At 43.4% G+C, this 288,358-nt stretch overlaps 2 protein-coding genes and 1 long non-coding RNA gene across 4 annotated transcripts; 2 read left to right on the forward strand and 1 right to left on the reverse strand.

Moving 5' to 3' along the window:
* Positions 1 to 56,752: 56,752 nt before the first annotated feature.
* Spred2 (sprouty related EVH1 domain containing 2) lies at positions 56,753 to 178,714 on the forward strand. Of its 2 annotated transcripts, none has more exons than XM_090336788.1 (6): positions 56,753 to 57,198; positions 148,011 to 148,188; positions 156,705 to 156,873; positions 158,871 to 158,935; positions 172,442 to 172,579; positions 174,894 to 178,714. In XM_090336788.1, exons 1-6 carry the CDS (start codon positions 57,173 to 57,175, stop codon positions 175,560 to 175,562), a joined length of 1,245 nt encoding a protein of 414 aa, XP_090192914.1. In that variant the 5' UTR covers positions 56,753 to 57,172; the 3' UTR covers positions 175,563 to 178,714. The 2 variants fall into 2 exon arrangements, with proteins under 2 accessions (XP_090192914.1, XP_090192915.1); XM_090336789.1 differs by lacking the exon at positions 56,753 to 57,198 and adding an exon at positions 127,694 to 127,724.
* A 41,075-nt stretch (positions 178,715 to 219,789) lies between these two features.
* Actr2 (actin related protein 2) lies at positions 219,790 to 258,609 on the reverse strand. The gene is made up of 9 exons (XM_090336790.1): positions 258,455 to 258,609; positions 247,223 to 247,333; positions 237,855 to 238,070; positions 233,318 to 233,390; positions 231,284 to 231,420; positions 229,374 to 229,523; positions 224,568 to 224,713; positions 223,461 to 223,593; positions 219,790 to 222,244 (listed from the first exon to the last, which is right to left on the reverse strand). The coding sequence occupies exons 1-9, from the start codon at positions 258,500 to 258,502 to the stop codon at positions 222,074 to 222,076; spliced, it is 1,185 nt and encodes a 394-aa protein (XP_090192916.1). The 5' UTR covers positions 258,503 to 258,609; the 3' UTR covers positions 219,790 to 222,073.
* Positions 258,610 to 258,758: 149 nt separating this feature from the next.
* LOC150060665 (uncharacterized) lies at positions 258,759 to 266,078 on the forward strand. Its single transcript, XR_016536241.1, has 3 exons — positions 258,759 to 259,226; positions 260,662 to 260,804; positions 265,914 to 266,078. It is a non-coding gene; the product is annotated as an uncharacterized LOC150060665 (long non-coding RNA).
* Positions 266,079 to 288,358: the final 22,280 nt, after the last annotated feature.

The raw sequence follows: 288,358 nt of genomic DNA on the forward strand, positions 1-288,358 counted from the left end.
AACTAAAGCAGTAAAGGGCTAGGGGATCCTATTAAAAGAAATAACTAAAATAAACAAACAGCCAGGTGCCAGTGGCTCATGTCTCTTACTCAGAATGTTGAGATCTGAGGATCACGGCTGGAAGACAGTCCAGGCAGGAAAGTCTGTGAGACTCTTATCTCCAATTAACCACCAGAAAACTGGAAGTGATGATATTATAGCTCAAGTAGAAGAGTGCTAGCCTTGAGCAAAAGAGCTAAGGGACAGCACCTAAGCCCCAAGTTCAAGCCCTAAGACCGAAAGAATCCACCAAAAAGAAAAAAAGTGGTAAAGGTCCTGCTCAGCAAGCATAAGGCCTGAGTTCAAAATAAACAAATACTTTTAAATACACAAACTGTGTTGGCGCATGTATTGTGGCTCAAACCAGTAATTCTAGCAACTCAGGAAGCTGAGATCTGAGGATCACAGTTTGAATCCAGCCTAGTCACCTATCACTATCTCAACCAATAAGGTAGGCATGTCACAGGCTTGCAATCCTAGCTCATGCTCAAGGAACAGACAGAAGGCTCTCCATCTAGAACTATCCAGGTGAAAATTTGAAAACCTTTTCAAAAAATAACTAAAGCAGCAGAAAGGGCTGGAGGATAGCTCAAATGATAGAGTCTAGCAAGTGGAAGGCTTTGCATTCTGGTACTATCATCATTGTCATCTTGATTTTTTTCCCAAATATACCATCTGTGGCTCAAAAAAAGAGGCTAATATCTTGTTCAAGGGCTGGGCGTGATGGCGTACTCAAGTAATCCTGTAACTACTCCAGCGGGGGAAATCAGTTAGATCAAAATTCAAAGCCAGCTCAGGAGGCTGAGATCTGAGGATCACAGTTCTAAGCCACAGTTCTAGCAGAAAGGTCCTCTGAAACTCTTATCTCCAATTAACCCTTCAAAAACTGGAAGTGGAGCTATGGCTCAAAATGATAGAGTGCTAGCCTTGAGTGAAAGAGCTCAGGGACAGTGCCAGGCACTGAGTTCAAAATCCCAAGACCAACAACAACAAAAAGAGAAAAAAATTCAGAGCCAGTTTGAACACAAACTTAATGAAACTTCATCTCAACAAACAATTTGGGGGCAATGCTATTCACTTCTACCATGGTAGACACAGGAGATATAGGTTTAAGAATGGCTCTGGGGGAAAAAAATGTAAGATCCTTCTACAAAAATAACTGAAGTGAAAAAGATTGAGGCCATGGGCCAGATGGTAGAAAACAACATAGCAAGAGTGAGGGCCCTGAGTTCAATACTGCCCCCCCCCCAAAAAAAGATACATAATGAAGATGGGCAGAGGGATGGATGCCTGTAATCCCAGCTCTCAGGAGGCTGGAGGTAAGAAGAACACATTTGTAATTAGCCTGATCCATAAAGGGAGACCCTGTCCCAAAAGCAGATAAAGACACACAGTCACTGGATTGTGGGGCTGGTTTAGGACCTAAAGCCTGTGGCTGTCTCAGTATGGATCTGTTTCCTACCAGGATCACAGAAATCTGTACGCCGACATCTCATCCCCATTTAATGCCTTTTTCTGACCCCAAGTGTATTCTCTGTTTTAAACTTCTCTGGGGCAGCTGGCTCCAGCTTTTTCCTCTAGCCAAAGAGAATCCAATTTATTAGAATTTCTCTTGAGAGAGGCAGAGACACTCATGTTTATCCTAGTCCCTATCAGACATATAAACGTATAATAGTCATTAAATCATGAGATGCCTGACCCAGCTGCAACCACACACTAGCTATTAAAAACTTCATTACCTGCAATGGGAGCTGGCCTTTATGCTTCCTCCTCTCCCTTCCCCACAGGTCCAGCAGAGCACATGAACTCTCTACTGGAAGGAAATCTTTGCTTTCCCAAGGAATCCTCCTTGTCAGATGTGTTGTTGCTCTATCCCCAGAAGCATGGTATGTATGCTTCTAGATGCATCGGAAGACAAAACTCTTTTTCTTGGGGTGGGAGGAGCAAACAATTCTGTAAGTTCTCTAAAGAATGAAGACAAGGCAGGAGTTTGGCCTAATGGTAGAGTGCTTGCCTAGCATGCATTTAGGTCCAGGTTCGATTCCTTGGTATCCCATACATAGATAAAAAGCCAATAGGGGTGCTGTGGCTCAAGTGGTAGAGTCCTAGTCTTGGGAAAGCCCAAGGACAGTGGTCAGGCACTAAGTTCAAGCCCCAGAACTGGCAAAAAATAAAAAGAATGAAGACAAGCCAGGCACGGTGGCTCACGTCTGTAATTCTAACTACTCAGAAGGCTGAGATCTGAGGATTGCAGTTTAAGGCCAACTGGGACACTGAAACTTGTGAGACTCTTATCTCCATTTAACCACCAGAAAACCAGAAGTGGCACTGTAGCTCAAGGAGTAGGATGGTAGCCTTGAGCTGAAGAGCTCAGAGACAGCATCCAGGCCCAGAGTTCAAGACCCACGACCAAACCCAAAAAAAAAGAGAGAATGAAGACAAAACAGACTGGAAACATTATTTGCAAAAGGACATGCCTAAAAACTGGGTACTAGTAGCTCATGCTAACTATTCAGGAGACTGAGATCTGAGGATTACAGTTTAAGGGTAGTCTGAGCAGAAAAGTATATGAGACTCTTATCTTCAATTAACCACCAAAAAGCCAGAAGTGACAATGTTGGAACATCAGGCCTGGGGGCAAAATGAGCAATTATTGTGTCTGCATGCAACCTGTGACTTACCTTACACACAATTTTAAAAGAAAAATAATAATGATGTGTGAGTTGAACTAGAATATAACAGTTTTTGCCTTGTTTTCAATATTTTGATGTGGTTTTTGTCTGTCAATTGTGGAGACTTGAACTCAGGGCCTGGGCACTGTCCCTGAGCCTCTTTATGCTCAAAGCTTGTGCTCTACCAGTTGAACTACAGTGCCACTTCCTTTTTTTGAGTAGTTAACTAGTTGGAGATAAGAGTCTCACAGGGACTATTCTGGCCAGGCTGGCTTTCAACTGTGATCCTCAGGTCTCAGCCTCCTGAGTAGCTAGAATTACAGCCTTGAACCACTGCACCCAGCTCAATAATCATTCTTGTTGCTATGTATCAACAGCAAATACTTGTAAATTCAGTGTTTCTTAAAAATCCCTTTGTTAGCCCAGAGCCAGTAGTTCATACTTGTAATTCTAGCTATTTAGGAAGAGCTATTTAGGAGGCTGAGATTTACAGTTCAAAGCCAGTCCAGGCACGAAAGTCTTTGAGATTATTATCTCCAATTAACCACCAGAAAACCAGAAGTAGCACTGTGGTTCAAGTGGTAGAGCTGAAGAGTTCAGGGACAGCACCCAGGCCAAGAGTTCAAACCCCATGGCCACCACCACCAACAACCAAAAATCCCTTTGTTACATTGAGATATAAGGCTGACACCAGGTTGGAATACAGGAATTAAGGAGAAGGAAAAGCAGTGAGAGGACCAACCCTGGGAGGGTACACGGACTCGAGCACCAGAGTCAACTTACCAGATCAGCCAGAGTTGCGAACAACATGAGAGGGGTGAATTCTTACAGGAGAAAGGGAGGGAGGAAACTCCTGGCACAGCCTATCACTGCAAGAATTTTATTTTTGTTTTTGTTTGGTATAGTGCTGGTCCTAGGCTTACACACAGGGTCTGGGCACTGTCCCCGAGCTTTCTTGTTCAAGGCTATCAGTCTATCACATCTGGCTTCCTGATGATTAAGATAAGCATCTCCCATACTTTTTGCCCAGTCTTGCTTTGAACCACCATCCTCTGATCTCAGCCTCTTGGGTAACTAGGATTACAGGTGTGAGCCACTGGTATCTGGCTCATGAACCTTTGTTTTAGAATTCAAAATAACATCAGTTTTATATTAGAAACAAATAATCACCCAGCATCTAAACAAAGAACCTGGTCATAAAACACTCGTCTTTCTTCCCTCAAGTCTTTTCCTCTGCCTACATGCCTACATCTTACATGTGCTGCACGTGTAAGGTACAAGGTATGTATGATTGCAACTTCCCTATATGGTATCCTTTTAGCATGTCAATAAAGGATCACTCATGACATCATTTATAATGACTGAATAGAATTCCAGTGTCTGGTGAAGCCATACTTTATCTAAGCAATCATCTATTGTCAGACATTTGGGCCACTTCCCAAATCTTGCTACTATAAACAGAGCTGCCAGGAACTTCCTTAGAGACATGCCCTGAACTTCTGATCCTCTTTCACACAAGGGTGAAAGAGAACAATGAGCTATTTGCTCAAGTTGCCTCCCCCGCCCCCCCATCACAGCCCCTCCTCCCTAGCTCTGGTGAAAGGCAGACCTCTGGAGTCCAGCTGGAAGGCCCACTGTCAAGCCCTCAGATTCCTCAGGAGATGCCCTGCTCCCAGAAGGACTGGTTGTGTTTTTCTGAACCCAGATAATCAGATACGAGGGTCCAGAAATCAGGCAAGGACCAGCCAAAACTGGGAGGAAATGAAGCAGCTTGACACAGTCTGAGTCTTCTTGGATGTTCCTTCCTAGCACTGGCCTTCAGGACATCCATGCATTGTTGACACTCCAGTTCTGATCTCTCATTCTGTTGCCTTCATACCTGAAGCTGTGGAAGCAAACTTCAAGTTATACAGATTGTTCAAGAAGCCCTCTCGTATACCTTGTTTCAGCCAACAGGGTTTTGTTTTGTCTGTGCTGGTACTGGGATTTGATTCAGAGCCTACACTCTTGCTTGGCTTTTTGCCTCTTAAGACATACCAACATTCAGTAGTCTGCTGTTTCATTGAAGATGAGAGACTCGCAAAGCCGGCTCACGCCTGTAATCCTAACTACTCAGGAGGCTGAGATCTGAGAATTGTGGTTTGAAGCCAGCCCAAGCAGGAAAGTCAGAGAGACTTTTATTTGCAATAAACTACTCTCAACATGCCAGACGTGACATTGTGGGCTCAAGTAATAGAGTGCTAGCCCTGAGCATAAAGAAGTTCAGGGACAGTGCCCAGGCTCTGAGTTTCATGCCCTAAGACTGACCAAAAATTAATAAAGTCTCTTAAATGTGTCTGCCTGGGCCTGCTTTGCACCCTGATCCTCAGATCTCAGTCTCCTAAGTAGGTAGGATTTGACCCCAGCCAAAAGGATTTGAATTAAATGCCAAGGATCCATAGAAGATGTCAGCACTACCCACAGGTCAGGGCCTTATCCTGTTAGGGGCTGAGCTAACAGTGCCACAAACTGGAGGGTTTAACAGCAAAAGCTAGTGGCTCATGCTGTCTCACAGCTCTGGAAACCAAAGCAAGATTTAGGCAGGCCTGTGTTCCCTCTGAATACTCCTGGGAAAACTCATTCTAGGTTTCTTAGTTTTTAACGGCAACCCTTTGCTTCCTCTGCTAAACACTTGCCTCTGTCCTAGGTTTGTTTGTTTCTTTCTTTCTTTCTTTCTTTCTTTCTTTCTTTCTTTCTTTCTTTTTCTTTCTCTCCCCTCCTTCTCCTCCTCCTTTTCTTTCTTCCTCCTCCTCCTCCTCCTTTTCCTTTCCTTCTCCTTCTGTTAGGGTCCAGTCCCCCAATATTAGGGTCCGTGATCAAAGGAACGAATCTGACACAAAAGCGGAAGATAAACAGAGTTTTATTCCACGCCTAGCATGGAGAATCATACTGACTGGTCAGGGCCATCTCTAAGATGTGAGTGAGAGAGCGACCCTGTGTAATCTCACAGGCTACTTTTATAGGCCACCAGCCATGTGGTTGGGCTTGCCCATACACAGGTGGCCAATGGAATCTCAACATACTTGAGTGATGGCTGGGGCGGCCACTGACACCTTTGCTGTTTGAGCTGTTCTATCATCTAAGTGAGCCACCTGGACAAGCAGTCATACAAAGTGGTCACTATTTGGATGCTAGAGATGCCAGGATCAGCTCTTGGACAGGCCGTCAGCCTGACCTTCTCCAGACTTGTACAAGTCATTTTCTCTATCCATTAATTGATTCAAGGAGCATTAACTGAGCCTACTGTGTCTAAGACACTAGACTGCAAACTTACTAAACATAGAATCAGATTCAAGGAGATGCCATTCTACTGGAGATGGGGGAAAGGAAAATAGTTAAGGTAGAAGCTGGGCGTCGGTGGCTGATGCCTGTAATCCTAGCTACTCAGGAGGCTGAGAGATGAGGATTGTGGTTTGAAGTCCATCTAGGCAGAAATGTCCTGTGACTGTTCTTTCCAATTAACCAGCAAAAAAGTCAGAAGTAGAGGTGCATTTAACTGTTAGAAAGTGCCAGTCTTGAGGCCAGAAGTTTGGCCTAGTAGTAGAATGCTTGCCTAGCATGCACAAAGACCCAGGTTCAACACAGACAGACAGACACACAGACAGACAGACACACAGACAGACAGACACACAGACAGACAGACAGACAGACACACACACACACACATACCAGGACATGATAAATTATACAGAACTCTCTTCATTCACACACAGTGAGAGCAAAGGAGCAAAGAAGGGAACACGAAGGCCTGTGTGCAGCTGATCATATAATATCTATTGAAATGAACTCCAGGAAACAGAAACTGGAGGCTTTGTCTTTGCTGCTGTTTTTGCTTTCTTTTCTTTCTGACTTGTTTGTTAAATGACCTGTCTTTGGGAAGGTGGAGGGTGGAAACGAAGGGGAAAATGGGAACAAATGCAGCAGTGGTCCTCCTTAGACACTCTTCTGAATATTAATTATACAACTTGTGGATGGGGATGGGAGGGAATAACTGGAAGAGAGCTAAGGAAGGGGTGACGTTGTTCAAAAAGAATCCTAAGCATTACCTGGCTTATGTAACGGTAACCACTCTGTACATCACTTTTTTTTTTTTTTTTTTTTTTTTTGCCAGTCCTGGGCTTGAGCTCAGGGCCTGAGCACTGTCCTTGGACTTTCTCAAGGCTAGAACTCTACCACTTGAACCTCAGCACCACTTCCAGCTGTTTTTCTATGTATGTGGTATGGAGGAATCGAACCCGGGTCTTCATGCATGCTAGGCAAGCACTTTAACCACAAGGCCAAACTCCCGGCCCCCTGTACATCACTTTTATAACAACAGTAAAAATATTTAAAAAGGAATTCACGCACCATTACCAACACACACACACACACACACACACACACACACACACACACGCACGCACGCAGTAGAAAAGCCTCAGCCGATGAATTACAAAGCCAAAGCTTTTGCCAGGCAGAACTGATACATAGCCAAATGAGTTGAACAGAGACATGACATATTTTCAGAGGACAAGTGTCTCTGGACCTGGAATAGATGGAGGTTCTGAAGGAACTGAGGTTTAAGGAATGCAGCCAGCTTGCTGCCTAGACACAGAAACAAAAGGGGGAATGCAAGGTAACAAGCATGAAAGTAGTATGGTAGCATACACCAGTAATTCTTGCGGTGGGGAGACTGAGGTAAGAGGATCACAAATTGAGGATCGGCCTGAGGGACACAGTAGACCTTGTCTCAAAAAACTAATAAAAATAATAAGTTGAGGGGCTGGGAGTTTGGCCTAGTGGTAGAGTGCTTGCCTAGCACTCACAAATACCTGGTTCGATTCCTCAGTACCACATATATAGAAAAAGCCGGAAGTGGTGCTGTAGCTCTAGTGGTAGAGCTCTAGCCTTGAGGAAAAAAACCCAAGGACAACGCTCAGGCCCAGGACTGGCAAGAAGAAGAAAGAAGAAGAAGAGGAGGAGGAGGAGGAGAAGGAGGAGGAAGAGAAGGAGGAGGAGGAGGAAGAATAAGAAGAAGTTGAGCATGATGGTGTTTACCTATAATCCCAGCTACTCAAGAGTTGGAGGTAGGAGGTTTGAGGCTCATGGTCAGAGGCAGGCTCAAACAAAGGTTAGACATTTTATCTGAAGAACAAACTAAAAGCAAAAGGTCTTGTACTAGAATTAACTCCAAATGGATCAAAGACCTCAAGGTAAAAGCCGACACACTGAAAACTTTACAAGAAGGAATAGGAGATACACTAGGCCTCCTTGGCACAGGTCGAAACTTTCTTAATAAGGACCAAGAATCACAACAAATCAAAGAAAGGCTGGATAACTGGGACTGCATTAAACTGCAGAGCTTTTGTATGGCAAAGGACATAGCTAGTAAATTAATTAGGAAGCCTACAGATTGGGAGAAAATCTTCACCAACCACACAACAGATAAAGGTCTCATATCTAAAATATATCAACAGCTCAAAAAATTGAATCATCCCAAAACTAATCTCCAAAGAAACAACCATCCCATTAAAAAATGGGCCAAAGACTTAAAGAGAGTCTTCTCTGAAGAAGAAACAAAAATGGCCTATAGACACATGAAGAAATGCTCAACAACTCTGGTCATAAAAGAAGTGCAAATCAAAACAACTCTATGATTCCACCTCACTCCAGTTAGAATGGCCAGGATCAAGAAAACTAGTAACAACAGATGTTGGAGGAGATGTGGCCAGGAGGGATCACTACTACACTGCTGATGGGAGTGCAAACTTGTTCAACCACTATGGAAAGCAGTGTGGCAGTGCCTCAAAAGGCTAAACATAGAGCTCCCCTATGACCCAGCAATTCCACTACTTGGCATTTACCCAACCATCCAGAAACAAGGACATACTAAATCCACTAGCACAACAATGTTCATTGCAGCACTATTTACCATAGCAAAGATATGGAACCAACCTAGATGTCCCTCAGTTGATGAGTGGATCAACAAGATGTGGTATTTGTACACAATGGAATTCTATGCTGCTGTCAGAAAGAATGACATCGCCTCATTTGTTAGGAAATGGAAAGACTTAGAAAAAATCATATTAAGTGAAGTAAGCCAGACTCAAAGGAACATAGGCTCAATGGTTTCCCTCATTTGTTATAATCAGTAGAAATCTTGGGCTCTCTTAGCAGAGATTTGCAATACAGCAAAACCTAGATACATAAGGCCATATAGTATGACGCTAAATGAAAGGACCTCTAGGATATAGAAACATAAGCCATATAATGAATGATTGTTGTTCTTAAGGTACTATGTTATCTCTCATCTCTTTTGCTATCCCTTGATTATCTCATATTGTTACAGTATCTCACTTTGTTATCTTATATATTGGATATATTTGTATTTGGTTATTGGAAATTGGATAGGGAAGGGGGGAAAACAAGATGAGGGGTGGGAGTGGGGGGGAGGGAAATGGGGACCAAGACATGTGAAAGGGTATCAATGTATGTGAATTAATGCACCTTCTATCTGGCAAATATAATGTAACCCTTCTATTAATTACAATAAAAATATATGAAAAAAAGAAGAGTTATAGGGAAACAAAACAAAAAAAAAAAAAGCAAAAGGTCTGAGGCATGCCTCCAGTGGTAGGGCACCTGCCTTGCAAGTGCAAGGTTCTATGTTCAAACCCAATACAGGAAGGAAGGGAAGGAGGGAGGGAGGGAGGGAGGGAGGGAGGGAAAAGTGAGAGAAGGAGGGGAGGAGTAAGGAAGGCATGAAGGAAAAAGAAGAGATGGAGGAAGAAAGAATAAAGAAAAGACAGAAAGGCGGAGTGGGGGGGGGGGAAATCCCCAGTGTGAAGGGGAGGAGACGGGGGTAGAAGAGGAGGAGGAGGAAAGCCAAGGCAGATAGCAAGGGAATTCCAGGAGATTCCCTTTACTTCATGGCCTTTCCTACATTTCCTCCAGCCAAAACAAACTATGGCATTGTGGAGGACTTTTAATAAAGAGCTGCTTACCAGGAGGTTTCAGAGACAACAGCTGAGGAGGATAGATAGCCTGGGATTCGTGGTCCGTTTGGGAGCCCGGGCACAGCCAGAGCTCAGGGGCGGTGCAGACAGCAGGTCACTCCTCCAGGTGCAGAGGTGCTGAGAAAGGAAGAGGACGTAAGTGACCACAATGGCTCTGAAAATTTGGCACCAGAAGACCCCATGTGTGTGGATACCACAGCTTGCACTGGGGAGTCCCAAACTTGGAGGTTGAAGACATTTCCCCAAAGGCTTGGTAGAGAAGGAGGCCTGAAGCTCCTAATTCTTTGCTCCCCTTCACCTTCTCCCCTCTGAAAGGCTGTGCAGGGCACAATGGCACCCCACAGGAGAAAGGGAATGAGACCAGCTAAACACCCAGCACAGCTTTGTGAGAGACATGAGGTCTGGAAAGCTCTGAGGACTCTGGACTTCGTAGTATGACCCTGATTGTGAACCCCACTTCTCCCAGCATACCCCAACTATGCAGTCCCATCTGCTCTGCACACACCGCTTCAAAACATGCACAAGCCCCACCAGATGGCTCTCCCCCAAAGCCACAGCCACCATTTTTGGCAGCTTATGTTTGGACACCTAGAGTTCTATGATTGGGCTTTAGGAAAATGAGAACCGAGACCTAGAAAGATTCCAAAGAAGGTTGCCAATGTTTACTTTGCAAGTCAACATAAAATATTGAGATAATGTTGGTTACCGACAGGACTCTGTAAGGGGCATTGCCCTGGTTTGCCCATTCTCTGCTAGGTGCATTTATTACTGGACCAGGCAATCCTCCCCCACAGAGGCTGATACACATGGCTACCTGCTGATTGATGATCCTGAGCTGCTCACAGGGTGATTCTCAGAAAAGCCTGAAGGATGGTGAGTAACTCGATTACCCATCCGTCCTGAGAAAACCGCAGCGGCAGGAAGGTCGCTCTGTTCTCCCCCTCTCCCTTGACAGAGGCCACCACCGAACCCTGTGAACTTCCCCTGAAGTTGGTCCTAAGGCCAACTCCTTATGTCTAGAGGAAAGCAAGGTCCTTATCTCTGGAGACAAATGGGCACAGAGGACAAGCAAGACTTGCTAATTCCCCCTACTCCAACCCCAGTTTTTACTATAAGATCTCATCCCCCATTGTCCTCGCCTCCTGATCCTCCAATGCCCACTCTTCATCAAGTGCAACAGGAAGACACACAGGCTAAAAGCTGCTGTCTCATCCACACAGACACATTTGTATGTTTCTCTTGTTAGTCTGTCTCTTGCTCTAGGTACCTCATTCTTGAACCTGGCCATGAAAATGAAAAGAAGTCTTTCTCCTTGCACTCATCAATATGCTGCTCACATAGCTGCCGAAGAGTGCTGAGTGCCTGTAACCCCAGCACCTAGATGGCAGAGGCAGAAAGATCATGAGTTTAAGACTAGCTTGAGTTACATAGAGAAACCTTGTCTAAATAAAATTTTTAAATGGAGGAAGGAAGGAAGGAAGGAAGGAAGGAAGGAAGGAAGGAAGGAAGGAAGGAAGGAAGGAAGGGAGAGAGGGAGGGAGGGAGGGAGGGAGGGAGGAACTCAGAGTAATGGCTAAATACACTATTCACTCTGTTACCAGATGCAGGTGGGGTTTAGTGAAGCTTTCCTTTAAATGTAAGTAAACAAGTGGGCAAACAGAAAAATAGACAAAAAGCAGATAGACAAGCAGAAGGGCAGGGGTACAGTATCCTAGCAGAGTGTGGGTGTGCTCTCACAGGGAGGGAGGGTGAGAGAGAGACAGAGAGAGAGAGAGAGAAACAGAGAGACAGAGACAGAGAGAGAGAGAGACAGAGAAACAGAGAGACAGAGACAGAGAGACAGAGAGAGATAGAGAAACAGAGAGACAGAGAGAGATAGAGAAACAGAGAGACAGAGACAGAGAGACAGAGAGAGAGAGAAACAGAGAGACAGAGAGAGAGAGAGAGAAACAGAGAGAAACAGAGAGACAGAGACAGAGAGACAGAGAGAAACAGAGAGAGAGAGAGAGAGAGAGAGAGAGAGAGAGAGAGAGAGAGAGAGAGAGAGAACAGAGAGACAGAGACAGAGAGACAGACAGAGACAGAGAGAGACAGCGCCACATAGCTCCTTGAGCTGTGGGGTATTTATAGGGTAAAGGCAAGGGGATCTGGCTTCAAAGTTATATAAAGATAGGTGCTTTGTCTTTGCTGTAATCACACTTGATATTACTCTGAATTTCCAGGTAAGAATGCATGCTGCCATAAAACAATTTGGGGAAACACTTTTTGCAGAAAGGCATACATCCTGTCAGACAAGCATTAATTCTTGGGGTGAGGAAGGAATGCATCTTCTTGTCTCTCTTTGAAGCAAAAATGGCACATGTATATTTCTAAATACCTTATTTCAGAGTTGCCTTTCCTAGGCCCTCGTTTCCTTAAGTCATCCGGTTTCATTTTCTTCTAAACGACTTTGTTCCTTTACTCATAAGGGAAGTATATGAAGGAATGTCTCCGGAGTTGGTGTAAGTTGACCACAACTCATTTTCCCTAGTCTATCTGGCTTCATTTCCCCTAAAATGACTTTGCTCCCGTAAGCTTGAGGGAAGTCCATGGACAAGTTTTAAGCTTGAGTGTTTGAATTCCTATCAGCCCTTTATCGTGCTCATTTTCCCTAGGCTATTCTGCCTCAACTCTGCCTCCTTATCAGTCTCTGCTTCCAAGAAAACATAAGTGAAGGCACTCCAGAATCTCAAAGATAGCACATGGCCTTTGGAAGTGACCCTGGGGAACACAGTGACAAATTTCCTTGGGATCTTGCTCATACTAGTATGTAAGGTGCTTCCATTCTGTTGCAGGAAGTCAGATCTAACTCTGAGGTCTCCAGTCCTGGAGGGGAAAGAGATCAGTCCACTTCCCAGAACAGACATGGCAGGTGGATTCTTTGCATCCAGTCCTGGTCCCTGTGATGATTCACTGGTGCTGTCCATGGGGAGAGCCACAGACTCACCGTGCAAATATGGAAAGCAGGGTATCCTTGACAATTCACATGCACATGCTCCTTACACACCAGCAGGACCGAAGGTGGGGTGGCATGGTGAAATGCCTGCAGCTAGAGAGATTTGTACACAGACAGAACAGGAGTGCTGTGAGCTATGGCACAGCACCCTTTTCTGAAGAACTAAGAGAGGGGTTGGGGCTGGAGAAGTAGGAAGGATAGGATGAAAGAAAAGAAAATAAACCCGAGAAAAGCCCATCTTTCTGAAGACAAGAGGGAAAACGCCTTACATTTGCATCTTTATCCTGCTTGGCACTATGATGGCTTACAGAGCAACACAGAACTATCCAGAAATGCACATGCCCTGGGAGAAAGTTGGGTTTTCTTTGTGGTAGGAGAACTAAGCTTACAGATGTAAAAAAGAAAAGAGAAGAGGGTATCGTTTCATTCCTAGCCCCTGTCGCAGATCAAAGATCATGTTTGTTTGTTTATTTATGAGTGGGGTTTTTTTTTGCCAATCTTCGAGCTTGGACTCAGGGCCTAGGTACTACCCCTGAGTTTCTTTTACTGAAGGCCAGCACTCTACCACTTGAGCTACAGTGCCATTTCCAGCTTTTTCTGTATATGTAGTACTGAGGAATTGAACTCAGGGCTTCATGCATGCTAGGCAAACTACCACTAATCCAATTCCCAGCTCCTAAACATCATGTTTTAAAGTTAAAACTTTATTGTGGTTATAAGATTATTCATTTTGATGGAAAGACTGGTTGGGTGCCTGTGAATCATGCCTATAATCCCAGCTACTCGGGAGGCTGAGATCTGAGGATGGTTGAAAGCTAGCCTGGGTAGGAAAGTCCACGAGAATCATCTCCAATTAATCATTAGATTGGGAGCTACAGTTCAGCTTAGCAGAGTGCTAGCCTTGAGTAAAAAAGGTCAGGGACAGTGCCCAGGCCCTGAGTTCAAGTCCCAGGACTGGCAAACAAACTCACACACACACACACACAGACACACACACACACACACACACACACAGGGAAGACTAGAACAAAACTATTATTATTATGTTTAAAAGAATGTAATTTTTGTTGTTGTTTTATTTGTTCTGCTTGTCTGGGGCTCATGCTCTCACTCAGCTTTTTTACCAGTTGAACCACAACATCATTTCTGAATTTTTGCTGGTTAATTAGAGATAACAGTCTCTCAGATTTATTTGCCTGGACTGGCTTCTCAGACCTCAGCCTTCCATGCAGCAAGGATTACAGGTGTGAGCCACCAGTCTTCAAGATTCTATTGGGATCTGCAGACATAGAGTTGTGAGCCCCAGAAAACTGAGTTCATGTATCATTGACTTGTGGAGACTGAGTTATGTGTCAACACACCCTCCATTATGTGAGGTAGGGGTATGTCATGTTCCATAGGTACTGCTGTATATGACAAGTCACTCCACTAATGTCAGCAGTCTGGGAGGTGATTCCTTAGCAATACCTAAGCCATCATTTTCAGTTGTCAGATTCCTGAACTACCTGCCTAAGCCCTGTCAAAGTGATGATTGGATGAACAAACAGTAGCATAACAATCCAGCCTTTCTCCACAATAATTTGAGAGTGAATGGCAAACATTTTGGTTTTAAAACAAGGTCTCAGTGTAGCCCAAGCTACCCTCAAACTCTCAATTCTCCTCAGTGTTTCAGTGCTGACATTAAAGGCATGTGCCACTATGCATGATTTCAAATGTATTATACTAAGTTAAGGAAACAAGTCTCAAAAGCCTATATGATCCATTTGTATTCTAGAAAAGACAACAGAGACAGGAAATGAGCTCTTGTACATACCTGTAATCCCAGCACTGGGAAAGATGAGGCAGGTGGATTGCAAATTCTAAGTCAGATCAGACTCCCTAGTAAGACCCTGCCTCAAAGAAAAAAAAAAAGGAACAAGCAAAAAGAAAACCAGGATAAAGTCAAGGCACTAACCACATGTGTATTACAGAACGGGAATGGCCAGCTCATTCATTCATTCATTATCAAAAGACACACAAGGAGCATTTCAGAGCACTTCCTCTAAGCCCAATTCTGGGCCAGGAATTCTAGTTCCTAGGGAGCATCGCACAGTCCTCCCCAGGTTCTAAGCAGGACAGCAGAAGCTCTCTACCTACAGACGACAGTGATCCCTGGGTCTCAGACCTCTACTAGAACCTACAACCTTATAGTGCAGGGGAGAACCATGTAGGAACTGCTGATGCTGGCAGCCAGACAATGACACTGTTCACCTGAAGATGAATGTGTTTAATAGGAAAAGCTACTTAACAAGTTTCAGCTTCTTTTGCTGCTCTGCAACAAAAGAATAGAAAGACACACAGCCCAAGGAATGAGGCAGGCAAATGGAGAGAAAGCACAAGGGAATCAAAATATTTGCAATATTTCATTCCTTATGTTCACAGAACTAAACGTTAACGTGGAGTGTGAAGAGTTCTAAGGGACTCTGTACTTATTCCTGTCTTTCAAACACAGAAAGAAAATAATTTTTTTAAATAGCCATCCTTCCCATATGCCTTTTCTTTTACTGCACTCAAACTGGGGCCTCAGGGTTTGGGTGCTGTCCCTTAGCTTTTTCTCTCAAAGCTAGTGCTTTACCACTTAAATCACAGCTCCAATTCTGGCTTTTTTTCCCCTCAGTCATGGGGCTTGAACTCAAGGCCTAATTACTGTCCCTGAGCCACTTTCTGCTCAAGGCTAGTGTTCTACCACTTTGCTCCACCAATGCCACTTCGAGTTTGGGGGTGGTTAATTGGAGATACACATCTCATGGTCTTTTCTGGCTGAGCTAGACTTGAACTGCATCCCTCAGATATCAGCCTCCTGAGTAGCTAGGATTACAGGTATTAGTTATCAGCGCCCCACTCAATTCTGCTTTTTGCTGGTTAACTAGAGATGAGAGTCTCATGGACTTTTCCACTTGGGAAGGATCTGAACCCTGCTGAGTAGCCAGGACTACAGGTATGAGCCAGCAGCTACGGGCTATCCTGTATTTAAGTAACCAAGACAGTGGTCTGAGGTCTTTTTCTACCCTAGAAAGAGTATTGCTGTGTGTACCTGAGTAATCAGCCCTTCCTTGGAAATAATACCCTGCTGATTCATTCCCCAGGATGCTGCCCACATCCTGATGCTCAGTTGGACAAACCGACTGACAGTGAAATCATGACAGCCTGAAGCTCCCCCACTTAACTTCCTTCAAACCCTTCCTACTGGCAGGTCAGCACCACCTCCGTGCCCCTGACCCTGGGGCCGGATATCCTGCTGCTGGAAGCAGCTTTGAGCAAGCCTTGCTCAAGGACATCTCCCAGGAGAATTCTGGCAGAGCTAGGGAACAAAAAGGACTCCAAATTTCAAAGGCAGGGGTGAAGGGAGGGGTGAATCAGCCTGCCTCAAAGGCTACAAATAATCTGCTTTGTAGACTTCTTCCTCCAACTAGTCTGGGCCGGAAAAGGGGAGGGGGTGGGAGATGGGAGGATATTTACACCAATCCAGAGTAATAAGCATGAGCTTCTCAGAAAAGAGTTCCATGGAGACCTCCACCCCAGCCTGACTCTCAAGACAACTTCCTATAACTAGAACTTGATTCTTATCTCCTTAAATATGTTTGAGAGGCCAGGCACTGGTGGCTCACAACTGTAATCCTAGCTACTCAGGAGCCTGAGATCTGAGGAGCAAGGGAGCAGAAAAGTCTGGGAGATTCTTATTTCCAGTGAACCACCAAAAAGGTGGAAGTGGAGCTATGGCTCAAGGGATGATGAGTGCCAGAGATGATTTTAGTCCTAGTACCAGCACATGCATGCACACAGGCAAACACACACACACACACAGAGGCATGATCACATAGCCCATATGGTAAGGGGGCTGGGGATATGAACTGCAGTCCGTCTGGCTCCACAGGCATACCTAATAATGGTTTCCAGAGGGCTGTGCTGAATGTGTGTGGTCTGGGGGAGCCTTCTGCTAATCCCCAAACCCCCAAAGTCACTTCCCAACTTTCTACCTGACTATATTTCAGTATCAGATTTGAAGACAGGCAATAAAGTGTAACTGGACCTTTGTAAGGCTGATTGGTGTGTTTTAATCTCTGTAAGAAACAAAAAATAAATGAAATTGCCAAGATTCCTCCACCTTACAAAGTGAGACAGGAGGGAGCCTTAGCTAGCCAGTGTCTAGCCGCCACCTCTTCCACCAGCCTTCCCAAATTATCTGCTGCCCTCCTACTCTGGATTAAGTATTTTGTCTCCCTGGCAACTTCTCCAAACGTTTAAGCTGGACCACTTAGGATAAGGAAAGAAAAGAACTAATGTAATTTGCATTGATTCCATTAGCCTTGGTTTCTTGACCCAGTTTCCAAATTGGATGCAAAATGAGGAAGGGGACACCTCTCCAGAGCCTGTAGGAGCCATAGTTGTCCTCTCACTGCCATGGTGGTGCCCCCTTTATCCCCACCCAGTCCAACCTAGAGAGATACTGAATAAAGAGATAGAGGATGCACACCTAAACTTGATAAGAGATTTTCTCTAGAGACCAAGTGAGCCTGGCTCCCCTAGCCCTAAATAAATTAGTCTGGCAGACTAGCTAGGTGTTTACAATCAGAGGTGCTGCCTCTTGTAACCTTCTATAACATCATTGGATTTGCTCGCGCCGCCATTCTTTATTTATAAAAGCAGAATCAGTCTAGAATATTCTTTATGTTCTATGTAAGACTAAAGACTGGAAAGCACTATATAAACATGAGGAATGGTCAGTCTCTCAAGAAAATGCCTTCATTTTCCCCCAAAACAAGCTGGGTGGGGAGAAACAAAGGTCCCTAGTGTGAGAGAGAAAACCAGTAAGTCAGATCACAGAGCACTTGACTTGTCTTGAGAGGACAGAATCCCTTCCAGAACCTTGTGGAGATGTCACCTTCCCCTGGGACTGAGCACAAGCAGCAATCGTATTCAAGTCCTATCAATGGAAATCGTGGCTTAAAACTAGAAGCTTATAATATATTAGCCTAGTTATTAACTGACCCTTTTAGATGGAAGGGTATGTCCAAAGTTGCGTACTGAACTGATAGTATAATCTGTGCTATTTGGGATTTTTTTTAAACTATAAGTGCAGTTTAAAAAAATAATCAGTGCCTACAACTGAAAGACAATCAAGGTACTTAAGCTTTCCCCAACATAGGCAACCATACGCTCTCTAGAAGTCTGACTGCAGCATTTGGACCTTGTGCAGACACCAAATTACTTAGCAAGCAGACGAAAAGAAAGGGAACTCCAATCATCCAATCAAGACACTATTAAAATGTGGGTCATAAATCTCTAGTTCTGCCACAGTTCACTGAGGACAGTCTGGCAACTTTCCCTCCCCATTGGAAGGCCAACTCTGTGGAGTTAGGATGGCCTCTTCCTCTCAGCTGTCACCATACACATGGACTAAACACCATCAGAGACCCTTTGCTTTCTTATCTGGTTTTGCCAGATATTCCTGGGAAGTGCATTTATTCTCTCAGCTTCAGTTTTCATTCTGAGAATGTCCCACCTCCAGAATCACTGCTTTTGGCTATGACTAAGTTTTTGAATCTCTCCTGCCAACCTTCCCCTCATCTCCAGAGCTGGGAACATGAGAAGACAGAGGAGTAATGTCTGCTTCCGGATTGGAGCTCACTGAGAGTCTGTCCCATTTCCAGGGCACCTGTGGTTGGGAGGGTAGGAACTGAGGCTGGAGGCAGGCTCCTCAGGGAGGTATTGACAAGAAACTCCAGACACCTGGCACCATCCTGCCACCACTAGTGCTAAAGTGCCAGTGGCTCAGCCTCTTTCACATATTCTGCACACCAACTGAAAACCTCCGCTCCAGCCTCTGCCCAGCATTCCACCGCAGCTGCCTCTGCTGCAGAGTGGAGAACAATACCAATTTCATGGGCTGGTTGACTCCATAAGACATTCATCAAATCCAAGAGCCAGAACAGTGGTCACCCAGCGGGCATTCGCTCATGGTGGTACTTTTCTTATCTTCTAACTCCACTTTAACTCTTCAACTGCTGAGGCCCCTCAGAGCCACCGGCTAGGATCTATGGTTATCCAACACTTGATAAAGGCTCTGATAAAGGATTCATTTCAGCTTCCTCTGTGAAGCTATCCAACTTGAAAGAAAGGCAAAAATGATTTGTTGGCCTTTTATAATCTTTGGATTTAAAGCCATTAAGTGAACTAACAACCATTCACAAATATTTGATCACAAGCCCAGAACTATTTGGGCTAGGCATGGGAGGTATACACTTGACCTCGCAGCACTCAGGAGGCTGAGTGGTTAGTGTGGGAAGATTTGGAGTTGGAGACCAGCATTAGCAGAAAAGTCTGGGATAGACACCCCCACCTCCCTTTTCAAGTGAAAGGGAGGTTCAAAAGTGTGGGCTTGTTGCTCTAACTATAATGGGAATCATAATATATGCAGATTGTAGCTCAGGTGCTTGCTTGTGAAGGAAACCAGACCCTCAAAAGTAACTATTAAAAAAAAAAATCCTAGAAGCCTGGAGCCAGTGGCTCACACCTGTAATCCAAGCTACTTGGGAGGCTGAAATCTGAGGCTCATGGTTGGAAGCCAGCCTGGAAAGGGAAGTCCATGAGACTTATCTATAATTAGTCACCAAAGGGCCAAAAGTAGAGCTGTGGCTCAAGGGATACAATGCTAGACTTGAGGAAACATCTCTCAAGGACAGTGCTCTGAGTTCAAGCTCCAGAAAGGGCACACACACATGCACACACATCAGAACTGGATATGTGGCTTAGCAGAAAGCATGAGTTCACTAGACAACATATATAAGGCTCTTATATAAACTGGTTGTTTCTGTGGCTGAACCGATGTCAGTCACTTGCAAAACTCTGGCCTGATCACAGGTGAATATATCTTGCTTACAAGTTGTTGTATAGATAATAGAAGCTGGATCTGGCTCCTAAAAATAGCCTGAATTCTGTAAATATTTGAACTGTACTTGAAACCTAAGTTTGAAGAGACATATCAGTAAGCATCCCTTTCTTAAATATTATTCATCATTTTGTATATGTTCATTATACTTCGACTCATTGCCTAACTATTTTGTAATCACTGAAAAGTATTTGAAGCTTTTTTTCCCCCTGTACGGGGGTTGAAACTGAAGACACTGAGCTCACTTGAACGATACCTCCAGCCCTACTTTTTCCTGGTTATTTTGGATATGGAATCTCAACTTTTCTGCCCAGGTTGGCTTTGCACCACAGTCTTCCAGATCTCAGCTGCCTGTGTAGCTAGGATAACAGGCATGAGCCATCAGCGCTCAGCTGCTGAAATGCAAGAGCAAACACAGGGAGCCGTCGCACTCTTCGGTGTGGATAAGTCTGGCTGATCTACTTAAGATCTGTGCACATGCAATATACAGAGCGTGACAGGTAACACCCAAGAGATACTGAGTTCAGACCTCTGTGCCGAGTGTTACCTCTGCCAGGACAACATAGAGCCTGGCCACTCCCCTCCAGCACCTAGCTGGCAAGTGACATGCAAATGAGGTTATTGTTGCAGTCAGTGCAACACATTGAAGGTGATAGTATTATGGACTAAAATCTCAGTTTAATTTATCCTTTATGAAGAAGATAATCAACAGCCGGACACTGTGGCTCACGTCTGTAATCCTAGTTACTCAAGAGGCTGACATCTGAGGATGGCAGTTCAAAGTCAGCCCGGGCACTAAAGACCCCGAGACTCTTATCTCCAATTAACCACTAGAAAACCAGAAGTGGCACTCTGGCTCAAGGGGTAGGTTGGTTACCTTGAGCTGAAGAGCTCAGGGACAATGGCCAGGCCTAGAGTTCAAGCCCCACGACCAAAAAAAAAAGATAGTCAGGTATGGTGCAAAAGCTTCTTATTTCAGTATTTGGAAAGACAAGGCTGGAGGGTATCAATTTAAAGCCAGCCTGTGTCATAAAGAAGACCCTGTTTCAAGAAAAGACATGAAATGAAAAAGGAAGAAAAAAAGAAAAGAAAAGCCAGGCACTGGTGGCTCATTCCCATAATCCTAGGAACTCAGAAGGCTTCGTTCTGAGGATCGTGGTTAAAAGCCACCTGGGGAGGAAAGTCTATGAGACTCTTATTGTCTATTAACCACCAGAAAACCAGAAGTGCTGCTGCGGCTCAAAGTGGTAGAACACTAGCTTTGAGCAAAAGAGCCCAGGGACAGCACCCAGGCACTGAGTTCAAGTCCCATGACTGACAGAGAGGAGTAAGAAGGAGGAGGAGGAGGAGGATCACACACACACACACACACACACACACACACACACACACACACGGAGTAAGTTAATAATACATACAAAGCACTTTGAAGAGATAAACACAAAGCAAGCACTTCCTTTATGCATCTCAATATCCTCTCATTGACTTGTGAGTGCATTTCATTCATGCCTAGTAGATGGATTGGCCAAAAATAAATGGAGATGGGAAGGAGGATGAGAAATGGAGATGGCAAGGTCTTCTGGTCAATTCAAATGCTCCTATGGCAGTATTTCCTGGTGATTCTCACATGATACTCTAGGTGGACTAAACCACCTCCTCACAACACACATACAGCAGAGGACGTATACCAGTATCCAGGCCAACCAGCCCACCTGGGAGCCATGGTGGAGAAACACACAGCTGTGGGGAAAAACCTGCAAACAGAATGTTTAACCTTGGCAGCCTGGCAGGCAGAGTGAATGAGCTCCGTGGCCGGAAGCCTGGTAAGTCACTCAGAGCTTTGCCCTCCTCCGATAAAGATGAATGCCCATCAACCCTAATGGCCAATGCTGAGTGCAGAAGCCCAGAGTCCCTGACTTCCCTTCTTGGCTCGGATGCCCTTTCTAAAAAGCCATCCAAGACAGTCACTTAACTACTCAGTTTCCTTATCTGCAAAAATGAAAAAGCTTTGGATGCCTTTTGTTCCTCCTTATCTCCCTAGAGGTTTGTGCTTTCTGAGTAATTAGAGCCGGAAGATGGGAGAGACCCTATCTACAGCTCCAATACTGTAGAGCCTAGCAAAATGCCTGGGGAATTCACTAAAGGTTCACTGATGTTTCAGGAAAGGTTGGTGACACAGACACAGGTATTAGACCTAGTCATTCCTGCACTTCCTGTTTCCGGTGATTCAAAAAAGAGAAGAATTCAGGAAGCTGAAGCAGGAGGATAGAGCACTTGAGGCTAGCCTGTGCTACACAGTGAGATCCTATCCTGAAGAAGAAGACCAGGAGGGAAGAAATTCAGAATACATTCTTTCTAAAAGACTTTTCTCTAGTATTAATACTGTCTTCTTGTTTCTGAACTTATACATGGCATTTTCTATGCTCATGATGTACTGAAATGATTTCATCTACTCTGTGCACAATCAACATAATAACCCACAGGGATATTAGGGGTGTCATACAGAACTTCTTTGCCTCTTCAATCAAAGCATCATGGCTAGATTAGAAGATCTGAAATCATTAAAGAAGAATTAAAGACAGGAGTGGGGGTTAATAACTGTAGTCTTGGCTACTTAGGAGATAGAGAATAGGAGTATTGAGGTTTGAAGCCAGGCCAGTCAAAAAAAAATACAAGACTAAGTGTGTGCTTCTGACTACAATGATGGGAACGCTGTAGGTATAATTGTGATGTGAGGCTGACTCTGGGCAAACATATAAGAACTTATGCCCCCAAATAGCTAACATTAAAGTAAATAAATAGCTGGGCATGGTGGCTCACACATGTAATTGTAGCTATTCAGGAGGCTTAGAACTGAGAATCAAGGTTCAAAGCCTGCCCAGGCACTAAAGTCCACGAAACTGTTATCTCCAATTAACCACCAGAAAACTGGAAGTGTCACTGTGGCTCAAGGTGTAGAGTGCTAGCCTTGAGCTGAAGAGCTCAGGGACAGTACCCAGGCCCAGAGTTCAAGCCCCATAACCAACAAATAAATAAATAAATGAAATGAAATGAAACAAAAAAAAGAGGAGGCTGAGGACCTAACTCAAGTGGTGGAGTGATTATTTAAGAAGCATAAGAGCCTGAGTTCAAATCCTAGTACCAAAAAAAAAAAAAAAAAAGAAGGATTGTAATCAGATCATCCTAAGAGGTTTGCTTCCCCAATCAAACAGCTCAGTGGCACATGACTGGATGTTGTTATGCGTGAGAGTTGCGCCAGTGCCAGGCCTATCTACCCTGCTAGTTTGGAATGTGTTGGCGTGTGGCTATCCTACAGACACATGGTCTGGCTTATGCCATACTCAGCTACAAAGGCCTGAGTGATTTCCTATAGCTCCTGCAGTAAGGACTGAATAAGCCTCAGTCATGGTTCTCTACTCTGGCAGTACTGGAATTTTGAACTCAGGGCCCTTAAGCTTACAGGGCAGGTACTCTATCACTGAGTCATATCCACAGCCCTTTTTGCTTTTGATACTTTTTTGGATAGGATCTCACATTTTTTAACAGGTCAGTCTCAGACCACGGTCTTCCCACCTAAAGCTTCCTCATCGATTGGGATCACAGACACAACCAACATGCCTAGATATCGATTGACACAGGGGTCTCATTAACCATGACCTTCCCAACCTCCACTTTCTAAGTCTACAAAGCCCAATACATGACAGGAAACTTGAAAAAAAAAAACACTTATATAGGCATAGCTCAAGAGTATCTGCCTAAAAGTTTAAACCCTCCGTACTGTCAAACACACACACACACACACACACACACACACACACACAATCACCTACTCCAGTCCCTCCTCTTCCAAATGAATCATAATATTTGAAAGTGGGACTAACATAATAACTTTTGTAAAAACCACATGACCTTTTGCCCTTTCAATCGCCTCTCTATGACCTTTTCATCCTTTGCTGTCTTTATCTCAGTGGCCAAGTCAGACTGAAGCCAGACGTGGTCCAGGATGTTTGCACCATCCAGTAACTGCACAGTGAATGACTCCTGCAGAATCATTCCTCCCCTTCCCCTCCCCCACTGGATTACATTGGAGCTTTCCATAACACAGCTCTCGCAGCAGCCTGTCACCCCATTGCACACCACGGGCTGTATTGTACACTAATTTGTGAGCTCCTTGGATGAACGGTGAATTCCTTATGACGCAAGACCAGCTGTTCTGTTTGCTGAGGTGCCCTCCCCAGCTTTGAGAAGAAGCACCTGACAAAGAAGAAGCGGAATATTTGTATCCAGTATGAAGAATTGAATGGCAGGACGGAAAATGATCCAATATTCTGTGTCACAGGTTTTTAAGAGATCAAAAAATAATTTTTTAAAGCCATGTGTCACTAAGGAAGTACTGTCACAAAACATTGAACCCCATTTAATCTTAGCTACCGCTCCCTCGGCCAAGCTTCAAAGACAAGCATCATTTGGAAAATAAAATTACAGAACTAATATAACGAGCCATATCCTGTTGAGAGTTATTTCGGGAGGTGCCTACAAAAGCAGGGTTGTGCACTGCCTTCTCAGTGCTGGCCCCGGATCCTCAGTGTTCTGTCAAAGAAGAGTTCAGCCAATTGCAAGTGCATGGCAGAGCTCAGTTCTGTCCTCACCCTGATCCCACCAGGGGTTCCACCCCCAAGAGCCAGCCTGTAACTAATGCTGTTCTAAATCCAGACACGCATGTCCTGTCCCCCATATGTGAAGGCAGACAAATGCAAGAGCCTGTGCTTCCTGACCTGCCTTTCTCCATGCCTCTGACAAAGGCCAAAATGGGTCTTCTGGAGCAAAGAGATTTCCAGAGCAAGTGAAGTGCATAGCAGACTAAGCTTCAGTTGCAAAACACAGAATAGTCTGTGTCTGTATGGTGAACTTCCAATTTCAGATTCTAGATGAATGCATGTATATGCATGCAGGATGTTGGTATTTGAAAGACTGGAGGTAATTTTTTTATATATGTACCAGTACTAGGACTTGAACTCAGGGATTTGGTGCTATCCCTTAGCTTTTGTGCTCAAGGCTAGCTCTCTACCACTTGAGCCATAGCTCTACTTCTGTTTTTTTTTGTTTTGTTTTGCTTTTGTTGGTTAATTGGAGATAAGAATTTCATGGACTTTTCTGCCCTGCTGACTTCAAACTTTGATTCTTAGATCTCAGCCTCCAGAGTAATAGCTAGGATTATAGGCATGAGCCATTGGCACCCAGTTTGAAGGCACATATTTATCCCTTCCCCTCCCTTCCTTTTTTTTTTTCCAGTCCTGGGCTTGGGCTCATGGCTTGAGCACTGTCTTTGGACCTTCTCAAGACTAGGGCTCAACCACTGGAGCCTCAGCATCACTTTTGGCTTTTTTCTATGTATGTGGTACCGAGGAATCGAACCCGGATCTTCTTGCATGCTAGGCAAGCACTCTGCCACGAGGCCAAACTCCCACTCCCCTCCCTACTTTTTTGTTCTGTGGCACTGAGAAATTGACATAGGGCTTTGTGCATGCTAGGCAAATATACTATTACTAAGCCATATTCCCTGCCAGGCAAATATTTTACAAGTCAAAACTCATCTCTAATTCTCTCTTCCCTGTCTTGGCTACCAAAACATCATTGGCTTGAGATGTAGAGGGACAGAGTACTGAACTGCAATTATAAGGTACACTTGTGTTGCAAAAGCCAGAGAGATGCTGGCCTACCCTGTGAGTATCTCTCAGTCATCTGGCTATGTATCTGAGCCAGAGCTACATTCAGTGATGGCATTTGGCTTTAGCATCCTGCTCCTCCTTCCCCTCCAGAAACCTTTTTTGACATCCTAAGACCAAGGCTTAAGAACCCCTACATTCCCAAACATAAAAGGCCAAGGACAATTCTTAACTCTGCTGAGGGCTGAGGAAGGCTCTCTAAAACAACACATGTCAAATCCCAGCTGGTGTTCAGTGAATGCTAATTCATGTGTGAAATACTTCCTCCTTGATGTGAAACTTCTAGTGCCCTGATGATCTCCTGTCAAGCCTGCAAGGAAATCATCTGAGGACCTAATTTACACAGCGGTGTGAATGACTGAAATGGATTTTCCTATCTCCTCAGTGCAGCTGGGTGAGAGAGAGGAAAGAGAGAGACACAGAACAAGACAGAGAGGAACACACTAAAAGAAGGCAAAATCCCCAATGCTAAATCCAAACATCAGGAACACGGAGTAGCATGAGCAGCAGCCTAAGCCCTGGAGCCAGTCTGCTGGGGTCAGACCCTGCTTTCTCTCTGATTACCAACCAGGAAAGTAACTTAACCTTTCGGAATCTATTTCTCCTTATCCCTACAAAAGGGGTTAATATTAAAATTGCCTCTGGGGAGGGTGTATTGGGTAAGGGAATTCCCATTATGCATGTGACTACTTAGAACAGTGCCTGGTAATAGTAAGTCCTCAATAAAAGCTAGTTATTATCACTGATGATGGCATTTTGAGCATAAGGTGGAATTCTTGGGCGGTTGTTTCCTTCCCCGAGCCCAAGCCAAATGTCCCCTCACCAGATGGCCTCATGCTTACAGGAAGGGAGAACCATCTGTTTTGCTTGGAGTGTCAGGAGCACAGCTCCAAACTGAATGAGAGCACCCACCCCCTCCTTTTAGAAGCTTTTACCATGGAAAGTCAGTGCCAGAAGAAATGGGTTTTAGTAGTGTCATTGCCACCAGAAAAAAAAAATGGGGGGCAGGAGGAGAATAGGATTATATGACCACCTGAGTCAAAGAGAACTGGAAAGTAAGAAGCCATTTTCCAATGCTTCCCAACCACTGATTCCAACATTTGCCTCCCCCCTGCACAGAGCAGAGCTTTTTCACCTTTTACTAGCTTCTTATTGGCCTCATTCTTGTCATTACTCCCATCCCTAATCCCTAACTTCTACATTTAGACATTTTCCAAGTTGGATCAATAAAAGTCTAGTGAGTATTGCTTTAACAAAAGTAGCACAGCCTGTGTGGCTTAAAGAACTGATGCTAATTTTCTTCCCATTCTGGAGCCATAACTCTTAACATCAGTGCCAGTGGAGTTGATTTCCTTGCATTGTAGATGGCTGACTTCTTCTCCTTGGGTCTTTCTCTCAGTGTGTGTCTATGTCTTTTAAGAAAGGATGGTTCCAGCTGGGCATGGTGGTTCTCGCTTGTAATCTTAGCTACTCAGGAGGCTGAGAGATAAGGATCACAGTTCAAAGCCAGCCCGGGCACAAAAGTTCATACGACTCTTGTCTCCGATTAAATGGCCAGAAAACTGGAGGTGGTGCTGTGGCTCAAATGGTAGAGTGCTAGCCTTGAGCTGAAGAGCTCAGGGACAGCCCCCAAGCCCAGAGTTCAAGCCCCATAACCAACCAAAAAAGAAAGCAAGAAAAGGATGACTCTAACTAGGCTCCAGTTGTTTGTGCCTTCGATTGTAGCCACTTGGGAAGTGGGGGTTGGGAAGATCACAGTTTGAGGCCAACTTAGGCAAAAAGTTCAAGAGATCCCATTTTAACATACAATAGGAAATGTAAGTACAGTGGTCCAAAGAATGCTAGAGACTGTCTTATAATGATGTGAGTGAGGGGCTGGGAATGTGGCTTTAGTGGTAGAATGCTTGCCTAACATGCATGAAGCCCTGGGTTCAATTCCTCAGTATCACATAAACAGGAGAAAAAAGAAAAATAGAAAACAACAACAACAAAAACAGCCAGAAGTAGTGCTGTGGCTCAAGAGGAAGAGAGCTAGCCTTGAGCTAAAGAGCTCAGGGATAGAACCCAGGCCCAGAGTTCAAGCCCTATAATCCACTTTAAAAAAAAAAGAAAGAAAGAAAGAAAGAAAGGGGGGAAAAAAAGAAAGGAAGGAAGAAATAAAAGACCTTCTCTCCAAACACAGTCACATGTTAAGCTACTGAAGGCAGGATTTCAGCATATACATTTTGATGGAGTATAATCAACCCATAGCACTTGGTCAGATTAATTTCCAAATACTTTACGGGTTGGTGAGGGGGGTGATTATTTTGAATGTTCTTCTATACTTTAATTGCATTTTAATTGGCTGTTGCTAGCATAGCCAAATGCTGTTCATTTTTTATACATTGACAGGAATTTTCCTGGACTTATTTATTAGATCTAATTCCTTGTTCACAGTTTCTTTCATCATCAATTATGTTTATCTCATTTACGTTACATTACTATCAAACGTATCCTTTTTTAATTAGCTTTATTTCCCAAGGACCACTGCCATTTTCATGAGTCTTTTCTTTTTCTTTTAAAGTTAGATTCCCACAGAGAATTCCACAGCAGAATCTAGAGGACATTATGAAGTCAACCAAGAGATTGTGTTTTAAAATGAAAGAGGCTTAAATGAACAACAGAGAAAGACATTTGATAAGCAGAAATGGAAGGTAGGAGAGGGAAGAAAGAGGAAGGCCTGGTACACTTGAAATCGGAATGGATTTTTAACAGGAATATCAGGATTAGTCCTACACAGAAAAATGAAAGAAAGCAAGGAGGGTGGGAATTTGGGCAAGATCTGGCAGAGGTTGGTTGCAGCATTGCCTGCTCAATTGCTTCACCTGCAAAGACATCTGAGTGAGATGTAGAAGTGTTGAGTAAAGTGAAGGAGTTGGAACGCAGATGGACAACTGTAAAGTTCTATAAAGTTGTACTTTCTTCATCCTAGTATCACTTGTGATGCATCCTTAATTTCAGGAATATATGACTCCCTGATTCTATACTCCACCCCATCAAAATTGAGAGCAAGAGGCCAAGAATGTGGCCAAATCACTTTCACAAAGTTAAGACAGCAACCATGAAGAAGTACAGAGATCTTTTTTTATTCCTCATAGTTTGTGTGGTTTTTAAGAAACCAGGCTTCAGCTCATAGTTGGAAGAGAGATGTGAAGTGTCTTTAGGTCTGTGTCAAAATACATTCATTGACACTGACAATGGCAACTGATTCTATAGCTAATGGGAAAACCTAAACATCAGCTCGACTTAGATGATATCAACACCTGTCTATCCATTCCCTTTACCATTGGCCCTGAATGAGATACAGAACAGATCACGTGCACATGTTTCATGTTGGAGAAAAGACACATAGCCAAATACTAGTGGCTCATGCCTGTATTCCTCCCTATTCAAGGAGCTGAGATCTGAGGATTGTGGTTCAAAGTCAGCATGGGGAGAAAGGTCTATGAGACTCTTATCTCCAACAAACTCCCAAAAAGCCAGAAGTGGAGCTGTGGCTCTGGTATTTAGAACCTTGAACAAAAAAAAAACATCTTGAGGATAGTGCTCATGCCCTGAGTTCAAACCCCAGTACCAGCATACACACACACACATACACACACACAACATAGATATAAAACATGACTGGATTCAACCTTGGAGGCCACAACCAAGGCCCCACACTAGCTTAGTCCAAGTTGCAGCCAACCTGTAGACTCATGAGCATGAAAATGAAAATAAGTACTGAGATTCAAGATAATTTGTTAGATAGCATAACTATGGTAGTAGCTGACAGATATGCTACCTTCTGTCAGAGGAAGCAAACTGTAGAACAAAATGATATGGAAGTTTCTACTAGAAGGAGTTCATACTCAAGTATATTTTTTAAGGAAAAGAAAGAAAGAGAAAAAAATGGACATGGTCTTGGAAATATTAACATAACTACATAGACACAAAATCTATGATGGGCTATATACTCTATAGACATAATGTTTTATTACATGCATTGATATGTACCTATGACATACAAACCCTCAACTTAATTTTAATTATGTTCTAAAATCTAAGTGCCAGTGATTGTATATAGAGATTCCCTTCTTGAATACTTGTTTGTTAAATATGACAGAGAAAAGAAAATAAAAAAGGAAAGAAAGAACTTTCTGCAGGCTTAAGTCTTATTCTTCTTGTGTCCCATATGGATACAACCTGTATCACTAATATCCTGGGACAAACTGACATTGTATTCTTCCTGAAGGCTTACAATGGGACATACATAAATTCCTTCATGATATTCTTTCTCAAAGTCAATGCTCTACCGCTTGAGCCACAGCACCACTTCTGGCTTTTTTCTATGTATGTGAGACTGAGGAATCGAACCTGGGTCTTTGTGCATGCTAGGCAAGCACTCTACCACTAGGCCAAACTCCTAGCCCCTTCATCATATTCTTGACAAAAAGTATTTGCCCCAGGAGACAGAGACAAACAGCTGTTGGATGTAGGTGAAGATTACACAGGGCCACTGTTGGAACTGGTGATGTTTCCATCGCTTACTTTACTGACGTTTTGTTGCTGTTGTTTGTGGTTTGGGGGTTTGAACTCCAGAGCCTCATGCATTCAAGGCAGCTGCTCTTACCACTGAGCCCACCTCTCGTTTTTTACCTTTTTCTCTCTTTAAGCCATTTCTTTTTAGATTCTGGGGATCAAGCCTAGGGTTTTCCCTTGCTGACTGAGCAAGTTTTATTTGTTTGTGTCTTTTTTTTGGCAGTACCAGAGTGTGGACTCAGAGCCTTGCACTTGCTTACCATCTGAACTGCTCCACCAGTGTTTGCAAAGTGCTGAGCTCTGAAGTACAATCCACAGAGGCCAGAGAACCATCTGTGGTTTGAGACAGGCTCACTGTCCTTACTGAAAACCTACTCCGCATCCCCTAGATGCCTGCAGGGGCTGACACATGGCTGAGACTCTCTCACCCCTTCTTCTGGGCTGGAGCATTAGGATAATTATTTGAAGCTGGCTTTGCTAGACAGGAGGAAATTTGTGCACTGCTGGGAGAGATTGCAAAGAGTGAGTCAGGAGAAGACTTAGATGATGAGGGGGCAGAGATGGAAGGTTGACAGCTTAGGGAAGGTCTGGGAAAGGTGGTGGAGGGGAGGCTGGGAAAGGGTGAATGCATAGAGGTTTATCTGAAAATCCTCAAATACAAAAACAACAGGAGAAAGCTTCCTTGGTCTTATTTGCCTAACAGAGGCTGATACTGTGAAGCAGGCTAGGAGCAGCCACCCACGTCTTTCTCCTGTAGCCAGGGAACACAATTTCCTTCCATCCATGCTCTTCTATCCAAGCCCTCCTCCCTTATAAATCACTGGCCCTCCTCACCTCCCTGTGCCCGGTACAAGAACAAAGAATCAGGCTTGAACTGATGGACCATGCCTATAATTCTAGTTATTCAAAAGGCTGAAATCTAAAGATCATTGTTCAGAGTTATCCCAGGCAAGAAAGTCTGTGAGACTCTTATTTCCAATTAACCACCAAAAAGCTGGAAGTGGACCAATGGCTCAAGTGGTAAAGCATCAACCTTGAGCAAATAGCTAAGGGACAATGCCCAGGCCCTGAGTTCAAGCCCCAGTACCAACATAAATCCCCTCCAACCCTCCACCCCCAAAAAATGGAAGAAAGAAAGAGGAGAAATGAGGAGGAGGGAGATGAAGATGAGGAGGAAGAGGAAAAGAAGAAAGAGTAGGAGCAGGAAAGGGAAGGAAGGAAGAAAGAAAGGGAGGAAGGAAGGGAGGGAAGGAAGGAAGGAGAGAAAAGAGAAAAAGAGAAAGAAAATCAGCAGAGCTGGGAGACATTATAGTGGGGATAGCTAGTAACAGTTCTGAGGCTTTTGCAAATCCTCTAATGAGGTGGTGACTTGAACCAGGTCCCAGAGAGGTGATGAAAAATCATGTCACTCTGGCTGCATCTGAAGCCAGGTGTTAATAGGATCCATTGCTGCCTTGACTAGAAAGGTTATGGATTTCTCAGATTTTCCTTCAGCATTCCTATTCTCTGTGGTTTTTAATTCTTCTAGACCTGGAGGACTGTATTCCTTAGAACTAAGAGGTGAATTGGGCTATGGACAAATGAAGAAATGAATGTCCCCAGTTCTAGAAACTCCTATGGGACAGCCTCTAGAAGATCAGTCAGTAACATCAAAGGAAATCAGGTCTAGCTGAGCTTTCCACATTTCCAGGAGCTTTACTCTCTTCAGACAGACTTCTTCATCCTTCAAACACAAGGACAGGGGCCGGGAGTTTGGCCTAGTGGTTAAAGTGCTTGCCTAGTATGCATGAAGACCCGGGTTCGATTCCTCGGTACCACATATAGAAAAAAAAAGCCGGAAGTGGTACTGAGGCTCAAGTGGTAGAGCTCTAGCCTTGAGAAAGTCCAAGGACAGTGCTCAGGCCCTGAGCTCAAGCCCAGGACTGGCAAAAAAAAAAAAAACACAAGGACAGTCTCATCTGTGGTAATGGTATGAAGCCATGTGACATGGAATAAGCAGGACTTTACAACTGTTTCAAGTCACATAGGGATGTCTTTCTTCCCCTGTAGATTAGGTCTGTGTTCTATGTTCTCATAGCATCATTTTCATCATGTTTTATTGAAAATACTAGTTTAGATATATTTTCTTTCTAGATTGAAAACTTGAGACAGAGGAAAAAGAGTGAGCAAGGGAAAGAAAGAGAGAATGCAGGGGCCGGGAGTTTGGCCCAGTGGTTAAAGTGCTTGCCTAGCATGCATGAAGACCCGGGTTCGATTCCTTGGTACCACATACATAGGGAAAAAGCTGGAAGTGGTGCTGAGGCTCAAGTGATAGAGCTCTAACCTTGAGAAAATCCAAGGACATTGCTCAGGCCCTGAGATCAAGCCCAGGACCGGCAAAAATAAATAAATAAATAAATAAATAAATAAATAAAAAAGAGAGAGTGCACATGTGAGCATGCACATATCAGTACTGAGGCTTGAATTCAGGGCCTCTCATGTTTGCTTGGTTTTTATGCTCAAAGCTGTCTCATTACTACTTAAGCCATTCTTCTGCTTCCACTTTTTTTTTTTTTTACCAGTCCTGGGCTTGGGCTCAGGGCCTGAGCCCTGTTGTTGGACTTTCTCAAGGCTAGAGCTCTACCACTTGAGCCTCAGCACCACTCTGGCTTTTTTGTATGTATGTGGTACCGAGGAATTGAACCCGGGCCTTTGTGCATGGTAGGCAAGCACTTTAACCACTAGGCCAAACTCCCAGCCTCCTGCTTACACTTTTTGCTGGTTCTTTGGAGATGTGTCTCCAGGACTTTCCTGCCCCCGCTGGCTTTACACCATGATCCCCAGATTTTAGCCTCCCAAGTAGCTAGGATTACAGGCCTGAGCCACTGGCACATACCTAGATCAAAAGTTCTAGGAGGGGACAAAAAGTTATGCCTTCCATACCTGACAGTTTCTGGTTCATAGGAAGTATTCACTAATTCTTTTAATAGTCAAAACAATTCTTCCAAACTGAGCAGCTGAGGAGTGGAGTAGTCTGTTGAGAGATGGTGGTCACGAGGCCAGCTCTGAGAGGAATGGTACCCACGCCCTGTCTACTATCCTGAAACCTAGAAGAAATGTCCATTCATTTCAGCAGTCAGCAGCATTGGCGTTTTCTGTGTCCAACTCTACTATATGCTGGTGAAGGGACGTACCACAAAGAATAAGATTTACATTCAGCTGCTAGAAGAGAGAAGACCTATTTGGCCTTGATTTTAAACAGAATATTCGAATAGGAAAAGAAGGGAGAGAGTTATCAAAGCTAATGGCAATGGCTGGTACCTCAAGACCTGGTAGCTTCATTTCCCACTATGTTGCTGAGGAGTCTCAACCACCTAGACCCACCCAAGCCCTAAGCTGGCATCAGCACATGAAACAATGAATCCCAAGAGCACAGGCTTGGCTTAATTTGAAGGCAATCAAGCAGATTTAGCTCAGATGACTGCCTAGCATATATGAGGCTGTGAGTTTGATCACCAGCATCACAAAAGAGGGAAAAATTTTAAAATAGGAAAAGAAAGAAAGGTGGGGGGCGTAGACAAGGGGCTTAATGGTAGAATGCTTGCCTAGCATACATTAAGCCCTGGGTTCTATTCCTCAGGTAGCATATAGAACAGGAAATGGTGCTATGGCTCAAGTGGGATGGATAGTGCTAGCCTTGAGCACAGATTGGCTCAGGGAGAGAACACAGGCCCTGAGTTCAAGCCCCAAGACTGGCAAAAAAATCTATTTTTGTAGTTAGGTGTGTCTTCCTACTGTAATCCCAGTTCCACTTGCTCCAGAGGTGGAGGAGTCAGGATGGGAGTTCAAGGTGAGCTCCAAGAAAAGGTAGTGAGACCTCCATCTCACAAACAGAATAAAAACAAAAGGGCAGAAGGCGTGGTGGCAAGTAGTAGAGCATTTTCCCCAGTTTCAATCCCCAATACCATTTTTAAAATCTATTTTTTCATAAGTGAAAAAGATTGCAGATCACTTACAATAAAGTGAGGTATAACTTGCTGTAAGAGTTTGCTAGGTTGGAGCCAAAGGAAGGCTGCCAATTTATAGGAACTCCAGAAATATCACCCCCTAAAACATATAACAGGGGTTGGAGGCATGTCTCAGTAGGTAGAGCACTAGCCAATGAGTGAAAGTATCAGGTATCCAGTTTAAGTCCTGGTCTTAGACTAAAACAGAAAGGAAGAAAGAAAGAAATGAAAGAAAGAAAGAAAGAAAGAAAGAGAGGGAGGGAGGGAGGGAGGGAGGGAGGGAGGGAGGGAGGAAAGAAGGAAAAAAACATAACAAACTAAGACATACATAGTCTTTTTGTCATTGACACATGACTCTGAAAGACAGTCTAGATAAATAAATAAATAAATGATCATAAACAAGTGCGGTGATGGGAAATTGATAGCTAGGAGAATGTGGTAATCTTTATGTTTTAGAAAAAGTGGAGTCAGGACTGGGATGCAGCTCAATGGCAAAGTGCTTGCCTAGCAAGTGCAACAGTGCAATGTCCTCAGCCTGATCTCCAGTACCAAAAAAAGAAAAAGTAAAAAGAAAGAGAGAAAGAAAGAGCGAGAGAGAGAGAGAGAACAAGAGAGAGAGAGGAAGGAAGGAAGGAAGGAAGGAAGGAAGGAAGGAAGGAAGGAAGGAAGGAAGGAAGGAAGGAAGGAAAAGACTTAGAAAAAAATCATATTAAGTGAAGTAAGCCAGACTCAAAGGAACTTAGGCTCAATGGTTTCCCTCATTCGTCATAATCAGTAGAAACCTTGGGCTCTACTAGCAGAGATCTGCAATAGAGCAAAACCTTGATACATAAGGCCATATAGTATGAAGCTAATTGAAAGGACCTCCAGGATATTGAAACAAAAGCCATATAACGAATGATTGTTGTCCTTAATGTACTATGTTGTCTCTCATTTCCTTTGCTGTCCCTTGGCTATCTCATATTGGTATAGTATCTCACTTCGTTATCTGATATATTGAATTTATTTGTATTTGGTTATTTGAAATTTGATAGGGAAGGAGGGAAAACCAAGACGGGTGGGGGGGGTGGGGGGAGGGTAATGGGTACCAAGACATGTGAAAGGGTATCAATGTATGTGAATTAATGCACCTTCTACCTGGCAAATATCATGTAACCCTTTTACTAATTACACTAAAAAATTTAAAAAAAAGAAAAAGTGGAGGGATGGGGAGGGAAAGTGGGAGAAAAACATGAGAAAGGGTATCAATGTCAAGAAGTAATGTACCCACTATCTGTAACTGCAACCCCTCTACACGTTAGCTCGACAGTAAAATACAATTTAAAAATACAAGAAAAAATGGAGGCAGAATATGATAGGAGACTAGAAGAGATTTTTTTAGAAGTTTAATTAATTATGTGTGTGTGTGTGTGTGTGTGTGAGAGAGAGAGAGAGAGAGAGAGAGAGAGAGAGAGAGAGAGAGAGAGAGAGAGAGAGAATGTGGCCTGAGTGATGAGAATATAGAGGAGGAGCGGGATTCAGAAACTGATTAGGAGATGGAATCATCAAGATCTGGATGACTAATGGTATCTAGGGGTGTGAAAGTAGGAAGAGGGGAAAATGATGCCTCCTGAGCTTCTGGGCTTCTGGGTTGGGAATATGGTTGGATAGTGGTTGGAATAATTTGTGTGTGTGTGTGTGTGTATGTGTAGCTGAAAAAGACAACTTAGATCTGTAATTATGGATGTGTGTATAGACCATAAGCACACGGATCCAGTAGGTAAGGTAGATGTGTGGTTCACAATTCAGGAGAACATTTTAGGCTAGAGATAGGCTGTGAGTCATTGGAGTTTAAATAGTAAGCAGGAATGGATAAGGATGCCACAGAGAGAGAATGTGAATTTGGGTAACATTTAAGAGGCAGGCAGAATAGTCTCCAATGAAGAAGATGGAGAGGGAGAGGCAAGCTACACAATTTAAAGCATAAAACTGCCCTGGGAGCCTGTGTGTTGTAGCTCCATTAGAGCTACATTTGCTTATATATAATGGAAGCCTGACTACAGTGAATGTATCAATTCACAGAAGGAGGGAGGCAGGGCTGGCGCCCTGGGAAGCCATTAAGACCCAGACTATATTTGCCTTTGACTTCCTTTGTCTTTTCTTTTCCCCCCTTTTCTATTTCCTTCCTTCCTTATTTCCTTTTTCCTTTTTCCAGATAGAATTTTCTATATAGCCTAGACTGGCCTCAAACTCATGATCCTGTGTCAAGACACTGAAGTGTTGGGATTACATGCTTGAGCTACCATGCCTAGCTTTTCCATTTGTCTTCCCTTTTTATTAAAAAATAATAATAATAATAATTATCTGAGACATCCTATTGTTAGAAACTTACTACTCTCCAGTGTTAGAAATGAACAAACACACAAGAGATACTGGAGATTTTGTTGAGGCAATTTATTTTTGTGTAAAAAAGTGCAATCCCATTACTCTACCCAGAGCCAGGCAGAGACACTGGACAGGGCATTTTATCCCAATCCAAACTGTCCCTCCTCCTTGTCAAGGAGTTAGGCTCACAGTCTAAGTATAACTGAGAACCAAGGTTAGTATGGGGGTCATTCTTAAATTCCTATCAAAGGCTTACTTTTTTCCCACCGTAGCTGGAAGTGAGACAGCCGTAGGAGTTGACCAGGTCAGTAGAAAGCTCCCACTAACATGCCTCTAACTCCATTGATAAACAAACAATGCCCTTGATGATTGCAATTTATTCTTTTTTTAATATTTTTATTGTAATTAATAAAAGGGTTACATGATATTTGCCAGATAGAAGGTGCATTAATTCACATACATTGATACCCTTTCACATGTTTTGGTACCCATTACCCTCCCCCTGCAATTTATTCTTTTAACTCCTTCAGCACAAGATTTAACTTCTTAACATGGCTAGCTGGTCACAAGCGGCACTCACGATAGTCAAAAAACAAATAATTCTAGGAAATATCAATGCCAAAAGTATCAACATATTTTTGACAAAAGCACCTTAGTTGACAGAAAAGACTAGATTTTCTCACACTACCCATTAAACTAAAACCTAAAACCTACTGAGCAGAATTGATAAGGATATATCACTAAATGGGCATGGAGGAAAATTAGTTATTATTATTAACTTATTTTTTGGAAATAATTTTTTAGATATTTGTCAAAGCAGTACAAAGAATTCCTGTGCATCCTTCACGCAAACTTTCTGTTAACATTTACTATATTTGCTTTATCATTTTCTCCAGCTCCTTCTCATGCACACACAACGCCCATTTACTTCTAAATAGTTCAGGGTCTACTTCCTGTTACGTAACCACAGTACAAAGATCAAAAGCAGGATATCATCATTGGTTCAATGCTATTATTTCTTTTCCAGCTTTTGCCAATTATCTCATTAAATGCCTTATAACAAAGAAAAATAAATGTTCTGGTACCCAGATCAACCCAGGACCACATGTTACATTTTGTTGAGGTGTTGTTTGAGTCTACTTTCTGACAGTTTTTTTAATGCCTTTGTTGCGCACATTATTGACATTTTTAATGCAAAAGGCCAATCAATTTGCAGATCATCTTTCATTTGGGCTGGTCTGATGTTGCCTCATAATTGGAGGTTAGTACAGAAGTGACATTGTCTCCTTCTCAGTGCACTGTAACCAGAGGTACACAGTTTTGATTTGTCACTTCAATCACTTGGCTAAGTGGTAACTAAAATCTGTCAGATTTCCGCAGTATAGAGTTCCTATTTGCCCTTTCAAATTAATAAGCACCTGCAGGGCAATGCACCAATTCCCCCCCCCACTAGCTTTATCACCCCTTGATGTACTCTCTCTCTCTCTCTCTCTCTCTCTCTTTCTCTCTCTCTCCCTCCCTCCCTCCCTCCCTCCCTCTCTCTCTCCCTCTCTCTCTCTCTCTCTCTCTCTCTCTCTCTCTCTCTCTCTCTCTCTCTCTCCCTCTCTCTTTCCTTGGGACAAGGTCTTGATATGTAACCTGAGTTACCCTCTGCCTCACAATTCGCCTGCCTACTTCACCCTCCGAAGTGCTAGAATTACAGGAGCTTGCTACCACACCCAGGTAGAATGGTGCTTTTTCTAACTCATTTATGTTTATTTCATAATAAACATAAATAATAGTTTGCCTTCTGCCAAAAGCTTCCTTCTTACATACATATGGGTGTATACAGACAGACAGACGGACGGACGGACGGACGGACAGACAGACAGACAGACAGACAAAGGGAGACAGATTAAGAAAAAGAGAGAGGAAAGGAGGTGGCTCATGTTATCCAAGTTGGACTTGAAATCTTGGGCTCAAGAGATTCTCCTACTTCAGCCTCTTCAGTACTGGGACTACAGACATGCTACTATTATACTTTCTGCTTCATCTTTTCTGTCTCAATGTGAACTGGGATTCCTATTCTGTTTGGTGGATTAGCATCCATTGTCCTCATTGGTTAGATGCTGAATTGTCTCAGATTGGCCATTTGGAGCCCATTAGGCTGACTTCTGTATTTTATTGACATGTCCCCACTATTTTTTGAATATATCTTTTTTTTTTTTTTGGTTGGTCATGAGTCTTGAACTCTGGGCCAGGGCGTTGTCCCTGAACTCTTCAGCTCAAGGCTATCGCCCTACCCCTAGAGCCACAGCACCACTTTGGGTTTTCTGGTGATTAATTGGAGGTAAGAGTCTCACGGACTTTAAAGTGCCCAGGCTGACTTTGAACTGTGGTCCTCAGATCTCAGCCTCCTGAGTAGCTAGGATTACAGGCGTAAGCCACCGTGCCTGGCTTGATTATATCTCTTAATGAGATTTATTTGTGTGTATGCCGGTCCTGGGGCTTAAACTCAAGACCTGAGAGGGGTCCCTGAGCTTCTTTGCTCTGGCCTTTTGGAATTCACCGGAGACAAGAGTTCCATAGCGTTTCCTGCCCAGGGTGGCTTTGAAACACAATCCATAGATCTCAGCCTCCTCAGTAGATGATTCTTTTTAGTGGTTATATTGCTTCTCTCCTTGATAAAATCAGGCTCTGTTTGTGAACAATGATGCAAAAAGGTGACATTCACCAAAAGAAATGAACTCTTTACCTGACTTATGTAACTGTAAACCCTCTGTACATCACCTTTTTTTTTTTTTTTTTTTTTTTTTTTTTTGCCAGTCCTGGGCTTGAGCTCAGGGCCTGAGCACTGTCCTTGGACTTTCTTAAGGCTAGAGCTCTACCACTTGAGCCTCAGCACCACTTCTGGCTTTTATCTATGTATGTGGTACCGAGGAATCGAACCCAGGTCTTCATGCATGCTAGGCAAGCACTTTTACCACTAGGCCAAACTCCCGGCCCCTGTACATCACCTTTTTAATAACATTTTTTGTTGTTGTTGGTCATGGGGCTTTGAAAGCTGGGCCTGGGCATTGTCCCTGAGCTCTTCAGCTCAAGGCTACCACCCTACCCCTTGAGCTACAGTGCCACTTCCAGTTTTCTAGTGGTTAATTGGAGATAAGAGTCTCATGGCCTTGGGCCGGGAGTTTGGCCTAGTGGTAAAAGTGCTTGCCTAGCATGCATGAAGACCCGGGTTCGATTCCTCAGTACCACATACATAGAAAAAAGCCAGAAGTGGTGCTGAGGCTCAAGTGGTAGAGCTCTACCCTTGAGAAAGTCCAAGGACAGTGCTCAGGCCCTGAGCTCAAGCCCAGGACTGGCAAAAAAAAAAAAAAAAAAAAAGAGTCTCATGGCCTTTTGTGCCCAGGCTGGCTTTGAACTTTGATCCTCGGATCTTAGCCTCCTGAGTAGCCAGGATTATAGGCATGAGCTGCTGCGCCCGGCTTTACAATAACATTTAAAAAAAAAATCTTAAAGAATGAGGCAAAATGAAAAATGTGTGAGCAACAACCAGGATCTACCACATCTGTCTTGTCACCAGTCAACGGGTGGTAGCTTGAATCCACACTCATTGAATCCCACATTCCATATAGTAACCTGCAGCTGTTCCGTTCCATCCATCCCTCTCCTCATCCGAAGTGAGTGCTCGGAGAACCAGGTCTCTAGGTGCTACACTGCTAAGGAATGTCTCGGTTCACATTGTAGGCTGTAGGGTGTATTCGAGCAAACTTCTGTAAAGCACAGTAATATGTTTGGTTTTAGGGGCCATATCATCTCTATTGCAGTGATTCAACTCTGCCAATATAATAAGAAAACAGCTATATTAAAAATGTAAATGCATGAGTATGGCTATAACCCCATAAAATGTTATGTATGGACTCCGACAATGAATTTCATTCCGTTTTCACATAGTGCAATAGTCTTATTTTAGTTTTTAAAAGTCATGTAAGCCAGTTTGGCACTGGTGGCTCATACCTGTAATCCTAGCTACTCAGGAGGCTGGTTCAAAAAAGCTAGCCTAGGCATAAAAGTCTGTGAGACTCTTATCTCCAATAAACTACTCAGAAAAAAAAAATCAGAAGTGCTGCTGTGGCTCAAGCGGTAGAGGGTTAGCCTTGAGCATAAGGAAGTTCAGAGTTAGTGCCAAGGCCCTGCAAAAAATAAAAATTATAAAGAAACAAATCGTGTAAGTCATGCGTGGTAGTGCATCTCTGTAATCCTAGCACTTGGAAATCAAGGCGGTAGAATCGTGAATTCCCAAGTCAGTTTGGGTTACAAAGAAAGATCTTGTTGAAAAGCAAACAAACAAACAAATAAAGTAGAATAAAATTTACTTCCCAACCTGGACCTGGGCGCAAGTGGCTCAACACCAGCCCAGCAGGAAAGTCCATGAGACTTTTTTTTTTTTTTTTTTTGCTGGTCCTGGGCTTGAGCTCAGGGCCTGAGCACTGTCCTTGGACTTTCTCAAGGCTAGAGCTCTACCACTTGAGCCTCAGCACCACTTCCGGCTTTTTTCTATGTATGTGGTACCGAGGAATCGAACCTGGGTCTTCATGCATGCTAGGCAAGCACTTTAACCACTAGGCCAAACTCCCAGCCCCTTCTGGCTTTTTTCTATGTATGTGGTACCAAGGAATTGAACCCAGGTCTTCGTGCATGCTAGGCAAGCACTTTAACCACTAGGCCAAACTCCCAGCCCTCCATGAGACTTCTTATCTCCAAATAACTACCAGGAAACTGGAAGTAGGGCTATGTTCAAAGTGGTAGAGCACAGGCCTTGAGCAAAAGGACCTCAGAGACAAGGCCCAGGCTCTGCCTCTAGCCAAAGCTCTTCTCCCTTACTAATCTCCAGTTGTCCATCCTGTTCTGGGTTTCTTGTCTCCTCTCACTTCCTTCCTCAGCCTTTCTTCTATGTCCTGGAATCTACATCCAGTTATAAATAAGCTTCTTCCCACTCCAGCCTCCTAGCTACTTCCCTGCCTTAACTGCAAACAGAATGTTTCCTCGGGAATGTCCTTTCATTGATGAAGTCTAGAAACGATGCCACTTATCCACCCACATGAGACACTCTTCACATTCCAAAACCCATTAAACCTTTACTCTTCCATCTTTTACCTTTCTACAATAGGTCTCTCTCTTTTGAAACTTATTAGGCTTTTTTTCTTCTTTGTAGTACTGGGGCTTGAACCAAAGTCTTGTGCCTTGCCTGGCTTTTTTGTTTAAGGCCGGTGGTCTAGCCCTTGAGCCATACCACCACTTCTGGCTTCTTCAGTTCTCAGCCCCCTGAGAATATAGGATAGCATGTATGAGCCACCAACACTTGGCTATGGCTTTGAAGTTTTCACTGGGTCTTTTGCTGGTGGTGGTGGCCTCAGACTAATAAGATCCTCCCATCTCTGCCTCCTGCACTGCTGAGATAACAGGTATGCCCTACCATGTCAATTCTTACCTGACTCCTTTAACAACAGCTAACACACGCTGAGAAATAGCCTCACAAGCTCTGGGAAGTTGGTATTCCGATCATCCCTATTTTGTAGAAAGGCACAGAGAGGTTAAGGTCACAGACAAGCAAATGGCAGAGTCAGGATTGCAACCCTAGGGTCTATACTTATTTCCAAGTTCTCCTGTGGCCTTTTCTCCATGACCACATGTATATCTGAGGCTCTGAATACTTGTGCCTGCTTCATCAGGTAGGTACCAGGGCCAAAAGAAATGTGCTTGAGAAGGGTAGTAGGGAGAACTCAACAGCACAGGCTCTTCTTTGGGGCTAGAAGATGAGGGGCCATTTCAAGGCCCAAGGTGTCAAGAGAGGGCAGGATTACTAGAAGGCAGAGACAGCTGAGAGAAGAGCATCACATGACAAGAGCGGTGACCTGTCCAGCAATGGCTATGGCCAGGACAGAATGGCGGACTACACCTCTACTTCCGTCTTCAAAATCTTCTATCTAACTAGAAATGGTGGGTGCCTTGAGTCAGAGACACAGTAGCTGAAATGAGGCAAGAGGAAGACCTCTTCAGATTTTGATTGTTGTACAATATGCATGAACCATCTACTTTTAAAATAAAAATTTAATTTTAAAAATTGACCTAAAATGCAAATATGGTCATTCTTTCTTATGCTTAAAACGCTTTAGAAGTCCATCTGCTACCAAGTTAAAAATTCAAATTAGTTCTCATGTCACACAAGGCCCCAAGAATACTTGCTTAGCCTCATCTCCACCCCTTCCACCTCTAACTCAGTGTCAGACACATAAGTACTGAAAAGTGAGTACATTCCCTAAGGAGCTTTTTTCTATCCTTCCCGGTGTGCCTGTCCATCTTGCTGTTTTGTATTGGGAGTCTGTATTGTGTTTGTTTTGGGGTTGGTACTAGGGTTTAAACTCCGGGCATAGTCCCTTAGTTTTTTCACTCCAAGCCAGTGTTCTACACCCTGAGCCACAACTCCACTTCTGAGTAGCACCGAAGTTGGAAGTCTGGTTTTTGTTTGTTTGGTTGGTTTTCTAATACACTAGGGTCTCCATATCCTACAATGTAAAGCTTCTCCTCCCCATCCCTCCTTCTTTTCTTCTTGGTGAATCCATACTCCAAGACTTCAGCTAAAATAACCTTTCCCAATTCCTGTGAGAACAGCTGATGTTCTTCTGTATCAGCCTTACAAAGGCTGGTGCTTAAGAGAACCATGCTCTCATGCCAGATTCCATGGGCTAGATCCTGGATTTGACACGTATCAGTTGGCAACCTGGGGCATCCTACTTAACCTCTCTGCTTTGGTGTCATTCCCCTCCTCCACAAATTTTCTTTTTGTAAAATGGAAATTCAATAGAAATGGAAATTCAGTAGAAGATCATGTATTTACTGAGTATATTTTTATATATCAAATTCAACAAAAAGTCTTGCTCTAGTGGAATTTCAATTCGGTTTCAGTGCAAACTGTGTTATCTGGGCCAAATTTGGCTATTTTATAAATAAAGTTTTATTAAAACAGCCAGGTGCCATGGCTCACGCCTATAATCCTAGCTGAGATCTGAGGAGGCTGAGATCTGAGGATCACGGTTCAAAGCCAGCCAGGGCATTAAAGACCTGGAGACTCTTACCTCCAGTTAACCACTAGATAATGGGAAGAGGTTAATGTAAAAACAGCTCAACAATTTCAGGGTTTTGGATAAGCTTTCACTCCCCAATACCACTGACTCCCACACACACGTCTAAGGGTGGCCCAAGACGTGTCTGTGTACATGCACATGGGTCTGTGTCAGAGTTAGTCTTAGGAGAGCCAAAAGCAAGCCCTCATTTTCACTGCCTCCATCATGAATGAGTTACACCCTTGATAGCAACACAGTCTCCCACTAATCTAAATGGAAACAACTGACAAAAGTACAGCCTTTAAAAAAAAATGTGCACCAGGTTGCCCTCTGGCAACAAAAGCACCTTGGTGTTAGAATGTGGACTTTGAGTGCCTGAGTGACAGTTCCGGAGGAGACCCTGCCTATCTACATGGCCTTAATTGTAGCTCTTTGCTTATCTAGCTTGTTTCTGCATCTAGAAACAGGTAGTTCCTTAATATGCTTTTGAACTTTGGTCCTCTGACCTCATAGGACTGTCCAACTCAGTAGACCTGCCCAGCCTGTTATCTGTCACCTGGAAGCTTAAAGAGCCTGGGACAGGGACACTAAGAAGTCATTCAGAACACTTCCTATGGTGGCATGAAGCAAGACTTTGTACTTTCAGAGGGAATGAAAGACGGCAAACAGAGTGACTCGTCATTTATTTACTCAGTAAGTATGACTGAGCATGGGCTTTGTACTCAGTGACTGTCGACCTAAAGGAAGATAAGAGATGTTATAATTTAGTGGGAAGAGAATCTAGATAAGCAGAGGGGCAGTTACTTAAAAGTGAATGGAAGGCTGAGGCTGTAGCTCCATGATTGAGATCTGCTCTAGCTATTTGTGAGGACCTGGATTCCATCCCCAGTACCCCAAGGAGTGGTAAGGGGTCAACTGTGGGGAGAGCTAGGACTAAGGAAGAGAGGGAACACCACAGTCTCAGCACTAGCCTAGATGAAAAGGGGAAAGACGTCTCCCAGAGAAGTGATCCCAAATGAAGCGTGAAGGACACAGTGAGAGCTACCATGCATCTCGAGCTACACTTGATTCGCTTGTCATCTCTTTTCTGACTTCTTGTCTCTTTTTTCTCCAGAGCCTGGAATCTGGCAGGGCTACAAGCACACTTCTGTGGCAAACTGAAGGCTTCTGTTCCAAACTCATTTATGCCATTTCCCTCACACCACCTCCATAACCACCATCTCTGTCATTACCAGAAAAAGCGAAACAACTGAGTCTTATTTTAGTTAATCTCAAAACTATGGGAGGGAGGGGGAGCAGGCTCATACCTATAATCCTAACTACTCAAGAAGCAGAAATCAGGAGGATTACAGTTTTAGGTCAATGTGGGCAAACAAGTTAACAAGACCCCACCCTCCCCAATCTCAGTCAACAAACACAATGAGATGATTTACCTGTGTTTCCAGCTAAATGGGAGGCAACAGGAAGGATTGCAGTCCAAGGCCAGCCCTGGTGTAGAAGAGAGCAAGTGGTAGAGCTCCTGCCCAGCAAGCCCAAGGCTGAGTTCAAATTCTAGTAGCACAAAAACTATCTATAAAATCTGAGTTGATATAATGAGCGAATTGAGGGATGATTATTTGCTTTTCCAAATTATTCAATCTAGAACAACTTGAAATCATTAGATTTCTCTAGTGCTTTTAAAATGTGCTTTGGTTTACAAACATTTTAATTGCCCAGATCTCTTAGGGAACATACCTATTTTAAGAAGGCATGTCGGAGACAGGATTTTCATGCTGTGAGAAAAGGGCAAGCGTAACAAGTTCATGGCTGCCTCTCTCTTTATTCACTAAGCTAGCTAAGAGCTCTATAGGAAAGCATGCCTAGAGTTACTGACCACTGAGCAGCTTTAATTAGCTATAAATCAGTAACTAGAAAGGTACAAGTTAGTTCTATCAGTAGTATTCCTGTATACAAATATTATTTCTGTATAAAACAGGATATATATACATATATATGGAATACATACAATTCTATATAATATATTTTATATCTTTGGAGGGGGATGGGTCATGGGGCTTGAACTCAGAGCCTGGGAATTGTCCTTGAACTTTTCTGCTCCAAGTTAGCACTCTACTTTGAGCCACAGCTTGACTTCTGGTTTTCTAATGGTTAGAGATCAGTCTCACAGACTTTCCTGCCTGGCCTGGCTTTAAAGTGACCCTCAGCCTCCTGAGTAGCTAGAACTACAGATGCAGTCAGCAGTGTCTGGCTTATATTGTATTGCTACATACACAAACTATGTATCAGATATGTGATATGCACTCTCATTATGAATTCTCTAGATTATAAAATTTGGGTTAGGGATTAAAATAGATTGTAAATTGTCTATGAATTTTTATCTTATGCACATATCCCTGGAGATACAACTCTTCTTCAAAAAAAGGAGAGCATATTTACCACTCCTTAACTGATTTACTAAGGAGTACCTCTGGGTTTGCCATAAGACTGTTTTGACTAGTGGGATATTAACAAATGGGTTGCAAGCAGAGTTTTTATGCATGCACAGTAGGGGCTGCCCTCTTGATGATCTGGGACCCATCCTACCATTGTGTGATCCTGTGAGGGCCAGATTGCTGGAACATAGCAGATCATGTGCAACAGAGACAAACCAGACCAGCACAGGACCAGCACAGGACCATGTCTGTGAGGGAACCAATCCTAAACCATCTACCCTGGCTTTGCCTAGATCAGGAGAGCCAATCAGGCAAGAGACCACAAATATGTAAGAAATGGCATTTTATGTGTCTTTTTTTTTTTGCCAGTTCTGGGACTTGAACTCAGGGCCTAAGCACTGTCCTTGGACTTTCTCAAAGCGAGTGCTCTACCACTTGAGCCACAGCACCACTTTCAGCTTTTCTCTATGTATGAGGTACCGAGGAATCGAACCCGGATCTTTGTGCATGCTAGGCAAGCACTCTACCACTAGGCCAAACTCCCAGCCCCTTGTGTGTCATTTTAAGGTACTATATTTTGTTAAGGTTATTATACCGCAAGAGTAAACTAAATCAGGGCCTAATACAGGTGTTTTGGTTTTATTTGGGGAGGGGGGAGTGTTAGGTGGTGGTAGGGCTGGTCCTGGGGCTTGAACTCTGGGCCCGAGGGCTGTCCTTGAACATCTTTTACTTAATGGTCATGCTCTACCATTTAAGCCACAGTGCCACTTCTGACCTTTTCTGAGAAGTTTATTGGCGCTAAGAGTCTCATGGACCTTCCTTCCCAGGCTGGCTTCAAACCGAGATCCTCAGAGCTCAGCCTCCTGAGCTAGCTAGGATTATAGATGTGAGTCACCGGTAACGGCATCCAGCTGTGTTGTTGCTGCTGCTGTTGCTTCTCCTTTGTTTAAAAAAAAAATGGCCCAGACCTTGAGCTCAAGCCCAGGACTGGAAAAGAATTAATAAATAAAAATAAAGCTTGGATGAGACACTTGGGTTGCCTGGGAAGTGGCATTTAACTCAGTGGTAAGCGTGTTATGTACCATCCCCAATACCCCCAAAATAAACAAAAGAATAAATAACTCAATAAGCCACAATTGCCACAAGTATATGGGGTATCATGTTCTTTCAACTATTAAAGTTCCAGTTCTCTTCCAGTATTAGGCTTGTTTCTCAATTGTCTTCTTAGGAGTGAGGGCACAGGGAATAAAGACAGTAAGCATTAGACACAGCCTAAATGAGAGAGAGCGGAAGACATGACTTACAATGATGATGCCATGATGACACACCTAGACAGACAGGACAACTTCATGTTAAATAACTCCGATAGGGCATTTATTCTGGTAAACTCTAATACTCCCTGATACTGAGCCCAGATATCTCTATATTAGATTGCAAACCCCTATACTCTTAACAGTCCTCCTAAATTCTTTATCTCAATGTTTTTCTCTAATCAAAGGGTAGCTACTTTGGTAGTTAAACTGTTTTCTCACTACAAGTGAGAGCCCAATTATCATTATTTTTAATTCTATTTTATTGTCGGGGTAATGTACAGAGGAGTTACACTTAAATTTGTCGGGTGCCAATTATTATTTTATTATAAAATAAATATACTAGGGCTGGGAGTTTGGCCTAGTGGTAGAGTGCTTGCCTAGCATGCACGAAGACCCATGTTCCATTCCTCAGTCCCACATACATAGAAAAAGCTGGAAGTGGTGCTGAGGCTCAAGCGGTAGAGTTCTAGCCTTGAGAAAAATCCAAGGACAGTGCTCAGGCCCTGAGCTTAAGCCCAGGACTGGCAAATAAATAAATATATAAACTTTTTTTTTCCTGCCTGTCCTGGACTTGAGGTCAGGGCCTAAGCACTGTTCATGGACTTTCTGAAGGCTAGAACTCTACCACTTGAGCCTCAGCACCACTTCTGGCTTTCTTCTATGTATGTGGTGCTAAGGAATCGAACCTGAGTCTTCATGCATGTTAGGCAAGCACTCTACCACTAGGCCAAACTCCCGGCCCAAATATACTAATTTTTATATCTGAAAAAGTTCAGATCATCCATCCTCAAACTTGTGACAAGATGGAAGGAATCTAGCTGCTGCAGTCATGCCCTGGGGAACTGTTTCCCTCTGTCCAGGCCAATGCTATGGCTCCATCTTAAGTGATCCTTCCCTTCACTGATTACCATAATCATGTGAAGGGCACCAGGAGGCACAAAACCTCCCAAGTCAGAAACTTGGAAATGATCCCAGACCTCTCCATCAGTCCCCATATCTAAGAGATCATAGAGCCAAGGCATGCACACCCCATTTGTGCCTTTGGCACTGGTTACCTTTCTTCATGACTACTGTCACTGTGCTTTACCACGTGTTCTTTCTCTCAAGGAAGAAAGTTTCTTCCCAAATAGTAACCATTGCTCTACTCCCTACCATCAATCAGTTAAAAATATATAATCTAAGCTGAGCACTGGTAGCTCACTCTTGGAATCCTAGCTACTCGGGAGGCTGAGATCTGAGGATCAAGGCTTGAAGCCAGCTGGATAGGACAGTCAGTGAGACTCTTATCTCCAATCAACCACCAGAAAACTGGAAGTGGAGCTGAGGTTTAAAGTGATAGAGGACTAGACCTGAGCACAAAGGTTCAGGGACAGTGCTCAGGAGTTGAGTTCAAGCCACCGCCACCACCACCACCAACAACAGGGGTAAAATCTGAATGGGGGAGGAGGCATAGCCCCAGTAGCAGAACATTTGCCTACCATAGGCCCTGAGTTCAATCCCCAGGATGACCAAAAGAAAACAAAAAATAAAATCTGATTGCAGCATCCCTCCTTACAATGTTTCAGAGGATCCTATTTGCTGACTTTTCACATGGACCCCGCAGCCTTCCAGGTGTCAGATAGGGTAGTTATGTTAGTTAGAAACCTGGATAAGCATTGGTGTTATTTCTTCAGGAACCCTGCTGTTCCCTGTGATGTGGCTCGGGCTACTCCAGTGTGCCCTGCTTGCTATGCTCACCTAGACTGAAGAGCTCTAGAGAAGGATTGGGGTCTTTCCTCCCCAGAAGCCCAGGCCTCCAGTGTCAAGCTCTACCTCCTTGGAGTCTGCACTTTGATCAGCACCAAACTTCCTTTCATACCTCTGCCAAAACTCCAATATCTCCAGGAGATAGAGTAGCCGCAACAATCATTACCAAGTAAGGATTTGGCATTCCTGGTTGACAAATCCTTCTACTTTCCTTTACCTGGAAGGAGTTTTTTTTTAATCTTGAGTTTTATACAAAATATTCTAGTTTTAAACAGCTGGTTTTACTCTGGGAAAAAAAAAGAAAACAACACTGTAGGTTAAAAAATAAACAAACCTTCCCTAAGGTTTTATCTGGGCTGTGAACTGCCAGTTTGTGACTCTGGTTTGACACCCTAACTCTAGAACAATGGGGCTCACTTGCCCTACATTTGCATAACTATACATTCTACTACAATGACCAGAAGCCGTGAATTGGGTACAAAAGATTTCAGGATTTCAAAGAGAAGGCCTTCACCTCGTTTAGTGTATACAGAGTGACCTCTCTGACCCAGACTCTTCCCTCTGCCCTTAGGGTTATCAAAACAGGTCCCGCCCCTAACACAGGTCGGAACCTCTGGGCCTCTGGGCTATCTTGGAAACCATTCCTCTTCCAGTCGTCACTCCCAGGATCCCCACATGCTCCAAGCGCAGCCTTTCTTTTCTTGATCTCTACTTATTCTTCTCACCTATTTTTTTTTTCCATTCCTAGAGCTTGAACTCAAGGTCTGGGCACTGTCCCTGGGTTGCTTGTAATCAGGGCTTGCACTCTACCACTTGAGCTACCGTGTTACTTTCAGCTTTTGTCTGTCTGTCTGTCTGTCTCTCTCTCTCTCTCTCTCTCTCTCTGTGTGTGTGTGTGTGTGTGTGTGTGTGTGTGTGTGTGTGTGTGTGTGTGGTACTGAGACATTGAACCCAGGGATTCAGTGTTCTTTACATGTCATAAACCCCAGAGGGTAGGAATTGAGTTCATTCACTTTAGTACCCTTATTCAATGCCTTTTAGGTAAACTAGCACTTTCAAGTGGAAGAATCAGTATACAACATAAGAAATAATGATCCTAACGGTTGTCTTCCACAAGCTTTTTCATTTCAGGAAAAAACTAGCACTTAAAAGAAATCAATTGTACCTCCTATGGTGTTGCAGCCCTGTCTGTCATCCCAGCTTCCCAGAAGTTGACTCAGGAAGAGGAACTAGTGCAAGGTCAACCTGGGCCCTAAAACAGCAAGATCCAGTCTCAAAAGTAAAAGGTGGGAAGCCAGCACTGGTGACTCACGTCTGTAATCCCAGCTACTCTGCAGACTGAGATTTAAGGAACAGGGTTTGAAGCCAGTCCCAGGGCAGAATAATCCTAGAGACATTTATCTTCAAACAACTGGTAAAAATCAGGAAATGGAGGTGTGGCTCAAGTAGTAGAGCACAACCTTGAAAGAAAGAAGCCGAAGTTAAGGGACAGTGTCTGAGTTCAGCACACACACACACACACACACACACACACACTCAGATGGATATTGGGAAATTGATGTAGCAGGAGAGAGCATTCGTCTAGCAATGGAGAGGCCCAGAAAAGGGGGGGGGGGTTGAATCCCCAAGCCTCTCCCAAAGAAATATGCAGTTTTGGTGTTTGGGAGAAGAGAAATCCTCTCTTTGCACACTTTAATTTCTGAAACGACAACACATTCGTGAAACACGGTTGGAAAGAATACGGCTGGCTATTTTGTTCTACCCTGGCTCTGCGCACAGCTAACGATAGCAAGAAAGTCTCCCAGAGCTGGGGCTTGGCTGAAAGGACTTTCACTAGCTCTGCAGAGCTCGGGGCTCCAGGGCTCCTTCCCGCGAGGCAGCCCGCGGCTGCGGGGCGAGCGGCCACAGACCCTTTGCACAATCCATTGACTGAGGCTTGTACAGTCAGAAATTGAAACTGCAGGCAAAACCCCAGCGGCTACACTTTAAAAAAAACAAAAACAAAAACAAAAATCCTGTTTCCTTCCCAGCCCTGCCAATGCTTTCCTGCTTTCGGTCCCTCCTCGAGGCACAGGCACATCAACTTTCTTCTTTTTTTTTTTTTTGTGGCCTGCAGAGTCGACCCGGTTCTTCTTTCTCCTACCCAGCGTGGGGAGACCTCAGGAAGCGGTGGGGGTGGCGTTTCATTCATTCTACCTGAATTAAGGGGAAGAGGAAGGTGGGTGGGGGGTGCCGCTGGGCCTTCCAGCTCTTTAGTTAAAAATCCAAGACTTGCTGCAGAAACGAACGACGTCGCCGGATAACGGTTCGACCCGGAGCCTCAGCCCCGCTGGCTACTTGGATTGCACCGGTTATGCAACCGAGCTCCAGCCATTCATCCCCGGCAGGGCCCGCGGGGCTGGGGGAGGGGCGGGGGAGGGAGGGGGGGGAGAGTGGCATCCTTCCCGGGCTTCGGGTCGGTTTCTAAGTTTGCATCACCGCCTTGCGTTACCCGAGGGCTTGGGTTTCCATCGCTGCCCAGCGGGAGCTGGGACTGGGCAGCGGGGCTGCAAACTCCCGGGCACCCGCTGGCACCGACGCCTGCTGAAGTCAGAAGCGCAGCGCCCGGCCGGGCGGACCGGAAGGAACTGATAAACCCAGCGCTAATGACACCCTCCCCCCCTCCTCCCGCCCGCGTCGGAAGTGTCCTCGCTGCGCCGGTCATTGAGAAATGCCGAAGGGGCCGGGCGGGGGTGAGGCGGGGACGGGCCCGGCGCAGCGGTGTGCGGCCGCGCGGGGCGGGGACCCACGGCGGCCGGGCTCGGAGGGGTCCGGGGCGCGGAGGCCGCGCGGCTGGCGGCCGGCCTGGTCGTGCAGACCTCAGACTGGGCCGAATCCGGTCCGGATGCCCGGGGCAGAGTGGTTTCCCGGATCCCACCCGCACACACTACGGGAAGCCCGCACTCCAGCCAGGCCGGATTGCGGCCGGCGAGAGCGCGACGCCCCGGAGGCTACCACGTCTCCCCGGGCCCCCGAGCCGGGAGGGGGAAGGCGCAGGCCCCGGGCCCGGCCGGCTTCCTCGTGAGCCGGGGGCCGCTCCGGCTCGGCGCTCCGGGCTTTCCGGGCGGCCGGCGGGCCGGGCTGGGGCTGCGCGGCGGCTTCCCCCCCCCCCGCCCCGCCCCGTCCCCCGCGCCCAGCTTCGGGGTGCCGCCGGGGGCTCCCCCGGGCCGGCCGGGCTGGGAGCGCGTCCCGAGGTGCGTGGAGGAGGGGCCGGGCTCGGAACTCCGCGGCCAGGCTTCCGAGGCTCGCCGTCCGGGCCGCGTTACTCTCCACGGTCCAGGAACGGCCCCGGGGGCGGGTTTGGTGCGGACGGCCGCTCAGGTCCACAGACCCGTCTGCTCCGTCCCCCAGGCCGCCCCGGTGCCCCGCGGAGGCGCGGGAGCAGAGTCCCCGCAGGGATCGGAGCTCAGGGAAGGGGTCGAGGCGGGGATCTGCCATACCTCCTCCGTCCAGAGCCCCCTCCGGTAGTAGTTTTACTGAGCGGCACTCGGAACGGTGGGGGACGTCTGGTAATCCGGCTGCCTGGAGCGGGGGAGAAGCTGCCAGGAATCGACCGTTCCTTCGCTGTGCAGCCTATTTAATTTTCCAGCAATCCTGTGTTCTGGATATGATTAGGACCCTACCAACACTGGACCCCAGGCTAAGGAAATCCTAACGCCCCATCGTCTGGGTCACAGCAGGAAATCCACTGAGAACTCTGACTGCTAAACCTTCTAATATTTCCCATTGTTCTGACTTCCTCGCCCTCTTCACAGAGCTTGTCTACCTGAAGAAGTCAATAATCACCAAACTTGCCACCTTGCTATTTGGACACAAGCTGCAGGGTGGACCCGAGAGATCTTGATGGGTTGGGTAACCATGATAGGAATAAATTCCTGTGTTCTTCCTAGAAGTTCAGAAATGTCCATATCAACACCTTTAGGGAGAAGAGCAACCATCTCGCTCTTCTGGAGATCTGGGTAGATATGGGATTTAGAGACTATTGAACTCTTGCTTTTGTCAAGTGTTTTCCTTTAGATTTTTTTTCAAGAGCTTTACTGATACATAATTCATATAACATCTGAAATAGACAGATTTAAATTGTACAGTTCGGGGATGAGGGCACGTGACCGAGACAATGAATCCAATTGAGATACACTGTGTGCACATATGGACATGGCAAAATGAAATTCCTGTGTACAACGCATTGATGCCAATAAACACATAAAACAAAATCTTGAGCTGAATGTTTCCATTGTGTGTAAATATAAATAAGTTGTACCATTCAGGACTGAGAAAGTATTTTAGTGGTAGAATACATACCTAGCATGTATAAGGTCCTGGGTTCCAACCCCAGCACTGACTGCCATCATCATCATCATCCAGTTGATGGTTCTTTTAGTATTCACTGATGATCTCATCATCACTACAAATGAATAAATGTAGACAACCTCCCCTCATCCCAATAAGCAGTCACCCTATCACCTCCTCCAACCTTGGAACCTAGCCAACTTCCTGTCTCTGGACTGGCCTGTTCTGGACTTTTCTATCAATGGAGTCACAAACTGTATGGCCTTTATGCCTGGCTTCTCTCCGGGAGCACAAGGTTCTCAAAGTCCAGGCATATTGTAGTGTCACAGCCTCATTCTTTTACACGGCTGAGTGATAGCAGCGTGTGAAGGACCAAGGCTGTGTCCCTTCATCCATCTATAGATGGTTGAGCTGTTTCCACATTTTGGCTGCTGTGCATCATGCCACACTCCTTGTGTAAATTTCTGTGTGGACCTAACAAGTTTCCCCATCTCTTGAGTAGGTACTAGTTTACCTGGCTGGGGTGGCTGTAACAAAGTACCTCAAAGGAACAGTTAAACCACAATAGTGCCATTATGGGAGCTAGGATCCCAAGGTCAGGGTTTGTGTGGGGTGGGGCCTTTTGAGTCTGTGAAGGTCTGGCTATAGCAATAACTATTCACATCTTCTCTCTCTATAGCTTTCCTCTTAGATTCCTGATGACCCCATGAGCAGAGAATGATAAAGTTGGCTTTGTTATCCCTGTGAACCTGAGTAATTAATATTAGTTTTACTCTCAAGAGTTTCAGGTCCACTAGGAGAAATCCGGAATCCAGGTGTTCCATCCAGTCAAATGCCCTTCTTACCACTACATCAAGGCAACTGGCAGCAAAGAAGGGGAGCCCCAATCCACATACGCAAAGATTGTGGCTGTGATAAGCAGGAAGCCTTGAGTAAACCACCAGTTTCTCCCTGACTCAAGATGAAACGCCTATCATCTTTAGAACATTATGTCTCTCCAAATCACATATCTTTCCATTTTTCCTGCCCAATGGTATTATGGAAGTTTGAATTCACGCATGCCATTTGTAGGCTGGCATTCTACCACTTGAACCATGCCTCGCCCACTTTCTGCCGGTTATTTTGTAGATGGAGTCTAGTCAACTTTTTTGCTTGGCTTGTTCTTGAGTAGCAAATCCTCTGGATTGTTTAGATTCTAGGAGTAAACCACATACTCTATGTGTTGGGGTTTTTTTTTTGACTACTCTACTTTGTGATTTTTTTCTTTTTATTTTTTTTTATTATTGAGGTAATGTATAGAGGGGTTACAGTTACATTCACCAGATAGTGTGTGCATTACTTCTCACACATTGATATCCCTTCTTATGTTTTTGTCCCCATTTCCCTTCCCTACCCCTTCCCTGAGTTCTAATTTTTTTTTTCCAGTCGTGGGGCTTGAACTCAGAGCCTGAGCACTGTCCTTGGACTTTTCTCAAGGCTAGAGCTCTACCACTTGAGCCACAATACCACTTCCAGCTTTTTTCTATGTATATGGTACCAAGGAATCGAACTGGGGTCTTCGTGCATGCCAGGCAAGCACTCTACCACTAGGCCAAACTCTCGGCCCTTGTATTCTAATTTTTAAGGCCAATGCTTACTCTCTTTGTTTAGTAGCACACTGAATGGGGAAAAGTCTATGCTTGAAGATAAGGAAGAGGCAAAAACCCTTGCTTTCTGACAGGAAATACGGAAGAAAAACCATTCACTGGCAATGAAATTTTGTGGAACCAAGGGCAAAGTGACAGCATAGAGGGACTGTGTTGTTAAAAAATTACAAAGTGGGGCCAGTAGTTTGGCCTAGTGGTAGCGTGCTTGCCTAGCATGCACAAAGACCTGGATTTGATTCCTCTGTACCACATGCATAGAAAAAAAGCCAGAACTGGTGCTGAGGTTCAAGTGGTAGAGCTCTAGCCTTGAGAAAATCCAAGGACAGTGCTCAGGCCCTGAGCTCAAGCCCAGGAGTGCCCCCCCTCCCCCCAAAAAAATTACAAAGGAAGCTAGGCAGTAGTGGGTAAGGCCTATAGTCCCAAGCTGAGATCTGAGGATCATGGTTCAAAGCCAGTTCAGATAGAAAAGCCAATTAGCCACCAAAAAGCTGTAAGTGGAGGTGTGGCTAAAGTGATAAAGCCATAAAGTATCAGTCTTGAGCCAAAAAGCCAAGCGAGAGCTAGAAGCCTTGAGTTCTAGCCCAGTTCTGGCCTAAATAAATAAATTTTAAAAAAATTACAAGGAATTTTAAGGCCAACAGAAGGCATGAAATAAACCACAGATTCAATCAACTTAAATGATTTCCATTCCGGGAAGTCAGACCATGGCCCATTACAGAATGGGACCATCTAGAAAACCCCCAACAGGTCCTAGGTCAAGGCAAGAAAAATAAATAAATAAATAAATAAAGACACAGTGACAGGGAGTCTCATAAGAAGCTCTCACTCTCCCGATGCCACAGCCTAGCGGGCTGGTAACCTCAGACTTTGTGAAGATGGTTTTCAAGGGCCTGAGGCCCTTACTGGACGATTTAAGAAACACATTTGGGATTTGGTTGAACTCTGCCATGTTTACCGAAATGCACACGTCTCCGGGTTGTGCAGGGTTTACACTTTTCTATGCATCCGTCATGAGGGTGGAAGACAACAACAACAACAAAGATCACGAGATGCACGTGAAACTGAATACCCCTGTCATGTAGGACCTGGGCCAAGCGCAGCCCCTCTGCTTCCCTGCCCCTCGGGTTGGGCTGGGGGGGGGGGGGTAGAGGACCGACGCCGCCACCTGCACGGGCCCCACCCTCGCACCCCTCGGCGGTGGCACTGGCTCCTGGGTTCCGGATCACCCGGAACCCTGCAGCTCAACTCCATTCCTGCACCCAGAGCTCCCCGTCTCCGCCTCCTTCCTCAATTTACAAGCCTGGGGCTGGGAAGGAAGGAGGGGACAAAACGGGAGCCAGATGTGTTGGAGTCCTCTGCTCCCGCCTCCTCCCCTTCCTCCCCACCTCTCCTCCCCCTCTACTCTCCCTCCCTCCCCTTGGGTTTCCTAAAACCCGGAGCCCTAGGAGAGAGGATCCGGAGTCGGACAGACGCAACACACACTGTGTAGCTAGGCGGCCCTGGGGAGACTGGAAGCCTTGGAGGGAGGGAGGGAGGGAGGGAGGCCGGGCATGCTCAGTAGGGGGGACAAAGTTTTTTTTTTTTTGCCTTCCCCCCCCCCCCCCCGGTCGCAAGTAGGAAGCTTTTTGCACTCCACCACCTCTGGCCGCTGGGAAGACGTCATCGCTTCCGCCCTACTTCCTCCTCCTGTTGGCGGCGGTGAGAATCCAATATGGAGTAAATCGGTGGAGTCGAGAGATGGGGCTCGGACGGGGCGCCCTGCACCGCCTCCCAGGCGCACCTCCCCCGGCCTCCGACCGCTCCCCGGAACCGTGATTGGCCCGCCCCCCCCCCCGGGGGGCGACCCCGGGCCCAGCCCCCACCGCGTCCGGCCGCCGCCTCCTCCTCCTCGTCCTCCTCCTCCTCGTCCTCCTCCTCCTCGCGGCAGTGCCCGCCGCCCCGAGGCGCGCTTGTTTTTCTCTGGCTCTCTTCCCCCGCCGCGGTCCCCTGCCCAAATCTCGCCCCTCCGGCGGCCGGGGCGTCCCGGGTCCCCTCCCGCCCGGCGGCGCTGCGGCGCGCGCTCCGCCGAGCCAGCCCGTGCACCCCTTCCCCAGCCTCGCGCACGGCTCGGGTCGCCCCGGCTCCCGCTCGGCTCCGGCGCCCCCTTCATCTCTCGCTCCCCCCGCCCCCCCAACACTACCACCAAATCAGGCGATCTCGGAGATGTGAAGAAGGTGGGGGGGGGGAGGCGAGCGGACAGGAAGATGAAGGGAGCCAAGCTGCCCGCCGCGGGACAGGCGTCTAGGTGAACAAGAAAATGACCGAAGAAACACACCCGGACGAGTAAGTTCGCGGCGGGGTGGGACCGGGCGCCCCGCCGGGGCGGCTCGGGGGCCGGGTCCGCGGACGCGGCGGGGACTCGCCGGGTGGGCTTGGCTGACGGTGCAGCGACTCGCCGACCCGCCGAGGCTGGGGCGCGGGGTTCGCGTCCGGGTGGAGGTGAGGAGGGGGCGGGCGCCGCGCGGGCTGCGGGGGCCAAGGGCGCGCGGGTGACCTCGAGGCGGCCCCCGCTCCCTCTCGGGGACGCCCTCCTCCCCGTCCCCTCCCCAGATCCTCGGCTGTCCGCGCGGAAGATCTGACACCCCCCCCCCCTCTGGACTTGGGCTCCCCGGGGTCCGTGGGTTCGTGCGCGGTGACTTTGTGACTCCCGCCGCGCCGCGGGCTCCCAGGTCCGCTCCAGAGCCCACTGGGGCCCAGGCTCCGCCATTTCGTTTTCTTGAATCGCCCTCATTTGCATACCACATTTTCATTCATAAAAACACTGCAGTGCGAGGGGAGGACGGGCGCGGGCGGCGCGGGGGTCCGTGGAGCCGGGGTCTGCACGCGGGCCGGAGCCTCGGAGCCGCCCCGGGGCTCGTTGGTGGTGGGTGGGAGTGTGTGTGTGTGTGGGGGGTCCCTTGGCGTGTGGAGTGCGTGCACGCGCTCGTGGGCCGGGTGCACGCGCCCCGTGGGGGTCCAGGCCCTTGGGGGCTGGGGGTGTGGGGGGGCGGACCCGGAGCGTGTGCGGCGGGGGCGTGCGGGGAGGGAGCGCGCACGCGCGTGTGTGTTGAGTGTGTGTGTGTGTGAGTGTGCGCTGCGTGCACGTGCATGCGTCCGGGGCCGCGGGGGAACAATGCTCCGGGTGTTCGGCTTCGAGGGGCTCCGGGGCCGCCCCGCGCAGGGATCCGTGCCCGGCTCGGTCCTCTGGGCAAGGTGCAGCTTCCCTCCCTCCCGCGGGCGGCGGGCGCGGGCTGGGGTTTTATTTATTTATTTATTTTTTTAACCCCGCCGGAGGCGTTCCCGGGGGGGGGGGGAGCGTGACGGGGGCGGGGCCGGGGGGCGGGCGCCGCCGCCGCCGCCGCGGCTCGGAGCCCCGGGGTCCGCGCGGACACGGGCCGCAGCGCCGTGGCTCGTCCCCGCCGCCGGCCACTCTTATTATTATTATTATTGTTTTTGTGAATAAGACCTTCTCCTCCTTTCTTGTCACATGATCTCCCTCCTCCCCCTGCACATTCATAAATCCGGAGCCTGCCTGGGCTCCTGTTCATTCAGTGCTGCCATTAGCGAAGGTAGCGGTGGCGCCGGCTCGGGCGCGGAGAGCCGGCCGGGCTGGCGGGCGGCTGGGCTGCGGAGCGGGGTGGGGTGGGGGGTTGCGTGGAGCTGGTGCTGGGAGCTCTGGGCCTTTTGTATGGGGGGTCCCTCCCCGCTGCGGTTCGAGCTTTGGGGCTGTGGAGCTCAGGGAGGGGAAGTGAGTCAGGGCCGGACGACAGGGCGGCTGGCCGAGCTTCCCTGGCAGCAGGTGACTCCCGAGTTCTTCCCGAAGAGGTCTCCGTCGTTCTTGAATGTCCTTTCATCCTTTGGCGGGGCTGGGTGGGAGCGCGGGGGGGCGGTGAGCGGGGTGCTCGTGTTCTGAGAAGGGAATTTCCTTCCTGTGGGTCCTCAGGGAGGTTAGCTGGCTCTAACAACCCTGATCTTCCAGACTCGCCCCCGCCCCAGGGAGAGGGGGCTCCCTCCACTCCCACCCCCACACCTGTGCCAGTCGGGGTGGCTGCGCCGTAGCTGGTGGTCTTTTCACTTTGGACATTTTGCCTCACCTAGGGTGAAATAGGGAAGTGGGGGGGGGAGTTGTACTGTTGTTTCTGAAATATGAAGAGGAAAGGTATACTGCCAGGACTTGCCTCTCTTTGAACTTGGCTAGCAGGTATTTTTCTGGGTCCTTCTTGTACTTGCATGTGAATAGTGAGGGACCCCCTCCACGCTGTCAGTGTCCTTGGGAGTTCTTGGAAAGGTTTGATTCCATTAGGTTGCTTGGCTTCTGGCTTGGTAGTGCAGGCCTGGCCTAGTTTTGTTTTGTTTTTTTTTTTTAAACAGCATCACATTGGTTTTGCATCCTACTCCATTAGCTATCAAAAAAAAAAAAGGACTTTAGACGTGGCTAGCAGTAAACAAATATTTCCATTTCCAAGCTTTCAGAGCAAGTTCAGCCTCCACTGCTGTCAGAAACCTTTTTGAGACAAGATATTGGAGGATAGGTTCCAGCTTCTCTTAGAAAAATCTCAAATCTTGGGGCTTGCAGAAATGGCCTTCTGGGAGTTGCTTGTAATGAGATGACTTTGGCCTGGGACAGGAAATGTTCCGGAAGGGAACAGCCACATGGATATTGAACTGCTGTTGTAGTCACTCTCCATTGTATTTTCAGCTTTATGTAATGACCCATCTGAAATTTTTATTTTAAATGTTAGTGCCAGTAAGGTATTTTCTTTCCAAGTAACAGAGCTTACCATGACTGCTTTGTTTTCCTTTTTGTCTTTTTGGCTGTACTATCTGGAAGCTTAGAGTTTAAATCATTGCTTCATAGTGGCAGCCATATTAACATTTTGCTAGATTGATTACACCTTTATTTATTTTGTATTGTAAAGGTGATATACAGGAGGGTTGCAGTTACACAAGTCAGGAATTGAGTACATTTCTTTTTTGAATTCCTTTTAGATATGAGCTCCAATCTCGTTTCTTTACTGATGGTTTATATTTGAGATTCCATATTTTTTGGAAATGGGCAGGATGTGTACTTGCGAATAGAATTGGTGATATCTGACTGGAGACAGAGAAAGGTAACACATTTTAGTGCCTTAGGGAGAAAAAAGTGTGTCCATTAGTTTGCTTTTGTTATACTTGGTGCTAGAAGATGGAGTCTAGAATCCTGAGCATGCTAGACAAGTACTGTATTACTGAGCTATTTCCTTAGCCCTTAAAATAGATTCCTTGGTAGTCTACAATATAATTAAAGATATTATAAAAATAGATTTAAACAAGATGTTTTAATGTCAGTGTAGTAAACCAGAATTCTGAAACTGGCAAAAAAAATAGTGCTTAATTAAAACTAAGAATATTTTGTCTTCTAATGCTCTTTCTTTGTGTGAGTTTAATACTCCTACATAGATGGTAATTCAGAAAGCCAGCCTGCTTTTGTTGATGGTTTTCCCAAGAGATAGCTTCCAAATAGAAAATGCATTGGCTATTCTCCTTTGATCTCATTCCAGACAGAAATGCATCTTCAGATTTACATTTCTGCCGATTTTCTTTAAAAATTTAAGAAGTTGGCTTGAGGATGTAGCTCAGCAGTAGAGTATTTGCCTATCATGCACCAGACCTTGAGTTTCTACTTATGTGCACACACCTACACAAAAAGCACCAACAAATTATTGAAAGTAATGTTTTTTGTTTTTGTCAGTTATGAGATTGAATTCGGGAATTGGGCACTACCTCTGAGCTCTTTTGCTCAAGGCTAGCATTCTACCACTTTGAGCCGCAGCACCACTTAGGATTTTCTTGTGGTTAATTGGAAACGAGTTTCATGGACTTTCTTGGCCTTACTGGCTTTAAACCGCCATCTTCAGATGTCAGCCTCCTGAGTAGCTGGGATAACAGACATGAGCCACTGGTGCCCAGCTGAAAGTAGTCTTTTTATATAGGAATGGGGAAAGCTTTCTTTTTTTTGGCCAGTCCTGGGCTTGAGCTCAGGGCCTGAGCACTGTCTTTGGACTTTCTCAAGGCTAGAGCTCTACCACTTGAGCCTCACCACCACTTCTGGCTTTTTTTTCTATGTATGTGGTACCGAGGAATTGAACCCGGGTCCTCATTGCATGCTAGGTAAGCACTCTACCACTAGGCCAATCTCCTGGCCCTGGGGAAAGCTTTTTGAAGTAATACAGATTTTGTCTGTATTCTTTAAAGCATTAGATCAGACGGGGAAAGACTGGGAGAAAATGTGGGAGGGGGTGACACTGTTCAAAAAGAAATGTATTCATACCTGACTCAAGTAACAACTCCTCTGTACATCACCTTTACAATGAAATCTAAATTAAAAAGAAAAAAAGTATATGATCATACATGACTACAAATGGTTAGGGTTTTTTTTGTTTTTGTTTTTGTCAGCCCTGGGCCTTGAACTCAGGGCCTGAGCACTGTCCTTGGGCTTTCTCAAAGCTAGTGCTCTACCACTTGAGCCTCAGCACCACTTCTGGCTTTTCTGTGTATGTGGTACCAAGGAATCGAACCTGGGTCTTCGTGCATGCTAGGCAAGCACTCTACCACTAGGCCAAACTCCTGGTCTAAGTGGGCTGATTTAAAGCAGGATCCTCTGGTGTGGGGCTGCCATTCAGCTTTCTATTTTGTTCTTCTCATGAATTCTTCTCTGTTACCCATTTCTTGCCAGGAATGGCTCTGCAGCTTCACTGTCAGTCATATTATTCCCTACTGCTGGAAGATTCTCAGTTACAAAAAAAAAAAAAAAAGTTAAATATTTTTGCAGAGCCACTTCAAAAACTTTATAAGCATTGAGATTTTATACTGACAAGTTTGTGCTTACTTATCAAAAGATGAGAGAACTAGTCTGTGAAACCACAGTACCATTTTCATACTTTGCAAAATTAAGACTAATTCCCTGATGTCTTTTTACCATTCAGCCTGAACATATCTGGGGGGGGAAACGTCCTTCATAACTAGTCAGTCAGAGAGCAGAATCCCTGGGCTAGATAAATTACTAAGCCATAAACAAAGCTTGCTAAAAATCTAAGGCAAGTTACTTACAGATCTCACAGTGGTTTTGTGTCATTGAATAGAATGGAAATCAATCTTGTCTATTTTAGTAGAGCTGTTTGAATGAGGGTAGTTCTTTTATAAAAAAAACTTACAGTAGGTTTTCTATGTGGCACTGAGACAGGTAGCTCAGCTTGTTAATTTTTTTTTTTTTTTTTTTTTTTTTTTTTTGGCCAGTTGTGGGGCTTAAACTTGGCCTGAGCACTGTCCTTGGGCTTTCTCAAGGCTAGAGCTCTGCCACTTGAGCCACAAACACCACTTCTAGCTTTTTCTATGTATGTGGTACTGAGGAATCGAACCCAGGTCTTTGTTCATGCTAGGCAAGCACTCTAACACTAGGCCAAACTCCTAGCCCTATGAAGGAGTTGTTGCCCCATTTAACTGATGGGGAAGCCTAAAGCTTCTTGCCCAAGATAGCAGGGTGTGTGTGTGTGTGTGTGTGTGTGTGTGTGTACTCAGTTATTTATTTACTTCTTTGCATATTTATTTGTCGGTTGTGGGACTTGAACTCTGGGCCTGGGTGCTGTCCCTGAGCTCTTCAGCTCAAGGCTACTGCCCTGCCCCACTTCCGAAATTGTATACTCTTATTAGGAAGAGCTTTGTGTTCCTAACTAACCACTGATGGGAGTGGGAGCAGGGGGCAGACAATCTCAGTGAACTCAGGAATCAGGAAGGCCTCAGTTTTAGTCACGCTCTCTACCTCAAGCTGCTGGCCCTAGCCCCCAGTCTTAGTCATTCTGAGTTCAGAGCTCACATCATTTCCGCCAGTCATGCTGTTGGTCCATAATTCATCTGAATTGGTAACGATCTGTCATTGCCATGATTTTTCTGACTTCACTTCTCTTCCCTGAAAATGCTGGGAGGCATGAGTGTATATTGCATTAAAGTGAAGTTAGATACATTTAGGGTTGAAAATGCTGTGATTCGCCCCAAGATTCTAGAAGTAAGGGAGTTCCGAATTGCCTATCACTACGGTATCACAACTATAGTAATGTAAGTTACAACTACAGAATATTAACCCACATGCAAGATGTATTGATTTCATTTCTTTGAATTAGCTTTAAAAAAAAAAGAGTATGTTTCTGTTGTCCTTACATAGAATCCTTTAATAATATTAAAAATATGCAGTTGACTGCAGAACTGGAATCTGGGTTTATTTACTGGAAAGTATTGAGGGGAAAATCTTGGAAAGACCTTGGTTTTTTTGTGCCAGTTTTTTTGTGCTTGAACTCAGGACCTGGGCACTGTCCCTGAGCTTCTTTTGCTCAAGGCTAGCATTCGACCATTTGGGCCACAGTACCACTTCTGGCTTTTTCTGTGTATGTGGTACTGAGGAATCAAACCTAAGGCTTCATGCATTCTAGGCAAGCACTCTACCATTAAGATACATTCCTAGCCTGGAAAGATCTTTAAGGAACTTATAAACCCCACCTGCTAATGTGTTCCATTGGATGTTTACTGCAAGGCCTCATAGCTAGTTAGGTACTGGACCTGGCCTAAGCTTCATCTGTGTGTGTGGTGTGTGTGTGAGTGACAGCCTGGATATTTTCCCTGCCATGGGGATTGATTAGCACATATTATCTCTTTTTTGACCATAGTAAGTCTTTTTGTGTTTCCTAGTTCCCTTTACAAAACATACATAAGTGAAATAGTAGGAGTAATCAAAACTTTTGCCTCCACAGTCTGCTTTTGTTTATTGTTGGCTGTGCGTGTGTATGAGCGCACGGGCGTGCGTGCGCGCACCTATGCACCTGTGCCTGTCCGCCTGTCCTGTGGTTTGAGCTTGGCCTGGATGTTGTTCCTGAGCTTATTTTGCTCAAGGAGAGTGCTTTACCACAGTGCCACTTCTGGCTTTCTGAGGCGAGTCTCATAGACTTTCCTTTCCCGACTGGCTGGCATCTGGCATCGAATCACAGTCTGAGTCTCCAGAGTAGCTAGTGTGAACTACCAACATCTGGTTTGTTTTGTTTTTGTTTTGAGACAAGATCTCACTCTTAGCTCCCACTGGTCTGTAACTCACTGCAGTTCAGCAGCCCTCTAGCCCTTGATCTTCTTTCCTGTGCCCTGAGTGCTGGGATTACAGGTGTATAACACCATCTTCCTGTTTACTTTTTATTCTGAATTCTTTCTTCTCCCATGGATTCAGTTCTGCTAATTCCTCCAGCCAGCTCTGAACCATTCCATTTGAGAGGTCCTCCTTGACTTTTTCTGCCTTATTCTTATTCTCCAGGTCAAAATTGATGATATTTTCACTTTACATTGTATCATAGGTCTCCCCATGTAGAAATTGGGCTTTTTCTCCAGCCAGATTCAGGGTCACTCTATGGGATTACTTCTCAGCTGCTTAGTTTGTAGTCAAATGGGAACTGGAAAGTACAAGAGTCCTTCCCCCACCCCTCAGCTGGTGCAGAACTCTTTGGGTTTAACTAGTTCTCCTGCCTTAGCCTTCCAGAGTAGCTGAAATTGCAGGCATGCAGTACATCCAGTGCCTGACTTAGAAGTAGAAGATGTTGAGCACAGTGAAATGGGGCTCGTGTTTCTGACTCTGCAGGGGAATCTGCAGAAATCATGATAGTAACAATTTGCAGTAGCTGTGGGGTTCTTGTGGAGTCTTCACACTTTAGGTTGGAGACAGCTGTGCTGATGAACTCCAATATTGGCAGAGGTCCGACATTCCTGGCTGAACACAAATACACAATCTAACAGTAGAATCCTGAGAAGTGGAACAAGATGATAATGGAGGCAGAGCAGGAAGTTTTACTGTGTGGTTATTTGTTTTGGCTCATTTTGTCTTAAGGAAATCGAACTTGCTTTTTTTTTTTTTTTTTAAGACCTAGTCCTATTGATAATTTTATTTATTCTTACAAATGTTTCTTTTTCATCAATATGTCAAGGTAGACATTCCAGTAAGGCTTCTGGTCACCATGAAACTGAAGGACTACTTCTCACTGATACAAACAAACAGTATCCTGTGGTGAAAAATGCTTTTTCTGCATGCTTGCCCTGGGTGGCATGTTGGTTGTACAATCTCACACACACCTTGAGTCCAGGAGTAGTAAAGTTCTTGGTATTGACTGGTATAGGGGTTTGCCAGATTTATTTCCAGCTATTTCATAACTCATTTCCCTTTCTCAATAGTTTGCTAATATATGGCCTATTGCACACATGCTATATCAATTGTGTTTATGGTTAGTTATGCTACTTTCAAGGTTGTGTGTGTGAATGTGAGTACCAGGCTTGAACTGGCTTCAAGTTTTTGGCTTGGACTTTTTGCTTAAGACTCTACGACCTGTGCCGTATCTCTAGTTCTAGCTTTCCTGGGGGTGGTTAATTAGAGATGAAGAATCTCTTAACTTCAAACCCCGATCCTCAAATCTCTGCGATGTACACTTAGATGGACCTGTTAAATTGTAACCCCCTTGGACAACCTCTTCCCCTCCCCTCAATCCTGGGCCTTGAACTCAGGGCTTGAGCACTGTCCTTGGGCTTTCCTCAAGGCTAGTGCTCTATCACTTGAGCCACAGCTCCACTACTGGCTTTTCTATGTATGTGGTACTGAGGAATTGAACTCGTGTCTTCATGCATGCCGAGCAAGCACCCTACCACTAGGCAAGACTCCTGGCCCTTATACAACCTTTTGAAGAAAAAAAAATATTTAAAAAGAAGAGCTAAAAGAAAAAAAAATTCTGTTTACCTATACTGTTTATCCTAACAGTTAGTACTTGGCATTGAAGAGATTAGAACAAATACAGACAACTTGTAAAATGTATGATTATGGCTCCTCTGTGTACTGAAATAATGATTTTTTTTTTTTTTTTGCAATGTATGTGGTATGGAGGAATCAAACCTGGGTTTTCGTGCATGCTAGGCAAGCACTGTACTACTAGGTCAAACTCCCGGCCCCTGAAATAATGATTTTTTTAAAACCTACTTATGTCTGTTCTTAGATATATTCCTCATGGTCCATTCATAAAGGCTTAAAATGTAAACTGGTTGATTTTTTCTTTTAAATTGTCTCTTTTTCTTCATTTGGTAATCAGATTTTTTTTTTTTTGCCAGTCTTGGGCCTTGAACTCAGGGCCTGAGCACTATTCTTGGGTTTTCTCAATGCTGTATCCCTTGAGCCACAGCACCACTTCCCGAGTTTTCTGTGTGTGTGGTGCCGAGGAATCAAACCCAGGGCTTGGTGCATGCTAGGCAAGCATTCTATCACCAGACCATGTTCTCCACTCCATGTCTTTTCATTTTCATGATGTAGTCCTCTTATTTCTTTGTCTCTTCGCATTGCTTTGGCTCTACCCAGGGCTGATGGTTCAGATAAGCACTGTTTGATTTGCCCTGGCTTCCACCCTGGCTCTATCAAATGTACAGGGAAGCTGGGCCCTCTGCCCTGCTAGGTGTGGGAAGAACTTACTGACCTTTGTCCTCATGGGCTGGCACAGTGCTGAGGACATAGTAGCCTTCCTACAACATGCATTGATTGAAGCATATATTCATTAATTGAAAAAATAGTTTCACTTTATATAAAAATTTAATAAATGGCTGAGCCTGTGCGGCGCTTGTCTGTAATTTGCAACACTGGGGAGGCTGGGGCAAGAGGATCGCAAGTTTACCGCTGGGTTGGGCTGCCTAGTGAGAACGTGTTTCAGCCATCAATTACCCATGTGATTCCTGTATCCGAAAAGAGAATTTGAGCTTTCCTTTTCAAGACTGCCACAGGGAAGATGTTTATAATGGTGGTAGAATAAATATGGGGTCGTGGGCTGGGCCCCACCTATGTCCTTTTGGATGAAGAGTACCTGCTAAGAGTCTGGGTTATTGAATGGAGTTTCATTCTGCTGGAGGAGGCATACACTGTTATGACATTAGCAATGGGATAATCTAGGCAGAACATTTTATTGCAGTTAATTGGGTTTAACTGGAAATGAGTGTCTCATCAACTTCCCTGCCCAGGCTTTGAATGGAATAGTGATTCTCAGATTTTAGCCTCATAAGTAGCTAGGATCACTGGGGGTGAGCCATTAGTGTCTGGCTTCGGTATCATTCTTTTTACAGTTTACAAAGCAGGATATATATCATCTTAGCTACTTTTTTTGAGGCAGGAAATGATTCTCACCTTGCTCCTCCTAGGAGAGTGGAAGTGATTTACTCACGTTCCTTGGGGAGCTTGTGGGAGGAAAATTAGAGATTAGACGGCCTGTCCTGCTGTTCCCTTTGCTTTTCTAAGGATCCCTCTAGAATAAATAGCTTTTTTGTGTTTGCAGTGCAATATCAATAATGCCTAGATCTGATTATGGACCCTGTTTTGCTTGATGATCTTAGTTGAGCTTTTTGGTGTTTTAGAGATTTTTGACTTCTTTCTGTATCACTTATTTGCCCTTTGAATGTCAGTGTTCATCCTCACCTGTAGTAGCAAACATGACTGCCTTCCCATTTCTTCCCCTTTCCTGAAAGTGGCCTACCATAATCTTTATTACCCACAGTTGCAAAAGTTTCAGAAGTCAGTTGGCTTAGCCTGGCACTGGTAGCTTTGCCTATGATCCTGGTTACTCAGGATCTGAAGCTCACGGTGCAAAGCCAGCCGGGGCAGGAAAGTGTGTGAGATTCCTATCTGCAGTTAACCACTAGAGAAACAGAAGTGGTGGTGTGGCTCAAAGTGGTAGAGAGCTATCCTTTAGTGAAAAAGCCCAGGCCCGGAGTTCAAGCCCTATGACCCAACGAAAACAAAAACAAAAAAACAAACAAACAGAAAGAGAAGTCAGTATGTTTGGAGGGGGGCGGTGGGACTGGGCCTGAAGTTCTTTAAGGGGTTGGCTTAGGACATGTTTTGTCTACTTGCACACCATGCTGGTGTTCCATGTTATATTTCCAAAGCCAAGGAATAAAATGGATAAGTTTGTGGGAATACAGATATAGTGCTGGACCAGTTTAATTTAATCCTTAACATCCCTGTGATTTTATTCATATTACAGATCTTTTACAGCTGTATAAATGTAAATAGTCTTAATATAGTTATTCAGTCTCTTTCCATTGCTTAAAGGTTAAGTAAAATCTGTTTTTTTTTCTCCAGCACAAAATTCCAAAGCAGGTATGCCTGCCAGGGTGAAGTACCATGGTCCAACATCTTACTTCTGCCTTCATGGTTCCTTCTCCTTTTCCATCTGTGTGTGAAAAACCAGAGCCTGCTTTATAAACCAGCTTTCAGGCCACACTATTCATTGGCGTGTGCGTGTGTATGTATGGCTGTGCACATGTGCTAGGACTGAGTCTTGCATTCAGGACCTGGGCTTTGTCCCTCATCTTTTTTAGTCAACACTGGCATTCTACCACTTGAGTCACAGCTCCACTTTCTGGCTCTTTTTTTTTTTTTCCCCCCTGCCAGTCCTGGAGCTTAAACTCAGAGCTTGTGCACTGTCCTTGTACACTTTTTGCTCCGGGCTAGCACTCTGCCTCTTGAACCACAGCACCACTTCTGGTCTTTTCTGTGTATGTGGTACTGAGGAATGGAACCCAGGGCTTCATTTATGCTAGGCGAGCATTCTACTACTAACTATGCTCCTGGTCCCCATTTTCTGGCTTTTTGCTGGTTAATTGGAGATAAAGAGTCTCACTGACTTCCCTGCCTGGGCTGGCTTTAAACCACAATCCTCAGATCTCAGTCTCCTGTATTAGCTAGGATTACAGGCCTGTGCCACCAATATCTGGCTTCACTGTACATTCTTACATGTCTTGTGTACTAGGAAATTTAAGGGATAAGTGTTGATTTAGAGAACAATAGAATTTGAATTTTATTCGTTTAATGTGTGCCAGTACTGAAGCTAGAACTCCAGGCCCCGGGGGCACTCACTGTCCCTTAGCCTTTCCCTCAAGGTTGATGCTCTACTACTTGAGTCACAGCTCTACCCCAGGCTTTTTGCATGTTAATTGGAGATGAGCATCACACAGACTTCTGCCCAGCCTGGCTTGAAACTTGATCCTCAAATCTCATCATGAGTAATAAGGGTTACTGGAGGGAACCACCAACTCAAGTGTTTGATGCTGCCATATACCCTAGGGTATAAATACAGCATTGCCTTGATGACTGATTGCTAGAATTGTTTTCTCGTTTGCAGGTTTCCTCTTGAAGGAACAAGCTAGAAATAGAAAGACCAACAGCCTTGGGCTTCCCACATTTGGGATGGGAAAAACTTAATGCAGGGAATGCCAGAAACCCCTAAAAAAAGCAAGCTCTTCAAGTTGTTTTTAGGGCATAAGAGAAGAGAGAAAGTTTGTGTGCCTGTAGGCTGTAGGAGGAGCAGGAGAGTTTGTGTGTTTTGAGCATACCTTCATGGATGATGCAATGTGGCTGAGAGTCAGGTGTGTACAAATTGCAGGTGAGGAAAAAGTTCCTGGAGGTTATCTTGTCTGAAGTCACCGAAGGGTTTGTATTGCTCTCGTTTTTGGTACTAGGGCTTGAACTCAGGCTTTCCCACTCAAGATGAGTTCTCTACCACTTGAGGAACGCCTTCACCTTCAGCCTTTTGGTGGTTACTTGGAAATAAGAGTCTCAAAGACTTTCCTGACCCAGCTGACTCTGAATGTGAATCTTCAGATCTCAGCCTCCTGATTAGCTAGGATTACAGGAGTGAGCCATCTTCACCCAGCTAGGGTTTGTTGTTGTTACTATTATTTGAGAATCCTGGTGCTTGAACTCACGGCCTAGGTACTGCCTTTGAGCATTTTCAAGGCTAGCACTTTACCACTTGAGCTACAGCGCAACTTCCGGCATTTTCTGTGTATCTGATACCTCGTAATCAAATTCAGATCTTAGTGCATGGTAGGCAAGCACTCTACCACTAGACCATGTTTCTGGCCCAGGGACCATGTTATTTTTTAATCCAGGTTCATGACTTTCGATATTAATTCTATGAAAGGACTCTGTGTCATAATTGTATAGGGCTTACTTTGCTTATGTAGAAAATTATTACGCAGGGCCGGGAGTTTGGCCTAATGGTAGAGTGCTTGCCTAGCATGCATGAAGACCCAGATTTGATTCCTCCGTACCATATACATAGAAAAAGCCAGAAGTGGTGCTATGGCTCACGTGGTAGAGCTCTAGTCTTGAAAAAGCCCAAGGACAGTACCCAGGCCCTGAGTTCAAGCCAGGACTGGCAAAAAAAAAAAACCAAAAGCAAAATGATTATGTGTATTCCTTGACTTAGAACACTTACTAAGCAAATGAAATAAGAACTCATTTAGACTTCTGTGAACACTTTCCAGTGTGAGGTGACATTTCTTCCTTGCATTCCTCTTTGGTTCTGTGTAGTAGGGAGCCGTGCCCATGAAAATGGTGTTTCTATACTGAAATGTGGCTAGCACTGATACTGTATTTACTTTGGAAGGAATGTGCCCCTTACCCTTAATGGAAAGCACAGATGAGTAAAATGGTCAGTGCCTGCGCCTACATTTGCAGTCCAGCAGTTTGAGAAGAGGATCCTGAAGAGGTGCTTCTCAAACTTGAAACTTGAGTAGGGATGCACTGGGGAAATCTGGCAAAGTGAAGGTTCGGACTCAAACTCCTTGGTAATGATTTGGCTTCTGGCCCATGGACTTAGCCAGGATTGTGATGGTAGTTTGTGTCTTCATAGAAAGATGATTAAATGTGCTTGGCCTTAGTAATTCACTGGTTGAAGCTTGCTGGATAGGAAGGTGGTTTACAAACACTGAGATGTCATCCCGGGCATCTAGCTTTTTTTTAATTTTATTTATTTTTATTTTTTTTTGCCAGTCTTGGGCTTGGGCTCAGGGTCTGAGCACTGTCCTTGGACCTTCTCAAGACTAGAGCTCTACCACTTGAGCCTCAGCACCACTTCCTGCTTTTTTCTATGTATGTGGTACCAAGGAATCGAACCCGGGTATTCGTGCATGCTAGGCAAGCACTCTATCACTAGGCCAAACTCCCGGACCCCTGGCATCTAGCTTTTAAGATTCAGCTTGAATTTAGGTGGGAGTGAGCAAGAAGAAGATTTTCTTTCCTTACAGTTTAAGTAAGTTCTGGGTGAATTCCAAGAGGCTCAAGAAATCCATCACTTAGATATTCAGAATTCCCAAACTATGTATAATATCTGGCATTCTGCACCTTCCAGTCTAATCAGTCATGAATGGAAAGCCTGCCTCCCTGAGAAGCAGGCAACCCTAGAAGAAATCACAGGAAGTAATTAAACAGAGAAGGTCAGAGAAAGAGGAAGTGGTTGTGTTGTTTCTGTTGGGAATAGCATTGTTGTTACTGAGGATCTAGATGATAATGTTTAAGTCTGGTGGAATGTTGACTGCTTGGGGATTTGATTGTATTTAAATTAGGATCCTTTTTAGTTTATTCTTTAGACAGCAATCTAGTTGGGAAATGAATTGCTTTTAGGTCTTATCAGGAATCCCCACGTGCCTAAGCAGAAGTCTTAAGTGAGAGTTGCTTATAGCTTGGCAAATTGCACTTAAATGAAATGAATGTCAAGACTATTAGAGGTTAATTTTAAGTGTCTGGAGTTCTCCCTAATCCTCCTGATTAAACACTTTAACCTTAATAGTTTCCTTAATTGGAATAATGATGGAATATTAGCATGCATATTAAACCATTTACCCACATTTGAATAGGGTTAAAATGCAAATTATCTATCACTTGTCAGTACCTACTCTTTTTAGAGATAATTCCTGGGGAGAAATGGGGAAGATATTGGAATATGAATTGGGAAAGGATCTCTACTTGTGGGAGAACCAAGAATAGAACAGATAACTGAAATAAGAGAACCTCTTCGTTACTCCCCCCACCCAAAAGAAAGCATTAAAACTAGAAAGCCCATGATATTATTTAAGCATAGAGGTGGATGCAGTAGGGCCACTGATTGTGTCTTCATTAACTTGTCAAGGCTTTCCTTCGGAGCATCATGAATGAGAATTAGGGTCCTTCCACCACACAATTTAGATGCCTCAGCCTGAATGTCTAGAACTCTCCAGTGCTGGCTGGGACCCCATCTGCACACCAAGTGTTTGTCACACAGATATACAGGCATTGCTCTCTTTCCATGTCTAGCTGCATGTAGAGAACAGTAATAGGCAACTTCATTAGAATACTGCTAAATGGATAGTGGATGTGTGTTGTATATTTTTCTCAACTCATAATCATTGTGGAATGCAAGTATAGTTCCTAGGGAGGAAAGTACTGTTCCAGAGTTATTCCCTTGCGTCTTTAAACTTAGAAAGTTAGGAGTCAGTTTTCGGACTCAAGGACTGAAAAGTATAAAGGAAACACACTTTAGAAAGTGAATGTCTGTCTCCCCACTCTACCCTCCTCTGAATTCCTGTTCTATAACCATGCACAACTACAATCCCCCCCACCCCCAAACCTTTTCTGGCTTGAACTCAGGACCTCACACTCTCTTTTGACTTCTTCTGTTTCTAGGGTTTTGCTGGTTAGTTAGAGATAAGAGTCTCACAGCTGAGCACCCAAGGCTCACGCCTATGATCGATCCTAAGTACTCAGGAAGGTGAGATCCGAGGATCAGTTTTAAGCCATCCAAGGCCTCAAGTCCTCCTGAGATTCTTATCTCCAATTAACTATTCAAAAACAGAAGTGTTGCTGTGGCTGTATTGGTAGATTGCCAGCTTTGAGCACAGAGGCTCAAGGATAGTGCCCAGGCCCAGAGTTCAAACCCTATAATGGATCAATCAACCTATCAATAAATAAAAATAAATAATAAAAAAAAGTGTCACTGTTTTGTCTAACCAGGCTGGCTTGGAATCTCCATCCTCAGATCTCAGCTTCTTGAGTAGCTTGGATTACATGCGTGAGCCAGTTATCAGTACCCATTTACTTTATAGTGCAAGATAGGCTACTCTCAATACTAAAATCTCTGGAATGGACTTCAAGTCACAAAGAAGAAAGGTCTGTGTGCCCCAGACTCTAAAATAAAGGAGTTGAATAAAGTAGTATTGAAGAACTCTCATAGACTCAATTATTGGAATGAAACTTCATGCTTAAAAAAACATGGACTTGGGCCGGGAGTTTGGCCTAGTGGTTAAAGTGCTTGCCTAGCATGCATGAAGACCCGGGTTCGATTCCTCGGTACCACATACATAGAAAAAAGCCAGAAGTGGTGCTGAGGCTCAAGTGGTAGAGCTCTAGCCTTGAGAAAGTCCAAGGACAGTGCTCAGGCCCTGAGCTCAAGCCCAGGGCTGGCAAAAAAAAAAAACACGGACTGCTGTTCTTAGAGAAAACTTTCCTTTTTAAGAGAGAAGAATATAAAGAAGAAATAGAACTTTTTTTTGGGGGGGTGGTCGTGGGGCTTGAACTCTGGGTCCTAGTGCTGTCCCTGAGCTCTTCAGTTCAAGGTCACCGCCCTACCCCTTGAGCCACAGTGCCACTTCCAGTTTTCTGGTGGATAATTGGAGATGAGAGTCTCATGGACTTTATTGCCCAGGCTGGCTTTTGAGCCCTGATCCTCAGATCTCAGCCTCTTGAGTAGCTAGGATTACAGGCATGAGCCACTGGCACCCCACTGGAACTTTTTTCTTTTTAAATACTGCACTAACCTAGCTTGGGGAGAGTTCACTTTCCAATAGGTAGGTTGAGGTGAGTTTCCTATGACTTGGAGAAAGGTGATAGGAGCATTTGAGGGGAGGGGCAGGTGAGACAAGATGGGAAGAGGGCCCCTTGTATCCAGACTTTCCTCCATAGGTAGGGACATTCCATGTCCAAGTTTACATTGGGAAGGTGACAGAATGAGAAAGTGACAGACAGACAAGACAGACAGCAATAGTCAATTCCATAGGTTAAACAAGAGAATACAGAGTAGAGTTTAGGGCTGACAAAATAGGTGTTTAGACTTCTACTTTTCAAGTAGAATGGCTATTTAAGGCTTTGAAGCACAGAGCTGATGAAATATGAAGTTAAAATTAAACTAGGATGCAGGCTAGCCTGGAGCTGGGAATGCCAATACTCATTACATACTATGGTAAAAATGGTAAAAGTTGTGCTCCGAAGAATTTGTCCTTATATTCATTAGAAGCTGGTTAAAGGAGCCTGATACTTCAAACAAAGTTAACCAGCTTGCTTCGGAGATGAGACATGCAGCTTTGAAATAACCCCAGTGAGGTTTTGTGGTTTTTTTGGCCTTGGTATCGTTACTTCATCGGTCGAAACTACCCTAGTGAATTGACAGGCGTATCACCTTTTTTCCAGCAAGTGTCTGCACCACTTATTAGAACTTGAGAGATCCTAGGAAAATAGGAGCTAAGCTCCCTCCTTTGAGGGAAATCAGGCAGTAACGAAGAGTCACCCAGCTAGTGGATGGTTTGGGTTATGCCAGCAAGATATCTTCTTGCTTTGGTTCCTGTTCTGTTTAGAGTACCATGTTAAATATTCATGACTTTTGCTACACCTGACTTGTCAAACCCTTAAGAGACAGGAAAAAGATGGTAGAAATGGGATCAGTTCAGATCTCTGACCCATGTTGGCACTGAACCATTCATCTTGCTGATCTTGCCTCAAGACCCTAGATAAGAGGAACAGGGATGAGATTCCAAACACTGTTTTTGTGTGTCTGACAGAGGAGGCTCTTTAGAGGCAAGGCATAGCCTCCAGCCCACCGTCCTGGAATAGAGGAAAAGTGAGATAAGTAGTTGAAACATCCACGTGTGACGATCTCACATTTTTGCATCTGACTACCAGTAAAGTCTGTGAGACATTACCTCTGCTTGCACCTTCTTCCCAGCTCCATCTCCCTTACCTTTCTGTTCTTTCCTGTGTTTGCTTTTGATATCAACTGCCTAGGCCATGTGGCATACACAACAGGAAGAAATCTTCAAAATGCAAGTCCTCTGGGGTGGAGGGAGGTGGGTGCCAAGATGAGAAGGGTGGTAAGTTGGCCCATTATTTTGAGAACTCCATGGACATATAGCCATCAAGTGTTGTTAAAGCAGAGCGTTAAGGAGGGAGGAATTGACCTTTTTATGAAAAGGTCATATAAAGGTTATATAAAGAATATATATGTATACATATAGTATACACATAATTTTTTTTTTGCCAGTCCTGGGGCTTGAACTCAGGGCCTGGGCATTTCCCTTGGACACTTTGCTCAAGGCTAGAGCTCTCCCAGCACTACTTCCAGCTTTTTCTGAGTTTGTGATAACCAGGAATCAACCCAGGGCTTTGTGCATGCTAGGTGAGCACTCTACCACTAGGTTATGCAAGAAATATATATATATATATATATATATATTTTTTTTTTTTTTTTGCCAGTCCTGGGCTTGAGCTCAGGGTCTGAGCTGTATCCTCAAGGCTAGAGCTCTACCACTTGAGCCTCAATACCACTTCCAGCTTTTTTCTATGCATGTGGTACTGAGGAATTGAACCTGGGTCTTTGTGCATGCTAGGCAAGCACTATACCACTAGGCCACACTCCTGGCCCCAGGAATATTTTTTATCATACATTTCCCCTTTTTTGCTGTTGGTGGTGATCTTGAGATTTGAACTTTGGACTTAGATGCTGTCCTTGAGGTGTTTTTTTTTTCTTTTTTGCCAGAGCCCGAGCACTGTCCTTGGGCTTTCTCAAGGCTAGAGCTCTACCACTTGAGCCTCAGCACCACTTCCGGCTTTTTTCTATGTATGTGGTACTGAGGAATTGAACCCGGGTCTTCATGCATGCTAGGCAAGAACTCTACCACTAGGCCAAACTCCCAGCCCCTTGTTTTTGTTTTTGTTTGTTTTGTTTTTGCCCAAGGCTAGCACTCAGACACTTCAGCAACAGCACTACTTCCGGTTTTCTGGTAGTTAATTGGAGATTGAGTCTCATGGACTTTCCTGCTCAGGTTGGCTTTGAACCTCAATTCTCCTCCTGCATAGCTAGGATTACAGGCATGAGCCACTGGGACTCAGCTAGATTTCACTTTTAAGTGTCTTTGTTTTGACAGTGCTGGGGTTTGAGTTTGGGGTCTTTTGCTTGCTAGGCAGACTCTACCACTTGAGTCATGCCTCCAGCCCTTTTTGTTGTTGTTTAGTTATTTCCCAAATAGGGATTTGCATTTATGCCCAGGTCAGCCAGGACGGTGGCCTCTTTATTTACATTTCTCATGTGGGTAGAGTGACAGGCATGTATCCCTGAGCTCCATTTTTTATTGGTTCCTGTTACTATTAGGTGTCAGCTCTGGGATGGCCTTGAACTACCATCTTGCTGATCTCCACTTCCTGAGTAGCTAGAATTACAGTTGTGAGCCAGTGTGCCCAACACATTCCTGTTTTTATAAGGCCATTGCCCCAAAGGTGACTCCAGCTAAATCAGGATTATTCTCTATACTGAGTCACATAGCTAGAAAGTGCCATGGCCAAGGGCATGTAAAAACCTAGGCTTGAGGGGAATAAAAAACCCCACAAGAAGATGCACTGTATCTGAAACCATAGTCCAGTCCAGCAGCTGCCTGGGGGCACAGGCATACACCCTTCCTGGTTCTGCCATAGTTAAGGGTTGATCCATTTCCCAATCCTACTTTTAAAGTATGTTTTATAGTGTGGACTTTGCAGGTAATAACAAGATTGACACTGATTGTGTAAGGTAGGAAGTTTCTGTTTTCAGAATGCTTTTGGGCTTCTAAAGTCCAGTCCCACTTGTATCCTCCCCCTACCCCCAGGCCATGCTTTATTTTCCCTAGTTAAGCTCCATTAGCTGGGCACTCTTACTCATAAAGGGTCCCTTGTGTGCCTAAATGGTTTGGTTTGGTTCTTCATGCTTTCCCTGCTGATTGGCTCTTCCCTAGTTCTCTTGCTCAGGATCTGGCTGTGTAATAGTTCCCATCTGTGGCTCCCTCTGCACTCCTCTGTGTGGTGGGTGTATTGGTCGGCCTATAGTCTGAAACAGGCCCCAACCCCACCCCAACCTGTCCGAACAAGGACAGTTTATCAGTGTAACAAGAAATCAAAGTTATATGTAGAGCATATAGGAGTTGGTTGGAGATGGTATAGGAGGAAAAAACTTTAAAAAAATTTTTTTTTGCCAGTCTTGGGCTTGAGCTCTGTCCTTGTGTTTTCTCAAGACTGGAGCTCTACCAGTTGAGCCACAGCACCACTTCTGACTTTTTTTCAAAGTATGTGGTACCGAGGAATTGAACCCCAGGTCTTCGTGCGTGCTAGGCAAGTACTCTACCACTAGGCCAAACTCCTGGCCGGAGGAAACAAACCTATCATTTACGGTTTGGTTTTTTTGAGACCAGGTTTTGCTATAGAGCCTAAACTGGCCTGAAACTCACTATGTAACACAGACTGGCCTGGAACTTCATGCTCTTCTTGCTTCAGCCTCCCTAGTGCTAGGTTAACAGATATATGCTACCATGCCCAGTTCATTTTTCTGCTCTTAATCTTTTTTATCCTCAGCCTAGTTGAACTAGAATCTTACCTATCCTTCTGAGTTAGTAGTTTTAAAATCCACAAAATTTTAAAATGCTTTCAACCAATCTGGGCTTGGAAGGGGAAACACCCAATCAAACCTAGAGGATTGCATCCAATCTAGACAGTAATTGACAGAGAGCAGCTGTTTTGTCTCTTGTTAATGTGTCCTGGTTAGACCTACAGGATGACATTAGTGGCTTTACTGCTGGGAAGGACATTGCACTTTCTCATTTCAAGTTAGATAGCCTCTGTGGGAGGGCTAGCCCAAATAGATGTTACATGTAAAATGAGATCAAGACAATTAAAAAAAAAATCAAAGAAGTGGAGTTATGGCTCAACTGGTAGAGCACCAGCCTTAAGTTAAAAAAAAAAAAAAAAGCTTAAGGGTTAACACCTAGGCCTTGAGCCTTGAGTTTTAAGCCCCAGTACCAGAAAACAAACAAATCTAAATATTGATCCAAAAAGTTTTTTAATTGAAAAGAAATTCTAAAAGTATGTTTTTAAAAAACAAAACACCTACAGCTGTCCAGAATTAGAACTGTGTATTATTTGGCTGACACTGAAAAGCCCTGTTGTTATTATTATTATTATTATTATTATTATTATTTGCCAGTCCTGGGCTTGAGCTCAGGGCCTGAGCACTGTCCTTGGACTTTCTCAAGGCTAGAGCTCTACCACTTGAGCCTCAGCACCACTTCCGGCTTTTTTCTATGTATGTGGTACCGAGGAATTGAACTCGGGTCTTCATGCATGCTAGGCAAGCACTCTACCACTAGGCCAAACTCCCAGCCCCAAGCCCTATTAATTTTTTTCAGCCATTCTCCTGGGTAATATAACAGATGCCTCAGGGGTGCAACCTCAGTGAGGTCAGTGGGTTAAGGGAGTACCTAGAGGGTTTTAATTTTTTCCCCATGTATTTATTTTTGTAGGAAGAGGGACAGTAACCTTACAGGAAACAAGAATAGTTGTAGAATTTGAGGTTTTGACAAACCTCAGTTTACATGGGACCCAGGAAAGTAGAATCGTATGCTTTACCTAGAAATGAAAATCACATTGACTTAAATCAGATGTCTATGGTGAAGGCCAGCTTTCAAGATTGTAGCTTGTCCCATGTAAGTGGGACATTGCGTGCCAGTGTGGCCACAGCCCGTAACTTATTTCACTGGCGTAACAGAAAATGTAAGGGGCCCACTTAAAGGGGACAGTGTTTGGCAGGCAATGTGGATGTACTTAATGCCATCAAAGTGTGCATATTAAAAGTGGTTAAAATGGTAAATTTTAATACATATATTTTGTCAATTTTTAAAGAACATTTAAAGGACATAGCTGGACACTGATGCCTATAATCTGAGCTACCCAGGAGGTTGAGGTCTGAGAATCTGCAGGTTTGAAGCCAGCCCAGGCAGCTAAGTTCATGAGACTCATTTCTCCAATTAACCAGCAAAAAAAGTCAGAAGTAGAGCTGTAGTTCAAATGGTAGAGCACTGTCCTTGAGCAAAAAAGCTCAGGGACAGTCCCTAGGCCTTGAGTTCAAGCCCCCAATATCAGCACCAAAAACATTAAAAACAAAAAACACATTTAATAACAAAGTCAGCTAAGGCCTTGATAGGAAGTCAAATTTCTCTGCAAAAAAAAAAAAATAATAATAATAATACCCTGTGCTCCTTAGAGTCCTGTGTACACCCCTGCTCACACATTTTGAGTTCCTTGCCAAGTCTCTGTGCCTTCCAACCTGTGTCCTCTTCCTCCCTCCCCTCAAAACACTGCAGAGACCTTTGAGGCCAATGAACTTTGAAACTTGGCCATTGTTGCCCAGAGTTGTATATGACCTCAAGGGCCCTGCAATTTACTCAGTATATTTACTAAGATAGGCTTAAAAGCATCCTGTCAGACAACCTTGCAGTCAAGCTGATAGAGCTTGGGGCTTGGTGAGGTTGGGAAAGATTTCATGGAGACCTCTCCATGGTCACAGCTGACAGGCCCCTGGGTAAGCACCTCCTAACCAGAGTTCCCATGCTCCTCCAGGGCAGCAGGAATTCTTATTCCTAGCCAGTTGTGGGGGGTGCATGTAATCCCAGCACTCAGGAGACCGAGGCCACAGAATGGGAAGTTTCATACCCGCCTGGCTAACTCAGGTTATTTCTCTCATGTAAGATAATGGTGTAAGCATGTATGTGAAAACTAAGCCAGCGAGTTAGCCCTTCCTCCCTCTCCTCAAGCACACTGGAGACTGATGAATGAGTAAGTGCTGCAGTGGAATGAAGATGCTTTTGAAGATGCTGGCCCACTGCACCAGCCTTCAAGACACTTGACACTTCCTGTAAGTCATTTTTACATTAGTGTGTTAGTGTAAACTGGATTTCCCCCCTTGCCAGTCCTGGGGCTTGAACTCAGGCCCAGGCACTGTCCTTGAGTACTTTTTGCTCAAGTGATAGGGACCACTTGAGCCACAGCATCACTTGTAGCTTTTTTCTGTGTATGTGGTTAAAGGAATCGAACTGATATCTTTGTGCATGCTAGGCAAGCACTCTACCACTAGACCACACTCGGGGCCCTGTAATTTGGATTTTTAGCACACCATCAAGTACCATTATTTTCTCCCCCTCCTATCCCACTTTGGTACTGGAGGTTGAATTTAGGGCCTCTCACTGCCATTTGTTCGAGGCTAGTGCTCTGCTGCTTGAGCAGCACCTACATTTCTGACTTTTTGGTGGTTAATTGAAGGATAAGAATCAGAGCTGTGATCATGAGATCTCAGTCTCAGCCTCCTGATTAGCTAGGCTTACAGGGATGAGTCACTGCTGCCTGGCGGTACTCATTCTTGATTGTTGAAAATTTAAACTCATTTATAAACTGTAGATGTGGCCCTTTTCAGTCTTGAGAAACACTTGAAGTCACCATATTTAAGACTTAATTTGGTGATCTGTATCCAGTAAGAAGAAGAAAAAAATGTTGGGCCACTTTCAACTTTGGAGTTAGCATGATTTATAAGGAAGCACACGGCCCTTCCAAGAATGAAAACAGTACCCAAAAATCTGTCAAATTAAGGGAGCCAAGAAATGTCCTACTGCAAAGAATGACCTTCAGCTTCTGCTAGGGGGGCTATGTCCCCAGAAAGGAACCTTGGCTCATATTTGCAGGGACTTAGGGACCTGTCTCTGTTGTCACTCTGCTTACATGGAACCATGGTGCGCTCTGCAGCAGTGACATTGTTCTAACCACACAAGGAAACTGCCTTCTCTTCTCCTGGCCACACACAGCCCAGTCCCCAAAGTGCATGCAGGTCTCGCATGCCAACACGTGGACCCCAAAACTGAGCTGCTTTTCCATTGGCCACAGCTTTTCCGCCATTGTGATACTTGCCTCCTCTCAGTGGTCTCCAGTGGCTTAGGGCCATGGCCGATGTAAAGGCATCAGGCTGTTTGTTGGTGTGGGAAGTTCCTGCAAGTACTGGGTCATTCTCAGCTTTTGTATATCACCAGTATAGCAGACATCTCTCCCCTTTAAAATGATGCTTGCTCACTTCCTGGGCGATTTACTGGGTTCGGGGATGGAGAAGCGGGTTGCTCCTTCTCCAAAGATCTCTCTCCACTTCTGGGTGATGGGGTCTTGTGTTCTGTAGGTGGAGGCCTTTGGTAGGAATGAAGGAGAATGAAAGTGTTGTCCTGGCCACCTACTCAGTCAGTGCTCAGGAGGGCTTATTAAAAATACAGATGTCAGAGGCCCACCCAGACCTCCCGTGTGAGCCTCTGTGAGTGTGGGGCCCAGGAAATCAGTGCAGTTGAAATGATCCTCAGGTGATTTGTCTGCCTGCAAGCCCAAGTCTGAGTTCCACTTCCTAAATTGTAATCAGATCCTTCATGTTCATTTTTGTTATGTGTCTTAACGACTGAGGGCTTAAATTGTAAAGCTACCTTTGTGCCTTCCTCCAGCCACCCCAGAGCTTTTAATAGTTCCTGAGTATGTGTTTACACAATCTGTATTTTATGAAGTCCATAAAGACATATTTCCCCAGCAAGTCACCAGCCGCTCCAAAGGTCAGCCTTCCTACACTTGTATGAAAGGCACTTAACTCAAAGTCAATTAACATGAAGACAGAAGCCAATTAAGGTGAGGAAGTAAGCCATGTCCCCTGCTTTGCTCACTTTTATAAGTCCCTTCAAACCAGTTACTTCTCACACCCTATGCATGGGTGGCCCATTCCAGCACACAGGTAAGAGTGTCATTTGTCATGCTTTTTAAAAGCCTATAATGTAACCGTTCAGTGATGCCAGCTTAGTACTGTTGTCACTCAAGAATCGCCCTCCTTGCTGCTGGCAGTGGGGACATCATGGAATATTAAGGAAGAAGGAAGGAAATACCGCTGCCCGCCGCTCCCCCCCCCCACTGTGTGCCTCTAACTCTGCTTTAGGAACCTGCTCCTGTCCCCTCAATGGTTTCTGGAGGACTTTATGAAATAGTATGCCTAGTTCACAGAAAGCAAATGATTTCAGTCCAGGATAATTCTACCGTAAAGGCTGAAAAAGCCGGGCATAAGAACCGACCCATAGGGCTAACAGGTACAATAGTACAAGTGGAGCCATCCGAGCCTTAGGTTCTCATGTGTGTTCCAGGACCCCCCCCCCCAAACCCCTCCACAAACGAGCTGTGCGCCCTGCACTCAGAGCCCTATCCTAACGGAAAGAGATGAACATGCAATAGTCTCCTTCCATTTCACAGAACCCCTGGCCTTAAGAAGCTAGACCCTCTTACCTAGTGAGGTTAAAAACCATCCAGTACCAGGGAGTTCGCTTTTAGAGAGGAGATTCTGCCTGAGAGGTAGTGCCAGCACCAGGGAAGATGCCACCCATCCCAGCTTGGTGTGGGCAGGCCTGGAGAGAGGCAGCCTACTACAGATCCTTTGGCACCTAGCTTGTTTAAAAAAAAATCCATGAAGGGCCCGGGAGTATGGCATAGTGATAGAGTGCTTGCCTAGCATGCACAAAGCCCTGGGTTTCAGTTCCTAAATACCACATACACAGAAAAAGCCCTGAGTTCAAGCCCCAGGACTGGTTAAAAAAAAGAAAAAAGGGACCGGGAGTTTGGCCTAGTGGTTAAAGTGCTTGCCTAGCATGCATGAAGACCTGGGTTCGATTCCTCGGTACCACATACATAGAAAAAAGCTGGAAGTGGTGCTGAGGCTCAAGTGGTAGAGCTCTATCCTTGAGAAAGTCCAAGGACAGTGCTCAGACCCTGAGCTCAAGCCCAGGACTGGCAAAAAAAAAAAAAAAAAAAAAAAAAAGTCCATTAAAATTTTTTATGACTAAATCAGGGGAGAGAAAAAGGACTAGTGATGGAACTGGAGTTTGAACTCAGGGTCTTACGATTGCTGGCTAGGCAGCCACCCTGCCATGCTCCTAGTAATCGGTGCTCCAAGCCCTGTTTTGCTTTAGTTACTTATTAGGTAGGGTCTCCTGCTTGCTGGCTTGTTTGCCTCCACTCCTCTCATGTCTCCTCCCCTCCCCCCTCTTCCTTTTTATCTTGATCCTTTTACCTATGCTGCCATAGAATTGCGAAGAATTGCAAACATGGGCTTACCAGCACCACATTATGGTTTATTTGTTCAAATGGCGTCTCATTAACTTCTTTCTTCTTCAGTGGTCTTAGACTTTCTCTCTAATCTACCAGGTGCTGGATCACAAGTGTGTACCATCACACCTGGCAGGAAAAAAAAAAGATGCTTGTTAAAAGATAGGAAATAATCCAAAGTAGCTTGGTTCTTTTATAAATAGTGCATGAGATCAGAGTTGTGTTATACTATAGGGAGATAAGTGGACTTTCTAGTAAAAACCGTAGGCTTTAGACCAGTGATATTGAATAGAAACACAGTATGAGCCATGTGTGTAACTTTAAGTGTTCTGGTAGCAGTGCTAAGAAGGAAGGTAAAGCTAGGTAAAGTCAAGGTTAGTTTATTTCTTAATCTGGTATATCCATAAATAATCATTTCATCATGCAATCAATAATAATTAGTGAAATGTCCCATCTTATCTTGGTACACCAGTGTGCATGTGGTATCTTATTTTGTACTGGGAGTCCCAGGCTCGGTTTCATTTGTGCAGCTGTAATCTGTGTCTGGTGGTCACTATATTGGATAACAAACCCCTGGACGCAGACAGGCCTATGTGTCAATGTCACTGAACTGCCTAATAACTAGTGACTACCCAGTAGCTTCCCAGGCTGTGAGTGTCAAAAGAGTCCGTGCTGTTCCTTTTTGCAGGCAGCTGTGTTAGGTCAGTTGTGTGAATGTATGTAAAACACTGGGCCTAGGAAGATGTGGTCTGTACATGACACCTGTGAGTTTTGAGGTTTCCTCTGTTGGTTATGTCTTGCACCGGCTAAGGACTAAGAGTGTTCTAATGGAGTCTAGTATTAGAGCAGTATTTATGAGCTGAGGAAGGCCTGCCCTATCCCATTGGTTAATTCTGAGGCTGGAGTCTGGGATCTCATTCAGACATTACCAGGGGCCTCCCTGGAGCTCTGTGACCAATCCAGAGAAAGTAAGAGTGTAAGGAATTGCTACAAGAACAGCTGCCGTCTTGGGGGTGGGGGGTGACTGAGTTCAAATCCTACCATTGCCTTTCTTGTTGCATATTATCTTTCTAAACTTTGGCTGGCTTGTCCCTCAAATTTGACTAATACTATAGGATTTCCGAGGATTAGAGTGGACTGGGGCTGTGTCTGCTATGTTTGTGATGCCCAGTTTGTGTCAGGTAAATGTGATGCACCTCTGGAAAGCAATGTCAGTCTGCAGCCCTCTTCAAAGTCCATGATCTTGGTTGTCAAAAAGGAGAGGGACGGGTCTAAGAAGAACTACTGCTGGACAGAAAACAAGCAAATTCCATCAAGCCAGGCGCCTAGGTGTGGAGGTTCTAGAGCCACTCACCTGTTTACTTGGTTGAATCAATAGGTTTTCTAGAGTCCACTAAGGCTTTGTGCCTGCAGAGGGTGATCAGGGACACAACACAGGTAGGACAATCAAAGGAAAGAGAAGGGTGAGATTCAGATTGGTGACCTATTGGAATGTTGCAAGCCTTGTCACCATCCTTCTGATGACATTCTTCTTTTGGAAAAAGGGAAGAGGAACCTAACAAGCTTCTGTACTTTCTAGCTATCCCGTTACTGCTTGAATCATGTCCCCAGTCCTTTTTGTTATAGGTAATCTGTGGAATGGAGTATCCCATTTATTTGTTTGTTTGTTTATTATTTGCTGCTCCTGGCTTGAACTCAGGGCCTGAGCACTGTCCTTGGGCTTTCTCAAGACTAGAGCACTACCACTTGAGCCACAGCACCACTCCTGGCTTTTTCTATGTATATGGTACTGAGGAATTGCATCCGGTCTTTGTGCATGCTAAGCAAGCACTCTACCACTAGGCCAAATTCCAGGCCCCAGAGTGTTCCATGTATGCCTAGGCTGTCTTGGACTTTGATCTTCCTTCTTACACTTCCTATATGTCTAGGTTGATGGTATACTACCCCACCTAGATTGTATTGATTGAAATAGTCTCTTAAACTTCTTGCCCACACTGGCCAGTCTTTTTCTTTCTCTTGTTGGCAGTGAGGCTTGAACGCAGGGCCTGCGTGCTATCTTTGAGCTTTTTGCTCAAGACTGGAGCTCAACCACTTTGTACCATAGCACTACTTCTGGTCTTCTGATGGTTAATTGAAGATAAGAGACAGCCAGAGTTTTCTGCCCAGGCTGTCTTTGCACACTGTACTATTCTTGGCATAATGGTGTTATTTTTCCCCCCTGATTATTTAGTCTTTTGGCTTCCTTGCCCAGCTTTTGCTAGTTTGCTGTTGCTGTTTGTCCTGAAAAGTTAAAAGTATACCAAAGTGCATGACACTTTATCCCGGTGGCAGAGATTCTCCCAAGATCCCAAGGGAGCTCTGTCTTACAAGTAGAATTAAGGCTGTAGCTTGTGCCTATATCCCCTGTACTGTCTCAAAAGGGTGAAGGGACAATGTGATCTGGTCAGAGAGATTGTTGGTCTTTTGATCTAAGTGAACCATACACCAAACTGTAGATTGGTAAAGCATGAAAGTAGGAGTATACTTGACAGGCACTATACATACACTTAGCAAAGAATGGCTTTAGATCCGTGCCATCCTCCCCCGCCCTCCCCTGAGCACCCTCAGCCTGCCATGCACCCCCTCATTGACAAAGAGGCTGAGATCCCTGTGTGCCTCACACCTCACTCATGAGGACACTGGAGGATGACATTTCATGCATTTTTCATTGCTTTTCTTGGCATCCTTGAATTCAGGAATAGGTTATTAGTCATCCGGCAGTGTACTTGAATACACACACACACACACACACACACACACACACACACACAGCCATCTCAACCTCCAGTTAAGAAGCTATTGAGCTTTTGCTCATTAGCTATGAGTTGGAGGCTTTCTGTCCTGGGACTTGTAGCCAAGAATAAAGGAGACAAATGCCCATTTGAGAGAGAGTAAACTTTCCAATGTCTCAAGCAGTGTCCAGTAATGTGGACCAGAGACCTTTGTGAGCTAGGTGAATATCCCCCCCCACACACACTCAGGAAAGGGGGTAGAGGATCTTATCTCTAAGGAAGTCCTGGCTCCTTTGTACCAGGCCAGTCTGGTGGAACAGGTTTACCCCAGGCATGGGGGAAGGAGAATTTGCTGTTAACTGTTTGTGCCCTGCTCATCTGGGCAGCCAGGTGGGCTGCACTGCCAAGCAAAAAGAATGTGTGTTGTCATTCCCCTCCACCCCAATTCCCACTTTCTTCAAAATGCCTCTCCCCAGAAAGAATACACCACGCAAGTCAGGTATGGTGTGCAGAGGGTAGAAAGCCTTGTTTCATTTCTATAACCAGGTCAGTCACGGTCACCTGCTGTGCTAAAAAACATCTTGCAGCTGGGCACTGGTGGCTCACACCTGTAATCCTAGCTACCCACAAGGTGGAGATGTGAGGATCATGGTTCTAAGCCGGCCTGGGCAAACAAATTCTGGAAACTTTCATCTATACTGAACCAGCAAAATAGCTGAAGTGGAGCCGTGGCTCAAGTAGTAGAATGCCAGCCTTGAGCAGGAAAAAAAAAAAAAAAAGCTACTAAGGGAAGCACTTTCAGTACTAGTTCAAGCACTAGTACTGTCACAGAAGAGAACAAAAAGTTGGTAGGGTCAAACTTGAATGTACCTCTTCTCAGGAGTGGATGAAATACTGGGTCACATATGTTTCCATTCCTAAAATTTCTATTCATTATGCTTCAGTGCTATAAAGAGTGAGTTTTATAATAAGAAGGGGTTAGAGATGGGAAAGTTAGTGGGTGGTAAGTTTGGGTGTGAGTATTAAATCCTGGTTTGTCAGTTTTTCCTGTGTGGGGCAGTCAATCGAGGCTCTGATGCACCTGCCATCTTGTGTGGTTTGCTTTTCTAAGCTCTGTCAGTCAATGTATAGAACAGCCCATGACAATGTACAGGCCACAGACACCATTTTAAAGACAAGGGCACTGAGGACAGGAAGCTAAACCCAAGCCACATTTGACTAGTTGGGAGAGTTTAGTGGCCTGCATATTCCCTCCTCTCCTCCCCCGCCCCTTATTGGGCCATCCAAATGTCTACCGGAAAGGAGGCAGGACAGGATGGAGACAGGGTCTGCTGGAAGGGCAGCCTGCAGGAGGGCCCTGGTAGGAGCAGGAGGGCGGATAAGCCAGAGGACTTGTGGAGGAGCTCAGATGTAGCTGCTTAAATTAGTTCGAAGTGAGAAATGTAATTACTATACGTGCTCAAACCAAATGTCTGAACATTGTTATAAAATGAGGTGTAATCACAGAAAGGAAGATTGCAGCGCCTGCATTACTCCCACAAAATAGCCTTTGTATTCTGGAACCCCACAGTGCTGATTAAGCTTCTGGGGGTGTTCAGGTGTATGTACGGCACTTAATTTGGGGGAGTTTTCACCCTGCTCGTTTGAACACTCCACAGTTACTTGGGCAGTGGTAGCGAGCATGGGAGGAAAGGAAAGGAAAGGTAAACATGTTAACCGAGACTACCTGGGATTGGGATAAAAGAGGATCTAAGCAGAGAAAAATGCAAATGATTTGTAGCAGCTGGCTCTTGCTTGCTGCTGTTCCCGTGAGAGTGGACATTCCACACATTGATGGCTCAGCTTTGTATATCAATATTATTTGTATGTATGCCAGTCCGGGGGCACTGCGCTTAGCTTTATGTGCGTAGTGCTGGTACTCTACCATTTGAACCACAGTTCTGCTTCTAGGATGATGATGGTGATGGTGATGGTGATGGTGTGTGTGTGTGTGTGTGTGTGTGTGTGTGTGTGTGTGTGTAGGTCTTGAACTAAGGGTCTAGGCACAGTCCTTGGGCTGCTTCTTTTTTTTTCCTTTTTGGGGGTGGTTGATTGGAGGTGAGACTCTCCTGTCAGACTGTCTTGGAATCGTGATCCTTAGGTATCAACCTCCTGAGTAGCTAGGATTATAAGCATGAGCCACCAGTGCATGCTATCTATTTTTTCTGTCCATTTTAGACTTTTTCTATACCAACCTGGAACACTGTAAATGTGCAGTTTGAGTTTTGATTTTGCCACTCTTTAGCCACGTAATGACCCAGGGCTATGAAAGAAATTACCCAGTCTCCTTTTCTGAAAAATAGAGTGCCTTGAGAGGAAACACTAAAGCAGAGCGTCCTGGCCCTGAGTTCAAGCCTCAGAACAGGCAAATAGAAAAAGGGGGCTGATGTATATACATATACAATATACATATATACAATAGTATATACAATAGTACCTGGTGAGTGTTAGGAAGCTATCATTATTGTTCCTAATGGTGTTGTCAACACCTGTGTGTCAGAAGACAAATGTAGCAGGAAGACAGGAGGGAGAAGGAGGAACACAGACAGGTCTGTTAGGAAGCAGATGGGCCGGAGCTAAGTGGGAGTAGCTCAGAATGGCCACCAAGACCTAGAGAGGGAGAGATTTGTGTTTTTGTTTTCTCGGTTTTTGTTTTTGTTTTTCTGATGTATGAGTTTGTTTTGGTTTTAAGACAAGGTCTTACTATATAGCCAAGAACTGGATATATATAGTCCACGTTTGAGAACTGGAGATCCTTTGGCCTTAGTCTCTTCCCCAAGTGCCGGTGTTACAGTCATGAGCTACCATGCTCACCACAGCTATCTTTGGAAAGAGAGATTTGTTTGGTTAATGGAAGAGGGATCTGTCTGTCATGTATGCTGGGAAATTTTAGTGCATGGCATGACTGAGCTGTGGCTGTCCCTTGAGAGCTGGGCACCAGTGGTTTATAATCCTGGAAGCTGATATCTGAGAACTTTAGTTCAAAGGCAACCTGGATGGCCAATCTACCAGCAAAAAGCTGGGAGTGGTTCAAGTGGTAGAGTGCTCTCTCTGGAAGTAGAAAAGGACAAGTGAGTATAAGGCCTAGAGTTCTAGCCTCGACTTTAGTATTGGTATCCTCCCCCCTCCAAAAAAAAAAAAGAAAAGAAAAGAAGAGAGGGTTTATTTGCAGAGGAGGGCAGTTTAGTTTGCTTGTAGGTTAATGGAGGACTCCACATTCTGGAACTTGGGCATACTAGATTGCTAAAGCTTCTGTGTTTGACTTTTGTGAATGAATTTTGGCTTTCTGATGTAAATCAGATATTATTAGGCTAAAAAAAAAGTACATTAAGTGCAAAATGCTCCAAACAATGAATTTGGTTCATTTCTCAATTCCACCAAAAGTGTTCCTCATCGTCTACTCTGTTCCAGCCTCTCTTTTTCTTCAAAATACTGGGGTTGAACGAAGGGCCTCTTGCATGCTGAGCAACTACTCTGGTATTGAGCTTTTGCCATTCTTCTGTAAACCAGTCTGGGGTTTTCTTGTCTCAGGGTTTTGGTATTGTCCATTCTTTCTAACCAGAATGCTGCTCCTCCTGTCCTTCTCATCATTGGCTTCTTGATCGTTCAATTTGAGTTTTAATGACAGTGATTGTGAAATACTTTCTCAACTCATTCCATTTACTTATTTAGTTAATTAGTTATCTATCTAATATCTTTGCCAGCTGTGGGGCTTGAACTCAGGACCTGGGCACTGTCCTTGAGATTTCTCAAGTCTAACTATTTATCACTTGAGCCATACCCCTCTTGGCTTTTTCTGTGTATGTGATAGGAAGGAATCGAACCTAGCACTTAATACATGCTAGGTGAGCACTCTACCACTAGGCCACACTCCTGGCCCCCTTTTATTTATGTTTTTCTTGAATGTGCCAGTACTGCGACTTAGGTGCTGTCCTTTAGCTTTTTCATCAAGACTGGCACTCTTCCACTTGAGAGCCAAAGCTCTACTTGTGGCCTTTTAGTTCTTAAAGGGATAAGAATGTCAGGAGCCTGGAAATCTTTATATTCAAGATCATTTTCCTGCTAAGAGCCAGTGGCTCACACCTGTAATCTTAGCATCTCAGAAGGCTGAAACCTGAGGATTACAGTTTGAAGCCAGTCTGGACAGGAAAATCTGAGTCTCTTACCTCCAACTGACCACCAGAAAATTAGAAGTAGCACTGTGGCTCAAAGTGGTAGTGTGCTAGCCTTAAGTAAAAAAGCTTAGGAACAGTATTCTTAGGCCCTCTCTGAGTTAGGCAGAAGGAAGGAAGGAGGGAGGGAAGGAAGGAAAAAAGAAAGTGTTGCAGATTTTTCCTGGTTTTACTAGCTTCGAACCATGATCTCAACTTCCTGAGTAGTTAAGTACAGGCGTGAACCACAGGCACCTGGCCCTCAGTTGTTTTATGTCAGTTGACTTAAACATCTCTGTGGCACTTCGCATCTGGTGATCCGTGGTTTATATATTATTTGTGGTCTCTCCCTTGACATGAGCAGGCACCACTTTATAAAAAAGTATTCATATATACCCAGAAAATACTTAGATATGGTAGAATCTCAAGTTTTTTTTTTTTTTGCCAGTCCTGGGCTTGGGCTCAGTGCCTGAGCACTGTCCCTGGATTTTCACAAGGCTAAGGCTCTACCACTTGAGCCACAGCACCACTTCTGGCTTTTTGCTACATATGTGGTACTGAGGAATCGAACCCAGATCTTCGTGCATGCTAGGCAAGCATTCTACCACTAGGCCAGACTCCCGGCCCCGAATCTCAAGCATTTATTGGACAAATGCTACTCCCATTACTGTTGGTTTTCTGTGCTTGGACATAAAGTCTTGTGCTATGAGTTCGTCGTAGAGATGGTTATGCTTGGTTGTATTGTAAAGAAACAATCTGTAAGGTATATCAGGAAGTGAGAGCCTGTCATGACAAGCATGCCCACACCTGAGCCTTCTGGAGCCATCCAAGTTCCTGTGAAGCCTGTGCCTTCCAAATAAACTAAGAGAAAAGAGCAGATGAGCATATGTCTGAAGACTCTAGATGTTAGCATGTAGTTAACTAAAATATTGACCAACCATAATTGGCAAGTACATCTTGAGTTCTCACTACTTCTAAGTATCTGTGCTTGACACCAGCTCTGGGGAAAATAGCAAGGAGACATGACATTGACCTTGTATAGTTGTGTTTGTAAACAGCAAGTCCTTGACTTCTGGTGAAACATAGTAAACTGAAAACTATCTCTGCTTCTTCCCAAACCTCAAATAAAATGACTTGTAAGCAATAAAAAGATTCTGTTGCAGAATGAACCCAGAAACCTCCCAGGGTGCCATCAACTAACCTTTTCAGGATACCAGTGCCTGAATGTGGTTTAAAAAGCTGAAAGGGCCTGCCTTGCTCATCTGCCCAATGGGTGGTGTAGAGGAAGGGGCGGGTTCGATGAAGGTTTTACACTAGAGCAGGGAATAAATACCACAGAATTCAGAAAACAATGTCCCACAGGGAGGGAAGGAGAAGGAAGGCTTCACATACCTTGGATCCTTGAGGACAACCTGGATAGACCCAGAGGAGACGGAGAGTTCCCAGAAGAGCTCCCATCAAGAGCACTTGTTATTCAGCTCTGGTCTAATTTGTGGATTAGTTTCTCACACGTCAAAATCTAAGCAAAAATAAACAAAGAGTTTTTATTCTACACCCAGATTCTTCATTAGCACATATTAGTTGTCATTTAAGTATGTATTAATTGTACACGGGGTTTCCCTATAGTATTGCACGTCTGTATATATTGTAATTTTCTCAGGTTAACATCCTCAGTTGTTCTCTTTCTCTGTACCGTTTCTCTTTTATTCTGTTTTTGTTGTTATTAATACTGGGGCTTGGACTGAGGTCCTGGGTTACTCTCTCTGAGCTTTTTTTCTTCCAGACTAGTGCTCTACCACTTGAGCCACAACTCCACTTCCAGTTTTTTGTTGTTGTTGTTTTGTTTTTTTAGCAGTTTATTGGAGAAAAAGTCTCACTGACTTTTCTGCCCAGATGGGCTTCAAACTGTGATAGTTAGATCTGTGCCTCTTGAGCTACAATTACAGGCATGAGCACCAGTGCTCAGCTTCCCATTTCTTTACGAAAACTTTCAGTGAAAATGCTATTGCTTTCTCCTTTTCCCTTCCTTTTTCTTTTTCTTCTTCTTCTTCATCATCATCATGATCCCATAATATAGGCAAGTTCTCTACTATCAAGCTATACCCTTGGTCCTAAGGATTCAATTTTTTCTTTTTTTGTGAGCCATAGGGCTTGAACTTGGGGCCTGAGTGCTGTCCCTGAGCTTCTTTTGCTCAAGGCTAGCACTCTACTACCATGAGCCATAGTTCCACTTCCAGTTTTCTGGTGGTTAATTGTCGATAAGAGTCTCATAGACTTTCCTTACTAAGCTGCTGTTGAACCACATTGACCCCTGATTCTTTAAAAAAGAAAAAAAAAAGCCAGGTGCGGTGGCTCACACCCATAATTCTAGCTTCTCAAGAGGCTGAGATCTGAGGATCATGGTTCAAAGCCAGCCTAGGCACTATAGAGCATAAGACTTTTATCTCCAACTAATCATTAGGAAGCAGGAAGTGGGGCTGTGGCTCAAGGAATAGGATGGTACCCTTGAGCTGAGGAGCTCAGGGACAATGCCCCGGTTCAGAATTCAAGCCCCATGACCCACCCACCCCTCAAAAAAATAGTACTGGGGTTTGAACTCAGGGCCTCCAGCCTGATAGGCAGGTATATGTGAACCATGTTTCCAGTCTCTCTTTTTTTTTTTTTTTTGCCAGTCCTGGGCTTGAGCTCAGGGCCTGAGCACTGTCCTTGGACTTTCTCAAGGCTAGAGCTCTACCACTTCAGCCTCAGCACCACTTCTGGCTTTTTTCTATGTATGTGGTACCGAGGAATTGAACCCGGGTCTTCACGCATGCTAGGCAAGCACTTTAACCACTAGGCCAAACTCCCGGCCCCATCCAGTCTCTTTTTTACCTTGGTTATTTTTTAGGTAGGGCCTCACTTTATGCTCAGACTGGCTTGGGCTGTGATCTTCCTACTTGTTGAGATAGAGTCTCACAAACTTATTTGTTATTGCATCCAAGAAGACAACTTTTAATGTAGAAGTAAAACAGTTATAAGAATATATTATATGTAACCATATTTAAAGGGCAGTTCTACGTGTTTAACTGCTATGTAATCATAGTCTACAACCAAGACTTGATTTCATTAGCATGTTTTTGAAGTGTTTAAGGAGCAGGAGAATCATAGAGAAGCCAGGGAGAAGGCTCATAGGTGATGATGGCTGAGTTTGATGCCACTGTACCAGTGGGTCTCACTGGAGAGTTTCACCCCTGTGCTTGTATCTACACCACAGTGCCAGGGAGAGCTCTGCCAAATGATGCTGTGTCTTCAGAAAATTGTCAACGTAATTAGAAAGTCCTGATGTATGCATGTAATATAGTTACATGCTACCTTGTATTGTGAGCAACTCCTCCCCCCACTCAAAAGAAAACAAGCCCAAAGGCAGGCCATAGGAATTGGATGAGGCTGGAGTCTTGGTTTAGACATTTAAGAAAAGCTTCATAGAAAGGGAAGAAGTCAAGTTTTGCCATCAGAGATTAGGAGAGGGGGTCTCAACCAGCCCTCTGGATGCCGATGAGAAAAGTTGGCATGCCCCATTTCTTCACAGTGGTGGGCAGGAGAGCCCAGTCCATTCCCTGGTGCTGTCCAGGCCCAGAGTATTTTTTTAGGCTATTCACAAGCAGATGCTTACGAGCCAGGGTCTTTGCATCAGCCAAGCCTGGTGCCAAGAAATGGCATGCATCTGTTTCTTTATTGTAAATATTTCTACTTTGGCGTTTCATTCAAAACAAGGACAGAAAAGTCAGCTTTTTCCTTTTCCTTTTTCTGAGAGCCATGACTAAATTTTTCTTGCCTGAATGGTTCTTGTGTTCTTATTTAAAAGAAGAATTTGGCACATGGCAGACCTGCTCAAGCTATCTTTAGTGGGCTGCGGGGTGTGAGTGATTATGAACGAAGTCGTACTTGCTCCCAACAGCATGCTTTTAAAAAACGAGCTGCTAAGCAGGCAGGCCTGGTGAGGGGTTTAAAACAGCCTCTTGGGCTGAGAGCTCTTATTTTTCAAGTGCATGGTATACCAGAGTCCCTCCCCTTGGATCTGAAGCATTGAGGCCTGTTTGCCCCTGAGGAAGTGTTTGTTTAAAATGGCGGCCACTCCTGGCTCTGGGGAGGCAGCCATGCTTCACTTGGAGTAGACAGGAGGAGGCTGACTTCATTCCACTCTGTGTAGTTTGGCTTCAGTGCTCCTTTGGAATACAAAAATCCTTCCCCTGTGTGTCCTTGCACAGCTCCATCTCTGTCCTGTGGTTCAGTTATACTTCGGTACAGGTACCATAGTCTTCAAAGCTTGGATTTCCCACTTGCCTTTCCTCCAAAAATTTGCCCTTTCCCTCAGCAAATATTTGTGGAGTTTCTGCCATCCATAGGACCGTGTGGAGAGCACAAAGATGCATCAGATGTGAGCATGCTGGCACAGAGTGTCAGTAAGGCAAAGGACGATGAGCAACATGAGAAGCTTCTGCTCATAAGGAGCTCATAGCAGCATTAATGTGCTCTAAGTATTTAGTAGAGGGACAGGCGGTGCATTACAGGAGTGGAGGGGTGGGATTCAAATAAACCCTCGTGGAGTAGGGAATGTTTCTGTTGATGAGCCCTAAGAATAGGCTTGGGGATGAAGAAGGTGTAGCAGAGGAGGTAGAAAGTAAGTGACCAGATGGAGAACAGGAACAAAGAGTTAACTGACATTTACTAAGTTGTTTATGTATGGCAGGCACATAGCTGTGGCTTTGCCAAAGTTATCTATTTAATCTTCTATCACCTTTTTTTTTTCCCTGTTAAGAAAACTAGGGCCTGGGGGGATGACTGAGATAGGAGGATCCTGAGTTCAGAGCCAGCTTGGGATTCAAAATGAGTTTAAGATCAGCCTAGGCTATAAGCCTACCTCATAAAAACAAAACTAAAGCAGGCTGCCAGTGGCTCATGCCTGTAATCCTAGATATTTGGGAGAGGCTGAGATCTTAAGGGTTGCAGTTTGAAGCCAAAATGTCGGGGAAAATACAGGACCTCCAGAGGCATGGCTCAATTGGTAGAGCACCAGTAGTGAGCAAGTTCAAGGCCGTAAACCGAAACCTCAGTAATGCCAAACAAAACAAAAACGAGCAAACAAATAAAACTAAGGCCTGGAATATTTGCATACCTTACTAAGGATACTCATAAGTGGAAACATGGAGCCTGGAATGTAAGATAGTCTAAGTCACACATCTTTGGCTTCTAAGCCAGGGGAGGTTTTAGCTAGAGAGCACAAAGGAGAAAAGGGGCCTTTGAAGAGGTAAAGTTTCAAAAACCAGTTTGGGGCAGATGAGAAAAAGGACCCCGAGTGCTGAGCTAATTACTCTGTAAGCTGTGGGGAGCCATTGAAGGTTTTTAATGGGCTGTGACTTGGCCACAGCAGGGCTTCCAACTGTAACCTGAAAAACATCGGAGTTCACTCCTGTGTGCCAGACACTCACAATCCAGGCGCCTGACACTCGTAACCTCATTTACTCCTTACCAGTCCTGGGAGCTGAGTGTTGTTGATGCCTCCTGTCACCTATAAGGAACAAGCTTAGGGAGGATAAATGACTTCGCTAGAAGTGGAATTGAGTTATTGATGTGCATCATAAACTTTAGACCAGAGCTAGTGGGTTAAGTGAGGCCAGTGTAGCAATCTCCTAGCAGAAGTGGAGGAAGAGAAGACAGGGGTATGTTGGAGAGAGTTTGGGGTGCAGTGGAAGAGGCTGGCAGTTGTAAGATGCTAGAGTTGGGGGGAGAACCCTGAGAAGAAGGGGGAAGTCCCCTTCCTTTCCCAGCCCTCAGAGACAGGTGTCAGGGCTTGGCCTAGCAATAGGCCAAATCTGTTTTGGGTTTGGGGTATCTGACAGAGAACTGCTGGGGACCAATAAACATTTGCTGTGATCCATAACAGACGTCAAAAAGGGTATCTGGATCCATTTTCTGTAAATGAATACCGTGGTCAGAGAAATGTATGAATGATCATGGCCTATTCAGTTCAGGGTTCTGAACCCTGTAATGTATGAGATGAGGGGCTGAATCTGGTCAAGTCCTTCTTAACTGCTGGCAAATCTGTGGTTGAGATAGCACTGGCCAGCATATGACAACAAGATAGTGAACACTCTTTCCTGCTCTTGCAAAGCCACCAATGAATGCAGTCAGGAACCCACTGTCATGGCCAGAGGACTCGCCTCAAAGCATGACTAATACATGACTTTGCTATTTAAGTTACCAATACGTCATAGCAAGATGGAGAGATAGCCTGGAAAACTCAGCAGAGCCGAATAATGGGGGAAGAATTAGTAGATGTGATTAATCCTAGTTAGTGAACATCTCTTACACCTAGGGAAGTCTCCCATTTTCTTCATTCAGAAAATGAATAAAAGGCTAGGCACAGTGACCCGTGCCTTTAGTTCCAGCTACTCTGGAGGTGGAGATTGCAAAGAGGGACAGTTTAGTGACTGCCTGGGCACAATGCTCCTGAGACCTCATCTCAGCCAATAAAAAGCTAGTATTGGTAGAGAAAGCCTACCATCCTAGCTATGTGGGAATTGTAAATGGGAGAATTGTGGTCCAAGTTGTCTTAGGCAGACAACAAGCGATTGGAGGCATGACTCCAAGTGGTAGCATACCTTTGTGTAGTTAGTGTAGTCAAACACCAGTACTGCCAAAAACAAACAAAACAAAAAGAAAATGAATAAAAGTTGCTGTGGTTGGCATAAATTTACTTAAGGAAAAGACAAGTAATGTGTTTGTGTTGTTTTTAAAGTATTCTCTTCATATTAAAAACAAACACTAATTTGCTAGGGGTTAGGTGAAGGTTGATGGTCTGCAAACTTCAAATATGAGCGTATGTGCATCTCAGTCAGATTTGACTCAGAGGCCAGTTTCAGATTCTGCATTTTTTTTTTTCCCTGAGGCTGGTTTGATAGAAAAGATCCCCTGCGGGCGTGGCTTGAGTGGGCCTTGCTTGCATTTGTCTGGCTTGTAGCCCTGAGTTCAACCCCCAGTACTGCCAATGGAGAGGAGGTGGGGAAGAAAGAATGCAAGAGAAGATCCATTAAGCTTGTGTTCCATGCCCATTCACAAGGGCCTCCAGCTCTCAGGGAGACAGTGGCCCAGCCTGTTCAGGCGCCAGCACCACCCCCAGCTCCAGCAGGTCTCTAAAAGCAGCAGCCCTTGCCAAACAAATGCCTGTGCACTTTCAAATCGCAGCGTTGTCTGTGCCATCCTGTCTCCACCTAATGATGTGTATTTGCTCCGTCTCTGAGCTGCGCTGTGTCTATTTCTAGCAGATGAGCTACCGGAGAGAGGAAATGAGAATGTAAGTTGTTTGCTGGACTTTTAGAAAGTGGGCATCTGAGAAAGACCTCTCCTGCATGGACCCCAAGGATGCAAGAAAGCTTTTCTCCTAGTAGCAGCCTATTGATTATTTTAGTTTTCCTGTCTAAGTGCTTTCCACCACTTCTTGATAGTCCTCACAACAGTTTTTATCTGTGTAGTTGCTTGCATTGCTGTCTTGGAGATGAAGAGCTAGGTTCAGAAGATAAAGCAGCTTGCCCAGAGCTGCTATGTACCAGGGCAGAACATGATTCTCTTAACATTGTGAGCTCAGTAGCCCAGCATTTGACAATGACTGTGAAGACATGAATGAGTTCTCCAGAAAACAGTCCTGGCTGCCTACCACAGATCCACAGATGTGTATGATGATCATGTAGCTGAAAATTTCCTATTGTTCAGTGACAGTAATTTCCCTGAGCTCCTGTGTGTGTGGGGGGGGTGACAGACTTACTGTACTGCATGCTGTGTAAAAAGCACAATACCTATAATTGTGCTTCGCTGGTGTGTAGTAAGATTTGTGGAGGCCACAGTTTGGTGTCTGCACCACAAACACACATGTCTTAGCTCCTGTTTCCATTGTTAAACAGCTGACTGGTTCAAATCCCCCCCCTTTTTTTTAACTTGGGGCTGGGGTACTATCCCTGAGCAATTCTGCTGAAGGCTCTACTTCTTTGAGCCATTTCTCCACTAACTGTTTTCCATTGGTTAATTGAAGGTAAGAGTTTCACATACTTTCCTGCTGGGGCGGGCTTTGAATTGTTATCCTCAGATCTCAACCTCTTGAGTGGTTAGAATTACAGGCATGAGCTACCAGCGCCCAGCTGAATCTTTTCTCTTTTGAAAGAGTATTTGAAATATTTGTAAATAGGTTTGAACAAGGGAAATATGGACTAGGAGACACCAATAAATCTTTCTTATTTTTGATAAATGCCTTCATAATGATTTAATGCAAAAAATAAAAATCTGTGATTAATCAATGACCAGGTATTTGGTAAGAAGGCTATCTTTTGGCTTTGGATTTGGGGGACAAGGGAATGGGGTTTGTAGTTTCGGGTGGAGGAGAAGGTTAGGATGAAGTAACATATTTTCAACACGATAGCATCATAGATATGTGCAGGAATCTTAAGGCAGTGGAAAGCTGTACTTAGAATTAATTGTTTTGGATAATAGGCTGCCTTATTTTTGTCTCTGGCAAAAAAAAACAGCTAATTTCTGTGATTCTTTGGGGAAAAAAAGGAGATGGGGAGAGATCTGACTTCAACTCTGGATGCACTCCTTGAAGTTTCTTTTTTTCTTTTCCTCTTTTTTCTGCTAAGTGACAGGCAGTCTCACTCAGGGAGGTCTGATGTCCCTTCTTCATTCTGTGCTATGCTCTGCTTCCATTCCTGCTTTCCACTCAGCTCAGGGTAATTCACCATAACAGTGTGGAGGTGGAGGAGGAGGAGGAGGAGGAGGACTGAGTGTCCCTGGCACGTTCTGATTAATCCTATTCATTGTCAAGTACAGCTTTTTAATGAGCTGATTCATTTCTGAGAGTAGGCCTCATGCAAGCAGATCTCCAGTTTGTAGCCTGCAGATTTAATTTCTAACAATTTCCTCATTTCAACACAACTCTATTGTACTGTGAGCTTTACGATTTCCTTCTTGCTGAGAGCCTCACCTAATGTTTTATTTCAACACGAAGAGGGAAATAGTTTTTTAAAAATGGAAACCTTAAAAAAAAAAAAAAAAAGTTGGGCTGGGAGTTTGGCCTAGTGGTAGAGTGCTTGCCTAGCGTGCATAAGGAGCAGGGTTCGATTCTTCGGTACCACATACATAGCAAAAAGCCAAAAATGGTGCTGTGGCTCAAGTGATAGAGCTCTAGCCTTGAGAAAGCCCAAGGACAGTGCCTTGAGTTCAAGGCCCAGGACTGGCAAAAAAAAAAAAAAAAAAAAAAAGTCCTGAAGGAACACACAGGTGGATTAAATTCATTTGTAAGGGAGAAGGATTGTCCATACATAAAAGTATGGAAAGAACTTACTGTGGAACTCATTGTGAGACTGTGCAAACTTTTGTATTTATACAGTATCACAGACAACCTAACAGGTATGCAGGAAAGGTTTGTCTTAATTATGAGGAGGACTAATATGAAATTATGAAGTTCAGGAAAAAAATAAAAATAAAAAAGGATACTAAAACAACCAATAGGAAAATGGAAAATTCCTTTTGGGGGAGGCACTGCTGGGATTTGAACCCAAGACCTCTCATTTACTAGTAGATACTCTATTGCTGAGCCATACTCTATCCTTAGACTTTTCTGGAAGCGGTACTGAAAGAGTGGGACAGAACTGCATTTGCTTGGTTAGCTTGCTGTGCTGGTGGTCTAACACTTGAGATACACCCCCAGCTTCCTTTTTTTTTTTTTTTGGCCAGTCCTGGCCTTGAGCTCAGGGCCTGAGCAGTCCTTGGGTTTTCTCAAGGCTAGAGCTTTACCATTTGAGCCTCAGCACCACTTCTGGCTTTTTTCTATGTATGTGGTATCGAGAAATCGAACCTGGGTCTTCATGCATGCTAGGCAAGCACTCGACCACTAGGCCAAACTCCCGGCCCCAGCCTCCCTTTTTGTTAATTATTTTTGGAGATGGAGTTTCTTCCATCTCATCTTGTTTTGAACTGTGACCCTCCAGATTTCAGCTTCCTGGATAATTAGAATTATAAGGCCCATGAGCGTCCAGATGACAATTCTTTAAAAACAAACAAGTCATGATTACTGTAAGGTCAAAAGAGAAATGTGTCTGGGAGCTGGTGGCTCACACCTATCATCTTAGCCATTCAAGAGACTGAGATCTGAAGAGCGTGGTTCAGAGCCAGCCCAGAAGTTCCAGGACTGGCTCTCACATGCACACACACTCACACCTGGCTAAACATAGTCCAAAATAGTTCACCTTATACCTTATGTATGAAACTAATATAATGAAAACAGAATAGCAGGGTTTTTTTTCAACCACTGTTGTTAACTGGAAAATACTTTAAAATACTGCTGTAGTTTTGCTGAGAGCACTTTCGTACACTCTTTGGGGGTAGAATTTCATGCTGTCTTTCTGGAAAGCAGTTTGATCATTTTCATGCTCCTCCCCCTTCCAAAAGTTTCAAGGTAACATTCAGGTGAAAATACATTGGCAGGAAGTGATGTGTAAGGTCTCGTGATAGCATAGTAAGATGGTTAAACCATGTAGAAAATAGTGTGTAGTCTTGGAAAACAGTGTTCTCAGGAGATTGTTAACAATACAGAGTAGAAAAGAAGGCATAAAACAAAGTACTACATGACACAATCCCAATTTTGCCTAAAACTGGTGAATAGCACAGGGTTGGCAGAAGCTGTACCAGGGTGTTAATGACTCTGGTCTTCTGATCTGTGGTGCTCCAGGCCTGACTTGTGGTGTGTATCCAGACATCTCATGGTAACACTGAAAATCCCACTCTGGACACCTGTGTGTGTGCATGCACATATAGTGAGATGAGCTGTGTCCCTGAGCAGGAAGGACCAAGCTAGTAAAGGCAGGAAGCCCAGTGGTGATGGTGGCAAATTTCCTAAGGATAAACTGACTTCTTTTGGAAGGTATTAGAGAAGCTGTATACTAAAACCACTGAGTGCACACATCCCTATTGAAGAGGCTTAGAGAGACTGTGTCATGAATTCATTCATGGTCACATTGCTCTTAACAGGGAATGAGTTTGAACTGAGCCAGTCTACATCCAGTCTAGGCTGTTGAACACCAACTATATATCTCTACAGAGCCCCCAACCACTGTTCTTACTGTGTGTCCTGTCAATGGTCATGCCATCCATTATTGCCCTCCCACAGTGAGTCAGTAACCTGCCAATGATGGGTTTATTGTCACCTCACTGGCTCCAGTGCTATGGCTGGGACGGCCTTTGACCTTGTATGAGGAAACATCTTCCCCTGTGGAGGGAGCCAGGGTGGGGATTTCCACAGTAGTGAGTAGCCTCTGTCGACGGCACGCTTTCAGTTTTGCCACATGGTCTTGTGGCCCAGACCTGGGTCCAGGTGCTGTGAGATTATTTCTGGAAACATTTCTCCTTTTCTTCTCTTTTGCCCCAGCTGGCTAGATTTTCCTCTCCCAAGGTGATCTTGACTTCTCTGCCCAGGTCTTCAGGCATCTCTGAAGCTTTGTAACCATCTTCCATTTCAGGAAGGGAGCTGACATAGGAAGGGGTAATGGGTATTCTGGTGTCCATTTTTACCTTTGTTCAACTAAGACTCCCCTCCCCCCCAATCAAGGTCACATTGTTTGGTTAGCAGGGTTTAACCTTTGCTGGACCACAGTGTATAGGTGAAAGTACTCTTTATCTGAAATGTTTCTAACCAAGATCCCTTCATCTATTCTTCCTCCTTCCCTCCCTCCTTCCTTCCAATTTTGAGGTCCTAGGGTTTGAACTCACAGGTTCACACTTATTAGGCAGGCACTCTTAACCCCATTTGAGCCACCACTATAGCCTCTGAACTTGTTTCCTATATTGATATGTTTGGATTTTGCAACATTTCCATATTCATAATGAAGTTATCTTGAGGATAAAACCCAAGTCTAAGGATGAAATTCATTTATGTTTCAGATATTCTTCAAACCTATAACCTGGAGGTCAATCTATGCAATATTTTAAGGAATTTTATGCATGGTATAGAGTTTTCCTCTTGTCTATTTAAGAAGGGAATCTATATACAATCACTGGCATATAGATTTTAGAACATAATTAAAATTAAGCTGAGGGTTTGTATGTCATAGGTACATATTAATGTATGTAATAAAACATGTCTATAAAGTATATATACCATCATAGATTGTTATGTCTGTGTAGTTATCTCCAAGACCATGTCCATAACATTGGGTACCCAAATATTGAGTCCTTGCTCTTGTACTGTTTGGATCTAATAGCCACATATTGAGGATACCATGCACCTTTTGTTCCTTTGGTCTTAACTTGTCTCACTCAACATGATTCTCTAGCTTCATCCACTTTCCAGTGAATGCAATTAATTTATCTTGTCTGTTGGCTATGTAGAATCCTTATCTTTTTTTAAAAAATTATTTTTGTATATGGTCCTGGGAATCCAGCTTGGATTTATTGAGACCCCTTGAGCTGATTACCTGGACCCTGTGGGCTTCTGCAGCTCCCTACCCCCTCACCCTGACCAGCCACAGGATCCCTCAGCGCTCCAGAAGTCCTGTGTGCATGTCACATGGACCATGCCAGTGTGCCCAGGTGAATCATGTTCAGCTTCACCTCAAAGCAAGACCCAGCCTCACTTAACTCCACAGCGTGATTATCCACCCAGCTCCAGTGGCTCACATCTGTAATCTCATCTACTCAAGAGGTTGAAACACAAGGATCACTGTTCGAATCCAGTCTAGGCATGAAAGTCCATGACACTATCTCCAAGAAGCTGGAAGTGGAGCTGTGGCTCAAGTGGTAGAGATCCTTCGCCTTGCGATAAAGCTGAGAGGAAGTGACAGGTCCTAAGTTAAGCCCCAGTACCAGCAAGTGTGAGTGCATACGTGTGCACACACACCACACACACGCGTACACACACACGCACACACACACTCACTAGTGCTCTAGTGACTGACAGGATGGATGGATGGCTAAGGGCCTGGGTATAAGGAAGGTAAGTGGCAAATGCTTGCCTGGCTGGGAGGCCATGGTTGACCAGGTGCCCACGTCTGGATGTTGGGCCACATGACTATGTTGTAATGTGAAGTGGGCAGTAAGGCTGAGGGGCAGGTGGCTGACAATGGGTCCTACAGGTATGTGTGAATGCTGTGAACAGCCATGAGGTCAGTGGCCCTGTTATCTTTGCAGGCTTGAGCCAAGCACACCCCCACCTCTTGTCAGTCTCAGTTCACATACTTGGCACCTGGAAACACTGGAGTCCATATTTTCCTTTTTTTTTTTTTTTTTGCCAGTCCTGGGTCTTGAACCCAGAGCCTGAGCACTGTCCTTGGGCTTTCTCAAGGCTAGCACTTCACCACTTGAGCCACTGCACCATTTCTGGCTTTTCCTATGTGTGTGGTACTGAGGAACCCAGGTCTTCGTGCATGTTAGACAAGTACTCTACCACTAGGACATACTCGTAGCCCTGGAGTCCATATTTTCTACTGTTTTTGGTTTTTCTTTAAGTATTGGAGGTTGAGCTCAGAGCCTTCTGCTCGTTTTGTAGAAGATAAGCACACTACCCCATGAGCTATTCCTTCAACTCAGCGTTTTGCAGGTTAAGGGATCTTCCAGATCTCAACCCTCTGAGTAGCTAGGGCTACCAGCATGAGCCACTGGTGCGGGCAGTTTTAGCCAGGCATAGTAACACACATCTGTAATCCAAGCATTCTGGAAGGTGAGGCAGGAAGTTAGGAGTTCAAGACCAACCTGAACTATATGTAGGGATATCTGTCTCAAAAACAAAAACAAAACAGAGAGTTTATAAACTCCAGCTGCATTTTTTTTCTTTTTTTAGTGTCTTCAAAGTCTGTATGACAAAGATCTTCCTAACCATCATTCAAGTTTGAGCAACTCCATTTCTGTGTGAAAAAGAAATACCTCTAGCTATTGTCTGAACTTGTACTTGGAGAACTGTGCCAGAGTGTCGGCTTAATCGTTTGTTTTGTCACAATAACTGAACAATGGAGGGGGGGCACTACATTCCTCAGCCGTGAGGTGGAGGCACTGGATTCCCATTTCTTTTTAGAAATGGAGATGGTTTTTGCAACAAATAACAAAACTGGTTTTAGATGTTTTAACTTCTTTGTGGAGACTGTCATATTTACAAGGCTTAAGTTTGTTTGTATGCTACATTTCAGAGAACCTGTATGTTTTCCCAAATGATGTGTCACCCTTTCTGTCTAGTACACTTCTAGAGGTAAGAAGAAAAGTCATGCTGAAGAATTAAGTTATTTTTTTTTCAAGCATACAAGCGAAGGCTGTGGGCTGGTGGCTCATACCTATAATCTTAGCCACTCAGGAGACTGAGGTCATGGTTTGAAGCCAACCCCTGCAGGAAAGTCTGAGACGTTTATCTCTAATTAACTACCAAAACAGAAGTGGAGCTGTGGCTTAAGTTGAAGACTTGAAGCTTAACGACAGTGTCCAGGCTCTGAGTTCAGAATTAGTGAGCGTGTGCGCACAAGCGTGTACACACATACACACACACACATTCATACAAATGCTGGTGCCTGTAGAATTTGTAGAGTTCAAAGGACAGATGGTGCAAGATGTTCCTTTAAGAAAGAAAAAGCCAGAGAATGAGCGTATCTTTGAGGGACAGTCCTTTGGGAAGGGTATTGGGCATCCTTTGGTTTGAAAACCAGCCAGAATTGCTCTGGGGTCTGGGCTAGGTGGACTTTCCTGTTGAGGCAGAGCTCTAAGGCTTAAAGGATCTTTCATTTTTCAAGGGTAGATGGCTGAAGCCTCGCTTCTGCCCACAGACTCTTGGTACTGGTGGGACCTGCCAAGGACCCCTAGAGAGCCCCATGGCAATTGCCCCTTCCACATGACCTGGTTTGCAGAGCTGTTAGACATGCAGAATCCACTCCCTCCCCCAGCTGCTGACCTTTCTGAATCCTGGCAGTTCACCTGCTTTTACCTGTGGATCTTACTGAATTGGCAGCTTCATGGCTGCCCCAGAGAACAATTTACCCCTAAGCCAAGGAGAATGGGGTCCTGGGAAGGGCTAGGAGCTAATCTGAGAAAGACCATTTAATTAAAGAGTAGGGCCTGTCTTATAAGGGACCACATGTGCAGGGTTTTGCCTTTTGCCTCAAGCAACTAGGAACTGTCCCTTGTCTCTTGCTTTGGGGCTCTGTTATCTCTTTTTCTCTCTCATTTCCTTTTTTCCTCCTGGTTTTACTGCTTTTTGTCTGCCCTGTGGAATCACTGGAGAAGTGACCCCACATTGAGGGGACCCTGTCACTTTGCAGTCATCCTTATAACAGTGCACACAAAGCTGTTTCTGAGTGTCCTCAAAAGTCAGCAAACACAAAGCGGCAAGTTTGTGGACCTTGGCTGCTTTGTGAAGCCCAGAATGGTGTAGAGCAGAAGCTTAGCTGAAGCCAGGCATGGGGCTGAGCTAGGCTGGGCTGGGCAGGGCCAGGCAACCCTGCCCACATATGCCCAGGGCTAGCTTGCTTCACTGGCATTTGCTGGGCATCGATAATGTCTTTGGCTCTAATGGAAGACACATGATCTTTCCCTTGAGGGCTCAGATTCAGTTTCATAAGCCCTGGATTCCTTCAGGTTGAACTTCTCCACCAAATGTGGATTAAGTAACTGATTGAACACCACTTGGCAAGGCATTGGCCTCACACACTAAACCATAAGGGTGAATCATGGTAGATTTGAGTTATTTGCTTCCCACATGTTGAAGTACCTACAAATGCCCTTCTATCCAGGGCATTTTTGTAGGGAAGGGTTTAAATACAGGTCTGTGTCGTTGCTAGGCAGACTCTGTACCACTTGAGCCACATCCTGCCGAGTCATTTATGTTTAGATACTTTTCAGGTTGTTTTTGCCTGAACCAGTCTTGGATCTTACTCCTCCTGTTTATGCTTCCCCCCATAGCAGGGGGTATGACCACATTTGGCCTACTTATTGACATGGAATTGTTGATAACTGTTTGCTCAGGTTGGCCTTGAATTGAGATCCTCCTTAGCCCAGCCTTTCAAGTAATTGGTTTTACAAGTAATTGGTGTGTGAGCCACCACGTCCAACAAATTCTTCATTTTCATTTGGACAATCAATAGGCATTGTTTTAACCAAGTAGTATTTCCATTCTGGAGTTCATATGCACATAATTATGTCACGTTTCCAATATGGGCCCTGTTTATCTTTTTAAAAAAATCCCTTTGGAGCCTTTCCAGATATGTCTTGAAATTTTCATATTTCTTTTTACTTTGCTGGCATCAGAATTGAATGTATCTATCTGTTGCTTGCTATTAAGTAAACTGAGATAACATTGTTTTATGGGAAAGCTAGGGTCTCAGGTCACAGTTATTGGCTATGGGATTGAGAGGCCTGTTGTCTGTGCAAGGGAGTTTATACTGCTTCCATGATATTCCCCAGAAGAATGGTGTGCACTGAGGAGATTGTTCTGCAGATGGAGAATTCCAGTCTCCAGCACCCTGACTGTGGTTGAGGCACACCTCCCAGTATCAGCTGTGCATCCACCCTGTTAACCCATCACAACACAAGGCATTTGGGAAGAGCAGAGGGCTCTGAACATGCAAACAGCGGCAGGCCTTCCTTAGACCACCTCTCCTCCTGGAACATGGGGGCCTATGGTAAAAATGAAGATGGTGTATATTAGATGTGACTGTAAGGAGAGCTTAACTGAGTTGGCAGCATGCCTCTGGTGTTGAATAACCAGAAGTGTGAGTGCATTCTTGCGACTCGGTAAGCACATAGGTAGGTAAGCAAGAAGAGAACAGGTTGTGCCATTGCCCCACAAGATAGTATGGAGAATAAGGGATCTGGCCCTGCCTCGTCAATATTTGACTTCACAGATGTTGGCTGCTGCACACCCACTGGCGTAGGATGGCTCCTTTGTTCAGTCTGGGGAAGACCTTGTATCAGAGGACACAAGGGTGAACGCGCTGGGTTTTCTCATTCGCTACCATCCCTCACCATCACCCGAGGGCCTGGTCTGTTCCCAATTAATTGCTGGAAAAATCAACTTGGCCTGAATACTTAGGAAGTTATTTGGGATCGCCAATGTTTTTCTTCCTCTTAAAAAATAAGAACTGGGCACGGGTAGCTCCTGTCTGTAATCCTAGCTACTCAGTAGGCGGAGATCTGAGGGTTGTTGTTCAAAACTAGTCTAGGCAGGAAAGTTTGTGAGACTCTTTACCTCTAATTAACTGCCCAAAAGGCAGAATCAGAGTTGTGGTTCAAGCAGTGAAACACTAGCCTTGAGTGAAAAAGCTAAGGGACAGGGCCAGGAGTTTGGCCTAGTGGTTAAAGTGCTTGCCTAGCATGCATGAAGACCCGGGTTCGATTCCTTGGTACCACATACATAGAAAAAAGCCGGAAGTGGTGCTGAGGCTCAAGTGGTAGAGCTCTAGCCTTGAGAAAGTCCATGGACAGTGCTCAGGCCCTGAGCTCAAGCCCAGGACTGACAAAAAAAAAAAAAAAAGCTAAGGGACAGTACCCAGGCCCAGAGTTCAAGCCTTAGTACCAGCACTAAGTGATGCTGATGCTGAAGCTGAAGGTGTCTATAGTTTAGGGGTGGTTGTCACTTTATCTTCTACCTCGTTCTACCTCTTTGAAAAGAACTTCTGGGCCCATAAGCATTTTCCTTGAAACGGTCACCATCTCCAGGGAAGTGAGAGCTCATTAAAATTTTGTCCTTAGCCTGTTTTTTGCTGACAGTGGAGTGGAAATTCACTCTCCTTTTCTTGAGGTGTGTGCACCCTCTTCCAGGAGGGAAGAGAGAAAGGTATTACTCCTGATCCCCACCTCCACCTGATGCTGGCCTGGCCCCCTGTGGAATCACTGCCACAGTGCCCCCCCCCCCCCGCAGCACTGAACCATGGTGAGGAGTGGAGTTCCTCCCCCAGGGTTTCAGTCCTTCCTCTGAGGTAAAAGGAAAAATCTTAAGAGCTTCCTTCCTTCCTTTTCTTTTGCACCAATCATTTGTCAAGGGCATGGTTCTGTAAATGTCACGATAGAGAGCAAAACTCCCTAGTGGGTATCCAGTAGAAATTCATAGTAGCCCTACTGTGTGTCTAGTTTATTTATTTAGACTATGTGGCAGGAAAGGCGCAGAGGTAACTGAGCAAGGCAAGGAGCCCTGGATACCCGTTGTAACTGAAGTGTGGAGGAATGACAGGCAAATAAATAATAGGACTAAATCAAGGCCAGAGAGCTCAGGGGGGGGATCACGGTGAGAATGGGTCCCCTTGTCTTTGCAGGAAGCCAGTATTTTACTGCGGGTGGGGGAGAGGAGGAGGTTCTCTAGAGACAGCGTCTGCTGCCTTCAGGAGTTGTTTTGAGGGAGGCCCAGGGAAGGGACTGACCTCATAAAGGTACACCTTGTGCTGCTTGAACAGTTATCTTGAAAGTCTATCGATTGATCATGCTGAAGATTGAACCTTAGGCTTTGTATATGCTAAGCTAGTGCTCTACCAATGAGTTATATTCCTAGCTCCTGAAATTCCTCTTTCTCTCTGTCTCTTTGGCAGTCCTGGGTTTTGAACTCAGGTGACTTGAGCCTGCTAAGCAGAGTCTCTGGTATCTGAGCCACTTGTCAGTCCTTTTTTTGGTTTGTTTTTGGCTGGTTGTGGGGCTTGAACCCAGGGCCTGGGTGCTATCCCTTAGCCTCTTTGTGTGCTCCAGCACTCTTATAATTTTTTTTTGAGCCACAGTACCACTTCTGGTTTTTGAGTGGTTAACTGGGTATAAGAGTCTCATGGGGACTTTTTCCACTCAGGCTAGCTTTGAACCACGATCCTCATATCTGAGCCTCCTAAGTAGCTAGGATTACAGGCATTAACCACCAGGCACCTGGCTACATTGGTTGTTTTTGAAATAGAGTCTTGCTGTAAGAAGAGGACATAGTTTGGCTATGATCCTCCAATTTCAGTTTCTTTTTGTCACTGGTGTAACAGGAGAGTGCCATTGTGCCCAACCATTATGTTACATGTGGCAGGGAAATGTATGATGGCCATGATTGAAATGGCAGGTCTCAGAAACTATTATGCCCAGGTTGGCTTTGAACCTCAATCCCTCATCCTCAACTAAGATGACAGGAATAAGCCACTACACCAGAAAACCCCGAATTCTTCATTTTTTGAACTCCCAGTGGCCCTACGAACTATTTTCATTTTCTACCAGGCCATGCAGAGCACATAGCTGGCCCTGTAGGTAGAGATGAGTCTGTACAGGTGTGTGTCTGTCCATCATACATAAGCCCACTGAACTTCATTGTGCAGTCAGTGGGGAAGCCTGGAGGGGACGGGGACAGGGTGGTGGCAGGAGCTCTAGGTGCTGATGAGACTAGAGCAGCTGAGAGGATCCTGCTGTGACAGAAGACAGATATCAAGTACTTTGAGCCAGCGACAGAGGCGGAGGCAGAGAGGGTGGGAGATGCCAAACACCAGCAGGACTGCTGAGGGGGGGGGATTGGGGGGGAGGGCTCAGCCAGAGGCTGCAAGGCAGATGTTTTGCAGGGGTGGGGTAAGGTCCTTTCCAAAAAGACCCGGAAATCTCTGGTGGGCCAGCTCGTGGAAACGTGCCCTGCAGCTGCTCAGCTGCAGCAAATGACCTGCAGATCAAGGTTTTTGTCAGCGTCCAGCGCTTCAGTAGAACAAATATTCATCCCAAAATAAACTTCCCGTTCTTCCTGTTTTTATAACTTGCCTATTTCCTCTGAGTTTGAGGCTGGTCTCCAGTTCCGTGGGCTATTAATCTTCAGAGGATCAAGACCTCTATAGAAGTATTTCCTGTACATGTTTATCCACCCAGCCCTAAATTATTTTCTTCCACTGATAAAAGAACTTTTCCATACTGGTATGTCAGTTGTTGTGTTCAAGAGATGTTTCAATTGGGCACCCCAGGGAGGCAGATTAAGCCAGAAAGATTATTCCAGGTCATAGCAAACCCAAGTGGTCCTTGATAGGTTTGATGGACATGCTTCACCCACCTCCTCCAGGTGAAAGGTGGCTTCCTTCTGGACTGAGTCTGGAAATAGAAAGCAATAGCAGCCCAGGACCTTTTGAGGAAAGTTCAAGTGTCCTGTTGAATCCCACAGGGGAATATATTACATATATTGTATTTAAAATATTCTGTTTTGGGGCTGGGAATGTGGCTTAATGGTAGAGCGTTTGCCTAGCACCGCATGAAGCCCCGAGTTCAACTCCTCAGTACCACATACATAGAAAAAGCTGGAAGCTCAAGTGGACTCCCCCCTCCTTCCCCTAAAAAAAAAATCTGCTTTTCTGGAGAGCTCCAAGTATCCCTTTTTTTAGACTTGTTGGTTCTTAACGCATCTTCAAGTTGTAAACAGGCCCCTACCTGTACAGTCAGGGCAGTTGTGCTCATGACTGCACAGGAAGAGAGGAGAGGGAAAGCCATGCTGAAGCTTGAAGTGCAGAGCTGATTGACAGACAGACACACCAGGTTCTGTGGGTGTGGATGGTTCAACCCCTCCGCCCAGTCCACCTGCCGTTGGGAGCTGTTTTTGCTCTTTTCTTTGTGCCCACAGCTCCCAAGCTAGTGTTAGTTACATGCCAGTGTGTATTTTCAAAGATTAAGCCTGCTATGACTCTTGCAGCAAAGCTGGGCTGACCAGGTTGTGTGGGTGGTGGCCTGTGTAGAAAGCGGAACTTGGAGGGAGGCCAGCCGCCTGGGACTGAGGCCTTCTGACATGGGGCTGGGATGGCACATTTTTTCACACCACACCACTACCAGCACACCCTCCCACTTGGTGGGGGAAGTGTCCAGGCAACTCCACTGGGAAGAATTGCACCCGACCATTGTCCAGTAATAAGGCGATTAGCTATCTGGATGACCCAGCCCTCGAAACGAGCCAGCTGTGGACCGACTTGACTTCAGTGCCAAATGCATGTTGGATTTTGAAGCCTCGTTCCAAAGAAAAAGAATGACGAGTATCTCCTTAGTAATTGCTAGCGCTTTCCCACTCGAGCCACAGCACCACTTCTGGCCTTTTCTGTGTATGTGCTACTGAGAAATCAAACCCAGGGCTTTATGCATGCTAGGCAAGCACTTTACCACTAGGCTACAACTCCCAGCCCCTTGACTGCTTTTTGAGAATGGAAATAGTTTAGATCTCTCAGGCTATGTCAACTCTACCATTAGGAATTAGTTTCATCTGCATACTACTTATTTTATTTTTCTGTTACCACCAGAAAATTTTGAATTGTGACTGTGGATCAAGTTCCAAGGTCTGTAAGACAGTGTTGGTAATCTGTAAGAGTGGGCTCAACCACTGGTGTGTGGCTTTTGTTGTTGTTGGTCAGGGGGCTTGAACTTGCAGACTGGTCACTGCCGTTAAATTCTTTTTCTCAAGGCTAGCACCCTACCACTTAAGCTACAGTGTCAGTTATGGGTTTCTGATGGCTAATTGGGGATAAAGAGTTTCACACACTTTCCTGCCTGAGCTGGATTTAAACCTTGATCCTCAGATCTCAACCTCCTGAGTAGCTAGGATTACAGGCATGAGCCACCAGTGTCCAGCTTACTGGTGTAGCCTTAACCTGTTCACCATTCACTGGATGGCCTGGTTGAATGAGGGGTGATCTAGTCTTAACATATATTTCCTAGGGAAGCTCCTTTCAAAAGCACCCTTTTTGGCTTGTTTATTTTTGTTTAGCCTGCTTTGCTGACTAGTCTCCCCCAGGAAGCCTCTCCCCTCCACACACACACACAACAATTCAACACTCTGTTGGTTCTCTTTCCCAGGTCAGACTCCAATAGCTCAATGGCTATTCTTAATCCTTTCTCCTCAGCTTTCTCCAAAGTAACTTCCAGGCTAGGTCCTGGAAAGCCACTATTTGAACCCAGTCTCTTCCCGCCCCCACCCCCAGTAGTTACTCAAGTATCTGCTTGTGTTGTGAAAACACAGGGGAGGTGGGACACGTGGGACATTCTTGCTTTGGTAAGTATGGACCCACCAAGCAAACTCCTGTGGAGCTGGCCCTTTCAGGAGAAAGGGGGACAGCTATTCTACTGCTGTCCACTGCTTCCCCAGTTCCCTGTGGAAGGAAGAGCTTCATGTTGACCCCACAAGCCCAGGAAGAACGTGCTGAAGTGTGGATGGTCGGGATTTGCTGAGGACATTTATCAGTAGTGTCTCTCTGTTGGCACTTCTATCCCCAGCCTGTGTGAATTAAGGCACCTCGCCATTCTGTTGCGCAACTTGTATCTGAATCTTTGCTGGGAAAATTAGCACGAAAGTAAATGTGTATTAAATATTTGCTGTATATATGTGCTGCCTTACATGTTTGTCTGTGCATATATTGGCACTGAGAGTTGAACTCAGAGCCTGAGCACTGTCGCTTAGCTTTTTTTTTGCTCAAGCTATCACTCTTCCACTTGAGCCACGTTCCACTTCCAGCTTTTAGTGATTAATTGGAGATGAGAGACACTCGGGACTTTGCTACTGGGGTTGGCTTCTAACCTTGATCCTCAGATCTCCTGAGTAGTTATGCTTACAGCCAAGAGCCACCAGCACCAGGCTAGACACTCCCTTTTTAAATACAGTGTTAACTTCCTTTACACACTCCAAGATATCTGCGTAGATGCTCATAAACCCATTTGCGGAAGAAGGAGCCCCAGTTTAGATAGATGAGGTAAATTGCCTTACAAGAAATGGGTGAGACAGGGCATGAAGCTTGGGCTGTGTGAGTCTATTACTAGGTGTTAACTATCAAGGTATTGACCTGTACTGCCCGGATCAGCCCATGTGTACATTGTTCACCGTGCACAGGCATTTGTTTATTATTACTGTGTCAGCTGGGCATAGCAGGCTGGAAGATGACACCATCTTTAACCAGGGGAGGGTTAAATTTTACACTGTTGAAATAACCAAGCAGCACTGTGTTGGCTGGACTGACACTTCTGTCATGACTTTAAAAAAAAAAAAAAGAAAAGTCTTCCTGTGGCTGTTGGGTTTGTGGAGTGCTGTCTGGAGGGAGGTCTGGTTTGACTTCCAAGATGTCTTGGTGTGCTGGGTAGTGGCCACTAAGCCAGTGAGGTTTTAGAAAGGAGCTGTGTGCTCTGGGTACAGGCTGCTACTTGGTTTTTACCTCTCCATGGCTTGGGAGGGTGGGGGTTGGGTCCTTCTTCCCCATCTCTAAAAGAGGGAGAGGAAGAGAATTGTTATGAGAATTCACAACACAAAAACGTAGGGTGTACTTGGCATGACAGGTAAATGTCAGCTTACATTTCATTATGGTTCTCATTAATGCCATGCAAAGCCACATGATGGATCATAGTCATAAACCAACAAGATACAATCATCTGGCTTGAATTTCTTGCTGCTTTAGGGGAAATACTATCAGAGCACGCACCACAGCATCTGGACATAGACCTTTGTGTTTGAGCATGAGCACTGTTATCTTCCTGAGCTGTGACCTCATCTCAGGAGGCTCCGTCGTCATCTAGCTCTCAAACCCATCTGCTTAGACACTGCCAGGAGCCTTTTTGGAATACTATTTGCAGAAAACAAAAAAAGATAGTGGGACCATACTTGGCAATGTTAAGTGTGATCTTGTGCAGGTAGATTTTCAAGGTTGGGAAATGGCCATAGGCTCGTTAGAATAAAGTTTGGTAAATAATGTGAACAAATTTCCACAATGGATTCATTAAAAGTTTTTTAATTTTTGTTGTTAGCTCATTAATTATACAAGGATGTTTTATTTCATATATGCATATAATACACTTTGATCAAGTTTCCCTTCATTACTTTCCCCTCCCCCCCTTAAGCAGCATAAGGAGCTAAGTGCCAGTTGCTCATGGCATTTAATCCTAGTTACTTAGGCTGAGATCTGAAGATTAAGGTTCGAAGCCAGCCCAGGCAGAAAAGTCTGAGACTCTTTACTCCAGTTAACCACAAAAATGCCAGAAATAGTAGAGGACCAGCCTTGAACTAAGCATCTAAGGGAAAGTGTCCTAACCTGAGCTCAAGCTCCAATACCAATGTGCATACATGCAGTGAGTTTCATTATGCCGTTTTCACACACACACGCACATACACACACACATGCGTATATACATACATACCTAATAATGTACTTTAATTATATTCCAGTCCCCTCCCCATCACCCTCTTCTTTCCCCTTCCTTCTCCCTGCTGGTTTGCGGGTTCCTTCACTGTATGTTTCTTTCTTGCCAGTTCTGGGGCTTGAACTCAGGGCCTGAGCACTGTCCTTGGGCTTTCTCAGGGCTAGTGCTCTAGCTTTTGAGCCACAGCACCACTTCCAGCTTTTTCTATGTATGTGATACCGAGGAATTGAACCTGAGTCTTCATGTATTCTAGGCAAGCGCTCTACCGTTAGGCCGAACTCCCAGCCCCTCACTGTAAGTTTTTTAAAGTTTTCTTGTTTGTGGTACTGGCATTAGGAATTAAACCCCGAGCCTCTATTTTCTAGACCAGTGTTCTACTATTAGGCTGTATCCTCAGTCCTCCAAAGGATTCTTAATTACCAGTAAGGATTTATTCCCCTCCCTTCTCGTCTTTTCTTGTGGTAGTTCATTTATTGGAAGACTAGCCTGGAAGAGTTCCAGGTCAACATCCTTGAGCTACCAAGTAGTCTCCAGGGCAGTAGCACCAAAGGCAGAGGGTGGAAGTGAGTGGACAGAGTAGACTAAACTTATAAGGTTGAGATTTTGAAGTAAAGTATTAAGTGATGCTCACAGCTGAGTTGCCTTTGCATTTGGGGCTTATGTTGCTGTGAAGGAGACTAACAGCAATGACTCTGCATGCAGGAAGTGCACCAAAACCTGACTTTTGACCTTGGACATATAAAATTGGACTCTGAAATAAGTGTGTGCAAGGTGTATATCCTCAACAAGGAATTTAGAAGTTAATTAAGATGACCTAAAGTTCCAGCTCTCTACTCAGGAGAAATGGGTAGATCCTTTAAGATCAGCAAGCAATGCAGTTTGGTTTGTTTTTTTTTAAGACTATGTCTTTTTTGTTTGTTTTAGATATAGTCTTTAAAAAAAAAGAGCTGGATACCTGTGTAATACTAGGTACCAGGAGGCTGAGATGTGAGGATCAGACAGCTCAGGCAGAAAACTCTGAGATTCTTATCTCAAATTAACTATGAAAAAAGGCACAAATAGAGTCATAGCACAAGTGGTAGAGTGCTAGCCTTGAACAAAAAAGCTCAGAGATGGCATGCCCAATTTTTGTTCAAGGCCCAGGATGTACACAAAGTAATAACAATAACAACAATAAGGCTGAAGCTCTGAAAGGGCTGAGATTGTAGCCTAGTTATTGCTTGCTCAGCATGCACAAGGCTCTAGGTTCATCCCTAGTTCTGCTGATCAAATGAATGAATGAATCAATAATAAAGCTAGTGTGTAGGAAGCCTTTGTCCTCTGATGTAATGCCATGGGCAGGGCAGCCAGAAAGCAACATCAGCTGCACTTGTGCTGGGGAGAAACGTGAACTGGATTTGGACGACTTTGTCATAGGAGAAAATGAAAGGTACCAGATGCTAGACTATGTATCCTAGCAGACTTCTTGGAGAGCATGACAATGGAAAGAAAGAGCATTGGAGTTGGATTGTGTCAAATTCCAGCTTCTCTGCTGCTATGTTGACTCAGAAATAATAACTAGGATTGCCTGGGCTTCATTTCTCTCATCTGTAAAGCAGGAACACAATTACACTTCAGGGTTGTCATGAGTGAGGGTTAGGGTAGTTAACACAAAAAAAAACCAGAAACCCTTCACCTCCCATGGCTCTGAGAATTACATCGTCATTAACTCCATTGTCACGTAAAACTGGATAGAGTCTCGTAATTGTACATCACACACTGTGCCACCTGCCACAAGAGAAATCTCCCCAGGCACTAGTGGCGCACACCGATGATCCTAGCTACATAGGAGGGTGAGATCCAGGGACCAGCGTTGAAAGCCAGACCAGGCAGGAAAGTCTGTGAGACTCTTACTTCCAGTTAATCACCAGAAAACCAGAAGTGGAGCTCAAGGTGGTAGACCACTAATAGGCCTTGAGTGAAAGAAGCTCAGGGACAGTGCCTGGGCCCTGAGTTCAAGCCCCATGATCAACAAAAAAAGGGGGAAGGGGAGGGAGTCTCTCTCCAGTCTCTTTGTGCTGTGAGGTTTGCACTTCTGAGAGAATAGTTTTTTCTCTGGGCTTGACTAATACCAGCTATTAGGCAGCTAAGTAAATTTGGCTGCTTCAGACCCTGTACCTGTTAGAAAGGAATTTTCTCTGTAGCCAGCCAGGTTGCTCTCCCTAGGATGGCATTGGCCCTGAGTGTACTAGGCTGGGTGAGTGGGTAGTCACTGGAATGTGATCTGTGGCCTGGCATTGACAGCAGGTCACCTTCCATTGGGCTCTAAGCAGACTCCAGTTTCAGCTGCAGCCTGGCCTTTGACAGTAGGCACAATGCTGGGAAGCATGTGCTGGCCCTGGGAGCCTGGGATCAGTAGTCTGGGAAGGTCCTAGAAGACGTGTGCCCAGCTGCCGCCATCCTTTTCACTATCCTGCCTTCTTCCTGAGCCACACCCGTAGATTTTCCGAGCACTGATTCTTAAACTTTGCTCTACATTAGAATTAGCTACATGGAAAGCTTTGAAAAATTCCAAAGTCCAGGCTGCATTCCCAGCGCTTGAATTAGATACCAATGAAACAGCACAAACGTCCCAGGTGATATAGCTGCACCCAGTTTCACAACCAGTGTCTTAGCTGGCCGGATGACTTTTGAATGGTCACTAGCTCTCTCTGCTGAGGGTCATTCAAGGCGGTGCCACACCATGAGCCTAGCTGTGTCTTCCCATAGTAGCGAACTCCTTTTTCTTACCATGAGATGTTTTACATACCCACCTGAAGACAAACAAGATAGTGCATTCCCTCTACCATTACCTTGCACCACCCACACATAGTCATCGCCCAGCGCAGCTGCTTTCTGTAATTTTTTTTAATTTTTATTTTTGGGGGGGCAAGGAAGGTGACTTGGAGCATTTTTAAAGCAAAGCCCAGAAATATCACTTTAGCCATAAATACTTCAATATATAGCTCCAAAAGAAAAGAACTTTAGCCATGGGCAGGAGGGGGCGGTATTCAGAGCCAGCCCTGGCACTAAAGTTGGTGAGACTGTTACCTCCAATTAACTACCAGGAACCCGGAAATGGTTCTGTGGCTCAAGGGGTTAGGGTGGTAGCCTTGAGCTGACGAGCTCAAAGACAATGCCCAGGCCCAGAGTTCACGACTGACCCCTGACCCCCTACCTCCCAAAAAAGAAAGAAAGAAAAATAACTTTAAAAAAGAACTGCTTTACTATTGTATCAAAGACTAATAATCATTTCTTTTTCTTAGCTGATACCAAGTCCATGCAGTTTTCTGTAATTGGTCTTGAAAATGCCTTTTAAAGCTGAGTGCAGTGGCTCATACCTATGATCCCAGCAACTGAGGAAGCTGAGCTCAGAAGAATTGCAGTCAGGGCAATTGCCAGCTAAGGCATAAAGCTGGGAAGAACCCCATCTCAACCAATATTCCAGGTTTTGTGGTAGTGCTTGTTATCCTAGCTATGTGAGAAGTCAGAGGTGGGAGGGTCACAGTCTGAGGTGGTAAGACTATTTGCAAAACGATCAAGGCTAACAGGACTTAGACACATGCTTCCATAAGTGCAGGGTCCTGAGTTCAAGCCCCAGGATTACTGAAGAAGGAAGGAAGGAAGGAAGGAAGGAAGGAAGGAAGGAAGGAAGGAAGGAAGGAAGGACTGACTTACTTGAGGTATTTCTCATCCCTCTCCCCCCCACCCCCACCTAGTGACCAAACAAATAAAATAGTTCATTTTTACTAATTGGAGTTTAGCACCAGAGTAATTCCATGGTCACTGTGTACACACACCCGTGATGTGGCATGTGGCTCAGCAGATGTTCATAGAATGGCCTTTTTCCTACCTTCCTGAGCTCTTTTGCTGGGACCTTGACAGGTTACAGAGGAAGTGGTAATTGAAGCCCAGCCTCTGCCTTGTGGTACTTCTGCCTGAAGGCTTGTTCCCTGTGGGAAACCTAGAATAGAAGCCTTAGGGTACTTATGGCAAGGGAATGACTCAACTCCAGTGCACAGATTCGGATTTCCTGCTCCTTCACGGTGGGCCGTGGAAGGGCTCCTGGCTGGGCTCTGCTCAGGGGTTTTACTTTGGCAAGGCCTCTTTCACTGCATCTCAGAATGCAGATGACCAAGGAAGGAGTAACCAAATCGTCACTCTCTGTCATTTTGCCCCTTCACTTCTTAATTTTCTTCCCCCCTCCCCCTTTTCGTTCAAGGTCTCACTTTGTAGCCTCAGCTGACCTTGAATTGGTGATCCTCTGTCACAGCCTCCTCATGGCTGGGATTCCAGACTAGGCTTGTGCCACCACACACAGCTAGAATTTTTTCAAGAGACAGGGGCCCCAGTGAATGAGTGGTGGGCTATAGGGAAGACAAGTGGGAGGACAATGAAAAAGATGGAAAATAGGCAGCTTAAATAATTGAACTGATCTCATCTCTTCCACAGATAGCCACTTAGCATGTGCAACATGCATCATACATTTTCCTAATCCAGCAAACCAGAATCACATCTTCTCTTCCCATAACTTTAGAAGGGCAATTGCAAGGTTTTATTCTTTTTCACATATATGTATCATGGTCTGATAGTTTTAGAACAGTAAGCAAGCATCTTGGTATATAAAAGCAACTCTAATATATAAGCTCGGGACTTTTTTTGCTTTTAAAAGCAAAAAGTTTATAAAAACTGAAATGCACATTTATAGTAGTCTGATTAAATAAATCATAGAACTAGTAATGTAACTCAATGGTAGAATACTTTCCTAGCATGCGTGAAGCCCTGAGGTCAATTCCCAGTACTATAAAAATTAAATAAGTGGTCAGGAGTTTGGCCTAGTAGTAGAGCGCTTGCCTAGCATGCACAAAGACCCAGGTTCGATTCCTTGGTACCACATACATGGAAAAAAGCTGGAAGTGGTGGTGAGGCTCAAGTGGTAGAGCTCTAGCCTTGAGAAAATCCAAGGACAGTGCTCAGGCCCTGAGCTCAAGCCCAGGACTGGCAAAAAAAAAAAAAAAAATTAAAATTAAGTAATTTGCACCATATCCTTAGAGTAGAATAAAAAACAAAAATGAGAGGGTAGGGCAAGGAAATGAGTTAGTTTTATATGAATCTCCTTTGTTTTTTATTATTAATTTGAGAGAAGTGGGGTGGGTAGGAAGAATATGTATTTGTACTCATGTAAGTCCTGGAAGGAAACACAAAACACTTTTTAGGGAGAGAACAGTAATGGGGTTTGAACTTAGGGTCTCTACTTCTCTTAGCTTGCTAGCTCATCTGGCACCCTACCTCTTGAGCTATATATACCTACAGCCCAGTTTTTTTTTTTTTCTGGTTATTTTGGAAATGGAACCTCATAGGTTTGACTGCTCAGGTTGGTCTCAAACCATAATCCTCTAAATCTCTGTCTCCTGAGTAGTTAGGATTATAAGTTCAAGGAACCAGTACACAAATTTAAAAAAGAAGAAGAAGAAGAAGAAGAAGAAGAAGAAGAAGAAGAAGAAGAAGAAGAAGAAGAAGAAGAAGACGACGACGACGACGACGACGACGACGACTTTTAAGAGATGTCTACTATTGGCTTGTTGGGTGGAAAGAAGGAATGGGACAGATGTGGTATGGTATGAGTGTGTGTGTGTGTGTGTGTGTGTGTGTGTGTGTACCTATTTTTAATTTTGATTTATGAGACAAATTAATGTATAAACTATACAGAATGGTTAACTAAATAAGAAGAATGTGTCTGTACTTAACATTATACAGACTGATTTACAGCTTTGCTATGCCCCCGTTGATGTATTATGATTTCTGAGTGCTGCTGACTTCCACGTAAACATCCCAGAGACTGCTTCGACCTGCCTAGTGAGGCCGTGAACGGCCCATCATATTCTTCCCATGATCCCTTGTTCCACAACAAATTGTAAATATTTGGTTTTCTTAGGGAGCCCATGAGCTTTTGCCCTTATTTACTCTGTGCTATAAGCCTAGCCAACAGTGCCTGAAGTTTAACTGTAAGGGAAAGGGGATGGCACTGGGTCCTGGCATGGTTGGCTGCTGTCTTTGAGAGGGTGTCCAGCTGGGGTGGGGGGCAGGAGGCAGGGCCTGGCTGCCTCTCCCACCCCAGTCTCCGGACCATCCCTTGCTTATTCGTTGGCATCCTGTGCATCATATTGTCTGTGTGTTTGTGTTTATTTCCAGCTTCTCCTGAATAGCAGCAAAATCCTTTTAAGCTGAACTGGTCCCACCCTGGTAGTTTTGGAATGTTCAGATGTTCAGACTTGCTCCATGCTGGTACATTCTTAGCATCAGGCACAATTCCTAACTCCTTCAGGGCTCACAGGAAACAAATGAAATCCATGCAACTCCTTTTCTCCCTGGAGTGGACACAAAGGACAGAGTTGATCTTTGGGGAAGACGACACAGAAAACATGTAGGGGCGAGGCTGCTTTTAAAGTGTTCTCAAAGACCAAAGTTAGGAACACGGAGGATCTATTCTCAGCCCTGGCTCAAATGTTCCTTTTCTATTGTATTCCGCTTGGAGCTTTCCTGTTTGGATTTCAGTCTGTACAGAGGTGGAAGCCACATTCACTGTCCAGTGTCTCCAGTTCCTCCAGCATTGGAGACTTATTTTCATGGAACTTGAGAGCTAGCCATCTTCATGAATGGCCGCTAAGTGAGAAGGAGCCAGGCATGCTTTTCTCCCTCCATCCATGAACCGGTACTAACCTGGAGTGATGTGGAGTGGAGATGAGGCCAGGAACTTGTTCTTTCTCCCACTGCTTCTTGAACAGAGCTTATACACAGCAAAGATCATATGTGTCCTAGCTGCCCTTGGAGGCTCCATGGGACACCTGCCCATAGACCTTTCACCCCTCGCTCAATGCTGGAAGGACAGCTAGAGTAGCTGGCTAGCATTTAGTAACCAGGTAAAGATGAGTATATCAGCATCTCTATAGCCTGGTGACATGATTTAGTCTAGATTCCAGGTCAGGAACACAACTCTTCTCTTGACCAGTCAGTGCTGTTCAGCTCTCTTCCCATCTCCTTCTCTTTTGGCCATTTGTACTATCAGATGGATTTCTCAACTCTTTCCAGTCTGTATGAGGAGTTTTGGAGCTTTAAATGTTTAAACCCTACATTTTCTAGACTGAGACTGAGACACAAGGAAGAGACTCTGCCCAAGGTCATGTAACTAGTGACAAAGCTGAACCAAAGCTACAGCAAGACTGCTAATTCCACCAAGTGTATGCTGTTGAGTATTAATGTGCTGATGAGCAAGAATTCTCAGAGGAGATTTCAGCCAGGCCAGTAGCTCATGCCTATCATCCTAAACTCAGGAGGCTGACATCTGAGGATCATAGTCAGAATCCAGCCCTGGAAGAAAAGTCCATGGTACTCTTCAGGTCCAACTAATCACCAAAAGAACAGAAGAAGAGCTGTAGCTCAAGTGGTAGAACACTAACCTTGGGTAAAACTACCTTAAGGGGCAGTGACTCCCCTCCAGTGGACTGAGTAAAGCTAAATGTCAAGTTTGAGTCCAGTGCCTTTGATAATGTGCAGCAATCATTGTGCTGAGAGACCTTGAGTGAGCCATTCGACCTTGTGCAGATGCAAGTGCAGAACTCACTCAGGCTGTCGGGTGCCAACCACATTAAATGACTCCCTCCTTAGTGCACTTCTACCAATCCTTTCCGCATCTTCAGCCAGCTCCATCCCTGGATCTTAGTATTCCAGCCTTGAGGTATGATTCATTGCTTTCTGCTGCCCAGGTCTCAAAAGCCAGATTTGGTCCTGACTGCTCCTCAGTAGTCCTGCTCCATGCTTTCAGGGGAAATTGGGCTTCTCATAGATACCTGATCTCCAACTCAGCCATTGAACCAGCATTGTCAACTTTTTTCCTTGCTGATTAGGCCCTTGGCTTCTCCCATGATTTCCCAGAGCGATGTGCCCATAGTTCTAAATATATTCCGTTTGCCTCTCCCTCTCTCATCAGTGTTGTTTCCTATCAAGTGATCTGCCAAAGAAACTCAGTCCATCTAGACTACATCTGCCCACCAGTTCAGCCCCCTGTTTTTCCTCCATACAGGCCAGGAACATGACTTGTGGGTATGATGAGATAACCACATGGCTCTCTCTATACAGAATGAGCAAGTGGGTGAAAGTGAGTCCCCTTTGCCTTTTCATTCTTTCTTTCTCTTTTTCTTTTCGATTGGTTGTGGTGCTTGACCTCTGCGCCCAGGTGCTGTCCCTGAGTTCTTCAGCTCACGGCTAGCACTCTACCACGTTAAGCTACAGTGCCACTTCCAGTTTTCTGGTGGTTACTTGAAGATTAAGAGTCTTACAGAGCTCAGGCTGGCTTTGAATCTAGATCTTGAGATTTCAGCCTCCTGAGTAACTAGGATTACAGGCATGAGCCACTGGCACCCAGCTCCCTTTTGTCTATTCATCAAGAAACCTGGCATGCATTTATGTATGCATTTGTGCTTAGGATAATAGTCCATTTCAGGTACACTAAAACAGCTGCATGCTGAATTGGCTTCAGATGACTTTTGTTGTCATGTTACTATCTCTGAAATTGTGCCCTCGTGCACCCCACACCTAACTCCCTCACAGCTGATCATTCTTTTAGTATTTCACGTAGGCATTTCTCTGTAGGTTTTCTTCCAAGATGTTGATAGAAAGTAAGGCAAAAAGTGACTCTACTATACAGTGTATACTATACTGTATACATGAGAGGACTCACTAGATTTCATCTCTGACCAACAGCTGGCTAGAGTTTTTCCTTCCAAGAGAACATAACTGAAGGCAGTTTAGAATGGTTTCTTTTGTTCAAATTTCCCCTCTCAGAGGCCATTCCCAGGAGTTCCTTCACCTGCATTATCCATTAATGCTGTGGATTCATTTCCCCAAATAAACAAGTCTTCCTGCCAAAGAAAATACTTACCACGATTGGAGGCGGGGATGTGTCTCGGGACCTGCTTTTGAGGCGTGCCTCCTCATTTTTTTTCTGGGTTGGCCCTCCATCTCCATTTTGCTCTTAGCAGTGAATGTGAGACTACAGCCCTAATTTCCTAAGGCCCTTCACTGCTTTATTAATCCTGCATGGGCCCTCTTGAAAGCATCCTTCATTTCTGTTTGCTCCGTTTCCTGAATGCCTCTTTCAGATCATCTTTCGCATCTTGCTTCAAGCTCTGGGGACACATGTGGTTTCTACATAATGCACAGATGTGCTTGGGGGTGGGGAAGTCTGGTTGTATACTCATACACTACAGCCGGTGTGCTAAACTCCAAAACGGGGAGGGACTTCTCTTCGAGTGGGCAGTTCAGGAAAGAGAGGAGGCAGAAAGACCAAAAGCAACCTCAAGCTTTGCAGATTTCCTATCCACCACGAGTTAGGGATGTGTGCCCTCTTGTAAGGAAAGCTAAGCAACAGCTCCTGTGATCCAGATATCATAAATTACACTCATGCATAGAATTACAAATGGAATGTTCAGCAGAAGAGGGACCCAGTGACTAAAACTTCGGTAGGGAGAAGAATTCTAGAAGTTCTTCAGTATTTTCCCTCACCCAGATGTTGATCTCCAGAGGCCAACAAACTTTAGTTTCAGCTTTGGGGACCATATGGTTTCTGTAATTGTTCAACTCTATCTGTGTAACTGTCATAGACAATCTGTAAACAGATGAATGTGGTGGCTGACCACAATTTCTCCCAGACCCCCTCTCCCCAGTGTAAATTCATAAAATCTACAAACATCCTCATCGCCATTGTTTGCACAAATTGGAGAGTGTTCTGTGTGCATCTGAGCCCAAATGATCACATTTTGGCTGAGCCTGAATGATCACATTTATCCCTTCAAAGTGATTTTGTGCGCTTATCCATAGTACCAAACCCATTTAATAGAAGGCTTAGAGAAATTAAATAATATAAGTAAAAGCCAGATATAGATAGTTGTATCTGTCCTCATGCTCTTTCCTACAGTATCTTTTGAAGTCATGTTTGCCTGTAGATCTTGCAGTCAACCCGTATGTGGTCTTTAACATCCACACAAGAACCACAAAATGCAAACAATTGCTAAAAACACTTGTGGATCAAAATTAATAGGTAGCAAGAACTTGAAAAATAAGCCTTATCAGCTCGCTACAATAGCTCACATCTGTAATTTTAGTTGCTTGAGAAGCTGAGATCAGAGAATCAAAGTTCAAAGGCTAGACTGAGCGTGAAATCTCTACAGAAAAAGCTAGGTGTGGTCATGTATGCCTTTCATCCCAGCTAGACAGAAGCACAGATAGGAGAATCATGATCTAAACTGATCCAGGCCCTATCTGAAAAATAACAAAACCAAAACGGGCTGGTAGAGTGCCTGTCCAGTGAGTACAAGGCCTTAAGTAGTTCAAATTCTAGAATCACAAAGAAAGGTGGGAGTGGAGCATCCATTAGGAAATTGAAAGCAGCCATGTATCAGCTACTGACTTGAGAGGCTGAGATGTGAAGGTGGCCGAGGCAGGAAAGTCCATGGGACTTTTCTCTCTGCTAATGGGCAGAGCTGTAGCTCAAGTCATAATTCCCCCTATGTCTGCCTGTTGCATGCAGGTCAGTTATGTTTTCTTTACAGATGTGTGCCAGGTCTGAATTGCTAGGGAACAAGCTTATAGCTTGTCATGTTTATGAAGGAAGAAATCTATCCACGCCAAGAAAGTCATGGTTTCCGGTTCACAGTCAGACTTATCATTCTGGATTAGTGAGGTTGTGATGTGAAGTGGTAAGGGGACTGTCTTCACCCTTCAGAGCCAGTTCACAGTCCCAGGAGACAGTGTCCTTCAACACTGGAGTTGTGTTATGTTGGCTGAGGTGGGCGTGCCCTAGGGCAGGATATCCATCCTTTACGTTCTTAGCTGAAGGGATGCTGTAAGCATTTCCAGGCATTCATAGGAACTCTGTATTTTGTTTGCCATGGTGACTTGTCATGCTTTTGCACAGCATCAACACAAATACTCTTATTGTTTGTTTGTTTGTGGGTCATTGGGGCTTGAACTTGGCGTGGGCACTGTCTCTGAGCTCTTCAGCTCGAGGCTACCAACCTACCCTTGAGCCAAGCCCCACTTCCCATTTTCTAGAGGTTAATTGGAGATAAGAGTCTCAGGTCCTTTTGTCTCGGGTTGGCTTTGAACCACAATCCTCAGATCTCAGCCTCCTGAGTAGCTAGGATTACAGGTGTGAGCCACCCTGTTTTTTGAAATGATAGTTTCAATGGTGATTTCATTCGACATACATTGAAGCTTCTATATCTGAATTTTTTTCTGAATATGAAATCAAAGCCCTCTTCTTCTCCCACGTAGTTTAAGTAACCCCATTTGATCATGAAGTGAGGTAAGCAAACACTGCCACCTTACAAACGGCTTTGTTGGTGTAAGGGACTATGGACATGACTTACATAACCTCCCATGGAGGGTTTCCAAAGTCATAAAAGGAAGCTGGAAATGGTCACCTCTGCTTTATAATGTTAACATTGAACTCATGAACAAGGCCTGGGCTTGTATCCTCTAAGAATGTATAAGGAAGCAGCCACCAGATAGTCTTGAGAGGAGGAGGCAGCAGGCATCAGTTCAGAGGGTTGATATAACCTTGACACCTGGATCACCCCTTGCAGCCAGAAGACTAAATCAACTTCAAGTTCAGCTCCCACACCCACGGGAGAGTGTCACACTGTGGATGGTATTCTCTACTTCCTCAGCTCCTCTCCCACTCCCCATTCACATGTGTGGTGGGTAGCTTCATGCTTAACTAACTAGATAAGTGTTTTCTTAAGGTACAGATTAGGTCATAGGAACTGAAATTGTTTTAAACATATATGTATATATACATATTGACGTATATGTGTGTGTGTATATATAATTTTTTTTTGCCAGTCCTGTGCCTTGAACTCAGGGCCTGAGCACTGTCCTTGGGCTTTCTCAAAACTAGAGCTCTACCACTTGAGCCACAGCACCATTTCTGGCTTTTTTTCTATGTATGTAGTACCAAGGAATCAAATTCAGGTCTTGGTGCATGCTAGGCAAGCATTCTACCACTAGGCCAAACTCCTGGCCTTCCTGGCTCTGTTTTTAACTTTAGAAAGACTTCATTATGAAAATTTTCAACGATAGCTAAAGGACCAAAGAAAATGGCAGGCAACCTGTACATACTCACCACACAGATGTAGCGATTTATCCAAGCTTTCACATTCATTCATTCTCCCTCTCCCTCCCTCCCTCTCTTCCTCCTTCCCTCCTTCCCTCCCCCCTCCCCCGTCTCTCTCTCTCTCTCTCTCTTTTGTGATACTGTTCAAGAGAAAGATGCATGTGGTCCTGGGAGTGACTTTATTTTCTGAGTATTAGGAACCAGGAAAAAGTAGATGGATTTGTCTTTCATTTTTAAAAATTAAGTAGTAGTTCAAAAAGGTTATATGTACAAGCATCTTGATTTTTAATGGTATGCCTTCCATTGTTCTTCTTCATTTCCCCCTCCCATCTCTACCCTAAGTTACAGAGCTGTTTTTATATATTGTCCAGTGTTTCACACATTTCTTTACTCTTCTCTCTTCTTGTTTAGTAAACTTTTTTGTTTGGTTGGTTGCTTATTTTTGGTGCAGGTCTTGGGGTTTGAACTCAAGGGCCTGGGTGCTGTCCTTGAGCTTCTTTTGCTCAGGGCTAGCATTCTACCACTTGAGCCACAGCTCCACTTCCAGCTTTTTTTTTTTTTTGGTAGTTTAGTGGAGATAAGACTGTCACACACTTTCCTGCCCTCTGGCTTCCAATCTCAGTGCTCAGATCTTAGCCTCTTGAGTTGCTAGGATTACAAACATGAGGCACCTGCTATTTAACTGTTCTTTGACTGAAATATTTATACCAAGTTCTGAATATCATGTGACTTTAAAATATAGTAATGCCATCCTACCTAACAAACTTATCCACAGGCCAAAAAACAATAATTAATTAAAATTTTTGAAGACAGGATATAACTAAGGCTGGGATTACTGTTGTATGCCACAAGGCGTAGCTCCAGAATTTTGATATGTAGGCTTTTATTGTAATTCTTGCCACTGGTAACCTTAGAATGCAGAGTCCACAAAGGTCATTCATTTCGATTCTGGTTCAACTGATAGCTGCAGAAGAGAAAGAGCTCTCTGGACTTCGTTACTTTGTTTGGGGCTGAGGGTGGGTGAACAGCTCACGTGTGTGGTTCTGCAGACTGTGATCTTGGATATATGAAGCCATGCTCTGTTTCCTAGGCATTTCAGACTTTTCTCAACGATGGATAATCATAACTTACAGGAATTTTTTAAACAATATTTTAATTGGAAAAAGCATCTGTCAGCTGTCAGGCTTCCAGTTTCCACTTTTGAGAAGCAGGATGTTGAATGTGAGTAATGACACAACAGGCCTATAAAATGCGGACTAGCCCAGGGATGACTCATCCAGTACAATGCAGTATATTTGTCAAGGAGACTGAATCATATATGGGGGAAACCACTTCTCAAGCAGCCAGCTGGTTCTCAGGTCAGCCAGAGACAATCCATTTTTGTCGGAAGCTTTAGAGTAGCAATAATGCTAATACCCTGCACTTGGGCTCCACGATGTAGAGGAAATGGCATCGCCCAGCAGGTATGTGCTTACTGTTTACATGAACTTTAATTCCTCCCTTTTCTCTTTGGCTTAACCTTTCCACTGTTTGCTTTTCAACGTTTTCTTATGGGAGAAAACTCATTGCAATTATAAAGAACTGAAGTGTGTGTGTGTGTGTGTGTGTGTGTGTGTGTGTGTCCACGTGCAAGGTAGCTAGGTAGCCACGGATCTGTTAATGTACAGTTGTTAGCCTCTCATCTTCTTTTTGGAAAACAAAGGTCTCCTTAGAGGTTCAGATAAAAATGCTTCTAACCTATTGCTTTTATTAATCCTGAATCTAAAATAGAGGCTGCCTAGGAAACGACTTACAAGGTGGATGCACCTTTGAGGTGGGTAATGTAGAGCCTTAAAGACATGGCTAAGTAGAGGGGGCTACAGGAGGCTCTCTGATGTTCACTGGTATATTTGAGTGGGATATCTTTCAGTATGGGTTTTTTTTTTCCCTGTTCTACAAGATGCATAACTTGAAGCAGGGAAGCTTTCTTCCTCTCCTTTGTGAATATGGTTATTTTTTGCAGGTCACAATTTGCTCATTCTGAATTCATGCATTAACTTTTCCAAGGTGGGAGAGAGGGTAATGGGGATTTGGTAGCAACAGTTAATTATAGCCTTCCCATGATCTGCAGGATCATTCTGCATAATTGGGAGTCTATGTCTGCCTGTCTGACCTCCCTTCCCTCACTCACTAAATTTAAACAATGCCTGACTAGTTAAGGCAAATCTCTTGTTTATCTGAATGTGTTAAACATTCCTATGTGTGTTAACAGACTAGTCAGTGTCTCTTCATATTTTTAAAAGGTACTTTTTGAGTCCTACTTGTGAAGGACAGATGCTATAGTTAGTTTATAGCAATACTATTTATGCTTTCCTGGTCTGTCTGTCCAGAATGGCTGGGTCAGGACCTTTAACACGACTGCCCACAAATTTGCCTAAGATCTAGCAATGGTGGAACAGTCACATCTGTGATGGTAAATCCTGTTCTTGCCCCATGAGTGTCAAGACCTGGGATTACCAAGCTGGGAAAATAGACAGCCTTTGTTCCCACCCCCCACCCCTTTCTGGTAATAATGCCTTGTTTTCCTCGAGGTGGATGATTTGGAACTGTTGGTAAATGCATTCTGTTTACCGCTTGCATTACATTCCGAACTTCATATGTAACTTGTAGGCAAGTTTGGTGTGTTTCTATCTGTTTGGTAGATTAAAGGGTGTGCTTTTTTAGAATGGCCTGTTTTGGGAGACCAGACCACCTCTAAATTTTATTAATTTTGCATTCTATAAATGAAAGCCACCTGTTATGCTGTAACATACTAATAATGGTAGAGGACAATAATGAGGAAGAACAGTATTTGAAATATGTGGGGCTTTTGCTAAGAATTTGCCTGCCCACATCTGTAGTGCTTATTTTTATATGCATATGTGTATACATGCATATAGTACATATTTAATAATAGCATTTGGTGATATTAAAAATACTTAAGATTCAAAGTAAAGGCTTGTTTCAATTATTTCTCATTAATAGTTAGGATTTTTAAGTTATGGAAAAGAAGCTACTTTACAAAAATATTAATATGAACTAAAGCTAATTCTTCTCAGTCTTGGAGTAAATTAAGGCTGTTCCCTTGCCCTCCCTCCCCTTTTCTTTTTTTTTTGAAGTGCTACCAGTTTGGAGCTTGAACTCAAAGCCTGGGCACAGTCTCTGAGCTTCTTTGGTCAAGTATACAGCTCTGCTTCTAGCTTTTTGGTGCTTAATCAGAGAAAAGAGTCTCAAAGCTTTCCTGTCCAGGCTGGCTTCAAACCACAATCTTCAGATTTCAACCTCCTGAATAGCTAGGATTGCAGGCACGAATTATCAGAACTATCAGCATCCACCTCTCTTGCAGCAATTTTGACAGGTGCCACATTCAACTTAAGAGTTCGTTTTTGGCAAGTTATCAGAAAAATAATGTGAGTTGGTTCTATTTTATCTTGAAGGCAGAATTCCTCCTTTGCTCTGATTTCACTGAAACATTAAGCTCCATTACAATGCTTTTCCCCCTTGAGGCCTACAGAAAGTAATTGCAAGAAGGGATATGGAAATCCTTCTTTGAAAGCTCTTGACTTATTGATGTTCTCTGTGGAAAAGTCTTGCTTTCCTATGATTTGTGTCACTGGGCTCAAGTCCCATCCGGGTTCTTAGCAGAGCACTGTAGATTTTTGTGGCAGCCTTCACTGCTTCAGGGCTGTGGTTCTTCTTTGGAGGCCCCTCTGCTATCAAGCACTATAAGACCACGTGGGTTTTTAGACTTCTTGTTTCCTTTTGAGGGAAGAATTCAGAGCCACAGCCGGAACCAAAGGTATATCATTCGATGTGGAAGCAATCGATAGCTATTGACTGAGTCCTGCCTGCATCCAGAGCCATATGCTGAGTAGTGTTGAATTAAAGGCCCAGCCCTGTGCTTGCTTCAGTTCCTGCTCTAGTGGGATTCATCATTACTGACACTACATTCAACCCAGCATTTTCTTTTATTCATAAATTTACTGGAATGTGTCATCCAGAGCCACTAATTGCCACATACAAGCAGCTTTGAGCTGTTCTCTTTTGACTCTTAAAAATTGAGAAAGAATCCAAAATTCCACTCAGATGGCTTTAGTGGGCATGTTTCCTGAGCCAAGGAGAGTGGTATAACCTTGGAGAAAATATTTTTCTTTTCATTTCTTTTCTATTTCTCAGTTTCTTGGAGTGGGGGTGAGTGATGATAGTCAGGGAGCCTTTGAATCCTGAACACATCATTTTTTTCCCCCAATCTTTGCTAGTTGCAAGACCCTTCCCCTTTAGGGAATTGATTAAAGTTATATTCCACTAAGTCAAGGCTGAGAATTCAGTAACCATTTCATAAAAGATTTGTTTAAAACCATGCCAGATCATCTATGAACATTTAACATTTCCTTACTTGCATTCGTGTATGGAGCCACAGATGTTTGTTCTTACTGTGTGGATGGATGAGTTGTGGAGGTGTGGCTGGGATTGTAGCTCCCACACCAGGCCTGACCTGTCCATTCCCTTCCTTCTACATCATCCTCCCTACATGGTAATGGGATAAGTAACACTTGTAGGCAAATTCTCTATCATTGTCTGGGAATGGTAGAGGCAAACATAACACAGACTTCTTACAGAGATAAACCTGTCTCTATTTCTCACTGTTCAGGATTGAACCTAGGGCCTCACTCACTTGGTAAGCAGTCTACCACTGAGTTAGGTAGGTCCTCTTATACCAGCATGGACTATCACCAGATGAGTGCATTCTTTCAGGTGTAAGTTGGCTGACAGTTAGTTGCATGGACTCTACAGATTGTCCTGGGGTAGGTGGGAGGGGCAGTTATGCCCATTTTCCAGTTGGGTTCTTCATTACCATTTCCTCATGCCTGATGACTGCAGAGAAAGCTAATCTTTCAGCTTGAGGCTGGCACTTCAGCCCTCGAAAGAACCTTTGGCTTAGGATGAGTAGTACCTTCTTGATATCACATTCTGAAAGTGGCATGGGGAGTAAGCTGTGTTCACCTCAGTGTATATGATGCCGTCTCTCTTCACATCTCACCTCAATACATGATTTCATGTTCAATATTCATTCACTCATATAGTTAGACCAAAGGTATCCGAGATAGGTTTGGATTTTTCTTCTTTTTTTTTCCCCCTACTCCCTTTTTGTCAGTCATAAGGCTTGAACTCAAGGCCTTAGGCCCCTTTTGCTCAAGACTAGTGGCGCGTTGTGCCACAGCATCACTGTCAGTCTTCTGATAGTTGGAGATGAGTCTCATAGACTTTTTTTTTCTTTTTTGGGGGTGGGGGGGGAATCATAAGGCTTGATCTCACACGTGGGTGCTGTCCGTAAGCTCTTCAGCTCAAAGCTACCGCCCTACCCCTGGGCCTTGGTGCTTTCCCTGAGCTCTTCAGAACAAGGCTACCACCCTACCCTTGAGCCACAGCCCCACTTCCCATTTTCTAGTGATTAATTGGAGATAAGAGTCTCTCAGCTTTGTATTGCCCTGGCTGGCTTTGAACCGTAATCCTCAGATCTCAGCCTCCTGAGTAGCTAGGATTAGAGGCATGAGCCATCATACCTACGCCAGCTATCATAAACGTTTCTATCCAAGTTAACTTTGAACCACAATCCTCAGATCTCAGCCTCCTGAGTAACTAGGATTACCAAGCATCTGTCCCCTCTTCCTCCTCCTTTTCTTATGCTAGCACTGACTTGAACTCAGGGCCTGTACTCACTTGGCTTTTTTGCTTAAAGCTGGTGCCTCTACCACTTGAGCCACACCTCCTTTGGAGATAAGAGTTTCACTGACTTTTCTGCTTCGGGTTCACTTCAAATCTTGATGCTTAGATCTTGGCCTCCTGAGTAACTAGAACTACGGATGTGAGCTACAAGGGCTTGGCGTTCACGGACGCATGCACATGCGTGCGTGCGTGTGTGTGTGTGTGTGTGTGTGTTGGTTTCTTTTCAAGCACATCTTCCCTGTTCCCATTCAGCTGAGGATCTGCATTGCTCTGGCCTGGTGGGGTCTTGCTATTTGACTGGGGCTCTTGAATTCCATTAAATAGAGCTCAGACAGCATGTGTCATAGAGGCTGCTTGGGAAGGGTGAAGAGCAAAATTAGTGTCCGTGGGTGGGCATGCGTTCCCATCACAGTGCCAAAGAATTCAGTGTGCAAAAATCTGGCAGGAACTTGTTCCAAAGAAAAACAAAACAGCCCCCTACTTTTTTTTGCTTTAATATTTTAAAATGCCACCAACTCTCACGTAGAAGAAATGAGAATGTTTAGCATACCCCTCAGGAGTGTTTGTTTAATTATCTTTATCACTACGGTTAGAATAGATGTGTTCTGGGGGATGTTGTCACTTGTGTCCCAACATGGCAGATGTTCTCTGAGATTATCTAGGGTTTAGAGAAATTTGTTAAAGCCAACAATTAGGGAAATTTTTAAAATTTTTTATTTATTTTTAGGGAAAATTTGTTCTGCTTAGTGATACTGTTACATTCCTATGTAAAGCATTATGTCTTCTCCTATGGTTCAAATAGTTGTCTTGAGAAGATCTTAGTAATTGTTCTCATATCTAGCTAGCTAGTTCTTGAAGAATGTCTGTGATGTCTTTAGCCCAACAAAAATGTGTGACTTTCTTCTTGCGCCTGTGTCACTTTTATTATTTGGAGAAGTTAATTGTTTGTATTTGTGGTAACATTTACTTAAGGATGACAGAAATGTTCCTTAAAACCCATCATTTCTGACTTTGGCCTCCTTTAGTATATGTATTTCAACTGGGCCTCCATTTCTTGAGCCATCTTTTTAAAATTTGGTTCTCTCTCTCTCTCTCTCTCTCTCTCTCTCTCTCTCTCTCTCTCTCTCACACACACACACACACACACATACACACACACACACACATTCACACATCATATCCGATTGATCATCTTAACTACTTTTAAGTGTAAGAAAGGCACAGACGTGTTAACTATGTGTATCTTGTTCTGCAATAGATCTCTGGACATTTTTCATTTGCAAAACTGCAACTATATTCCTTAGGCAACTCTGTTTCCCTCTTCCCCAGCTCCTGACAACCACATTGTACTTTGTGTTTCTGTGACTTGTCTAGTCACAAATAAATGCCTGCATAAGTAGGATGTCATCTTTCAGTGACTGTCACTTACATTGCTATCAAGGTTCATTGTGTGGTAACAGGGTAGTACAAGATTTCCTTCGTTAAAGTTCAGTGAGATTCTATTGTATATACATAACACATTTCGTTTATGTATCCCTTGATGGACATTCAGGTTATTCTTACTTCTTGGCTCATGTGAGTACAAATTGAAGTGACTTCCCGTGTGCCTGGCTCTGCTTTACTTGCCCATCTTGCCATTGCACCCCAAGCAGACCTCCCAGGAATACTTAATCTGGGGTTTATTTACAAACCACCATTGATAAATTTCCACTTAAAGAAGTCTTTTTGAACTTGGGTGTGGAAGTCCTTGGCTATTGGTTGGTCTCTGCCTGTGAAGGTGAAAAGAGATCTTACACTTTAGCCGCTCATGTGATTCATCTAAGAACCCTCAAGAACCAGTCAGTGGTGCCATATTTCTAGCATCTCCCAAAATGAAACCTGAGATTGAAGTGTAGAAGGTCCCTCTTGTTTACCTTTATTTTTTTTGGGGGGGGGGGAGCAATCGTGGGCTTGAATTTAGGGCCTGGATGCTGTCCCTCAACTCTTTCACTCAAAGCTAAAGCTGTACCACTTTGAGCCATAGGTGCCACTTCTGATTCTCTGGTGGCTAACTGGAGATAAGAGACCCAGAGACTTTCATGCCCAGGTGGCTTTGATTTTCAGATCTCAGGCTCTTGAGTAGCTAGGATTACATGCATGAGCCACCAGCACCTACACCCACTTACTCCCCCACCCCCACCCCCGCAAGTGGGCAGGTTCTTGGCTAGAACCCAGCAATAGCTAAGTAAAACTGGGTAGCTACTGTCACTGGGATAGGGCAAGGCTTCTTTGTTTTTTTTTTCTTTTTTATTTTATTTAAAGAATTTATTAACATTGGTTTTTACATCATATTTCAAATGATGTGTTTAACAACCAAGTATTCAAGAAGGGAATCTCCATATACAATCACTGGTACTTAGATGAGGGCAAGGCTTCTTTAAGGAAACATCTGGGAATGCATTTCAGGCTTGGGATATTGATCGTGCTTCATAGACTGGGACATCACAGCTTGTCATTTTGGTTCTTCTGTAGGGAAAATACATTCCAATTTTAAGCTGATTTGCCAGAGAATGTTTGGACTAGACCTTGTTCGCTGAAGGGCTGGATCGCTTTATCAAAGCCCTATGAGAAAGGTCTCTCCCACTCTAAATTAAGCCGTTGTCTCATTGTCTTCCCCTAGGATTTCTAGTTCTCTGCTCTTGTAGTGAAGACTGGGTGGAACTGGAGAGTTGGTCTCAAGTCTCCCAAAAACAGATACCCTGTAGCTCTCTGTCCCATCCATGCCTGCATTCATGTGTCTTTTTTCTTCCTTATGGCTAAACACAAGCTGAGATGTCTAGATTAGATCTATTTTTTATCGTTTATAAAAGATCTTATTAAACATACTAGAATAATCTTCATAGTTTTCTGTCCCCACCTCTTCCCCTCGTCCCCCACCACCACCACCAAGCAGCTCTGGGGATTGAAGACAGCGCTTCACACGTGCTAGAGCACTTCACATGTGCTAGACAAGCTTTCTACCACTAAATTACATTCCCATCCTCATTTTCTAGCTTTTTCAAAATATCTCAGTAAATTAGTTTCATTTTTGAGAACTTTATAATTGCATTAAGGACATTTGCACTGAGGGAAATATGTGTTAGTTCTGGATGGTTATGTGTCATTCTGGTTTCAAGTTGTCTTCTAGTGCGAAGATGTTCTAGTTGCATTTTACTGATGAAAGCTTGCTGCTCTGCTTTCCTGGGGTATTTCAGTAGTGTGTGTGTGTACTTAAGCCCACTGTCATCACTAAAGACTGTGAAGATCTTCTTTTTTTTCTTTTCCTTTCTTTTTTTCTTTTGAAGTTGAAAAGACATCTGCAAAAAGTGGTTTTGGCCCCTACCCTTCCTTTTACATATAAAGAAGCTAAGATTCAGAAGTAAAATCCCGGGTGTTCCTCTCCGATTAGATTAGGAGATGTGTTGATGGATGGCTCTAGTTATACTGGGACGTCACAAAAGGAATGGCCTCTGTCCATGAGAAACTGCCAGAATACCAAGTCAGGTGTTTGTGTGTGTTCAGGGGAGTCTTCTGTACCCCAGCCTGTATCTTGGTCCAGTAGCCATACTTCTTCAAAGAATTCCTTAATCTTGGGGTATCCACAAGTAAACTTCTAGGTTGTCTGGAGCTATTAACACAGATGCGCAGACTCTTTTCCACAGCACAAAGCCTTGTCTTTAAAAACTGTGTTTTTGGATGCTACTGGCTCACTACTGTATGTTTCCAAGTGCCAGTGACTCACACTTATAATCCTTGCCACTCAGGAGGCTGCAATCTAAGGATAGAAGTTCAAAGCCAGTCTGGGCAAAAGTCAGTGAGACTCATCTCCAATTATATGAGCTACCCCCTAGAAGTGGAGGTATGGCTTAAGTGATAAAGCACCAGTCTGGAGCAAAAAAGCTAAATATGGTTCCAGAGACTGGACCTGAATCCTGGATCTATCTATCCCTTGAGTGTGTAACCTTGAAGACAGCCCCTTCTCAGGCTGGACTTTCGTTTTTCCTTCTCAGCGAGGGTCAAGTGGAGATGCTTGCTAAGCTTTAAGAATGTTAACTTGTTTGTGGCACATCACTGGCTGTCACTGAAGATTCCTAAGCTTCCTTCTTTCTGTTTTCCATCTCATATTGCCCAGGAGCATGTCTCCAGTAGGATTTGTCTTTATTTCCCTCCCCCCACACTTGGCATTTAAAAGTTTTTTTGTTGTTAATATGTTTTTGAGGGGAGGGTTGAGGGGCCTGCGGGTCATGGGGTTTGAACTCAGCCTGAGTGTTATCCCTGAGCTCTTCAGCTCAAGGCTACTGCCCTACCCTTGAGCCAAGCCCCACTTCCCATTTTCTAGAGGTTAATTGGAGTCGCAGGTCCTTTTGTGCCTGGGCTGGCTTTGAACCTTGATCCTCAGATCTCAGCCTCTTGAGTAGCTAGGATGACAGGCGTGAGTCACCTCGCCTCACTAATTTTTTTTTTTTTTAATATACCACTTGTGGTTAAACCCAGGGCCTTATGCATGCCAGGCAAGTATTCTACCATATGTTTGTGTGCTTAGCTTTCCATCTCTAGTAAGAATGGGAGAATCCTAGGAAAAAAGAAACAGTGAATTAGTAGTTCTTGCCCCCTTTGTTCAGGACATCTGCGGGCCATATACATGGTGAGACTCCTCAAAGCCCAGCCCGTTGATATCTGACTCCTTCCTTCCTGTGGACCAGATTATCACCTTCTTTTGTTTAGAATTTGGTAAAATAACTTCCTAACCTTTTGACCTTAGTTTACTGGGGTGGAAAGGCAAATAAACAAGCAAACAAAGCTGTGCTGGGAACAGAAATCTCCTTTAGATTTTAAATTGAGTTGCTCATAACTGGCCTAGTGGTTCAATGTGTAGATAGTAGTTACTCTCTCTCCTTTGTTTTCCCCAATAATGAGGAAGAAAGTAAAACTATTCTGAGAAAGTCAGACACAGAAGTTCAAGGGCTATAATGGAAGGCCCTGAATTGGAGATTATTAACTTTCAACAACTCCCTTTGCCAATTGTTTTGAAGTAACAATTTTTCTATTACATGTACACTTTAATGTGGTGAGAGTTAATTTTGTTCAGTGATCCAACCTTTCTATTAACTGGCCTTTGGGGTTTTCAGTGTGGGTCATAAAGACCATTTGTGTAAGGATGTGTAAAATGCAGGGAAAGTCAAAGAAAATGACTGCTGGGGGAAGGGTGTTCAGGGAGGGGGTTATTTTGTTTGTTTTAAGTTGGTAATCCTTTGATCTTGATTAATTATGAACTCCACTGAACCCCGGGCATAGTAGAGCAGACAGACAATAAAAGCCAAATCATAAACCTAGGTTCAGACTCTGGCCACTCCTCTCCCAGAGCTCCTTTGCTGTGGAATCACTTGAGACTCACTCCTTTAGGACAGACTTTTTACAGACTGTAAGAAGTAGATGCTTTCTTCTTTTGGTTAGAATTTTTTAAGAAAATTGTCTTGGATGTTTTAATGAACTGTTAGGATCCAATTTTCCCATGATTTCCCTAAAATGTCTTAACCACCCTTAAAATATCTGTTGGCATTTAATTTACAGATACCAACTAGAATGCCACAGGAGATTTAACATAACATCAAAACACCCCTAAGTGAGGCTGTTTGCCTCTTGTTACTTCAGACTAGACTCTGTAGGTCAAGGTAGGGCCAGAGGCAGAAGCGGATGCTGGGCCTCTTATCTGAGATGAGAACTTGCCCTGGAGGGAAGAACCTAAATCTTCTTCATCTTGTACATGTAAAATCCTTACCTGAGACAATGCGGGATTCTACTACGCTGGGCTTTCTAAGAAGAAACCTACCTTTCCCCCCATCCCTCTCTGTCTCTCTCTCTCTTTCGATCACAGTTCAAAGCTAGCCCAAGCAGGAAACTCTGAGTCTCTTATCTCCAATTAATCACTAAAAAGCCAGAAGTAGAGCAGTGGATCAAATGTGGATCAAGACCCCCCAGCCTTAAACAGAAAAGCTAAGGGACGGCATCTTCCTCCCCGCCACCCCCCACCACCAGCAAGGAGGGGGGAAAAAAAAGCTTTTCTAACTTCCTTGATTTCCATGGAAGTGTAACTTTTTTCCTTCTTACACTGTATTACATGTGCCTTCAGATCTGTGGATTATTTTGTTCTTGTTGGAGGATGTTGTTATTTTAATTTCCTGGAGCCAGTATGTTCAAGCTCAGAGATAATTTCACACATATTCCAAAGCCTTTGATTGCATGCACACAGTGGCCTGTCACAAGCTGAGGTGAATGACTAAGAAACCTAGGCTCAGGGTTTCCAGTTCCCAAACCCCTCGGGGTGAGAGAATTAAGATTACCACAGTTAATAAGGGTTAGAACAGATTCAAGCCAAAGCAACTACTTTCTTCATGCACTGTGCATGCACCAAACTCAAGAATCTACCAGAGTCAGCCCCGAGTGTGACCTAGTGGTAGAGTGCTCCAGGCTGGACTGATTGATACAGGAGCCATTTCTTTGAAGCCTGCCTTACATACAACTTGTAAAAATTTGACTCCCTCTCCCAGTGCTGAAGCTAAGAGCCTCAGCAAATGCCTTGTTGCACGTTAGGACTTGAAAATGTTGCTAGGGTTTGAGGTTGGCTGAACAGCCCTAGTTCCCTCAGGGTAAGCGATCAGTTATAGTGATATCATAGGTTTAGCATTCGTGTGGTGTGGAACTTAAGTGCTGAAATTAAATCCAGTCGGAAAAGGTTTTGTTGGGTTGAGAAAACAAGTAAACTATAACTGTTTTTAAAATATATACCAATAATATTTTATATAAAATATAACATATATATGTATATATAATATCAATTAACCAGGTGCTAGTTTGGCCTAGCAGTAGAGTGCACAAAAACCCACATTCGATTCCTCAGTATCACATACATAGAAAAAAGCTGTAAGATGTGCTGTGGCTCAAGAGGTAGAGCACAATCCTTGTAGAAAGTCCAAGGACAATGCTCAGGCCCTGCGTTCAAGCCCCAGGACTGGCAAAAAGAAAAAAGAAAAGAAAAAAAAAGGTAGGAGTCTTCAAATCCATTGAAACTGAATGATGTTAGGGGATAACTGAGCAGTTAATTGAATAAAGTACAATAGAGTTAGTCTGCCAACCTTGTGAAAAAATAAACCAGAAGACCAACAATTTAGGAGCCAGTTGCAGTGTATGATCATCACACTGCCGTGGGCATCTTACTATCCATGCACAGTGCTTGTAGGCTTGCCCTTAGAATGGAGGCTCTGTCTAGGGAATTCTGGGGGCTTCTTGTGGAAGCTGACTGTCTGGGCCACATCTGGTTTTTCCTGACTCCTTAGGCACTGTGGTCTGTGCTCCCAAGCTGCCGATGTCAGAGGATCCTAATTGTCTGCTGATAGTTCCCCAGCATTTTCCTCCATGGCCATTAAAGCTTCTGTGAAACTGACACTTTTAACTTCCAGCCCCAATCTTTGTTCTTTGAGTCTTTGCTTCATTTCCTTTTCTTGGCCCCTAGACACAATGGCAAAGTCAGAGAGACAGTGTTCTCCTACACTTGGGATATCCCAGGGCAATGCCCATTTCACTCTCCAAGGCAGTCTGAAGAGCCAGGGACCAAAGCCACCTCCCCCATGCCCATTCCCACCCCCATGTAAGAGAATGTGCCACAATGTGCAGTACACACCCCCCACAGCTCTGGCTTCTATGGCCCAGTGACTGGAAAATATGCATGTTTACAGTGAGTTGTAATTTAAAGGAAAAGATTGAGAGACATGTGGCATGCTGTATGCTACACAGAATAGGAACATATATTTTTGAATCAAGATCACTTGTTTATTAGAATAGGAATTCACAGCCTTTTTTAATAAACAGAATCTTTTTGTATTGAAATGTTAGTAAGAAAACATAAGAAAAGATATCAATGTGTGAGAATTAATGCACCTTCTATTTGGCGAATATGACTGTAACCCCTCTATACATTAAAATTAAAAAATTATATATAAAAAAAGAAATGCTAGTAAGAAACTAAAAGTACTAAAAGTGAAGGCCCATGCCTGGTAAACTTTGACTCGCAAGGATGAATGCAAAAGAATGATTTATCAATTATTAAATTTAGTAATATTCATGTTTCAACTACCAATTATGCTGCCAGTGTTTTTCTTAATAGCAGAGAAAATGGCCCCTGTGCCACATGTAGAAGAAGCCGATGTGTGGGTGGGTAGGTTTATTTATATGCTTTGGTGTAGCTAGGCTACACTACAGAGATGCTGGGCTTATGGAAGGCATGCAGGCCTGGGGGAGGGCCAGCCCCTCACTGCCTCCTCCCACTGCAGGATCTGCACAGGGAGCCCTGGTTCCTGTAGGACAACAGCACTTTTGGTTGTGGTATAAGACTGTAGTGGGATTCCTACAACATTTCACCTGTCAGGTTCTGGACCCAATACACAGTGAAGGAGGAAAAAAAGAAAAGAAAAACCTGCTCATACCCCTGGCTCTCAGTGTATTTGGTTCCTGGATGAAGTTAGACAGAAACCACTCGCGCGCGTGCACACACACACACACACACACACAACTTTTAGGTTTTATGTTATATATTGGGGTTCTATTCCTGAAAACTCATTTCATACCTTTAGACAGTCAGTATTGACATTATAGCATCCCGGGGCATGGTTATCCTGTGGGGACAAGTTTAGCTAATGTCTCAAAAAAGAAGTGGACCGACAGACCTGCTTTCTTCTTGGTGGGTCTCTGTGTGCTGTGAAACTGGGAGTATTACACACTTGTTAAAGGGCATAGACCCCACTCACTAGCAAATATGAGGGTGGGGCAGTTTTCAAAGATGACTCCCCACATGTATTTTGTGGTGGATTTCTCTGATCATGCCTGTCTATCTGGGAGAGAGTCCTGTTTTTTTCTTTTGGTACTAGGATCAAACCCAGGATGTTGTACTTGCTAGGCAAGCCCTTTGCCACTGAGCTATAGTCCTAGCCCGGGAAAGTCTTAGGTGAACTTAGCCCACTTTCTGTCTTCCTGAAGTGGTGTGTGTGCACCATTCTCCTTAGGAAGCAAGCATTGCATTCTCAGAAAGCATCCTTGCTTCACAGGGCCAGCTTCTCAGTATTTGAGGGGAAAGCTAGTGCCTCCAGTAGGCTTGCCCATGGCTAGAAGTAGCATTTTTGCAAATAAATGTCCTACCACAGGAATTAGTGGGCTTTGCTTCTTCTCTATTCCCCTCTCTCTCCTTCTTTGACACAGTCTCATTTCTTAGCCCATACTGCCTTTGAACTCGTCTTTTGTGTCAGGCTCCCGAGTGCTAGAATTATAAGTGTGTTCCACCATGTCATGGCCAGCAGTAGGAATCTGTAAATTCTGAAGCCAAAGAAGGCTTTATTTGTTGTTTGTTTATCAGTCAGTGGTGGAGCTTAAACTCAGGGCCAGAGTGCTGTTCTTGTGCTTTTTTGTTCAAGGCTAGCATTACATCACTTTGAGCCACAGCTCACACTTTCAGTTTTCTGGTGGTTAATTGGAGATAGAAGTCTGGTAGACTTTCCTGCCCAGATTGGTTTTGAACCTTGATCCTCATATCTCAACCTCCTTAGTAGCTAAGTTACAAGTGGGAGCCACTGGTGCCTAGAGCTTTATTATTTTGTTTTAAAACTGTTTTAAGTAATTGTTACTTGATATGGACATCTACAAACCTGACCTGACATAAGAAGTACTTATTTTTCCTCAGTATGTTTGGCTGTTCCAAAATACTTTATTGGTTCACTTTACAGAGATCATTGAGCATGTATATGTATGTTACAGCCATATAGAGTATTATGCATAATACATGTACATGTATATTTTAATATATGGTGCATATATTATATATTCCACACATATATAAATGTGTATGTTGTATATGTACATGTGCACATAAATGTATACATTCTATATGTATTCTATCTAATTATATATTGTAGCATATAAAATGTATGCATTGTACATTTATTTAGATAGAATCTAAAGGTCTTTATAAATCTATAGGCACCAGAAGATTAGGAGTGGTGATATGAGCAAAATAAAGTGAGTGTGCCCAGCTTCCTGGTGTTACATTTGTCCCTGCTAGCGGAGAGGCTGGGATCCAGAGCAATCCCTCTCAAGGTCTGGTAAAGTAGATAGAACCCAGTGGAGAAGTGTTTAGCATAATGGAGAGATGGGAAACTATGTAATCAGATAAGGGCTGAAGTGGTGGGGGGGGGCTGGGAAGAATTTATGGGGAGGGTGGAGGATATAAAAGTTCCAATCTTCATTCCTAAAAGAAGCTGAAAGGGGAGGAGCAGGAGCAAAAGGCCAGTTCTCAGACAGCAGATGGAATGCTTTCCTCTATAGGTGTGCCTGCCATGCACCATCAAACCTGGTTGTGGAACTGACTCTATTGATAAGGTCAAGGCCCAGCTCAGATGCCCTAGCACTGTCAAATGCCTGACCAAAAACCCACTGCCTGGTGGCTGGGGGCTGAGGTTGAAAGAATACACCTTTGCAACCAAAGCCAGCCTTTCAAAGTATTGATGGCTGCCACATAATCAAACTCCCCTGGCTCTTGACCTTGGTCACTGCTTTTAACTAGCAGAGTCGATCTTGTCTTCATTTTGCACAAGAAAAAGCTGCAGCTCAAAAAGAAGTTTCCTCTGCTAGCTCTGCTTTAGGGGCCTGCCTAGCCCCAAAGCCACACCCTCATTACAGGGCAGCCCATCACCATTTCCTGCAGCTCTTTTGTTTACTTCTGTACTGGGGCCTGCTTTGCCTCCGGAGAAATGTACAACAAAAAGGCTGGGATGGAAACTTTGATTGGAGGTGCTGGTTTTGAAATTGTACCTTCTTTGACTTTCTATCCTCCCAAAGGATGTCTCTTGCCTCTTTTGCCTATTGAGTGGTTATCACACAAACAAGGCCACATGTGGGGACATAAACCTTTTCCTTCAGGAAATTACATTGAAATAGCATATCCAGGTATAGCTTGAGTGTGGTATGGTTTGCACGGTGGTTGTTGAGCACATTGGTAACTACCCAGGTGAGCATTGTTGTGCAGGCCAGACTGTTCTCTTGGTGTTCAGAATGCTACGTGACACTTGCCTGTTTGAGAGCTTTTTGTTCAATTTCAGTCACTATTGACAACGATGTCATTTGTTTTATGTGGGTCCTGGGGCTTGAACTCAGGGCTTCTTTTGCTCAAGGCTACCACTCTGTCGCTGGAGCCACAGCTCCACTTTCAGCTTTTGTTTTGTTTCTTGTTTGTTTGTTTGTTTGGGGGGGTTGGTAGTTTATCGGAGATAAGACTTTCACAGACTGCCCTTCCCAGGCTAGCTTTGAACTGTGACGCTCAGATCTCAGCCTCCTGAGTAGCTAGGATTAATAGCCATGAGATACTCATGCCAGACAACAGCTTATTTTGAAAACATTTTCTTGTGCAAAATTCTTTTCAAAAAAAGAATCTGCTCTTACCCTTTCTGATCCATCACCCTAACCAAAACCCTGCTTCTGTTTTCAGCAGATGCTGTCTAATCCTTTCCAGAAAGAGGGGGAGGGGAGTTGGCTTGTTGGTAGTAGAGTTCATTGTCATTTGCTCTGCACTGGTCAGCATGCAGCAGATAGGAAGCCATTGGCACAAGGCCAGTTGGTGGATTATCTAGACATGCCTCCCAGCTTTTAGTGCCCTCGCCAGTCCCCTGCCTTGTTTTAAATAGCCAGGTGCTGTAGTTAATGCTGGTTGCTGCAGGAGATGGGGGTGGGGAGGCGCTCTTTGCACTCATTCCAAACCCTCCTACCCCACACAGAGTGCTGAATGCAAGCAAAGGTCCAAGTTAACAGCCCTGTAGTCAGGAGAACAGAGAGGTAAGGCATTTTTTAAAAATAATTCTCTTACTACATGTGCTCTTAATACATGGCACTCACAACAAATGCAAACTTCTCATTTTCATATTTGAGTAATCGGTTGTCTTGACTGCAGAAAGAACAGTCCACAACTACAGACCCCAGAAAGTAAAAGCATGATTAACAAGAGGTGTGGAGAATGTCAGGATTGCACATGCTAGGGACCCTTAGCATTTCTGGAATTCACAGGGCTACAGGGAGGAAAACACAGGGTGTCTCCGCAATTACTTAACATACTACTAATCTAAGCAAATGCTATTAGAATTTCTTTGTCTCTGCATCTCAAAGGAATGTGTGTGGGATCCCCAAGGAACAGATTAATGGCAGATGAGCTTCAGTCACCGACACATACTCCCTGTGCTTCTCATCCAGTCCACCTGCAAAAAAAAAAAAAAAGGAATGCTTTACTCTTACCCCCATTAAGCAAATGAAGATTGAACGTTATGGGGTGTGTGTGTGTGTGTGTGTGTGTGTGTGTGTGTGTGTGTGTGTGTGTGTTTGGTATAGGGATACTCTTTGCTTCAACTATGCTATTTAAAACCTGTTTAGGGCAGGAAGTTCGGCCTAGGGGTAGAGTGCTTGCCTGCCATGCATGAAGACCTAGGTTCGATTCCTTAGTCCCACATACATAGAAAAAAAGCCAGAAGTGGTGCTGAGGTTCAAGTGCTAGAGCACTAGCATTGAAAAGTCCAAGGACAGTGCTCAGGCCCTGAGCTCAAGCCCAGAATTGGCCAAAAAAAAAAAAAAGCCTGTTTATATTGTGTTTTTTATCCATCCATTCCACAGCCTGTTTTCGCATCAGATACTATTTTATGCTCAAGAATATGCACCAGTGGACAAAAAGGCCATCCTGCTGGGTAAACCACCTGGGTTACAAGCAGGGTGAGGTTTTTAAAGGAGTGGAAGTTGCTGCTCTATACAGAATGGACAGGAAATAATCCTGGGCAGAGATCTGGGTGAAATAAGGGACAGGACTTTGAAGTGAAAACTATGACAAGTTCAAAGGACCTAAGGTAAGGTTATGCTTAATTTAGAAGACCAGTCTGTAGACCAAACAGGCTAATGTAATGAGCAAGGAAAATAGTAGGATATGGGGAGATTTGGGCCTTTTTCTGGTGTATGAAACTTCTGGAGTTTGAGTAGAGAATCACAGTATGACTGATGACCTTTCTGTTTTCTGGGGAAATCAGGCAAATATGGAAGTACAGATACCAAATAGTAGGTTGTTGTCATCTCAGTGGATGGCCACTAGGATCAAGTGGTCAAAAGTGGCTTCTCACTAGTTTGAAGGGAGAACCAGAAAAGTGGGAAGGCCTTGGGAATCAAGGGTTCAATGAGATACTGGGAGACCAAGCCCTGTCCCATCCCCAAGCAGAGAAGATGCATCAGCTGCTGTTTTTATTGGTCTGAAGCTCAGGGAAGAGACCGGCTGGAATGTGAACGTGATGAATGTTGGCCTAGAGCAGGTGTTCAAGTAGAGGATCAGGGATGATTAAGCCAGCGGCCAGAGAGCCCAGAGTGCTGACAGAGTCACAGGGGTGACAGAGGAACAGGGTCTGTGCTGACTGTGTCTGTTTTCTTAGCCAAAGAAAACAGCAGACTCATCCATCGCTTCTGAAGGGTGGGGAGAAGCTATGAGAACTAGTCCTGGGGTAGATGTAGCAGGATGCTCATGGCAGCTGACGACTCACTTAAGGTTAGCGACTCTGACTGTAGCACTAGGGCTGTGAACACAGTTTGGAGTTTTCCCTTTCACCAGGTTCTGCAAGCGGCATTGATGGGGCCATAGGTTAGATCGATTGATGGTGGATTAGCCTGGTCTGATTGTGCGATTCCAGCAAGGACTGAGAGGACATAGCATTCGGTGATGTGCAAGGCAGTGTGTGTGCTGTCATAGACCGAGAGAATGGAGAGAATGGACCTAAGGACATGTGAGATGTGAAGAGAGTAAGAGAAAGATGGTGGTCACAGAAGGAAGCTTACCCAGATAGGATGAAACTTGCTAAAGGCTCAGCACAGGAACACAAGGTTGGGAGGTGATATTCAGACCATAATATTCTTAAAGTGGATGACTGGGAATGGTACAGACACTGGTAGTCAGGTCAAGAGTTGACCTGGGTAAGGGTAGCTGTGACTCCACAGGATAAAACTATTGGAGAGAACAAATTCCAGAAACTGAGAGAGGCCAAGGAAACTCGAAGGCTCCTTAGAATCAGTTATGAAATTACCTGAATCTTGGCAGGGATTAGGAGAGAGATGGAGGAGCAATGAGCCTGATGGCTAGAGCATCAGGGAATGAGAGGTAGCCCAAAACTATGGGAGATAGGTCAAGGGCACAGGTATTGTCATAGGGTAGGGTCTGAGAGGAAATGAAGGAAGGGCCATGGTAAGTGCCTGTCCCCGGGGTATGTTTTTAGGAGGACAGGGAGAGAAAGCAGCTCTGTAAGGATGGCCACAAACCTACCCACTGTCAGTTTCAGCTAGATTGAGAACACCCAGGGGCACTGGGTGACTCACACCTGTAATCTTAGCTACTCAGGAGTCTGAGATCTGAGGATCATAGTTCAAAGTCAGGAAAGTCAATGAGACTCTTACCTTGAATTAAGCACCAAAAGAACTAGAGCCACAGGTATGGCTCAAGTGGTAGAGTGCTAGCTTTGCATTAAAAAAAAGTCCAGGGACAGTGCTTAGGCCCTGAGTTCAAACTCTAGGACACACACACACACACACACACACACACACACACACACACACACCCCCAAGGGATCTTTTGCACCAGCACAGAGAGAATGGAGAGTGTTGCTGGCCTGGGGTGTGAGGGTGCTGGGTGCATGAACGGGAGCTCCTGTGAAATAGATGCAGTTCCCATTTGGAAAGATGGGAAACAGCTTCTGGAAATGTAGTGGTGATAGTTACACAGCAGTACAAATGTACTTCATGCCACCCAACTGTAGATCTACACTGGTCCATCTTATGTTGTATGTCTTCCTCTAACTGAAAAGAAAAGAAAGATCAGAGGAAGATGAGAAGGAAAGGAGCTGTAGAGGCCTGGGAGTCCCCAGGTTTCCATGGAAGGAAGTTGAGTCATTGCAGAGGCTGGGATGTAGACAGTGGAAGAAAGCCTGCCTGGCTCTGTGTGTGGGCAGAGGGTCGATCTCTGGGGTCCCTGTGCTGAGTGCTGGGGTAAGGAGATGGTCTTCCTTGGGGCCTAAGAAACAGGAGGGTTCTCTGTTACTCCACATCTGTTTCTCTAGAACCTGGCCCAGCGCCTGGTGTGCAGAAGACATGAATGTCTGTTTGAGTGGTCAAAAATAAGTTCTATCCAAAGAAAAAAACACCAAGTGAGAATTTAATGGCCTTGCTGATAATCCAAACAAATTTCTCCCCAAAGCGATGAAGCTAGAGTTGGTCTCTGGAGGAGAAAAGATTTTTGGCAGAGGTGCAAGAGAACTTATTGCGAAAGCAGAGTTTTAGACTGGAAAAAATAAAATCATAAACAGAGAGCTGTGAGTGTATAACAGAGTTGCTTAAATGGAAATACTTTCCTACCTATGTAAATGATTATATAAATGGAAAAGTTATAATGTGGAAATGGATTATCTTATTCTTATGCTGAATAAGAAGGTTATTAGCTTCATAAAATGCTCTTTGACATTGAGTTTGTGCATTTTGTTTTTCCCTGGAAGTCAAGATGGGCCAGGAGCCAGTGGCTCACGTGAACCTGCCATCCTAGCAAGAAGTTGAGATCTGGGGGTCATTCTTCAAAGCCATCTAGGACAGAAAAGGCTGTGAAACTCTTATTTACAACATCCACTAAAAAGCCAGAAGTGGAGCTGTGGCTCACATGGTTGAGTACCAGCCTTGAGCAAAAAAATGCTAAGGACCATTGCCCAGGCCCTGAGCTCAAGTCCTAGGAGTGGCACACACAGAAAAGTTAAGGCAGGCTGCTGCCTGGGGAGGAGTGGATTTTCTGGAGACAAATCCAGGAAATCGCTGGCTTGTGGTCATCTCATGTCGTAAAACATGTTCTGCAGCTACCAGACCATTGTCATGCCCCCTTCTTCTTGTCGTTCTAGTGACAGCTATATCGTGCGTGTCAAGGCTGTGGTTATGACCAGAGATGACTCCAGCGGGGGATGGTTCCCACAGGAAGGAGGCGGGATCAGTCGTGTTGGGGTGTGTAAGGTCATGCACCCCGAAGGCAGTGGACGCAGCGGCTTCCTCATCCATGGTGAACGACAGAAAGACAAACTGGTAACGACGGACACACTCCACAGCTCTTGGTTTACCTTTAGCGATGACTGACTTCTATGTGTTAAACTATATCCCTCTTCCCATTGGTATTCAGACTTTTTTGAGGGTGGGTGGGGGGGAGGAGTTATAAATTTACTCAGGAGCTGCAGCCAAATTTTAAAACAATGCCCACTGTTCCAACGAAATCTCTAATGACTTCACACCATGCAGCGCACATGCTTACAAGTGTTTGCATCTTGGATTCATCAAGATGTATTTCTTTCTGACTTTGTTACGAGGTATTTAAAACAAAAGGGGGATGTTCTTTATTGTTATGAGTCACCGAATACCACTGTATTCTGAAGCCAGAAGGGGTTTTTTTGTTGTTTTTTTTTTAATGTAGGGTTTGTTCCTGGAGCCTTGCCATTGAGCTTTGGATGGTAGATGGTGAAAGTGTAAAGGCAGAGTCAGCTGACTTTGGGCTCCTTTAACATAAGTGTTTGTCCAAAGGGTACTGTAGCTTTTATCTTGTAAATACTGAATGCAGTGTGTTTGGAAAAAAGAAAGTAACAAAAAGGAGTATCACACATCTATAAATAATTATCATGTTTATAAATAAATCCTTGGAAAGTAATCATTTTCTCACAAGAGTCAGGGATCGTGAGTTCATAAGTTAGATGGCTACTTCTGTGGTGTTGACAGGATCTCTGATAGGAAAAATAGAAGACACGAGTCTATTTTATTTCGTCAAGATTCTTACTCATGTATACATGTATTTTTGTGGTGCTGAAGATTGAACCTGGGACCTCATATACTAAACCAGGACCTCTACCTTTGAATTACATTCCCAGCCCAAGTGTGTTCCCGTTAATACCCCTAAACATGCAAATACTACTCCTGTCTGTTTCTGATCATATAGAGTGTGTATTTTACAGCCCAAGGTGATTCAAGATATCCAGGATTGTACAGACCTCACAGAGAAAATGCAGACATCCCATTTGAGACTCATAAACATATCTGTTGAGTTTTATGTGTTAAGTGCGAATTTTACTCTTTTGTAACCACTGATCGTCTAAAAAAGTTACTGAATAGATAACACAGAACACTTTGCACGTGTTCCATACAGATAACAGAAATGCCATTTTTACGCCCAGTCAACTTCTTGAAAATTCATAGGGAGAATGCAGCTAATTTTAAGAATTATCACTTTAGGAAATTCCTTGCTCAATAGTCAAATCATCAGAATGTTCTTATTTATGAGATTCTAGCACTAAAACAGTATAATTACACTACCAAGAAAAGGTGAATTAACCACCATTTATGTTGCTTTTCTCTGTGTTAAGTCTAGCCTCAGCCCCTCATTTATGTTCCATATTTGTATGTCTGCTTCAACTTGTATTATAATTGAAGAATCAAAGATTCTTTGCTTTTGGTGACCCGTTTATGTGCCTGGAACTAGTATTTAATACTGTGCCACAGTGATCCCAAAATTAAACCAGAGCCACCTGTATACAACCAAGTTTGGCTCTTTAATACAGGCTTTTAACTATTATGTTTTTATTTTTGCTTATCTTTAATTGAGTTTTTCAGCAGGTGTGCTTCTTATGATTTTGTTTTATCATGTTAGGAAATTAAATACAGGGCTTTTCACATGCTAGGCAAGCCCTCTGCTACTGAGCAACATTCCCAGTCCCTATAAACATCTTTGTATTGTTTCTTTTGCCTCTACATTCTCATGTTGTGGATAGTGATATGATACTCCATTATTTATTTGGTACCAATCCTGAGGATTGAACTCAGAGCCTCATGCTCTGACCTACCTTTTTTACTCATGGCTGGTGATCTGTTATTTGAGCCACTCTTCTACTTCTGTCATTTTGCTGGTTAATTGGAGATAAAAGTCCCTTGAGGTCTGGGAATGTGGCTTAGTGGGAGAGGGTTTACCTAGCATGCATGAAGTCCTGGGTACATTCACTTCCTCAGTGCCACACAAACAGAAAAAACCGGAAGTGGCACTGTGGCTCAAGTGGTAGAGTATTAGCGTTGAGCAAAAGAAGCTCAGGGACAGTGCCCAGGCTCTGAGTCCAAGCCCCAGGACTGGCAAAAAAAAAAAAAAGGGTCTTCATTTGTCTGACTTTGGCTGGCTTTGAATCATGATCTCAGAACTCCACCTCCATGCATAATTACATAGCCACATTTTTTATATTTAGGGAATAATTTCAGAGGTTAAATTTTATAACTTCAGAAAACATGTAGAAGGGGACTGCTATTAACACGTGCAAGAATTTGCTTTAACATACAGAGGTCATATATTGTAAATCTTATCAGACTAATAGAATAACAGTGACATAGTTTACTAGTAAGTTGAAATGGTTTTCTCTCTGATAACATTATGTCTGAAGTTATCTTTAATGTCCTTTATATAGTTGCCTATTGGGGGCTTTAATAAAGATAATAATCTCCAGCAACTCTGTTTGCTACAAGTAGATTTTAATAACTTATTTGTCCCTGCCTTTTTATCTTTAGTTTTTCCGTGTTAGAATATTATCTCCAATGAAGGACTATGTATGTAGAGTTATTTTTTTCCTGGTATTTCTATGGTTTGTCATAGAATATCTCCACCTAAAATAGCCCTTTAAAAGATTCTCCAGCCCACCCCCTTAATTTTACAAATGCATTTGTGAACTGTCTTACCAGTGACTTATGCATAATGCTTACAAACTCTTACTGCTTTGTTGTTCATGGTCCTTGACTTAAAGAACATCAATAACATTCCTGCATCATTCTGAAAGAGGAAGATACTATTATCTCCACACTGTAGTAGGAATCTCAGTTCTCAAAAATTTTGCATGCCAGGCTCCAGTGACTCACACCTATAATCCTAGCAACCCAGGAGGCTGAGATCTGAGGATAGGGGTTGGAAGCCAGCTTATGCAGGAAAGTCCGTGAGAATCTTACCTTGAGCTCTTTTGAGCTCGGGGACAGCTCCCAGGCCCAGAGTTCAAGCTTCACAAACAGGCTTCCCCCCCGCCCCACCTTCCCCCTGCATTATTAAACCTAAAGAGCCAACTGCTCTGTCCATAGACATAGCACTGGCACATTTATTTGGTGGGAAGTTGAGCTGGCAAGGCTCTTGAAAAGGCAGGTTAATAGCTGGGTGTCAGTGGCTCACACCTGTAATCCTAGCTACCCAGATTTGAGGATCATAATTCAAAGCCAGCTGGGGCAGAATGTTCCATGAGACTCTTTTCTTCAGTCATCCAGTGAAAAGCCGGAAGTGGAGGTGTTGGCTTAAGTAATAGAGTGCCCGAGTCATTCGCAAAAGGTAAGAGATAATGCCCATGCCCTAAATCAAGTCCCAGAGCTGGGGCTTGTATATACAGGCAAGTGTACACAGGGCTTTTAATTTTAAATATATGTAACTTTTTACTTACTTCCTGTCTAAAATGCTATCCAATAAAAACACACAAAAATGTATCAATAGCAATAGTCTGTAAACATTTTTGGTTTCAGAATTCCTATACACACACACACACACACACACACACGCACACACACACACACACAGCACTTTGTTTTGATTAGTTATCGCTGTATTTAGCATATTGGAAACTAAAAGTCAAACTCTTTATACATTAATAGTTAATCTAAATGACATTGCTCTGAAAAATAACTGGCAGAATAAAAGTAATTCATGAGGAAAGTGCCCTTACTTTGCATTTTTCAGAATATCTGGCTTGATAGAAAAGAGCTGGATTCTTACACTACTCCTGGTTTTAATCTATTATTCTATTATAATAGATTCTCTGCGGTTGAAGTATATAAAGATGGGTAGTTGAAAAAGAAAGAAATATTTTAATAGCCTTTTCAGATAATTCTTTGTTACTGTGTCAAAACTCAACCAACAGCACTTTCTTAAATGTGGAATCTGGAACCATTGATAGGAAATTTTATGCTCTCTTACATTATTAACCCACTAGTTTATCTTTCACTTGAATGGAGATTTTACTTTTGCCCAATTTTGTAACATTGTACATTGCTCATCTGGAAAAGAATTGCAACCCTTCAGTACCACAAAAACCACATTTTCTTCTGTTTTGGCAGGGAAGGGCGTGGGGGGATGGTATTGTACTAGGAGTGGAATCCAGGCAAGCATTGTACAACTCAACAATGTCCTCAGCCCTTTCTTAAAATTTTTATTTAGAGTCAGGCTGTCCCCAAACTTGCAGTCTTCCCCAACTTCCCAGTAGCTGGGTTTGCAGGTGTGCTTTACCATGTCGGGGCGGGAGGAGGGGGTGGAGAAAGAGAGATATTGCTTAATATCACCAATTATTTTATTAGAAAAACATTTTAGTGCTGCTAAGCTGTCCAAAATTTTTGAGTTTTCACTTGAAAGTTCAAATTTTATTATTGGCAACAAAAATCTCCACTTGTTTTCCTTGAAATGACAAGCTTACTTTGTTCATTTTCATGAAAATATCTGCCAAGTACTCAAGGCTGATTAACCATAGCTTGTCTGTGATTGTTGTTTCAATAAAATGGTATTCCAAGAAACACACAGTTAGCTCAGCTCCCAGCTGAAACAATCACACAAGCATTTTTACTTGAGACAGTCATCTCACTTCCAAAGGCAGTGGAAGTGGAAGGCAGGCCTTCTCCCTGTACTTTGACTAAAGAAACATAGGATAGCAGGTCAAATGCAAGAACCCACGTTTGTACTTAAAGGCCATATTACAATTAAAGAACATTTGCTACTTCATTAAGAGCCAGCATTTCTTACCTGGACCAGGCTAAGGGAATGAATCCAAAGGCTTTGACACAGTGTGGGTCCCCACGCTGCCCTGAGTCATGCTACTGCACAGTTTACACCCACCAGTCTTTTTCCATACTAGAAACACCCCCACAGTTGAGAAAAAAAAAAAGGTCAAAAATGCCTTATTATGGTAATGAAGAGAGATTTTCCATCTTGGAAAATGATACAAGGATGGGTAAGGCTTCCAAAGGCTTTACAGACCAAAATGTAGGATGTGTTGATGTCTACAAATGGAGATTCCGTGCTGCTTGTAAAGGTGACCAATTACAACTGAGGTACATGTGCCCTAGGGGGAGGATGCTTGAATAGATCCTAGACCTCTACACCTGAGCAGTGCCTCAAGCACCTCCTATAGCTCCTACACATCGCTCATTTGGCTTTTGGATTTTGATGCTGGGAAATCAAGCACATTTCTTATCACTGAGCTATGCAGACCTTTATTTGCCACCTAAGACATGTTTTTTAAGAAAAGCAAATTTGTGGGCATGGCTATAATTTTAAGCATAAAACTCCTAAAGAAGGTCCAGCAAGGGAAGTGGGGTGGTGTGCCTCGCATCAGGCTGAGTGGGTGACATTGGGAAGCTTAGCCATATAGTAGGGGTAAGGCAGGAGAGACCAGTGGAACCCTCCCACATTTATCTGAAATATTTAAGTCTCTTCATAGCCCAGATTTCTTGTGTCATATTTTTAAATTAATTTTAGTGTTATTATTAAGGTGTTATATGAGGGGGGAGGGTGGTATCATTTCATAAGTCAGGTAATGAATGCGTCGTCCCTTTCATTGGCCAGTGTTACCCCTTTTGCTTTTCCCCAGTTCTTCCCCTCCTGTCCCTGCTTGCAAGTTCTGTAGGTTATTTTCCACTTGGTATATCCTGAGTAGCATGATTGCATTTCTTCACCCTTCTTCCCGCCCTTTCTGTGTTCTCTTCCTGCCCCCCTTTAAAAAGCCCAAAAACCAAACACCAATACCAAAATAATAATAACAAAAACCTATGTTTCAGTAAGTAGTATTTTAAATATTCAGAGGAGTTACACCTTTGGGTTTCTCCCTTACTGGTACCCTTCTTTAGTCTATTTGTGTGTGAATGCCTAAAGTCCTATATAGGTTGTCATGTTCAGTTGTATTTTAGATCTAGCTTCCACACACGAGAGAAAACATGCAGACTTGGCTTAGTTCACTTAGCATGATTTGTTCTATATCCATCCACTTAAACTAAGCCTTCAACAAGGACAGAATCAAGCCATGTGTCTCTTACATGATATGGGTAGTCCCAATTACTCGGGAGGCTAAGGTCTGAAGATCATAGAACTGAAGCCATCTCTGGCAGGAAAGTGAGTGACTCATATTTCTTCTTAACCACCAAAAACCTGAAAGTGGAACTGTGGCTCAAGTGGTAGAGCCACCAGCCTTAAGAGTATGAGGCCCTGAGTTCAAGTCCCCCAACACACAACAAAAGAATAGAATTATAATCTCTTTGTACAACTAGTTATATAAAATAAAAATATATAAGTAAAAGATATAAAAGAACTTTCAAAAACACGTTTTTTTTCTCCCCATGCACATTATTTAAAAGACAATTTTAAAAAGCCTTTCCCCAGTTTTATATTAATACCTGATCTTCTGTATACCAGAACTTCACTTAATATCTGTTACAAAGATTAAAGCATTAGAATTGTTTCATTTTTGCTGATAAACTTAGAAACATGATGATGTTAATTTGCCTAATGGGACATTAAGTGATTATATATGCTTTCCTTACCTCCTTTCATTTAAATATAAACTTACTTTACTTAAATTTTCCTAAGAAAATATATCTTTAGAAGGATTTTAAAATTAAGACAGTATTCACAAAAGACTTACTTATTTACCCAAGACATATGGGAGATCTGAGTTACAGATTGAATTGAGACTACTAAATTCTAAAATAGATAACATTTGTTAGGTAAAGCCCTGGTTATTTGGATTCCTCTGATTTGGAATGGGGCTGGGCTGACATTTAATCATTGCACTATTCTTAGGGGAAAATGGCCATAGTAAGAGATATAGTCATAAATAGAATTGTTCAAGGGAATGGCTGTCTTCTTTCAATACAATGTCACAAAGTTAATGGTTTGGGACTGCTAATTAACATACCAACTTGAATATTAATCTTATTTATTATGTTTGGGAACATTTACTAGGCAGAATTTAATTCCCATTTGCTTTGATATGTTCTTGAAATTTGCACTCATTTAAAGATGTTCTTATTTAAATTTACACTAATGTAGGCAAGCCTTCACCTTTGCCCTTCGTTTTGTCTGAATTAACAAGATCACATGGTGTTAATTATGAACGTTTGCCAAAACAAGATCAAGGCTATTAAAACTCAAAATCATTATGGTGTTTATAATGAGACCATTGGGATACTATAGTAGGGGGGAGTTATGAATAAGAATGAAGTTTATATTTACAGATTCCAAGGCATCTTTTACTCTGTAATATGAAATGAACTCTGGTGTCTTTATCCACGATAGCACTATCAGACACAAGGAGTTATTCTGCCATATTTTTGTACTAAGTTAGGGAGACACAATGAACATGAAGCTGCTAGAATAATATGAAACCAAGTACTAAATTGCTCAGGGAATAGGAGGATGGAATAAATACAAGATGACAAACAATGGTAGAAATCTACCTGTAAAGAAATGTGGTCCTATTAAGTTTCTTGTTTATTCAGTATTTTTAGAGGATGCTCTTGTTCTCATTGATAACATTGGTATTATTTCCATTTAGTGTTGACAGAGATCAGGGGTCTGGATCTGCAGATAAAAAGGTTAATCAAGTCGGCGGGCGGGGTGGCTCACACCTGTAATCCTAGCTACTCAGGAGGCTGAGATCTGAGTATCTCGGTTCAAAGCCAGCCCAGGCACTAAAGAATGTGAGACTCTTATCTCCAATTAACCGCTAGAAAACCAGAAAGTGGCGCTGTGGCTCCAGGGGTAGGGCGGTAGCCTTGAGCAGAAGAGCTCAGGGACAGCGCCCAGGCCCAGAGATCAAGCCTTATAACCCCCCCCACACAAACACACTGAAAAAAAAAAAAAAAAGAATTAATGAAGCTCTATCATCAGCAGTGGCCAGTTCTGAGACTAGGTTGTTCGAAGCATGAAGACTGGCCCAGTATTCCAAATGTAAAGTTCATAGAGGTTCAGATCTGGATGGCTGGATGGTAGGTAGCAACTTGAAATGGGGTTGAAATAAAAGATGTTTGGGGACAGATAAAATGGACTGGTGACAAATCATGCAAGGGGATAGAGGAGGCAGAGGTGACTGCAGAGATTTCTGAACCAGGGAGAGTAAGCTGTGGAGGGTTGTCATTTCCAGATATGGGGAAATTAGGAGACAAAATGAGTTGCCAAAATCTAAGAGATTGATTTTCAACTTACTGAATTTGGGTCACAAGGAGACATTTTTCAGGGCAGGAAGGAAAATGGAAAAGCCATCGGTACAAAGGGCCCAACATAGAGCAAGATCTAGCCCTTACTAGATCTCAGGGCAGGGTCAGCAAAGACTAAATGGTCAGTAGGAAGAAATGGTTCCTTCCTAGGTGGTGGGGTTCAGAGGTGAAGAGGAAAAGTGGATGGTTTTTGTTAGCTGCCCCTAAGGATGGTTCTGTTAGACTTCTATAAGCAAACAACTCTCATGGATATTGTACAAGTAACCAGCCTGTGTGTTTCAATCTTTCAGGTGGTATTGGAATGCTATGTAAGAAAGGACTTGGTCTATACCAAAGCCAATCCAACGTTTCATCATTGGAAGGTCGATAATAGGAAGTTTGGACTCACTTTCCAAAGCCCTGCTGATGCAAGAGCCTTTGACAGGGGAGTGAGGAAAGCAATCGAAGACCTTATAGAAGGTACTGGATTTGTCACTGTACCCTTAGTGGGTCACTGGAAATGCTCCAGGTTCTTGCCATCTTGTATTGTGGTTTGCTTGTGGGAGGGTTTGGGGCCAGGTCAGTAGATGTCAAAACTTTCTAGAGTAGTTAAAGTGACAATACAGGAGAAAATGATCTGTTTCATAATCGTCATTGCTACATCTGATCCTGACCTGGAAGAGCCTTCAACCATTAGTTCTCAGTCAGAGAACCAGAGGAGCCATATCCAGAGCTGTGTGAAGAAAGAAATTTCTAACTTACATATCATGCCAAATCCGACATTTGGAGAAATGAGTCACAGAAGAATATATATATAATATAAGACTTTTCAAGTTACTCTTTGTGATTTGGGGAAAGGAAGGCAAATCTTAAAAACCGTTTAACAATACAGTTAGTAATAGTTCAAAAAGTTGTAGCTAGGACATGAACCTATTTAACAATAAACCGTAATGTACCAAAAGGAAAAAATTAAAAGCAGTGATTACTGGCCACCAGTGCAACTCAGGAGGCTGGGATCCATGGTAGAGAAAAATCTTTTTCTTTATTTGTGTGTTTGTGTGCCATTACCAGTTTGAACACAGGACCCGGGCACTATCCCTGAGCTAGCACTCTTATCATTTGAGCCACACAACTCCACCTCTATTGTTTTTGGTAGTCTTACTGGAGATTATAGTCTCTTGAACTTTACAAAGTGTACATTTTATACACCCTGAAAAGGAAGAGACAGAAAAATCTTGGTATGCCCATTGCATATACAGACTTTGATGTTGGGGTTTTTTGGGGTTGGCTTTTTTGTTTTGTTTTGTGTTTTTTAGCTATTGCTTTTAGACAGTGAAATTGAAGGGCCAGGAATGTAGCCTAGTGGTAGAGTGCTTGCCTAGCATGCATGAAGCCCTGGGTTCGAGTCCTTGGTACCACATACACAGAAAAAAGCAGAAAGTGGTGCTGTGGCTCAAGTAGTAGAGTGCTAGCCTTGAGAAAGCCCAAGGACAGTGCCCAGGCCTGGCAAAAAAAAAAGAAAAAAGAAAAAGGAGAAGAAAGCAAGTTGAACTTTACTGACCTGGTTCATTCCATGGTGGATTAAGCCAGGTTTTCATACAGGAGCCTTAATTTTGACCTGAAAAAGCAAATATAACTCACTGGGCTGCTGATAGTACAAGAGAAAGCCTCCCTGACATGGCTTAGAACACAGTTCCTGCAATCTGGATATTCTGTTTTGTTCTGTTTGTGCCAGTACTAGGGCTTGAACTCACAGCCAAGGTGCTCTCCCTGAGCTTTTTCCCTCAAGGCTAACACTCTATCATTTGAGCCATATTTCCACTTCCCTCTTTTTGCTGGTAAATTGGAGATAACAGTCTCACGGATTTCCTGCTCAAGCTGGCTTCAAGCCAGGATCCTTATATATTAACCATTGAACATAAGCCACTATAGCCTAGCTAATTTGGAGTTTAGAATGTATTATCTGAACTCAAAACTAGAGGCTGCACAGGTGAATCAGACAAAATTTCATCTTTAGATGAAAAGGCAAGCGAAGCTAAGCCCAGTTTCCACAATGAGACTGGGAGTCTAATTTGAGGAGTTCCCAGGCAGGTGCTGGACCCTGGAAATCACTACAAAGGACTGTACCTTGGCTTCCATAATGCTTGTTTTCTGGTGGCCAAGACAGAGGTGTGAGGGATTAACTGGGAACTGCAACAGTAGGCAAAGTTAGTTGAGGGAGCATCCCAAAAAACCTCAGAAAAAAAAAAAGAAATGAAAAGTATTTAATTCATGTGCAAAAAGAATGGACCGTGGTTTTATTAAAATATGTATATTAGCTAGAGATTCAGACAGCATTTTCCTAGCATGTACAAGGCCCCAACAGTACAGGAAAAGCAAAACCAAAAATATGTTTTTAAGTGATTGATTTGACTTCAACACTTTGCGGGTGGGGAGAACTTTGACTTTTTTGTTGTTTTACATATTTGTCTTTTTAGGTTCAACAACATCCTCTTCCACTATTCATAACGAAGCTGAGCTTGGTGATGATGACGTCTTTACAGTAAGTTTTCTTTCACCTTTGTTTTCTGTGTTAGGTGATGAGTAGTCAGAGAAAGGCTCTTTCACAGCATCAAAGACCCTTTGCCATGTGGCATTTGCTGTGGCGCTATCAGAGAGATCTCCGTCTTGTCCCCGTTTCCAGCTGTTGCTCACTGCAGGAGTACCATCCACACACAGTACTAACAGCATCCACTCTGCCAAATCTGTCCAACATTGTCACAAAGTCTGCTCAAAGACTTAGCTGTTTTGGGTTACCCAGCAGTTACCCAGATTATTCTGTTGTCCTGGAAAACACCTGGCTCCTAGAAGACCAAGAAAAGCTGATTGCCCTGTTAAGTGTCTTCTGGCATGAGAAGAGTTGAGCCAGAAGAACCATTCCTGATGAGTAATTCTGAATCTGATAAGAAAGGCCTGGAAGCTGATTGGAGGTGAGGCCCAAGACTGCTCAGAGCCGAAAGAGCTTAGATGTTTTGACCCAGCTTGAGTTCATGAGATGTCACTGGGGACAAACTGATTTCTCAGCATGCTTCTTCATTTAAGCCCTGAACTTCTGGAAGTTAATTAACAGATACTGCCTGTTGTGTGCCGAGAGCAGCAAGTTGCTATCAGTCTGCATTTTCAGACTCAGCACCCGGATCCGCAATAAGCAATGCATTTTTGTGACCCAAAGAGTGACTTCGTGAGTCACACCTCTATTCTAGTATGTAATTGCCCATGTCTACTCACACATAGGCCCATGTATACACATGCACACGATTTTTCTTTTTGGCTGCTGATTATTTGAAAGGAACTTCCCCTAATTCTTGATCATGCATATCCTAACAAGTATTTGCAGTGGAATTTTAGGGTAGTGAAACCAGTCTCTGATGGTCTACTTGGTAGATGCATTCATTATCTATGGATCCAAACCTATAGCTTATACAAGGCCAAGAGCAAAGCCTTATGTAAACTACTTAAGTGATAATGCGTGATAATGATGTGTAAATAAAGGTTCATTGATTGGAACTAGGGTATACTCTGGTGGAAAGTATTGTTAACAAGAGGGACAATGAGACCATGAGGAATATAGATACCTAATTTTGCCTGTCCATCTGAAAAAGTAAACAAAACTTCTTTGTGTATATGCCAATATTAGGGCTTCCTTAACTTTTGTGTTGAAGGCTGGTTCCCTTTCACTTGAACCATACCATCCACTTCTGGCTTTTTTGGTGATTAATTGGAAATAAGAGTCTCATAGACATTTTTCTGCCGAGGCTGTATTTGAATTACAGTACTCAAATCTCAGCCTCCTGAGTAGCTAGGATTCCAAGTGTGAGCCACTGGGCGCCAACTAAGACTTTATTCCCATTTTTGTGTTGCCAGTAACCCGTTCAGTTTGTTTCCTGGTGCACTGATGGTTTGTAACTAGTGTTAGGAAAATTGCTGCTTTGGGAATGCACAGGGTTGTGAGCCGTGTGACCAACTCATAGGGTGGTTTGCAGAGGTGAGCTTGATCAGGAGAAACCTAAGCACCTGGCAGATTGTGGGACCCAGCCTGGGCTTAAGATGAGGGAAGGGCATGGAGTCAGACAAGGCCTCGATGGTCTGTGCCATATACCTTGAGCACACTTCCTTCTCATCTGATCTCAAGCTAGATCCACCCTGGGGCACTTAAACATGCTCTGTAAGGACTTCTATATCACTGGAGCCCCGGGGGCGAAGGCACGAGCAGGGGCAGGTCCAGTGGTAGGTTGCCTGAGCAGGACCATTCCTGCCTGAGGCAGAGAACCTGCGTGGGGGGTTCAGGAAATGAACTCAGTTGCCCTTCCTTGGGGCGACTAGTGTGATGTGGCTCTGAACAAGCTTCCTTCTGCACTCCTAGCAGATCCTCTCAACAGTTGGCATGTTGCTTACATCTGTTCTTTTGTCACGTTTCGGGAGACAAACAACAGCAGGCGGGTTAAAAGGTGGCTTCCTGTGCTCCAGAGCAAAACTGTCGCTCGCAGCTGCTTCCCAGCTACCTGCCAGAAGTGATTTATAGAATTGGGAGAGGGTGTGCAGGAAGGGATGATGGAAACCAGAATCCCTCCGGGTTTGTCCTTTAATCCACAGGGGATCCACATGTTGTTTCAGGGTAATGCTGAATGCCTGGAAGAAAGTTTAGCAAGGCCCTGCTGTTTGCAGGGCCTCCCTCACCGGGGAGGGAACTTGACTTAATGAATTACATTCCAAGTAGGCCCTCTTGGATGTGGTCAACTGTCTTCAGTTTCATTTGTTTACAATCAAGGGCTTGTTAACAATGGTCCCTCCCTGCTTCCAGAAAAGCCCATATTTAGGCCAAGGCTGCAGATGGGTTAGGATCATAGAGAAATGGAAGGGTGGGTTTTATACACCAGGTCCCCATTTGTCCATGAGGACCCTGTAACTAGACTGTGTGTCCCAAACACAGTGAATAAGTCTGAAGCACAGAGCCAAGAAGGGGGGTGGGGGCAGGGGCTGCTTTATCTCCTGTGTAGTCTACAACTTCCCAAGTGATACTGTGTTCCAAAAATCATTGGGAAGACAGCTGTTTAGAACTTGGCACTGATTTATCAATGGAAGGTTATAAACAGTGATAAGACTGTCGTACAACTTAGGATGATCCAGAGGAGAACAGCCTGTGAATGGGAAAATCTTAAGAGTTGTCACTCAAGGAATTAGGGGTCCATCTTTTCAGTTTTCTGCTGCTAGGGCCAGAGATTTCCATGTCTGGGTGATTTCTTGATGCTAGGAAGAAACAGGATACAGCAGATAAAATGTGGGTGCCAAGAACACAAGCATTTCTCAATATTCTCCATCAGGGAAGGCTGTACTTGGGGTCTGGTTAATGGTCCCCAGTGTGGTGATGCTGAGATGCAGACACTTTAAGATGTGAGGCCTGTTGGATGCTTATGTCATTGAGGGCAAGGTCCTCATAGTTCCCTTGGCACCTCTGATGAATCTGTCAGAGACTTGTGAGCCTGTCCCTCCCCAGCCTCCATCTATGTTATGTGATCTCTCCCACATCGATTCTACCACTGTAATGTCATCACCAAGCCTTGCTGCTGCAGGCACCAAGACCTTGAACCACTAGAACTGAGTGAATGTCTATAAAGCTTCCAGCCTCTTATATTTGCTTTTAATTGCAGAAACAGAGAAGAAGGGACCTCCTCCCACAGTTATGTACTGCGTGAAGTGGTTTCTATGGGATGGGTGGGTGTTCACAGGCCCTGAGCTGTCTCTGCTCACATTTCCTCTACTCCAGTGGTTAGTCTCCAAACCAGCTGTCCCCTCACGTCTCAGGATGAGGAGCAAAATTGCATTCCTGGAGGAAAATACCCTTCCTGTGCACTTGCCTGTTGCCATTTGCCAACCCTACTTCTCCTTGCAGCGTCCCTCCATCTTACCACCCCAGCCTGTGCCTGTCCACAGCCTGCCTGCCAGATCCACTGTCAGAATTCCTGGCTAGCCACTGCTCTGACTCTCTTAAATTCGGGGCTGTTTATTCTATTTTATGTTTTCTTATACTTCACCTTCACCTGATCATAATGGTTTCTTCTTTAAACTGCCATAGCATTTTGGTTTTGTTTCTCTCCTTTTTTAGAGCCTGAATGTTGAATGAATGTTCATCTCACAGATTATAAGTAGATTATTTGCCATTGAAATCTCTTCTGTGCTGGTAAACTTTCACTCTGTTAGGTGTTCAGTGATGAAATCTTGGGTAATCTGAACCCCAGGCATAGTGTTACAATCAGTCTTCCCTGATTTATTCATTTGCTTGATTGTTATTGTCAAGTACTGTTGAAAAGTGAATGATTTTGAGAGCTTCTCAACCGGTTCTTACTGGATTTTTAGCTGCGATTTCTGCTCCATCTGCAGTTAGGATCTGAGCCCCAGCTTGGGTGCTCACCCTAAGCATGTGTTGCTCTGCTTCTTGTCTTCCACCTACTTCCTGCTTACAGCACAGACCTTGCCCCCTCAGTTCCACAGGGGTACCCCAGTGATGCTGAGCACAAATACGGAGGTGGCAAGACTGTCTCCAGCATTGAATATGGATGCATGAAGGAATTCCAGCGTCTGGGATATTTGTTTCAAACTTGGAAGCTAGATAATGCAAAGAATATAAAACAACAACCAAGGCTAGCATTCTGTGATAAGAGTCTTGGGATCTGCTAAGAGTTGGCTCCTTTTTCTTGGTGCCTCCCATAGACACTTCATTTCTTCCACTTTATTGCAGGAGGACTTGAGAGGAACACAGCTGAAAGCTCATTCATTTACAGTAGGCTCCCTTGTTTCACTCGGATGACTGACATGTCTTGAGGGGAAGCCTCACTTCAGCTCTATTCATTCACTTAGCTAGCTGACTTCCCCAGCTTAGGACACCTCCCTGCTAGATCTTTAGAAGAGAGTGTTTGGAGCCACCAAAGAAGAAATTGTTGGAAACAAGGTGGGTGGTGAGGAGAGAAAGTGGGCTGTCAAAACTATAGATATTCTAGGTTTGGTGGCCATCTTAGAATTTTTCTAAATTCCTATTGGGAAACTTGGATCCTATTAAAACTTGGTGGTTTGTTTTCCTGTAGGACCTTAAGAATCGTTTGAAAAAGTTGCTAGACTATTCGAGGATAAGTTCTAAATGAGAGGATATAGCTACATCTGTGCATCCTTCTGGAGTGGGCTAATCCAGAATCTGCACTCAAATGTTGCCATGGCCCCAGCTGTCCTTCCACTGAGTGGCTGGACCCTCGCTGTCAAGCTGGAGGATTAGGAAGCTATTTCCTTTATAGGAAGATGCTTGAGGATGCATAGTCAAGTCTTCATCTTCCATAATAAGAAGTCCTTAAATAATATCTAAATCTGAAAAGCAGGAAATAGTACAACCCTGGCATTTTAAAAATGGAGACAAATACCAGAAGCAAGAGCCACAAGAAGTGAAAGCAAGTTTCTATGGGGAACGAGAAGCTAAGATAGGATGGAAAGATACAAGGATGGTGGCTCTTTGATTTATTAAATGCTTTGCTATAAGAATTTTGTTTAAACTTTTTTTTAAGAAATGACATTATAAGGAAAAGAGGTTTTCTCCAAAACAGCATGAAAGGAAAGAAGGAATTTAGAGGAATATAAGTTACAGCATCCTAACGTACAGCTCACATATACACACACGCCCCGGTCTGACTTTAAAGAGATGACAGAGGCTAAGGCCTGGTGGTAGAGTGCCTGCCTAGCATGCACAAAACCCTGGGTTCCAGTTTTCAGTACCACATTCGCAGAAAAAGCAAGAAGTGGTGCTGTGGCTCAAGTGGTAGAGTGCTAGCCTTCAGAAAGCCAACAACAGTTCCCGGATGATCGTCTCCACATTCTAATCTAGATGTGTTATGATTCCTAACACAAAGCATGTGTTCAGCTGTATTGTTTAGGAAATAATAACAAGAACATAGTCTGCACATATTCAGTACAGACACAGTTTCTTTTCCTAAATATTTTTCACCTGCGGTTGGTTGAATCCATGGATACAGAGGGTTCTCTGGCAAGAGGAGCTAGCTAAGAATATTGGCTTGCCAGGATGCAAGGACAAATGTAAACATAACACAGCTTTAGAATTATAAATGTGCCGGGCGTGATGGTTCACACCTGTAATCCTAGCTGCTCAGGAGGCTGAGATCTGAGGATTTCAGTTTGAAGCCAGTCCTGGCCAAAAGTTCCTTGAGATTCTTATTCTAATTAATCACCAGCCAGAAGTGGCGCAGTGGCTCAAAGGGTAGGGTGGTAGCCTTGTGCTGAAGAGCTCAGGGAAAATGCCCAGGCCCAGAGTTCAAGCCCCACGTCTGACAGAAAGAGGGGGGGAGGGAGAGGGAGGAAAGAAAGGAAGGAAGTTAGAAAGGATTGTGAGGTCATCTGCTTTCACATCCTTCCTGCTGGCAAGTGGAATAGTATATGCCCCAGTAAACAGACACTTGCAGAAACAGCCATGTCTATGACTTGCCTGAGGTGTCACAGCTGGTTCATGGTGGAAAAGCAACCAGCACCACCTACCAGCCTTCCAGCTCACCACTGCCATTTTCTGTTCCTAGATTAACAACAGAGTTCTCTTGAGCCCAAATTGGAAATGGGAGAGAGAAGAGAGAAACACAAGACCATGCATATGTAGCCCCTTCCTATGGTGGGCTTAGGGCCTTGCTGCGGGAAATATGTGCTTTCAAGGTCCCCAAAACATCAGCTTAAAGCTTGACCACATAAGGCCTCCACTATAGAAGGAGGTAAGGTTTTGACTGCTTCAAGATTTCCAGCAGTAGAGTACTGAGGGTTTAACTTCTGTTTTGGGATAGCCTTTCCCAAGCAGGCCCCCAAATGTATACAATGAGGATGCTTCTCTCTTGTGCACTCAGCGTATCTGCTGTGTGCTGTCCCTTGCAGAATTGAGGGAAGCCACTTACTCCCTCCCAACCCCCACTTTTTTCTTTTGCTTTTTCTTTTTTGGTCAGTTGTGGGTCTTGAACTCAGGGCCTGGGCATTGTCCTCTTTTGCTTAAGGCTAGTGCTCTACCACTCTGAGCCACCATACCACCTCCAGTTTTGTAGTGGTTAACTGGAGAGAAAAGTCTCACGGACTTTCCTGCCTGAGCCAGCTTTGAAACCACAGTCCTTAGATTCTGATTACAGACATAAGCCACCAGCTCCCAGCCTCTTTTTTTTTTTTTTTTTAACTCGCACTAGGGCTTTAACTCAGGCCTTTGCTGCTCACTCTGCTACTGAGCCACAGCTGGTTAATTGGAGATAAGACTCTCACAGTCATGGCTGGGGTTGCACCAATGGTCCTCAGGTCTCTTCCCCTAAGTAGCTAGAACCACCAGCACCCAGCTAAGAACGGATTGAAGACAGTCACTTCATTTTGTGTGCAGATCCCCGTTGGAAAGGGCTGTATTGGGACTGTGCTTGGGTGTTTCCTCATCTTTTTTTTTTCCCAGTAGACACAGGAAAGCTGCCCTGTCTTTTTGCTGCTGCTGCAACTTCTGGCTGTTTGGCCTAGACTGGAAAACTTGGTTCTTCCTCATGCCCTGTACTTGAACCCTTGACATCCTGTTTATTATAAGCAGTTTGTGACTTTCTGCCTGTTCATTGCAATTGTCCCTGGTGACATCTTGGACCCCTCCCAACTACCCCAGGTGTTCTCTGAAGCATATGGTTAAAACCAAAGCACTGAAAAGCAGTTGTGTCCTCCATGGGCTTCTGAGTGTTGGCAAGTTTGGGTTGTTTTCATCCTTGATTCTGTGGGTATAGTGGCCATCTTGCTCTTTGGCAATCAAGGTGTCATTTACAGGGGCATAGAATGCCACACACACTTCCCTCCTCTTAAGGTATGGTTTTCTATCTACTCCATCCCCAAGAAGCTTTAACGTCGAAAGCAAATGTCCTTATTGTGCAAGGAGTGACTTCCCTTTGTAGTTTTTCTTTGTGTGTTCTGCTTTTTTCACTCAAGGCTAGCACTCTACCACTGGAGCCCCCAGCTCCCCTTCTGACTTTTTGTTAGCTAATTAGACATAAGAATCTTCTGGACTTTTCCACCCAGTTTGGCTTTGTTTGAAATGAAGTCCTTGGATGTCAGCAGCTTGACATATTTAGTGTTCCAGATTCTTCTGATGGCAGCAATGGTGCCTGCTTTGTTTCCTATTGATATTTTGGTTTAATCCATACCACCATCATCCTTCTCACCACACCACCTATCCTATCCTATCCTCCTGCCACCAGCTCCCTGGTGTCAGTGTTACAGGTATGTGTCACCATGTCCAGCTCTGTCTTTACCTTTGCAGTTAAGGAATTAGGGCAAGAGTGGGGAAAGAGAACAGGAAATAAAATAGAGAAAATACTGTGAAAGTATAAGTTACTTACATAGATTAGTTAAACTGATTTATGATAGTTTTGTTAAGAAAAGCGACAGTGAACAAGGCATAGTATACGTACTCGTCGTCCCTGCAGTCTGGAGACAGGAGGATTGTGAGTTTAAGGCTAGCTCAGACTACAAATCAGGACCCTGTCTAAATGTTTAGAAGGGTAGAAGGCTAGGCAGAGACAGTTCAGCAATGGAGCTTTGCTTATACCTGGGGGCATCCGACACACCACCACCACCTGCTGCTGTTGCTGAGACCACACTGGCAGGCTGCTAAGGAAGCTCCTAGAAGATGAATGAGAGCTCCTTTATCTTCTGAATGACAGTAATTATCAAGCTTACATTACACTGTAAGAAGAGGATCTTTTAATTTTACATGTAATACCTCCAGTGGCTAAATTAAAGCAATTAAATGTCTAAGAAGCCAAACAAAAAGCTGTAAAATGCTCTCAGTTTCAGGAAGCCAAGGCATTTTACTGGCCCTCCACCTGTCTGTATTTGCATATATATCAGTGCATCTTTTTTCAGCTATGGAGACTAAGATACTTATGTCCATTTTGCTAATTCATGCACGGCCCATAGTCAGGGGTGCCTGAAATCCAGCCTTCCAGCTCCCAACCCTCAGCCCTTCTGGTAAAGCTCAAATGTGGATCCTTTTCTTCCATATATTAGTGTCATCTATCTTCTAAATTTGAAATATAAGCTGAGAGCCATACCTGTGCTAACAAGTGCTTTACCACTGAGCTACACCCCAATCTTTTCTTAAAAGTTGGTTTTGGTTCGATGATTTTTCACAATAGAAAAATCCTCTAGATCCTAATGGGAACAGTGTGGCCCAGAGGCAGGACAAAGTCCTCTCTCCCCAGCAGCCGGTCAGCCACTGCTGATGGCCGGGTGGCGTAAGGCTGAGTCAGCCCGTGTCCTGCTCTGCCTGCCTCCTCAAAAGAGGACACCTAGAACCAGTGTAAAGTAGGCCCTCAGGACGGCTGAGCTATAGCTACCTGTTCCCAAATACCTGTTCAGAAACTAACTGGCAACTCCCAGTGCCAGCAGAGAGAGAATTGGCCAGAGCCTGTTCAGGCCACTTGCACATTCCCAATATGAGATGGGGGGTGGGGGGAGAGGGTGGTGGAGAGGTGACATGTATAGATAGATTTCAATAAAATGAGAATCCCTTGCAATGATGAAATATTGCTTTGGTTATGTCAGCTGTTCAGCTCTCTTATTTTGATGGTAGATGGCAGCAAAAATAATACAAATGTGGTTATAACTTCTAATTTACTTACTTTTCTACTGAAACTATATATTACTCCTATGGCTCCTGAACCACAGAAGAGCCAGATTTGGTCTACAGGGATGAAGAAGGGTTGCCTGTCTTGTCTGAGATCACAGATGTTACACCATCAGTCACAGTCCCCCTCATTTTCGTAGAAGGGACTTGAGGGTGGCTTTCCAATCCCCGCTGCACAGTTAACTTAATTGTGCACGATTCCTGCACCATTTGAACTGCATCCTTACTCAGTTTCTTTAACTTCTATTTTCTATGCTTGATTTGAACATGTAGGTTTATTGACCTTCTAAAATGGCTATTCAGAGCCAAGCTTGGTAGTTCACTCCTTTAGTCTCGACATTCGGGAAGCCAGAGACAAGAAGGATCATGGACTCCAGACAGGTTACACAGAGATACTGTCTCCAATAAAATCAAATAAAAATGGGCCAGGATGTAGCTCAGTGATAGAGCACTTGCCTAGGATGACAGGCCCTGGGTTCAATCCTTACCACAACAAATACATTTGTGTGTGTGTGTGTGTGTATATATATATATATATATATATATATATACACACACACACACACACACACACACACACACACTACATATGTGCATATGTAAGCCACGTGGTTACTTGTACGTTGGGGTACACAGGGATATGAGAGGGCCACACTTGTTTGCCTGCCTCTCTAGGGGAGGGATTTGTTCCACTTCCCAAAGGAAGAGGAAGACATTGTCAGTTGCCAGCCTTCCCTTGTCTCTGTTTCTTGGAGGCATCCTCCCTGGTAGCCCCAGGTGCAGCTCTGTCTTCCAGCTACAGCTGTCTTATTCTGTCCCAGCCCCATTTAGAAAAGCAAAGACTTAGAAGGAAAACCAAGGGCAATGTAGGGATGCACACAGTCCCGAAAACACAGGTCACTTTGCAAAGAATAGTCCTGACTCATCCTGAATGTCCCAAAAAGCCTGTCGTCAGCAGCCAGGAGTCCATCCCAGGGTGGATGATTTAATAAGCTCATCTGACCTCTTAGTTTTTTTTTTCACCTACAGCCTTGAGCTTTTCTTGGTCCAAGTTGACCTTGTTAATAAAGAAGCCCATCCCCAGGCCCAGGCCACCTAGCAGGTATGTGCTTCTTTAGACATTTCCTAGGAAACTTGAAAGAACAGCCAGGTTTTAGCTGCCCTTCTCTTCTTACTCTCTAGTCTTTCAGTGTCCTTCCCGCTCAAAGTCTTGTTTCAGCTCAGTTAAAGGGTGGTAGAGCCACTCACAAAACCTGACCACCAGTGGCTCACATCTATAATCTTAGCTACTCAGGAGGCTGAAATCTGAGGATCATGTTCAAAGCCACCCTGGTCTCCAATTAGCAAATTAGCCAGCAATGGAAGTATGGCACCAGCTGTGAGTAAAAAAGCTTGCGGTGTGTGTGTGCTGTGTGTCTTCATCCAGTCCCATCCTCCCTCCTTTAAAAAAAAAAAATCAAGGCTGGTACTTTATCACTTGAGCCACAAATCTACTGGGTTTTTGCTGCTTAATTGGAAATAAGAGTCTCACAGACTTTTCTACCCAAGCTAGCCCCGAACTTTAGTCCTCAAGTCTTGGCCTCCTGAGTAATTAGGATGACAGGCATGAGCCACCGGTACCTAACTCTCATTTCATTTTTACATTAACCTTGGAAGATTTTAGCCCAATTTGCAGAGGGGAAAACTAGTTAAAGATGAACTTTGCAAGATCACATTTGTAATTAAGAGAATGATTCCAGTTTAGTCTGCCTGAGCCTAGAAGCTACTATTTTTAATAGTACTCCACTGTGTTTCTCTTGTCCAGTGTCTTGGATTACGTCCAGCTCTAGCCTGTACCCTTCTTAATTGAACATCCTTTTCCTAAATGGGCATTGACAGGGCATCAGGGTGAAACTTAGAGGCAAAGTTTGTTTTGGAGATTACTGTTGCAGGTGGCAAGGTCAGTGCCCACTGCAACACAGTACATAAGACTTCCTAGGAGGCCACTGTCCTCAGAAAGCTGTGCCAGTCTTTCTGTCCACAGCCAGAAGCACTAATGAGCAGGCCTTGCGTTAAAAGGCAGACTGTGACCTTGCTCTGTCTGGGGAGCTTGTTGCTAAAGCCACTCCTCTGAGAAGCCTGAGGCCCTATGTCCAGAGTGATCTCTGCTTTTGTTCTTGAGTTTAAAGCCTTAAGAGTAGGGGCTGGCCAAACTCAGCCGGAGGAAGTGTGATTGCCAGCCAGTTTGAAGTAGCACCGTGGATTGCTGAAGTGTTAAATGTCACTTGCTTGCACACACAAATCCCAGGGATATTTGAGACTAGCTTATGTGACTGCATGCATAGCACACCACACAAGTGGTACTTTTCCGTGGCTTTGCACAGAGAGACCACAACGGGGTTACAAGAGAGCCAGTTGCATGAGTGAGCTGCAATGTGCCGGTTGGCTTTATCCCCTACTCTTACTTTAAGACGCTCTGATAGTACTTCCCTTTAGGTTGTTGGTCACCTGGGTCTTTGCAAGGTTTGTCTGGGAGTATAGATTTGGGTGGACCCAGTCTTGCACACACCCCCTCCTGGAGTTCAGTTGGGCACAGGACACTGCAGGCCAGTCATGCAGCACGTCCTCCACTTTCTTGCTCTGTGGTGCACATCTGTAATTAGATTAGGAGATGCTGAAAGGCCTGTCAAACATCTGGGGAGCTCTGTCCTGCATTGCAATGGGTTGAGTCCATGCAGGTTGGGGAGGGAGGATGGTGCCTAGGACGATAAGGGTTCTGCCTGGCTAATGGATACTAGGAAAACTGGGTGTGCCTTGTTCTCAGAATGACTTTCTGCACATTGTTAACCCAAGCTTGGGTCACAGAAAATAGGGTGGGTGAGGATGAACAGATGACTAACACAGAGATGGACCGTAATCTGTTAGCTGGATTTCTGAGAACTAGATTCTGGGAGCGAGCATGCTTCAGTGTTGAAGAGGAAGTAGGTGACTGTAATATGAATGTTGGACAGGATTTAACTCTGGAGATTTGAATCATACCACAGGGCCCTTGGCTACTCATTCACAAGGTATTTCTTGACATCTTTAGAAAGCTTGTATTTATTAGGAGAAGCATCCCTTTGTGTCTTGGATTGTATGATGTCTACCTTCTTCCTTGGAAAGCCGTTCATCTCAACTAAACAACCACGTGGGATAGGAAGCAGAAGTGTGCTCGTACCTCAGAGGCAGGAACATGGTCTATGTGAGGAATCCCACTGAGCTTTGTGGTCAAGGAGCCTGCACCTTCAGAGCCAGCTCTGTGAGTGGCTGTATGTCACCAGGGATCAGAGCCAACATCTCCCCAAATCTCCATGTGTCCATGTGTGATGTGAAGTGATTTGACTCCAAGGGCTTCACATATGAAGGAATCCTGCCTGCTCCTATGCAGCGCAGGGCCTAGCACACTGTTAGCACTTCCTCAACACAACACCATGTGGAGGTGCTTCGGATTTGGGATGTAGTTCAGTCGATGGTATGCAGCTGCCTAGCTCATACACTAGAACTGGGTTCAACTCCCAGCACCAAAAATAGAGTTCTTTGATCGTTGCTTGTTGGTCTGCCCTGCAACCAACCATATGGTCAAAGTAGTAGGCAGTTGCTCCAAAGACCTAAGGAAAGGTAGACTGAGGACAGTGAGAAGTTGTAACTATCAATTACAGACACTGAAGGAGAAAAAGAGTCTGGAACCCTCAGAGGAAGGGCGGGCAGGTGGTGAGAGGCGCTCTGTTGTGGAGGAAGGGGCCAGCGCTGGCAGTGAGCCTGCTCTTCCTGCAGCTTGGCTCAAGGGTAGAGTGGTAGCCTAGAGTTGAAGAGCTCAGGGACAGCGCCCAGGCCAAGTTTCAATCCCTATGACCCACCCCCCCCAAAAAAAATTCCTGGAAAGCAAGTACCTATTAGAGCCCAGAGATGCCGTTCTCCCTGGGAACAAATCCCAGGCTTGGATTGACCCCACATATAAAAACTTTGGAGTTGTTTTCACATACACACATCTCTGATTGCCATAGCACCTGGCAGGCAGGATCATAAATAGGGTGACTGTCCTTGTTCACACTGGAGTCACTGGTGGGAACTGTGTATGGAGCCTTTCCCTGAGGTGGGGTGCTACTTCTACATCTAATAAAACCCCAGTCCACCTTTCCAGGGCTGGATTTCTGCACTGGTGGCATGCGTGAGGTCATGTCTGGAGGCCTTTTGTATGGCCAGGTTCAAGATTGTAGAAGAGACTGCAAGATGCCATGACTGGGGGGTAGATAGAATTTGAATAGCACATGTCAGGTTTCTGTGTATGTTTTAATCATTCTTTGTCTTTTAATTAACTAGACCGCTACAGACAGTTCTTCTAATTCCTCTCAGAAGCGGGAACAACCTACTCGGACGATCTCCTCTCCCACATCCTGTGAGCTCCGCAGGATTTACACCCTGGACCCATACTCCACAGACCATTATCACCTTGACCAGGTGAGCAGTATCTCCTCCTCCCACTTCCAGAATGGCCCCCTTCTCAGCCCGATGCCCCAGACCAACCCTGTTTCTCTTTCCTGATTTATACCCTACCCACAGTGAAGGTGTCGGTGGTAGCAGTTCAGCCCTGCTTGACATTTTCTTGCTTTAGATGATTATCCCTTATAAATCACTCCAGGAGACAGGTTGCCATCATCGCCAGGTTATAGACGAGGATGGAAAGCCTAAGGGAATGAGATTCAAGTCCACATCTGTTCTCACCCAGGGCCCTAGCATACCTCTGTATTCCTTAGTCCCAAGGCCTCCTGGCTTAGCATGAAAGCATTGGGTCCAGATGAGGGCTAAAGAATGCTGTATACTTGGCTTGGGCCACCTGACCACAGGCTGCAGTCTCAGTCCTGCTCACGTAGATGTAACTGCAGTCTGGAATCTAATAATTTCACAAATATTTACTAAATGGCTGTTTTATGGAACAGTTTCCAAATTGTGGGGCATGGACCGGTGCCTATGTGACTACTAAACTGCTTTCAGATGAGAACCAGACAGGGAATTCTCTTAAACCTAAAGGTAGATTTGTTTCTTTCTTAAAAGATCATTTTATTGTGTGCTTCCTAATATTTTGACATTAAAATGTTCTTTTTTGAAAAAAAATCACATAATGGTCCCAGTAGATAAAAATTGACTTTTTGGTTTTTTTTTTTTAACTTTCCTTCTGCAAAATAAAATGGAGGAAAAGCCAAGATTTGTTTTAAATCCTTCCAGATTATGATTTTTCAAAGCCTGGGGAACTGTGATTGGGAGAGTCTGGCAGGAAGTTGAGCAAAATGTATGATGTGTAACAATAAAAATAATTTTTAAGAGCTCTTGATCTACTGGGAAGTGCTGGGCACATATCTTACCATGTGATTAGTGCTGGAGCAATATATACACTGACATTGAGAGTATTAGGCATCAGGCATGCTGGGTACCAGGAGCTTAGTAGCTAACCTCCAAGCAGGATGTGCAGATTGGTAGACAGGGAAACTGAATCTTGATGAGTTAGTAAATTTTGTAGTCCACGTTTGACAGCAGTGGTTCATTTCAGAGCCATGCTCCTACCCCCTGAGACACCTTCAGAGGCCATTAGAGATGGGGAATCTCATTCTTTGCCTGGCCAAGGCAGAAATACAAGCATTCATGTCATGTCACTCTGGTCCAGGTATTATATGTAGACTATAATAGGACTAACTGCAGAGCAGACACCCTAAGCTAAGGGGCAGTACATCTCACAATGAAAGTTTGTGAGTATGACCGTGGGTCTAGCTACTCACTATTTGGGGAATCCGGGAAGGATTCAAATCTAGTCGGTTTCTAGATCCTTTCCTTTTCACATCTGTCTATCTCTTTCAAATCAAATTTTAACCAGATGACAAGTTAAGCCTTAAATATGTTCCTATGCTACATTTTTTAGGACCACCTATTGTTCTCAGGGTCCCATTCACAAGAACAAAATGCATCTTACGTTGTATGACCCAGTGTGCAGAATAAATGACAAAAGTTTGAGGGATGGGGCCGGGAGTTTGGCCTAGTGGTAGAGTGCTTCCCTAGCATGCACGAAGACCCGGGTTGGATTCCTCAGTACCACATACATAGAAAAGTCAGAAATGGTGCTGTGACTCCAGTGGTAGAGCGCTAGCCTTGAAGAAAGCCCAATGACAGTGCTTAGGCCCTGAGTTCAAGCCCCAGGACTGGCAAAGAAAAAAAAAAAAATATCAGGGAATAAAACATATTAGTAGTAGTGCAGCTCCAGTATTCATACTTTTCTTTTTTAAAGCAGCAGCCAGAGCACACTGACAGAGCATACTGTACCAAAATGGCCAACAGTAATAGAAGCTGTTAAAAGTCGGTCCATTGCAGACTGGGATGGGGACTAGTGGGGAAGGGGAATGGATTCTGGGGGACCGAGTCCTGTTGTGCCTCCATCTGGGCTTCTGAATATGCATCCTTTCTTGTTCTCTTCCTAAGTGTGTAGTGGCACATCAAGAGGAAAGAGAGAGAACTCAACCACTTACCGTGGGTTTCTGACTCGGAAGTGGATGGACACTCAAATACAATTGTCCATCTTGTGCTGGGACTGGATGGGGGTTGGGGGAGGGAGAGGGAGCCAGAATAGCGCCCGGGGCCCTGAGTTCCAGTTCCACTGTTAGATATTAATCAGGAATGAATGCACTGATTCCTGTCAAGAACTGTCCGGGGGCGGAGGTGGGTGGTGAGTGGCGGCCCCCGTAACGCTGTGTGCTTCCCTCCCTCGCCCCTCCCCGTCCCGGGGCAGCGCCTACCCAGGCCCTACCCGCAGGTGAGCTTCCCAGACGACGACGAGGAGGTGGTGCGCATCAACCCCCGGGAGAAGATCTGGATGACCGGCTACGAGGACTACCGGCACGCGCCGGTGCGGGCCAAGTACCTGGACGCGTCGGAGGATGCCGACTCGTACGTGCGCCTGGCCAAGGGCGAGGCCCCCAAGCACGACTACAACTACCCCTACGTGGACTCCTCCGACTTCGGCCTGGCCGAGGACCCCAAGGGCCGCGGGGGCGGCGTGATCAAGACGCAGCCGCCGCGGGGGAGCAAGGGCCGGCGGCGCAAGGAGGACGGCGAGCGCTCGCGGTGCGTGTACTGCAGGGACATGTTCAACCACGAGGAGAACCGCCGGGGCCGCTGCCAGGACGCGCCCGACCCCGTGAGAACTTGCATCCGCCGGGTGAGCTGCATGTGGTGCGCCCACAGCATGCTCTACCACTGTATGTCGGACCCCGAGGGAGACTACACAGACCCCTGCTCGTGCGACACCAGCGACGAGAAGTTCTGCCTCCGGTGGGTGGCTCTCATTGCCTTGTCTTTCCTGGCCCCCTGTATGTGCTGTTACCTGCCCCTCCGGGCCTGCCACCACTGCGGAGTCCTGTGCAGGTGCTGCGGTGGGAAGCACAAAGCGGCCGCCTGACTCAGTTTCCCCAGCCCCTTGCCCCTCCCCACATCTCCATCCTCTGCCCTCCAGGGAACTCGTGGTCTCTTACACACCCTCATCTCCTCCCCGGCTCCCTTCCACTCACGCACTCCAAGGGGCAAGGCGAGCCACCGAGGCCTCATTCTTGGTCACCGTTCACTCCAGCCTGGAGAACTGCCCGGTGGCTTCTCCGCTCCCCAAGGCCAGGTGTGGGCCGCGCGCACAGTGTTCGGACGGGAAGGAACCTTCCGCAGGGACTCTTGTATTCTTCCCGACCTGTAATCCACGCTGACTGTCTTCTCCGGGTGTTGATTTCCTGTCTCTCCTCACCCTGCACACGCGCACACACAGACACACACAGACACACGCACCTCTTCCACTTCAAAGGAGTCTGCAGTGGAAACAACTAGAATCCGATTGGGGGTTTGTCGTGGATGTATTCCAAAAGCAGGGTTCCTGCCCGCCTGTAGGGAGCGAGCACCCCCTCCTGCAGCGATGTTAGGTCGGAAAAGAGGAAACCCTCGCAGTATCAGTGGTCTAACCTGCAGCTCAAGTTACCTTGTGTAGGAGGTGAGCTAGTCAACTCTCTGTACTACAAAATAATAGCGCTTTAACTTTTCTACAGCTAATTTAACCATGTAAGCTGCAGTTTCCAACTTTAGGCCATCATCATTCCCTTCCCCTCCCCCCCACTACCACCAAATCTGTTGAATTTATTCACTGATGCAAAATATTCACCTGTCAAATGACTGAGAATTGAGCCTTAACTTCAGATTCACTTGTGAGAATTAAGAAAAATTCCTTCAACTGCTTTGCATCTCTTGGACCAGGGCTAGAAAGGTTTCTAGGAGCTCCCCCAACCCTCAGATTCCCCTAAAATAGAACTTTCTGGAACTGTGTTATTGTGTTGCCACCACTTTAAAAAAAAAAAAAAAGAACTTAGCAATATTAGAATAATACATTGATGACGCAAGAAATTTTACTCACTGTTTTTGCAAACTAGACACAAACCCATGTGCACTAAGAAACACTAAAGTTGTAGTGAATAACACATCCGAGCTTCCCCAACCCCGGTGACAGTTTTATATTAACCAGGGGGGATTTTAAATGCGATACATTTAAGCCCACCATTTGAAGAGTACTTGATTGCATTTTGTGTCAGTGGGTTTATGTTTTTAGTTTTCATTTTGGACTCAATCTCACCTCATCAAGCTCTTCATTTATACTTAGGAAAAAACAAGGCCATATGTAAAAACCCTTCTAATGCCTAAGTGTCTTTCTCCTGCAACTCCACACCCAGCCTTGCCACTTGGGGTGCACAGTGGGTCAGGTTGCCAACTGATTCTCCCTGTCACCTTGCCACATAGGAGGCTTCTAATTACTGGAAAAGAGTATTTTTCTAATATATTGTAAGGAATAGCCAAATCTTATTGAAGAAAGAAGCCAGGTGCTGGTGGCTCACACCTGTAATCCTAGCTACTCAGGAGGATTGCAATTCAAGGTCAGCCTGGGCAAAAAAAAAAAAAAAAAGTTCATGAGACCATATCTAAACTAATAGCTGGGTTCAAGGATGTGTACTTGTCATCCCAGCTATGGGGAATATAAGAAGCTGAGATTAGGAGGAATCGATGTTCCAAGCCAGACTAGGCTAAGAACTTTGAGAGAACCTCCCCCCTATCTCAACAGCAACACCAACAAAGGCTGGAAACAGTGGTGCATACAATTTGTCCCAGCTAAAGGGACAAGTAAAAATAGGAAGATCAAAGTCCAGTCCTGGCAAAAATCGAGACTCTAATCTCAAAAATGATCAGAGCAAAACAACAACAAAAAAAGGTAGGTAGAGGGGGACCAGGAATGTGGCTCAAGCAGTAGAGTGCCTGCCTAGTAAGTGCAAAGTCCTAAGCTCAAACCCCAGTATACCTCTCCCCACCCCCAAGCAAAAATAAAAGGTGAAGGGGGTGATATATACCTAGCATAGTACAATCAGATCTTTCCATGGTAATTGCCAGCGGGAGGTTTGGCCTGGTCCCCTACCTGCACCCCCACTTCCCACTCTCCCCTTTCTTTATTGCACTCGAGATTTCAGTGTTCAAGGAAAGGATTTTCCACTCGGCCAGTCAGTCACATTGGGAAGATGCTAGCCATGCTTACCTTTGTCAGGAGTGTTTTATTTCTCTGCGACAGATGGTCCGTGTACATACCCCGGGTCGTTGTGCTGCTGACTTAGTTGGTAGATGTTTCCGTTGTTGGAATGACTGCTGGAGCTATCCAGTGTGGAAAAGGAGCAGAGCGCTGCGCGGTGGGATGCACAGAAGGGAAGAGAACCCCTTCTAGAGAACAGCTAGCAAACCCTCAGCCAGCCTCCTACTGTGGAGAGACCACTGTCCTGAGGGACCGCCTCGGGGCCTTTCTCTTAAGGTCCCCTCTGCAAAGCACAACACTAATGTATGTTTCGTCAGACCTCAGTTCCGTTGCCCCTATTTATTTCAGCAAGAACACACACGGGTCCCTTTGTGTTGGTCACCTGTATGTAGCTGTCACTCGTCCTGTCTTCCTCAGCCCCTTGCTGGTTTCCATCTCTTGAAGAGTGTATGCTAGCCAATCTGACTCTGTGTGCGTATCCTTTGGTTTTGTGAAGGCAGCGGTTCAGGGCACAAAGACAGCCATGGGGACATTTGTGTAAATATGTCTGTCTCTCCGCCACACTGAAGCTGAACAGTGTGCCGTATTTTCCCAGTCAGCTTTGCCATACTGATGTCAGTCATTTGAGAGAAATTATTCAGATTTTATTTTTGTATCTGTGGTAACATTAACCAAAAGATTTTCTGTTCATAAGCTTCACATACACACACACACACACACACACACACACACACACACCCCAAAGCTATTTGCTGACATTAACAAATTAAAGTGCCTGAAGCATAATTCATTCTTTACCTGTATACTAAAAAAACAAACAAACAAACCCTGTTGTATTGATTTTTTTATAATAAGCCTTTTTACCTGTGTAATATATATATATATATATATACAAGTGTATGATGTATATTTTAGTTCTTAACTTTTTTTTATGGTTTCTAATATGTTTGACCAATGTAGCCATTGCATTAAAATGTATCCTGTAAATATAAAAACATCCTATCCGATCACTGGCTTTGGGTTGTTTATCTGGCTGGAGCTGGGGAGGGAGTCCAGCTCAGTGTCTCGCACACAGGATGGGACGTGCGGACACCAGTCTGTTTTTGTGAGGCCCTTCCTGCCTTTGGTTATGTCATGTTCCCCAGGGAAGACTGCAGCTCCGTGGGCTCAGATGCCTCAAGTAAAAGGAATGCTGTGTGACACACACACACATACACACACGCGTGCGCGCGCACACACACACACACACACACACCCCACAGTCCAGAGAACACTCCCTCATCCTAGGCCTGCCTTCCCACAAGTGTTTCTCAGAGGGAACAGCTGTACTTCCTCCCAGTTGTTTTCCACCAGTTCCCGCTAAACCTCAAGGGTATATGTGTGTGTGCATAAGACAACTCACACAGAAGACAACGTTCAAACTTCAGGACCCTTGTTTCTAAGCAGCTCTCTCTCTCTCTCCCCCTCCCCTCCCGCCCCGATTCTGACAAGGACAATGCCCAGAAGGAAAAAGCATGAGATCTTTTGAGGGTACCAGAGAAAGAATGGCTTTGGGGGGGTGGGGCACAGGTCATGGGGCTTGGACTCTGGGTTTGGGCACTGTCCCTGGGTTCTTCAGCTCAAGGCTACCACCCTACCCCTTGAGCCCCACTTCGCCTTTTCTGGTGATTAATTGGAGATAAGAATCTCTCGGTCTTTAGTGCCCGGGCGGGCTTTGAACTGTGATCCTCAGATCTCAGCCTCCTGAGTAGGATTATAGGCATGAGCCAACTGTGCCTGGCTCAAAAATTGGCTTCTTTGGAAGAGCCTTCCATCTTAACTCTTCCTCAAGAAGACTTTTCCCAAGCCACCAGCTAAGGGAGGTGCTGTTAGAACTAGAGGGGAGAGTGTACCAAAACGTGCCCTGCCCCTCTCCATTCCTCTTGTTTTGCTGTTTTACTGTTGATGAACCCAACTTTATAGTGGGTCACGAATGTGACCCACTTCACATGAGGCCAGCTGAACCAAGCTGGCTGGGACTAGCACCCAGAGCCCTCTCTCCCCAGCTGCCTTAGAAAGGGCCTGTTCTATAGATTCCTTCTTGAATACTTGTTTGTTAAACACGTCATTTGAAATATGATGTAACGATCAACGTTAATAAATTCTTGGATAAAAAATTCAAAGATAGTAACATCTGAAGAAAAAAAAAAGAAAAAGAAAGGGCTTGTTGCCCTGGGTTCCCTGTGTGCTTGCCCAGAAGCTTGATGTCTTGTTCTATTCAAAAAAGCCCATTAATCTTGCCCAGGAGTGCTTGGAGGCATCAAGGTAGGCGAAACGTGGGTACTGTCTCACAGGGACTGCCGTGTGTGTCTGTGTGTGTCTGTGTGTCCTGAGTCTTAAACTCAGGACTTGGGCAATGTTCCTTAAGTTTTTCACTCAAGGTTGGCTCTCTACCACTTGAGCCACACCTCCACTTCCACCTTTTTTGCTGGTTAATTGGAGAGAAAAGTCTCACAGACTTTCCTGCCTTGCCTGGCTTTGAGCCGCAATTCCGAGATCTCAGCTTCCTGAATAACTACGATCTCAGGTGTGAGCCCTCAGTGCCTGATCCTCTGCAAAACTTAGTGTTCACCTCTGCTTTGCATATGAGACACAGAAATGAAGTCACTTCATCAAGCTTATTGGACACCTGCTGCCAGTAGCCTTTGGGCAAAACGACCTCACCTGACTTGAGATTCTCAGGATATCTTAGTCACAGGACCCAAGTCCAGCTGCTTAGCCCTTTAGTGTGAGATCAAGACAAGGTGTTAAGGCAAAGGGACTTTATTCAAAAAAGCCAGCTAATTGGCTTGGAGTTTGGCCTAGTGGTAGAGTGCTTGCCTTGCCTTGCATGCTCAAAGACCTGGGTTCAATTCCTCGGTACATACATAGAAAAAAGCCAGAAGTGGTGCTGTGGCTCAAGTGGTAGAGCTCTAGCCTGGAGAAAACCCAAGGGCCTAAGCCTAAGCCCAGGACTGGCAAAAAAAAGCACCAGCTAATCTTGTCTGAGGAGGGTACAGGAGATGACGGACTGGGGGGGGGGGACTACCACCTCACAGGTGGAGCTTGTAGCCAAGTGACACATAACTGATTCTATTCACCTAGACTTATGCAATCTTGGGAATGGAGACATTTCCTTCACCTTTTCCTGTCCCTGATAAGCTAGTCCCCGATAAGCTTCAGCCATTTCTCAATCAACAGGCTGGATGAGCCTCTGATTGATTACCAAACTCCTGGTTAAAGAAAGGTCACACTTACTTGGAAGATAAGGGGTCAGGGCAGGTGAACTAGGGAGTGAGTAGGGCTTTGTTGTGAATGAAGCACATGGAAAAGGTTCAGGATTCTGCCCCAGTTACAGTGTGACCCATAGAAGGTGCTGCTTTCCTTTTTTCCTTTGCTATGGGCTCTTAGGAAACCAGAAACTGGAGAAAATTCTGCTGCAGAACACAGCAGGCAGAAGTGGTGCTGTGGCTCAAAGGGTGCAGTGGTAGCCTTGAGCTGAAGAACTCAGGGATAGCACCCCAGGACAAAAAAAAAAAAAAAAAACGTGGGCCAGGATTGTGGCCTAGTGATAGAGTGCTTGCCTAGCATGCATGAAGCCCTGGGTTCAATTCCTCAGTACCACATGCACAGAAAAAGCCAGAAGTGGTGCTATTTCTCAAGGGGTAGAGCACTAATCTTGAGAAAGCCCAAGGACAGTGCCCAGGCCCTAAGTTCAAGCCCCAAGACACACACACACACATAGCAGGCTGAAGCCCATGGTGGTTATTTGTGTTTGATTACTTTTTTCAGCGCTGTGATTCTGAACTCCATTGTCTTGACCTTGAAGAGCCTTCCATGTATGTGAATAGCTCGGGTGAGAGCTGCACAGGTGTAGTAAGGCCAGCTACGTTCTGGGGAAGAAGTCAGCAGCCTGTGGAGTTCTGCAGAAGAGGCTGGTCCCTGCTCAGTCCCACTTGTTGATGGGCACAACTTGCCTGCACTTCCTGCTGTTCCTTCAATGGTTGGTTACCAACCCTCTCCTAAATAGTGGACCCATGTACCACACAACCAGGCCACCCTCCAGGGCTGAAGTACTGGTAGATGAACCCTGTTTCTCAAGGAGCCTCAGGGCACTTTTAATTTATCCTTCCTTGCAAGCAGAGAATCAGAGGGCCAACTTGTGAAGATTGGAGGTTGGGGAGAGGGACATCCATTTGTGGCAGTGTTCCAGTTTGTGTAGTTTGGTTTTCCAGTTTGTGTAGTGAGATGGTCAAATGTACCATTTGTTTTTGTTTTTTTTCTGATGTGCTTTATAGTTTGGGATAGTTTTCTATTTTTGTGGTGCTGGGGATTGAATTTAGGGCTTTGTGCTTGCTGAGGTCTACTCTTAAGACTGAGTTCCAGCTCCAGCTTGCATTTATTGAAGCCTGAGCCACATGTGTTGAACAAAGGGAGATGATCCTGGTTGCATTTCATTCACCAGACACCAGCTGTGTCTGGGCCCAGCAAGGCCTACACAGTTTTCTTCAGCTGGAACATCCAGGATTGGTACTTGTAATTAGAAGTAGCATCTGCAGGGCAGGCTTGGGGGTCAGAGGCTTTGTGCATTTATAAGGGAAGATAAAGTTCCTATGCTACTCATACTTGGTATCCTTGTATCCTTTCCCTCTCTTAGGTCATATTCTCTCTCTCTCTCTCTCTCTCTCTCTCTCTCTCTCTCTCTCTCTCTCTCTCTCTCTCTCTCTCTCTCTCTCTCTCTCTCTCTCTCTCTCTCTCTCTCTCTCTCTCTCTCTCTCTCTCTCTCTCTCTCTCTCTCTCTCTCTCTCCTCTCTCTCTCTCTCTCTCTCTCTCCCCCCCAAAAGCCAGGGTGATTCAGATGTGGTAGCATATCCTTATAATCCTCAATACTCAGGAAGCAGAGGTAGGACAATCTTGAGATGGAATTTGAAATTTTATCTCAAAAATAAAAAGTTTGGGGGCCGGGAGTTTGGCCTAGTGGTAAAGTGCTTGCCTAGCATGCACAAAGACCCGGGTTCGATTCTTCGGTACCACATACATAGAAAAAAGCTGGAAGTGGTGCTGAGGCTCAAGTGGTAGAGCTCTATCCTTGAGAAAATCCAAGGACAGTGCTCAGGCGCTGAGCTCAAGCCCAGGACTGGCAAAAATAAAAAATAAATAAAAAGGTTGGGTCAGAATAATGTATGTAGCTGTAAAACTATTACTGTAAAAGCATTCGAGTGAAAATTTCCTTGTATTAGTTTGCTAGGAATGTTGTAGCTGGACACCACAAACTGAGTGACTTGCTAACAGAAATGTCCCATACACTGGAGGCCAAAAGTTCCAAGATAGAGATGTCAGCAAGGCAGTGAAGGAAGATCCATCCCAGACCCTTCCCCTTCTCCTTTGGCTGATGGTTAGCTGCCTTCTCCCTACCTCTGTCAAAATTTCTACCTTTGGGGCAAGCTCAGTAGTAGAGCATTTGTCTAACATTCTTGAGGCTCTTGGGTTTGATTTCTAGTAAAACATTCACACACACACACGTGAACACTGTTTTAAAAGGCACTGTTTACACAAGATGAGGGGTGGGGGAGAGGGGAAGGGAAATGGGGACCAAGACATGTGAAAGGGTATCAATGTATGGGAATTAATGCACCATTTATCTGGCAAATATCATGTAACCCTTCTATTAATTACAATAAAAAAATATAAAAAAAAGACAAAAAAAAGGCACTGTTTACATTGGATCCAGACTCATCTGAGGACCTAATTCCAACTTGATTACTTCTGTAAGGATCCTATCTTCAAGCCAGTGTAGTATGGTAGCACATACCTGTGATTTCAACTATTAAGGAAAGAGAGGTTGGAGGATCACTCCCAAAGATGTCTGGGTAAAGTCAGCTCAGGACTTTATCTGGGAAAACAAAAAGAAAACACTAAACTAAAAGCACAGGGTCTGGGGTCTTAGCTCAAGTGAGATACAAAACCCTGGGGGGTCAAAAGCAGGGCACTAGAGGCTCACATCTGTAATCTTAGCTCCTCAGAAGGCTGAGATCTGAGGATCATGGTTTGAAGCCAACCTAGGCAGAAAAAGTCCATGAGACTCTTACCTCCAATTAACCAACAAAAAGCTGAAGTGGGGGTGTGGCTCAAACAGTAGAGCACTGGTATAAAAGCTAAGAATAGAGAGTAAGGCCCTGAGTTCAAGCTTCAATACCAACAACAAAAAATAAAACCCCTGAGAAACCAGGTGCTAGTGGCTCAGGCCTGTAATCCTAGCCACTGAGATCTGAGGACTCAGGTTCAAAACCAGCCTGGGCAGGAAAGTCCATGAGACTCTTATCTCCAATTAACCACCTAAAAACCAAAAGTGGAGCTGTGGTTAAAATAGTAGAAGTGGTGAATGTGGTAGCCTTGAGCCAAAGAGCCCAGGAACAGTGGCTGATTTCAAGCTCTATGACCAGCAGGGAAAAAACAAAACAAAACTGAGTTCAATCCAAAGTGCTACAAAAAAAAAAGACCCCCCCTCCCTCTCCAAATAAAGTCATATTCTGAGATCCAAAAGGTAGGGCTCCAACATTTGACAAGTGGAGAGACATAGTGGACTCCTAACTCTCCCCTATTACACTAAAGGTAACAACTATGTCCTGTACTATACGTGTGTATACAAATGTACATGTATAACACAAATACATGTGTATGATGTGCATGGATGTGTTTTTGTCTTGGAGGGGAACAAAAATTGCCACGTACTGCTCTAAAGATGATATTTGTATAAGTGTGTATGTATGTGTGCTGGTTCTGAGCTTGAACTCAGAGCTTGGGCACTGTCCTTCAGCTTTTTAACTCAAGGCTAAAGTTTTAGCTCAAAGCTAAGTTGGGCCACACCTTCACTTTTGGCTTTTTGGTTGTTAATTGGAGATAAGAGTCTCACAGACTTTTCTGCCCAGGGTAGCTTCAAAGCAAGATCCTCAGATCTCAACCTCCTAAGTAACTAGGATTCTAAGACTGAGCCATCAATGCTTGGCTAGAATCAGATTTTGTTGTTGTTATTGTCTGTCGTCGGGTTTGAATTCAAGGACTTGGGTGCTATTCCCAAGCTTTTTTGCTCAAGGCTAGTGCTCTACTACCTTGAGTCACAGTGCCACTTCCAGTTTTCTGGGGGTTAACTGGAGATAAGTATCCTCCTGGACTTTCTTACCTGGGCTGGCTTCAAGCCACCATCCTCATATCTCAGCCTCCTGAGTAACTAGAATTTCAGGCATGAGCCACTAGCACCCCGCTTAGAAACAGATTGGGTTTTGTTTATTTTTTTTTTGCCAGTACTGGGGCTTGAACTCAGGGCTTAATCACTGTCCTTGGGCTTTCGAAAGAACTCTACCACTTGAGCTACAAGATTACTTCTGCTTGTGAGGAATCAAACTCAGATCTTCATGCATGCTAGGCAAGCACTCTACCACTAGGCCAAATTCCCGGCCTTATAATCAGATTTTAACTCAGCAATATTTTCTTCAGTGATTGCTTCTGTTCTTTCCTATCAAGTTTCTTCCTCTGGATATGTGCTTCCTGGATTGACACTCTAATCTTCCTTATTCGCCACATTCTCTCATCATTTTCGTCTGGCCCTTAAATTGCACCCTGGGATAGTTTCTACTGTGACTGTTGTAGTATTTCTCCAAAAGTGAGCTCTAGACCCCTGAAATCCTGAGCTAAACAGTCCTAAGACATTCTTTGCTTTCTTTTCATTGGGTTGGCATTTGCACTGATCATACAAAAACAGTGTTGCTGGTGCCTTGGGCTAATAAATTGTGTTGATCTCACTGCTGTGTGCTTTACCTCCATAGATCCTCCTAGAAGAAAATGACAGTTTCATTCAAGAATATGCTTTCTGGAGAAGTTTGTTTGCATGTATGAAAATAGAACTATGAAGCCTATTTAACTGGTGTTTTTTTTTTTTTTTTTTTGCCAGTCCTGGGCTTGAGCTTAGGGCCTGAGCACTGTCCTTGGACTTTCTCAAGGCTAGAGCTCTACCACTTGAGCCTCAGCACCACTTCTGGCTTTTTTCTATGTATGTGGTACCGAGGAATCGAACCCGGGTCTTCATGCATGCTAGGCAAGCACTTTAACCACTAGGCCAAACTCCGGCCCCTTAACTGGTGTTTTAAATGAGAGAGTAGGGTAAAGGATAGTGACAGAAGGTGGAAAATTGATCAGGATACATTGTATACATGTGTGAAAGTGTCACAACTAATGTTAATAAAGAAAGAATATGCTTCATAAAGGAACAAATATTATATTGTTTTTAATAAATCTTAACCCTTGAGTTTATATCTTTTTAATATTCTGTGACAAAATGGCACCTACACAGAAAGTACCTCTGTTACACAGTTAAGTATGTTATCTCAAGAAAAATCTCAGGTGCAGTTGTTGGGAGCTACAAGCTAAACTAGTGGCTTAACTGGAATTTTTTTAATAAATAAAACATCTATCTATTAGTGTTGACAGTTTCCCAACAGAGTTTTCTCATGGAATTGATAGTATTGAGAAGTGTGATTTGGGTTTGGCAGTGTAGTGCAGTGCGATATCACTTACCTCCCACATGTGAAGTTGGTTTAATTCAGTGAACTAGTATCTTCCAAATGACCAAGACAAGCTGCTATAAAATAATGCATGGGGAAAAACACTCATTCAGAGTGATGTACTAAAGAAATACTAGCCTCAGATTTCACATTGTAATATGAAACTCAGCATTAAGAAACTATCACTTCACTGGGTACCAGTGGCTCACGACTGTAATCCTAGCTACTTAAGAGGCTGTGGTCTGAAGATAATGTTTGAAGCCAGCCCAGGCAGTAAAGTCCATGAAGCTCTTACCAACTGACCCGAAAACTGGAAGTGACAGAAAGTGGTAGATTTTTAGCCTTAAGTGAAAAAGCTCAGGAATAGCACACAGGCCCTCCAATCAAGCCCAACAACCAACAACAACAAAAAGGAATTATCATTCGTGAGTTTTGGCACAACATCAAAGAAGACTTTGATTTAATTTTCCCTTTCCAATAACCAGATTTTCTTCATATATATCAACCAAAACAACTCACTACATACTGAATTGACCAGCAAATGCGACAATATAGTCATCGTCTATTAAAGAGATTTGAGAACTATAAGTAAATGATTCTTCTCACTACATTAGTTTGCATTTTGAAAATATAGTTATTTTTCATTAAACCTTCTACTTACATGAAAAGAGGTTTTTCTAGTTTTTTTATATGAATTTTAATGATTTATTTGACTCAACAGTGCTAGTGATTGGATCTAGTACCTCACACAAGCTAGGCCCCAGCCCAAATTTTAATAAATATTGTTAATTGTTTAGCTTTAATTCCTAATTCCGCCATGTGAATAGCTATGATTCACTTATATTGAAGCTCTTCAGGGTCCCCTTTAATTTATTTTGTATGTTTGTTTGTTTTATACAGGTACTGGGGCTTGAACTCAGGGCCCAGGCACTGCCTTAGCTTTTTGGCTCCAAGTTAGCACTCTACCACTTCTGGCTTTTTGGTGGTTGAAATAAGAGTCTCAAAGATTTTCCTACTTGGTCTGGCTTTGAAAACCTAGACTGGCTTTGAACTGCGATCTTTAGATTTTATTTTTAGGTTATCTCTCATAGCTAGGATTATAGGCATGAGCCACCAAGCCCAGTGCAATTAATTTTTGCTAGTACAGAGGGATACTGAGAAGGTAGTACAAACACAGGTTGTTTTATTGTCAATTCTCTTATTCTCTCCAGTGCAGCTTTCACTCTGCCCCTTCAATTTTGTTTACTTTGTATTCACTACTTATTTTAGATAGCTCTCTTTGTATCTCTTCTTATCTGACCATTTTGTCCTCTGTCCCTTCTTACACCAGTTCCATTGAGGTCTTGTCTTTGTGCATCTCACAGAGGTCAGCAAGTCAGAGTTACCCACACTGAGCGTCTGTTTCACATGGAACAGTAGCTTTCAGGGGGATGTGTGACCCAAGCTTGAGGGCAGCTCTATGGTCTTTTCATTGGTTCCTTGGCATTGTCTCCACTGCACGGAGAGCCCTCTATTCAGGTGTAGCCTTGACCTTCTCACAAAGGAGATGCAGCCTTGACCATCGCATCCCTAGCGTGTGGGCAGCTTCCTGTTAGGGATGTCAGCTTTCCAAGGCTTTTCTGAGCCATCCAATGGTTGGCTCTTCTGCTCAGCTCCTCAGATCTCTGGCTAAGCTGGAGAATCTAATGCAGCTCATACTCGCTCTTTGAGCTGTGGATCTCTGCCCTCTTTTTTCCATCAGTAAATGTCACTTCCTTCAGCAAGTAAACACCTGAAAGTGATATATGCCCATCCCTAGCCTTCTACGGCGTTTCATGCTGGGAATTGGAGTCTTGCTTGCTTTGAGGGGAAGGAGGAAAAGGAGGATGAAGTCAGGCTCTTTGCCTGACCTTGAAGAAAATTCTTACTCAGACGGAAGTCCATTGCTGATAAAGCGATTGCGTATAACAAGACCATTTCCTTCCATCCTGGGCCTGTCTGTCTTTTTCTGGCTCAGAGGAGACAACACAAGTGATTCGAAATCCAAGAACATTCTAAATGCATCCCCACAGACAATTCGGTTAGTGAACATTCTGCCGAGATTTCAGCTCATGATCTCGTCTCTGGCCAGAGGGCAGTTGTGAGGTTGTGTGTTTATGTGAGGCTTCTTGGGACTCTGAAGCGGATGCTGCACGGGGTATCTGGTGTGTCTGCTTCTTCATCTCCACTCTTCAGGGAGTTCTTGCACTGGATATTTGTGGCTCGATGTAAAATCCATCCCACGTTGTTTCCTCCTTTGTGGAGCTTGAGTAATAACTACCTCCGCCTCGTGCTTGTCATGCTCCATTAGTAACTATGGTTGCCTTTTGAGTGTCTTCCAAAAAAGCATTCTCCCTGCCAAAAGAGAGCACCAATTCTGTCTGCCTGGCCTTGAGAGCCGACACAGCCAGGAATGAAAGCATCCTGTCCAAGGTGCAGCAAGAGAGCAAGGACCAAACACAGGGCACAGCCAGGTGTCTGTGGCCCATGCTTATAAGTCTAGCTACTCAGGGGCTGAGATCTGAGGATCCTATGTAGAAGCCAGCCTGAGACTCAACTCCAATCAACTGACAAAATGCTGTGTCTCCAATGACCAGTCTTTAGCAAGAAAGCTAAGGAAGCCTCAAGTTCAAGCCTTGGGACTGGCACAAAAACAAACAAACAAACAAGATTCTAGACTGAGGACCCTGTGAGTCAACCCTTTGGGCCCAGAAGTTGTAGTGTGCCTTTTACATGATGCTTTCAAAGGGCTGCTTCTGCTTCTTCACCATCTTGATGAGATAAGCAGAGAAGCTCTTCATTTGATGCCTCACCTCAGCCAAGGCCTGTAAGGGCAGTGTACACTTCTGCAAAACATTTTAACTTCCCCCATCTCCTGCATTCTCCTAGGGCCCTGAGAGCCATTTATCAGCTTTTATGCTTGTTTTACAGGCAGTGAGCCACCAGTGCTCCATTTCAGAGCACAGCCAAGCTGTCTGCTGCCACCTCCTGCCACTGAAGACTTGATAGGGAAAGAAGCTGGAGAGTTACAGCTAGTGTGGGCAGAAGGATTGACATTTCAAATTAAAACACACACACAAACACACACACACAAACTCAGCACATGACACTAACTGTAAGTATGTATGCAGTATCTTGAGGACAAGAAAATTGTGTATTCTGTGTGATTCATCCTCTTCTTGATGACAGAAAAGAGATTTGCACTCAGGCTCTGGTATTTTGGGAATGTTTTCCCAAATATTCTGAAAGAGAACACTCACCCCTTCCTCAGAAGGAGGATTACATCTAGACTCCATTTCAGCCACAGCTAACAGGGGGAAATTCTCAGTTTTCTATCCAGAATGGGGTCAGTGGCTCCACTAGGTCGAAGGGGCCAGAATATGAAGAGGGGAGAAAGCTGCACTTTCCTCAGTCTGACTTGAGCCTAGAAATATGTGCTGGCTAGGCTCGGTGGGAGAGGCCAAGCACAGAGCCTTCTCCCAGCAGGTGCACCAGGCCCTCAGGGGCGGGGCACACATCATCCAGGCCAGCGGACCAGCCAGGAACAGAAACAGACAATCTTTCTAGGATTCAGCCCTTGCAAGTTACCAAAACATTGTGTGCTACTTTGAGGCTGACACATACCTTGGCAGGAGCACTGGGGCTTCTGACCAGACCTGGGAGTCCTCAGGGTCAGGCTAACCTCCTGGCTGCAGCTTGGCTGGAAGGAGAGGCCATCCACTGGGTGTGGTAGCCTCCCAGGACAAGTCTGAATGCTAGAGCCATAGGAAGCAGGGTGACCACAGACCATGTCCTCAGTGAGAGCACCAAGAGAGCCTGGTAACAGCTTATCCCAGCCCCTTCCTGGCCTGCCTGGGTCCCTTATGTTTTGTCCTCCATTCATTTGCAAGATGGAAGGACTTTCTTACTCCCTGAGTCTCAAGCACATTTCAACTTCATTACTGGGATTAGACAACCCTCTGTTTAACATTAGAGCAACTGGCCAGGTGCTGGTGGCTCACATCTATACTCCTTGCTACTCAGGAAGCTGAGGTCTGAGGACTGAAGTTGAAAGCCAGCCCAAGCAAGAAAGTCCATGGAACTTATCTCCAATTAATCACCAAATAAATAAATAAAAATATAAAAGCTGGAAAGTAGAGGTATATATAGCTCTAATGGTAAAGCATTAGCCTTGAGCACAAAAAAGTTTAGGAGTAGCACTCAGACTCTGAGTTCAAGCCCCAGGGCCAGCACCAAAATAAATAAATAATAAAGCAGAGCACCCTACCTCTGAACTTTCAAACCTTACTTTTCCAAAATGGTATTAGACTCAAGCTTGACAAAATAGAATGCTAGATCTAACAACTAAACCAGCAAGCTCTGCTGGAAAGTTCTACATCTTTCCTTGAGAGACAGCTACTGCAAAAGTGACTTAAGCTGAGCTCCATCGTACATGTCTCCAGAGAAAGAGAAGCCCAAGTTCCAGGCCAACTCTCTCTCTCTCTCTCTCTCTCTCTCTCTCTCTCTCTCTCCCTCCCTCCCTCCCTCCCTCCCTCCCTCCCTCTCCCTCCCTCCCTCCCTCCCTCCCTCCCTCTCTCTCTCTCTCTCTCTCTCTCTCTCTCTCTCTCTCTCTCTCTCTCTCTCTCTCTCTCTCTCTCTCCCTCCCTCCCTCCCTCCCTCCCTCCCTCCCTCTCTCTCTCTCTTACCACACACACACACACACACACACACCACATACACACACAATTAATTATTTTTCAAAAAAGAGAGAGAGCCTACCTTATAATTTACCAAGCTTAAGCTCTGCATTTGTTTTTTGGGTTCTCCATGTATGTATGTCTTATTTTTTTTTTTTTTGCCAGTCCTGGGCTTGAGCTCAGGGCCTGAGCACTGTCCTTGGACTTTCTCAAGGCTAGAGCTCTACCACTTGAGTCTCAGAACCACTTCTGGCTTTTTCCATGTATGTGGTACAATGGAATCGAACCTGGGTCTTCATGCATGCTAGGCAAGCTCTCCACCACTAGGCCAAACTCCCAGCCCTGTATGTCTTATTTTATAACAAGAATAAAATGACTGCTACTAGAGTGGTGCAAGTGCTAACTGGCCGCCTAGCAGTTTAAACTCCATGCTGCAATAATAATGTTAACAATAGGCCAGGAGTTTGGCCTAGTGGTAGAGTGCTTGCCTAGCATGCACGAAGACCCAGGCTCGATTCCTCGGTACCACATACATAGAAAAAAGCTGGAAGTAGTGCTGTGGCTCAAGTGCTAGAGCTCTAGCCTTGAGAAAGCCCAATCATAGTGTTCAGGCCCTGAGTTCAAGGCCTAGGACTAGCAAAAAAATAATAATGACAATAATAATAGCTTTAAAATAGCAAAATCCTTTTCTGTGTGTGGGTTATGGGGCTTCCTGCTTTTTAGAGGTTAATTGGAGATATGAGTCTCAGGTTCTTTTGTGCCGGGCTGGCTTTAAACATTGATCCTCAGATCTCAGCCTCCTGAGTAGCTAGGATTGCAGGTGTGAGCCACTGTGCCAGGCAAAATAACAAAATTCTTGTACAGATGAATTAGCAGTTGAGTAATGCCTGGAAGATCATTCTAGCCCCAAATCTGTTAGCAACAGTCTGTAGGTCTGTGGTCATTCCCTGCTTGCTGAAGCCCACCCTTGCCTGGCCCCAGAACTGAAGGGGCTTGACAAAGAGACATTGCTCAGGATTATTTTAAGCATCCTCTCCCCATTCCCTAGCTCTTACAGTTAGGAGTGGCCATGTGATTAATTCTAGTCAATTTGCGAGACCCCCAAAATGTTAGTATGTGGTTCTCCCGTGCTGAACCTGATCAATTATGGAAACTCACACTGAGGCTGCAATTCTAAGATGAAAGCAGATTGGGTCACTGAGTCACAACAAAAAGGCAGATAATATGACAGTGGACTGAGACAGGTTGCATATGAATAAATTAAAAATCACTCTTGGCAAGAAGCCAGGATAAACCTGCTTTTGTTTTTTACTACCAAAGATGGTTTGACTAATACAAGGTAGTGACAGATAATAGGATTTTCATGAGACAGGCAAAAAGTCAGCTTCGTCCTGGTGGTGGAAGTTTTAAAAGGGACAGGGGCATTACCCACTGCCCCACCCACAGGGCAGGCATCAACCTGCATCAGTCCTATACTTTCTGGGCCAAAAGTAGCTTCAGGCTTTTCTGGAGCCCTGTGGCCCACAGAGAAGCAATATGGCTGGCGGCTCACACCTGTAATCCTAGCCACTCAGGAGGCTGAGATCTGAGGGTTGCAGTTCAAAGCCAGCCCCAGCAGGAAAGTGCAAGAGACCTTATCTCTAATTAACCCCCAGAAAACTGGAAGTGATGCTCTGGCTTGAAGTGATAGAGCACTAGCCTTGAGTAAAAGAGCCAAGGATGGTACCCAGCCCTTAGTTCAAGCCCTATGACCCAAAATGAGCTCTGATGAATGAATCTGCTCCAGGCAGCCAGCAGGAGAGGTAGTGGGAGCTGTGCATGGGGGTGGGGGGAGGAGAAGACCCTGTTCCAGCCCCTCCCCATTGTGCTCCCTACTTTGAGAGGCATTGGGCAAGTAACTGCATCTCTCTAGGCTTCAGCCTATGCCTGCTTCTCTGAGCCTGGCGTGGTAGTCTCCACCTACCCAGTTGGCAGGCAGCTGCCCATCTCTGCATCTCCTGGCTGCATGAAGGGGGTTGTGGTGTGATGGTAGTAGAATGAGGGGCCCCCTGTCCACACTCCACATCCAAAAATGTCCCTAGATGCTAGCCAGTGCTGAAATCTGTCACTGTGAGAACTGGAGGACTGTCTAGATAGAATGTCCTGAAGCCTGGAACCCAAATGGCCCTCTTGGCACCATCCCCAAATGCCCTGGCTGTGCCTCAAGTGGAACCTCTGAGCCAGTCACCTGGCAAGGGGCCCCAACTGCCCTGGATGTCATCTCCTTGCTTGTATTAGCAAAAGCACAGTGCTGCTCACAGTTGTATACAGGGACATTTCTCCAAAGATGCTCACAGCAACACAGTTACCAATAGCAAAAATCAGGTCTTCAAGATTCCCCAAGTAGACTAGGTAAGCCAGGTGTGGTGGTATCCACCAATAATCCAGATGTGGTGGTATCCACCAATAATCCTAGATGTTGGGAGGCTGAGGCAGGAAAATCAAAGTGCTGAGGCCAGGACAATAACTAGTATTTCACACCTGTAATCCTAGCTACTCAGGAGGCTGAAATCTAAGGGTTATGGTTTGAAGCCAACTTTGGCTAGGAAAGTCTATGAGACTCTCACCTCCAATAAATGACTGAAAACAAAGAAAAACTAGAAATGGAGCTGTGGTTCAAGTGGTAGAGCACTAGCTTTGAGCAGAAAAGGCTCAGGGACAGCACCCAATGCCCTGAGTTCAAGCCAGCCCCAGGACCAGTACACACACACACACACACACACACACACACAACTGAAACCAGCCTGAGCTGAGCTATATAGCAAGATCTGTCAATAACACTTTGTAAAATAAATAAGCCACCTAACCTCTTGTATATCACACTATAAACCATGATACAACCATTTTGAAAATCAAAGAGCTCTGCCAGGTTTGGACAAAGCCTTCCAGGAAAGCTTAAATAAAGGTGCCGATGTGTGATTAGCCACACACACACAGACACACACAGACACACACTCATAGACACATAATCACCAATACATTGTAAATATAGTCTATATAGCTAGAAGACAGGCAAAGATACCCGAAATAGTGCTGTGCTTGGACATGGTTTTTGTAGGACAGAGTTAATTTTGTAAAACTTTTGTACTTTTTTTTTTGCCAGTCCTGGGGATTGAACTCAGGACCTGAGCACTGTCCTTGGACCCTTTTTGCTCAAGGCTATCACTCTGCCACTTGAGCCACAGCACCACTTCCATCTTTTCTGAGTATATGGTCCTGAGGAATCAAACCCAGGGCTTTGTGCATGCTAGGCAAGCACTCTACCTCTAGGCCTTGCTCCTGTTCTGTGTTATATTTCAACATAGATGAACATAGTTGCTTTTCTCTTTAAAAACTTTTTTAGCAAACATAGGTGGCTTCATGGGCAAGCCTTGGTTTCCTCATCTGTGAAATGGAAAAAAATCACAATGCCACCTTCTTCTTTGAGTTGTTTGTGGTAAAGATTAAAGATGGCATGTGAGAATTTCTAGCACAGGACCAAGCATCCATTAAACATTCCTGGCATCCATTCATGTCATCCATTAGGCTATTTTTGAAGAAGCTTACTGGCCATGTGTCCACAGGCCCAGATTTCTGACAGAATCGTTAAGACCATTCCTTGAAGAGCCACTGTTGGTATTGGTTTTAATAGTTGCTCACCCGGCAGCATCTTATGGGAAATACTCACCTGCAGCCTCTTCCTGTGCCAGCCAGACAGCCTGCTATTAACAGTTCCCAAGGCCTTCATGGTGCAATTTCCCAAAATGCCTGCTCCATAGCCAGGAGTAATAAAAGGCTGGGTGAGTCTTCTCCTCTCTTTAAACAGTTCCAGAGGATGTGAGGAAGAGGCTCCCCTCACCAGCTGGGAAGGAAAGACTTGGAGCCATTCCATATCTGACATGGATTCATTTAGTCCATCCCTGCCCTTCCCAGCTAAGCACTGCCTGCACCCCACAGCACCGTGCCAGCTGGAACCCTTCAGTGCTTGACACACAGCAGAGGACAAGCTCACAGAAGGACACATCCCTGTGGCATTGATCTTTTCTGAACAAGAGTCACCTGAAGTCTCCCTCCTGGTCTGAATGGAGGGTCCAGATGAAAATGGGGTTCCCCATTGCCCAGAGTTTGAAACTATCTTTTTTTTCCAGTCCTGGAGCTTGAACTCACCTGGGCATTGTCCTTGGGCTTTCTCAAGGCTAAAGGTCTACCACTTGAGCCACAGCACCACTTCTGGCTTTGTCTATGTATGTGGTACCAAAGAATTGAACCCAGAGCTTTATGTATGTGAGGCAAACACCCTACCACCATGCCCCTGAAGCTATCTTTTGAAAGGTGCACAGGAAGTTGTGCACCTGACTTTGGCTCATTTTGCAGAATGAAATAGCATTAGAGTCTGCCCTAAAGTTGAGTAGAGACAAGCCTTCCCTACCCTGGCTGGCTCGCTAGGCTCCCACTAAAGACTATGTGGGGTGGAAGGCATGGTAAACTGGGCCTTAGCATGCAGCATAAGGGAGCATAAACATCTTGATCATCACTGATGATGACAGGAGACTAAAGACCTTTCACCTTCCAGGCACCTGGTAGATGTTCCACTCCCATGGAGAAATGTTACTGAAAGTTCTTTTGGCCCTTGCCACCTGGCATGTGAGAGCTAGGATGCCTCAATCTCTGTTTGCAGAATGAATGGCTAATCTGGAAGTAACATTCACTATCGAGAAAAATTCAGTTACTTTCCATGAGCTTTATTACTTCAAGGCAGAGAGTGAGCTCTCACCACTTAGAAAATTGCCCTCATCCAAAAGCAGAGTCTCCTTTTCTGTCCTTAATGAATCTCTACTATGACTTTCTATGTCACTTGAAGAAATGTCTTACCTTGACTTCACTGTTCTATAGGACCTACTTTCCATTACTTCTAACCTCACTTCCTAACACGACAGTTTTTTTTTTAATTCATTTAACTTACTTTCATAGAACTCTGCTCAGGTATTGCCCCTTCAAAAAAGTCTTGCCTATCATGTTTGAAGCCCTGGGTTTAATCCCTGGCACCATCAAAAAAAACACATAGGGGCTGGGAGTTTGGCCTAGTGGTAGAGTGCTTGCCTAGCATGCACAAAGACCTGGGTTCGATTCCATGGTACTGCACACATAGAAAAAAAATCCAGGACTGATGCTGTGGCTCATGTGGTAGAGCACTAGGTCTTGAGAAAGCCCAAGGACAGTGCTCAGGCCCTGAGTTCAAGCTGGCAAAACAAACAAACAAACAAAAATACCCACATGGAAAGATTGTTTCATATAAAATAGCACCCCTCCCCCCATAGTCTATGATTACCTTACTTTATTTCAGTGCTGTTCTTAGCTGACCTGTTTTAGGACAATTATTTGATTTTTTTTCCTTTTTGGCAGTTCTGGGGCTTGAACTCAGACCTGGGCACTGTCCTTGAGCTTTCTCAAGGCTAGCTAGCACTCTACCGCATGAACCACAGCACCACTTCGGCTTTTTCTGTGTATGTGGTACCCAGAAATCAAATCCAGGACTTTGTGTATGCTAGTCAAGCACTCTACCACTAGGCCACATTCCTGGCCCCAAGGACAATTATTTGTATGCCATCTCTTTTTGCTTTCATTGTTGGGTTTTTGGTTTGGTTTGGTTTGGCTTGGGTATTTTTTTTAATCATGGGGCTTGAACTCTGGGCCTAGGTATTGTCCCTGAGCTCTCCAGCTCAAGGCTACCACCTTACCTCTAGAGCCACAGCACCACTTTCAGTTTTCTGGTGGTTAATTGGAGATAAGAGTCTCTCGGACTTCAGTGCCCAGGCTGGCTTTGAACCACTATCCTCAGATCTCAGCCTCCAGAGCAGCTAGAATTACAGATGTGAGCCACTGTGCCCGGCACGCTGTCTGTTTTGCCTAGACTTTTGAAGGTGTGTGTGTCAGTCCTGGGGCTTGAAGTTAGGGTCTGGGTATTGTTCTTGAGCTTTTCTGTACAAGGCTAGTGGCCTACCACTTGAATCACAGCTCCACTTCCACCTTTCTTTTTTTTTTTTTTTTTTTTTTTTTTGCCAGTCCTGGGCTTGAGCTCAGGGCCTGAGCACTGTTCTTAGACTTTCTCAAGGCTAGAGCTCTACCACTTGAGCCTCAGCACCACTTCCGGCTTTTTTTTTTTGTATGTATGTGGTACCAAGGAATCGAACCCGGGTCTTCGTGCATGCTAGGCAAGCACTTTAACCACTAGGCCAAACTCCCGGCCCTCTTTTTTTTTTTTGCCAGTCCTGGGCTTGAGCTTAGGGCCTGAGCACTGTCCTTGGACTTTCTCAAGGCTAGAGCTCTACCATTTGAGCCTCAGCACCACTTCCAGCTTTTTTCTATGTATGTGGTACTGAGGAATCGAACCCGGGTGTTCATGCATGCTAGGCAAGCACTCTACCACTAGGCCAAACTCCCAGCGCCCACTTCCACCTTTTTTTCTTTTTTTTTTGCTGGTTAATTGGAGATAGGATAGGAGTCTCATAGACTTTTCTGCCTGAGCTGGTTTTGAACCATCATCTTCAGATCTCAGCCTTCTGAGTAGCTAAAATGACAAGCATGAGCCACTGGTGCCCAGCTCTGGATTTTATCTTATTCAATATTGAATCTCCAGTGGCTAGACTAGTACATGACATCTATTAGATGCACAGGAACAAGTTGCTTTCAGGAGCATATTTAACCAACAAATCTGACTGCTACTGGTGCCATCCGGACCACCAACACCTCTGGCTATTCTCTCCAAATAAGACTTGGCATGAATTTCAGAAACAGAATGTTGAACCCAGAGAAGAGCTGGAGACAGGTGGCTTCTGTCATTCACAGCTTGGCTAGGATGTGATTCTCTATCTCCACACATCATGAAGAAGCCACCTCCATGAGGGCCACCTCCAGAAACTAGCTGGAGCAAGAGGGAAATTCCACAGGTGGCTAAGTGCTGTTCAGAGAAACTCAGTTTGGGCTAAGCAGATCTTACTTCTCACAGAGCCAGTGTAAGCTTCTGGACACTGAGTGGTGTGGGGTAGGAACCGGTGAATCACTTTTCCAAAACTTTAAACAACATTATCTTTTAGGCCAGGAGTTTGATCTAGTAGTAGAGTGCTTACCTAGCATGCACGAAACCCAGGTTTCATTCCTCTGTACCACATACATAGAAAAAGCTGGAAGTGGTACAGTGGCTCAAGTGGTAGAGTGTTAGCCTTGAGAAAGGCCAAGGACAGTGCTCAAGCCCTAAGTTCAAGCCCCAGGACTGTCAATATATATACATACATATACACAATCTTTCTTGCTAAATCCTTTTGTAGGACTTCCTCCATCTCCACCCCCCCCCACCTTTACTTTTATGTCAGTACCAGAGCTTGAGCTTGGGGCCTGGGCACTGTCCCTTACTTCTTTCACTTAGGGCTAGTGTTTTACCAGGTGAGCCATAGCTGCAGTTCCAGCTTTGTGTGTGTGTGTGTGTGTGTGTGTGTGTGTGTGTGTGTGTGTGTGTGTGGTTAGAGATTAGAGCCTCATAGACTTTCCTTCCCAGGTTGGCTTTGAATCTCAATCTGTAAATCTCAGCCTCCTGATTAGGATTATAGGCCTGAGCCAGTGGCACCCCACTGATTTCTGTTTTAACATATATGTCTCAGAACAAACAACCCCACAAACGAGCAAAGTTTGTACATCACCAGGTCTGCAGCTCTTCACTAGCTGTTTAATCTCAGAGAAAATATTTAACCTGTCCTGTGCCTCATCTCAACCATCTATTTCCTTCTTTGAACTTCTGCCCGAGTTCTCTTGCCCACACCTGGATTGCAAATAAACAAAGAACAAGCAAGCTTCTTCCGCCATCCCCTCCATTCTCCCACAGGGTTCCCTGTCTTGTGTGCTACAAAATTGCTGTTTTTTTCTTCCTGCAGGTACTAAATAAATTCTCAGTGACTGAACCTAGAGTCAAACACATTTATCCTTGTCACTGGTCCAATTCCATGAGCTGGGAAGGAGCCCAAGGCGCTATGGGAGCAATAAATCTGCTCTTGGGGCCCACCCATTTCTCCACCAAGCAGATGTGTTCACTGGAAGCCAAGGCTTGGGGGCCCTATGCTGGGCTGAGCGAAGAAGGAGCTGCAAAAGTGAATGAGTAGGCTTTAATTGCATAAGGACAGGAACAAAGCCCTGCTGAGACACAAAGGGAGTGGGGAAAGGTCAACCCTGGGCTCTGCTACCTTGTCTCTTGGGGCCCTAGATAGGCTGGCTTCACTGTTTGGGACTTCATTTTTCCTATTCATTAGTATAGAAGTAGTGTGGCACCTGGATTTTGGCTTACTGAACAAAAATATTACTCTCTGTGTGTGTGTGTGTGTGTGTGTGTGTGTGTGTGTGTGACAGAGAGACAGAGAGACAGAGATCATACATAGCAACAGGTATGTGTGATTAACATCACTTAGATACTTTTCACAGCCACACCAATACCCTAATGCAGTAATGCAGTAGCCCCCATGCAACTCAAAGAGGCTGTCCTCAGGCCTGGGGCCCTTCTCTGGGGGGTTGCTGTAAATGCAACTTGTTAAAAATAAACTCTAGGCTGGGAGTTTGGCCTAGTGGTAGAGTGCTTGCCTAGCATGCACGAAGACCCAGGTTCGATTCCTCAGTACCACATACGTAGCAAAAAGCCAGAAGTGGTGCTGTGGCTCAAGTGGTAGAGCCCTAGCCTGAGAAAATCCAGGGACCGTGCTCAGGCCCTAAGCCCAAGCCCAGGACTGACAAAAAATAAATAAATAAAAATAAACTCTAGGTAGTTTATGTTTGTATGTGTGTGTTGCTATATATTGGGGCTTAAATTTGAGGCTTGAAAATAACCTCTAGGTAGTTTATGTGTGTGTGTGCATTACTATATAGTAGGGCTTAAACTTGGCTTTTTGTGCTCAAGGCTGCCACTCTATTACTTGAGCCACACTTCCATTCCTGGCTTTTGGTGATTCATTGGAGATAACAATCCCATGGAGTTTTCTTCCTGGGCTAGCTTTGAACCTTGATCCTCATATCTCAGTTCCTTCAGTAGTTAGAATTCAAGCAAGAGCTACCAGGGCCCAGCTTCCTCCCCTCCCACACACCCATCCCCCCAAACAAGGCATCTCTAACTTTTCCCAGGGTGTCCTCTAATCATGATTCTCCTACCTCTATCTCTGAGTAATTGGGATCATAAGCATGTGTCACGTATCTCAGTCAAGCTCCAATTCTGACAGGACCAGTGCCCTTCCTACAGGGATTTTGTACTGCTTTGAATGGCTTTCTTCCCCTAAAGAATACATACTTGCTAGGCACTTCATATGACTCCTGATTGCCTTTTATTAGAAGACTCCATCAGAACAGAGAAGGGAATGAGGTTGTGTTTAAAAGGCATACAGCAGGATCAATGGAGGACCAGCCTCTGTCATAAGCGAGCACCCTCTTTGCCCCACCCAGTCTTTTCTCTCCTATTTTGTTTAGCTCTCTGGAATCTTCCATTGCATTTGTTGCCTGCCACTTTTGTAATGACGGCTTCCTTGTGCATCTTGGCCAGGAATGTGCAAAATCGCATTACATGCAAACCTGCTTCTCCCACATGAAGTGCCATGCTAAGTGCCACGCCTTCACGGAATTCTGTGACATTCTTTTCAGGATATTTGTGGCATGGAGCGGAAGCCCATGCTGCCTTAATGCAGCTGTGTACTCTCAGGAATTGCAATACAGATTGAGAACTTGTGCCTCTGAAAAAGAGAGCTTCTACCAAATCACAAGGATGCTTAAAAATCGTGTGTGTGTGTGTGTGTGTGTGTGTGTGTGTGCGTGTGTGTGTGTGTGTGCATGCATGTCAGTCCTAGGGTCTGAACTCAGGGCCTGAGTATTGTCCCTGAGCTTCCTGTTCAAGGCTAGTGCTCTATTACTTGAGTCACAGCTCCAAGTCCAGCTTTTTAGAAGTTAATGGGAGATAAGAGTCTCACTGAGGAGCCGGAGTTTGGCCTAGTGGTAGAGTGCTTGCGGAGCATGCACGAAGGCTGGGGTATGGTTCCTCAGTGCCACTACATAGAAAAAAACTGGAAGTGGTACGTGGCTCAAGTGGTAGAGCTCTAGCCTTGAGAAAGCCCAAAGGACAGTGCTCAGACCCTGAATTTAAGCCCTAGGACTAGCAAAAAAAAAGTGAAAGAAAGAAAGAAGGGAAGGAAGGAAGGAAGGAAGGAAGGAAGGAAGGAAGGAAGGAAGGAAGGAAGAAAGAAAGAAAGTCTTACTGCCTGGTCTGTCTTTGAACTGTAATCCTCAGATTTCAGCTTCCTGAGTAGCTAAGATTTCAGGATTGAGTCACTGGCACCTGGCTTGCCTAAGATCCCCTTGTATGTCCCTAAACTGTCAAAGTAAGTGGGGAGTCACTGAGTGCTGAGCAAACTACCTGGAATGAGGATGCTTGGAGAGAGATTCTTAGCCATTCAGACACACTGCCCATGATTTTCTTGTGAGACAAGGAATGAAATACTTTTCCAGAGCAATTTTCCACTTACAGAACTATGTTGGAAGTGAGGAATTCAAAGTCTACCCAGACTGTTTTCTTTCATTTTGACTTATACTGGTATTTTCCCTTCCTTCCTTCCTTCCTTCCTTCCTTCCTTCCTTCCTTCCTTTCTTCCCTCCTTCCCTCCTTCTGTCTTTCTCCCTCCCTCTCTCTCTCTCTCTCTCTCTCTCTCTCTCTCTCTCTCTCTCTCTCTCTCTCTCTCTCTCTCTCTCTGTCTCTTCTCTCTCTTTCTTAATTGAGCACTGCCCTTTTACCACTTATAGTCCTTGTATTTGGAGACTTTGGAGGAGAAGGTTGGAATCTTGCCTTTGAAGCTTTCAAAGATATCTCATTATGAAAGAAACATTGAGCTAAATTCAACCTAGTCAGAATGACAAATAGGTTTTATCTTCAGTGTCAACTATGATTGATTGATCAGGGCTACCTAAGGATGAGGACTTTTAAGGCAAGTCGATGGAGTCAATTAGTTATGTCTCCCCGTCTAAGAAGAGAGCATGCAGTGGCCCCTACATTATGAATTGACAGTTCTGTTTCCCTAGACAGGACGTTAGGATTATATACTTTAGAAAAGGCCTTAAAACTGGAAATAAAATGAAAAGGGATTTTTAGTGGTAAGTTGCTAAGTCTTAAATTTCCCAGAAACACTCACTTCCTTAGCTATCCCTCTCATGTGATTATAGAAACTTTAAGGTAGGAAGAACATTTAAGATTATTTACAAGTCTTCACATCAGGAGAGTTTTCAAAAACAGGAATAGAAACAAAAAGGAATTTCTGGTGGTGAATTCTAAGTTCGCCAGAAAACTCAGTTCCTCAGAATATTCCATCCACAGACTCATAGAAACCTAAGGCTTAGGAGGATATTGAAGGTCAGTTAGACCCACAGTAGAATCATCTGTGGAAACTTCTGAAAAATTCCAATGTCTGAGCTCTGATTCAAGTGTTCTGAGGAGAGACCCAGGAACTGATATTTTGTTTTTAAATTCCCCCTGCCGACTCTAATGCATAGCCTGAATTGAGAACTAAAGATTTGGTAAAAATCCCCCATTTTTTTTCAGATGAGGAAATGCAGACATAGAGAAGATTGGTATTTTCCCAGACATTCACAGCTAATCATCAGCCAGGAAGGTCTGCCTCATTCGTGGCATGGTTTGGGGGTGAGGTGAGAGCCCCAGGTTCTTAGGATTGTGAAGCTAGAGTTCTGGAGCCCAATCCATCTCATAGTTTGCGTCTTAGTGACCATTTTCCTAAAGCTGACTCTCCAGCTAAGCATGAAATGCAGCTCAAGGGAGATACTTCAGGCTGGGGTTGGTAGCTCACACATATAATCCTGGCCACTCAGGAGGATGAGTTGTGAGGATTAAGATTCCAAGCTTGTCTAAGCAGGAAAGTGAAAACCTTATCTCCAATTAACCACCAAAACATGTAAGGTGTGGCTCAAGTATTAGAAGAATAGCACCCAGGCTCTATGTTCAGGCCCTGGTACTCTCTCTCTCTCTCTCTCTCTCTCTCTCTCTCTCTCTCTCTCTCTCTCTCTCTCTCTCTCTCTCTCAGCCACACACACACAAAAAAGCAAATGCATATACACAGGTACACACACACACAAGCACATACATATACACAGGCATGCACACACACACACACACACACACATAAATTTCAGAGCTAGAGTGGCTCCCGTAGTAGCATGGCTGTCTAGCAACAAAAGGCCTTGAGTTCAAGCCCAGTACAGAAATAAAGTTTCAGTAAAGAGTGTCTTCTTTGTCCCTCTCTAGCAATGGAAATAACAGAAAGAGATCAACAAAGTTCTATCCTTAGGCCGGGAGTGTAACCTAGTAATAGAGTACTCGCCTAGCATGCCCGAAGCCCTGAGTTCAATTCCTTGGTACCACCAAAAAAGCCAGAAGTGGCGCTGTGGTTTAAGTAGTAGAGCACTAGCCTTGAGCAAAGTGTCCAAGGACAGGGCCCAGGCCCTGAATTCAAACCTCAGGTCCCCCCCCCAAAAAAGGTTTTATCCTTTAGGGTGAACTTTACAAAGGTGGAGAAAGAAAATGGAAGCCCAGCACTGCCCCCTGCCCACCAGCCATGTGCTTGTCCTCTCAACAGTACTGGAAACAAACACTGTTACCCCACATTACAGATGGAAAAGGAGTGGCTCTGGGAGGTTGATCACATACCCAAGGTCAGGAAGCTAGAAGATGGCTGAATCACGAGTTCAAGCCCCTTGTCATCCCTCTTAGCCACCTCACCCATGAATGGGACATATGATAGACCTTTAAGAACACATTGCCCAGGCCAGGAGTGTGGCCTACTGGTAGAGTGCTTGCCTAGCATATATGAAGCCCTGGGTTCGATTCTTTGGTTCCACATACGCAGAATAAGCCAGAAGTAGGACGGTGGTAGAGCGCTAGCCTTGAGAAAGCCCAATACATTGCCCATGAATGGCCTAGTACTGGTAAGCAGAAGATGGCACCTGTACAGCAAAGAAACACGACTGCACAAGTGATTGGGTGAGCACTAGCTGAAGTGCCTTGCACCGCTAACGAGATCTTCTGATCACAGTTACCTAACAACAATGTAGTCAAGAGGAAGCAGTACAGGACTACTCCATAAACACCTGGCCTTCGTTCTTCAAGCATGTCAATATCATCAAATACAAAGAAGCAAAGATGTAGCTCAGTGGTACAGTTCTCACCTAGCATACTCAAGAGCTGAGGAATTATCCACAGCAAAGAAAGCAAGAATTAGGTGCCAATGCCTCCTGTCTACAAGCCTAGTTACTCTGGAGACTGCTTTGAAGCTAGCACAGACAAGTAAATCCAAGACTTTTATCCTCAATTAACCAGCAAAAATCCAGAAATGGAAATGTAGCTCAAATGGGAGAGTGCTAGCTTTGACCAAAAAAAGCCAAGGAAGAATCTCAGGGAGAGAGAGTTGAGGGGGGTGGGGAAGAAGATAAAGAGAAATAGAAAGTAAAAAGAGAAAGAAAGAGGAAGGAAGAAAGAGAAAGACAGAACAATAGAAAGAGAGGAAGAAAGGAAAAGAGGAAGGAAGGAAATAAATAAATAAATAAAAGCTATAACACCTAACGGTATCTGATGTTGTATAGTATTCTCTATTAATGGGAAAAATATCAGATTCAGTTGAGGCATTTGGCAAAATAGGAATATGAATAGGAAAAAAGGTCTGTGTCCTTGTTAAATTTCCTAAGTTTGAGAATTGTACTTTGGCTATGTAAGAGAACGTCCTTGTTCTGAGGAAATACATGCAGAGGTGTTGAGAGGTAAAAGGCCAACATGTCTCAATCCCTCTCTAGTGATTGAGAATAAACAAAGACTACTTCAGTATTCAGGAACCAGCAGAGAGCTAAGCCCATAGTGGCTAATCAGTTAAAAATATTTTTTGATTATTTGATTAAAGAATCTATAGTCGGGCCGGGAGTTTGGCCTAGTGGTAGAGTGCTTGCCTAGCATGCATGAAGATCTGGGTTCGATTCCTTGGTACCACATACTTAGAAAAAGCTAGAAGTGGTGCTGAGGCTCAAGTGGTAGAGCTCTAGCCTTGAGAAAAATCCAAGGACAGTGCTCAGACCCTGAGCTCAAGCCCAGGACTGGCAAAAAAAAAAAAATCCTATAGTCTCCCAACATGAAGGAAAGTCCTTTTCCTTTGTTGCAAACACTTCTGCTTTTCTTCAGAGAAAGCACAAACACTAACTTTATCCCTTACCCTCTCTTTCTTTATTCTATCCTAGCCCCACCCCTCCTCCTCCTCTTCCTCCTCCTCTTCCTCCTCCTCTTCCTCTTCCTCCTCCTCCTTCTACTTCTTCTTCTTCTTTTTTTTTTTTTTTGCCAGTCCTGGGCTTGGGCTCAGGGCCTGAGCACTGTCCTTAGACTTTCTCAAGGCTAGCACTCTACCACTTGAGCCTCAGCACCACTTCCAGCTTTTTGCTATGTATGTGGGGTACCGAGGAATCGAACCCGGGTCCTTGTGCATGCTAGGCAAGCACTCTACCACTAGGCCAAACTCCCGGCCCCCTTCTTCTTCTTCTTCTTCTTCTTCTTCTTCTTCTTCTTCTTCTTCTTCTTCTTCTTCTTCTTCTTCTTCTTCTTCTTCTTCTGAAAGCACTTGTGTGAATGACTGTTTTACCACTTATGAATCCCTTCACAGTTCCTGGAAACTTCTTTGGAATTTTATTCATCCCTTGTGCTCATAGAGTAGAAAAAACAAACTCAGCAAGATATGGCTGAAGACCTTCTTTCTCTGCTCTTCTTTTTGCCTCTGCTCCTTTGTAAATGTTAGGTCAGACTCTTGGCTGACTGGATAGAGGGTCTGAACAAGGCTGCTCTCTTGAGAAAGAATGCTGACTTTAATGCAATACATTTCATGCTGTGTATGGTTCAGAACTCTTCCTGAGATGCATGAGAATAAACATCTTCTATTTTACTGAATTTAATGTTTGGAAACATTGGTCCGGTGTCATCCGCTACTGAGTACCAGCTTCATTTAGACAACCATTTCTGGCAGGAAATAGCTCTATTACTCAAGGTCTTTGCTACAAGCAGCATAATGATGATCTAAACAGAAAATAAATTATGAAGGGATCTTTGAGGGAGCTCACAGAATCCCTTCCAGAGGGCCATAGAGAGCAGGTTGAGGCTATCCTGTGAAAAGTAGGCCCAGCTTTGCTGAGGGCTTGCAGCAGGTTCAACGCCCTGCACAGCAGCAGCATAGCAGCACAATCACCGCTCAGTTCACTCTTCTGCCTTGGTGACAGCCACTCCGGGGCTACTATCCCTGCCCACCTTTGCCCCAAGGCCTCCGGCTGAGAAATAAATGCTCTGGTACTTGGTTCTCACTTGGATCTGCCAGGCAGATCCTCACTACCAGAGAGGCCAGGATGGTGAGTTAGGGATTGTTGTCTATAGAGGCAGAATATCCTATACATGCAGAAAGGTTCCAAAATAGGAGAATTTAAAATGTGGTTAATTAGTCACAAGTCAATACCAATGCAGTAACAGCCAATTGAGGGAAGACTCTAGTTTCTAGGTTACCTTGGCATTCCTTAGTCTATTGAATGTCTTCTGTCAGTCCATTTTAGTCTCCTTTCTCATGTACTGTCCTTTAGGTGCTCTAAAACCTATTCTGAATATGAAAAAAAATCTGTAGAATCTTAATTTTAAAGTGAGTCTTTACGGGAAAAAGTACAAGTACCTGGAAGCTGGAATTGCTGGCTCACATCTGTAATTCTAGCTACTCACAAAGCTGAGATGTGAGGATCATGGTTTGAAGTTAACCTGGGCAGAAAGGTCCTCATGAAATACTTAACGTCCAATTAACCTCTCTAGAAAACCAGAAATGGAGCTGTGGTTCTAAGTGGTAGAGCGCTAGCCTTGAGCCAAAGAGCTTAGGAACAGTGCCCAGGTCCGAGTCCAAGTTCCATGACTGACAAACAAACAAACAAAGAAAAACTACTTGCTAAAAAAAATAATGATAATGAAGTACCTGGAAACTTGTTTATAGATGAGGTAACAAAGATCAGAAATGTAGTGCCAAGCCACAGTGTAAGATGGTTGTACTTCTGGCTGGGATCAGGATTCCCAGGTGAGGTGATAGCCCCAAAGGCAGGGAAAGAGGGAGAAAGAATGGGAGCATACAGCAGGGGGATAGGGAGAAGGGGAGAAAAGGTGAGGGGTGAAAAAAAGGGAGGGAGGGAAAGTGAGCTGGGAAAATCAAGTCAACTGGATTTCCTTCCTTCTTGACTTCTAGAAGACTTTGATGCTCTGAGCGATTTGTCAACATTTCTCTAACTCTGGACCATGGAGCAAACGAGGACATAGAATATAAAGTGTCTTTCTGGGAATCCTAGGAAAACTGTGCTACCCCATGCTGCTTCACACTGAAAACACCGCTCCAAGTTCCAAACTCAGTGGCTGCCATGCAAATGAAAGGTGATAGGTAGGTAGATAGATAGTTAGAGAGAGAGAGAGAGATCGGTGTCAGTATGGAGGCTTAAATCCAGGGCCTGGGTACTGTCTCTTAGCTTTTTGTGCTGAAGGCTGGTGCTCTACCATCTGAGCCACCCTCTGCTTCTGACTTTTCTTTTTTTTTTTTTTTTTTTGCCAGTCCTGGACTTGAGCTCAGGGCCTGAGCACTGTCCTTGGACTTTCTCAAGGCTAGCACTCTACCACTTGAGCCCCAGCACCATTTCCGGCTTTTGTCTATGTATGTGGTACCAAGGAATCGAACCCAGGTCTTCGTGCATGCTAGGCAAGCACTTTAACCACTAGGCCAAACTCCCGGCCCCTTGCTTCTGACTTTTCAATGGTTAATTGGATAAAACAGTCTCACAGTCATTCCTGTGAAGGCTGGCTTCAAACCAGGACCCTCCCATCTCAGCCTCTTGAATAGCTGTTGCAGGATTATAGCAATGCACCACCGGCATGGTACCTGGTTTGCAATGATTTTTAAATGTCACTGGTTTCAAAGCAATTCTAAGGTCTACTTTAAAAAAAAAAAAAGGAAGGGGGCCAGGAGTTTGGCCTAGTGGTAGAGTGCTTGCCTAATATGCATGAAGAAGACCTGGGTTCAATTCCTTGGTACCACATACATAGAAAAAAAAAGCCAGAAATGGTGCTGAGGCTCAAGTGGTAGAGCTCTAGCCTTGAGAAAGTCCAAGGACAGTGCTCAGGCCCTGAGCTCAAGCCCAGGACTGGCAAAAAAAAAAGGAAGGAGAGAAGAGTACACTCGGTCCTTTAAGTTCTAAACTGAGGACAGAAATGTCTTGAGCAATTGCTTTGTCCATCCCCACTGGATTTAGGAAAAGCATGTGAGATCCTTCAACAAGGCCTCTGACCTTACAGGAAAGCTCTGTGGTCAAATAAATGTAACTAATGTAGGATAAAAATAAGGTATCTGGTACAGAAAAAAAATAGATTTGTCTCCTTCAAAGTTCCTTGAATACATACAAAAATCCAAGTGTGTTTATTTTGTACAAACTGAAACTAACATTGTCATGAGCTGATTTTCTTTCTTTTCTTGTTCACTGCCAAGTTCAACTTAACAAATCAACTTCAAAGTAACAACGCATATACATGTACAAAACCTTGAGAAAAAAAGAATTGACTCCCATGTAAACTACCCCCCAATCCCCCTCCCCTAACAGCTGCACAAAGCTAACACTTTCAACCACAGCATACCATTTGGCTTAGCAATCCTTGGCGCACTTGGTAGTGAGATAATTTAGCAGTCTATTAAAATGCCTCTATCACTACTGCTTTTTAAAAGGTGTTTAGTTCAACCATCCAATGGCCATTAAAATGTTGATAAAATCCTATCTTTGAAGTTTGGCAAACCCTAGCAAATCTGTAATCCCAGCAGAGGCAGGAAGATCCCAAGTTTGAGGCCAGCCTGGGCTACATAGACTCTTATCTAGAAATAAACTAAAGAGGAAAACCACTGAATTATAACAGTCACCGTGTCCCAACCAGTATAGTTACTATAGAAGAGTACCTTGCCCAAGAGATTATTTCACATTTTTAACTCTGTGTGTGTGTGTATACACTGTCCCTCAGCTTTTTCTTTTCCTGTTTTTCTTTTTCCTTTCTTTTCTTTCTTTTTTTTTTTTTTTTTTTGTGAGTCATGGGGGTTGAACTTGGCCTGGGCACTGTCCCCGCCTGAACTCTTTAGCTCAGGGCTATCATCCTACCCTTGAGCCAAGCTCCACTTCCCATTTTCTAGAAGTTAATTGGAGATAAAAGTCTCAGGTCCTTTTGTGCCTGGGCTGGCTTTGAACCTTGATCCGCAGATCGCAGCCTCCTGAGTAGCTAGGATTACAGACATGAGCCACCGTTCCCAGATCCTTTAGCTTTTTCACTCAAAGCTGTCAGTCTAGTACTTGAGGCAAGCCTCTATTTATGACTTTTTGATGATTAATTACAGAGAAGAGTCTCACAGACTTTCCTACCTCGGCTACCTTTGAACTATGATCCTTGGATCTTAGCCTCTTAGTAGCTAAGGAGCCACCAGTACCTAACTATTGAATACTAAAAAAAAAAAAAAAAAAAAAAAAAAAATCAGTATATTCACTTCTCCTAAAGCCCATTTTTTTTTAAGTGAGTTCTTTTCAGTACCAATACCATCATAAATTCTGTCATGGCTGGAATGGATGCATGGCTTGGAGCACCAGCAGTGAGGAGAAAAAGCTGATCGAGAGGTCACAGTCCTGAGTTTAAGCCCCAGTACTGGCATGCAAAGGCACGCAGGCCCAAAGCCTGCTTGGTCATGTGACTAGTCTTATGATAAGGCTTGATACATACATACGTATATATGTATGTATGTCTTCTGTATAGGCCTCAATATGTCTAAACCATAGAGAAACCTAAGAGGACTCTCTTTCTGGGACCTCCTTAAAAACCAAGCCAGAAACCTACTCCTGAGTGGGTTTTTTTTTTCCTTGGTATTTTCATTTCATGGGAAAAACATTTAATCCAGGTTTAACCTTCAACTATCCCATGAGTATGTGAATTACAGATTCTTGTACATCTGAAATACTTTCTTGTGGCTTTTCGGGGGTTTGCTCTGTTTTGTTTATTCTACACAACTTCCTTCCTTCCTTCCTACCCTTTGCTCCCTGGGGCTTTTAGAGATAGGCTAACCACTAATCATGTCCTCCAGCCACTGCCTCCGAGATCCAGATGAGACTCCTCCCTCCACTCCTTGGCAGAAGAGGATGTAAGCAATAATGGCCATGTTAAACAACACTGCTATTCACAGCATAGAGATCTGGGAAACATCCTTGAATTTAGAGAGCTAAATTAGCTGCTTCTTAAGTAACACACAGCTGCTCTGCATGGAAGCTGAGTTACTGTCTCCCAGAAAGCAAAGGCCTCTTGCATGATTTAGCCTCTGCAGATGGCCTTTCCAATAGGTTGTCCGCACAGACGCAGCCCCTGAGAGCTTTCTCCCACACTTGCTACTCTGTGAGTTCTACAAACACAGGCAAATTCTTTAGAGATCCAGGATTCAAATGCTTCCCCTTCCCAAGTGTTCTTCTCGAGGGCCATTGGGATTCCAGGGGCCACTGCTAACCTTAATAGCTGACATTCTTTCCATTTCTTGCCTTCCTGTTGGGAGTGGAGAGTTAGAGGCCGCCATCGACTCATTTGTCAAGTTCTGATCTAAATCCAGGGCCTTGACCAGAAAGAACACCTGCTAGGCAAAGCCAAGCCTACCAAGGAAAACAAAGCTCAACTTGATCCATCTGTAAGTGTAATGAGGTCTCCAGGCTCGAAATGCCTGTGATTAGCAGGCTACACCAGAGCTCCACACCAGGGCTCCTCACCAGAGATTCCACTTCATTTCTTCATGGATATGTTTTGCTATTAATAGAAGAGGCAGCTCTTATGTGGCACTTCATTATCAAAGCACTTTTCTAATGGTACTTGGGACACCGGGCCCTCCAGGCTGGGGACCCTTCAATTACTCTGAGTTATATTAAGGCACATGAAAAATAATACTTTCCCCCAAGGTCCCTGAATGAGGAACAGAGTCCAGACAAGCTCCAAAGTTGATGGGAGACTTGGAAGGAGAGGAGACCCCCAAGGATTGTCAAGGGGTATGAGAGAAGCAGGTGTCTGGCTTCAGTTCTAGCTCTATCACAGGAGTGGGGAGCCATCTGGATATTTATAATATTATTTTGAGATCATCACAAAATTATCAACTTAAAAATTAGCTGGCTATGTCTGGTCAAGCACTCAATTTCCTTAGCCCTAACATGCTGAAGATGAGAGCTTCTTATCTTTAGTGAGGGTTGTGATGTTAGCTGATATTAATGATTTTGCTAATCACACAGTTGACTCTTTGTCAACTATGGTAAGCTTTGAAAAGAACTGCTCCCAGCAATAAGTTGTTCTGAACACAAACACATTTCAATGCATATGTCCTCAAAGTGAGAAATTTGACATTGCTTATGTAGCCTTAATACAACTCAAGCCCTGGGAGGTGTTGCACCTGGCTTTTAGCTCACCATTACCTTACAGCTGAATGATTTCAGGTTACCAGGCGTATCTAATAGTTCCACATTGAAACATTTGTTTATTTTTGTTCCCTGGAATCTTTCATTCAATGTCTTGGTTAGTTTTTTTTAAATTTTATCGTTATTATAAAGGTGGTGTACAGAGGGGTTACAGTTGCATATCAGGTAAAAAGAACATTTCTATTTTGGACAAGGTTACTCCTCTCCCTACTCTCTCCCAGTTTCTCAATTAGTTTTGCACCTTTCCCAGCATATTCAAATCATAGACAGCTCTTTACCTTCCATAGAAGGGGAATTATTGTCATTGCTTTCGAGGGGTACTGTTTGCAGCTACACTTGAGCTTCAAATGACTTCACAGTTGAAAGTAAGGAGCCAAGGAAGAAGTTGAACCCTGCAGGTTCAGCTCTGAGAGATACTTGGCAGTACGGGTAGCTCATACCTGTAATTCAAGATACATAGAAGGCTGAGGTCTGAAAATCCTGGTTCAAAGCTAGCTCAGGCAGAAAAGTCAGTGAAATTGTTATCTCCAGTTAATCACCAAGAAGCTGGAAGTAGAGCTGTGGATCAAGTGGCAGAGTACTAGCCTTGAGCAAAAGAAGCTAAGGGATAGCTCCCAGGCCCTGAGCTCAAGCCCAAATACCAGAAAAAAAAAATCTCACAAGCATGTTCTCTCAACTCAAAACTTGGTTTTCTTCATTGATAAACTGAATTTGTAGAGTATCTGGCTTCCAGTGACAGTAGTTTCTCTCCTGTGTCAAATTATTCTATAAATGAGAACATTCAGTTGAGCAGTCAGTATTTATGTCTGTTGTCACAAATCAGAGAGGAAGAAGAAATCTGCACAATCCTTCAGTGTTTTTCAGTATCTCAGTAATAAGACATGGAATGGTTCTCCAAGACAAACATTCTGAGACAATTGTACTTTGTCTGATGCTAACAAGACACCATGCATGTTCTCCTCCACGTGAGACCTCAGCTTCTTTGCAGGTCATTTGCTTACTACATAACTTATCTGAATAATGTTCCCATCATAAGAGACCTAGTGAAAGTGACTTGTACCCCAAACTTGGCTGAAGAGCATCGATTTTACTCAGATACATTCAGCCTCCTAATTCATTACAGAGTTGGGCAAGTTCTGGGGCTGTAATGCTTCAGACTTTTCTTGGTAGTAGGCATCATTTATGGGACGCCACATTACTTGTTTAAATAACTACCTAATTTGTATGTCACTCATGATGCAATTAACTTGCTTTGATCGTTGTTCTAATGCTACATCTTGAATTTGGAATACATTCAATGTTCCTGTCATTGACTCTTGGTGCATTTTCTGTGGACTGTAATTTCCTTAATCCTTATCTGAGAGAAGAGGATTGCTGAAGCAGGGTGTGGTGGTTCATGCCTGTAATTCTAGCTCCTCAGGAGGCTGAGATCTGAGGATCAAGATTCAAAGCCAGCCCGGGCACTAAAGAATGTGAGACTCTTATCTCCAATTAACCACTAGAAAACTGGAAGTAGAGCTGAGGCTCAAGGGGTAGGGTGGTAGCCTTGAGCTGAAGAGCTCAGGGACAATGCCCAGGCCCAGAGTTCAAGACCCATGACCAAAAAAAGAAAAAGAAAAAGAAAAAAGGATTGCTGATCATGATGTATGGATAAAGGATGGATGGGACAACATCATTATCAGTCACTAGAGGTAAAGTCATCTATGTCATGAGGAATCATTCCATCCCTTCCCATCCCATCATCACCTGATCAGTGAACCCTGTAGTCTTGGCCAGTGTGTTAACACTTTTGGAATGTGTACACTCCCCCCAACCTGTCTGGCATGGACTCTTCTCCAAGTCACCATAATACAAGTAGACCAGCCATGGGCATCTGATGAGAAGCATACATATCCAGCCCATCAGATAACTATCTCTGTGCTTCTATAATAGATGCCTCAAACGTTACACTATGATTCACTTCAAATAAACGCATGTTAGGTAAATTTATGTTCTAACTTCATTAAAAAATAATTCCTAGATATATTGAATTTCAAGTCCCACTTGTGGTTGCCCCAGCAGTCCCAGACCAAATGATTCCATGAGCCTGAAGGCTCCCCATCCCTGCTCTATAACTTCCTGAGTCCCTGTTCCTTGAAGTGTCCATTTTGGTCCTGGTAAAGTGGAGATGAGTGATCATTACTACTTGCATTAAACGAGAATGCTGCGAAAGTGCCTAACACTTAGTAGTTGACACTTAAGTGCTGACACTTAGTAGGTATGCAGTAAATGGTGAACATAATAGCTTCCTGTTGTGTCTTCAATCTGTTAGTGTTCTTGCTTCCTCGGTGGTTCCTTTCATGACTGAAACTGTTGTCTGCACACAGAAAGTCCAGGCACTCTGAAAGTTCAATGGACACTTGTTTAAGACACATTCTTGTCTCCAAAAGGCAGTAAACCAGAGCAGGAAAAGCATTCCTTCCCCCAAAGGGATTGGAAACAAAGACCCTTTGAAACAGATGACACTTAGAGCCCTTTCGTTTGTGAGCCCAAGCAAGGCCCAATGGGCAAGGAACCTGATTTTCCTAAGGTGCACAGTAGGAGCCCTGGAGATGGGGTTCAGAGAGCCCCTAGTGTCTTATTTTTAGGAGAAAGCCTCTGCCTTCATTCTCTTAGAAAACTCTCAATTAAATGAAATCAATTGGCAAGCACTCTAAGAATGTTAGCACTTAGTCTGTAGCTTAATTCCTACAAATCCCCCCCAACCCCGCTTCTGATTCATGTTTTTACATGAAGACTGTCCCCTGCATTTCTGGAAGTGGAGCCAGAAATGATAACTGCTCAACATTGTAATTTGCTCCCCGAGCTTCTCAAGCACCACCTGGAGAATCTCCTTCTCCTCACCCAAGGTTGGGAAGCACAGACCAGAATGCTGTTGAAAAAGTTAGAGGAGGAAGAGGTGGAGGCGGAGGAGAGCTCGCTGTGCAGAGACTGGGAATTCGTAGTCTAACTGGAAATCGTTTACACCAACATTGTCACCAATCCAAGACATCTAGGGTAAATGATTTCCTCATTTCTTCTCCATAAATCAGTATGGATGTTCTTGGCAGACGCTGCTCCTGTGCAGGGTGGGCAGCTGTGAGTCAAGCGAGGGGTTTATCTCCTCCTCTTCTCTTGACCTTGTCTTCCTGCCTTTCACAGATGCAATTTTTTCTCCAGCTGCTTCACAGATAATTATTTTAGCAGACAGTTCAGGGCCTGAAGGAAATAGGGTATATTCTTGAAGTAATAACTCTACTGAAAAGTACAAGGGAAGAGTCTCTCCTTTGGTTCCAACTTCTGAATAAAATCAGGTAGTGGGGTAAGCTCTTTGGCTTAGTTTGCCATTTAGCAAATTGTGGCTTCCAAGAAGTGAAGAAGCCCTTTAGTATTTCATTTTATTCTTTCAGTTGAGGTGACTGGAGCAGCGCACCAAAGGTTTTTCACTGATTTGGTGGTGGGGATGGCAGAGGCCACACTATAAATTCAAAGCTTTTTATACTCTTAAAACATGGGAATTTCATTAACTAAATGTCTCCTCTCATATATTTATTCAACACATCCACAATGCAACAAAACAAACTTTTATTTAGAATGTTCAAGGAAGCCTTTCTTACTGTTTTTCATGCACCCAACAGAGATTTTTCTCTCTTTTTTTTTTCACTGAAAACATTTTATTAGGCTTTTGGATTGAAAGAGGAACTTATTTGCCAGGTAGGATGACCCCAGCCTATTTCTGCTGGAACCAGCATCCAGCCTCCTTTCTGTGTTTGGCCCCAAGTACAGTGTGGCCTGGCATTCTCTCATCTGAGATGCTGAAACCTGGCTACCAAGAACCACACAGAAGTCCAGGCCAGAGATACCAATGCTTGGGTCATATTTGATGCCCAGATCCAAGTGTTCCTGGATCCCAAAAGCAGACTTTCCAAACTGAGAAGTTACTATATATTTTTTATTTCATTCTCCTGTACCTTTAGATCTTTTCCCCAAAAGTTCTTCTGACTTGGACCCACAGACTGTGCTGAGAGTAACAGTGCCACTCATTTCTCCTGATGAAGGACCTGACAACAAAGGAGTCTGCAGCTTGAGTTGCTCTAACACCTAGGTGTCTTGTCTGTTTCCACTTTCACCTACACAGACAGTGAGGTAGAGCCTGGGAAAGAGGAGTTCCCAAATGGGGCCTCTTTTTCACCTGGATCCTGTGCCATGGATGGAGACAGAAAGAGACCAAGAGGAGATTTTTGTGGGCTTATATCTTACCTTCTTTGGACAGATAAATATGTTGGAAGGCATGAGAGTGCTACATGTGCAAAATGGAAAACAGATTTTCACTGAATGCTTTTCTGAGATGGTAGGATTAACCAATACTAAAGGAAAAAAAAATAGAACTGTAACACTATTTAAAAAACAATAAGGCCAGGAGTGTGACCTAGTGGTAGCATGCTTGCCTAGCATGCACAAAGCCTTGGGTTTAATTCCTCGGTACCCCATACACAGAAAAAGCCAGAAGTGGGGCTTAGCTCAAGGGTAGGGCGGTAGCCTTGAGCTGAAGAGCTCAGGGACAGCGACCAACCCAGGTGGAGTTCAAGCCCCATTACCCACAAAAATAAAATCAAAAACAAAAAAACAAACCCACTAATGGGTAGACAATTGGTCACCATGAGAAGTTAAGGTCTGCTTCTGAATGGATTTCAGGACTAAGGGAATCCCAAGCTAAACACCTGATGCACACATGTAAAAGGATAGAGGTATTTTAGAAGCTGAAAAATATTTGTTATAAACTTTTAATAGAAGCACCTCATTCAAGATTTTTTTTTTTTTTTTTTTGCCAGTCTTGAAGTAACTCAGGGCCTGAGCACTGTCTTTGGGCATTCGTAAGGCTAGAGCTCTGACACTTGAGCCACAGCACCATTTCCAGCTTTTTCTATGTGGTACCAAAGAATTGAACCCAGGTCTTTGTACATGCTAGGGAATCATTCTACCACTAGGCCAAACTCCTGGCCTCATTTAAGAAATTTATTTAGTTGGTGCCTGTGGCTCACACCTGTAATCCTAGCTACTTATGAGGGTGACATATGAGGACTGTGATTTGAAGGCAATCTCAGCCTCCAATAAACCACCGGAAAACCCACAAGTGACACTGTGGCTCGTAGTGGCAGGGCACTAGCCTTCAGTGAAAAAGCTCAGGAACCATGCTGAGTTAAAACCTCAACCACCACCACCACCACCATCAAAAAAGGCCTAATTTTCCTAAAGCCACAAACCCTGAATTTTTGTTTTGCTGGTGGTGTTAGGGTTTGAACTCAGGGCCTTACAATTGTGAGTCTGGCACTATACTGCTAAGCCATTCTTCTAGTTCTGTTTAGTCACTAGTTATTTTTAGGATAGGATCTTACCTCCTGCCTGGGTGTACATCGGAACCGCAATCTACCTAATATTAGCTCTGCGGTCTCCAGCTTCCCTTCTACGGAGGGTTTCAAGGACTCTTCTGTCTAGGCTGGTCTTGAACCATGATCTTCCTGTTCTTAGTCTTCCACAAAGTTATAGGCTTTAGCCACCAACAGCCCAGCTAAACTTGAAATTTGGTGAATAATTTAGAGAAACCTAAAAACAATTCTGCCAGGCACGGGTGGTTCACACCTGTAATGCTACCTACTCAGGGGGCTAAGATCTGAGGATCATGGTTCAAATCCAATCTGGGCATTAAAGACCATGACACTCTTATCTCTAATTAACCACCAGAAAACCAGAAGGTGCTGTGGTTCAAGGGGTATGGCAGTAGCCTTGAGCAGAAGAGCTCAGGGACAACAACCAAACCCAGAGCACCACGACTGACAAAAAAAAAAAAAAATCAAATCAATTATTATGGCAGGCTTTAACTTTAACTTTAGAATAAGCTTAACTGCTTAAAACTTTAATCTTTGCTGGGACAGATGGCTCACACCTGTAATCCTAGCTATTTAGGAGGCCGAGATCTGAGGATCACAGTTCAAAGGCAACCGGACATGAAAGTCTGCGAGACTTATCTCCACGTAACCACCAGAAAACCTGAAGTTGTGCTGTGGCTCAAGTGGTAGAGTGCTAGCCTTGAGCTGAAGAGCTCAGGGACAACGTCCAGATCCAGTGGTCAAGCCTTATGACAAAAACAAAAACACCTTCAGTTTTTGACATTAATTATGCAAGCACTTCTAATTATTTTATGAAAAAAATTTTTTTTTCTTGAGAGTTAAGGCCTTTCTTTTTCAAAAACCTGCTCAAGGATGAAAAGCTTGTAATTCTTTACTATCTTAAAGGAAGTAGTTAGGTCAAAGCTCAACTTGATGTTCATGGCAAAGGGCAGATCCCTAAGTCTGTCCAGTGGTACTACTTTGAATGCATTCCTGCATTTGCTTTCCTTTCCAAGCCCAGACCTTTCCATTTGTCCTTATTCTTCTGTCCTTATTCAAGTACTTCATGGAAAATGGTATGCAAAGTCTTTCCTTTTTTCTCCACTGGGTGGGAGTTGAGGGGGTAGATACAAAAGAGACAGGAAATCTGTTCTGCCAAGAGAGAAACTGTTTAGAGTCTCTTTACCTCGTTACATTTTACATCTGAGGTAATGCAAACTGACATAACGTACAGACTTCATCACTGCCATGTAGATGATTTAAACCCAAGTAAGTTAACTATGGTTCAATAGCTTCTTTCTTCCTAATTTCACATATTAAACAAGGCAGAGAAAGATACTTTAAATTTTTCAGCTTAATAATTGCTGAAATTGAATAGCCATCTTCCTTTTCTCTCTCCTAACTCAAGTTTTGACTTCTGCCTGGCGACTATGGCTACTTGGAAGGTGTGGTCAAAGTTGCTAATTTGGCCTTTTTATGCTCTCCTATATCCTTCCCCTCACCTTCCACACTTAACCTACAATGGAACATTTTCACTGTTTTGTTTTGCAGTCTTGGGGATTGAACTCAGGGCTTGGATACTGTCCCTGAGCTTTATTCCTCAAGGCTGCTGCTCTACCCCAGGAACCAGAGCTCTACTTGTTTTTTGGGGGGATGGGAGACTGGATAATTAGAGATAAGAATCTCAGACTTTCTTGCCCAGGTTGGATCTGAACCACAATCCTCAGATCTTAGCTTCCTGGGTAGCTAGGATTACATGTACAAGCAGTGGCGCCTGGTTCATTTTCAGTTTTTGAATATACCAAAGAAACTGAGCTAAAGAAAAAAAACCAGTGACCCTCAACAAATCTTAGTATTACTAGTAGTTAGACAGTTCAAAGTGTGTTAAGATAGTGAACTAGGGTCAATTCTTGTCTCTGGTTTATTTTAGTTGAATGCCCCCCTGCCCCCCGCTTTTTTTTCCAGTCCTGGGGCTTGAACTCAGGGCCTGGGCATTATCCTTAGACACTTTTTGCTCAAGGTAGCACTCTACCTCTGGAGCCACAGCTCCACTTCTGGCTTTTTCTGAGTATATGGTACCAAGGAATCAAACCTAGGGCTTCATGCATGCTAGCCAAGCACTCTACCACTAGGCTACGTGCCCAGCCTCCTTCTTCCTTGATGCTTCTAAAATCAGCAATAGTTAATAACATTCACTTTTTTCAGCACTTTGTGGGAGGAGGAAAAAACAAAAACAAGGAGCACTGAAACATTCATTCCATCAATGACAACTCCCCTTCTCCAACGGAGGTAGCTATCATATTTATATCTTAGGTAATTCAGCAGTGACAGGATAACTGAGACCAAAGGGAATCCTAAGCAGGTGTCTAGAAGGGATACTGGCTATGAAGGGTGATGAAGTTAGAGCATACAAATTCACAAAGAAGGAGAACCAAAACACATTTACTTCTCAGCTTCCAGCCTCAAAGCTAGTTAGTATAACAGCACAAAGGGTCAGCTAACTACATTTTTATCCTGCTCAGTGATTCTGTTGAAAGCCACCTGTACTCTCTTGGGAAACAGTCTGCTGAAAGAAAAAAAAAAAAACACCTCTAATGTTGGGAGTAAGTTACTCTCATTGCTAGCTACCCCTCCTATGTGTATGAAAATCATACAAGAAATAAGTCTGTCTATGGAATACCTAAACAACTAACATGAAGTTTTCAAAATTCATCTTGCATTAGCAAAAATCCAAATGTGAATAAAAACAAGAAAATGCAATTAAAGAAAACATCTGTGAAATGAAAAACAAAGATAAAACTCAAAATTATTTTGAAAAAAATCTCATTTATTTTCTGAATCAAAAAGAAGCCTATCAAATTAAAACTTCGAATGTTTAGCTTTCCATTGATCTTTCTAGATACAGTGCTCAGAACTGTGCAGTTAGCATACAATACCACATTTTCTAAGAACTCCACGGCATTGGTGATTCTAATTTAAATCAAAGAATTTAAACATCACAGAAAATCTAAGCAACAATGGGTTTCAAGAGTTAAAAACCAGATCTCTTTTAAAACAATTTTTTTAAACTTCTGAGTGACTCCTGTCTGACAACTCCAACTGAACACAGTATCTCCCAAATCCCAAATGCAACATTTCACCTTAGAATGGGAAGACTACAAAATGGAATTTCTAAAATTATTACACATATAAATACACCATTTTAATGTCAAAAAATTCTACATTCCAGGTACAAATAATGTTTCCACTGTTTTAAGAGTCCATCTCATTCTTTGTTGTTTTTTACCCTCCTATTTTGAAATTATAATCAAATGCCAACAGTCGTTTCATTTATCTGCACTGAACTGTCAGATAGGTCAGTATTGGTTGGTCTACACACACGTGTCCTTTAAGAAGCCTAGGACTCAAAAAGTGTGGGAAGGTGGGGTATTTGTGAGAACATGATTTAGGACCACTTTAGAATTCCAAAGTTCCTGAGTCTTGTATCCAGAATCTAGTAGACATTATTCACGGGCTATCCATGTGTGCTGAAGCATGTCCAGCATGCCCACAGGATTTATTTGTTCAAATTGAGGTAAAACAGACAAAAACACTTAACAGAAGCTACATATTTTAACCTTTTCCAAAAGGAAACTCTCAAGCCAATCTATCTTTCTTTAGTCTCTACCCTACTTCCCCCCTCTACCCCCCAAAAAAAGCCACTTTTTTCAAATCCATTATTGGTAAAGAATATTCTGAAATGAAGGAAAAGTTTTCTCAGAATCAACATTTTATATTTAGTGAGATATAGCTTCTCATTATTTTTCAGATAGGAAACACAAACTGACATTTGGATACTAATAGACATTTTTTCAGATTGCAAACACTACTGCCAGGAGTCATAAATAGGATTACTGACACAGGCAGGAGAGTCCACTAACATTTACAAACTTCCAACTGCTATTCTCCTTTCAAAAGCACAAAAGAGGACTGAGAAATGGCAGTTATAATCAGCTTCCAATACAAATAAATATTTAAGTCTTGATTTTTGTTTTTTGGCCAACATTTTAAGCCACCAAAATTTTACTTAACTGGAAACAAGCACCAATTTCAATGTTATCGTTTTTAACCCAACATTTTTTAAACCGACCAGTAATTGTTTGTATGTACTTCTTTGTTTTATTAAATAAGTACTGGGCAGTTATATAAAAATATTGCAAGAACAGTATTTGACACTAGGTTACCTTAATGCTTAAGAAATAAATAGAAGCATTTAGAAATAACCAGTTTATAAGCACTTGTAATTTGAATTAACAAAGCAATTTTCTTGAAAATGTTACTTTTTCCATTGATGGATTCTATGAAGTCTAATTCCAGCCCATATGGCTGATAAATCCCTTAGTCACATGCTAACAGAACACTAGATTTGCTTTTTTTTTTTTTCTTCCAACCATATGGAATCAGTCCTGGCAGACCAAAATAAAACCAGCTAAATCAAAGTATAGTAAATAAGGTTCATCTTCTGTACCCTGGAGGAGAAAATCTCAAAAAATCACAGTCAAAAGACTACCCATTCCTTCCACCATACAAAAAGCCACCCAAAACATTTTAGTTCCGAACTTAGCATTTCCTAAGATGTTAACAGGAGAAGCTTGGCGTCTGTAACTGTAGAAAGCCACGCAATAGAGAAAATGCCCTGAAGAGTTCAGGGCTGCCCACCCCCACCCCCACCAGTAATAGTAAAAGCTCCAGTAGAAGTTTTTTCTTATGCTAATAAAGGCATACCACCTACAGGGCTAAAGACTAAAACTAGCAGCATTAGAGCAGTAAAGTGAAAATAGGAAGTCTACAGGAGTGATCTAAATGCTTACGAGAAGAAACAAAGCAGCAGACAGGACCCTTTGCCCTCTGGTTGCATTAAACAGCCAGATTTACCCACATTAACAAAAAAAGTTAACAAAGCTTTCCCAATACCCCAGAATAAAACTTGACCTTTCAAGTCAAAGGGCACAAGAAGCCTCTTCCACATCCTGGAGCTGAATGAGTTCAAAGATTGGCAATAAAGGAAAAAAGAAAGCATTTAGGGATGTGATGGGAATACACAGCGCAGTTTATCGAACGGTCACACCCAGTTTCTCCAGCACCCGGACGCCCTTCTCTTGGTACTCCTGTCGGGTCATCCAAAAGTTGTCTTTGTCTTTCATGATATCTGCGAGGACAGCACCTCCCAGGAATACCATGTGCTTTCTGCGAGGTGGGTCTTCAATTCGGATCTTAAATTTCTAAAGGAGAAAGGATAAGACAGATGTCACAGGTGCAGAGTGTTGTCTGCTCAGGAAAAGCATGTTTTCATGAATCCTTTGGATCTCAGAGCTGACTGGCAATAGCAGTAGGACAACAGGATTTGATGTCTGAATGAGGACCAGTCATGTGGTAATGGATTTCAAACCCATGTGGGATGAGACAAACATCTTATTTCAAGCCTGCTGTTCTGTCACATTTGTACGCTAAACATTTAATGTCAAGATTTGCACAATAAATCATACAACAACTTGTGCCACAAGACCAAGTACCAGAGGTGTGATTATGGGAGGTTTTCCCTTGGATCCTGAACGGTGAAGGTTGGAGACTAGCACCTGCATAGCTTCCTCAAGGCTGAGTCCAGAGGAACACACTAAAACTGGGATGCTCTTCTTTTCTTTTTGTGTTAGGACCTCCTGCATGTTAACCAAATGCTTTAGTACATTCCTCCAGCCCTGAAGTTCTGTTCTGTTCCTTCCTTTCTCCCTGCCTCCCTCTCTCTCCTTGCCTCCCTCTCTCTGTCTGACACACTCTCTATCTCTCTCTCTTTCTTTCTTTCCTTCTTTTTTTTTTTGCCAGTCCTGAGCTTAACCTAACTAACCACCAAAAAACCAGAACTGGAGCTATGGCTTAAATGGTGGAGAACTAGCCTTGAGCAAAAAGCTCAGGGGCATTGAGTTCAAGCCCCTCCCGCCCCCTCCAAAAACACCCCAAAGCGGGGTACTTATCTCTCTGTGTATAGCAAGTTCTTCCCAAGCACTGGGAGGTACCTTGGGGTCTGAGCTGATCTTTACAAATGTACCCTAGTCACCTCTATTTACAGAGTTGATCTGAATGTACCATCTTTCTCTCATTTCTTCTAGGCTATACTTAATTGCAGCATGAACTGTTTAGAAGACTTCTTGCTCCCTCTGGTGGCTGTCACGATTCACTGCACCATTAATGGTTTGGGTTTTTTTTGGCCAGTCCTGGGCTTAAGCTCAGGGCCTGAGCACTGTCTTTGGATTTTTCTCAGGGCTAGAGCTCTACCACTTGAGCCTCAGCACCACTTCCGGCTTTTTCCAAGTATGTGGTACCAAGGAATTGAACCCAGGTCTTCGTGTATGCTAGGCAAGCACTCTACCCCTAGGCCAAACTCCCAGCCCCCCCATTAATGGGTTTTAAAAGAATGTTAACATCCCGGTTGTTGATACTTACAGAAAGTTTTTCCACATCTCCCTTTAAAACTCGTTCTAAGTAAAGTTGTTTGAGTTCTCGCTCTAAGCGTGATGGCAAGCCAGGATACATAGTAGACCCTCCAGAAAGCACTATGTGCTTGTAGAATTCAGATCTAGAAAGACACAATTGATATTCATTTGGGTTTCAGGTTAGGAAAATATTATCTCAAGGTTACTGGGGGTTTTTTTGTTTGTTTTTTTACCATTTGTTTTGGCTAAGCATGATAGTGCAGGTCTATAACATTAACAATAAAGACGTAGAAGCAGGAAAACCACAGTGTTATAAGCTAGCTACAGCTAGATAGTAAGGTCCTATTTCAATAATAAGCAAACTAACAAATACAGGAATTCATTATGTTGCTCAAGTGGTCTCAAATTCTTGGACTCAAGAGATCTTCTTGTCTCAGCCTCCCTCATCTGGTGCTAGATTTACTGTTATTTACAGCCACTTCTGGGGATGGCTAGAAGAATTAAATTCCTCATATGCATCACAGGGTGGGGGAGGGGGGCATTGAACTAACCTCCTTGAACATACATCAAAGTAGAGGAAAGCAGTATACTACAGAAAATGTCTACACACCCATGTTTAGTGCACAAAAAAACCCTTCACATACACACCATAGACTATTTAGTCACAGAAGAAATGAAATTATGTCACCAGTAGGATCAGGAGGAGGATGGATGAAAACCAAAAGCTGTATGTTCTTGGTCATTTACTGAATACAGAATCAAAGTGATGATAATAATAATAGCAATGGAAACGAGTCATGAGTATAAAGGGACCAGCAAGTCTAGAAGGGACCAGGAAGAAAAGGAGGGAGAAAGGAAGGGAGGTTGAGAGGGACAGAGGATTGAAATGTTATATGTACACACATACACAAAACACTTCACTATGATGCCCTCTTACATTATCAATGCACACTAATTCAAAAAGAAAAAGTATAGTCTTCTGGCCTACAATGATTAATGTATGTGTTCAACATCCAGGACTACCTTTATCAACAACACAAATAATAAAGACCATTTGTTCATTCTAGCTACTTATATTCTATTTGTTTCTGATGAATAACCATCATTTTAAATGTACCTGGTATCAATGTCAGCTGCCTGGATTGTGTTAAAAAGCAATTCAGCAACACCAACTCCCTCAACATTGATCAAATGAGGCTGAAATAAAGCTTCTGGTGCTTCAAATCGCTCTCCCCCAACTTTAATAATGCGTCCATCTGGAAGCTAGAAATGAAAAGAAACCAAAAACTAGTCAGGAAAAGAGCAAAATTTCCCAGTGTTCCCTAGACGTTAGTACTTTCTTTGTTGTTGCTATTGTTGGCTTTGGGGCTTGAACTCAGGGCCTCGGCACTGTCCCTGAGTTCTTTGGCTAGCATTCTATCATTTTGAGCCAGAGCATCACTTCTAATTTTCTGGTGGTTAACTGGAGATGAGTCTCACAGACTTTCCTGCCTAAGTTGTCTTTGAACCATGATCCTCAGATCTCAGGCGCCTGTGTAGCTAAGATTACAGCCATGAGCCATCCATCAGTGCCAAGTGACACCAGTATTTTTTAATACATCTGTTCTATAAACAATATGATTAAAACCAGTAATTTTTTCCTAAAACTTTTTTTTTGGTCAGTCCTGGGGGCTTGAACTCGGGAGCTTTTTCAAGCACCACTTCTGGCTTATTCGGTATATGTGGTACCAGAGAATCGAACCCAGGGTTTCATGCATTCTAGGTAAGCATTCTACTACTAGGTCATGCACCTGGCCCCTAAAACAATTTTTAGGAAGTAAAAATACATTTCCAACCTCAGAACTCAGCCTCCCGAGTAACTAGGACTACAGATGTGAACCACTGGAGCATGGCTTATTTCCCAATTTTAAAGCGACAAGCTCTTGTGTGTTACCCATGCTGGCCTTAAACTCCTGGGCTCAAATGACCCTCTTGCCCATGCCTCCAGAGTAGGTAGGACTACAGTCATGTGTTCTCCAGTCAGTGTGAAGCCTAGATCAAATCCTAACATTGCAAAATACATACATATGAGCAATTCTCAGGTAGCTGCTACAGAGGCAAAGATCAGGAGGCTTGCAGCTGTTTTTGCTTTTTTTTTTTGCCAGTTCTGGGGCTTGAGCTCAAGGACTGAGCAATGTCCTCAGGCTTTCTCAAGGCTAGCGCTCCACCAGTTGAGTCACAGCACCACTTCTGGCTTTTTTCTGTGTATGTGGTACCAGGGAATTGAACCCAGGTCTTCGTGTATGGTTGGTAAGCACTCTACCAGTAGGCCATTTTCCTGGCCCCAGGACTGCAGTTTAAGAAAAGCTTAGGCCAAAGAAAAGTCAATGAGATTACATTTCAACTATGTTATCTGTTATCTCAGCTACAAGGTATAGGAGGATTATGGCTCAAGGCCAGCCTGAGCAAAAATGCAAGATTCTATCTGAAAAATAACTAAAGCAAAACAGGGCAAGAATATGGCTGAAATACTAAAGAGCACCTGGCCAAGTACAAGGCTTTAAGTTTGAACCCAAATATAGTCAAAAGAGAACAAAATTGAGGGGCTGGGAGTTTGGTCTAGTGGTTAAGTGCTTGCTAGCATACACAGAGACCCGGGTTTGATTCCTCGGTACCACATATACAGAAAAAGCCGGAAGCGGTTCCGTGGCTCAAGCGGTAGAGCTCTAGCCTTGAGAAAGCCCAAGGACAGTGCTCAGGCCCTGAGCTCAAGCCCAGGACTGGCAAAAAAAAAAAAAAAGAAAGAAAGAAAGAACAAAAGACAGACAGACAGACAGACTAAACTGAGGTAGGATCAAACTCCATATTGTAAGCTATGATAGATGCTATGTCTCACTAGTTACAATTTTATGTTGAACATTTGTGTTTTATTCACTTTAGTAAGAAAAGGCTGCCACCTATTCAATTAATAAAGCAATACTCTAAGCATAACTAAGCATAACTACTTCCTAAAGTAAGTTTTTTTTCTCTTTCTTTGGATGTCCTGGATCAATTATAGGGGCTTTTGTTGTTGTTATTTTGTTTTGCTTTTGTCAGTTGTAGGGCTTGGACTTGGGCCTGGGTGCTGTCCCTGAGCTCTTCAGCTCAAGGTTACTGCCCTACCCTTTGAGCCACAGTACCACTTCTGGTTTTCCAGTGGCTAATTGGACATTAAGAGTCTCATGGTCTTTAGTGTCCAGGCTAGCTTTGAACCATGATCCTCAGATCTCAGCCTCCTGAGTAGCTAGGATTACAGGTGTGAGCTACTGCGCCAGGTCTATAGTAATTCTATAGTTATTCTATAATTCCAATGATTATCAGTCCTACTGTGTGTAATTTTGTTGTCCAAAGTAAAAGCTCCATGTTACCAACTTCTGCTGCTGCTACCCTAAGAAACAATTGCTATTTTCTTCTTTAAAAAACAAAAACTGGGGGCCGGGAGTTTGGCCTAGTGTAGAGTGCTTGCCTTGCATGCACGAAGACTCTGGTTCAATTCCTTGGTGCCACATACATAGAAAATGCCAGAAGTGATGCTGTGGCTCAAGTGATAGAGGGCTAGCCTTGAGAAAAGCCAAGGATAATGCTCAGGCTCTGAGTTAAAGCCCCAGGACTGGCAAAAATAAAAACAAAAGCCTGTTTCCAGTTTTGCACTACCTTTTGAGTAATAAGGTAGCAGGAAGAATGAATGTAATAAATAAGAGCATTCCATTTTTCAACCTGAAATGCTACTGCTCATCTTTCCAACTCATTTCTCTGCTTAAAAGATGAATGCTATATATTCCCTTCTTGAACACTTGTTCATTAAACATGTCATTTGAAATATAAATTCTTTAATTAAAAAAAGATGAATGCATTTATATCCTCATTTTATTCTCTGAGATGTTATATGTAATCTATTTTAAAAATATACAGGTAACACAAAGTCCAAACACCTATTGTGTTTATAAAATAAACACGGAGAAATTAGACATGGCACACTAAGAAAGAAAATCATGCATTCATCTATTTTTATTACATACAGGTTATGAATGCAGAACAAAAAAGCTTAGGAGTCATCATCAAACTGTGCCAAGGATACTGCAAGGGATCATACCAGGGAAATCTGTGCATATTCATCTTCTTACTCAGTACCAGATGGTAGGAAAAAAATATTGTTTTAGACATGTTTATATTTAGGAAAATAGATTTGACAAACTGAACAAGTAGATTTCTAGCCCTGGATTCATGATTAAATAACAATACCAATTCTTGAATTTGAATTAAAAACTGAGATGAAAAATCCAAGTAAAAACCATTAAGTCATTAAGCCTACACTTGTAATCCTAGCTACTCAGGAGGCTGAGATCTGAGAACTGTGGTTCAAAGCCTGCCTGGGCAGGGAAGTCTGTGAGACTCTCATCTCCAATAAACCACAAGAAACTGGAAGTAGTATGCTATGGTTCAAAATGGGAGAGTGCTAGCTCTGAGCAACAAGGGCACAGGGACAGCAGGCAGGCCCCTATTTCAAGCTCCATCAATGGCAAAAAAAAAAAACAAAAAAAAAAAACAGAGCTTCTCTTTTTTTTTTTTTCCCTCCCCCCTGAGGCTTAAACTCTGGGCCTGGGCGCTGTCCCTGAGCTCTTCAGCTCAGGGCTACTGCCCTACCCCTTAAGCTACTATACCACTTCTACTTTTCTAGGGGAGGAGGTGGGGGGAGAACTGGAGATAAGAGTCTCTAAGATTCTTGTGGTCTTTAGTGTTCAGGCTGGCTTTGAACTGTGATCCTCAGATCTCAGCCTCCTGAGTAGCTAGGATTATGTGTGAGCCACCTGGCTATCTTCTCTTCTTGAAAGTAGTATAGTATCAATGACAATGAAGACTACATAGCCCAGTTCTGGCTGCTCAGGAGAGTCAACCATAGCCTGATTTCCTCTATCTCCTGAGATTCCTGCCTACTTGTCATGGTTGCTGAAACTGGCTTCAAGGCTATTTAGACCATTAACATAATCTCAGCAATTCTAAGACAAATCTGTCACAAATGCACTTATTTCTTAAAGAAGATTTGATGGAGAAGAATCTCCTGGTGTTCTATTAGAGAATGGTGGGCTAGTAGCTACTGATGACTTCTGGCTTTTCTACAGGTTTCCATATCAGCCTTAATTAAGCAGGTATGGAAGTGGGAGTCAAAGCAGAGTCAGAGGTTGCAGCCTGGGCCACTACTGTTGTGGAAGACCTAATTATTATAGTGGTGGCAGGTCTGGATTGCTGAGATGTAGCAGGGACAAAGGACTCCTAGAGACCGAGAGAAAATCTGCTAACGCACCATGAAATGGTGGCCACTATCGACATGGCTCATGAAGAGCTAAGTACATTTCTTAGGCCATTATCTACGTGATATGAAATTTTCTACTATAGTCTTACAATTGAGTACACTTAGCATACCAAGGATGTGAGAAGTTTAAAATGAAAGTAAAATCAACTGTCTCCTTTATTTGACAACTGTAAATTTTTAACTTCATGAGAATTCTTAACATCTCAAGGAGGTCACTTGCTGTTTAACACGTTGAGAAATGCCGTCCAAGACATCATGATCTCAAAAAAAATCTCTTATTTAATTACTCCTCAAGGTAGAAAGGAACTTACAATTCTTACCTTAATTTCTATTACATAGTATTTTCAAAATAATTAAACCATACAATCATAATATATGAAGATATTTGAAAGTCACACATATGAAAATTACAATTCAAATTAAAAATCCTGATTATAATAGTAGCTCAGTAGCATTGTTTACCTAGCATGTATGAGGCCCTAGGATTTGATCTCCAGCACCAACAAAACAAAAACCCTTGGTGTCCTCAATTCGACTCCAATAACTTGGCTATTTTTAAGCCATATATATATACTGTACACGGAATATACTTACTGTGTAAGATTCAACTAATACTGTGGTTTCTAGGGCCAGTTTCTGCTCTTGTTCAATATTGTATCCCACATAACACAGTTTTTCTTTGATCATGCGAACTGTTTCAAAATCAGCAGAATGATTGAATGCATATCCTCGCAACAGAAGCAGCTGGCACACACATACACAAAAACAAAAAAAAAAAAACCACAGCAGTAAGTTCATAGTGGATTTGAATGTGTTCCACAGTACAAATTATTACTTGTTAAATGGCACATGGATAATAATGTACAGTGGATCCATAGTCCTACTATTTCCAAGTAGTCATTTTATCTGTCATAAAATAATTCATATCTTACTTTGACAAAGAATAATAGGACGAACAGCTCATGAATAATAAATGCACGAAACAAGAAAAGGTTAAAAAAAAAATACTGTTTAAGTCCGGTGTGGTGGCTCATGCCTGTAATCCTAGCTGCTCAGGAGGCTGAGATTGGAGGATAGTGGTTCAAAGCCAGCCCAGGCACTAAAGTCCATGAGACTCTTACCTCCAATTAACCACCAGAAAACCAGATGTGGTACTGTGGCTGAAGGGGTAGGGCATTAGCCTTGAGCTGAAGAGCTCAGGAACAATGCCCAGGTCCAGAGTTCAAGTCCCATGATCAACAACAACAACAAAAATTACTGTTTTTATATGTGATGATATAAACAATCAGTATACTAATAAATATTATGTAGATACTGGGCTTAAACAGCCTGTAATTTTCTCATTCAATCAATGCCATATTTATGAACTGCTACTAAGTCTTAGAAGGCTGTCTTTAACTTCTTATTCTATGCCCAGTACATATTGTAAGGGTCAGAGATTTGTTAAACAAACTGGATACAGTGGCTCATGCTTATAATCCTAGTTATTTGGGAGGCTGAGATTTGAGATTAGAAGGATCATAGTTTATGAGGGTAGACTGGGCAAGAAAAAGCTGGGTGTGGGGTTGGGAGTTTGACCTAGTGGTAAGAGTGTTTGCCTAGCATGCACAAAGACCCGGGTTCAATTCCTTGGTACCACATATACAGAAAAAGCCAGAAGTGGTGCTGTGGCCCTGAGTTCAAGCTGCAGGACTGGCAAACAAATAAACAAATGGACAAATAATAATAATAAGCAGAAAAGGCTGGGTGCAGGCTATATGATAGGCATAAGAGAATCATAGTTCAGGCCATCTCAGGCAAGAACCAGGACTTGATTCAAAAGATAACAAATCAAAAAGGGTGAAGGAGCATAGCTCGGGTAGCAGAGCACCTGAGTTCAAAGTCTCTCTCTCACACACACAGATAAATGAATGTATAGCCTAGTGCTATATTTCACCTCTATTCATTTATCTACTGAGGGATGGGGTTGAGGTAGGCTTAATACGTACTTCAGTTTGGTCTTGAACTCTTGATCTTCTTGCCTCAACCTCTTGAGTATTGAGATTACAAGCAGGAATTTCTTTTTTTTTTGAAACATTCTTTATCATTTTATTGTTATTGTTATTATTATTACTAGAGCATTCTTAGCAACTCTCTCCTCTTTTCACCAATGTAAATAACATCTGCCTCCTGAATAGCTCTTCAATCTGTAGCTGCTGCTTTCCATTTCAACAGTTCTTTTACTAGCCTTCTAAATGGACTCTGACTTCGTTTTACTTGACAAGCAGGAATTTCTTAGACTTGCCTACCGGGGCTAATTTTCAATTGTGATCATGAGTCTCCGCCTCTTGAGGATTACAGGTGTAAGCCACTGGCACCCAATTCTTATAAGAATTTTTATATGAATGGGAAGTTGGGGGAATTCTCTAGAGATATAGATTTGCTAGAATTCTTATACATTGAATTTTATGTAAGTCAGAATACAAATTATAAAAAATTAATTTCTATATTTTTCTTTCATTTACCTTGATAAGATATCTGGTAATATCCCTCCCAGCAATATCCAGTCTCCTGGTAAGATGAGGAAGAGAAAATCCTTCATACACTGGGCAGATGTGCGTCACACCATCTCCAGAGTCCACCACTACACCTGTCAGTAAACCTGTGAAGAATCAAAAGGTTTTACATAAAAATCAAACCAGAAAATCAAAGCTAGCAAGTTTCAAATGTAGTACAGGTGCCAAACTAGAAAACTAACAAAATGGAATGGTCTAGAAGCAAGGGCTTCTTCATTATTTATTTTGCAGTATTTTTTTTGGTGGGGGGGGGAAGGGGACAGGAAAAGATGGGTGGAGTGGTAACAAATTTGAACTCAAGGTTTTGGGCTTCCTAGTCAGGCACTCTACCACTTGAGCCATACTCCCAGCCCTTATTTGCTTTATTATGATGATGCCTGGGATGGCCTCAGACTGTGATCTCCTACCCATGCATCCACACAGCTGGAATGGCACACTAATGCCTTCATTGCCCAGCTTATTTACTGAGATGGGGGTCTCATGAACGGCTTCTTTTGTTCTAGCTGGCCTTCAACTTCTATCTTCCTGATCTCTACCTTTCTAGTATGTGGCATGAGTAACTGTATTCAGCCATAAGAAGTTACTTAATATATCCCAAAGTTTCTTTGGTACATATTGGAAAGGCCCACAAGTTCTTAACAAGTTTTTGTTGAATTACACTATTTAGTAATTTAGTATAAAGAGCTCTCCCCACAAGGCCACTATCTCCTTCCCAACAGACAGAGAGGCAAGGTGCTAACAGCAACACCAAGAGAACACAGTCATCCCTCTCATCAAATCTACTTCAGAAAATTAGAATGCCGATCTTTTTCCCTTACTAAGTCTATCTGACCCAACATGACTTCATAGTTATCTTCTTTTGACTAATATTTTAAAACTCAAACCAATTCTGAGGGCAAATTACATGCTTATCCTCTATGCATAAGTTTAAACAGCTGAAAAGAGGAAACAATGCAGTACGTATTTTAAGTAGCAGGGTTTAGAATAGGTTCAAGCTTGCTAGGCAGGTGTTCTATTACTTGAGTGATGCCTCCAACACACAGCATGTTTGGCAGTACTGGTGTTTGAATTGGGAACTCACACTTTTTTTTTTTCTTTTGCCAGTCCTGGGACTTGAACTCAGGGCCTGAGCACTGTCCTTGGGCTTTCTCAAGTCTAGAGCTCTACCATGTAAGCCACAGCACCACTTCTGGCTTTTTTCTATGTATGTGGTACTGAGGAATTGAACCTGGGTCTTTGTGCATACTAGGCAAGCACTCTACCACTAGGCCAAACTCCTGGCCTCTGGAGCTCACATTTTCTACGTTAGACAATTTATCTCTTGTGCCATGATCCAAGATATTTTGAATTTTCTTTTTTTTTTTTTTTTTTTGCCAGTCCTGGGCTTGCGCTCAAGGCCTGAGCACTGTCCTTAGTCTTTCCCAAGGCCAGACTTCTAGTACTTGAGCCTCAGCACCACTTCCAGCTTTTTTTTTTAATGTATGTGGTACTGAAGAATCAAACCCGGGCCTTCATGTATGCTAGGCAAGCATTCTACCACTAGGCCAAACTCCCGGCCCTTGAATTTTGTTTTCAATAGTGTCTTATTTCTCATCCTCCTCAGAGCCGACCTTAAACTGGATTCTCCTATTTCTATGTCCTGTGTAGCTGGGATAACAGGTGTAGACCAGCTTTTTCTTGATTAAGAGGGGGGCTTGAAAACTTTTCCCCAGTTTGGTCTTGATTCACAATCTTGCCCAATCTCAGCCTCCCAAGTAGCCAGGATTCCAGATATGAGCTAATATACCTGGCTAGGGTGTCTCTTAATCTTCAGTGTTTAGTAAAGCAAATTAAGATGTATATGACATTTTATTTCACAAACGATAGAAATGGTGAAAAATTTTAGAGTGTGGTAAATAAATAATGGGTGTTTCTCAGATTATAACTTAACTAAAAATCAAACCCTAAACTAAGTTTTCTAACAGATAAGTAAGTTTTACCTACCTTGGGCATACAAAGTCAGAACTGCCTGGATGGCTACATACACACCAGAAAACTGGTAAGTTTCAAACATTACCTGAAATGTAAAGAGAAGGGGAAAAAAGGTATGTATGATCATTTAGAAAGTTACATATTTATATACTTTCTTTAGAGTCAGTGGCTCAGTTGAACAAAACAGAACAATTTGTAAGGGAACTCTCCTGAGAACCAGAGAAGCCATCACTTAAGAGGCCCCAAATTGTGTCTTTGTTGGAGAGCAGCAGGATGGCTGATGGAATCACTGCAGCTAACACAAAGCTTATATAGGAAAAAACTACATATAGTGCTAAATACAAGCAAAACAAATCAGATAAACTAGTTCAGCCACTCTGGAAAGCAGTGTGGAGGTTCCTTAAAGAACTGAAAATAGACCTTCCCTATGATCCCGCCATACCACTTCTGGGCATCTATCCTGAACAGTATGACCCAGGATATTATAAAGACACCTGCTCAGCTATGTTCATCTCTGCACTATTCACAATAGCCAGGCGATGGAAACAATCCAGATGCCCTACTGCAGATGAATGGATACAGAAAATGTGGTGTATATACACAATGGAATTCTACATAGCCAACAGACAAGATAAAATAATGGCATTCACAGGGAAGTGGATGAATCTAGAGCGAATCACGTTGAGTGAGACAAGTCAAGACCTAAGGAACAAAAGGTGCATGGTATCCTTAATATGTGGTTATTAAATCCAAAGTGTACAAGAGCGAGGACTCAATAACTGAATACCCAAAGCAATGGACATGATAATGGAAATACAAACATAACTATATAGACAAAAAAACCTATGATTCTATAATCATAATGTTTTATTTCATAAATTGATATGTTTCTATGACATGCAAACCGTTAGCCTAATTTTGATTAAGTTCTAAAGACTAAGACCCAGAAAATGTAATTAGAGATTCCCTCCTTGAACAATTGTTTGTTAAACTTGTCATTTAAAATATGATGTAAACATAAGCCATATAATTAATGATTGTTGTTCTTAAGGTACTAAGTTATCTCCCATCACTTTTACTGTCCCTTGGTTATCTCATATTGTTACACTATCTCACTTTGTTACCTGATATATTGGATATATTTGAATTTGGTTATCTGAAATTGGATAGGGAACGGGGGGGGGGGGGGGACAAGATGAGGGGTGGGGGAGGGGGGAAGGGAAATGGGGACCATGACATGTGAAAGGGTATCAATGTGTGGGAATTAATGCACCATTTATCTGGCAAATATCATGTAACCCTTCTATTAATTACAATAAAAAATATATTAAAAAAACAAATCAGATAACGACACTTAAACCTAATAAAGTGTTAAAAGCAAACCATCTAGGGAAACAAGGAAGGGGAATCAAGGGCCAATTATCTAGGGGAAGCACAGACCCAGTCTCCTTACTTCAAAGAGACCTGAAAAGTCCTCTAACCAATTCCTCCAGATCTAGAAAGTCTTGCTATAAAGTCCTGCTCTCCCCGAGCTCTAAGTATTTATAAGTGATACAAAGAAAAGATTCCTGAATGTATTATAGTCAATGGCCAATTAGTATGAAAAAACACTTTCGGCAATTCAGCAAAACTGTGAGAATGTTCCTTAAGGAAGTATTTTGTTTTCTTTCCTTCTTTTTTCCTTTTCTTTTGTGAAACAGGGTCTTACAATGTTCTCCTGCCTCAGCCTCCAGACTGCTGAGATGACAAGCATATGCCACACCCAGCACGAAATACTTTTTAATTCAAAACAACAGCAGATGAGACTCTCCCACATGTTCCCAAACCTGCCAAAAGTCTAGGTCTCTCCGAACCACAGTTAAAAATGAAAGCAGTACTTGGATACCAGTGACTTATACCTGTAATCCTAGCTAGTAAGGAGACTGAGATCTCACCAATTAGCCAAAACGCCAAAGTAGAGCTGTGGCTCAAGTGGTAGAGCACTAGCCTTTCGAACAAAAGTGGACAATGCTCAGGCCGCGAGTTCAAATCCTAAGATGGGGTATAACCACCCTCCCCTTACCTATAATCAAAAGTGTAAGAAAATTATTTGGCCTTTCCTGTAGATCTGATCACTTCCCACACTTCTATTATTTCTGATTGTAACTATCACTATCTTGTCCATCAATATTTTTACTTATTTTTATAAAAAGATTTTATTAACACTGTTTTTTTACATCATATTTTAAATATCATGTTTAACAAACAAGTATTCAAGAAGGGAATCCATATGCAATCACTGGCACATAACTTTAAGAACATAATTAAAATTAAGCCGAGTCTTTGCCATATATTTATCTATATATCAATATGTCTATAAAGTATATAGCCCATCATAGATTTTTATGTCTATGCAGTTATATCTCCAAGACCATGTCCATAACCTTGGGTACCTAAATATTGAGTCATTGCTTTTGTATTGTTTGGATCTAATATCCACATATCAAAGAGACCATGCACATTTTGTTCCTTTGGTCTTGGCTTATCTCACTCAACATGATTCGCTCTAGTTCCATCCACTTCCCAGTGAACGCCATTATTTTATCTTGTCTGGTGGCTATGTGGAATTCCATTGTATATATGTACCACATTTTTTGTATCTACTCATCTGTAGTGGGGCATCTGGGTTGTTTTCATCGCTTGGCTATTGTGAATAGTGCAGCAATAAACATGGATGTGCAGGTGTTCTTATCTTATCCTGGATTATGATGCTCAGGGTAGATGCCTAGGAGTGGTATGGCTGGGTCATAGGGAAGGTCTATTTTTAGGTTTTCGGAGGAACCTCTAAACTGCCTTCTGGAGTGGTTGAATTAGTTTACATTCCCATCAGCATTGCAGTAGGGTTCCTCTTTCTTCACATCCCCGCCAGCATTTGTTGTCTGAATTCAGAATATTGGCCAGTCTGATTGGGGTAAGGTGGTATTTTAGGATTGTTTCTATTTGCACTTTAGATATCTTTCTATTTTAGTAGTTATGTCTCTCTGTGTAGAACCTTTGTTATTTTTAGGTAGTCCTATTTGCTGAGTCTCTCTCCAACCTGCTGTGACCCTGGGACTCTATTCAGGAAGTTCCTGCTTATGCCTATGAGTTCCAGTGTCTCTCCTACTCTGTTGTGTAGCAGTTCCAGAGGTCTGATATTAAGGTCTTTGATCCATTTTAAGTTAATGTTTGTGTATGGCGACAGGCTGGGCATCAATAATTTTAAAAGCCTCCCAGTGGTCTCTTGGACTTTTGCCTTCTTATAGTATACTCACAAAAGAGCACCTCAAGAAATTAAGTCTGAGCATGTGTCTTATCTGTCGTCACCCTTCATTTCACTCAGAGTAAGTAGAATTCTCCATTCAGGATATTTATTCCACTGTACCTCCGGTTGCTCTCCCCCAACCAGATCCTCCAGCCACACTAGCTTCCTTGTTGATTTTCTGATATGACAAGACAGTTCCACTTTAAGGCCTTACACTAACTGCTTCCCCTTTTCCAGAATGTTATTCCTTAATACAGTCTGCCTCCCTCATATACTCTGTTTTAGCTTATGTGCCACTTGCACATAGAGGCTTACTACCACAACCTACATACAACCACAACCTCCTGACCTCCAAATTGTTCCTTTAACATCTATTACCTTCTAACAAACTAACTCACCTTTTTAGGGGGAGGAGAAATTGCTGAAATATAAAATTCATATTAGCAGAATTTTGTTGTGTTCACTTACATACTCTAATTAGAATAACTAATATATTATTGTTGAAAAGCCTTTATCTAAAATGCTTGGAACCAAAGATATCTAATTTCAGATTTTTTTTTTCCCCTGTGGGTCAGGGGGCTTGAACTCTGGGCCTATGAGCTATCCCTGAGCTCTTCAGCTGAAGGTGATTGCTCTAACACTTGAGCCACAGCAAACACTTCCAAATTTCAGAATTTTTCAGTTTTGGTAGCTCATGGCTAGTACTCTACCACTTGAAATATACTTCCAGCATCAGATTTTTGAATAGTTGCACAGACTTCACTGGCTAAAAATCCCTAATCCCAAACCCAAAAGTTAAACTGTTCCAAAATCTAAAATTTCTTGAGCATCATGATATAGGCAAAAAGTTTTGGATTTTCAGATTAGGGATGTCACACCTGTAGGAAATGCAAAATAAAAAGAATCTGGAGGGCCGGAGCATAGCTAGTAGTAGAGTGCTCGCCTCGCATGCACAGAGCCCTGGGTTCGATTCATTGGTACCACATACGCAGAAAAGGCTGGAAGTGGTGCTGTGGCTCAAGTGGCAGAGTGCTAGCCTTGAGCATAAAGTGTCCAAGGACAGTGCCCAGGCCCTGAGTTCAAGTCCCATGACAAAAAAAAAAAAAGAATCTGGAGAATACAATTATGTTTATTCCCTTTTCCCATAGTAACCAGGTAAGAAAAGAATGGAGTTTTTGTTATTGTTGTTTTTGTTTTTAGGAAAAAGAAATTTTGATTTAACCTTATAAAGTAGAGACAGTCTGCATATTCTATATAAACACTCACCTCCACAATCTTCTCTCTGTTTTTGGTTGGGTTCATAGGAGGCTCTGTGAGTAAAATTTTGCAATTTCTGGTATCTATGTTCAGCTTCTCTGGTCCAAATGTATAGTCCCACAGGTGTTTCATGTCATCCCAATTTCGTACTATGCCATTCTCCATTGGGTAGTTAACTTCTAACATCGAGCGTAATTCACTTGCTTCATCACCAACCATAAGATCCTAGAAAATTACAATATCAAAGCTCTAAACCATCTATATTTTTACATGAATGAGCTTCAGAAATTAAATCCCCATGGTTTTAAGGAAACTTTCTGGCACTTTCAGATAAAGCTTTTTATTCCATAATTTAAAAATCTTCTCTCCCAGAAGAATGTCTTATTATGGATAATAAAACTTTATATACTGTGTGGTTTAAATCAATAAATTGACCTTACCTTTGTATTTCCAAAAGAAGAGCATTAGTACAAATAAACCCCACATTTCCATATTTTGGAGGGTTTTGTATGAGGTTTCATCTGTTTCTTTTGCTCAAATGTTCAAAAATTAAGTCCTGTGATATGTGAAATAGTACATCAGGGGAAAAAAACTTATAGAAAAAATATTCAATTCATGCAACATTTCTTTGTACTAAATATCAAGATGATAAATGTAAGTACTAGAAAACATAACAAAAGACCAAAAAATGATTTTTTATTACTCTATAATAATGCATCTCTGCACCAATGTTATATTTCACAAACTTCTATATGTCTAAATTAAAATTTACATTATATTGTATATATTATTGTATATATGCCTCACCTAGATCAAGGGTAATTTGTTGTTTTACAGAAACAATGAGGCACTAGAAAACAATTCATTCTTTAAAATGATCTCATTGGCAAATTTTAATCTTAAACTGTGATACTGAAAATCTATGCTATCACACACGAAGCACAGTACTCACAGCTCTTATCTCCATTGAGATTATATTTAAGATGACCCATATCTGGGGGAAAAATCAAACTTTCTATGTATAACATGGCTAGAAAAAGGTCATTGAGATAGTAAATATTAATTTTTATGTGTTAATGAATTCACTCAAATACTAGTACCCGAACAAGCTAATGGGGGAGAATGATGGAAGGGTGACATTTATCAAGATGCACTCTACTAATAAACTAACACGTTGAATTCAAGTCCCTTTGTACAACTACTTAAATAATAAAAGAAAAAAAAGAGCTACTGTTTGCTACAAAATGAAGCTTAAATCATAAAGAAATGAAGAAGTAGCGAAATTAAGATGACTTAAAATAGAAGGTTTAAAATATATGAATTTTAAAGTAAAAAAAAAATCAGAAGCTGGGTGCTAGTGGCTCATGCCTATAATCCTAGCTACTCAGGAGGTCATGATCTAAGGATTGTGGTTCAAAGCCAGCCCGGGCACAAAAGTCTGTGAGACTCTTATCTCCAATTAACCACCAGAAAACTGGAAATGGCGCTGCGGCTTAAGTAGAGAGTTAGCCTTGGGTTGAGGAGTTCAAGGACAGTGCCCAGGCCCAGAGTTCAAGCTCCATGACTGATAAAAAAGTAAAACCAGAATGAGAAACATATTTAAAATAACCACAACAATAAAAAACAGATCTGGAAAATTCACTGAAAGCAACATCAAAAAGGGTATAAACAAAATAAAAAGATATTAAAAATATTCTTGTTACAACTAATATATGAAGTTATGAAGTTAGTTTTCTCATAATTTAATAATGTGTGTCTATATGTATGAGTGTGTGCATATGTATGTATGAATGCTAGTTCTTGGGCTTGCACTCAAAGCCAGCACTGTATCACTTGAGCCACAACTGTACTACCAGCTATAGATATGAGCCACTAGTTCCTATTTAGAATCTTCAGTGAAGAAAATGCAAAACAAGCTGTACTTGTGAATTCTAGTGAATGGTTTGCATAGGTAGAAGTATTTAGGAAGAAGTATACTGATATATTAACTTACTTTGAAACACCAAAAACCAAGATGTTTAATATATGGATACTTATATAGGCAATTGATAAGTCAGTACAATATATAATATCAGAAATTTAGGTGACAGGCACATATAACAAAAAATAATACAATGTAAAGAAAAACTTAAGCCGGGCACAGTGGCTCACACCCATAATCCTAGCTACTCAGGAAGCCAAGATCTGAGTATCTTGGTTCAAAGCCAACCTGGGCACTAAAGTCCATGAGACTCTTATCTCCAATTAACCACTAGAAAACAGAAAATGGGAAGTGGCACTATGGCTCTAGGTGTAGGGCAGTAGCCTTGAACTTAAGAGCTCAGGGACAACACCCAGGCCCAGAGTTCAAGACCTACAACTGACAAAAAACAACAACAACAACAATAACAACAAAAAAACAGTATAACTTAAAGCTGGGAGTTTGCCCTAGTGATAGAGTGCTTGCCTAGCATGCACAAAGACCCAAGTTTGATTTCTTGGTACCACATAGAAAAAGCTGGAAATGGTGCTGTGGCTCAAGTGATAGAGCTCTGGCCTTGAGAAAGCCCAAGGACAGTGCTCAGGCCCTGAGTTAAAAAGCTCCAGGACTAGCTGGTCGTGGTGGCTCATGCCTGTAATCCTAGCTAGTCAGGAGGTTGAGATCTGAGGATACAGGTTCAAAGCTAGTACAGACACAGAAGGACTCTTATCTCCAATTAACCACAAGAAAATGGGAAGTGGGGCTTGGCTCAAGGGTAGGGCAGTAGTTTTGAGTTGAAGGGCTCAGGGACAGTGCCAGGCCCAGGAACAGCCCCCCCCCCACCAAAAAAGAATCATTTAATTATTTTAACATTACTATATATTCTAAATATTGCCTAACAAATAATAAGAGGAGAAATACATATCAACAAGTGTATATATGAATGTACAGGCATTAACACTTTTTTTTGCCAGTCCCGGACTTGAACTCAGGGCCTGAGCACTGTCCCTGGACTTTCTCAAGGCTAGAGCTTTATCATTTGAGCCTCAGCTCCACTTCTGGCTTTTTTCTGTATATGTGGTACCAAGGAATTGGTAGGCAAGCATTCTACCAAACTCCTGGCCCCATTAGCAAATCTGATACCCAATTTTGTTATTCTCATCAATAATGAATATATATTTTTGACTGCACAGATAATTAATAAAATCAATACTTTTAACCAATTTAAAGTATGAGAATACTTGTTATTCCAAAGTATAGGGCTTACTGATACCTGAACCAATGCCAAGTCAGCAAGTATCAACTTCTAAGACCCTACACACTATAAAGGATTAACTAAAAGAAATCTTTGACATTAAGCAGTCCTCATTTTGTCTGAACAAGAAAAATTTTAATGTAGCACAATTGAGGGGAGGGGGTAAGTTGGGCAAAAACAAGGGAGGGGTTAACAATGTTCAACAAGAAATGTACTCAAGCTGGGCTATATGGCTCACTACTCAGGAGGCTGAGGTCTGAGGATCAAGGTTCAAAGGCAAGGTCTAGCACTAAAGGGCACTAAAGACCGTGAGACTCTCACTTCCAATTAGCCACTAGAAAACCGGAAGTGGTGAGGTGGCTCAAGGGGTAGGGTGGTAGCCTAGAGCTGAATAGCTCAGGAACAGTACCCAGGCCCAGAGTTCAAGCCCCACGACCAACAAAAAAGGAAGAGGACGGAAGGAAGGAAGGAAGGAAGGGAGGGAGGGAGGGAGGGAGGGAGGGAGGGAGGGAGGGAGGGAGGGAGGGAGGGAAGACGGGAAGGAGGAAGGGAAGATGGGAAGGAGGAAGGGAAGGAAGGAAAAAGGGAAGGAAGGAAATACCAATTTACAATCCTTTTCAAAAGAATGAGATTTGGAGCCAGGAGTGTGGCCTAGCAGTAGAGTGCTTGCCTAGCATGCACTAAGACCCAGGTTCGATTCCTCGGTGGCCTAGCAGTAGAGTGCTTGCCTGGCATGCACTAAGACCCAGGTTCGATTCCTCAGTACCACATACATAGAAAAAAGCCAGAAGTGGTGCTGTGGCTCAAGTGGTAGAGCCCTAGCCTTGAGAAAATCCAGGGACAGTGCTCAGGCCCTGAGCCCAAGCCCAGGACTGGCAAAAAAAAAAAAAAAAAGAATGAGATTTGAGGATTGCAGTTCAAAATAAACCCCAAGCAGGAAAGTCCATGAGCCTCTTATCTCCTGTTAACCACCAAGATAGTTCCGAGGCCCTAAACTGAAGGACCTGCACAAAAGAATAGAAAAATCCTAGAACAGGGCCAGGAGCATAGCCTAGTGGTAGAGTGCTCACCTAGCACACACGTAGCTCTAGTTTGATTCCTTGGTACCACATACAGAGAAAAAGCCGGAAGTGGTGCTGTGGTTCAAGTGGCAGAGTGCTAGCCTTGAGCAAAATATGTCATTCTAGTTTTTCAGGCGATGTATAAACAGCACGACTACATTCTAAGCCAGCCTGGGATAAATGCAAGATTCTAGACAAAAGTATTAAAAATTAAAAAGGAATACTAGTGTAGTGCAAGGTCCTAGGTCCAAAATCCAAAACTAAAAAAAAAAAAAAAAGATTATGAAACACATAATCATCCCTAGACTCCTTCAACATTCAAAAGTTAAAAATGATGTGGGCGTGGTGGCCAGCATGGGCACTAAAGTCCTAAGACTCTTATCTCCAAATTAGCCACCAGAAACCGGAAGTAATGCTGTGTTTCGAGGGGTAGAGTGGTAACCTTGAGCTGAAGAGTTCAAGGACAGCACCCAGGCCCAGAGTTCAAGCCCCATGACCGACCAAAAAAAAAAGTTAAATATGTTAAATGTGGGGCTAGGAGTTTGGCTTAGTGTTAAAGTATTTGCCTAACATGCACAAAGAATGGGGGGGGGGGGTTGATTCCTCAGTAACACATACATAGAAAAAGTCCGAAGTGGGGAGGGAAAGAACAACAAACACATGAGAAGGGGTATCAAGGCTCGAGAAGTAATGCAACCATTATCATACAAACATAACTGTAACCCCTCTATACATTATCCCAACAATAAAATATAATTTAAAAAAAAGCCAGAAGTGATGGAGTGGCTCAAGTAGTAGGGCTCTAACCTTGAGAAAGCCAAGGACAGTGCTCAGGCCCTGAGTTCAAGGGACTGGCAAAAAAAAAAAATTAAGTGTTAGCCAGGCACTGGTGGCTTGCTTCTATAATCCTAGCTACTCAGGAGTTTGAAATCTGAAGATTGTAGTCGGAGGCTAGTCTGAGCAGACAAATCTGAGAGACTCTAATTAAGCAGCAAAAAGCTGGAACTGAAGGCAAAGGCCTGAGTTTGAGCTCTGATACTCTAACAAACAAAAAAGTGTTACAGAACTTTCCTTTATCCCTCGGAACAAACTTACAAATAATCAGACCAGTTTTAAAGTCTTTACCAACCACCAGAACTCAAGCCTAAACCACCATCTATTACTTCAAAGACTGAAAAATACGTAACTAAAACACTTTTTCAAAGGCTTTTATATTTTACTAAAAGTAGACTATAAAGATTACATTTGGGAGCCAAGAGTTTGGCCTAGTGGTGGAGTGCTATAGAGTGCTCGCCTAGTATGCACGAAGATCCAGGTTCGATTCCTCAGTACACCACATACATAGAAAAAGCTGGAAACGGTGCTGTGGCTCAAGTGGCAGACCACTAGCCTCGAGAAAGCCTAAGGACAGTGCTCAAGCCTTCAAGTTCAAGCACCAGGACTAGCCAAAAAAAAAAAAAAAAAGATTACATTTGCCACAATCATTTTGAGCAAGATCACCTTGAATGAGGAAACAGAACAAGTTTAAAACCACACATATATACCTCAAAGGAAATCCCTGTTTGAAAAGTTATCAAATCTATACGTATACCCACTAGAAAATGTCTGAGACAAATGCCTAACACTTTATTGGAAAAAATATAAGAATTTCCACTCAAATGTTGTTTATTCAAAACAAAACTTCACAGTTACCAACTAAAATATACCATTAGTAATGCCCGATCCTTATCATTACCAAAGATGCTTACAAATAATTTTTTTAATTTTTTTACTTTAAATTTTTGTTGTTGTTGTTGTTGATCATGGGGCTTCAACTGGGGGCCTAGATGCTGTCCCTGAGCTCTTTCGCTCAAGACTAGCACTGTACTACTTTAAGCCACAGTGCCACTGGTTTTCTGGTGGTTAATTGGAGGTAAGCCTCATAGACTTTTCTGCCCAGATTGGTTTTGAACTGTGATCCTCAGACCTCAGCTTCCTGAGTCGTTAGGATTACAGGCATGAGCTACCAGCACCCAACCTCATTTTTAACAAATAATATTTTTAAAAAATTAAAAATAGCTAATATAAAAGCATTTATACTATCACAGGAAAAAATACAAAATGAAAGAGTCAAATGGGGACTTGGGAATGTAGCTCAGTGGTAAAGTATTTGCCATCAGGAATAAGGCCTCAGTACAAAAAAGAAAAAAGAAAAATGGGGGGCAAAGGGGGAGGAGAGTCCAATGTCTGAGATAAGCCCAGCAAGTTCCTGTCTGGGAAAAAAACAAAAACAAAAACCCACTACAGGATCGTATTTATTGGGAAGCTGGGTAGAAAATCTGTTTCTGTCTGTGGGAAAGCTTTCTAGGTATGTTATCCTTTTCTTACTTATCTTCTGAAAAAATGCCAAATTGGTTCTTCAACAAAAATGATATGGGATCAAGTTACTTTTTCATTTCTTTCTCTTTCAGTTCACTTTGCATATTTAAATTTTACTCCATTAAATATGTTATGATACACTAACTGCAATTATATAACATACAATGTATGAGGCAATATTTAACATCAGTCAACAAAGTGAATCTATCCCAATGTTAACAACTTCATCTCAATTTTCTAGATAACAAATATCTTACATAATAAAGCCATTTGGTTTCTAATATTATACACTCTACATTCCATTTAAATTATAGCATTCATCTATAAAAACAAGGAAAACAATTCAAAGCTATGTTAGTAATTAGTTCTGGTCCATTGTATACTATCGGGAAAGTATAGGACTTAATTAGTTGCTACTAAATTGAAGCAATGAAAAAGGTTAAAACTTAAGATTAAAAATACAGAATAACCCCCTCCCCAAAACTAAAGGGACATAAAACAACAACTACTGTCCCACCAAGCAAAAGTGGAAAACAAACAGAGAGCATGTGTGTAACCTCACTTACCATCTTTTTGTTATTCTACTTCAACAGGTCAAGAAAGGTGAAGAAAGAGAAGGTAGAAGTAAGAGTCAGAAAAGGCCTAAATAAAATCCTCACTGAAATTTTTAAACATACAAGTAACAGAGACAAATTAGGTTGAGGTCAGATGCAATACTATATATTTTCTGGAGTTAATAATCAGGGCCAAATTACCATGGACAGTTATTACTCCTGAATAAAAATTAACTCAATTAATGATTTAAATTTTCATCATTTTTAATCTACCATCATATTTACCTAATAGGACATACAAGCATAAGGCAATTCACTAAGCACAGGGATTCCAAAATTCAAATTCATTTCATTAATGGACTTAATGACAATAAGTAGCAACAGCAAAGGTCTAGCTGTGTAAATAGAATTAGATAACTCAGCGCTGTTTGTCTAAGCAATAATATTCAAATTAAATTTAACACGAGTCTCTTACTATTTTGTACTGAAAAAAAAAGGAACAATCTAAATTGAAAGGTTTTAAAGACTGAGCAGAGTGAGAACTGAGCCAATAGAACATAAAATGACCAATTAGATTAGCAAATGCTACTGAGGAACTCCTTGACAAAAATATTTTATTAGAATAGTAACAAGTTTGCTATCTCTCACTTGGGCTTAAAAAGCAAGAAAGTAGGTGTGAAGAGATATAATAATTTTTGTCTACGCTGGAGAATAAAAATGGCTATCATTATCATTACATCTCAAAAATGTATATAAAAAAATACAAAAGACCCAAACACTCAGTAAATGAAAAGTATTTCCTATAAACAGCAGTTTGTCCTTATCACTATTATTAGCTCAACTTCCAAGCTGAAGTCTGACAGAATTCAAAGTTCACAAAAAGAATCTCAAAAATGTCCCCCAAAACAAAGTCCCTTTCTAAAACGTCTAATATGTAGTGTTTCTGTTGAGTTTAACATCATAGAGGCCAGAACTCACTACTTTTTTTCAAAAAGTTAACATGAACCCCAGTTTGTAAATTTTGCTCATTACAATTATCTACTACCAACAGTAGATGCCTAGCCAGGCGTGGTGGCTCACACCTGTAAACCTAGCTTCTCAAGAAGATGACATCTGAGGATCAGGTTCAAAGCCAGCCGGGGCACTAAAGACCTTGAGACTCTTATCTCCAATTAACCACTAGAAAACCAGAAGTGGCACTGTGGCTCAAGGGGTAGGGTGGTAACCTTGGGCTGAAGAATGTCAGGGACAACGCCCAGGCCCAGGGGTAGGACGGTAGCCTTAGGCTGAAGAGCTCAAGAACAATGCCCAGGTCCAGGTGTAGAGTACTAGCCTTGAGGAGAAGAGCTCAGGGGCAGCACCCAGGCCTAGAGTTCAAGTCCCACAACCAACAGAAAAACAAAAACAAAACAAAACAACAACAAAAAAAAAGTAGATGCCTATCAAATAGCAAGTCGCAGCCACTTAGTACCACCTTTCTAGATGTCTCACTCAAACAAATATCCCCATAAAATGACTTATGACCTAACACTTTGCTAAGGCTTCTCAAAGACTGTCTGCATAGGACCAATAATTCACCAGAAACTCTTACTTGATTTCTAGTCCTGTAGGAGAAAATGTCACCATTCTTAATCTTTCATAATGCACATAAAGTAGGCAATGATAACTTTGCCTTCTCTCTCCCCATGGTAAGATAAAGAGCAAGGCCAAATAAAGACTTACACAACTTCCATTAGTACTTTATGATCATCAGTTATAGGAGTGAAAAGAGGAACCAATGAGATCTGCATTCCGTTTTCCTGACTAGCTGTATTTAAAAAGTAGGAAAATAAAATATGGGGGTGGGGGGAAATTTAAGTTCTCAAAGAGACACTAAGATATGACAAATACCTCAGATTGAAAGACTTATTTCAGGGCTGATATTCTTTAGAAAAATATGTAAATGGCCTTCAAATCATTAAAATAGTGTTTATATTGAGGTAAGTATTATCCTCTAAATAGTAATGGCATTAAGCCTTAAACAAAATTAGATTAAATAACTTTATGTCCTTGTTGTGTTCATATAAATTAGAATAAGAAAGATCCTGTCCTCCCCCTCTGCTTTTCATGGCATCATAACTTAAAGCTATTTAATTTTAAAAATACTTTATATGCCTTGATGATCACTTTAACAGTAAATAAAACATTACCTTGATTTCAATATTTCCCACTTTGGTGGTTGATCTGATAATAGGTCTTCCAACCAAAGCTGGGAAGATGTGTTCTGGAAAGTTAGAGCCTGCATATCCACACTTCACAAACTGGAAAGAAATGACAAAAATAGGTTAGGGTTAAGGATGTCTTCTTATCACGTTAAAAACAGTATGTACAAAACATTATTTTGCATTTATAAAGTATTTTAAACAGTGGTGCTTTCAAATTACCCAGTGTAGCCATTCATTTTATTTTCTAGCTTCATCTCCATTAACTTCTCTCATGGCTCCAACTGTTTCCAGAGTTCTGTTACTATAACTGCTTACTTAGAGCTAAGTAGCCCCACTGAAGGGAAAGTCTCTGAGAAAAGGGAGCCATCTGAGCGGTTCAAACTGCAGTTTGATGCCTAAAATAGGCTTTGGCACACAGTGGTCATTCAAGCAGTATTTGAATATGGAAAAGTTGACTTGAGGAATGCAAATTTTTGCAAAAAAGATGTCAGAAAATGAAAAAATAAAGCTTCCAACTTTTCTATTAGGATCAATTCGTTTCACGAAGTGGCTTCATTTTACTATATCCATTTATATATAAAACACTTCTTTATCAGTTATCCTTTCCATCATTCTCCCTTCCTCTCCCTCCTCAAAGCAGTCTCAGCAAGCTGTTTCATTTTCACACATGTACATAAAGAATTTTGGCTATATTTGCCCTTCTTCTCCCTCTCCATTCATCTGTTCCCTTCCCATTAGAACTTACACCTCAGATGTTTTTCAACTTCATAACTAAATGCAAGTTACTTATTCAATGGGGCTTCCCCATGATATCTCACACATGCATAGATATATGTATACACACACACACACACACACACACACACACACACACACACACACAGAAGTTTCTACCATTTCAATGAGTCTTTTTTTTTTTTTGCCAGTCCTGAGGCTTGAACTCAGTCTGGGCACGGTCCTTGGACACTTTTGGCTCAAGGCTAATGCTCTGCCACTTGAGCCACAGTGCCACTTTCGGTACTTGGTACCGGGGAATCGAACCTAGGGCTTTGTGCATACTAGGCAAGCATGCCACCACTAGGCCACCCTCCCAGCCTTACATAAGTCTTAATTCAACAAAAGCTATACTGTATAAGAGTTCTTGTGGCTAGGAGTTTGGCCTAGTGGTAGCATGCTCGCAGACCCAGTAAGATTCCTCAGTACCTCATACAGAGGGAAAAAAAAAAAAGGCTAGAAGTAGCGGTGTTGTGGCTCATGTGGTAGGACTCTTGCCATGAGAAAGCTCAAGGATGGTGCTCAGGGCCTGAGTTCAAGCCCAGGACTGGCAAAAAAAAAAAAGAGGGGCCGGGAGTTTGGCCTAGTGGTAGAGTGCTTGCCTAGCATGCACGAAGACCCAGGTTCGATTCCTCAGTACCATATTCATAGAAAAAAGCCAGAAATGGTGCTGAGGCTCAAGTGGTAGAGTTCTAGCCTTGAGAAAAGTCCAAGGACAGTGCTCAGGCCCTGACCTCAAGCCCAGGACTGGCAAAAAAAAAAAAAAAAAAAAAAAAAAAAACAAGGGTTCTTTTGTCTACTACAGAATCACAAGAACCTAAACAGTTTCTAGCAATAAAAGGTGTATATTAAATAAATGATCAATAAATAATTAAAAGGATGTATTGATTTAAGAACACAAAATTAAGATTCTGCTTCTATGAACCCAACTAAAGTGAGTCATATTTGCAGGGAAAAACAAAAACAAAAACACCCGTAGCTGTACTGAGAATGGACAGGCTTGCTATAGTTCCTTAAACAATGCAATTGTTTATATAGCAATTACATAGTGTTAGTTGATGTTCCACATACGAATATGTCATTTTATATAAGGTCTTTCAGGGGTTTCAAAATCTGTGTGTGTACATATGTGTTAGAATGAGTCCACTGTGGATACCAAGGGGAAATTGCATTTTAAGATTTAAGAAAAGTATCTTTTGCTAAATCTAGGCACCATATATTTTTAGAATTAGGATGAAAAACTATTTGAATGTGATGCATGACAGTAATAATACAAAGGCAGACAATTTCTTGCAACATATACAAGAAAATCTTGTTTGATAAAGTATAATTTAAACTCTTGACTATGCAAGCTATAAAAAAATTCAAGTATCTCTATAGCAACCTTGTTGAAGATGCTGAACATTTAATTATAAAACAGCTTAGGACATTCTGCAATCCAGAATTTTGGTTGCACTCCTGTTTTTTTAAATGTTAAAATTATGATTTGAACAGAGTAAAGCTGTTATGAAAAACCTGTCGCAAATTAAGAAATGTTATATTACCAATTTTACCCAAACTTCTTTACTTTCAGAACATAAATAAAACACATTAGATGCATTTTTCTGTCTTTGTGGAACAGGAGGCGGACACAGAAATGAAAGGATGAAGGGGGAACAAATGCAGCAGTGGTACTTACTAGACTACACTGAAAATGAATGATACAACTTGTGGGTGGGGACAAGAGGTAAAAACTAGGAGAAAAGGGGTGACATTGTCCAAAAGAAATGTACTCACTACCTGACTTATGAAATGGTAATCCCTCTATGCATCCCTTTATAATAACCAGAAAATAAATACATATGAAAAAAATATATATTTCCAAACACACAAAACCTAGTCTCTAGGCAATTTGCCATTAAGCCATCAAAGCAAGGACATTTGTTAATACATTTCTAAAAGTATAACACTATAAAATTCCTACCAGATTATCTTTCATTCTATCTTTTTTTGTGGGTCATGGGGCTTGAACTCCGGGTCTGGGCACTGTCCCTAAGCTCTTCAGCTCAAGGCTACCGCCCCATCCCTTGAGCCACAGCCCCACTTCCCATTTTTTAGTGATTAACTGGAGATAAGAGTCTCACATTCTTTAGTGCCCAGGCTGGCTTTGAACTGCGATCAAGTTATTTATTAGTATGACCTATAAAACTTTATAGGAACAGGACTGGGAGTTTGGCCTAGTGGCAGAGTGCTTACCTAGCATGCATGAAGACCCAGGTTCGATTCCTTGGTACCACAACCACAGAAAAAAGCCAGAGTGTGATGTGGCTCAAGTGGTAGAGCTCTAACCTTGAGAAAATTTAAGGACAGCGCTCAGGCCCTGAGCTCAAGTCCAGGGCTGGCAAAAAAAAAAAAAAAAAAAAAAAACCTTTATAGGAACAACTACCATGGGGGAAAAGAATACTGTATAATTAGGCATTATGGTGCACTTTTGTAATCCAAAATTGATAAGCCTAAGCAACATGAACTCAAGTGGTAGAGCTCTAACCTTGAGAAAATTTAAGGACAGTGCTCAGGCCCTGAGCTCAAGCCCAGGGCTGGCAAAAAAAAAGAAAAAAAAAAAAAAAACCTTTATAGGAACAACTACCATGGGGGAAAAGAATACTGTATAATTAGGCATTATGGTGCACTTTTGTAATCCAAAATTGATAAGCCTAAGCAACATGAACTCAAGTTTAGTGTCAACCCGGGCTACATATTATGAGACCTGCCCTGCATCCCAGAGAATCCCCATAAAAGCTCTCACACTCAAGCCAAGCACGGGTGGCTCTCAGTCTCAGGAAGCTGAAATCTGAGAATCGCAGTTCAAAGCCAGCCTGGACACTAACGTATGTGAGACTCTTATCTCCAATTAACCACCAGAAAACCAGAAGTGGTGTTGTGACTCAAGGGGTTGGGTGGTAGCCTTGAGCTGAAAAGCTCAGGGACAGTGCCCAGGCCCACAATTGAACAAAACATAAAATCTCTTCTGTCCTTGGGTCAAAACCCAGCTCGCATACATAGTCTTTAGCCATATGGAAGGGTAGAGGAAAAATGCTTTTTATCACTATTATAATCATACACAAATTTCAGTATGAATAAAAGCCATCACAATTGCTCTCCTGATATCAGTCATAATTTACACACATATCCTGAGTATAAAAAAAAAATACTGTTTTAGTGGATTTAGTAGGTCCTTGTTTCTGGACAATTGGGTAAATGCCTAGTAATGGAATTGCTGGGTCATAGGGGAGCTCTATGTTTAGTTTTCTGAGGAACTGCCATACTGCTTTCCATAGTGGTTGAACGAGTTTGCACTCCCACCGACAGTGTAGTAGTGATCCCTCCTGGCCACATCCCCTCCAGCATCTGTTGTTATTAGTTTTCTTGATCCTGGCCATTCTAACTGGAGTGAGGTGGAATCTTAAGTGTTGTTTTGATTGGTTTGCATTTCTTTTATGACCAGAGATGTTGAGCATTTCTTCATGTGTCTATAGGCCATTTCTGAACGATGTTCACTGCAGCACTATTTACCACAGCAAAGATACGGAACCAACCCAGATGTCCCTTAGCTGATGAGTGGATCAACAAGATGTGTTATTTGTACACAATGGAATTCTATGCGGCTGTCAGAAAGACAGCCATTAGGAAATGGAAAGACTTAGAAAAAATCATATTAAGTGAAGTAAACCAGACTCAAAGGAACATAGGCTCAATGGTTTCCCTCATTCGTCATAATCAGTAGAAACCTTGGGCTCTCCTAGCAGAGACTTGCAGTAAAACAAAACCTAGATACATAAGGCCATATAGTATGATGCTAAATGAAAGGACCTCTAGGATATAGAAGCAAAAGCCATATAATGAGTGATTGTCCTTAATGTACTATGTGATCTCTCATCTCTTTTGCTATCCCTTGGTTATCTCATATTGTTACAGTATCTCACTTTGTTATCTGATATATTGGAGATATTTGTATTTGGTTATTTGAAATTGGATAGGGAAGGGGGGAAAACAAGATGAGAAGTAGAGTAGGGGGGAGAGAGATGGGGACCAAGATATGAGAAAGGGTATCAATGTATGTGAATTAATGCACCTTCTATCTGGCAAATATAATGTAACCCTTCTATTAATTACAATAAAAAATATATGAAAAAAATACTGTTTTAAAATGGGGACCAAGAAATTAGAAAGGGTATCAATGCATGTGAAGTAATGCTCCTTTTATCTGGTGAATATAATGTAACCCTTCTATTAATTACAATAAAAAATATATGAAAAAAAAGAAAAAAATACTGTTTTAATACTAAATTCTTAAGTTTAACTTCAAAGGAATAAACAGATACAGATGCTGGATGGGACAAAAATATCGATTTATCAGGATAATAATGCTCTCTTACACACTAAATAAATGACTTCATTACAGGGGCTATATATAACAACAGAAGTAGGTGGTGAAGGGGTTTAAGACATATGTCAAACCGTGGTTCAAATAGGTTCTTCATGCTGATAGGTTGCCCCCTTACCTGGAGTCACATACATAGGTAAAAACACATAACATGACAAAGCGGTAATAATTATATGAATGTTTTCTATTGTAACTGTGCAGATGGGTTGTCATGTTTAAAAAAGTTTTTTACAGCTGGGCATGGTGGCTCCTAGCCACACAGGAGGCTGAGATTTGAGGATCATGGTTCAAAGTCAGCCAGGGCACTAAAGTCTGAGAGACTTTTAACTCCAATTAATCACTAGAAAACAGGAAGGGACACTGTGGCTCAAGGGGTAGAGCCATAGCCATGAGCTGAAAGCAGATGCTGTCTTAGTAATTAGTAATAGCATTCCTACATAGTTTTAGATATTCCATTTAAAAAAAAGGCAGAAACTACTATTTCACACTCTTTCAAATGTGAATACAATGTTATAACAAAAATGTAACTAAAGGGGCCAGGAGCTTGGTCTAATGGTGGAGTGCTAGCCTAGCATGCACCAACACCTAGGTTTGATTCCCCTGATTCTTCCGTACTACATACATAGAAAAAAGCTGGGGCCAGGTGTGGTGGCTCACACTTGTAATCCTAGCTACTCAGGTGGCGGAGGGTAGGGTGGTAGCCTTGAGCTGAAGAGCTCAGGGACAGTGCCCAAGGCAAGTTCAAGCCCCATACCTGAAAGGAAAGAAAGAAAGAGAGAAAGAGAGAAAAAGAGAGAGAGAGAGAGAGAGAGAGAGAGAGAGAGAGAGAGAGAGAGAGAGAGAGAGAGAGAAAGAAGGAAAGAAAGAAGAAAGCTGGAAGTGGTGGGTGCTGTGGCTCAAGTGGTAGAGCTCTAGCCTTGAAGAAAGCCAAGAACAATGCTCAGGCCCTGAGTTCAAGCCCAGGACTGGCAAAAAAAAAAAAAAGTAACTAAAACAATCCAATTTTCAATGACAAAAAGGGATCTCACTATTCTTTTTTTTTCCTAAAAAATCAGCATTAATAAGTCCAAGCCATGACAACATAAAATACTAAGAAAATATGCTTCTCTAGACTAATAGTTTGACAGTATGTTAATTCTGGAACCCCCATGCATCCACAATACCACTTTACAACTTGGGACCTGATGACTTAGTTCTCTTATGGGGTGTAAGAGGCCTTGTTTAAGAACTAGATTTTACCATATATAGATTCCTCTTCTTTATACTGTGGTTTAAACTTGCTGTTACTTCCTACTGAGTCATCAAATGGTCAGAGTAAGAGTAGAATATATCTTCAAGTAAAAATGAAAACTTCATCTGCTCTAAAAGTAACTTTTTCTGTTAAAAAATCAGAATTTATAGCCAGATGTTAGTAACTCATCCCTGCAATTCTAGCTACCCAAGAGGTTGAGATCTGGGAATCACAGTTCAAAGCCAGTCTGGCAGAAAAGTCCCAGACTCTTATCTCCAAAAAAATTCAAAACAGACCGGAAGTGTAGCTGTGGCTCAAGTGACAGAATGCTACCCTTGAGCAAAAAATCTTACTAACAGCCCCCAAGGCACTGTCCCAGGACAGCCCAAAAATAAATACATTTTTAATGAAGTCTCATCTGGGCTTACTTGCTTTGTATTTTTTCCTTAGTAATAGTTATCTGATAGTATTGGCATGTTAACTTAATCATACAGTAACTGTTCATATTTTAGGCCACTGAGGCCCTTTTATTTGGTTGTTGGTCATGGGCTTGCACTCAGTGTTTGGGCATGGTATTTAAGCTTTTTCACTCAAAGCTAGCGCTCTACCCCTTTTAAGCCACAGCACCACTTGTGGTTTTCTGGTGGTAAACTGGAGATAAGAGTTTCACAGATTTCTGTCCAAGCTGGCTTTGAACCATGATCCTCAGATCTCAGCTAGGAGTATAGGTGTGAGCCACCAGTGCTGGTCTGAGTTTTTCTTTTACTCCATAACAAATTTACAGAATGAAACCAATGGAGTTCTGGTTTCTATTTCAAACACTCCTAAATTCAATATATGAATTAGCATACAGATAAAAGCAGACCAAAATCCACTACAAATCTAACTCATAAATGAAAACACAAGGATCACAGAAATATGAATTTCTCCCTATTACTGGTTGGTAAATGAACTCACAGCTGATGAGGGAATAAACATCAGTAGAGATCTGGGCTCAACTTGAGAGGACCCAAATCTTGAGTTTAATCACAGATTTCCAAGTCTATATGGCTACTTTTCAGTAGCTACATTTTAGAAAGTAAGGCTGAATGGTTAAAAAGCTAAAACATATTAACATTGATTTAATGTTCCTCCCCAAGGCCAGCATGAGGCACAATAGAGTGGGAAGACAGTGAGGAAATGGAGCAGGGCCAATATCTATTATAGGATCAAACAAACTTGGGGTCTGTTACAGGGATTTTATTTATTTATTTATTTTTTGCCAGTCCTGGGCTTGAGCTCAGGGCCTGAGCACTGTCCTTGGACTTTCTCAAGGCTAGAGCTCTACCACTTGAGCCTCAGCACCACTTCCAGCTTTTTTCTATGTATGTGGTACCGAGGAATCGAACCCGGGGCCTTCGTGCATGCTAGGCAAGCACTTTAACCACTAAGCCAAACTCCCGGCCCCTGTTACAGGGATTTTAAAAAATCAACTTTGAGAGACTGGGAGTGTGCCCTGCTCACTGGTACATGCTTGCCTTGCATGCCTAAGGTCCTCGGTTCAGAAGCCAGCACCACAAAAACAAAAACAAAAAAAATCCTTCTCAAACAGCCATATAATTTAAAAATCTAAATCATGTAAGGAACAGTGAAAATACTTTAAGGTAACAACTACTTCTGTGAAATTTAAAAACTTACAATTGAATATCTTACTATTTAATTGCAAAGAAATAATTATAATTTTGTGTACCCAAACATCCAAGATGACCACTGAGGTCTAGGAGTCTAAGTGCTTAAGAAACAGAACACAAAATCTAAGTCCTACTCCAAATTTTTAGAAGTGTCACAGCATTCCCCATTGCTAGTCATGTTTACAGGAAAAAATATGGATAACTTTTATAACAAAATTTTAAATGTAGAACTAAATACGTACATTTTCATTTCAATTGCCTACACTTTTTAAAAATGTCAAAGTAATTGGTCTTTTGTCCTAAGGAACAAGATTTAAAAGTTTTGGGCTACCTATTTAGACTAACCTATTTAGCTCCCTAATGTTGGCTAAACTAGAAAACAATAATGTAAATATTAGTTTACAGTGTGGCTACAAATGTACCTCAGTAGTAGAACACTTGACTAGTATGCATGAGGACCTTGGTTTCTTTTCAAACACTGCAAAGAAACCAACTTCATGTGTACATGTATGTGAAATATACACCTCCTATATTATCACAGGGCACATCATCCAGAATCCCTCAAAAAGAAGGAATGCATTTGCTGAATGGTAACCCCTTTGTACAGCTACTTAAATGTAAAATATAACTTTAAGAAGGAAAGCATTAAAATATAATTGGCTTTAGTTTCTTTTTTTTTTTTTTTTTGCCAGTCCTGGGCTTGAACTCAGGGCCTGAGCACTGTCCTTGGACTTTCTCAAGATTAGAGCTCTACCACTTGAGCCTCAGCACCACTTCTGGCTTTTTTCTATGTATGTGGTACCGAGGAATCGAACCCAGGTCTTCGTGCATGCTAAGCAAGCACTTTAACCACTAGGCCAAACTCCCGGCCCTGGCTTTAGTTTCTAAGTACAGTATTGAACACGGTCACAAAATACTTTAAATTCAATTTTGAAGGTTTTAAAGTTTTGAGAATACAGTAAAAAAAAAATGGTAGTTTTTTTTAAAGCATCTTTGAAGTATAGCTGTAAGAGCAATACATGTTCAGTTAATTTAAATACAAAATACTCATACATGTTTAAAATTTTTTTAAAGAATTTAGGTCATAAAGTCCTACATATCTTCCCTAACACCTTTAACTTTTGTGTTAGTTAACAAATATGAACATTTTTTGTGCATCCTTACACCATTTCCACATGCAAATTTATGAATATATAAATACCCTTACTACAGAAAACACGCAAAAAGAGAATTTTTGTAAACTTTTGTTTAGCTTATGGGTCTTCCCTGTCCTCCCCATTCCCCCCCCCCCTTTTTTTGCCAATCCTAGGGCTTGAATTCAGGGATTGGCCAATGACCTGGGGCTTTCTCAAGGCTAGTGCCCTACCACTTGAACCACAGCACCACTTCCAGCTTTCTCTGTGTATGCAGGTACTCAGCACTCAAACACAGGGCTTTTAAGCATGCTAGACAAGCACTCTACCACTCCGCCACACTTCCAGCCCAGATTCCCGCCTCCCCCACATTAAAAGTGTTTTAGGGACCGGGAGTTTGGCCTAGTGGTAGGGTGCTTGCCTAGCATGCACGAAGACCCAGGTTCAATTCCTTGGTACCACATACTTAGAAAAAGCCGGAAGTGGTGCTGAGGCTCAAGTGGTAGAACTCTAGCCTTGAGAAAAATCCAAGGACAGAGCTCAGGCCCTGAGCTTAAGCCCAGAACTGGCAAAAAAAAAAAAAAAAGTGTTTTAGAGGGATGTCCCATTGTATTGCAACACTTTTTAAAAACCTAAGTCCATTTTTTTTTTTACTTAATTCAGATGAAGCTAGTATATATAATTATTGTTTATAAAAGTCTAATAAATCCAGTCAGGGCCTTCTCATAGCAGTGAATACCTGCTCTTTCCTCTCCTCAGCAATTCAGTTCCCAAGGCCAGGAGTTTGGCCTAGTGGTTAAGAGTGCTTGACTAGCATTCATAAAAACCCGGGTTTGATTCCTAGGTACCACATACATAGAAAAAAAAGCTGGAAGTGGCACTGTGGCTCAAGTGGTAGAGCTCTAGCCTTGAGAAAGCCCAAGGACATTGCTCAGACCCTGAGTTTTAAAAGTAACCCTTATTTTTCATATATCACATTTCTTTTAATTCATATATCAGATTTATGAGGAAGGAGAGTAACAAAATGTTACACTACCAAAATGGCTAGAAATCACCATAGAACTCAATTCATCTATTAGCTTGCTCATCCCCCTTCCCCTATATATTTTAATAGGGTGGTGGTGATGTAAAAAACCCACTTTCAAATAGTTTCTAAATCAGTCTTTTAGGATGATTATTTTTTAAACAAATTAAGACTACACTTGGGGTTGGGGAGGATAGGGATGGAGGTGGAGAAGGAGGAACCAAAACTGATTATCTTCCCCACAAAGTCAGTGCGGCGGGGAAAGGCTCCTAGATCTCCCAAACATCAATCATCTCAAGGAACATGCTGGTGTCTGCGGGGGCTGTGTCCGGGCCCAATGTACCAGCATACAAATCACAAAGTATTCTGCAATCTTTCAAAAGAAAAAAAGAACAGAAAACAAAGCACAGGCAGACAGGTTAAGAAAAAGGATAACAAATCCTCCTGAAGCCCTACACCAAAGGCTGGGGCCCACTGGATGACAGCACTTCCCTTTTTCTTCTTCTTCTTCAGTTTCCTGCCAGCCACTCGGTACCTTCAGCTGTACAGGAAGAGGAAGGCCTCAAGGTCTCTCACCCCCTCACACACCGGAGAATATAGGAAATGGAACCCTCCCCGCAACGCGCAACAGGCGAACAGCTTTCTACCCCTCCGGCACTTTGCTCCGGCAGCCCCAGCCCAGCTCCGAGCCGACCCCTCGGGGCAGCAGGAATGGGTCGAACCCGGGTGTCCGTCCGCCGCGATCGGGGCCTCGGAGGTGGCTGGCTATCAAAGGGATGGGGGGAAAGGACCGGACCGGAAAAAAACTCCAGCCTGGCCTGCTGCTCCCGACGCCCGCAGGAGCGAGAAGGGTCGCCCGGCGCCCGCTGGCCCCCAGGGCCCAGGGCAGCCGCCCGGAGTCGGGCGCCCGCGCGCCCCGTGCACAGGCCGGCGGCCGCCGCCGCACACGGGCCGGTGCTTACCCCGGTGCCGTTGTCGCACACCACCACCTTCCTGCCCTGGCTGTCCATCGTCCGCCCTGAGGAGAGAGTCGCTTAGGTCCGCACAGCCCACTACCGCTGCCACCGCCCGGCTGGAACCTCTTCCTCCTCCTCCCTCCTCGAGGCCCCTCCCTCGGCTCAACTTTCTTCTCCCTCCCCCCCAACCGGAAGTGACCGCCCTGCCCCGCCCGCCATTTAGCACACAGCCCTGTGCCGAAGGGGCGGGACGGAAGGCAGAAAGCGGAGATCGACAACTCTGGTGTCCAATAAGAAGAAGATCATCCGGGTGAGACGTCACGGATGCCGCGCCCGAATATCCTTATAGCCCTGCTTCCGGCACTCTGTCTGGTGTTAATGGCGGCTGTAATCGGGCGGGGGGAGGGTCTGGGATTAAGGATGCGGCGTCCTGGACTCCCGAAGAGGTTGGCAGGTGAAGCACACGGTGCGTGATGCGAGGTGGCCGAGGAATGCGGAGGGCCGAGAGCAAACCTGTCATGGAGCCGAGCTCGGTGCGCCTGGTTTCCAGGCCCTGTCAGGGAACAGACAGGCATTTCCACTCGCCTCTCCCAGGAGCTCCTTGCTGCTACACCTCTCACGTGGACGTGACTGCTTGATCACAGAGCTTCAGTTTGAAATCAGGAAACCAGCGTGTCAAATCTGGCCCCGCGAATCCAAAGTAACCTCTACCCATGGCATGGAGAAGGCGCTTTTCTCTCTGTGGGCGGTGTTGATGATAAAATTCTGTGCAATAGTGGTAACCAGTATTAATTTAATTGCATTTTTCAGGACATATGATTCTTTTTATCTATAATTGCGCTACTGTTATTTTTTTTTTTAATCGCTTGGCAGGCTTCTTCTCAGGCCTTAAGATCCCGCATGTTTCTGAAGGCCTGTGAAACCCTCAAGGAGTTCTTTACTCCCAGTCTTTGCTATCACTCTGCCATGGGCATATGAATAAGAGTATTGTGCTTATTATAGTCACTTACGTATTAGATAAATGACATATAAAACGTTTTATCGTTTTTGAGACGCAAGAATTAAAATCATTCCTTCTACGCAACTGTTACACATATGACATTTAAAACAAAACTTGGATCATGAACTCCTAATTTTATCTTTTTTTTTTTTTTTTGCCAGTTCTAGGGCTTGAAGTCAGGGCCTGGGCACTACCTTTGGACTTTATTTTGCTCAAGGCTAGCGCTCTGCCACTTGAGCCACAGCACCACTTCCGGCTTTTTCTATGTGTGCCCTACCAGGGCTTCTGAATGCTAGGTGAGCACTCTACCACTAGGCCAAACTCCCTGCTTGTCTTCTTTTCATAATATAGAAGCCTCTCGATTTCTACATTATTCTTTTATTAACCAATGGTTCAAACCTTTCTAAAGGTGTAGAGTACTCTAAGTCTAATTGTATATGGATCCCAATGCATAAAATAGAGCTAAAAAAAATAATAAAGCTGGTGTGAGGAGTGTGACCTAGTGGTAGAGTGCTTGCCTAGTATGCATGAAGCCCTAGGTTCCATTCCTCAATACCACATACGCAGAAAAAGCCGTAAGTGGTGCTGTGGCTCAAGTGATAGAGCACTAAACCAAAAGTAGAGATGGGCTCAAGTGGTAGAGTGCTAACCTTGTGCAAAAAAGCTCAAGGATAAGTACCTAGGCCCGGAATTTGAACCCCCAGGGTCTACACACACAGAATGCCACAATGGGAAAATATTTGCCAATCATGTATATAGTAGGAAAGTTGTATCCAGAATAACATTTCATGAGACATATTGGGGGCCGGGAGTTTGGCCTAGTGGTAGAGTGCTTGCCTAGCATGCATGAAGACCCAGGTTCCATACCTCAGGACCACATACATAGAAAAGTCAGAACTGGTGCTATGGCTCAAGTGGTAGAGCACTAACTTTGAGGAAAGCCCAAGGACAGTACTCAGGCCCTGAGTTCAGTCCCCAGGACTTGCAAAGAAAAAAAAGAAAAGACAAATTGTCTAATATTAAAATAGTCAAATATATTGGGTATTTTTTACCAACCCGACTTATGAATGGCTAATAAGCATATGAAAAAATGTTTCTCATTTAATCAGTAGGTAAATGCACTATATAATGTATATACACACATATAAAACTGGTAAGCAAATATTTTACTATCTGATTTCCTGAATTAATTTGACATTTTGTCTGCTTTTAGATGCTCTAGGTGTTAACTTTCTATGGCTATGACAAACTTTTTGCAGAAACAGCTTAAAAGGAAGAAGTTCATTTTGGTTCATGGTTTCAGAGATTTCAGTTCATGATCTCTTGATTCCACCACTGGGGGTCCTATCATGAAGGGTATGTTGGAAAGAACTACTCGTATCATAGTAACTATGAAGTAGAGTGGAAGGGAAGAGCAGGGAATGAGGTCAGGGACAAAATATACCTTCAGAGGCCTGTCTCCAGTGAATGACTTCCTCTAAATAGGCCCTAACTCTGAGTAGCTCATCCAGTCATGAACTCATAAGATTGAATCCCTCAGGATGCAATCATTGCATCCCTGAACTCTTGCATTGGATACTAAGCTTTCAACACATGAGCCCCCAAGGAACATTCCAGGTCCACACCTTCACCATGATTCTCTGTGTACATAATTGCATCCCAGAACTGGAGGAAAATGACTCCAAAGAATTATTGTGTATTAAACATTCTAATAGCTTTGAATTATTTCCATATAACCAATTATTATCTTAATCTTTTCACTGTGGAGATTGCACATGCATATAGAGTACAAAGTATAATTAGACTTATTGGTATAATGTATTCTTCACATTAATTAGACCCTGGGTTTTATCCCCCATACTATATACACATACACAAAAAGTATAGCCTCAAGAGTGTCATGTGCCCATCTCCTATGTTCAGTAGCCATCAACTTTCTGCCAAGTTTGTATCATTAGTCTACATCTATTTTTGCTTTTATTTTTATTTTTCCAAGACAGTTCTTGCCATTTCCCCAGGCTGGTTTCAAACCCATGGCCTCAAAGGATCCTCTTGGATGAACCTCCCAAGTAGCTAGAATTACAGGTATTTGTCACCATGTACAGCTTGTTGTTCTTGCTTGCTGGAGTATTTTAAACTTATCTGAAGCATCGTACTCTTTTTAAATACTTTAGTATAGATGAAAAAATTTAAGGGGCCGGGAGTTTAGCCCTGTGGTAGACTGCTTGCCTCGCATGCACGAAGACTCGTTTTAAACAATTCTGATAACATTATTATAGCCAACAAAATTGATAGCAACAAAATTATGATTCAATCATAATCCTGTTTTTCCCAGTTGTCTCGAAAATTTCCTTTATGCTTTTTTAAATAGGATTTTAACAAGTTTTTTTAAAAAAATTGTTATTTATAAGGGTTATGTATAGAAGGGTTACAGTTACATAAATCAGGTAAAGAGTATATTTATTTTTAGACTGTCACCCCTTCCCTTGCATTCCCCCAGTTTTTCCTCTCATCCTAGTTAATTTTCAACGTAGTGTTTAGTAAGTACCATTTAAACAAGGTTTTCAAATTATGTTTGGTTTGTATGTTTCTTTAGATTATTTTAGATTGTAACATTTCCCTCTGTCTCTTTTTTTGTCTCCCTTTTTTTTAATACTATTTTTGTTGTTGAAGATTAGCTCATTTGGCCTATAGAATTTCTCATATTGATGAAGCCCTGGGTTTGATTCCTCAGTACCACATAAACAGAAAAAATCCAGAGGTGGCACTGTGGCCCAAGTGGTAGAGTGTTAGCTTAGAGCATATAGAGAGGCCCAGGCCCTGAGAGAGAGAGGGGGGGGAGAAAGAGAGAGGGGGAGAAAGAGAAAGAGAGAGGGAGGGAGGGAGGGAGGGAGAGAGAGGGAAAGGGAGGGAGAGAGGGAGAGAGGGAGAAAGAGAGAAAGGGAGAATTTCTCACATTGTAGACTTGGCTGAATGTATCTACATTTCTCTTTCCTCTAACTTCCATGTTCTTTATAAACTAGTAATTACATTTAGAACTGTGACTAGATTTAGTTTTATTATTTTGGCAAGAATATTCATGAGAGGGCCAGGAGTGGTAGAGTTCTTTTCTAGCATGCATGAAAATCTGGGTTTGAAAAAGCCTAGAAAAAGCCAGAAGTGGTGCTGTGGCTCAAGTGGTACAGTACTAGCCTTAAGGAAAGCTCAACAATAGAGTTCAGGCCCTGAGTTCAGTCCCCAGGACAGGCAAAAAAAAAAAAAAAAAAAATACTCATGAGAAGTTAGCATGGTTTTCTTTTGCTTTTTTTTGTTTTATTTTTGGTCAGCCCAGCTTTGCTTTGCTTTTGCATAATATTTAGAGAATGTGACATCTGGGTATACCACATTTAGTGATACTAAGATTATTCAGTGGATTCTGGTGTTATCAAATGATTTATTACAGAGTTCTTCAAAAACTTGTCCCTTAATTTTAACAACCAGTAATTATCACCTGATTGAGCCAAAAACATGATAAAGTACAATTTCTCTGACCTATTTCTCATTTCCAAGCTGATAGGCTTTGACCTAATTAGTCACTGCAGTTGCTTTTGAATAGAAGAATAATAATTTTGAAACTACTTTAATGACTTCTTTCCAGTCCCAGAGTTTGAAATCAAAGCCTCAAGCAAGTGATGCTTGTGTTCTTCCTCTTGAGCCATGCATCTAGTCCAGCTTTTTGCTAGTTATTTTGAAGATGGAATCTTACAAGTTTTTGGTTTATGTGTGTCACCTGGCCTTAAACCTTGATCCTCAAGACAGGATTATAGATGTGAGTCACTGGTGCCCTTCTTAGTTAGTGGTTTTTCAAAATAAAAAGTCAGCTGGGTGCGGTGGCTCATGTCTGTAAAATCCTAGCTATTCAAGAGGCTGAGATCTGAGGATCAAAGCCAACCTGGGCACTAAAGTCCTGTGAGATTCTTATCTCCAGTAGATTCTTATCTCCAGTTAACCAGCAGAAAACCGGAAGTGGTGCTGTGACTCAAGTAATAGAGCGCTAAGCCTTGAGCTGAAGAGCTCAGGGACAGCACCCAGGCCCAGAGTCCAAGCCCCACCAAAAAAAAAAAACCAAAAAACTAACAAAAAATGGTTCAAAGCTCTGTACATTAAAAACTAAAGAATAAGCCGGGCTTAGTGGCTCACACCTGTAATCCTAGCTACTAAGGAAGATGAGATCTGAGGATCAAGATTCAAAGCCAGCCCAGGCACTAAGGAAGGTGCCACTCTTAACCTTTAACCACTAGAAAACAGGAAGTGGGGCTGAGGCTCGAGCGGTAGCCTTGAGCTCAAGAGCTCAGGGACCACGTCCAGGCCCAGAGTTCAAGCCCCATGATCCAAAAAAAAAAAAACCCAAAAAACTAAAGAATACCCTAATGTGATGAACATGACTATAATTTAGAGGATCATGAGTTAAAGACCAGCTACATTGAAGATTCTATCATAAATAACCTTAGAAGGAAATGTAGGTGTGAGTTTTTATTACTTCCAATAAGACAATTTCTTTCTTCCTTTTTTTTTGGTGCCGGTCTGGACCTGAAATTTGCTCAAGACACTGTACGTGTGTGTGTGTGTGTGTGTAGTGTGTGTAGTGCAAGCTGGTATCTTAAGCCTGTAATCCTAGCTATTCTGGAAGCTGAGATCAGGAGAATAGTGGTTCAAAACTAGTATGGACAAAAAAAAGTCATGAGCTGGGCACCGTGGCTCATGCCTGTAATCCTAGCTACTCAAAAGGCTGAGATCGGAGGATCAAAATTCAAAGCCAGCCTGGGCACTAAAGACCAAGAGACTCTTATCTTCAGTTAATCACTAGAAAAGGGGATATGGGGCTGTGGCTCAAGGGCTAGGGTGGTATCCTTGAGCAGAAGAGCTCAGGGACAGCTCCCAGGCCCAGAATTCAAGCCCCATGATCCACAAAATAAATAAATAAAATCATGAGACCTCTTCTCATCTCAGCAAGTAAAAACAAAATTGGGTGTGCTAGAAAAAAAAAACAACTTTTATTCTAGGGCTAGGATGCAGCTAAGTGGCAAAGTGCTTGCCTAGCAAGTACAACATCTCTTGGGTTTGATCCCCAGTACCAAAACAGGAAAGACAAAAAAGTATAGTTTAAAAAACAACAACAACAACAACAACAAAACTTCTATGCTAGCTCCCTGAAAAGCATGAATAGGATTGTAGTATAGGCCTGTCCAGGCAGATACAACACTTTCCACAAAATAAAGCGAAAAGCATTGGGGGTATGGTTCAAATGATACTTGTCTGGAAAAAAAAAAGTACATTCAACATTTTTTTGTTGTTAAACGACAAGTGACAAACTATTTTTTTCCTGTATTCATACAGAAACTTGTAAACAAATGATCACAGCCAGAAAGTACCAACAACAGAATACTTGTGGACAAAGAGAATGCAGCATATCCATAGAGTAGTATTCAACAGTAGGTGAATATGATACTGGTACATGCCACACCATAGATGAACCTCAAAAACATGCTAAGGTAAAGAAGCTAGCCAGCTTCCTGTGAATATAACAAAATGGCCACAATAGCTGTCAAAAATTTCCTGGTCACTGGCTGTAATAACATTATGGCTGATGAAGAAACTGAGAAGTTACCTAACTTTCCTAAAGTGACAAAGCCAGTCAAGCCCATCCTGTCCTGCTGTGGCCTCTGTATTCTTAACCCCTGCACAGCATGCCTCCAGCGGTGGAACTGGAGCCTGCATCACCACTCACCAGGCATCAGCCATCATTCCCAAGGGAGGACAGACTAGAAAGTGCACTGGAAAGTACTGTGCTTGAACTAAACATATCACATACACTCTTCATTTTGAGCTGACAGTCAATGAAAATCATTGCTCTTTCTTTTAAATGTCCTTCATCTATACTGTACAATTTCATCTTTTTTTTTTTCCCTGTGGGCCTGGGCTCTGTCCCTGAGCTCTTTTTTTGCTCAAGGCTAGAGCTCTACCAATTTGAGCCATAGCACCACTTCCGGTTTTCTGGTGGATAACTGGAAATAAGAGTCTCACAGACTTTCCTGCCAGGATTGGCTTCAAACCATGATCTTCCGATCTCAGTCTCCTGAGTTGCTAAGATTATAGGTGTAAGCACTAGTGCCCAGCTACAATTTCATTTTAAATCTAAAGTGGGCTTTTTTTGGTTGTTGTATTTTGGTTTCTTTTATCTTTTTTATTTGAAACTTTAATTGCAGCATGTTGAGATACAAGTGCCGGTATTAGGCCTCGAACTCTAGGCTGCTCTTGCTCTCACCTAGCCTCTTCCAGATAGAAGAGTCTAGAAAACTCTAGTCAGAGGAATGAAATCAGATGTAATGTAAGTCATTTTTAGAAGCGCCTTTAAAAAGAAGAAACTTGCTCTTCTTTGTCATCTCCCCACTCCTAACCTCAGCACTTCCTCCTTCCTGCTGCCAGGGATGTGGAAATGCTAGATACAGCAAGCAGAATGTAGGAGGAAACAGAAGGTGCATAATGAGGGGGGCAGATAACAAGACACAAGAGGCCAGATCCAGAACCCTGTTACTGTAAAGTGCCACTCAGCCCGAGTGCTTCCCAACAAATGACATGTATGTAGCAAAGAAATATGCACAGATTTTCTTCTTGTTTAATCTCATCTTGATGGATTGTTCCTTTTAATATTATGAAGTATGAGGTCTCCTATAATTTTGTTTCTTCTAATTTTGGTTTGAAATCTGTTTTGTTAGACATGAGTATAGTTATTTCTGCTTTGGACTCCATTTGATTACTACTCTGCTTTAGACTCTATTTGATTAGAAAATCTTTTGTTGGCCAGCAGTTTGTCCTGGTGGTAGAGTGCTTGCCTAGCATAAATGAAGACCCAGGTTCGATTCCTCAGTACCACATACATGGGGGAAAAAAAGGCAGAATTGGTATGGCTCTGGTGGTAGAGTTCTAGCCTTGAGAAAGCCCAAGGAGAATGCTCAGGCCCTGAGTTCAAGTCCCAAGACTGGAAAAAAAAATATTTTGTCATCTTACTGGAGTTTTTTTTTAATCCTCCTCCTCTTCCCTCCTTCCCTTATTCCTCCTCCTCCTCCCTTTTTTTGTGCTCTCTTGCTCACCAGTGGCACTCTACCAATTGAGCCATACCTCTACTTTCAGCTTTCTAGTAGTTAACTGGAGTTAAAACTCTCTTCGGGGGCTGGGAATATGGCTTAGTGGTAGAGTGCTTGTTTAGTATGTATGAAGCCCTGGATTCGATTCCTCAGTGCTACATAAACAGAAAAGGCTGGAAGTAGTGGTGTGGCTCAAGTGGCAGAATGCTAGACGAGCAAAAGAAGCTCAGGGACACTGCCCAGGCCCTGAGTTCAAGCCCCAAACACACACACACACACACACACACACACACACACACACACACACACCAAAAAAGCACAAGAAACGAGCAAAGCAGCAGTATTTATGAACCTACAAGTACTTAGCTCTTCTTGAGTAAGAGATAAGCAAGCAGATACAGCCCTGGCCTTGGTTAAGTCCAGAAATCTTACATGAAAGCCCTACCTCAAATAAGCTAATAAGCAAGTATAGGTATGGTTTTAAGTAATATCTTGAAGGAAATGAGCTGTTGGTTAGCAAAAGGAGTAAGGCAGTGGACTTGGGGGAAATGACTCATGCTGGTGGATGAAGAGTGGAAAACCTGGATGAGAGACAGGAGCCTCGTGGGGGTTTGCAGGGGTTTTGTCCTTCATTCCAAGTACAATAAGAACCCATTGATGAGTGTATTTCAAGATGAGCCCAGGAATGGCCAAGGAATTGCAAGTGCTTGCAAAATTGATTTCCTTGGTGTGTGGGCTACATAAGGAGTCAGTGAGGAGAGAGCTCTGCAAGATAGAGGACAGCAGACCTTGAAGCTGTAAATGCATCTCCCTATAATACCATGCTTATCATTCTGCCCTGTTGATAAACATACTTTGTCCTTGCTGGAAGCTAGGTTCTTGTCCTGACCTCTGAAGTTTATAAAGTCCAACTGAGCCCTGGATTTCTTTTTCTTTCTTCCTTTCTCTTCTTTCTTCCTTTCTCCCCTTTCTTTCTTCCTTCCTTTATTTCTTTTTTTGTGGGTCATGGGACTTTAACTTTGGGCCTGGGCACTGTCCCTGAGCTCTTTAGCTCAAGACTACCACCCTGCCCCTTGAGCCACAGCCCCCCTTCCCCTTTTCTACTGATTAATTGGAGATAAGAGTCTCTGGGTCTTCCGTGGCTTTGAACTGCAATCCTCAGATCTCATCCTCCTGAGTAGCTAGGATTACAAGAGTGAGCCACTGCACCCAGCTTTTTCTTTTGTTTTCCTAGTCTGGGGCTTGAACTCAGGGCCTGAGCACTGTCCTTGGGTTTTCTCATAGATAGCACTCTACCACTTGAGCCACAGCACCACTTTTAGGTTTTTCTATGTATGTGGTACTGAGGAATTGAACCTAGATCTTCGTGCATGCTAGGCAAGCACCCTACCACTAGGCCAAACTCCTGGCCCCTAAGCCCTAGATTTCTAGTCCTTCCTGACACTCCTCCCCTACCTGAGAGTTCCATTACAATTGAATGCATCCACTCCCTACCCCTCATGATCCCTCCCAATTTTCCATCTTGTTCATTCTAGTCCCGCCTCCTGTAATCAATCTTAGAATTAGGAATGAACAATTGAATTTGTCACAACCTTCTCTGACCTTCCCTCCACAACTGTTTTTCTCCACCCTGCCCAAACTTCTACTGCTGGCTTGTCCTGATTTTGGTGCCAAAAATATCAGTGTGTATGTGCTAATATTCTCACCCTTCCCAGTTACCCTCTTGACTGTGCCAGAGCTGAGGGCTTTCCCTCCTGCTGGCTGGTGCTTCTGCCTCTTTTCTGCTTTCCTGTCTGTGACTGGGGTTCATCTCCCCAGCAAAGCTGCTTTCTCAGGTGTTCTCATCTGTCTCCACCAGGCTGGCTGTCGCTCTGTTTCCCATTTGCAGATGTCGGCGCTAGAATTCTTAAGGTTCTGATTTTCCCTGTTTCTGCTCTCTGTCATACTCTTGGATTTTGTAGGCTTTCTTTCTTTGTTATTTCCTCTCAGGTTAATCCCTTTTGGATACTATGTAAAAACAAGAGCCTTCACTGCACCAAGAGCATGCTTCCTGTCATTTCCAATAGTCTTCCCAGAGCCCATTAGTCAGTACATGCTTTCCCATCCATTGGTTACCAGAATCAATGAGGTGCAGAGGGAAAATTCCTCAAAAGAGAAGAGGCCTGGGGCTGGGAGTTTGGCCTAGTGGTAGAGTGCTTGCCTGCCTAGCATGCACGAATACCTGGGTTCGATTCCTCCGTACCACATACATAGAAAAAAGCTGGAAGTGGTGCTGAGGCTCAAGTGGTAGAGCTCTAGCCTTGAGAAAGTCCAAGGACAGTGCTCAGGCCCTGAGCCCAAGCCCAAGACTGGCAGCAAAAAAAAAAAAAAAAAGAGACGAGGCCTCTGCTTGGACCTTGGGTGAGGGTACATTTAATAACAGGTATACCTTCAATGTACTAATATTACAGGTATTTAATGATAAAAAGGTAGGGGCTGGGAGTTTGGCCTAGTGGTAGAGTGCTTGCCTAGCATGCACAAAGACCCGGATTCGATTCCTTGGTACCACATACATAGAAAAAAAACAGAAATGGTGCTGAGGCTCAAATGGTAGAGCTCTAACCTTGAGAAAGTCCAACGACAGTGCTCAGGCCCTGAGCTCAAGCCCACGACTGGCAAAGAAAAAAAAAAGTAGATTGGGGTTTGGCTCGAATCCACCTTAGGATAAGTGTTCCCCTTTGTTCTGACACCTTGTCTCTTTTTTCATTCTTGCTGTGACAGTTTTCTTAATTGAGTCCAGAGATTTCAAGATAGGCCTGCCTATTAAATTTGGGTCATTGTTACATAGATATTTAAGCGTTTGTTTAAACAAGGAGTCTACCAGATGCTCCCTTCAAGGCAGCTGTCAGTCCTTGAAAAATAACTTTCTTTTCTTTGCAGGCATGTTTTATGTTCAGAGGAGAAATTTCCCCTCAAAGATAAGTGTCTTTCTTTAATATACTTCTGTTCATTTCCCAGAGTTCACTCATTATATGGATAAGTAGCTAAAGTAAGAGGAGGACTTTTTCCTTTTTTTTTTTTTTTTTTTTTTTTGCCAGTCCTAGGCTTGAGCTCAGGGCCTGAGCACTGTCCTTGGACTTTCTCAAGGCTAGAGCTCTACCACTTGAGCCTCAGCACCACTTCTGGCTTTTTTTCTATGTATGTGGTACCAAGGAATCGAACCCGGGTCTTCATGCATGCTAGGCAAGCACTTTAACCACTAGGCCAAACTCCTGGCCCGACTTTTTCCTTTTTAAAGTTTTTTGTTGTTGTTGTTAATATTTACTAAAGATCGGGCTAGGAGTTTGGCCTAGTGGTAGAGTGCTTGCCTAGCATGCAGGAAGACCCAGGTTCGATGCTTCAGTATCACATACATAGAAAAGAGCTGGAAGTGGTGCTGTGGCTCAAATGGTAGAGCTCTAGCCTTGAGAAAAGTCCAAGGACAGTGCCATTCCCTGAGTTCAAGCCCCAGGACTGGCAAAAAAAAAAAAAAATATTTACTAAGGGTTGTAGCTTATTAAGGTAGTATAAGTCTTAGGAAGGACAGCAGTGCTCGTAATACCTACTTATTAACACAGTGTTTATCTCTGAATTCTGGCTGCATTTCCAGTCTTTTCCTCTGATCTATACTGCCTTATTTCTGGAATCATTTTGTCATTGCATTCCTTGTTTTCCCTTCCTTCTTTACAGATTTTACAGCTCTTGATCTCTCTCTCTCTCTCTCTCTCTCTCTCTCTCTCTCTCTCTCTCTCTCCTTTCTCTCTCTCCTCTCTCTCTTTCTCTTTCTTAGTTTGGATTTACACTGGCGCCATGGAAGAACTCCTAAAGTTGAAGAACAATATAAAATAACTACAAAAGAGAAAAACATTATTTACTTCGAATGATTTTTTGAGCATCCATTTTGGAGTACATTATAAAAGAAAACTTACATAAATTTTCAAATGTTACTGGACTCAAAGGAAGTGATGTAAATGATCATAAGAAAAAAGCTCACATAAAATACAACCAAATTGTTAACTCTGAAATTATAGCCGTTGAGCTAGGCACCAGTGGTTCAGGCCTGTAATCCTAGCCACTCAAGAGGCTGAGATCTGAAGATGTTGGTTGAAGCCAGCCTGGATAGGAAAGTCTATGAGACTCTTCTCTCCAATTAATCAGAGAAATCCAGAAGCGGAGCTGTGGCTAAAGTAGCAGAGCATTATCCTTGAACAAAAGGAGCTCAGGGACAGTGTCCAGGCTGAGTTCAACAAGAAAAAGAAAGAAAAGAAAGAAAAAGGAACCAAGCTGGGCACAGTGATATACACTTGTAATCCCATCACTTAAGAGACTGAAGGGGCTGGGAGTTTGGCCTAATGATAGTCTTTGCCTAGGATGCACAAAGACCCGAGTTGGATTCCTCACATACATAGAAAAGGCCAGAGGTGGTACTGTGGCTAAGTAGTAGAGCTCTCACCTTGAGAAAGCCCAAGGACAGTGCTCAGGCCCTGCATTCAAGCCCCATGATCCACACACACACACACAAAAAAATAGTATAAATTGGGCCAGGAGTTTGGCCTGGTGATAGAGTGCTTGCTTACATGCATAAGGACCCAGGTTTGATTCCTTGGCACCACATACATAAAAAAGCCAGAAGTGGTGCTGTTGCTCAAGTGGTAGAGCACTAGCCTTGAGGAAAGCCCAAGGACAGTGCTCAGGCCCTGAATTCAGTCTCCAGCACTGGCAAAAAGAGAAGGGGGGGGGGGGGAGAGAGACTGAAGTAGAAGGATCAAACATTAGAAGTCACCTGGAGCTATCTAGTGAGACCTTTTGATCTACAAAACAGTTCAAAGATAAAACAGAGAAAAAAATAAAAAATTTAAAAATGTGAGTTTTGGGGGTTTTTTTTTGGGGGGGGGGGTTGGTCACGGGGCTTGAACTCTGAGCGTGGGTGCTATCCCTGAGCTCTTTAGGCCCTAGCCCTTCAGCCACAGCACCACTTCCTGTTTTCTAGTGGTTAATTGGAGATACTTTCACTGTCTTTAGTGTCAGGCTGGCTTTGAACTGCAATCCTCAGATGTCAGCCTCCTGAGTAGCTAGGATTACAGACGTGAGCCACCACACCCAGCAATAGTTTTATTTTTTTCAGACTTAAATGGAGACTTAAAATACCCTTTTTTAGCAACTACAGTCATTTTTATAATACACTTATATGTAAAGTATATGGTAAAATAATTTTCTTTGAGCTTGTTTCTAAGTCTTTTGTTCATGGAGTTGTGTTTGAAGTGAAAATGACTTTGAAATCAATATGGTATCAGATTTACAAAGACAAAAATGTGGTTAGGTAAGAAAAGAAAAAGAAGAAAAAATGATTAAGTGGAAAAGTTTTCATTATGAAAACTTTTAATAGTCTTGCTGCTCAAACACCATCCAGGACCAAATAATCGTTTGTCAGAGCTTCTTGTAGTTTTTTGTTTTTTGCCTGTCCTGGGGCTTGGATTCAGGGCCTGAGCACTGCCCTTGGGCACTCCTCAAGGCTAGCACCACTTCTAGCTTTTCCTGTGTATGTGGTAACCCGGGTCTTTATGCATGCTAGCAAGCACTCTACCACTGGGCCAAACTCCTGGCTGCTTCTTGTAGTTTTTAAGGTAAGTTTACAATTCAAGGACTTTTCTTTGTTATTGAAACTATTTCAAAATGAACTATTATAATTTTTTTTTGCTAGTTGTGGGGCTTGAACTCAGGGTCTGAGCACTCTCCTTGGGCTTTTCTCAAGGCTAGCACTATGCCACTTGAGCCACAGCACCACTTCCAGCTTATTTTTTTCTATGTATGTGGTACCAAGGAATCTAACCTGGGGCTTTGTACATGCTAGGCGAGCACTTTACCACTAGGCCACACTCCTGGTCCTTGTTGAATATCTTTAAGAGAACCAACTTTTTATATATATATATTTTTTTTATTGTAATTAATAGAAGGGTTACATGATATTTGCCAGATAAATGGTGCCTTAATTCCCACACATTGATACCCTTTCACATGTCATGGTCCCCATTTCCCTTTCCCCCTCCCCCACCCCTCATCTTGTAGAACCAACTTTTGATGTTTTTATTTCTTCTCTTATTTTCTAGTTCATTTGTATAAACGCTAATCTTTGTGCTTTCTTTCCTTATTCAGACTTTTGGTTACTTTGCTGGTGTCTCCTGTCTTAAAACAGAAGCTTAGGGTACTTACTTGAGCTCTTATTTTTTTAGTATAGGGAATACATAGTTCTTTAAATTCAGGAATTTACCCTGCAGCATTGTTCTTTTTGCTGAAGATTGCTTTGGCTATTTGGAATTGTTTGTGACTTCAAGCAAATTTCTAGATAATTTTTTCTACTTTTATGAAAAAATGTCATTGGAAATTTGGTAGAGATTATATTAAATCCTAGCTTGCTTTAAATGAGCGTCTTAATATTAATTGTTAATACCAATAACAATTGTTATTTATTTTGTTAATTTGTTATTTATAATGCTGTCGATGGAAATATTAGTTCTTCCAATACACAAATGTAAATGGGCATGTACTCTGGGTCCACTAGAGCCAGACCTACCTAAAGATTGAGGCTGGCCTGGTAGGCTGGCCTTCCTAAGATTTGGTGCTGGGTTAGGCAGGGAGCCTAGGATTTTAAGTCTTGCCCTGGTATCTAGAGGCTGGCCCAGACCATGATTTTGTGGATGCCATTCTAGAGGTTAGCTTGTGAAGTCCAGCTTGGGTCTCAGAGCAACAGAAGTCAGCATGAAATCTATGTCTGCAACGGCAGCCCTGGGGCTCAGATCACCCGAGGGCTGGTCCAGCACTGAGGTCTAGCAGAGTGGGCCTGGACCATAGCCCTGCTGGAAGTCGCCCACATCTGTGACTTCTGAAGCCTTATGGATCAGCCTGGAGTGTGGGTCTGAACTAAAGCAGGCCTGAAGACTTCACCCATGGCTGATCCCTGAAGCCAGGGGTGATGACCTGGCACTGTGGTGGGTCTGCAGCCTGTTGCTGGGTTGTCAAGCTTCATACTGGGCTGGAGTGGGATCTGGGGAAGGTTCAGACTGGCACTACAGTGGCTGGCTGGAATGTGGAAGAGGCCTGCATTCAGAGTCTGTCAGGCAGACCTATTCCCTGGACTTGATGGATCCAACCTGTCACTTGGGCAGGTCTGGAGAGTCAGTCTATGGGTGCTGAGTGGGAGGCCATGTAGGCCTGACTATCACTGTTTTTACTAAAGTGGTTCATTGTTGGTGACTGAGGTGAATTCTGTTAGTCAAGAAGTGGCTGTAACTTTGTGCAGTCTTTCTTGACAATGGGGAAGAGATGTGCAGAGATGTGAAATTGTTTTTCGTACCTTCTTCAGCTGGTCTTTTCTTGTTTTGTTTTTGGTTTTGCTTCTTGTCCTGTCCTACCATAACACTCTGACTCTGGCTCCTATTCCAGTATAGGATAGTGAAGGAAGAGCTTGCTGACAGCCACCTGTGCAGACCCCCCTGGGAAAGAGCAACCCTCAAGGTTGGCTTGTCCTTTGCCTCTCAGAGATTTTAGTAGTTTCCTAGACTCTGGCAATTCAACCTCCTTAACTTCCTTTTTTTTTTTCTTGTTATTGTTTTTTTGTTTTTGTTTTTTTTTGTTTTTTTTTTTTTTTGCCAGTCATGGGCTTGAGCTCAGGGCCTGAGCACTGTCCTTGGACTTTCTCAAGGTTAGAGCTCTACCACTTGAGCCTCAGCACCACTTCCGGCTTTTTTCTATGTATGTGGTACCGAGGAATTGAACCCGGGTCTTCATGCATGCTAGGCAAGCACTTTAACCACTAGGCCAAACTCCCGGCCCCTTCCTTTTTTTTTTTCTTTCTGCCACTTCTCTGATGGAATCCTATGGCTTCTCCAGGTAAGGACCAGAGAGGGACCTGGAATCCGTATTTGGTCAGTAAAAATAAATGCTTTATTCTGTCCTTTGGCCCTAGTTCACATCCAGTTTAGCCTTCTCCATCCTGCCTCCACTGACTAATTTTTTTTTGTCAGTCATGAGACTTGAATTCTGGGCCTGGGCATTGTCCCTGAGCTTCTTTTGTTCAAGGCTACTCTCCTACCCCTTGAGCCACAGTGCCAATTCCAGTTTTCTGGTGATTAATTGGAGATAAGAGTCTCACAGAATTTTTAGTGCCTGGGCTGGCTTTGAACTGCAGTTCTCAGGTCTCAGCCTCCTGAGTAGCTAGGATTACAGGGGTGAGCCACAGTGCCTGGCTCCACTATTTTTGTTCTTTTCTTTTTTTCTGCCAGTCTTGACGCTTGAAATCAGGGCCTGGACACTGTCCCTGAGCTTCTTTTGTTCAAGGCTAACACTCTACCACTTGAGCCACAGTGTCACTTTTGGCATTTTCTGCCTCTGTGGTACTGAGAAATTGAACCCAGGGCTTCGTGCATGCTAGGCAAACACTTTACCACTGAGCCACATTTCCAGCCTCACTACTTTTGGTCTAGAGAAATTTTTTTTCAGAATTAACATTGATGCTCTTCTCTGTACCCCACAAGTGCCATAGGCTCAGGTTAAAGTGTCCAATGGGGTATCCTGAAGTCTCTGTTGCTTAGCTAACAAGAGAAACTATATGTACCAGAATACAAGACAAAATGTAACAACAGCAAGTGTTAGCAACCATATGGAACAAATAGAATGATCACAGATGGCTGATGGAAGTGCCTCTTTAGGAAATCTTACGCAGTATCACTTCAGGTGACCAAGAAATTCCATATCTATTCTCACTATTTAACATTTACACACTCTATCTCTGTCTCTCTGTTCCTCTGTCTTTGTCTGTGTCTGTGCCTGTGCCTTTCTATTCTTCTATCTGTGTCTCCTCCTCTCCCTCTTTTGCTAGAATATTGAGATGGCTACAGCTGCATAAAGGTCATAAACTACAAACAACTCTCCCATCAGTAATAGAATAAAAAAATCTGCTGTTATATCTTTAATGGAACTTTAAAAAGGGAATTTACTACTGCTAGAAACAACATGATAAAATTCACAGGTACATATTATGTCCAAGAAGCAAAATGTGAGAATCTGTAACATTTGGTCCCATTTATAGAATGTTCAAGCAGCTCAGCTCCCCAGGCCTTTACTGGAATTGACCAGCAGGGGTCAGCGTTGCACAGAATCCAAAAGCTTCTTCCAGCCTTCCTTTCCTACCTCATATCCCCAGCTACCTTGCAAATGTCCACCATTCCCCAACTCAGAAATGACTAGCAAGGCATTTTAAGTGATTAGAGCAAGGCTTCTCAAAGTGGGTGAGGAATCAGAAGGCAAAGTGCCTTGTATCCCCAGAAGGTAGACCCAGGTGTGTCTGTGCTGACCTCACACAGGCCATGGTCCTCTGTTGTGTCACCACTATTCCCTTTGACAGTCAAAACAGACCAGAAGCTTCACTGACCATGCAGGTAGCCACTCTTCTCCTTTTGTGTGGTCTGGTAACTCCAGCCACACTCCCTTCGTCTCATCCCCTTCTCAGAGCCTGCAGTTCAAAGGCCTGCTGGTCTCTCTCTGTCCTGTAGAGCTCTCATTCCACTGACTCCTTATGTAGCCCACACACCAAGGAAATCAGTTTTGCAAGCACTTGCAACTCCTTGGCCATTCCTGGACTCATCTTGAAATTCACTCATCATGGGCCGGGAGTTTTGCCTAGTGGTAGAGTGCTTGCCTAATATGCACGAACACATGGGTTCAATTCCTCGATACCACATACAAAAAAAAAAGCCGGAAGTGGTGCTGAGGCTCAAGTGGTAGAGCTCTAGCCTTGAGAAAGTCCAAGGACAGTGCTCAGGCCCTGAGTTCAAGCCCAGGACTGGCAAAAAATAAAATAATAAATAAATAAATATCTCTTCTCTTTAGCTTCCATTGGTTCCCTAAATCCCATTTAGAAATTCTTGACTCTCTCCATTTATTAATTTAATTTGATTGAATTTATTTACTTATTATTTTGTTAGGTGCTGGTTCTGGGGCTTGAACTCAGGGCCTGGACACTGTATCTGAGGTTTTGTTGCTCAAGGCTAGTGCTTTACCACCTCAGCCACAGCTCCACTTCCACATTTTTGGGGGGGGTGCTTAATTGGAGAAAAGAGTCTCATGTCTAGATGAACTTCAAACCACAATCCTCAGAGCTCAGCCTCCTATAGAGCTAGGATTTTGCAAGCATGAGCCACCAGGACCTAGCTTTTTCTTTTATTTATGTTTTCCAAAAAAAATGAAAGCAAAATAATAAAGCATAATTTTGGATTTCATATTTATGCATACTTAATGTGTTTAAATTTATTATAGATATTACCCATAGGGCTTGAATTCAGGGGCTGGTGTTGTCCCTGAGTTTTTTTTGCTCAAGGCTAGCATTCTACCACTTTGAGCCACAGCACCACTTCTGGTTTTCTGCTGATTAACTGTAGATAAGAATCTCATGGACTTTTCTGCCTGGGCTGGCCTTGAACTGCAATCTTCAGATCTCTCCTGAGTAGTTAGAATTATAGCCATGAGTCACTGGCACCTGGCTATTGCAGCTATTATTTTTACTGTGTGTGTGTGTGTGTGTGTGTGTGTGTGTGTGTGTGTGTGTGTGTGTGTGTGTGTGTGTGTGTGTGTGTGTGTGTGTGTGTGTGTGTGTGTGTGTGTGTGTGTGTGTGTGTGTACGGGCCAAAACTGGGATACTGGAGCTTGAACTTAGAGTCTCATGCTCTCAAATGGCTTTTTCCACTCAAGGTGAGTGCTGTACCACTTGAGCCATACCTCTTCCTCTTACTCTTACTTCTGGCTTTTTGATGGAGGCAAAAGTTTCTCAGCTTGTCTACCTGAGCTGTCTGAACCATGATTCTCAGGACTTATCCTCTTGGGTAGCTAGGATTGCAATGAACCTGGCTCTTCTTTATCTACGTCTAAGATTTTTTTTTTCTTAAGCAAGGTTTTACTTTAGTAAAACATTGAACATACAATCCACTTACTTAAGAGAACTTAAAAGACAAGGATTTTAAAAAGGAGACCAAGCATGATTAAGTATGAGGTTAGTAGGGCAATCAACTTGCATTTCTGCTTCTTGGATTTAAATCCACATTAGCCTTAAATCCACATTACATCCCACCTCTGAGGGCATTAGTCAGAGTGTGCTCCCCAGACTACTGGATTTCCCAGGGATCTACAGGGGTGGGAGTGGGGGTGAGGGAGGAGCACTTAAGGAGAGTTGGAGGCTGGAAATGGCCCCACAATGATTTAATGGTTTCACAGGCAAAAGTGGTTTGAGAAGTTGATATTGAACTAGCTCCCACTAGCTTCTTAATCTTAGGACTTCTTAAAGCATCAAATATACATACTAATATGCACGGTGATTTCTCACAACAGGGAACTTAACAATGCAGCCACTCCAAAGTGAAGCCAATCACAGAATCCTTTTTTAAAAGAGACTCTCAAGGGATTTTCATTTGAATTACCTATTTGCTACAAGAGCCTGAAAATATGATTAGCCACTGCAAACTTCAGTGTCTTTATTGCAAAGTGGAGATAAAAATCCTCACTAGAACTATTGCAGATGAGTAAATGAGAAGAAATCACAATGGCACACAGGACAAACTAATTAAGGCTGTGATTATCAATACATTGAATCCAATTTAAATGAAAAAGCATTATTTTTGTGACGCTGGAAAGCAAACTCTGGGCTTTTAGAATACTTGGAAAACACTGAATATTGAACTATATCCCAAGTCTCATAAATCATCATTATCATCATCATCATCATCATCATCATTTATTATTATTACTGCAGAACTGAAGTTTGAATTCAGGGTCTTGCACTCAATAGGCAAGTACTCTACTGCTCACTCCCTCTGTCCTCTGTATGTGGGGGTTATTTTTAAGATGTTGAGGCCAATCTAGATTGTATTCCTATTTATGCTTCCCTTTGTCACTGGGATGTCAGACGTGTCACTCATTGCACATAGCACATGGAGTCATGACTCTGTGTGTATGTGTGCATGTGCATGTGTGTTATGGGACTTGAACTTTGGGCCTGGGCGCTGTCCCTGAGCTCTTCAGCTCAAGGCTACCACCCTACCCTTCAGCCTGGGCTATCTCACTACAGACCCTAAAACAATGCATCTAACTGCTATAGCCTGAAATCTCTGAAGCTCTGAGTTAAATCAAATTCTCTTCCTTTAAGTTGATTTCCTCAAGTATTTTGTCACAGCAACAGAAAGAAGACTAACATATGAATATGCCACACTCTATCTATTGCTTCTCCTATTAAAAGGCATTAAGATTGTTTCCAGTGTTCAACTACCATTCTGAGTACATCTATGAAAATTCACCTAACTTATAGACATGCATGCTTATTTCTTTTGAGTAGATTCCTAAGAAGGTAGAATGGTTGGATCACAGGTAGGAAACTATTTGACTTTATGAGAAATTATCAAAGTCTAACAAACCAATAAGAAAAAGACAATCCAATAGAAGAACAGGATAACTATGATACAAAAGAATAGATACAAATGATCATTAATATGCAAAAAAGATGCTCGATTTCTTCATTCATCAGGGGAAAGCAAATTTGAATTATGTGATAACCAACATTACAAATGCAATACCTTACATATCCACCAGAGTGGGCAAGATGGAAAATACTATGAATTGATGAGGAGGGGAAATAACCAGAAAGAACTTCATGTACTGTTGATATTGAGCAATAGATAAGACACACAAAAGTGCTTTCTTTGGGGTTTCATTATGGAAAGTACAGAAGCCAGTAAATTCTAATCCATGGCTTCAAAATCAGAAGTTATCTCTGTGAGAGAGGGAGGATGGTAGTGACTGAAGGGAAAGGTGACGACTATTTTTTTTTTTTTTTTGGTTGGTTGGTTATAGGGCTTGAACTCAAGATGTGGGCATGGTCTCTGAGCTCTTTTGCAGATATGAGTCTCATGAACTGGCTTTTTTTTTTGGCCAGTCCTGGGCTTGAGCTCAGAGCCTGAGCACTGTCCTTGGACTTTCTCAAGGCTAGAGCTCTACCACTTGAGCCTCAGCACCATTTCTGACTTTTTTCTATGTATGTGGTACCAAGGAATCGAACCCAGGTCTTCGTGCATGCTAGGCAAGCACTCTACCACTAGGGCCAAACTCCCGGCCCCTGGACTGGCTTTTTTACAAATAAGAGTTTCAAGCTTAGGCTGGCTTTGAACTGTGATTCTCAGATCTCAACTTCCTGAGTAGTTAGGATTACAGGCATGAACTACTGGCACCTAAGCCACCAGCAAGGTGCAGGAAGTTTTTAGAATAGTGGTAATGTGCTATTACTGTATCAGGATGCCAATGACATACAGGTACTCCTAAAGAAAACTCACAAAGTTTTATACTTTTATGTATTAGAGTATGCTTCAATATACAAGTGATCCCTCACCTATTGCACCAGTCAGGTTCCAGAGACCCCATGATAGGTGAAAACCCATGAAGTAGCAGTGTTGTGTTTATTTTATTATATATAATATATATTGGCTTTATAAACCCTTCCCATTCTCCTATAGCTCTTTCAACTCTCTTACTAACCTTTCTCACGCTCTTACAAACACGTCATATGCTCTCAAGCACTTTCCTCACTCTTAAACCCACATAATTTTAACAAAATATAAAATTATGGGGGCCGGGAGCATGGCCTAGTGGTAGAGTGCTTACATAGCATGCATAAAGCCCTGGGTTCGATTCCTTGGTTACCATATACACAGAAAAGGCCAGAAGTGGTGCTGTGGCTCAGGTGGCAGAGTGCTACCCTTGAAAAATGTGTCCAAAGACAGTGCTCAGGCCCTGAGTTCAAATCCCAGGACTTTCAAAAAATAAATAAGTAAAATTATGGGTACTCAACCGTGAAATATACTACAACTTGAGTGATGAAGCCCATGAATCATGCAGCTGTGCAGTACTGATGGTGATGAAGTTGATGACAACGAGATGAATGTACTGTGCAGTTCTCCAAAGGCACCACTTCAGGTGGTACAGTGCCTGTGCCCTGAGCAATAACTTCTATTTCAAATAAAGGCATAGGAATAACTGATCTCTATGGTTACTGAGCAATACAGTGAAGATGCGATAAGTGGACTGCAATATAGTGAGGGACAACTATATATTAGGCCTGGAGATGAGCTCAGTGGTAGCATGCACTTGCTTAGTCTATCAAGGCCCTGGATTTGATACCCAGGATGCTAAGACGGACAAGCCAACAACTCCAAGGTAGTATCACTAGACACCAGATGGTTAAAATTTAATAGTCCTATCTACTAATGTGAAATTATGCAAACATCTATGTTTATGTAAGTTAATGTATATTACCCAGCAATTTCATTCCTAGATATATTTAATCAATAGAATTGAGTATATGTATCAGAATTGTAACTGAGCATGTAGCTCGGTGATTCAGTGATTGCCTAGCATTTGCACACACAAAAAAAAGTCATCATAACAATAGCATCCAAGCTGGGCGAGGTGGCTCACACCTGTCATCCTAGCTACTCAGTAGGCTGAAATCTGAGGATCAAACTTCAAAGCAAGCCCAGGCACAAAAGGACCTGAGACTCTTATCTCCAGTTAACCTGCAGAGAACGTGATTTGGGGCTTAGCTCAAGGGTAGGGCAGTAGCCTTGAGCTGAAGAGCTCAGGGACAGCACCAAGGCTGAGTTCAAGCCCTATGACAGCCCCCTGCCCCCCCCCAAAAAGAGTAGTATACATAATGGGCTGGGAGCATAGCCTAGTGGTAGAGTGCTTGCCTAGTACTCATGAAGTCCTGGATTTGATTCCTTGGTACTACATACACAACAAAAGCCAGAAGTGGGGCTCTGGCTCAAGTGATAGAGCTCTAGCCTTGAGATAGCCCAAGGACAATGCCCAGGTCCCGAGTTCAAGACTCAGGACCGGCAAAAAAATAATGTCCATAGTAACCTCGAACTAGAAACTGCCTAAAATTTCACCAATGTGGTAAAATGAATAAATTATGGTATGTACTCACAATGGAATGGCATGCATCCACAAGAATGAACAGCGTAAAGACACATGCAAAATAACGAATGAGGAGATGGAGTTATAGCTCAATGGTAGAATACTAGCTTTGAGTGGGAAAGCCAAAGGAGAGCATGAGGCCCTGAGTTCAATTCCTAATATCAGCACACACACACACACACACACACACACACACACACACACACACACACACACATCATGAATGGGCTTTACAAACTTAAAATTGAGAACTCAGATGCCAAAAAATATGATTCCACTTATACAAAACTCAGAAATTGGCAAAAAATAATCTATGGCATCCAAAGAGAGGATTTCAGGAATTGGTAGAGCACTTGAAAGGCCTTTAGTTTGATCTCCAATTCTGTAAAAGATAGGGAAAAAAATATGAGAAGAAAAGCCCTAAGATCTGAGATCCAATCTGAGACAAACATTCCCTAAATACTCTTTTGTGTCTTGGAGTCACTTCTTTTTCCTTTCCAGAGTTACTAGAAAGGCCACAGTATTAGCACAGAGGGAAAATCTTTGCTGTTCTTTGTGGTGAATAGAATGCACACATACGCTCTAGAGCAGTATGGTGACAAGCATCACGTACATCATTGATGTGCAATAGCTGACTTGCTTGGGCAAAATAGAATAGGATGCAGCAGGGCCATGGCATAGAGCTTTTCCCCAGTTGGATGGATCATTACCCAGCAACTTTGTGGCCCGGGGAATTGGACTAACCAAATCCACAGATCGGAGGAAAAGAGGCTGTGGCCGCTTCTAGTCCAAAGGAAAATAAAGGAGGAATCATTTGGTAATGAGTCCCAAGCATCTCATGTTCCTAGCCCAGCTTTTGGTTCTCTTAAGAGCATCCTTTCTCTAATCTGTACCGAGAATGCACCTTTAAGAAAGAATTTTAAATACTTGGATAGTCCAACAAACATGTTTTCCTGGGTGCCCTCAGTTAACTCACAAGGGAGTTGAAATGGGCTGTTTTTATCTACTACCAAAAACAAACCCATGAAAGTTCACAGTATATCATTTTTATCAAAATGAACCTCTTTACCCTATCTCTGACACACAGAAGCCAGCAACAGCCATTTCTGCTTTGTTAGCATTTGTCAGCAGCTTCAGGTAATAAAGTGGGGTTCATGATGAGAGCTTACTCAGCCAGAGGGGGCAAGAGGAAACAGCAACCCAAGATTTTGATAGTCTGATAAGTGTATTTCTGTTCCAGTCTTGGCAGCTAGATTGACAGATCTGAAATGAGTTAGGAAGAGACTTCCTCAAAGACTTTAAGCAGCTCTCCAACACTTAATAAATCATGTGCAAATTCTATACTCAAGGATTAAGGCTCAGCTCAAGATGATTATTTCTGTTAACTGTGATGATGTATTTGGGTCCTTGTTGAGGAAAAAATCAAAATCAGATATAGCGTATTGGGAAAATGTGTGTAGTAGGAACGTGGCAATTTTTTTTTTTTTTTGCCAGTCCTGGGCTTGGACTCAGGGCCTGAGCACTGTCCTTGGGATTTCTCAGGGCTAGAGCTTTACCACTTGAGCCTCAGCATCATTTTTGCCATTTTTCTATGTATGTGGTACTGAAGAATTGAACCCAGGTCTTCGTGCATGCTAGGCAAGCACTCTACCACCAGGCCAAACTCCCGGCCCCTTATTTTTTATGTTGTCAGTTGTGGAGCTTAGAGTGAAATCAAGTTCCACAAGTGCTATCACTGACTGAGCTCAAGCCTAGCACTCTACCACTTTGAGCCACACCTCCACTTTTAGCTTTTTGATATTTTAGCTTTTTTATCTATTGGAGATAAGAGTCTCACACACTTGCCTCCCCAGGCTGGCTTTGTACTGTGATCCTCAGATCTCAGACTCCTGAGTAGCTAGAATTACAGGTGTGAGCCACCAGCACTCATCCTTAGTCCATTCTTTATTTAACCATTCAGTGAGCATAACCTCAGGTACTGCACTAGGGGTCAAGCTCATGGTTATGAAAGAGGCACCGAAATCCGAAGGCAAGTTGCCTTCCTGGCCATGGTCCACCCTAGCTGGACCCTGCCCCTTCAGGTCTTCCTCTCGCCTGCCTGGACCATACTAACCTGAATTGAAGAGGACCCTGCTTTCACTGAATGTTCTCTTCAGTTTTCAGCATCTCCACTGATTATGCTCTGCCCAGAGAGCTTGTCTTATTCCATCTTCCCATCACTACAACCTTCCCTTCCCCAGTATACCCCTCTGCTTAGGATACTTCTCAAAACGTAGTGATGCCAGCACTTCTGGTGGTGCATACCCATAATCCCAGTAACTTCGGAGACAAAGGCAGAATGATCATGAGTTCAAAGCCAGCAGATCAAAAACAAAATAAAGCAGAAAATAAAATCATATTATGATACTGCGTAGTCCACTCCCAGTCTGAGGTTTTTCAGATAACTGTGTGGGGTTGGGCAGGGTGGTTTGGAAATAGCAAGGGAAGGAGGAGTACAGGGCTGGGCAGCAAGGAAAAGAAAAATCTCCCCACCCTCCCCACATCAGTGTGTGTTCTCTTAAGGGTGAAGAGGCAAAAATACTGTTATCTGAACTTCAAATTGTACAGGTCATCAACCCAGAGATTCTTGTTGCTCCTTGAGTGACCTCAGCCAGGTCCTTTAACCTCTCCATCCTTAATTCCTCATCCATGGGTGAAAGAATAGTCAGCTCATAAGCTGTTATAGTGAGAAATAAAATAGCTAGCACAGATAAAGCCCTGAAGCAGCGGCTGGCACATAGCAAACACTCTGTGTTTGCTGAGAGGTTAATCTGTGAGCCTTCCCTCACAGTGACTGTGAGGACAGGCCTACTCCAGTCTCAGTTTCTCCTTCTACAGCTCTATTCCTGAGGGCTGTAGATAGCTCTTGGGTCTGCATAAGATTAATTTTTCTAAGATTACCAAAATTCCTTATGACAATAGTTTATATTCATCTGAAGCAGGAAAAGGAAGCTTTTGTCAAAAGATCAGACCTGCAAAGATTTCCTTGGCTTGGCTGCATAACCTCTGAGGTCCTCACAGAGTGTTTTCATGTTTCCTTTCCAAACTTCCTGACTTCATACTTGGCTGGGAGCTCCACCCTGCATACCAGAGCCCATTTCAATACTTGGGTTTTTTTTTTTTTTCCAGCAAGATGCATCCCTTGGCAGTTCTCCTAGAAAGGAAAGAAGATCATTAAAAAATAGAACCCTTTTTTTTTTTTTCAGTCTTGCTACACTTAGTGTTCCGTGGTGGGGGGAAATAGTCAATAAATAGTCAATATAGTCAGTCTTGTCTTCTCTCTACTCTTCCTCTTCTGGGTTTCTTTTCTTCCTCTTTTATTCTGTTCTCCCCCCCCACACACACACCTTGTTTTAAAATCCCTCCCTATGACTCATAGTGTAGCTGGCATTGTCTTGGATTTGATATTGTTCTGAATCAAATAGACGGAAATCTGGGAACATTGATTTCTTTTTTGAACTTGGTGCTTGGCTGAAAAATGGGACAAGGGAGATTTGCTGGCAAAGAACTAGAGGTGAAGAGCAAAGCCACTGAATCCGGTGAAGAGTTTAGAGACATCCCCGGAACAGGTTACCCCTTTAACCATCACTCAGAATCCCCCTACCAGAGTCCAGACTCAGTCCCTCTGAGATTTAGGATGAAAGGCATAATGTGAGACTCCATCATCTCATTGGCCTTCAATCCAGTATCTTGGATCTCTGCATTTCCAGCTCAAATCAATGTCAGCTGGTTTTATTACTTATTTTATAGTGCTTTCTAGTTTGGGTCCCACATATGATTTACCATTATTTTCTCAATCATGCTCTGATATTCTGGAAGCTCAAACTGGATGAGATGTGCCTGATTACAAGGCAATGTCAGTGAAAAATTGAGCTTACAGAATCATACCCAAGGATCAGACACAGGGTAAGAATTTTCTCTGAGGTTACAGACAGCTTGTTCATCTCGGTTTCAAGAAAGGTATTTAAAACTTTTAACCAGTTTGTATAGGTAGGTATGAGTAGCACTTGTGTGTGTGTGCTGGCCCTGGGGCTTGAACTCAAGACTTGAGTCTGAGTTTTCTTATTGAAGATCAGTGCTCTTGGGGCCAGGAGTTTGGCCTAGTGGTAGAGTGCTTGCCTAACATGCACAAATACCTGGGTTCGATTCCTTGATACCACATACATTGGAAAAGCTGAAAGTGGTGCTGTGGCTCAAGTGGCAGAGTTCTAGCCTTGAGAAAAACCCAAGGACAGTGCGCAGGCCCTGAGTTCAAGCCCCACGACTAGCAAAAAAAAAAAAAAAATCAGTGCTCTATCACTTGAGCCACACCACTGCTTCTGAGTGTGTGTGTGTGTGTGTGTGTGTGTGAATCTAGGACTTAAAGTGAGGGTCTGGGCTATCTCTAGCTTTTTTGCTCAAAACTAGTGCTCTACCAGTTGAGTTGCAACTCTACTTCAAGCTTTTTGGTGACTAATTGGAGATAAGGGTCTTATACAGTTTTCTGGCCAAGCTGGCTTTAAACTATCTCAGATCTGACCCTCTTGAGTAGCAAGGATTACAGGACTGAGCCACTGGCTACCACCTTAAAAAAAAAAAAAGGAGCCAGGTGTGGTGGCTGGCACCTGTAATCCTAGCTACTCAGGAGGCTGAGATCTGAGGATCTCAGTATAAAGCCAGCCCTGGCACTAAAGAACGTGAGATTCTTATCTCCAATTAATCACTAGAAAATGTGAAGTGAGGCTGTAGCTCAATGGATAGGGCAGTAGCCTTGAGCTGAAGAGCTCAGAGACAGTACCCAGGCTTAAGAGACAGCACCCAGGCTCAGAGTTCAAGCCCCATGGCCACTACCACCACCACCAACAACAAAAGGTTGGATTTGTGATTTTAAAGATTAAAATTTTAGACTGGTGTGTGGCCTAGTGGTAGAGTGCCTAGCATACATGAAGCCCTGGGTTTGATTCCTGGGTACCACATACACAGAAAAAGCTGGAAGTGATGCTGTAGCTCAAGTGGTAGAATGTCTTTGAGAAAGCTCAAAGTCAGTGCCCAGGCCCTGGGTTCAAGCCTCAAGACTGGAAAAAAAATGAATTAAAATTGTTATTTATCTTCTCAATTTACTAAGTTAGCCTGAGTTTTATTGATAAGTTTGAATTAGTTTTGAAAGAGGATTTAAAAAAACAAACAAACAGCAATGTTGGATTCTTCCTTCTTTCTTTCTCTTGTATATTAGATTGTTCACTTCATATAATCAGAGGGAATTATTTGATCCTTTCACCATCTCTTGTTTTGTGTTCTGTTTTGTTTTGTATTTTGCCTAGTATTTTTCCACATACTAGGCAAATGCTCTACACCTGAACCACAGCCCAAGTGGTTTAAAGAAGACCAAGGGTGGGGGGTGGGGAATAAATAATCTCTTCCACAAATGTGAAAGAGAAACTTCTGAAGTTAGGACACTTGCACGAATATCTTTTCTTTATATATTTTGTTCAATTTTAGCAATCATGAGAAAACATCCACCAGCTTACCACTATACTTACTCTCCTTCTATACTCTTCCACTTCTAGAGCCCTCTTCCTGGCCATGGTCACTAATCACTCTGTCATCTCATGACTTGACGCCATCTCACGACTCCATTCTGGAATCTCTCTTTCTGCTTTGTCCATTCTAAACGGATAAGCCAGACTTTTGAAAAGCTTTTAATAAAGGTCAAATTAAATTTGCCCAAAAGCAAAGTGGAAGGGTGGAAGGCAAAAACCCTTCAACAGCCCCAGGTGCAGGGAGAAGAATCTCCTGCCACTTCCCTCTTGGCTTGCAACACTCCATTCACTGCAGCCTTCCTACTGTTTCTGGAGCAAGTAAAGATGTCCCTGCTTTCCTGGGACTATGTACTAGCTGTTACAGCTTCCTAGAATCTGTGTGTGTGTGTGTGTGTGTGTGTGTGTGTGTGTGTGTGTGTGTGTGTGTGTGTGTGTACGAGCTCTGGGCCTTAAAATCAGGGCCTGGGTGCTGTCCCTGAGCTTTTTTGCTCAGAGTTCTACCACTTTAAGCCACAGCTCCACTTCTGGTTTCCTGGTGTTTAATTAGAAATAAGAGTCTCATACTTTAATGTCTGGGCTGGCTGTGAACCCCAATCCTCCAATCTCCTCCCAGTACCTAGGGTCTATCTAGCCTTGCTCTTACTTCCCAATAGTACTCACTACTCACTACCACACTCCCTCCTTTCCTTACACGTGAATGCCAGCTTGGTGGGGAGCAGGATGTTTTGTTTGCTAGTATTGCTATGTACCTGCCATTGTTCCTAGAGCAACATGGAGCTTGGTATGCAATAAATATCAGTGGGATGAATGAATCAAATGGTCACATTTCAGTTGTACTTCTTCAACAGAGTAATCTATCATGGGCCTGGTACTGGTGGCTTATGTCTCCTAGCTACTCAGGAGGCTAATATCTAAGAATTTCTGATTTGAAGCCTGGGCAAAAAAAAAAGATGTTTATTTCCAAGTAACTGCAAAAATCTGGACTAGAAGTGTGGTTCAAGTGATAAGCATCAGCTGTGAGAAAAAAACAACAGCAAAAAAAAACAGAGTGAAAGCCAAGGCCAAGGCCCTGTGTTCAAACCCCCTTAATAGTACATGCACAGAGGAACCTATCATGTGAACTTTTATAAGCTATAAAATTTAACTCAAACTCTTAAAAGAACACTAAGCTCTTTTCTTTCACTCTGGTTTGCTCTTTATT

Source organism: Megascapheus bottae, chromosome 7 (assembly GCF_031878675.1).
Source record: "Megascapheus bottae isolate mThoBot1 chromosome 7, mThoBot2.hap1, whole genome shotgun sequence".
In the NCBI taxonomy this organism is placed as follows: domain Eukaryota; kingdom Metazoa; phylum Chordata; class Mammalia; order Rodentia; family Geomyidae; genus Megascapheus; species Megascapheus bottae.

Bases quoted from the DNA above. Each gene is read 5' to 3' on its own strand.
- Spred2 (XM_090336788.1), top strand. From the start codon at position 57,173: ATGACCGAAGAAACACACCCGGACGA. The intron at 156,874-158,870 runs GTACTGGATTTG...TTGTCTTTTTAG, and splicing joins AATCGAAGACCTTATAGAAG to GTTCAACAACATCCTCTTCC. The intron at 172,580-174,893 runs GTGAGCAGTATC...GTCCCGGGGCAG, and splicing joins ACCATTATCACCTTGACCAG to CGCCTACCCAGGCCCTACCC.
- Actr2 (XM_090336790.1), bottom strand. From the start codon at position 258,502: ATGGACAGCCAGGGCAGGAAGGTGGTGGTGTGCGACAACGGCACCGGG. The intron at 229,524-231,283 runs GTAAATGAAAGA...TGTGTGTGCCAG, and splicing joins TTACCAGATATCTTATCAAG to CTGCTTCTGTTGCGAGGATA. The intron at 222,245-223,460 runs GTAAGTATCAAC...TTTCTCCTTTAG, and splicing joins GAGATGTGGAAAAACTTTCT to AAATTTAAGATCCGAATTGA.